This window comes from Cyprinus carpio, chromosome B3, assembly GCF_018340385.1.
Source record: "Cyprinus carpio isolate SPL01 chromosome B3, ASM1834038v1, whole genome shotgun sequence".
Taxonomy (NCBI): domain Eukaryota; kingdom Metazoa; phylum Chordata; class Actinopteri; order Cypriniformes; family Cyprinidae; genus Cyprinus; species Cyprinus carpio.
The window spans coordinates 23,006,105-23,294,462 of NC_056599.1; the positions used below are offsets into that span (position 1 = coordinate 23,006,105).

At 38.8% G+C, this 288,358-nt stretch overlaps 2 long non-coding RNA genes, 1 other non-coding gene and 7 pseudogenes across 3 annotated transcripts; 6 read left to right on the forward strand and 4 right to left on the reverse strand.

Annotated features, from left to right (window-relative positions):
* Positions 1 to 41,323: 41,323 nt before the first annotated feature.
* Positions 41,324 to 44,246, reverse strand: LOC122136880 (annotated as a pseudogene).
* A 2,011-nt stretch (positions 44,247 to 46,257) lies between these two features.
* LOC109060361 lies at positions 46,258 to 49,632 on the reverse strand (annotated as a pseudogene).
* A 3,803-nt stretch (positions 49,633 to 53,435) lies between these two features.
* Positions 53,436 to 58,646, forward strand: LOC122136798 (annotated as a pseudogene).
* Positions 58,647 to 65,840: 7,194 nt separating this feature from the next.
* Positions 65,841 to 72,265, forward strand: LOC122136550 (annotated as a pseudogene).
* A 41-nt stretch (positions 72,266 to 72,306) lies between these two features.
* On the reverse strand, positions 72,307 to 76,195 carry LOC122136799 (annotated as a pseudogene).
* Positions 76,196 to 78,175: 1,980 nt separating this feature from the next.
* On the forward strand, positions 78,176 to 95,200 carry LOC122136800 (annotated as a pseudogene).
* Positions 95,201 to 112,910: 17,710 nt separating this feature from the next.
* Positions 112,911 to 218,038, forward strand: LOC122136801 (annotated as a pseudogene).
* Positions 218,039 to 221,787: 3,749 nt separating this feature from the next.
* Positions 221,788 to 221,877, reverse strand: LOC122136942. Its single transcript, XR_006154428.1, has one exon. It is a non-coding gene; the product is annotated as a small nucleolar RNA SNORD88 (small nucleolar RNA).
* Positions 221,878 to 222,391: 514 nt separating this feature from the next.
* On the forward strand, positions 222,392 to 223,786 carry LOC122136553. The gene is made up of 3 exons (XR_006154223.1): positions 222,392 to 222,493; positions 223,236 to 223,317; positions 223,655 to 223,786. It is a non-coding gene; the product is annotated as an uncharacterized LOC122136553 (long non-coding RNA).
* Positions 223,787 to 223,843: 57 nt separating this feature from the next.
* LOC122136551 lies at positions 223,844 to 231,429 on the forward strand. Its single transcript, XR_006154220.1, has 3 exons — positions 223,844 to 223,948; positions 226,727 to 226,795; positions 231,296 to 231,429. It is a non-coding gene; the product is annotated as an uncharacterized LOC122136551 (long non-coding RNA).
* The last annotated feature ends 56,929 nt before the right edge of the window (positions 231,430 to 288,358 follow it).

Consider the following 288,358-nt stretch of genomic DNA (forward strand, 5'->3'; position numbering starts at 1 on the left):
CTGTCATCTGTCGTTGCTAAAAAGAACATTATATGTGTATTGCTGTGTATGGCAAACCCCCAACACACCGACCCACGAACACCACACCCCCCCACACTTGGCATTTGAACGCAGTGTCTTTTCCTTTGCGTACACTTTTGGGGTTTTCTTGGTACTTATGCAATTCTTCCCAGACAGTGCGTTTCTTAAACAAATCGCCTCATATGAACCCTTTAATATCCCGCTATTCATCAACCACTATAACAGTCATCTGGTGCCTTACGAATTGTAAAAGGTTGATAACCACCACTGCTGTCATCATCATGCTCGTCATCTTGGATGTTATTTCTTGCAGTAATGTGCCAATTTTTTCTGCAAAGTCTCCGACCACAGGCTAACAGCAGGACCCGATATTGTCCGGAGGAGCTCGACCTGTCCCTTTGTCTCACACTGCTTTCCTGCCTGTACCCCTCACTCCGCCTGTCCCCTAACGCCCTCATCTACCGCGCCCAAAAAATAGCCCGGCGTTGTCCCTCATAGTTTTGTCCATCTGGAGAAGGGGAATCACTTCACAGGATCTTCCTCTCTTTTCCATGCGAACAATTGATCCCACACAAAAGGATCGGCTTCATGCAGTTTCCTACAGGTACAAGTTAATTAAGTTGACCGTTGCACACAATTGGTTTCAATCTTATTTTATCTATGCTTAGTTTAAAATTAGTTAATAGGCATTAATTGATAAAGAAAATCCTGTTTCATGCCATTGATCTTTTGACCAGCATCCTCATCCTTTAACAGCCTGCATTTGAGTGCGCCTACCACTTATCATTATTGGTACGTAAGCCTAACTCGCATTCACGTACTCTTGACGCTCTTGGAGACGTCGCGAAGTTTCTTTCTGATTTGAGTCTGTCTCAGTTTGTTTCTGTTTTCTCTCATGGAATCTCAGACAGGACTGATGAAATCAGTATCAGATCTCTTGTTTGGGAGCACTGACTCCTTGTGCAAAAACAAAAATCTACACTATGTTATTACACTTAACAGCCACAATGAATGTGCTCACCCCCTCTAACTCAGACACATCTACAAGTAAAAGATAGAAATGAAATACCTAGTGTAACTGCGTCCCCCACTCAATGATACAACTAACTAATAAAAACTTAAATTTTAATAATATTAACTAACAAAAAAAAGTTAAACTTAAACTACATCACAATAGAGTATCAGTGTTCACACTGCATTAATTCATATATAATTCAAAATTAAAACATGAAAAACATTTTTCGTACTTTAAATCTCAAATAATATGAAAAACTGTACTTTTCCCACTCTAACAAATTTAGCATTTTCCGAGGTTCCAAAAAAATTAGATAAACATTTTTTTTAAAATTGACAAAAACAGAACATTAAACGTAAAATAACAATGAAAACAGAAATTACAAAACATGTAACTCTATTCAAATGTGAAACAAAAAAACCTATACTATAGTAGATCAGTGATACTTAAATCACACGTGTCTTGTAACTTACTACGCAAGTTTACGCATCCACGCTTTCCCTCCTTTCCCCCTGTAGACAGGATGCCCTACAACATCTTCGTCCTCTTCGCCAGCTTGCTGAGTACCGCCGCGAGGGGTCTTGTAAGAGAGGAGGATCCACCTCAGATTGCACATCGGCGTGGCTGGGCCAACACACGCACCCGCATTCTGCCGTCCTGCACCTGTTGGCAAACCATCGTGAGAGTGAAAGCGGACGCTCCGGAGAACGAACCGCACCCAGGATTTCAGCGCTGACCGTGGGAACTGTTCGGCAAATGACCCAGGCCCGCTGCATTTATCTGCCACATCAGCAAAGGAGCCGGAAAAATAACAGAGAAGCACCACTTTAGCTGAGAAGGATTCTGAATAAACCCTGAGAGTGGTGCCATCCGTGGACCTGCCTTCTAGCCGTAGGCGGACACCCGCTCACAAAGCACAAATACTTACTCCGGTCGCAGCAGGTCGAAACCGGCCCAGGCGAAACCCTCTTCAACCGATCGGTGGTGGGATGCCATTTTGGCCCGATTCAACAATGGCTGTATGCGGACTTCAAAAACGAAGCGATTCAGAAATTGATATATTTAGAAAATGGGAAACTAACGACAGGGCGAAAGCAGTGGTTCTGAGCTGCTTTGTATATTACAACATGTGTTTTCTGGACATGGGGACGTGACAAAGGGGACTGTGTAGAGAGCAGCACACCCGGAGACCGTGGACTAGTTAAACGTAGATGCTTGCATGGTGTGAAAATGAGAGAGACTGTGGTGAATCTGCTTTACGAGCACCATTGCGGCAATTCAGCACCAACACTAAGATTTCGAGACTGATTTTGCATATTTTACAAGATTTAGGTTTTCACCGCCAAACAAGAAAGCTTCAATCCTTGTTCCTCATCATTCTAACCAACCCATGTGACTTTTCATTCATTCTTATCGCAACACAAAAAGACGTAAATCTTTACTTAGCTTTTTACTCCATATTCCTGTCCATCAATTCCAAGTTCACAAACGCCAAAACTTTCCACATATCAAAAGATCAATCTGGTTAAAACCATCATAAACCATATTAATCGATTGGATGAAGTCTCTCTGAACGTTAAAACACAACACAACTTGCTTTATATAAGAAACAATTTAATTTAGGGTCGTGAATAAAATCTGGCACCTCGTAAGTACAAATACAAAATGGAAATTTCTTGTACAATCTGTTCTGTGAACTTTTTGTGAACCATCAAAGTTTTGGTGGAATGGAGCCAACGGTTCATTTAAAATATCAGAAATAAGTGTTTTCCACGGTGAACAGAATGTTATGGGTTTGGAACAACATGTTACTGCAAACCATAATTTTCCCATCTATGCGTGTGACCGATCACTCCAAAGCTCTGAGAGTCTGTACTGTGGTTAATGGATGACGAAGTTTACACTTTTTTTGTTTTTGGGCTAAATAAACATTTGAAACATGTCTTTGGTATGAATTTCTTTATTACTTAACATTACATCCAAGATACTCCATTTTACATGAGACCAACTATTTAAACTAGTTATGTACACTTATATATTATATTTATTACGTTATTTTTTTTTTACTTGGTTTTTAGGTTATTACTTAGTACCCTGAACTTTAACTAAACAACGCTGCAAAATTTATTGTTAGAGACAATAATTGTGCATAATAATAAAATGCGATCCCCCGTCATATGATATTCAGGTTAGTGTTACTGAACTGTTTTGGTATGGTTTCTAGGTTCTTTTGTTTTTAAGTTATGATAACAACACTGGTTTCCATTTAATGATACCAAAACAAACCAGTGTCACAACGACGGAATGATGATGTACAACTGATGAGACAGAAATTTGTGAATAGATCTTTTGGGTGCACCTATTTCTTTGCGAAGCTCCTTGAGATTCTGTGTGTAATTGATAAATATTTTGGTGGCTATGAAAATATGGCTTGTAGTCAGAAAACAACACGTGGTAACCTTAGGTTTGTCTGATTTTTTATTAAACACACACAAACAATACTATGTACACTTTGGGTCCTGTACTCTTTGTCACATGAATGTGACATCTTCGCATTTTCCACCGTTCCATGAAGGAAAATCCCAGCCGTATTTTCAAAACCTAAGTTCCTGTTCAATTCCAGTCGTTTTAATTCTCTTCAAAAGGGGTCAACCATATCAGGTCATCTCTCACAATATAAAAATGCCTTTCTTCATCTAAAAAAAAAAAAAAAAAAAAGCCTACTGCTTGGGTAACAGGGTGTCTGAACAGACAGTTCTTTGGGCGCATGTTGCGTGGTATTCGTTTCTGGACAAGGCAAGTTATGGCAACCGTTCTAAAACAGTTATTGAGGGGCCCTCGGAGCTTTCCTCTCTTCCAGCGCTTTTCTGCTGACCCACAGCATGCTTCCGTTTCCGTCATCCTGCATCTGCTCCGAGGTTCACAACGCTGCAGCAAAGCCTCCGAGGAGTGCCTTTGGCCGTCTGGGCATAGCCTGTGGAGGGCCGCAGCTGTTGGGTGGTAGGCCGGCTAGATCGGGGTAAAATCGTTTTCCCGGCTCATGGCTTTGCCCAGCTTGGTGCCACTAGCTTCCACACTTCGTGGCTCTGAGGCCTCAAATCCTCCTCGGAGCTCCTTCCCATCACGTCTCCATAGCATGCTCTCCTGGGAAGAACTCCCAGTTAAACACCGTGCGTTTCCCAGCGCCTCTCTAGTCTTGGCTCGCATCGCATTTTTGCGGATACGTATCGCTAACAATGATGTGTCGGCCTCCAACTCAGGTCACATTCGAGAGGGCTGACCTGACAAAAAAAAGAAAAAACAAAAAGAACCACGTGACAACATCCGTGCCGTCTCCTCCGGGCTCTTTAGCTTTTCATTCACTCCTCTCCGGCGGGGTGGCTCACGGTCCCCACAGCTTTGCTTCTTGCTCACGTCCGTGCTGTTCAACTCTGGTCCATCGTCCAGACGGACCGTAGGACGAGATGCCATGTGCGTTGCAGAGATCCACACACACTCTTAAACTGATAAAGATATAGGCGGACAACGGAGGCACCACAACATTCAGCCTTGTGGTGGAGGTTTTTTCTGAAGAAACATGGGTCATTAATTGATGAAACTGGGTTGAATTAGCTAATGAATTAAATGAACGAATTAAATGCAGGATTATGACTAGGATTAAATGACATTGTCCTTTTTTCTGAATGTCTTTATGAACTTACTACTTGAGCTTAAGTACTAACAATGAAGGACAGAAATCCTCAGGCTAGATGAACAAAAACTGTTAAAAAAAACAGTTTATTGCTTTTTTTTTTAGTACACCACATACTTACCTATTATTTTTTTCATGCTAAACTTAAGTATACCCGTGATAAATCTATTGTTTTTGTACTGGTCTGATAGCTCTTCTAAGTGGGAAGGCCCTTCTGCGCATCAGGCTCATCGTGTCCTCCTCGCTGGCGGTGCCTGGCGCACACACACTACCTCACATCTTAATCGTACCGTTTTTGTGACTTTTCTTTTTCGGTCTCCCAAGTTTCGTAACCGTAGTTGTCGATTCCTCCACCTCAATGGCGTCTGTGCCATTGACCTCGGTTACCTCCAGTGTTGCATTTTAGTTTTAGTAATCTCTCGAGCTTTTGTGCGACTACTACGTGTGCCTTTAACAACCTCCCAGCGGATTGGAGCTCTTTCCGAGCCTTTGACTACAGCGATGATAATAACAACGACCTCGTCCGCACCCGACCATGCGCTGAAGCGGGGTTGTGTTGTCTTTTTTTTTTCCGGAAATTGACATGGCGTGTGAGAGGGGTATTTCGTGGGAAATTGCTTGCCATTGTTTTTTTTACAAGTGTGTCGCGCGAAAGATAGGAACGTCCGAACCGTACAGGCTGTTTCCTTCGTTTATGGTACATAAAATATCTTCCTGCATTCATATCTGACGCATTTTTAATATTTCCGTTATCACTTAGTATTAAATAAGTCAATAATTGATCTATCCAGAAACTCCACCTCCCCAGAGGTGTTCGTTAAAGCGCCCGAGTCGCAGGCACCCCTCCCCTTTCTGAAGAACCCTCCTGTTTTGGTGCTCTACTAAAGCTGGCGGTCAGTGCAAATGTGGGCTTTGCGCTTTGTAGCGCGTTGGAAATTTTACGTGAGTAAGATGAAAAGTTAACGAAGCCTTCTCACGCTTGCATCGAAACATCAAGAATACACCAAAATAGATCACTGCTCAGTAGCACTGTCCGAGGATTTTAATTTTGATGCCACCTCCACTTTAGGCCGTGTGAATATAGCGCATTGTTAAAAGACTACATTTCCCAGAAGTCACTGCTCTGGGCTCGTTTTGATTGATGAACTTGGGAGTTGTAGTTTTCGAACGCTTTAAAAGCTCATGAAACAACAAAACGAAGTAAGAAAGATCCCTCCTAATGAAAGGGCGTTAAATTACTAGTAGCTTTAATTTTGGTTGATTAATTTTTTTTTTTTTAATTTTTTTCTTGGAAAAAAATTTCCTTTTGTTGTTGGTAAGTTCGGCTTAAAAATCTTTTTTTTTTTCCCCGTTAAATGTTTTTTTTCCCCCTTAAACAAAAATCTGCCCAAGGTTTTTAAATAAAAAAAAGTTAAAAAAAACAGGTTTGAAAATAAAATCAAAAACCCTAAAAAAAAAAAAAAACCCGAAAATATTAAAAAAGACCGGGGAAATTATTTTTTTCCCCAAAGAATTTTTTTCCCCGTGGGGGACGAAAACAACGGGGGTAGCAATCCCGCTTAGGGGCAACCAAAAAAAAAGGTTTTCATTTTAGTAAAAGGGGGGACAGGTAAGTTTGGTTGAGAGGGGAATCTAAAAGGGGGGATTTCGGGGAGGAAATAACAAAAGGTTGGGATTAAACCCCCCCCCCCCTGCAAGGGTTTAAAACAAAGTAAAAAAATTAAAAATTCGAATTTATGGTACCAAATGTGGGTTTAAAAAAATGGTGTGATTTTATTTTTTTTTTTTTCCCCCCATTAGAAGGAGCTGCGAAATTTTTGAAACCCTAACCTAAGGGGAAAACGGTTTCACCGCATTAAAAATTCAAAACAACTTGCAATGGGGCACAAAAGGACGTTTTCAACACAAAAAAAAAAATTTTCACCAACCCCCTAACGGGATAAAAACGCTCTCAAATTTATGCGGGGAAATTTTACCTTGAATCAAAAAAAACAAGGTTTTTACGGAGGGGGGAATTAACCCCAAAGGTCAGGGTCTACCAACGGGGGAGAAAATGGGGACGGGTTTATTTTTTCAGGAAAGAAAAGTTTTCCCCAATAAATTTTGATGTCTTTTTAAACAGGGGGCAAAACGAAAGGGATTTTAAAACGTTTTTTATGAATGTAAAAGGGTCCATTTTCTCTTTTTTGGAAGGGGAAGTTTTTGGGAAACAAAAATAGGAAGACAAAATAAAACCCCCCCAATTAGCCTGCGGGCACCCCCCTAACAAAAAGGGGCGGGAAAAAAGGGCCTTTCCTAAAAACCTCAAAAATAAAATAAAAAACTTTGGCACAGTAAATTTGGGTTTTACCTTTTTAAAAAAGATACTGTATAACCCCGATTAAAAAAACCTACCAAAATAAAAAACCAAATAAAAAACCCAGCTTTACCCATCTTAAAAGGGGTTTCACTCTTTGCTTTAAAACCCCCCTTCACCCCAAAGAAAAAATTTTTAAAAAGTTTAAAGAAACTATTCCCCCAAAGGAAAGAACTTTTTTTAAATTCAACCACGCCTGCGCAAAAAATTTCCAAGCCCCCCGTTAACGGGATGGCTGATTTGTCTTTTAGTTTCTCAGTAAAAAAATTTTTAAAGTGATTCCAAAATGTTTTTTTGCTTATTATAGTGGGGTTATTCCTGTTCTTTAATACAAAACGAAAAAAATACACGTTCTTTAAGTTATGCCTTTGGTGCCGGGCCTTTAATAAACCCGGGCAAAAAAGGATCCAATAATTTTCCCAATTTAAAGTAAGGGGAAAACTAAAAAAAAAAAACATTTTTCCAATATTTTGTAAGACGGTTTTTGAAAAGGGGCTGTAGTTGTGAGAATGAGATCAGATGGTCCGTTTTTCATTTTCCACTTTTATTTTAAATATTATACTCCGTAACAAAATTCTTTAATATTTGAAATCAAAATTTAAAATTTCTTATTTTTTTATTTTTTTTTTTTATTATTTTATCGTTTAATTATAAGACATGCACTATGTAAAAAATTCTTTGCCCTAGAAATTTTTATAAAAATAACTTATTTTATATTATTAACCCCTAAGTTTTTTTTCATTGACATTTGGGGTTTTTCTGAAGAACCTTTAAATCCATGGAATTTTCACGGGACAAAGGGTTTCTTTGAGTATTAAATTTTTACATTAAGCCAAAAGGGTTCTTTTGAAAATTTTTTCATAAAGTTTTTTTTTGGGGGGGGGAAAAACAGTTTTTTCTTGGCATGCATCCCAAAAAAAATGCTGTTATTACATAAATAGCATGACCCAAAATGTTATGTTTTTTTTTTGTAGTGGATGTCCTAGGGGGAAGCTCTGTGGAGAGGTGAAAAAATGAGCAGCCGAGCTTGGGAAATCTGGGGCCAGGGACCCAGGGGGGGTTTGGCTGAGGTCCCCTGCGGTTTTGTCCCGAGTTTCATATTTTTAAAGAATAATAAAATAATTTATTTTTTCCTCCTTTTAAAAACTCCGGTTTAAAGCACTCTGAAATTTAAAACTTAATTTTGCTCTCCGCCGGGTGGTGTTCCCTTCTCCTGTTTGTTTGTCTCTCTCTCCCCCTCCATTCTCCCTCTCACCACTCCCCCCCTGAACCGGGCCCCAAAGGGGAATGTGTCCAGTCTCTGCCGGGCGCTTGTCTCCCTTTCGAAAAGCCTGCCAACCGGTTTCTGCGCTTTCAAAAGGCGCTTTCCCCCGCTTTGTTCATTGCCCCCAAATACCCTTTAGGTCGCCGGGCATCTTTCGCCCCCTTCTAGCTCAAGGGTGCAGTACAGAGTGCGCCAGAGAGATGTCCGGTCCGGGGCTTGACTCCTGGGGGTTTGCCTAGGAGAAGGTTGTGGCCCTTTTGGGAAGTAGCGTTTAAACCGGGCTAATTTGTGCCCCAAAGGCTGCTAGGACTGGTGGGGATCGTGGGGTCATTCAGAACGCAGGGGAAATAAAAAAAAGGCCCTCTGAAGTGGGGGTTGTTTTAAAGGCCTTGCCTGCTCGAGGGGCTAAAAACAGGGTAAATAAAGGAGGGGGGGGGAGGGGAGGTGCGATCAGCTTTTATCTGCCCATCAAAACCACCCGCTCACACTTTTCGCCATTCACTTGTGTGGACTTTGTCTACGATGAATTGCTCTTGAAAAAGTGCAGGACCGGGCGGGTGCCGCGCTGATAAAGGGGTTTTGGTTGGCTTACTCAGGGAAGAACGATGCGGGAAAGACGACCCAGCCTGTCCCGGGTTTCTGCTGCTCTAAATGAGACCCCGTTTTGAATCGTTGATTTCCCAAACCCCCCCTTAAAGGGGAACAAGAGGGGGGATGTGAAAAAGATCAGATGTCAGGATTTTCCCAGTTTCCTCACCCTTAGGTTAGTTTTCATAATTACCAAAAGCGAAAAAAATTTAAAAAAAAAAAGAAAACAAATGAAAAAAAAATCTTCAAATTTTTCCCGGCAGACTAACAGCACGATCGGATTGCAGCTTTAAATTTTACACGTTTTTGTTTTTTGTTGTTTTTTGTTTTGCTTTAAATTTAAATAAATTTTTTCCATGTCATCTTTAATTTTTAGGAAAATTTTCTTCTTTTTTGGGCAACAAAATGTTAAATTTTTCATGATTAGGAAATTAAACCCAAAATTCCAAAAGTAAAAGTTTACATTTATCAGTAATTTTTTAAAACCATCCCTTTTTTAAAACCCCGATTTAAAATTTTGGTTAATTTTAGTTTTAGAATTCGTCTTAAAAAACTTGTTATGCATCAATATATTTCTTTTTTTGTTTCTTCCAACAAAACAAAAGCTTGTTTTACACAAATTTTGGCTAGTCATCTCTGATGTTTTTCGAATCAGAAACCCTCATTTTAAATTTCCTTTTTTCTCAGTAAATTCATGATAAGTTCCAAAATCAGAGAGAATTTTGGAAGTATGGACGCCCCCTCATAATTCTATTGTATCTTTGTAATTTGGTGTGAACCAAAAAGGACTAATGTTTAGGAAGTTTTCTTGTATTTGCTAATTTTGTTTTGCTGTTCCTCCAGGTCTTGGGGGGTTTTTGGGGTCTGATTCATTGAGGGTGAGCTACTGAAAACCCATTGGAAGTGAAGTCTTTTTTAGCACCCACAATCCCCATCCCTCGTCACTTGCTTGAACCTGCAAAGCCGACTTGGCCCCAAACCCCCTTTTCTCCCTCCCCCCCTCCAAAAAAATCCGGCTCCACTTTTCCTCCTCCCCTTTCCATTCCAAATCCCACGAAACGTACCCGGGCCCTTCCTCTTTCCCGCCTCCTGGCCTCCTCCCCCCCCAAACGAGAAACCCCCTTAGTGACGAACCTTTTTCCCTCTCCCCCAAATCTCCTCTCCTCCCCGAAAAAGGGCTCCGTGCCTCTTTTCCTCCCCCTCATCCTTCGCGTAGTGTGGCACCCCGGACGCCCCCCCGTGATTCAAAAAAACCCCCAATCTACATCATCCTACACCCCAGGCCGGGGCCCCAAAACCCCATTTCGCTCTTGTCGCGCTCTCCCACGCCTCAACCCCAGACAGGCTCATCAAAACCAAAAAGTTTTTTTGGCTGTTTTACTACCTCCCCCCGTACCGACCCCATGGGCATGCTTCGGATGCTTTTGGGGCCCAGCTGCAACCCAAATGCTTCCAGTTTGGTCAGAATGGAGCCGTGGCTTGATCAAAGGGGACTGGGTGGAGGAATGAGGGTCGGGGACCAAAGGGAACGGAAAGAAAACAGAGAAAATCAAAAGGGAAAATCCCACAATAGGTTTTTGACTTTTTTAAAAAACCAATGAAGCATATTAAAACTGGTTTGTTCAAAAACTAAAAGTTTTTTGGTCCCCAGGTTGAGTTTTTCAGAATTGAGGGGTTTAGAGCGTCGGATTTGGCACTGGGGGTTCTTAAAAACATCATCTGTCAGGCTGGAATCGACAAGCTTATGTTCCTCTCTCTGCCTCTGATTAACGGATGATTAATTACTTTCAGCGTTTATTTCTAATGTTTATAAAATGGCAAAGGTCAAAAATCTTGACCCCAAAACCCAAATTAACTTAAAGTTTTCTTTTTTAACAAAAAGTGTTTGAAAATAACAAAAAAAAATAGAGGGACTTTTTTTACCCAGCGCTTTAAAAAGCAAAAAAGTACTAAACCCTTTTAAAATCCGAACAAACGTCAAGATAAAAAATTTAGGCAAAAAAAAAAAATCTAGTTTTAAAAATATTTATTTTGTATTCAAAAAACAAATGTTTTTCGTTTGTTTTTAATTATCAACATAAATTTATGACAAATATTCTTTTGTACTTTATTTGTCATGGGAAGTGGGTGGGTGCTAAAGTGACCTTTGGGTGATTTGTTAGTTTTGTTTTTTGATTGGTGGGATTTCTTTACGGAACTAGTCCTTCACCGATTGCGTTACTTTTTAAAAAATTTAAAAAATGTGGGCTGATGACCAATGATTAACAACCTGAGCTCAGAGTTGCTGTCTTTTAGGTTTAATACGTTAAAACTTCCCCATTTAGAAAATAAGGGGGTTTTTTTTTTTTGACTGTTACCGCCATCAGCATAGATATCAAATTTTAGGGGCAAAACCCCTTTAAAAAAGCTTGACTTGTCTAAAAAAATCTAATAAACCTCCTCCAAAAATATAAAGGGAATTTTGATTAATCTTAAAAAAAGGGGGTTTTAAGTAAAGCATGTAAGAATCATGGTTTTTAAAGTTTTTTAAAAAAATGAATGGAAAAAAAAGCAAAATGTAGTTTTTTGATCCCTTTGTTTTTTTGTCGGACAAAAGAGTTTTTTGAAGAAGTGTTTGGATAGTGGAGGGCTGGCAGCAGCCTTGAACTGAGGCTGTCACAGAGAAGATAAAGTGAGATAAGATGACAAACTGACAAATGTTGGGTTCTTGCCGGCTGGTTGCCCTCTTTAACAACCATCCCCCTTTTAGTTTAAACCCCGTACGTTCTCTTTGATTGGGCTGCTCTCCAGTCTGCGTCAAGTTAAAAAGGACAGAAAAAATTGTAGCATAGATGCCAGCCCAAAAACAGACAACCCTTTCGGGGGTAAAAAACCCAACCACAACAAAACCCGTCTGTCCCTACTTGAAGGCAAGTCCGACCCAACTTCCCCTTGACGATGGAACCTTTTAACCAATACGAGGCTGTCAGGGAAGAGAGCCAAAAAATTGGGTTGAGTATTTTTGGCCCTTTGATGGGGGGTTTGGGGGGGCCCCGAAGTAAAGGGGAGGCCATCCGGATCAAGGAGTGAACACGGGATGCTCTACCTGTTTCCCCCACTTACCGGCTGCGTTTGGGCGACGGAAACAAAGACCGGATGTCAAAATGACACAAAAAGTTTGTTTTTTTCCCTTACCTCTAGGGTGCTTTGACCAAAGGATGAGGAGAATCTGTCGTTTTGAAGAAAGGAAATTTAAAAAACCCCACGGTAAGTGATGATTGGGGGGGTAGTTTTTTGTAATGGGGTTTTTCAACGCATGAGGAGCTAAGTGTGGACCTTCCCACCGGGATAAGGAGCCCGACCAACATTGCTGTTCGAAAAATGGAATGGGGTGGTTTTGGTCTGCAAGGGTCTGAAGGGTCACCCAAAACTGATAAAAATGAAGTGTCAAAAGGTTTTAAAAAAAAATTCTAAATCCCTCAAGTTCCAAACGGGTTTCATCATCTCTTATATTTGACACTGGGCGCTTGGTGAGGCTCTGCCCACAAGTGTTGGGTTTCACAGCGCTATTCCTGCGCTGGGCCCGCCTGTCTGTCCATATGTGCGGCCTAGGGGCTCCCTCCTGCTCCCCCTTTAGCCCTTTTCCCCTGCCCCGCTTCTGCGTTTTGGCGCAAAAGGCGGGCTGGCAGAAGGGCTGAGGGAGGACATCTAAACCCCATCAAAACACCCCCCAGTAAAGGGCAAACCAGTATGGATAGTGAAATGATGTAAAGTATTGTTGGTGTAAAGAATTTTGTAGCTGCTTTAAAGACACACAAACACAAAAAGGGAATGGGAAATAGGATTTTTGGGTGTTGGGACAAGATTTTCATTAAGCTCGTTTCAAAAATATTTTGAAAATTTGGAGCTTCTAATTCCTACTATTTTTATTGCGTTTTTTTTTTCCCAAAAACTGGAGTGACTGCTTGTTTTTTTTTGTTTTTTTTTTAGCTTCATTATTTTTTTATTGCAAAAAGGTTTTTTGCTGTTTCCCTGGAATACAGGAATCCCCCGGGTTTTCATGATTTTTTCAGTATGTTTTTGAAAAAAATTTCAAGGGGAAAAGCTGTTTTGTAGCTAATTTTTCTTTGGTATAGGCCCTTTTTTCATTTATAAAGTTGGATATCTGAAATAGTTGGGGGGCCTCTTTTTTTTTTTCTTTTTTTTTTTTTTTTTTTTATATTTATGAGAAAATTTTACATGTAAAAGGCAAAAAATTGGTGGAAGGGAGAGGATGGTTCCAAAAAATGACTCTGCATAAAGTGTCTACATTTTTTTCTTTTAGAATTTTTTGCCCTCTAGGTGGAGCATTTCTGTTAAAAATGTTAGAAGCTTGTCCATCAGTATTGACTGGCATCTGAGGGGACGGCCATTTGAGACAGCAGGGGGCGTCCTGCTCAGGGTGAGGTCCTCGTAACCAGTGGGCAGAGCGTTCGTATGAGCGTTGTGGAAGAGGGGAGTGATTCCCTCCCCCATGGCCATGGCTGTGAAAGGAAAGGACAAAATGCTAATTGAAGAATGATTTATGTCGTGTCCAATGTATTAACCATGTTTTACAAAGTGAAGCATCAACATGTTCTTCTATGTCTGTAGAGGGACTCAGAGAGATGTCCGATCATGCAAACTTTATTTGGACTGAAAAAACCCAAGAATCAGGCACCTGGGTTCGATGCGGAGGTGTGGGTATGCACAAACTCTGGTGGGATCATGAGAATGGGCCTGCATCTCATGTAAGCGTTTGCATGCAGACACACACCGTGGCAGGTAATCGAGGACAGGATCTTCCAGGTCCTGCGTGTGTAGATGTCAAATCATTAGTGTATCTATTATTAGGAATCTTGATCATTGTGTAAATGGTTTTATATGATCTGATTTGTGTCGGAGGATTTCTTTCATACTGTGTGAATTATGCAAAATAACCTAAAAAAAAATCAGTTAAGTCACTAAAAACTTATATTGCTTACCATATAAACCTGGCGTGGTAAAAGTAATATTTTATTATGGTTCATGATAACTGGCTGTTATATTTAACCCTGTTTTCATCCAGCCCAGCCATCAAGAGAAAAAAAAACATCTCAAACCTCACCTCCGTCATGGGTTCCTTGTGATACAGCAGCAAGAGCCAGTGAAGGGCCTGGAGAGCAGTGGGAGACATACGCAATCTCCTGAAGCACAGACAACGTACTTAACCTTCAAATTATTATTAGATTCCAAGATTATGAGTCTGTACTATTTTTTTGTCTTCACCAAGAAACTGCATTTATTGGATTAAGTAAAATTGTAATGTGTCAATATAATAATATTGTGTAAATATAATAACAAAATGGTAACCTATTCCTGTGATGCAAAGCTATATGTTCCAGCATCGCATTACTCCAGTCTTCAGTGTGCACATGATCCTTCCAGAAATCATCTAATAGGAAAGCGGTTTCTTGTCAATGTCGAAAACAGTTGTGCTGCTTAATATTTTTGTAGAAACCATGATGACATTTTTTTTTCCAGGAATCTTTGTTGACTGAGAAAAAGAACACCATTTATGTGAAAATAGAAATCATTCTTTAACATTATAAATGTCTTGACTGTCACTTTTTATAAATTTCATGTATCCTTCACGGAATAACAGTATTTATTTCTAAAAACTTTATGATTATAGTGTAAAACATTGAAAATATTACAACTGGAAAGTCATAAAGATTCTTTTAGGCAAGGAGAAATTGTCGAAAAGTCAAATGTAACAACATTCTACTTGTTCAGAAACCCGTGAAATGTCAGCTGTGTAAGTCTCAGTGCTATTTGTCAACACAAACATAAATAGTGCCTTCATCAAACCGTGAAACAACGGCAGGAGTCTGGAGAGAACTGAAGCATGGCATGCACCTGTCTGCACATTAACTGCGGGTTTGATCAGTAGTTAAAGTGAAGGTGATGAAAAGCTTGAAGACAGATAATGAGCAATCCCCTGACGTGCATCTCCATTATATCCATGTGTTAACCTTGTATGGCCTCCTTTTATACAGTCAGAGGAAAAGGATGTTGTTAATTGTTACATGTTACATAGTTGTTCTGCTATACGTCTGTTTAAAATAAAATAATGCATATTTTTAAACAGTTTCACATATTAGCCAGGATGTGGCCTGTTGCTTATCTCGTCCCTTTAAAAAAAAGTTGTCCTTCGATGCTGAATGCTTTTTGAAATCTTAAACCCCCTTGAAAATATGCACACATGGTAGTAATGTAAATGAAAACTGTCATCCTTCCTTGAATCTAGATGGGTGTACGATTTATTGAGATATAAAAAACTCATGTCCTTTACTGGAGACAGGCGATGCTCTCCAGGTCGTGGGTGATTAATGTTGCATTACTGCTGGTAAAGAATGAAATGCTCCTCCAGTGCTTCTTTAATATTTACCCATTCAAGTTCAAAAAATGCTAAAACTATACATCTAATGCAAAGGGACACTTAGTTACTCTGCTTCAAAGAGGGTGGACAGGTGTTTTAGTTCTTTGTTCTCGTTATTAGCCACTTACTCTTTCTACACTCTGTCTGTTTGTCCTTTGGTCTGTCTGGCCCTAAACCACGAGACTACTCCCCACTAAATCTGCAGCTGCAAGAATCATCAAGTTTCTATTTGGTCAAGTGCAGGGCAGATCTGTATGCGAGAGAGCATAGGGGGAGCAATGAGTTAGTCTATACTTACAATCAGATATAGGAGTATTGCAAAACGGGTGTGGTAAGAAATGCAGCAACGATGCAGGGTATGAATGTAGAAAACGACAAAGGGGTTAGTAATGAAGTAGTAATGTAAGCGTTCAGGTGAGAGTTGGACAGTGTAGGAGTTACACACCGGCTTGGGTTTCGCGTGTTGGTGTTGTACGGTGACCAAGTGTCGTGAGTGACCTTCTGTCACCTCAATTTTGCAGTTTTCTTTGTTTTTAGGTGTTCACTCTGCACTTTCTCTTTTGACAAAACCGCTCAGTTCCGCAGCATGGCGCCAGATGCGAATTCTTCTATATTAGCGGACGGCTGGGATCATAAATATGGAATTATGTTATGTAACTGTTGTTGTCAAGCGGTCGTTACACAGATTCGTTGATTAATATTAACGTTCCTAAGAATAGGATTGCTAATTTCGCAGTAAGAATCGAAGTTTGGTTTTAAACGGTCGTGTAAGAAACAAGCGTTGGAACACCTTTTTATTATTTCAGCCGGATTTTGTAAAAGTCACATGTTTCGAAATTTAAATGTTAATAATTACTAATAAAAAACCGACAGACTGTAAATGTTCGTTCTCATTTTATTTCAGATTATTATTTTGTTGACATTGTATATTCATATTAATGAGTGGTTTCCCTTTGTTTCCCTTTCTGATGTTTCATTGATTAGAAATAAGTGCTTATTGATTTAATGAAGTGTCAATGTCGAACTAAGAGTTTGTATGTATGTAGTTGTATATAGACTTACATGTCACAAGGTGGCGCTGTGAGTTTTGCATTGCCGGCAACTACTGGAGACGATGAGAAATGATTTAATATGTTGTAAGCCTAATTGTTTTAAAGGGTTACCGTTAAGGAGCTAATTAGTCTTATTGCCCAATTAAATGTTCATTACTCTTTTATCTAGTTGTATGTAGTATTACATATTATCAATTCGCCTATCTTTCTCTATTAACCATAAAATAATTGCGGAGATTAGTGCTGCTAGAGTGTTATCCTTGGACTGTTAGCCTGTGTTGTTTAGAATTTTCTTTGTAGCATGAGTCATTGTGGCTGACATTGGCTACCATTTCCCTTAGAAAAAAAATAGCTTAAGAGATGGTTTTATTGGGTCTGGCTTGTTTGAGTAGTAAGTTAGTGGTACTAGTTAGAAATTCTTCTGCCCGTTCTTAACAATATAAGTTATGAGCATGCCTGTCAAATTAACAAAAATCATATCAGCGAGGCATTGTTTAAATTATGATTGCTCCCACTGAATAAACTTTAGTAAAATGTAAAAAAAAAAAAAAATTGTCCTTAAGTGTGTGTGCACGTGACTGTGTCTTGTGTTATTTCAAGAGCTGGTCCATATATGTTCATGACGTTTTGCATTTATTTTGTCGCATTTGCCCACCATAAACCAAGAATAGCATCTGAAAAATTTCCTAAGGTGACTCTTCAACTTAAAGACGTGTTGGTTTGAACAAGAGACGAACCCTTTAGAAATGTTCCATGGCATAAAAAATGTTGCTTGGAAAGCAGGCACTGACTAAAAAGATACATTGGCCAGCCTAAATGACTAACTCAGCAATCAATATACTGTATGGGCTGCTTTGTGATGAATTCTGTGTGTGAACTTTTTAGAATGAGAGTAATTTAATATATTTGATCCTGGACTACAAAACCAGCTTTAAGTGTCAATTTTCTGAAATTGAGATTTATACATCACCTGAAAGCTGAATAAATGGGCTTTCCATTGTTGTGTAGTTTGTTAGGATTGGAGAATATTTTGTTGGAGATACAACTATTTGAAAAAAACTGGGATTCTGAGGGTGCAAAAAAAAAAAAAAAAAAAAAACGCTTGAGGCAAAGTTGTCGCCTTTAAAAAGTTGTAATCAAAACTGAGTCTTGATATATTTACTGCTAATGAAATTACAAAATATTTGTTCATGGAACATGATCTTTACTTAATATTTACTAATGATTTTTTAAATTTAAGAAAAGTCTATAATTTTGATCTCATATTAATATCCCTAAATGATTTTAGCATAAAAGAAAAAAGGGGGGGTTCTCTAGAAGTTTGACCCATACAATATATATATATTTTTTTTTTGGCTATTGCTCAAAATACAACAGTGCTCTTATGACTGGTTTTGTGGTGCAGGGTCACAATATAAGCACTAAAGGTTTTTTGTCTGTTTCAGTATTCCAAGAAATATAACTATAGCAATAGAAGTAACGTTTGAAATGTATTGTCGTTCTATGTGAATCGGGGTGTTCTGTTCACAACCACGTTATAGCGAAAAATAGCGTAGAAACAAGAGGAAAAAAATTGTGGGTAAAAAAAAAACAACAACCAGCATCAGGAATGTGCGACACTGGTTTAGCAAGGACCACCCCCCATACCCCAAGTCACGTGTGTTACTTGGTGTGAATAGGCCTTAAACTCCACACCATATCACACAATATAATTTTGCTTATTCTTATCGCATGATTTGTGCAGTTTTGTGTTGTCTGCGAAACTTAAATGTTCAGAATTTCTGGTTAAATGCAATTATGACTGGTGGTCACATTATTTTTATTGTGCTCATCAGCTACGTAAAAAATAATTCTAAAAGCAAGTTTCAATGATATCGTGCCGTTATCAGTATAGTTAGTGCGTGGTCTGGAATCGTGAATGTTCTTTTTTCTTTTTAGACCCTAAAATCCCCCTATCAACAACCCCAGACCCTGTTAGGTTTAGCAATATTTTTATCTTTATAGGTTTATGTCTTTGCTTTGGTCGAGACACCACCCGCCGGCCTTATTAAATGCGTGGTGATTACTCCAGTACTGTTTTTGTGGTATGTGCCAGAATTAAGTGTGAACAACATATGCATATTTTTTGAATTCACACTGCATTGGGACATGCATGTGACAGGCCTTAAGCTGTGTGAATCCTCATGTCGTACCAGGAGGTCGTTTTGAACTTAACTGAACATCGGCTGCCTCCCTAGCGCCACTACGACTTCTCAATTTCCATCGTTTGCATTACATAACATGACCATTAGTGCCAGGCAGAAGTCATTCCTAAAGCCCAGGCGGGAAAAGGACTAGCCGAGGCATCGAGGATTTGGTTCGTCTGGTTCAGTGGTTTTGTGGGCAGAATCGCTGTCTTGCTGCATTTACACAGGCACGAATCACCCAGAGCAGATAGACAAGGCAGAAAAGTACCAGCAACAAAGCTCTGGACACATCTAGCCTGATGAACTTGCCAGTGATTCAGTATGTGGAGAGGCATTTTGTAAGGTCATACTGGAGAATGACTTTTCTTTCTCTCCGTGTTCTTCGGGGTTAATCTAGCATACACCTGTTTCGTAAACTTGGCACGCTATTTTAGTCTCACGGAGACATGTAGACTCAACACGAGTTGATGAATATGTGTAATAAACAGAGTAGTAAAAGATTTACCTATTGGTTTTGGACTGGGTCCACAGTTAAAAACACAGAAAATCGTTAACCCATGAAACTGGTCAGCAACTTGACACTATATCATCACTGGCACAGCCAACTCCTCTGGACTGGAGGCCCCTGTGTCCAGTGTCGTTCAAGGGGATGAATCAATTATGGTAACACTAATAGTCCGGCGATTCTTCCTCTTTCTAAAAAATTTCACAGGCACTGTGTTTTTTCACCTACTGGTCAAGCATGGTGTGCCTTAATTCCAGTCTGTTTTGGCTGGCATGTCGGTTCTGGATAAAGGAAACTCAACATTTCCATTGTGGTCAGAGGGTTTAACGGTGGGGGATGGAGGATTCCTGGGTTGAATGGGCACTGTCGTAGATCCGTACGGCACGGCAGATTGGCAGAGGAAAAGCAAACACGGGCCGGGGGATCAAAATATTGGAGAGAATGTACAAAAAAAGGCGAGCGACATTGCAGAGATGATGGAGATGATGGATAGTTCCAACCACTCAGTGTCATGCTTTTTTTCAAAAGAATTACTTTTATTTTAGAAAGGATGGCATTAAATAATCAGAGACAGTAAAGAACATTTATAATGTTACAAAAACTGCCACCACAAAAAGATTTAAGCCAGCACAAGCGGTTGGTCAACATTGATAGTAGTTAGAAAGAAAATGTTTCTGAGGCACCAGAATCAGCTTATTAGAAGGGTTTCTGAAGGATCATGTCAAAACTTCCAGCGCCATCACAGGAATAGAATTACATTTAAAATATATTACAATGGAAAATAGTTTTAAATTGTGCATAATATTTCGTAATAGCTGAAACAGTCAAACAAAAAAAAAAAACAATCTCCCAAAGCATTAAAAAATGTAGAACTGTGTATTTTTGGTTAAATAAATTTAAAACTTGACTTCTTAAGAAACATAAAAAAATCTTTACCAACCAGACAGAATTTGAAAGATAGGTGTATAGTAGGGCTACACTAAGAACAGATTCTGAAACACTGTGTATTTAACAATAAATAAATATATTACTGTTGTATCCTTTCTCTAACTTAAAAAACATACAGTTATTTAGCTTTCTGTCTGTCTTTGACCTCCATGTCACCCGCTTTATTGCTGTCTCATTTCTCTGTGTGTCTTGGACCAGGACAGGACTGTGCTTGTCTGTTCTTTAGTAAAGACGAATCTTGCTGTAGACTCTTGAGCAAATCTTTGACATGGAGGAATACGCCACTATATATGTCCCTGTCTGACTGTGTCAGCGGGATACCGGACAGCAGGAATATACTGATGGAGAAATCCTACATTCTCTGTCTCTCCGTCAGTCTGTCTATCTATCTATCTGTCTTTCTGTACTGCCTGTTCATTCATCTATATGTCTGCTCTCCTCCATCTATGACATTTACTTTTCAGTTTTAGACATTTACAACTGTAGTGAAAACTGGTATCTGAAAAAGAATTATGAAAATTAACAGTATTTAGCTTTACTGGGGCCCTTAACTTCAGATACAATACAATGACTAACATCAACCATATATTTGGACAAACAAGCCAAAATTGCTTAGTAAAGTCAAAAAATGAGGCATGTTTCTGTGGAATTCAGTGTGTGTTTCCCACCGTTTATGCTACACACTGTGGAAAGGAAACGAACACAAATAACACAGCACAGGTGACAGGGTGACAGGCTAAAAAATGCCAGCGCCGTGCCACAGAAATACTAAGCAGTGTGTGTAGAGGTAACTCTGCGGAGGAAGTTTAGTATGCCGCATGAGCACAGAAGATTGTTTCAGGTGCAGTAAAAGTTTATAAACACTCGTAAGAGCTTTGTCATGTTACACAAAAACACAATCCTTACACATGCGGGCTTACAATGCGTGGGGGGGGGGGGTGGGTGGGGAGTCCAAAAACTTTCAAACAAGAGGTCATTTCCCTGTGATTATTTATATTCACCTCTTCTGTTGGTGGTGGCACACAGTCAAACTCGCTGACGGCCTCAAACTGAGTGTAGAGGTATATTTAGACGAAATGGTACATTTGCTTATTAATGGGTCTGACACCAGGTTATTGTGTTGTGTTCCTTTCTACTCCAAGCTTCTGGGTGGCTTGTGGTTAGTGTCTGGGTGTCCATTTAAAGCCGGAATACATAGAGAACCCAAAGATTCCAATAAGAATCAGGCCTGAGTCTCCTCTAATGACATCTATATTAGGGTTGTGTGCAATTAATCTCAAGTTGACAACCATTTGAATGTATTTCTTTGGTTCGTAACTTGTATACGCAACATAATAGTGGTGAGGTAATCCGATTATCTGGCCATTTTAATTTGTGCGCTGGTCTGCAATGACGTCTTTAGAATAAATTAACCAGGTAGCTGAGTTCACGGCGCACTGGTTGTGCACATTTTGTTTTGTTTTTTTTTTTTTTTCAACACATTAGCCTGTGCCAAAAACTTAGTTGTATATGTGTGTAAGTGAGGCGTGGAATGAAACAATACTTTAAAATAGTTCACCCAACTTTGAAAATTAATCTTTTACGTACTTCTCATATCATTCCAAACCTGAGACAGCTTTATGTGTTCTATCAAATGATATTTTGGAAAACTGTTGGTACTTAAAACAATTTCAGTTCCCATTGACTTCCATTTTAGTGACAAAAACAAAACTTCTACCAACATTCTTCAAAGTATATTTTTTTATGTGGTTTTTGATGCACAATGATGGGAAAAAAAATCGCATAGTTATTTTGCAGAAATGGAACAGTATTTTTATATATTTAAAAATACATTATTTTTGTATTAAGTCGTTTTTGAGGTAAACAATGACATAATTTTCACTTTTTGGTAAAAATTGATTTTTACATTTTTAATTTAAAATGGTTGATTTTCAGTTGTATACTTATGTCTTATTAATGCAATATCGTTCAGAATCAATTGAATATGTAATTGAAGATTCAATAATATGCACGTTTTTGTTGCTTCATCTGTCAACCTTAGATTGTGTAGATTTGTTATTTTTTTTTGCTAAATTCATCTGCAATACTGGCATTGCGTTGCATTTCTGACTTTAAAATTGGCCACAAGGCAGTATTTTAAGAGTGGGTTTGGGCACAAATTAAAGTTCATAGGTGTTTATTGTAAAAAGGGATCGTTGTGTTGGGACTGCTGGTCTACATCTATTGAAAAACAGAAGAAATATACCTATAATATTACTATCAATGAAAATTTAAAAGGTCAGGTTATTAAAGACAAGAATGTTACTGTAGAAAAAAGAAACTCTGCTAACGCATTTTCAAGCGGGGAGAACATCAAGTTAATAGTGTCCAGACAAGCATATTGCAGTGTTTAATGAGCATATTCATCATTCATCACACTTATAATATGAAAGTCAACCCAAACACATAGACAGGGACACTCATAGAAACAAGATTGGAGATGGCTGAGCTGGTTAAAAAGTAATTAGTCTAATTTTGCACAGTTTAGTGTGCATGTCTGTCTGATGGAGTTGTTCTGTGTTTTGCATTGCTAAAGATTATAAAAACAAAATAGCAGTTGTCCAGAGAAAATGGGCTTGAGTGAAAAGCATGAACCGTGGTCTACCCTGTGATTTACAGGTGCATGTTCTGGTGTTCAGTGCAAGGTGGTTCTTCATGCCTTTTGAAAACAAAAAATGCGCCGAAAGGAAAAGAAATGCTGACAGAAAAATGACGAAATAAACCCAAAAGTTGAAATAAACTGCTGATGACGTCATCGCGGAAGGCTTAAATGCTGTTTAAAATATGACTTCACTGGACTGTGTGTTCTGCCAGCGACTGTTCTTCTTGTTGACCACAAAACAAGCTTTTAGAAAAATTCTTAATGTGGAACGTTGCTTCTCCCACATCCTACACTGGTTTGCCCGTATTCTCTTTATATGTACAAACAATCCTCACTAGCAGGACATTTACAGGGTTTGTAAATAAAAACACAAAGTCACAAGCTACAGAAAAACTTAATAGGGCCCGACCTGTCTGGAGTACAGGTAACTAACTTAAACTTATTTACAACAGAGTGTCCACTGTCCTTTCTCCATTTTGGCTCTTTTCATCACAGGTCACAGACTTGTCTGCTCTGTCTGTCACAAGCCCTCAACACTAACAATAATTTAATCTTAACTCATTAGACAAATGCCTGCGTAGAATAACCAGGACAGAATGTAAACAGTACACGAAAGTCATCATAAATATAAAAATAGTTGCCTGTGCTTTTATTTCCTTTAAGTGCATTTTCTGTGCTATATTATATTCATTGATATATGCTCAGATAATGTCCTGATCAGGAAAATGGGATCTTGTTATAAACTCTTGGGTATTTTGAGGGCTTAAAGGGGGAAGCAATGGAACATCTGAGGACAAAGTTAATGAAAACAAAAAGAACACCCATAACCTATATATTTTTTTTCTCTGAATCATTGCAAACAGAAGCTACTGCAGAGGCTCACATGGTGTTTTATACTATAAATCATAGCACTGGATTCATCAGTGTGAGGGTAGTCTGTTGTGCAGGCCATATGTGTGTATGCAGGACTGACAGAATGGATCTTTGTGTCTATGCTTAGCCTGTAGTTACAGACAACAAAAAGTAATATTAGTAACTCTGTTTATGAGAGATTTGCAGTTTACTATGTTCATATATTACTATTATATAATAATTTATTTGATATGACCAACTGCTGTACATTATCACCATTTACAGAGAATCTATCTCCCCATGTATACTACCTGATAAAAAACCCTCATTTGTGAGTGTGTTTTGTGCATTGATTTAGTTGAACTTTATTTAATAATATTACCTGTATATTAATCTCATTTTAAGGAAATAAAAATGTCATTACACATTTTATAAATGAAGGCTTCTTATTTGGCATCTTATGGTTTCGTTTAAAAAAAAAAGAACCAATGTACTTTTCATAAAGAAAAATGTTCTTTACAGTTAGAAGAAGAGAGATGAGTTCTTTTCAGAAGGTTCTTTGGGGAACCTGAAAATAGTTTATTCTGTGGACCCCCATTGCTGTGAAACATTACCATACACTACTGCAGGTCCTTTGAGGAACATATATCGAACGCTAAAGGAGAGATGGCTTTCAGTTACCGGAGACGCCAGGAGCATACGTGAAAATACACTCTTAAATAAATGTTCCTAAAGTGTGTTTTTGCCCAGTTGATGCCATTAGAAGAATAATTTTTGTGCTTCCACACAAGAACCTTTCAGTGAACGGTTCCTCACATGGAAGAACCATTCTGAAAGGCAAATTTTAAAAATCTGTAAATAACCATTTTTGACTTAAGAACAGAGTCTTTTTCTGCATTGCAAGGTTCCATAGATAGGATCAAGGTGCTTTTTCATACACTGATAACCACTGATGTGGCAATGTAAAGAACCTTTTTTTACTTATATTATAGAGTGCATGTATATCTATAGGGGGACATTATTACAAATAATCTGCGATGACAGCCGTTGTCTTCTTCAGGCTTGGTTAGAGCAATGCAGAAAAGGCTACTGGTGGTAGCATGGGGTACGCGGAGTTGAGAGAGAAAGGGGCAGGATGCTTTTGTTAGGGATGGTGTGCCCAATTAGATACAGCCAGAGGGCAGGGCTGGTCAGAAGGAATGAGGGTGGGTGGGGGGGGGGGACATGGGTGTACAGAGAATACAATAAAGGCATCTAGGACGGGTAAGTTAAATATGGCCAGTGAGTGCTGCTTTCAGCTGAGGTCTGCTTGATCTCTCCACTTCACCTGTGTTAGCATTTTTGCTATTTGCTATTATTCTCAAGTCTATCTGTCTGTCTGTCTGTTTGTCTGCCCAATATGCTAGCAGTTTCGGGCGATCATGCACGAACTCACGGGTCCTGTGGCATGTATTCATGCAGCGCCATACAAGGGAGGGTAAGTGACGGGGTCTTCTGAAGGGCTGTTTGTAAAGATTTCGAGCGGTGAGAAAGAGAAATGGAGAAGGGAGGAAATTTGCTGATGCAGGGAGAGGGTTGGTATGTTTGAATGTCGTTCTTGTTATATTGTTGGTTATGGACTCTTTGTAGTAGGTGTCAATAATTGTAATTATGGACTAAAACGGAACTTAGTTTTTTGTGATCTAAAAGAGGTATTATTTGTGTTCTATTTTATTTGTGAGTGGTAGGTGAGAAGTTTGTGATTGTTTATTGTTGTTGTTGGCACGCATAGAGCACAACGCGTTGTGGAAGGTTAAATGCGGAGGTCGGGCTGAACCATGTAATCAAAGTCCTCCATGGGCCCTCAGGGGAGAGGCCTTTGCTGAGAACATTACCTTTTTATTAAAACTGGCCACTACTTAAAGCAGAGCAATAGGTTGAGTGAATCTAAAAACATTCCTTAGGTGGAGAGCCAAGTCATCCATACGTTGCCTATCTGACTACCACTTTGAATGTCTAATATATGTGGACAGATCGCAGCAGCAGTTTATTAATTAAATTGAAATGTGTATGCATGAAAACGAAAAAAAAATCACAGCAAAATAAAGATATGACCTAAATCTCTTTTGCAACGCTAACTTAAAAAAATAAAACGCTTATGCAGAATATTTGACTTGGTTTAATATATGCAGGGGGTTTATGAGGTTGGTTAACAAAAGCTACTAATTTAATTAAATTTGTAATTAAATATGAATAAATGTAACCGTAAAACAACGCTGTGATACAACCATTTATAAATAAAAGTAGTGTTGTACCTGCAAATGTCATAGAAGAAGGAGAAGCTCACGGCTGGTAATTTAAGTTACAATGTTTAGGTCCAAAGAGGTTTTCGGATGACTCAAAAAATCATTTGGGCACTCCAGTGGAAATATATATTGCATAAATAATTAGAATGCATTATGTGTCTCAAATATTTGTTCTTTGTCAGAATGAGGAGGATTTCACTAAAATAGGACTTCAGTAAGGGTGCAAGCTTTATATGCTGCTGTACACATTTTACAACTTTAGGCTACGCCAATACACAAGGGTATATTAGAAAACTTTTGTAGTTTATTTAATGTTTGTTATGTTTTGAAAAACCATGTGTGTCTGGTTAAATGTTTTGCCTTACACTGCCAAGGCATCTATTAGATTTAAACAGAATATCAAAATTTAGGTTTTATAACTGTTAACCCTATTTCCCTTTTAATATTTGTGGCAACGACATGAAAAAACAAACATTTAGGTGAAGTAATCACTGAAGAGGTGGTGCTTTTCTTTATCTGGCTGCCAGAGTGAGGAAGGAACCAATACAATTGAGAGAAAAGTAACAGTAAGAGATAATCGTAGAGATTGACTTTGTATATATCTGATTGCAAAGCTTTTTATTTTTCCCTTTTCTGCCTCCTTTGCAGAGAGAAAATCACTAAGGCCCACCTGTCAATACTTGACAGACGACAACTTCAGTAATTCATGCCCTACTGTCTTTTCAGTCATCTTGCAGGCATTATTGCAGTCATTGAAGGTTCAGCCACCAACTCATGGATGTTTGTTACGTCAAGACTAGAGGTCTGGTCTAGAAAAATTGCGCTAAATATAAATGCACATAACGCTTCGATGTTTAAATGTATGCAGGCTGTGATAAATGGAGGGGGGAGAGAAAAACCACATCAGGAAGTGAGTCATGGCTCGACGTGTTGGAGTTTGCCTGTTGGATATACTCTGCACCACACCTTAAACACTCAAGAATTTCATGTATCGAGATCCAACCCAGGGCCTGGAAGGTGACAGCGGTGGTCAAAATTTGTCGACCCTTCTGTCCGTCCTGACTTTATACGCCGATACACAGCCCATTTTGTCGCTACAGTTCTGGGGCATCAAGAGAGGCAACTGTTTCCAAATACGCAGAAACAGTGGTTTAGTTCCAATGAAAATATCACACCGCTAAGCTCGTTAATACGTCAAACTGACTAGTTTCTCAACCACTTGGAGACAGTTTTATAGGTTGATTTGTAATGGAGTCAAACAGGAGTAAATCTCACAATGAGAAGAGACCTAGTACCAAAATCTGATGTTGAGCAGCGCTGCTGCTGAAGTAATTTTATGACATGTCCATGAAGCCCTGACCGTTTTAACACATATGAGTGCTGTTAGTATAGTTAATATAATCAGATAAATATTATGTTGGCAATAATAAGTTTATTTGCGCATAGAATTCGATTTGTCGCAGCAAACATGGTATTACCATAGGTACATCTCCAAAAGTTATTTGGAATGTGGTATTCAAATATATGGTACTTCTTTCTTTTAGGCTAAAGCTTTTACAACAGTTTTATATTTCTTTGTTTAAACGGAGTTTAGGCCACAGACTGGAGCCCTGGGAAGATAGGCGAGGCGAGCGGTTATTGCACTTTTTCAGTTCTGTGTATATATAAGTGTATTTGTGAGATATTATAGCGGGGTTAGTTGAGAGGTCAGAACATTACATCACCTATCATGAGTTCTTTTGTCCTCAATCCGTGGTTCTATCTTTCTCTCTGTAGGTACTTGGTATTGGTGTAAAGTCTGGAGGGTAAGTCTTGGTCTGCTGGAACCTGATGGATGCTGATGAGTCCAATTAGCAATTTGCTTATGTGCGTACAAAGGTTATCTTACCTTTCTGTGATTTCTGTACTGTCCTAGGTCCCGTGGCTGGTCTCCTCTGAGTCGCGGGTGATGGGGCCGGCAATGCCATGAAGAGAGGAAAAACAGGTGTAAAAGTTAGGGACATTAACCTCATGATGAAGTGAAGGTAGAACATAAAGTATCACCAATAACTAAAGATTTACCAAATTACCCTTTGACTAAACCGCATGCCAACATACACAGGACCTGCACTGTTGCAAAAGAGACAATATATTGTGGTCACACTCTATTTGTAGGGTTCCGAATTATCACTATTAACAAATCATTAACTATGACTTTGCCCTCTATTAATGGTTAGTTAGGTTAGGTGGTTCAGTTCAGGTATTGTTTTTTTTTCGGTATGCTTAGGGATGTTAGAATCTGGTCATGCAGATGTGCTATATAAGTACTAATAAAACAGACAATATGTTTATAATAGGCATGCTAATAAGCACCTAGTTAAAATTAGTGGACAATCCCTATTGATGTAAAGTGGTACTGTATTTGTTTATTGTATCTACAAAATAGTGAATGTTACTCTTTTGGATTTCCTCTCATACCATCTTTTCTTTTTCTTTGTTTTTTTCTCACCAACAGTTCTTGGTCCGTTATCTCGGAGGTTATAAAATTATTCGGCTTTTTATTTTGTTGTCCAGGTGCCGTTCTAAAGTTTGGGATCTGTAAGATGTTTGTGAAGGAAGTCTCATAATGACATCAAATACGTATTTATTTGATCACACAAAACACCGCTTTATATTTTATGAATCTTATTACACTTTAAAATAACTTTTCTCTACTGCATATCCTTTAAAATGTAAATTATTCCCTTGATGCAACGCTGAATTTTCAGCATCATCATTACTCAGTCTTCAGTGTCACATATCCTTCAGAACTCATTCTAATATCTTGATTTGCTGATCAAGCAAACATTTCCTGATTATTGATCAATGTTGAAAAAACTTGTTGTCTTTTTAAGATTTTGTAGTAGAAGAAACAGTGATGACCTTTTTTGATTAACTAGCAGAAGTTTTAAAAAAATTTTTTTTGTCTTTTTGGGAATAGAAACCTTTGTGTGGAACAACTTGTATCAATGTCTTTCAGTCACTTTTGATAATTTTACTGTGTTACTTGATCTGGATTAAACGTATTATAGAAAAAAAATTCACTGACCCCAAAACTATTGAACAAAGTTGCGCGTAAAAGAGGCACTGCAAGCAGTTGGTTTGTTTCTATATGTGTGCAATAAGTCTGTGTTAATTCGTGTGGGTAGTATGGTAAAATGAGTTATGGTGTCTGTTAGGACATGGGCATTAACCAGACCCACTGCGAATCGAGAGGATGGCCTGACAACAAGGATATGGAAAAACACTTGGATGTTAGATGGAGGAGGTATGTAAGTTTCCAAACAACTATAATGGCCAGATATTCGTTTCTACATCTGCTGGATTTAAACTTTCTTTGCATCCTTGACCATGGTCTGCTTCTTTTGGTCTTTAGCTGCCACCTTGGAACTGGGCCTCGGAAACTGACCTCGGGGCCATTTTTTTTTTGCTTGGGCTGGGACTCTGGCCACAGGGTATGGCCTAGGCAACGGCCATGGGGAGCAGACTTAGGTTATCCCAGCAGGGGAAAAGTCGGAGGAAGAAGGTGAGAGATGCCTCATTTGCTTTTCAGGATTCAGAAGGACTAGTTGCAACACTATTATTTCACTGTTTGATTTTGACATTTCTTAGGTGTACACCAGTAATGGCTATGGCGCTACAGCTAAGGTGATGTGACCCAAATCAATATAACATTCAACTGGACACATGCAGGTTTAATTGCCATCTCTTTTCCGACCTGAAGGTTGTGTAGCAGAATGGATCTGATCTAACAAATCAACAATTTGACCCTTGTGCTGATGGTTAAAAATCGCTTCACACGTATGTGGATGTATGCTGTCCATTTGTCATGACATTAGGTGTCATATTGTTGCTTCAAGATATGTTGAGGAGAGTGCGAGGTTAGTGTCTAACATGCGAGGCTTCCGCTAAACAGGAATTTATTTCTTCTTTCTGTTAAGCTTACCATCTCTCTTGGTTGTTTGCCAGGTTATGGGCGCAGGAGGATACCCGGGGTGCCTGGACGTGGTATGTAACCTCTCCTTGTCAAAGCATTAGGAAAATGGGCTCTGTTCGGTTTAACCTCAGGGGTCTCTGAACACGGTGTTGTTGTGTTACTAGGGTTGCAATAGCAACCTCAAACGACCAATTTATCCACTTGATGTCCAGGAAACAGTTGGACCCATAATATTTTCTATTATTTCAGATTTCAGGCAGTATTGGGTGTGTTTTAGTGGATGAAGTGAAAGATTTGTAGCCGGTGAAAGATAGGCCTTCTGTTCCTTGTGCTGATACTAGACTGAGCGTATTATAGTTATACTTGTGCACAAAATGTGTTTTATTTTAAAAAAACCTTTCTTTTTTGTGGCATTTCATACGACTTTTTTTTTTGAAAGTATGTTATTATTCTGTTCTTTTATAGGGTCTTTTGATTGGGAGGGATTCTAAACCGATCTTTTGCATTTATTCAGCATTTGATTGGAACTTCACCAAATAAATATGTTACAGTACTGCAGTACTTCTAGTAGGCACCGATAGGCACTGCCGGAGGGCGTGCACCTTCACCTACAGTGTAATTGTTCAGAAGAATCAATTTCTATGACTTGTATCCTTGGTTTTATATGTACTTATGCTCGAGCTAGAGAGTTTTCAAAGCCACGTTAAAAACTTACAAAAAACACAACACTTTTCACATGTTTATTAGGCTATAGATTATCTAGAGAGTTTTAAGAGAATATGCAGATGTCTTGTGCCATACGTTTTCATGTAGCGGGATGTGCGATGGTCTGTCTGTTGGCACATCGTATGTGTCATGGAGTTGCGTGCGGTGTTGGGAACTGTTAGGTGTGATTCTCTAGTTCTCATGTTTACCATAAGCAGGACATTATTATGACAAGTATGTGTTGGATGATGTAAGCAAGCGGTTCATATCTTTGTTTGTCGTTGTAATATGGCAGGCTAAATCTTTTATGTGTGATTTGTATCTAATTGAGCCTTAATGGGGCGAGTAATAGCTTATCCGATTTTTATGATTTGGAACAGACTAGCAGTTGTGTCTGCTGGTGGAAAGGATGTTAGAGCCAGGGTTGTAAAACAGGTTGTAAATTGCATGCTATTACAAAACAAGGCTCATCTTAGCTTTGGTGTATCAAAGCTAGTGGAAAATGACATTTACACACTAATTTTTTGGTCTTCAGGATATGGTTGTACCAGTTGGCACACCCACAGAGGGCAAGGCTACAAAACCATCCCAAAAGGGTAAACCCTCCAATCTCTGAACCATTCTTTGCATTTCCCTTTAGGGACTAGGGCTAATTCCCTATTCACAGATCATCAAAATTCATAGATATTCATTCCATGCTTTTTTTCATTTTTTAACTGCAGAAATGCGACATACAGGATCTGAATAAGAAAAACCTTCACCACACAAGCAAATAGAAAATATCCTTAAACATTCTTAAATCACGAGACATAACCTGAGGAAAGCAATTGCCCATAAATATAAGGTAATGTTTTTCGGAAACAAAAATATGCAAATAAATTGAATATATTATGAAAAATCTAATGAAAAATATCTGCAACATAGGGTGAGGACACAATAAAATATTTTCCTTTAAAATTAAGTTTATCTTTATTATTGGCAGTTTCACAGTTTTTATGCGTTGGTTGTTTGAAGGCCATAGTAAAGTTGACTTGCGGCAACTATCGTTCCAAGACAAAGAGAGAAACCAGGTACAGTTGCTTCTCAAGTAAAATGGACATATTGATTTCAGGAATTGTTGTTATATGTTGTATTTAAAAAGGCAACAAGAACAATATTGATTATTCTTTTCATTGACTAAAAAAAAATGGTTCTTTCTATATGATTTTATTTATTTTACAGTGTTTATTATTTGCCCTGCGTGTCGGCTGTCTTAATCTGTGTATTAAAGGGATACGCCACCCCCAAAATAAAATTTGTTGCACTTAATCACTGCTTGCAACTTCATGTCGTTCACAAACTCGCGTTAGAAAGCTTACGTTTGTCTTCGGAACATGTCATTTAAGATTATTTTGGCTGATAAGCTGGAGGCTGAGGATACTGTCCAAATAATGCCATATAAAATACCAGTGTCAAGGTCCATAAAAGTGGTTATGAAAGTCGTCGTCAGAAATACTCCCTATCGCCATCAGGACATGCAATCAGTGGGTTAAATGAGTAAGAAACGATTCGAGGAAAGATTAAATAAAGTAGCCCTATACAATTCACGTTAAGTAAATGGGTGATTATGGAGCGACACCAGCAGGTAGAGTTAGTTGAACACAAGGGAATTTATAAATAAAGTCCGGGTATTTTTGTTTGTCTTCGACTTACATAAAACGTGTTTCCTGTGGCGTTTCATCATTGATAACCAGATGGCATGGCTTAGATGCAGCAGTAGATGGAGTATTTTCTGACAGTACGCCCTTTCTACATTTACCTGGCCTTGACACATGTGATTATTGGGAAGAGTTTATTGGGACAGTCTCAACGCCTCCAGGTTTTCATCCGCAAAAATATACTTCAATGTGTTCTAAGATTGAAATTCAAGGCTCAAAGCCTTTTACGGATTTTGGAACGGACAGGGGGGTAACGGTATTTAATGATCAACATATTAGCCGTCATGTTTTGTTTTTGCCTTTTTACATTGGGTGAGAATTAATATAGGTTGTTTGGGTGCGCTGTGGGTGTTTGGTGCGGTTTGAAGTCATGTTTGGTCCTCCTGCGAAGTTGAGCTGTGTTACGGGGACGTCTTCGCAGTGTATACTGTAGATGCATCAACAAGATCTCAAACTGATGCTGGGAGTAATCGTTATTTATCAGGTTGGTCAGGATCTCACGAGTGTCAATTAAAGTTGTACTGTCCAGAAAGTCCACGAGGGTGAGCAATAAATTTTCTTTTTGCTCATGCAAAAAAGTTTAGAGTGAAACTATTGAGATAAAACTGTGTTTAGATTAGGACCATGTGGTACGGACACTTGGTGAATGGGAATGGTGGAGTCCTGCCGCTCAAACGTCGAACAGCCCCATTCGTAGCGCGCCCACGTTGCATTGAGTGCATAGGTTAGGACGTGCATGATGAAGTTCCTATGTACGTTAGTGGGTCGTAAAGTTTAACACCCCTATTAAGTAATCAGGCTTTTAACATTGAGTGAGCTTTTTTGTCATTCTCGCCATTGAAAATCTGAGTTTGGCTCTCAGTCTGATATGTGGTCGTGTATTCACAGAGTGTTATCGCCCCAGTGCACCCAGAGGGGGTCTCAGCCCTCGCTATTCTTAGTCATGCAGAGATCCCATTGCCAGACCCGAACAACGTTTAAGCAGCTAAAATTATACACTTAGTACTATATGAATTGAGAGGCGAGCAATTTAGATGGTAAACTCAGTCCTCCTGTGATGTGCTTTCGGCTTTTTAAAGCGGTTTGTTCGCAGCTGATCTTTCTGGAATTCGTGTTGAGGACACGAGAGTATGTTTGTTAGCTATGTTATCAGATGCACTATGAGTGGCACTATTGCTTCATGATATCTCAGTCCTGATATACCGATTCATGCCGCATCTGTGAAATGTAAGTTGACACGTGTTTTGTACCTTTGCTTTTTCTTCCGCCAGAGTAGCTCTTCTCTTATGCTCTTCGTAAAACAGATAGCAGCATGCTGCTGTTTGTCGAATGTAGGCGTATCTTTGTTGAATGTCACATCTGGTTGTTATTGGTGTTTAGGTTACAGTTCCGGACGGGGGGGTCCCTACTGGAACCAGGCTGCTGATAGCCAATGACTCGTTAAACTCATCCCAGATGCTTTATGTGGAGACTTCATATTTGAGATATATAAGATTAATTGTTGTTACAATTTGATTGACATAGTCTGTTAGTATACAGTCGAGTGTATATCGGCTTGTTTAAGCTGTGGATCTATGAGGTTGAAATACCTGTTTCGTTAGCGTCGAAAGGGTCTACTGCTTCGATTTCTGGTTCCAGGTTGAGAATTACAACACGCAGCTCTGTTGTATAAGAAACACTGTTTATTCTATATGATACATTAAGTTAATCTTTTAAAAAAACTCTATTGGCATACACTACAGAGTATCACTGGATCACTACAATATTAAGGATTTATAAACCAGTGGCCCATCTGAAGATTCGTTTATTAACGATGTAAGGTGTAGGATCACTGATTTTTTTTGTGCATTACAGCACGAGACTCTCATGAGTGATTATTTACCACTATGTGATATGTTTGTTTCCAACTTAGTGCATCTGCTAGAGTGGATTTGGACATCAACGCAGTGAGTCATGAGCTGTGCAGACTTATCAAGCAGGTCCAGATAGTTGTATACAGTTGTGTACAGTGCATCTTAGGCGCACAGGCCACTTCTCCCTTCTTGGTGGGTTTTAAGGGGTCATGATATGCAATGTGGGGAACTTACTACATAATAGTAAATGTCGCTGACATTGGTCCCATAGCGTTTTCCCCTCAGGGACTCTCGGAGTGTTGACCAAGGGAATGCATGGTGCGCTACAAATTAAGTGGTTAAGACACACTCTCAACAGCTGAATTCTAAGCCTCGACCACAAAACACAATAGAGGACTGTAAAAAATCTTATACTTTTGTTGTCATATACACTTACCATTCAGACGTTTGGGGGTTGTTCAGCTTTTAATACGTTTTCTCCCTTATGTCAATACCAACAGACTGTATTCATTTGATCCAAAAATGGCAATTAATAACGAAGTTCAATGATACCTGGCATTAAAATCATTCGATATGCTGACTAGATGCCAAAATAATTTTTATTATTATTATTCAATGTTGATGGAAAACCGTCATATGTTATTTTAGCTTATACCACCTTTTATCATCCCCCCGCCTTTTGAACTGTCGTATCGATGTCTATGCCCATTGACTCTACTGGTAACATGATTCGTGCTACATTGTGTAGTTAACCATACTTGTTATGATATGTGGGTTCTCGGTCCACGCCGGCAGATATGCTTAAACTGGAAGAAGGAATTATCAAAACAATGGTTAAAGTTTTTATATAGCCTTTGTAGCATACAAATGCTCTATTACCTATCTGTAAGTTAATCAGTAAAAAAAGTTCTTTCAGTAAATTTATGTTTATATTCATTGGAAGTAACGGGATGATGTGGGGAAGACGGAACAAGAGGCTTGAGGGCATGCAAAACGATTGTCTTTAAAATATAAGGCATATACGGGTGATGGGAACTAAGGTCTGGAGCTCTGGTTGAGATGTAACCAAGACTTGTAATACAATACAGGAGCCCGAGTTTCTTGCACAGTGCGACAGGGCACCCAACCATTCAATAGGGGTAAAGTCTGCTATTAAAATGTCACTGGTCTTATAGCTGAATCGCATGTCACGAGGGTGCTGTTTTCTCCAGTCTAGAAATCAATGCACACTACTCCAACTGTCATCCAATGAAATGAATAATATGGCCTTTAGATGTTTAAGATTGTGGACTGGAAAAATTGCACCACCTCATCATGGACTCATTTGCAGTCGGCAGGTCTATGAATAAGTGTTGTTGTCGGTACCCCACAGATGTTCAGAAAGGTTGTGTGTGTTTTTTGTGTGTGTGTGTGTTGGTGTGTTGTGTGCTGGAGACTAATTGCCTGTCATCTATTGCTGTGGGGCGGTGCGCATGGAGCGGTGGTGTATGAGTCACTCGAGGGGCCCTTTAATCGTGATACTGTATCTGCCGGTGGATGCTGAAGGGGCCCAATGCAGGCTGGCGTGATTGTCTCGCCGACAAGGCCCCATGTAAGGACCACTGCCAGCAGTTAGTAACGGTGAATTCGTATTGAGCTTTATGATTACTCTGACCACAGCCCTCCGAACATCAATTATTCTGTGTGGCCAGGATTTTTATGACGAGTGCCAAAGTGCCAGAGTGTGCATATTTTGCTTCACAGGATACGCCTTGGTGCTGCTGGTTAATCTTGGAGCTGGTGATACTGGACAGTTATGGAGCAGGTATCTAGAAAGTTTGGAAATATTGTTTCTTCTCGCAAAGGTCCCCAGTATCATTAAAGCTCTGGAATATTCATATTTTGCTCAAGCTAACCAATTTTGTTTATTTTTTATTGCTGATACAGGTTTCTAGGGGCAGGTTGATATCCACAGGGAAGTTCGAGCAGGAAGGCAGATTGGTAAACAATGTCTATTTTATTCATTACATAGAGGGAGACGGGCGGAGTTGTCACAGAGGACTGCATGTCAGCAACTTGTGAGATTTGGAGTTTAAAGTCTATTGATTGGAGGTTGTGTTCTCTACAGCGGTTTGTACACTATTTTGTCAAAAGATGGGGGGGCAGTAGGATTGTTATTAGTGTTGGTCAAAAGAAAAATTGTTCAGTCAAGAGGTCAACATTAAAAATCATTAAAAGGTGACAGTTAAGAAATTTGTAGTAGTGTTAAAAAAATTCCAGTTCAAATTAATACTGTGTCTTTTTTAAGTTGCTATTCATCAAACAATCACATATTATTATAATGATTTCTGAAGGATCATGTGACAGATGACTGGAGTAATCATGGAAGTTCAAGAGAAGAATTCAAAATTCAAAGTCATAAAGACTTTCAAAAACACTAAAAAAATTTTAAAGACCCCAGACCTTTTAAAGGTACCAGATAACCTGGTATTGACAAATAATTAACACACATTGTAATTTTTTATGAATTTTTTTTTGGTATTTATTTATTTTTTTTAATTCTGTCCACGCTTTCTATAGCGTTGAGTAAACAACATGTCACGTGACAGATAAGGACCTGCCATGAAAAACGTTACTGGAAGTAAAAACTGTGACACCTACTTTAGCCTTTTTGTTCCCTTAATTGTTCTTAATGATTTTTCTATTCTTGTCTCTGTTTAGTAACCCCAGTGGAAACCTTTATAATATCAAACATGTTGTTATGCAGGAAGCACAAGTGTGGTCAGATCAGCAGACCTGCTGCTTCAGCACAAAGCCAGAGCTGCTCTAGAGGCAAAGTGCCGCCTCTAAGACCTCGGCAATGGGAGGGAGGCACAAACAGTGTGCGAGGCATTTTGTGCAAGAACCACCCAAAAATGGCACACGACTCGTTAGGCTAGGGGTATTGTGGTTCCGAGATCACCTCTTGGTGTACACGGGGGCAAACCACAGTGGCGCTCCCTGGGGGGGGGGGGGGATGTTACTGTGAACTACCTTGTGCAGGGGGAGATGGTACCAGTGGTCGGCAGCGCTACCGCAATGCGAAACGGCAGGTGAGTTATGGCACACCGCAGACGGGGTAGGACAGGTGAGTCCGGACTGGAGAGTACGACGGGAGCAGGTCCTAGGTCACACTAACAATAGCATAATGTAAGAAATTGAGCTGGACAATTATAATTATGGTACAGACCGCCTACCCAACATGTTTAGCTGATATGGGGGGCCGAACGGTATCGCTGGTAAGGGATGGGTCTAAACCACAGCAATTGCATTCACACAAAAGTGATTCAAAAAACCTGCAATAATTGTCAGCACTTCATTGCCCAGTGGTTTAATTGCACTCTGTCGCTGTGATTGATACACAATATGTTTTACGCAAGAGTGTAAAAATAACTTCCTCCAGCCTAATCCTGTGTGGATGTCTGAACTGGCAATAACGGAACACATGGAGCAAATCAGCTCGATTGTCGTGTGCAATTGCGTTAATACTAATACTAAGGTAATCTGAGATAACTGGTATAGGCTCCTAGGATATACTAATGGAAATGGTAACCGAGTGTTTTGCGCATACATTAACGAGAAGCAGCATCATCTGCATGAAATCACAGAGGTCAGTGTCCTGCTCTTGCAGGTCTCCGCGAGCTGGAGGCCTTGGAGGCCACGAGGACTGGTAGTGAACCCCGCCTGGGTGCTGGCCAAGTCTAGGAAAATAGGTAAGAAAAGTCCATCTGAAGATAAAACACACTAAATACACAACCGTTCAAACAGGGTTTGGGTTTGGCTATTCAATGTAATGAGATTAATTTCTTTTAAAAATCTTACTGGACAGATTACAGGACCATTTCCTACTTCACCTGCCATTGACAAATGTGCAAAACTCTTGTACAGTATCATTTGATCAATCGCTGATCCATGCTAATGTCTCTTCTTCTTTGTCTATAGAATGTCTGAAGTGGCTAAGTGGTTGCTTGATCCTATAATAGGCTCTGGTTTCAAATTTGTCTAAAGGGTCTGGTGGAGTTCTTGGAGCTGCTGGATCCTTGCCTTAACGGTGGCCAGCCTGTGGTCCTCAGCTGGACTTGGCCGCTCAAGGCAAGACTGGGTAGTTATGGTGTGGCTTACAATAGGGAGGAGACCAATCCTTGTGGGCATACACTGCTTCTTTGGGGAAATTTGCATTTTGCCATGTTTGTTTGTATGCAAATGCAACATCAAATCTCAGTTTGACCGCGCTATCCTGATGCTTTGCCTGAGGATTTTGTACTTGACACAAATGTCCCCCTGTTAGAAAAAGAATGAGATTTAAAACAAGAGAATAAAGATATAGTAATAAACCAAACATGCGCAGAAAGAGCCCAGAACTGTTTATAAGACGAAAGGAAAGATGGGGGGGTCCTCCTAGCAGGGGTACAGGTGAGGGCGGGAGCCAATTAGCAGGTAAATATGGTTGCGTTTTGGGGGAAATAGATTTGCAGGCGTGTTTGCGGATAACAAAAGGTTTGTACAGCCGCAGCGAGCTAGGAGGCGCAGATTCCTTACAGTGCACAAGTCATTGCAGGCTGGGCTTTGATGGAGTTGGTGGAAAAGAGACAAAACAGAACAGCAGGGACTGTCGGAGTGCGGGGACACGGGTGTACAGGTGTTTTCGCGCAGTTGATCCTGGTTAGCGTGTTGGTGCTGAGGCAAGTCAGTCTGGGTGCTGCGATGCTACAAAGACAGCCGCCAAATATGGTGAGAATATAAGCAGTTTTGTTTTATTCATATACATCTAAAACATATTCTAGTTAAATTACAATTCCATAAAAGTTGGGGTAAATTAGATGTTTTTTTTCCCCCCTTGAAAGAAATTAATACTTTGTGATTTCAACAAAGATACATTAAATTGATCAAAAGTGATAATAAAGACATTTATATGTTATGAAAAGATGTCTATTCTATTTCTCTTTTTTAATAAATGCTGGGTCCTTTAACCGTCCCATTTATCAAAGAGTCCTGGAAAAAAAAATGTTGCTCACAAGTTTACCACAATAATATTAAGAGCAAAAACTGTTGTTCGACATTGATAGTACTAAGAAATGCAACTTGAGGGGTCAAATCATCATAGAAGAAAGATTTCTGAAGGACCGATGTGACACGAAGACTGCTGCAAATTCAGCTTTGTGCCATCACAGGAATAAATTGCATTTTAAAACAGCTGTTTTAAAATTTCAATATTATTTCACAAGATTTATAGGTTTGCTGCTGTGTTTTATCAGTCACTGGGTGAGAGCATACGAGACTTCTCGCAAAACAGGGACCCAAACTTTTTTGAACCTTAGTGTGATGCATTTAATAATTAAATATTAAATATTACTTTAATATTGACTGATAACTGATGCATGCCGAATGACCACCGTCTGGGTTCTCATCTTCAGGGCTTTCGCCAATAACAAGTTAAACCCTAACAGACATGACGGACTAACAAACACAAAGTGCTGTTGACTAAGTAACCAGTGGGTGACGTGATTACAGGCACAGGCTATGCAGCTGCACTAAGCACTGGGTTGGTCAGGGGCCCTATGGTGGTGAGTAAATCAATGATATGAGGTAAGACAAATCGCACACATATCTAACCTAATGACATCTGTTAAGGTCTAATGTGTGGTTCAGTTCCCAAGGATGTTGGAGCTTGTACTTTTATTTTTCACAGGACAGAAGGCTGGGAAGCAGACGCTTAGTGGCATGGGTATGGGAATGGCGACAAAGGTAGATGATATATTAGAAGATCATTATTCTTAACTCAGCATGTGGTGGGTCTTTCTACCTTTCTCATCCATCTCCTCTCATATTCCTTTTCTGTCTAGGCTGATTTCCAAGGCCATGCTGTTAAACTCTTCAATGTTTTTTTAGCCCCTTTATGCCTAGTGTTCCTCACCGTGTTGTGCAGTTTTGGTGACAGGTTTTTTGTCTGCCATATTGCTTTTAGTGTTAGTTTTGTGCCCATTTGCATGGCATGTGGGTTTTGTGTGTACATGTGTTTTTGAAGTTCATTGTGATATGGCCTGATTCCCTTATGTTTCCCCAGTCTGTTTATTTGTCTTGTCCAGTGGAGTGTTTTTTCCCGTCCCTTGTGTGTCTCTGTATCGAACTAAAACATGCTAAGCACTTCATTGGCTGGTAGTTTAATTCTTACGAAACACTAAAATATTCCACCTCCTAAGGTCTGACTCCTTAGTGTTTGTTTGACAACTATAGATCAATGAGGGTTTCGGGAAAACAAAACTTCCCCGTGTTCTGCTGTAAGGGCACAATGATAGCAATTACGGGGTTTGATCCTGCACTATTAGCATCAGAACAAAGCTAAAGGTGGTTTAATTCATTCTGTGTTGAAGTCATGTTTGATCAAATTAGACATTACATGACTGTCTTAAAGTGAACGCTAACAAAGGATATAACAGTCATAATCTTGTGAGCTCTCATATGGGTAAACATACTTGTCTCAGTTCTCATCCATCTACAGGAAAACCACATAACAAGCATCCTGTGTCACAATCATGAGAGAACATTTCAGAGGAAACGAGTCAAAGCCATTGTTAAAGGGATCGTTAAGCCAAAAATAAAGATTCTGTCATCATTTACTTATTTACCTCGTGTCATTCCAAACCTGAAAAAGTCTTTCTTTCTCAAATGGGTCTCAAAAGTGTTTTTTTTTAAGGTCTATACAATAAAAGTCAGTGGTGTGCTAGTGTTGTTTTGGGACCCCATTTACTTCAAGTTTAACAGTTTATACATTCTTCAAAATAGCTTCTTTTGTGTTCCTCAGATGAAAGAAAGTCGTACCAACATGAAGGTGAGAAAATAGTGACAGAATGGTTATGTATGCCAGTTTTTAACTACCCAGATGGTCAGAAAAAAAAAAAAAAATACAACAGTCCAAGCAGACAATTCATAGTTTTTTTCATGACACGAGAACATTGTTTTTTTATAATACAAATACATCATATTATATTTTTTTATAATACAAAAAAAAATGTATACTGGAAAGAACATAATGCAGTATACGAATGCATATGATGTGTTTGTGAAAAGTTGCCAGTGCAAGCATAGAATCCTGTAATAAAACAGCAGATAATAAATACATATTGCGCATTGTCTCTAAAGGTTAAGAAATATTAAATATTAAGAATTATATTAAATATGTATTTTTTAATAGTGATTAATACAAGCAAGGTTCAAGTTATATTTGCATAGTCTCACAATCAGATCCAAAGCCAAAACTGACTACAGAATAGTTTTAAGCACTGTAATTTGTCTTTTGATATACATAAAGTCGTCCAGAAGTACTTCCCTTGCTCATCAGTATTTCTGCTGGCACAGGTCGTGCATTTCGGGATGCGGATACCTTCTCCATTGAAAGTTCATGGGGGAACCGACATACTTTGCACAGTAGGGCCAGACAAACTTGGAGCGCATGTCACTTCTGTTTGTAGAACAGCAGACCGTGATTTAAAGTGCAGAAATTGTCCTGATGACCTGCTTTTATGGGTACTTCACAGTTTCCCAGCCAATCGTCGTCCCATTTATTATCTTCATCCCACACCTCCAGTTTTATCTTTTCATTCTCTGCCAGGACAACATCACCCAAATCAAAGGTTCTCCCCCAGTAGGGTGAGTTGTTATCGTGATCATATCAGTGCGTCCAATCAGAATGTTTATTTTTTGTCGAACAATTTTTACGTACCCATCGGTCGCTGTGGTCGTGTCACCCCACAGATTTTGAGCCCTCACGACTGTGACCTTTACCCGAGAAAGGTCCACGCTTAGATGGGCAGCAGTCTGGTGTGATCCCAGGAAGTTGTTTGCGACAAGTGCCAGACACACGGGTTGTTTGGGTTGGTTTTGACGCCATCTTTGCAAGAATCAGTGCAGTTCCTCCAGAAGGACTTTTTCCAGGATGTAGTCATGGATGGCTTGGCGCAAGTGTTTGCGCACTGGATCTTTGGTGGAGATTAGCTCATGCAGGGACTCCAGAGAGTAAGAAATCACATCTGGGTTTTTGTGGTAGGACTCGAGCCATTCTTTGTAAGCTGATGGGTCTTTTCCTCCTGAGAAAAGGATCTCAGGCTCTGAAGTGTGACCTCCGGTCACCTCGGTCAGCCTTTGAAATAAAAACCAGTTGATTAGGGATACGCTGATATTAAAAGCCTTTATGAAGTGAACATGAAATTATTTTCATAAAATCAATTTCTTTCTCAGTGTTTTTGTTGTGTCCAGTACAAATATCTAACTTTAATATAACTTAAATGATACATTTACATTTTAGTTCAGTTCAGTTCAGTTTTATTTATTTATTTATAAAGCACCATTAAAACAACAGAGCATTGACCAAAGTGCTGGTCCAATAATGAAAATAATTCCTCAAAAAGAAAACAACATACATCAAAACACAGATAAAAAACACCAAAACATTACAAACATTTTTTATTTTATTTTATTTTTTAGAAAAACCATGTCTGCCAATGGGGTAAGGATAAATGTTTTCCTTTTGATAAAGTTTATTTTTCTTACCCATTAAGATTTTTTCTTGTTTTAAAGAAAACCTTTTTTTAAAATCTCAGAAAACAAGACTTGCGTCATTGTGCTTCTCGAATAAATGTCTGCTGATTTTAGAATGTTTAGATATTTATGCTGGAAAACAAAGCAAAACTACCAAATAAGAAATTCACTTTTTACAATGTGACCTGAAAACAGATAAGTGACTGAGATAAAAATTCTTTACGGTTTTGTCTAAATAATAAAATACAAATATTAAAAAATAATGGACAAATTCAAATGATTCTGTTAAATTAATTTAAGCACCACAACATTATAATTTACAGTATGTAAAAAGGGATATCAAATCGTAGATCTGCTAAAGATTACATTTAGTTATTTTTTGTTATTTTATTAATGTTTTTGAAGATGTACTTTAAGTGAGCATTAGATGATGGCAGAGCTAATCTAAATGTAAAAAATAGAGGATGTCCAGGACAGTAAATGTATGGACAAGCTAGAAATTACAATAGACATCATGATTTTAAACCCACCTGTCCTAAAGCGGCTGGAGAAGCTGCTTTTTGCTCTCTGTTTTGTCCTTGTCTTCATTACAGTGCTTACTTTCTGCTTTCATATCTACTTTTTTTTTCACGAATGCTGGCACTTGCCTCCACGTCCAAGCATGTCTCCTTCACCCCTCATCTGCACTAAGCCCCTGCAGGGCGGTCTCACACTGTCTGATACTGGTCACAGAGTGTACGCGTCCCTCCAAGAGTTACCTGGCAAAACAAAAAACCCCTGATTAATGGTTTGACTTGCAGTGTATTGTGTTGTTGTAGCATCTTTGGGCCTTTGTAATCCATACATGTGGAGTAAATTGTAAACCAGAATTACCTTAGTGATGTAATGGGTTCCATAGGTGTTAATGAACTTGTAAAAACGCTTTTTGAAATCAAGATTGTATGTCTTGGGAAGCTCCTTCACAGAGCGCTTGAACTCGGGATGGAGAACAGGCTTGTTGGAGACCCTGTAGCTGTAGGTAGACATGGAAAATGTTAGAAGAGATAGGAGCAGGCTATGACTCTTTTTGTTTCTTTTATCATGAATAAAAGTATTCAGTATTCAAGAAAGGCCATGAGGCAATGGAAGCTGGTATGTCGCACCTGTAAAAATGAACAAGAAATACTTTGACTAGCAAAATTGTACTTGTCTCTTTTTGGTCTTCTCCATTGAGTACCTCTGCAAGCTTTGAGTTAGTTCCAGCCAAAATTAATGAGCCTGTATTTTGCTTAACGTCTATACCCAAACTAGCCGCCCAGTTGTTCTCAATGGAGGACATGCTGGAGCTGACCAGTTCTTCACTGGACTGGTACAGGGAGCTTGATACTTGAATGTTGCACTTTTTGCTGGATCTCCAGTCTACTACAGATGTGGGAAGCTTTTGATTTGCTCCTTCCATGTAGGGGTTCCTGCAAAGGGTGCATGATTTATCCTTTCGCCTCCAGACCTCTGTGTTAATGACAAAGGCTCCCTTGCGCTGCATCTTGGTCACATCGTATCCTTCTCCGGCCAGGTTGGACCCGGGGGCGAAGGTTGCTTCTGCGCATTCATTGGGTTTACCTTTAGTGCATGACTGCACGATGGGCAGAAAGAGGTAAAAAACAAGCACCGCCCACATTCCTGTAAAAATGTGTATGGATGCTCTGCTTTCCTATGAAAAAAAACAACATGACAATTATGTGTGTGGGAGTGTTTATATTTTCTTTATATATTTATTTAATTTTATAGAAACTTGAAATAAACAGTACAAAATTGCACAATCAATGGTGAGTAAAAAAATGACAGAAAATTATTAAAATTACAGTCTCAACCTTCACACTCAAAATTCGAAATTATTATAAATAAACATTAAAATAATAAACAACTTTCTTCAAAATGAAAAAATAATAAAAATGCGTACCTTATATAATATTTTAAAGTCGGATCTCTAAAACATCACTAATTTTTAAATATTTTTTAGTAGGCCTGTCATAACAGGATGGATGTCTTGTCCTGCAAGTTTTTAATGACAGTCTGTTGCGCCATGAACATGATGGAAAAAGGTTATTGTATTGTATTGTTGTTAGGATTATGACAATTAGTTGATCTTGGCTACAGGGATCATAAGGAATATTTAAAAAGAACACATTTCAGATACTTTTTAATTAAATCCTATTACTATTATGTGAATGCGCCAAAACCTTCATACTGTAAAAAATAAATAAATAAATATTTAAAAATATTGATATTATACTAGAATTGTAATGTTTAACTGACTTCTGAAGTACGTCTGAAGTAAAACAATACATAACCTATATATTTAATCCCACTGGTCACAAAAAAGGTTTATATTTTCAGTTTTGTTGAATGTGGTCACTGAATGAGTAAACATCTTGATGGTCACGATAGTGACTGGAGGGATAACAGTGAACTTAGGTAGGCTATGCAATATAAATCCAATAGCAGTTGTTAGTGAAAATTGCTCTAAAATATTGCAATAACAAAATATTGCAATGAATTAAAAGTTCAAATGTTACAAATAAGTTACAATATTGATGTTGTAATACTGGTAGCACTAAAATAAAACTTTTGATATGCGTTACAAAAAAAAGTAAAACATTTTGTTGATGGTTGTTTTTTTATGTATTTGTCTTTTATCTCAGTATTCCTATCAATGTTGTTTAAGGGTTTTTTATGCATAATAGTAACCCTAGAATGTGATCAAACTGTTTAAAATAGCTGGGCAAAGATATAAAACTATTTTTTGACAGAAATATGTTAATTCAGTACACACATTATCCCACCAGTCCACAATTGCGACCCGACCGTAAAAACACAATTTTTCACACACTTTTTCAAAAATAATTATTGATTATTTTAAAGGGTTATCTGGGATCAAACAGGTTAATGCCTTACTTTTAAACTCTAGTCTCCAAAATGTAACTAATTCTGAAATATTAACAGGATATTACAGGATGTATGCCTTGCACTGGAGTTTTTAAATAACAGTATGTTGTGCATGAACGTGAACAAGGAAAAAGCTTTTTTGCCTACAGGGATCATGAGGAATATTATTAAAAAAGAACAAATTTTAGTTGCATTACATCACAGTCATAAAAAAAGCAGCAAGAAACAAATCACTATTTTCTTTAAAAGGTGATGTAAAATTCGCTTCTTACCTTGAACTACTCCGTTTTGTCTAGCAGGCATTCGTGAGTGATGTGTGAGAGGGGCTATATGTAGGAAATAAATGCTAGCTTGTGGGTGGGCTTTACCGGTATTTGCTACCAATAAAAAATACACTCATCCATTGTGGGCTGAGTGAGGGTACACTTTTCAGTTTAGAGGAATTGAATGTGGTCTCGAATAGCCACTTCAGCGCTGAGTATGCTCTGTGGTGAAATGGGGACTAGATGAAAAGTCAGTGGAACATGTGAGCTTTTCATTTACACGTTGACCTGTGCATTGTTAAAACATGCAGATGTAGAGTCAGACCGTTGGACTAAACTTGTCAAATCAGAACTAAATGTTTGCCTCACTGCTGCTGTTAGTCACATAGTTCCTCTTGTGGCGTTAAACCTCCTACACACTTTCAACAGTTCGCCAACCTAACAACCAAAAATGACATGACTTACTTAGAAAAATCAATTCAACTGCTGTTTTCATGATTGTTTTATTAACCACAAAAATTTGCATGCAAGTAAGTGCAAGGCATACTGAGAGAATAAAGCAAACACCCACAGATCGTATTAAAGATCTGAATAGCAAAAATAAAAGAAAAAGCTAATTAAGCATCGATAATAAAATGTTAAAGGGATAGTTATCCATCACTTTAATGCTGAGATGCAAAACACAATTTTTTATACATTTTATTTGAAGATTTTTTTTTTTTTTTTACTTATTTTATTGTGCTTTGATGATAAGCTTTCACAAAGTCTGCGTTTTGCTTTTAGGATCACTGGTTTGACTTAACAAAAAGCGGCGCTCATCTAAAAGCACCCCCATTTTCACCAGCTCATCTTTGGGGATGGGACGGGCGTGTCGTGACACATATACCTTCTCTAGATGGGAGGCCATCGGAGAGCCCACGTACTGGGTGCATGAGGGGCCAGCTAAACTAGGAGCACAAGTTACATTCGTTTTGTTAGTACAGCAAACCATGGTTACGTCGACAGAAGTCGCTTTTTTACACCCCAGGTTCTTTTAGTTGTATGTTGCACGCCCCCAGGAGGTCATCGTCCCACTTGTTGTCCCTATCCCACACTTCTAGTCTCAGCCCCCCAAACTGAGAGAGAACGAAACTGCCGAGATCAAAATTCCAGTTCCAGGTTGGTGAGTTTTGGTTCCAAATCACTGATGTTTCCCCTAGAAAGAACTTATGATTTCTCAGGACCTTGACATAGCCATCAGTCTGTGAGAAGTAATCTCCCCACAGACCTGTTGCCTTCATCACAGTTACACTAATCTGAGCAAGTCCGAGCTGTGCAGGGCAGCAGTTTGCTTTAACTCCAGGGTTGTTATGACAGGTGCACACACAGGGCTCTTTGGGGTTAGTTGCGATAACGGCCTTGCAAGGTGTAGAGCCAGAGCTTTTCTTCTTCCAAAGGGCCCTCTGCAGTATGTAGTCACGAATGGCTCGGCGTAACTGCTCATATTTTGGGTCCTTGACTGGCAGCAACATATGGAGGGGCTTCAGTGAAAAGGAAATAATTTCTGGTTTTTCTGGCACTGTGGACAGCCACTGATTGAAAGCACCAGGGTCATTACTGGCTGAGAAGAGGAGCGCTGTGTCTTTGAGCATGGCCACCCGTGATTTTCAGTTAACCTTGTAGAAAAGAAAGAAAGAAAATTAAGCTTGAACCCTATAGCTATCTATCTATCTATCTATCTATCTATCTATCTATCTATCTATCTATCTATCTATCTATCTATCTATCTATCTATCTATCTATCTATCTATCTATCTATCTATCTATCTATCGTATCGTAATGTACTACCTTTCAAGGAAAATATTAAATTTTAACATTTATTAAATTTAATTTATTAAAATTTAGATTCCCCCAATTAAATGTATTTATTAAATATTAAAATATTATTCTTATTATTATAAGTATAATTTTAATTACATAATATAATAAAAAAGTAATACAAAAAATAAACCATAAATAAAAATGTATTAATTATATTACAAATATTATAAATTAAAATATACATTTAAAAATATGAAATAAAAAATATTATAAACTATACACAACACACAAACAAAAACTATATTTATGTAACTAATATTTAATATCAGACTATATTGTTTAGCCATTTTTAACTAATAATTTAGCTGATAATTCAATTAAATCACATTCTGCCAATTCAAAGCACAAACCTGTCAGTAAAAACTGTTAGAAAAACTGTGTGCTTGCTCAGTTTTTTTTTGTCTTTGCTCTCTTTACAGGTGACGGTATGCCGTGTCTATGCTGATCCTCCCCATTACACTTGCAGATGCCTCGACGTCCAGACATGTTTTGACCTCATCCGTACTGAGGTCCTGTAGAGTAGCCATGCATTCTTTTACACTGGTCACAGATTGCACTGTTCCACCCAGTTTCACCTAACAGATTACAAGCAACAGTGACATATATGCAATAGACTGAGAGAAATAGCACACATTGATACTGATATATTTTGGCTTACATGGACAGTGTAATGTGTGCCAAACTTTTCAATAAGTGACAAGTAGCTTTCTTTTGTTGGTTGTCATATGTCTCCGGAAGTGTGGTTAATTCATAACTTAGCTCGTGATGAAGAGGAGAGCGGCTGCTAATTCTGTATCTGAAGACAGCAGTTTATAATGCTGCACATTAAAACCCATATACCATGATATTCATCACAGAAGTTAACTAATATATGTTAAGTCTTACCCATAGTATCCGCAGGATGTAGACTGCTTGATGAAGCTGAACTTGTCCTTTTTGGTCTTTGCCATTGAATACTCAGCGAGTCTGGAGTTCGTTCCAGCCAACAATCACCGACATCTTACTTACCATGTTGCCTATTCCCAGGCCGACTTTCCAGTTGTTCTCTACGGAGGAGGTGCTGGAACTGACCAGGGACTCGCTGGACTCATAAATGGAGCTGGATAATGACCTTTTGCACTTTTGGGTGGCCCTCCAGTAAAGCACAGACACCGGGAGCTCTGCTTTTTTGTTCTGCATGAATGGGTTTTTGCACAGGTTACATGTTTTATTCTTGAGCTCCCACTTACTCATGTCGATGACAAAAGTGCCCAGGCGTTGCATCTTAGTTATGTCGAAACCCTCTCCAGCCAAGTCAGATCCTGGCACAAAATTTGCATCTCGACACTCTGCTTCTTTACCCAGAAAGCATGCCGGGCTGGTTGGAGGAGGAAGGTACAGAAGAAGCCCAGACCACAGGATAACTAGAGGAATCATTGCGAGTTCTGCTGAGATACGTATACATAAATGAGAAATAAGACCAAAAAAAAAAAAAAATTCTGATTATAAGAGCACAATATTAATACTGTTAAACCTCAGTGCAAATGTTAATATATAAACTTTGTTGCTCATATATTGGTTCTAATCAAAACCTTTGTGCAGGATTTGATTGGTGTATCCTAGACCCTTCCTTATAAGTTTTAATGTTTTTAGAATGAATCATTCTATAGGCATGCTAGATTTTAGCAGTTTAAATTTATAATGTTCCCATGCAAAATCGCTAGAATAATTTTAACGCTGTTAGTGCTTCAGCATCATCATTATTTTATTTTATATTATTTGTTTTACAGGAGTTTAAAGTAGTTAAAAAAAATAGCTTGAAGATATTAATATAGGTATTATTATCAGTCAATAAACTCACAATTAAGTGAGTTTAAGCTCTTTTTCACTTACCTGCGAGGTCTTTTTAATTGTAATCTAAGATCGCCCAACACAGACTGAGAAGTACCTGTTCTGTGCTCATATTTATGTACACTCATGTGTCCCAACTGCAATGGACCGGTACAAGAACATTCACACTTGGTCACTGACTCATCTCATCATGTGAAAAAAAAAATGAGTAAAAGGCTAGAATGTAAGAAAAGGTGTTGCTTGACATCAAGGGATGTGGTTTAAATTCAGCAAAGAAGAAGATTCATTAGCTTCTTTAATAAGTGCCTATACCAGAATTTGAAAAAAAAGTTGATAAGCAATGAATCTCCAACACAGAAATGGAGACATTCACATAATTATATGCAAGACCTGAAAAGCAAGCTTATAGAAATCAAACTCTAAACATAGATGTTTGACACTTAAAACAGCCCTTGCAGGATAGAAGTTCTTTTACTCGTTTTTAAAGCTTTTTCATTTTTTTTTAGCATGAGTGTACTGCTTATTCAGATCTGTAAATAATGCAAACAGTATATTGATGCATGCATAATTCATGTGTTTATGCTAAAATGAATGTATAAGGCAAACTGTGTATCTTAGGTTTTTAACCATTTTGAACATTATCACCCCAGTTCACTAGTTTGTTTTAAATTAAGTGTTAAAAGTACAACGGCTTGTTTGCAGATTTAAACAAAAGGTCACAAGCCCAGATGCAGATAAACTTGTCATTGTATGACTGTGGTCAGCATGGGTTTGTTCTGCATGGGCTTCATGACTCATAAAACAACTATATACTCACATAGTGGTTGGAAATTTCAATTTATATACTTGTGGTGTATGTGTTATCTTGTGGGTGTTTTCACATGGATGTTAAGATACTAAAAAAATTGAGCGATTTTAACCTGCATACATTATAGTCATGCCTGGGAAGGTAACTGGAAAATGTAATATCCCAGACAGCAACATAGTGTTGGCCCAGATCCGGCCCACATGGATTTCACACGGGCCAGATGTGAGCCGGATAGGTTACAGATTACAAGTTACTCTGTTTAAAAATTTAATAAGTAATGTAAATATTTCAATGACTTTATTAAAGTAATGTAACTAATTACATTTTATTATTATTTTTGATTACTTTTGTAAATAATAAATGTCAACAGTAAATCATTTAAAAAACATTTAAAACAAGCTGAGTTAACCTTAATCTTCAAAAAATAAAGCATGTACATAATCCCAATTCGGAAATAAAACAGTTACCTAATAATCAATCATGTGTCCTATTCTGTGTCCTAAAACTCCTCAAACATGGGTGTCTCATATTTTAGAGCAGTCGATGTAATTTGGGAAAGGAATTGGTTAAATAAATTTCATTTGAAATGAAAATTTAATTACACATTTTTTCTCAGTAACTGTAACAGATTACACTTACACTTATTTTATAATTAAATTATGTAATTCCATTACATGTAGCATAACTATTAACTCCCCAACACTGATTATAGTCTGTACTGTTGCATGGTGCAAGGAAACAAAATACAGATTAATTAACTCTTTACAAAACAACTTAAGGTTTAAGCATGTGAACAGCTTTATTTTACTGAATCTTTTATCCAATAAAACAAAATATTTCCACTTACACAAAGATATTATAAAGAATAATACAGAAATATTTGCACCACAACTAAATAATCATCCAACCTTGTATCATTGAATGTCATTATGACACCTGCCAACCTCTATTTATAATTGACCTGCTTGAAGTTTGAGACAGGGGGTCTACACAGCCTCACACGTGTAATTAACACTTATAATTTGCATTTACAATGAACTATACTATACTAAAATTCATTTTAAAGTCTTGGCTGAATTTTAATAAAGGCCTACGGTAAACGTCCGAGGCCTACAAGTCCTAGCTAAACGTCCAGTAGCCTACGTCGTAACATTTGTTTATTTGTTTTATTCAATTAAAGTAATTTTTCGCAGGCTCATTGAGAATCGGACAAGAGCCGATTCTCCGTAAGATTCATTCGGACTGATTCAGTTCGATTCGTAAGCGAATCATTTAGCTCGATTTATAAACGAATCGTTCAAACTCGGGTTCGTTCAACAAATTCATTGGAAAGGTCCGACTCGTTCAGAGATCGGACCATCGCCCCTTTTTGAGCTATCATTATAAAAAATACCATTAGTATACGATACAATGACTGTCAAATAGACTATTATGTAATCTTGATATTAGGCTACATTCCCCAAAACATAATATATTGCAATAGAAAAAAAAATATCTAAAAGGCACAAATTGAATCGATCCTGTGCTCGCGCCACCCCCGGCTCGTCCCAGTTGGTCCAGACTGGATTTAGAGCGCTGCAGCATCAGCGGAGGATCAGGAGTGAAGTCCGGGCCGCTGCGCCCCTCCACCAGCCGCATGCTCCCGCACACCGGCATCAGTCCGCACGAGAGAGAAATGTGCGGGGAATGTAGGGGATATATAACCTTTCTTTGGCATAGCCGCTTATCAGAAACGGATCTCCTCAGCAAAGCGCTCGTTTAAAAACTCTGCTGGATGAAATCACTGCAGGCTAGCAGCAACATCACTTGGCAGCAAAGGCGAGACGTGCGCCCGTGAGCTGAGCACCGTGCATTCCTCCGTTCCCTGGATGACAAACGCCGAGCCTCCGGCATGGAGATATTTTAGACGGAGCATGGGGGATCGCGGGAATGCGTGTGCCGCTGTTTGGGAAAACTGGTTGTGATGTTTAACCGCTGCTGAAACGTTGACTGTGAAGCTCGTGTGTTTTTGCATTCGGCACAATCAAGGTGACGGCAGCTAGCCCGTTAGCTCGCGAGCTATCCGTTTAGTGTGAGACAGGGAACAGAAAACGCACCGAGTGCGTTTGACATCGAAATATTATTATTGATAAAAATTGAAAAAGGGCAGCACACGATAAAGCGTGTGCACTTTTTCTTTGCACGGTGCATGCACTTCCTTATTGGATAACAGTGCTCGTCGCTGACAAGGAGCACATGCCAGGAGAGGCTTGATATTTTTGGGGAAGAACCCTGCCATATCTATGAGAATTTGATAATAGAGCATATCAAACTCGTGTGCTTTTTTACATCAGCTGCATATTTTAATGTTAACCCCCTAAACCCCGTGGGATGTCATATCGATTCTGGCACTGTACTGTATAATTAGTACCTACTTATGGTCGGAGCCAAGCAATATTGTCGTATCTCACTATATTAAGCGCATACTTGTATTGGTTTATAGAAAAAAATACACCTGCTTCGTTCAGGTCCAGTAAATGAGTCTTTTTGTATCAGTTTCTTGCAACACACACGAGTTCTCACAGTCAGAGCGCTGGTAGCTTAGAAATCAGAGTGGATGCCAAAGCTCCGGACGGACAGATGATGATGGTGATGATTCACTCCGCGGGAATATGAGGAAGTTACTCTGAACCGAGCACACGGCTCCGCGTTCACGAAACCCCTGCCGTTACCGATGGTGAAATTAGCCGGTGGCTGTTTGATGAGCAGCAAACGAAAGCCACCTCTCCTCGGGTCGCCTCTGAGGTCGAGCTGACAGAAGCTGGTGGGGTTTGTTTGAAAGGCTGGAGCAGGGTGTGACAACACTTCGTTTAAATGTTACATGCAGCGCTATGTATCAGCGAAGCTCACTATGAAAGCAGCCTGGAATTTCTACGTCAACCCGTGTGGATGACGCCGCCGCCGTCAACGTTCCAAAACAAAACGTAGCCGAGGCAAAAGTTGCTTTTTAAAATAGTTTGTTTCGGCTAAAGAGCAGCGGGTCTGTTAGCCATGTAGCTGGCCGCACATGACCGGACTGCACTTCTCCAACTAATGTCTAGGGTGTCGGGTCTTTTTTTAGTCTGTGTTGTGCGTGTAAAGTGTGTAATGTAATAGCGTAGTTATTTTAGCGTCGTCGTGACTGTTTCTGGTTGCTATGGCATTTTTTAAACGGCCCCAGACTGCTGGACTGGGCAAAGCTCTCCTCCACATTTACAGTTCAACAGATATGTCCTGACTGGCTATAGACCCATCTCCTCCGTCCAGGAGTGTATCAAGAGTCTCTTCTATCTGCACAATGAGCTGGGGAACATCTACACACAAACGGTGAGTGAGACAAGCCTACTGCTTCAAAAGAGGAAGCGGAGACAGTGCCCTCCCTCTTTATGTGCTTATAACTTGCTTTACTTTTTGTGGCATTGATTTATTTATTTATTTTTTAACTAATAATTCTAATGAATTAGTATTAATAAATTGCATGACTTCATTCATGTCAGTAGGAGTTTTGCCCATCCTGGCTGCTTAGGTCTTACCAGTATTTGCATGTGTATTATTACCCATTCATAGTTCTAGTCTAAACTCCATTTAAATGATCAGTGTTTCTACACCACCAGACACAGGGTATGGTCTATATTTGTTGTAAACTGCACACTTGCTGGGTTTTTTCGGAAACTACGTTAATGGAACTACATTCACGCCAAAACTATTTATTTACAGTCATCTTGGTCTAAACAAATTTTGAAGTTGTCCTTATTCAGCCTTTTTCATGCAGTGACATCTTCCCCATTCATTGTCAAGCCTCAAAAAGCATCAAAAGTGTGTCAAGGTTGTGATAAGTGAACTCAATGAATCATTAAATCATTAAGCTAATTTTCTATTTCTCTCATGAACCTGAAAGACTTGAAATGTAGTGTATGAGATGACTGTTGTGATTAAAGTGATTTTGTGTCCTTTTCGAATGTTTGACATTTTCAATCACACCATTAAATGGAAAAAATACAGACCGATAGATTGTTCAAAATATCTCCTTTTGTTTTCCGCAAAAGAAAGAAAGTCATACAGGGTTGGAGTGACATGAGGATGATTAAATTAACAGAATTATCTTTTTCTTTTTTTTCTGAAAGCTGTCCATTTAATGATTATACAGCTACGCCTTGAAATGCATAGATCCCACTCTTGCTGTGTACATCACTATGTACTGCAGTTTGCCATACATAATTAATATATTTGTCAGTAACACAAAAGTATCTAGACAATTAAGTAATTTGTGCTATGTTTTTATATCACAGCTGCAGTGAGCAGTATCTAGACAAGTGCTCCGGTGCAACATTTGCTGAGAGGAAAATATAAAAAATGTAAAATCAGGTATAAAGGTCAACTCCAAAGGAATTTCTTCTGCTTGGAAATGCTTCTAAATTGCAGGACTGTGTGGATTCATCAAGCTGGGTCATGTGGTTGCCTGCAGGTGTGCTGTCATATACAACCCTTTCCTTTCAAAACTGAAACTGCCATTTGGACTGGTAAAAACTTTGTTAGTACTGTATGACTATATTGTTTTGCACTGTGCGAGCTCTCAGAGTGTGTTCTAAAAAGCCAGCGCTGTGGTTCAGAGTATATTTGAGAGTGTTCTGGCAAATGCTGTTGTCCCTAGTAAGCAGAAATGAGAGGTTTGAAATGAGTGACACAGCTTAACTTGACCCAAAAGATGACTTTGCTGTAGGGAGCTGCACCTTCACCTTTTCTAAGCTGAAATAAAGAGGCATTTATTCTGTGTCTGTATTGTTTGAATTGATAAAAATACCTCCTTTTGGAGTTTGTAAGACAAGGTGACAATAAAGACTGATGAATGAAAATTTGTTGCATATATCGTCACTCTTTTTTTATTTTTTATTTTACATAGGGCAATTTTCCATTCTTGCTTTGGAACGCAACCGAGGTGCATGATCCTTCACAGTGTTTGCTTTGTGTTCAAGTATTTGTGTTTTACTTTGCATGATATGTCTGCACAATTGCAATACCATTTGTTGGGTTGCACGCCATGTCTTCAGGGCAACGTTTGATGTTCTTCACGGGTTTTCTACCTGTAACATCTGCTGTTTAAAGATGATTCAGTCTATTTCTGACACTTGACTATGACTAATAATCATTACTAGTCTGTTTCTTCTTGGGTCTAACCAAGTTTTTCTGCTGATGTGTTTGTCCCACTTTTATGGGACATAAAAGAAATTATTTTAAGAAATGTCTCTCTTTTTTTATTTCTTTTTTTTTTAACTGTACACACAATAAATGTTAGCGGGGACCCAACATCAATCAAATCTTTTTGTGTTCAAAGAAAGAAAATCATACAGGTGTTAGAATGACATAAGGGTAAGAAATGGTGATATAGAATCTTCATTTTCTCTCATTTCATCTTTGTTAAATGATGAAAAATTGTAATTATGAAATAAGTTAAAATTATGACAAAATGTCATATTTAGATATGAAAGTCACAATTATGACAAGTCAGTCTTTTTTAAACATAATTATAACTTTTCAACTCTTGGAATATTACTTGATATATGATATATATAGTATATTATATATATATTATATCTATATAATATATGTATGTATGTATATGGTTGTATATATTTGTATATGTTATTTCATAATTATGATTTTTTTTATGTCATAACTATAATTTATCAAAGCATTATTTTGTATAATGCTGGTGGAAAATGATCTAAATTTTAAATATCATCATTGCCAATGAAACAGTTTTTTTTTTTTTTTTTTTTTTAAATATAACATTTACAGTACATACAAAGTGTAAGTGCAGCTCAAATGCATTAACTTTTCTAGGGCAGAGTGAATGTTCTCTATCAATAGTGTCTTTATCAGAGCGAGTGTAAAGCCAACAGATATAACTCACTCAAATAGATGTGCTAGAAGGCACTGGTGCTTTTAACCTGACTAGGATAAATCATTTGACACTGGGGGAATGACGGGGCTTAGAGAGAAAAAGAGATTCACAAACAAGACAGATAATGTCCAATGAGATTGTCCTTTTCATGTACTTTAAGCCACTAGTAAAAAGCCCACTGACTGTCATTTAGTGCTAAAGACTTTTAAAGACCTTTGTTTTAGTGTGTCGTTGGCATTTTGGCAGCTGCTGCTAAAATTAGCACAGCAAGCCACTGAGACCCTCCTTGTGCTGGGCTGTTCCCTGGTCCTCCATAAATCCATGTGTTGTTTAGGCTGCAGCATTCGAACTTGAGGGACAACGGTGAAACACTGGCAGGGTCTTGCCTGAGCATAATGCCAAATAACAACCTTCTTGTTCTCTTTACAGGCCTTGCGTGTTTCAACAGCACTTCAACTACTTCTTATGTGTACAATGACTCTCCTGAGCTTCTCTGTCTCGTTGTTTTTCTTTTTCTCCACTCAGGAATCCCTCTGCTCTGTTTCCTGGTGCTGCTCCCGCTCAACATCCCCTGGTCACAGATCACCGTGACGTGGCTTGGCGTGGTGCATTTCCTGGCCGGCCTGTCACCGCAGCTGGGCTCAGTGGTCTACCACCTGTTTATGAACCATGAGGGCGGCGAGCCCGTCTACAAAACCCTGCCTCACGCTAGATATGTGCGGAATCTGCATGATCAACCCCTATAGGTCAAGCATCTCAAACTGCTGTCAGATCAATCCGAGCGCTCCAGCACATTATCTCTCCGTATTCTTTTCATTTTCTGTTCTCATGTTTCCCCCTGCTGATTCAAGCTTTTTTTTTTTTTTTCCTCCGACACCCTACATTTTATATTTTTGCATAGGTTGTTCATACCTGATGAAGTGATCTGTCATCACATTATGTTTAGCGGTGATCACCAAAAGAGGCTGGTATGCATTAGAGACCTTGTCACAGCATCCCAGTGAATAAGTTAAATATGCATTTCACCTATATTTGTAGTCGTCTTTCAGGCTGTTGCAACATTTTACCAAAGGAGAAGTGTTGTACAAGAAAACAGTGTTGCAAGAAAGGAAATAAAGAAGCAAAGAGAAAACAAAAGAGATATAGACATTGAAGTGCCTTACAGGAAGACGGTGTTCTCTGTTGTCACATGTACAGCAGCAGTGACCAGACTGTTTCACAGCACTTCCGTTGTCTCTTGCTCGGTTTGTTTGATAAAGATCTCATTTGGAATGTTAAAGTGCTTTTTCCTAGTTTTCATAATTATCCACCATTTAGATGGAAAACAAAGGAACGTTTTGTAGAAAGTCAAAAAAGGACATTTTGACTAATTTAATTTGATTTATTGTAAAAGTGAATTAGGTTTTTATGAGACAGAAATGGTTTTGAGGATAGTGTTAATTACATTAGGAAAACTGAGGTAATATTTAGGTAATATTCTAAAATTTTACCTTAGTGCAAAAGATGGCATTTTTGTAAATATGTTAATAATTTTAATTGATAGTATATAAAAATTATATAGTAAAACTTATTTGGTTAACCCTTAGTTACCATATAAATCCATATAAATAAAAAATTTTAACAGCTCATTACATAAGTTTTTTTTAAAAGTACAGAATATCATTTAATTTATGGTGAAGAAAATGCCTAAAATGTCATATAATTTAATATAATATATATATATATAGGACATTCCCATTTGTTTTGTGCTTTTATTTTATTTATTTTTTATATTTATTTTTTATTTTATTTATTAATTTCGTATCTGCTCACCAAACATACTAAGTGAGTGGAATCCACTGTTGTAATTACATCACTGTTGTGATGTCATGATGCATTTTTTGCTGCCATAAAGCAATCCACCCTTTTTTGTGGAAATTTCGTATCTGCTCACCAAACATACGTGAATGAATGTGAGCTGTACAGTTACATGTTATCCTAGTAACACGTGTTTGGTTCACAGGAGCCCTGCCCATCGTGTACAGCACTCTTCTCTGCTACCCCTTTCACCCGCACAGTGGCTCTGCTGATATACATCCTGCTCTCCAGTTACGCCATCTACTGTGCCGTCACAGCGGGCAGCAGAGTGCGCCGTCTGCGTTCCTTCGCCTGGCAGGCGCTTTTCCGCTTCTCGTTTTTCCTATTGCGCTGGATAGGTGTGGGCGAGGAAGATCCCCCCTCACTGCGTCACTTTCTCACCATGGATGCACTAGCGGTGTTGGGCGGTGTCATCAATATCACGCGAATCCCCGAGCGGTTCTGCCCAGGCCTCTTTGACTACTGGTGCAACAGCCATCAGATCATGCATGTGCTGGTGGTGGTGTCTATACTGTACCTACACTGGGGGGGCCCCCCCTGCTGGACGACTTACTGTGGAGCAACAACACGCATCAAAACTGTCCGTCAGACTGGTGACAGTGGCCCCTGCTAGTCTGGAATCATGGGGTAATAAGGCGTGAGGACCTCTTTAGTAATGAGATGTTGGGGAACGCGACGTAATTGGGCAAAGAATGGTTTGGGTTGGGGGGAGACTGTGTGCTTTGTATATATATGTGTGCACGAAAGTCCATAAGAAGTGTTTTACATGTTTTTTAGGAGACACCAGTGCCAGCTTTGACACACATGCTTGTTTGTTGGCCGTCAGTAGCCAGAATGTACATATCTGCGTTTGCATAAACATTGTCCATGCATGGCACTGTTTAGATCTGCTAGCTCAAACAAAAGCTATTTATTTATTTATTTATTTATTTGGTGGTTGAGGACCTACACAATTCTATAGGCGCACACACACACACGCACATATGGGGTCTGGCATTATTTAATGTCATGTGTTCACCAGCGTTTTAAAGCATTTAATAAAAACCCTCTAAATTTAGTTGTAGCTGAACAGTGAGAGACATGATCGAGCCCTCAAATGATTGGCTCTCGAAAAGTAAGAATTAAACGTATCGCGTAAAACTAAAATTCTTTGCACAAAATAGCATGGCTTTTATGAAAACTAATTATAGTTTGTATCTATTCTCAATTTTGCTGGTGACAAACAAAGAATCACCGGTGCAGAAATTATGTATGCACCACCCAACTTTCAACTTAATACACTATTGCAGACTATGCAGCATATCAGATTACATCAGTGCTAACACACACAATACACACACACGCGTACTGTATGCCCAGTCTCACAGCAAAATTTACTGGAAATACTTGAGTTGATTTTACTTGTTTTATCACACTTTCTTTTTCCACTCTCCCTGTTCAGGTCCACATTTCCCGCATTCTCACCCTGATACCTGTAAGTGAAGGGAGAAGGGGTCATTCCTTGGTTTGTAGACTTGCAATTTATAACGTTTTACTGGCTGGTTAAAGGTGCTGAGTGCCCTTTTATTTTTTAGTGCCCTCTGTGACTTTGATCATGTTGTTAAAATCTAAGGGGCATTTATTCAATGCAGTTTTTGCAGGAGCATGACTTTTAATAATACCCTAGGAAACATTTTACATTACCTGCAGAAGATATCATTTCTCTGCTGTCTGCTGAACAGTCGATTCAGCCTTGTACACTTACGGTTTTAATATCCTAATCTGTAGTTTGGAAGATTGGATTTTGTACCACTCTAAATTAGATTTCATTTCTTTCTGACCTTTAACCTCAATTATCTATGTAACCTTGGATTCAAGACAACGCAAATTATTTTCTTAATGGCGTGCTGTTTGCACAAAGGCTTTAATTCTCTGCTGGCCATCATCGTCCACTGTGCACCTGATGTTCCCGCTCATCAGATGTGGCAGATGAATATTAGACTCCAGAATGGAGCAATATTACACATGCCAGTTCACTATGAATTCCCCAATGAAGACTAGGGGAATATTGGTACTGCTCACGTTTATTAATGCTATATATACGGATTATCTAAGTCCCTAGTAATGGGATCAACTTGATTGGATATAATTCATAATGACCCCTCTGATTTAAGAAAAGTTGCCAAAAGACTTCAGGTTTAACAGAGCTGTGTACAGTGTACTAAAGCTGAACAAATCAGTCTCCTTTATATCTTTCTTTAGAATGTGATTAATGTAAACTAAAACAGTTCTCAATGTAGATTGCACTATGGAGATGTTCTCATTGTTCCAAATGGGCTGTATTATGCAGTTTTTGCACATTTGGATTTGTTAGCTTAGCACGCTCAAACCAAGAATGACTCTTTTTAACCCTTCCAACCTCACTTGTTTTAAAGAACTGACAAACAAACAACACAATGTGATAGATTCACTGACACTATCACAATATAGCTTTTAGAATAAACTTCAGTGAGGCCTGCCGTTCATTTCAATTACCCTCCCTATCCATGTCATTGGCATTATATTTATTATATTAAGATGTTAAATATGTTTTTGACATTGGCAATGTTTGAAGATTGTTTTATTTAAATGCTACTACTACTGTTTTTTTATTATTATTATTATATATGTATATTATTTTAACAAGTTGGGGATCACATATCTTTACACAACCACAGTACTCTAATATCCTCTAGCAGAGATCACACCTATTAGTGTAGAATCAGTGCATGTTAAGTAGAATGTTGCTCAGATATATATGACAAACACTTACACATACTCTATGCCAAATTAGATTTTAGGGCCTCAGGTGTCGAGCACGACGGTCCTGATCTTAGCAGACCAGGGTGGTTTCAAAACTAACCACTAGTCCCTCAGAATTGGGGAAGTGTACCCCCAACCCCTTTAACGCTATTAAATGATAAACATTAGAGTCTGGCAATCAAGTGTTTTGCATGTAAGTACTAGTAAACCAATCCCCTTAAAACACAACATGCGATTTCTAATGCTTGTGCAATGCAACCACTGACATATGTGCTTAATGTATCAAATATATCTGTCTTTAGAAATGGAATGAAATCAAGAGAGCAGCCCAGAGGCAATACAACCATATCAAGTAATTAACTGCACTGTTTATTTTTTTACCAAAAGGGCTTTGGATCAAAGTGAAAACCAATTAACTTAAAAGTCCATATAGGTAACATAAATACCTTATTTAGACTGTATATGCATAAAAAATGCAAGCAGCATACATACTGGACATTTTTATATATTCATATTAATATATAAAGCCACAATGTGATAAGAAAACATATTGAATGTTAACGTATTTCATCTCAGAGAGCGACCACTCAACTATGGATTGTCAGATTTCATTTCAAAGGCAGCAGTGATTCTGTAACTGTAAAAAGCTGTAATTGTGACGTCACAATGACGGGCCTAGGTTAGACAGGTTAGATTATTTAGTAGGGTTAACCGTCACAATAATATGTCTGTACTACTATGATGTCATAATGGCATTAAACACGGTCTTTGGTTTTTAAGCTGTTAGAAGGGATTGTAATATAGTTCGGTTGGTAAAATCTCTTTTTTACATTATGAAAAGTACAGAGAGGCATACAGATGTTTTGGTTTGGGGTCCTGATATGTTATTACCTCTGAAATCCACCGGATAACTATGCATAATTGAAATATGTACATATATATATATACACACAAACATGTTTGTACATGTGAATTCCAAAAACAAGATGTTTTACCTGTCCTGAAAAGAAACAGATTCACACCAACATGTTTTGCTCAGACCATGCCATCCTGGGGTTTCCTCTTCTCAGGGTGCCCTGTCAGTGCTCACTTGTACTGAGTGACCTCAACAACTGATTTCGGGCCAGTTTTCTTTCCATCCTGTCATGTCTTCTTTGCTTGTTCTGGTTAAAATCGAAGACTGAAAAAAATATGTGACAGTTGTATGTTTTCAAGGGCAAAAGGTCGCGATGGCTTGTCACTCATCAGACATTTGGACTGTGCTGCGTCCTTCTTGATGCACATTGCCTTCGTGGGGCCGAATGTGTCTGTAAATGCTGATCAAGAATGTGTTTATTCATGTAGTTAGTTAGGTGATGTGAGAATGTGCAGAGCATGTTACATTGAGCCCTAAAGGAAATGGATTGCATCATAACCCATGTTTTAGAGGAACAAGGATGATATTTCTCATGGATGATGTTCTCCTGTCTGTATATTTTCTAATGTCCTGTGGTAAAAAAAATATGACATGATGGTATGAAACTAGTTACTTTTTTTTTCTTAGTATGCAGGTGCTGGATAGCCTGTTAATGATAATTTAAAAACTACTCATCATTAGTTACATTTTGCATTATTATGATAATGGATATATTGTTATTATTACTATTATTCAGAGATGGGTTACCACTATCAGTGATCATCTTAATTTAAGTACAAAGGACTGAGAATACTAATGCACATAGGAAGACGGGAGGTCTCTGAAAGATCTGTCGGTTTTCGTTTCCCGCTCCTGCTTGTGTGTTTTTGTTGAATTCGGATGTTGTTTGGCACCATCTGGGTGGCCACAGCGCTCTACTGACTCTAATGCGTCGGTAGCAGCATAAATGATGTTCAGTTAAACCGTGTTGACCTTCTGGATGAAGTCTGTCACAGGGCACGAACTGAGCTCTACTGGCCGTATATCTTTGTTTTTGTTGTTTTAATTAGGTGTACTCAACTCATTGCAAAATGGTACTATAACTATGGTTATACATAAACATTTCTTGTTGTAAATGAATTTTATTTATTTATTTATTTATTTATTTTTATCTACAAGTGTGTGTCTCTGTTGGTTTGTTTTATGGGCCTATATTTCTCTCTCAGTCTATTTGTGTGTCCACGGTTACATTTGTTCACACAAGACAGATCTTCCAAACCCCAGGGTCTCCTGCAGCAATTGTGCAATAAATCGAGGTTTATATTTTTAAATCGTCTTGTTTGACTTCCTGTTATTTTTTAAATGATTTAAAATAGGACTGTTGATGAGATGCTTTAATATGTTGACCCCCCACTTCTGTTTATTCTCACACGTGCAGTGATGTACTGTGGGTGTTTTAAAAAAATATTTTTATTATAGTCCTCTATTTATTAAATGTGTCACTTTTGAGAAATTAACCCTAACCCGTAAAACTTTTTTTTTCCTGGAGGATAATTATTCTAATTATTGTTCACATATCAATAGAAATGTATGTGAAAATTAGGGTTGCCTTAATTGAGGCATTCATCTGAATGTGAAAACGGTACTTCTTGTTGAAAAAAAAAATAGTAAGTAGTTTATGATTTATTTATATAGCCAATGAAAAAAATCATCAAACCCAAATATTGTCATTTTTAGGGTAATTGTCAGGTTATTAAAAAGGTTATAAATGTTGAACTAGTTTTCATCAAAAACATGACAAAACAAATAAATTAACCTCTTTCAAACAGTCTAAGAAGACTTCACAATATTTATTTAGGGATGCAAAAAAAAGTTAAAGGCTAATATTGTTACCAGAGTGTTTTAACAATATTACGACATTTTTGCGGAAAATAGGGTTGTCATGGTCATTTTTAAAGTTAGAGGCATTCACTTTAATGCTGCATTTCACCGCTTTAGTGTTTAGTTGCCTATTATTGCAAAAGAAAGCGTAGGAAATTTGATTGTGAAAACAGAAAAGTTCAACAGAGAGATAACATTCAGACAAACATGTCGGCGAGACCGCAAACTTCATGCGAGCGCGCGAGCACACGTCACGTTTGTGTTGCTATGACCACGATGGAGTTGTGAGATCAAGTGAGAAGCAGCTTCACGCAACGTAAATCACTTTAAAAGGAAACATAAAGCGAGGACACCTCCCATTCGCATCTACATCTCAAACTCTCACTTCCTCCTTGATTTAGAGCGAGCTCTGGCCACGGCTGCTGGCATTCACCCACTCCTCTCCATCTGTCAGCGTCCAGCGTCTCATCCTCTCTCCTCAGGAGCCGCAGTTCTCAGGTACCGTCCCATCACACTGCATGTTTGTGTGTTGTGCTTCTGTGATTGGAAACACTTCATAACTTTGCATCTCTATCTGCGACCTAGTGAGCTGACTGACTAGACAGCACACTGGGCGCGCCTAAGCGCTTCTATACTGCCTTTAAAAATGCTGTTTGAAATCCTATCTGCGGCTCGTTCATAATAAATTCAGTTTTGTGCTTAGTTTAGTACTGTATTTATGTTAATATTTTGTCATTGCTAAATGTGTCGAGCTGTGCCTTTCTGAACTGTGGCAAGGCACGGTTAAGTATTTGAGGAAGTTTAGTAAGAGAACTAAACAGTATTTCCAGATAAAGATGAAGCTGATATGACTCGAGTCCTGCATATTATTTTATAAAAATAGTGCAGGCTATGTAAGAGTTTGCTCTTGTGTCTTAAATGAGCTCGGAAGAAATGCAGACAAAGGATAAAGCACCGTAAACAGATATTTCGAGCCAACATAATAGTAGTAGGCTAATAATAATAAAAGCTCTGGCAAAAATGGAAATTCTGTCATTGTAAGTTACTTTCTTACCTTCATGTCGTTGGAAACCTGCATGACTTACTTTCTTCCGGTGAACACAACAGATGTTAGGCTGAATGAATCTCTGTCACACTCACTTTCATTGGATGAAAAAATAGCTTCATAAATGAAAAGGACTGACCGAGGTCGACAGTCGCTCACATTCTGCCCGACATCTCCATTTGTGTTCCAAACAAGAAAAATTCACAGGTTTAGAACAACCTGCGGTTAATTACTGTACTCCTTTTCCGTCCACTTTGAATATAACAACTATTGTGATACATTAACTGGATTAACTGTTATATCATGATGAATGCATTTAGCAGTATCTCCGAAGCAGGTAGAAATAACTCCGTGGTTTCCATGTTTGTGTGGAAGGATGTGGTGTAACTGAAGTTCTGCACATCTCCTGCGCTCCCACACTCGCTGTGGTGTTAGTCCAGTTACGACAGTTTCCTCTCTCAGAATATTTAATGCTCTAATGCATCGTTCATTTCTCAGGTTATTTTACTGAGTGCTGTGAGCATACAGGGTACGATGCATTGCAAATGACAGTGACATTTGTTAGTCAACTAATTGAGCATATGCACAAGAGTAATGTGATATAGGGATGAATAGGGGAAAAAATGGGGCAACAGAGTGCAAAATAGATGAGAAGAGGGCATGAACCAAAATGCTTTATTACTAAAACCTGCAGACAAAGTGGCATCAGACTTGAAGAAGTAGCCCGAGCATTTCCTTCTCTGTCATTTCATGCTAGTTTCCTCTTTCCTTCCTCTTTCTTTGAGCTCATTGCCTAATGCAGTTTTAAAGATAGAAAGTTGAAAAAGTCGTTGAACTGATGCATTCTCTTTTATTTTCACCCGTTTGGTCTCTTATCTGTAACTATTCATTTACTAAGAATTCATGCACATTTAAGAGAATTTAGGTATTAATTAAAAAATAAAAACCTGAGTGCAAGCATACAGACCACAGCAATGAGTTACGATCACCCTCGATTGCTGGAATGGAGTCGGCTAATTTCACCACAAATCACAAATAGCTAAACCTCTCAAAAAACTAAAATGGCTTAAATTCAACGAATCATGTAGCCTGCAACGTAATGATGTGAAAACTTTATTATTGTTTCTCATATGTGTGCTTTGGTTTCCTCTCCATCCCTGCGTCTCTTCCTTCTCTGTCTTTCCTCAGGTCATCATGTCTAGGAAGGTGGTCAGGACCAGTAAGTTCCGCCATGTCTTCGGGCAGCCGGTGAAGGGCAGACCAAATGCTATGATGACATCAGGATCTCCCCAGATGACCTGGGACAGCAACTTCTGCTCGGTCAACCCCAAGTTTGTGGCCATGATTGTGGATGCCAGCGGTGGAGGAGCTTTCATTGTCCTGCCCCTGAGCAAGGTGCATCCACATAGCATGTCAGACTCATTAAGCACAAATTAATTGAAGTCTTTTATAAAACAAGCCTTGGATGAAGGGCAGTGTTGTATGTTTATAAAGGCCAATATTAAGATTAAGTTGGATAGTTAGTTTTAGGTCTTGATAGTTGCAAGCCGTTACCTGTTTTAAATGTTCTTCCCGCGGCCTTTGCATTTTGAACTGTAGACATGTCATGCAGTGTTTGTCTAAATAAGGAAGTTCAAGGTTGAGTTTCAAATGTACGTGTCACCAGACCTAGCATCTCTTCTCTTTATGCTTTCTTGCATCTTGTTTTTGTGCCATATTTGGAGTTGGTTGCTGTCAACTCTGCACAGGATGTGGTGACAGCTTGCAGACTGAGTGAGTGACAAAAAACTGTGAGAAAAGGACAGCTGCCACTTAGACTTGATGTGCCTGCCTTTTTCGTGTGATCAGCTTGGTTTCAAATTTGAATATGTACTTTTCACTTCACAAACCTTTATGATTGAAAAATGCTACGTTTTCAAAACGCCTTTTTTAAAAATGAGCAGAGGATGTTTGCATCTCTTACAGAGAGATGGTGGAAACATTGTCTTGGCCTTCCTCTTCCTTTTTTGGTTGTACAGTTTATTTCATATGCATTTTTATTTTTTTATCTTCTCTGTCCATCATCTCTGGTCCTCTGTTTCTATATTTTGCTCTCTCTGCACTCCTGGGTCTTATACTAGAGATTGAATGGGAGTTCTGTCATATTCAATCTGCTGTGCATCTTACACTCTGTGCTTTGCTCAATGCCAGCCATTGTTTCCCAATGAACACGAGAATTCGAGTCAAGCCCTTTTATTTCGTTTGGGTGGCTTGAGGAAGTTTTGTTTTGAGACTGATAACATGATCATCTGGTTTTGCACAAACTTGTGGAGTTTAGACACGTCAATAAGGGGGTGCATGGTACTAATGCATGGTAGAAATACTGACATTAATTTTTTAAATACACTTTTAGCTCAAGTTGTCATGCTGATAATATCATTTGTAATTTGTATTCTTGTATTAAATTAGATCTCAAACATTTGGACCCCATTGTACCAGAAGTAAGACCCTTTTGTAAAAGATTCATTTGTTGTAAATATCTGTTTGAACTTAATTCAGTCACCAGTCACTTGATCTGACAATGATTAAATCATCTTTAGACTACTTTTATTTTTATATGAATTATATAATTTTTTATATGATTTATTCTTATTTTTGAATTAGCTTTCATTTTATATTTTCAGTTTTCAGTATTTAATTCAGGGTTTTTTTTTTTTATTAGTTTTTAATATTTGTATTTAGTTTTTAATTTTCTTAGTTACATTTATTTAAAATGTATCTAAAAAAAAAATTGTTATTTCACTGTTATGTTATTTTTTTTTCCCGTTATTTTTCAGTTAGCTGCGAAGGCAAGTTTTCATCTAAGCTTTGTTGAGCTGCACTTCAAATTAACAATAGTTTTGAATGGTTTTAGTTTAAGTTAAGAACAACAAGGCTTTAGTCCAGTCATTAAATCACTTTAGTATTTCTTAACTTATTGCAATAATAATTTATAGATTGCACACAACACTCACATTTAACAATATGATTTTGGCAGAGTAAAAGTGCTCTCCGTGTGCATGATGGGAGCTCCTGCACAGTGCTGTCCTCCTCTCTAAACGGGTTTAGTAGTTATTAGGCATAATTGAAGGCATAGCTGTAAAATTGAGATCAGCTGACACAGCCCCCCTCATCTGTCTGAGATCTCTCATGCTCTTTCTGCTCTGTTTTTTTCAGAGCAATAGAGCTTTTGAGTTGATATTCTATATTTAGTCATTTGAAGGTCTTGTTAATGGGTTTATTTGTGTATGTTTATGTTTTCCACTCCATACCAATGTTTTCCTTAATAGCTCATTCCTCCTTTTGATTTTTGTTTTTTAGACGGGTCGCATTGACATGTCCCTGCCCACTGTCTGTGGTCACACTGGACCCGTATTGGACATCGAATTCTGCCCTCATAATGACAACATCATTGCCAGTGGCTCTGAAGACTGTAGTGTCATGGTGAGTGCCTTGGCCTAATGGTTTGATCAAATTACATTTATGCACCAAAACAGTTGAACAGTAGTCATACTAAAGTGAAAATGCTAGTATATTTCACTGTTCTCTGCCCCATTGTCATCAACATTATCATAAACAAAAATAAATGTAATAAATAAATTACTTAAATGATCAAATTATGTGTAAAAAACAACTCATACCAGGCATGCTAGTGTGCGGCTGGTATGGAAGTTTAAGCCAGTTTAAAGGGGGGAAATTATTAATGAAATGTACTTATCCACAACAGTTTCATATATCCCATAATGAATAGAATAGCCTTAAATAACACTCATGTGGACACTCTAAAGATACTTTTCATACATGAGAAACATGTTTAATGTTTTAACTGTGTGAACTAATGATTTAAATTTCTTTATTTTTAAATTGCATAATTTTTTTTAGTTAAAATAAATAAATAATATATATTATTAAATATATTATTATTATTATTATTATTAAGCAAAAAGAAACAATATATATTATTAAATTGCAATATAATTTTTAATTGTAAGTTGTGTAGTAATCTTGAGTTTTAAAATTAAAATAACGTAAATAACACACTCAAAAATATGCTAGATACATCAGAGATGCGTGAGCATGCAAATTTGTTTTAAATTTATTGAAATTTAATTTATTTATTCTCAGGGGGTACTTCAAGTGAACATTTTACTTCTAAGGGCTTCTGCTAACAAAAAAGCTTGGGGACTCCTGTGAGCCCCTTGCACAGCAAAAATGACCCCTTAGCACCACCTAGCACAGCTACCGTACCGTACTGCTGTGAAAAAATATAATACTGAGGCAAGTCTAGCTCATACTACTTATTATAACATAAGGTCAATGTTGTTATGTAATAGATCTGGGAGATTCCAGATGGAGGTCTCACATCACCACTGAGCGACCCAGTTGTGAAGCTGGACGGTCACTCTAAACGTGTGGGGCATCCTAAGCTGGCCACCCCACTGCCCACAATGTGCTAATGAGTGCAGGTAAACCAACATTAGACACACACTCAGTAGCCAAAAGTGCAGGCTAGAACTGCACCTATATATGTATGCACTCAGTTGTGCAATATAGAGGCAGTTGAAATGTAATGATGGCGCCCATCTGCTGATTCTTCACACACACTTCTTAGGTTTATCATACATTTGACATGATTTTGTTTTCCTTTCTCCCCCATACCTGTCTACATATATATTTATTTACCTTTGTCCCTCTCTTTATCTCGTTTTCTTCTTGAAGGCTGTGATAACGTGATCATCCTGTGGAACGTGGCTCGTGGAGAGGCAGTGGTGCGCATTGACTCAGTGCACACTGATATGATCTACAGCGCCTGCTGGAACAGAAACGGCTCTCAGATCCTCACTTCCTGCAAGGACAAGAAATTACGCGTGTTAGACCCACGCAAGGGCTCCGTCATCTGTGTACGTGTTGCATTTACTGGAAAATAAAATGACAAAATAGTGTGAATAATGCTAAAAAAAGAATGCATGGGGTATAAATAATTCATATGGTTACATTGTTTACAGTTCGCCACATTGATTTTGTCGTTGCATCCAGAAAGTTTTTGTCTTGTGGTGTCAGGTTGCACTTGTTGCTGTACTTAAAAAACAGATCAGTTAGTTGATTGCTGGGTTTTATGTAGTCTTGAGGCAATTGTAAGGCATTTTAGTTTTTTTTTTTTTTTTTGAATGATCATGTGAGTATTCAGAAAACTCTAGATGGAGCACATAATACTGAATAATTTAAAGCCATTAAATTAAAAATTAAAAAAAGAAAATACTTTAAGTTAATTTTTCATTTTTTCTTCTGTTTTTCTTAAAATGCAAACACAATAACAAAATTTTGCAGGCAAAAAAAAAAAAAAAGACCAAATTGAACCTGTTGCAAAAATGCAAAATTCCCATTTATATTGATTTCTTTTTTAAACAGTTGGATTTTGCTGGTGAAAAGACATTCTTGTCTTAATTTTAACATTTTAAGTTCAGTGTAAAGCATTTAATTAAAACATTTCTCATACATGCCTTTTCTGCCAGCTCATTTACTGTCATGTGATTTGTCGCTGCTCATATGAACTTATTTCTGTTGTACATGTTTGTTCAGGAGAAGGACAAGCCTCATGAAGGCTCCAGGCCAGTCAGAGCTGTGTTTGTGTCTGATGGGAAGATCCTGACCACTGGTTTCAGCCGCATGAGTGAACGACAGGTGGCGCTGTGGGATCCTGTGAGTACATCTTGTGCTTCAGAAGCTCTCTTTTTTATAGTAGTCAACATTTGAAAGTGGATCAGAAAAGTCACAAAAGTGTGTTTGTGGTTGCAGAAAAACTTAAGCAAGTGACTCACAAAAGTGTGTTTGTGGTTGCAGAAAAACTTTGGTGAGCCCTTGACCCTGCAGGAGCTGGACACCAGCAGTGGGGTGCTCTTACCTTTCTTTGACCCTGACACTGGTATAGTCTACCTTTGTGGCAAGGTAAGGGACTAAGAAAAACATTCAAGTTTTGAGCCAAGTTGAGATTTTATGGTCATGAAGAGTTGTCTGTTCATGAAGTTGGATGTTTTAAGCAGTGAATATGTTTTGACAGGGTGACAGCAGCATCAGATACTTTGAGGTGACGGACGAAGCCCCATACGTTCACTATCTCTCCATGTACAGCAGTAAAGAGAGTCAGAAGGGCATGGGCTACATGCCCAAGAGAGGCCTGGAAGTCAACAAGTGTGAGATTGCCAGGTAAACACATATACAAAGCCTATAACAACACAGGCCTATAGTGTACTTGCTTTCTTCCACACAAATGCAAAATGGTCAGTATTTTAAATTTTGCATTATTTCATATTTATTTTAGGTTCTATAAACTCCACGAGAGAAAGTGTGAACCTGTTGTTATGACTGTGCCTCGTAAGGTAAGTTTGTCAACCATCAACTTAAATAATGTTTGTCAAAAGTTAGAGTTCAGTTATATTAAATAAACTAACAAATAAACAAACAGACCAATAAACCATTAAAAACAGACCAAAACAGACTATAATATATTTATAATGTAACAAAAGATTTCTATTTCAAATAAATGCTGTTCACTTCAACTTACCATCAAATAATCCTTAAAAGTATCACAGTTTCCGCAAAATATTAAGCTGCGAAATTGTTTTCAGGATCGATAATACTAAGACATTTTTCTTTTGAGCAGCAAATGAACATATTTGAATGATTTCTGAAGGATCATGTGACTAAAGACTGGAGTAACGATGCTGAAAATTCAGCTTTGCCATCACAGGAATAAATTACATTTTAAAATATATTAAAATTGGAAAATAGTTATTTTCAAACTGGAACGATATTTAACAATATTACTGTTTTACTGTACTCACTTCTTTCAAAAACATAAAAAAAAACTGTACCTCCCCCAAATTTTTTGAATGGTAGTTTATTAATGCCACATTGTTTATTAAGTGCTGCTTATTTGTTCCACTGTCTTAATCCAGCATTATAATTCCTTTGCTTTAGTCTGACTTGTTTCAAGAAGACCTTTACCCCGACACGATTGGTCCAGAGCCATCAGTGGAGGCAGATGATTGGTTTTCTGGTAAAAATGGGGGAACCAATCCTGATCTCCTTGAAAGATGGTTTTGTGGCTACCACCAAAAACAAAGAGTTTCAAAGTCATCAAGAGCTTGATGGCCACCACATCATCTTCCTCGAGCAACCGACAGTGTGACAGCGCGGTAAGAGAACACAGGAATCCTCTGCCTGTGTATTGTGTTTTAATGAGCCTTTCTGTCACAAATAAACTCATTATGCCTTACTTTCTGTTTCATATACAGGAAGTGCAGGCCTTGCAGAATGAGTTGAGGGAGCTGAGAGAGATGATTGAGCAGCTGACCCAGCGAGTGAGTGAACTGGAGAGCAAGTAGCCGAAGACAGACCCCAGTAGAATGAAAAGAAAAATCCAAATGGACATGTACAAGATACGCAAATAATGAAGTCATAAAAGGTGTTAATTGGAAAGAACATTTTGTAGAATTATGTGAAATTTTTAATTTGACCAGATTTGTTTGAAGCCCATTTTAATATATGTTTTGTAGGATTTAAAATAAAAGCCAGTGTTATTTTAACAAAGATTTACTTATGTGTCAAAAACTCATTGTTCATTCTACACACACAAATGTCTTAAATCAGTCAGTTTTATTGAAAATACAGAAAGGCAACAGAAATGATTATGACCTAACACACACACACACACACACACACACACACACACACACACACACACACACACAAAATTGTGTAGCAAATGTACAGATTACAGCAGATTCCCATATCCTAAAAAGTTCTCGAAAAAAATATCTGTTCTGTATTACTCAAAAATAATGAATTCCGTTATTCAGTAGCATTATTGAAATGAAAAGGACTGGCACAGATAAAATGACCTGAAAGTATTTTGGACACAAGCTCGGCCCATCCCTGAATTTTAATAAACAAGTACATTGTTTATTAGCTGCTCTGAGAAATTGCAGCAGTAAACTATATGAAACTAATTTAAAAGCTTAAAGACAACAGCTCTAAACAAGTAATATTTACATCTTTGCAGATCTGGACCTTCTCTAGTTTTTGTTATTCTCATTACCTACCAACTATAAAGACTAACATAGACATATTTAACATACTACAGCTTCAATTGCTGCGACCACTGCTTAGTTTAACCCAATTTATCTACACGTAATTCTTGCTTGGTGCAGAGGCGCTGTTGCTGTAGTATTTGGCGGTTTCCGCTGGATCCTCCGGAGCGGGGTCTGCTGAAGCAGCACAGCAGGCCTCCGGACAGCAGGAGCAGGACTTTTTGTAAAAATAGGCCTCCTCCCCAGCCGACTTCGCCCACAAAGATACCGACACAATGGTAAAAGGCTCCATTACCTTCTATTTTACAATGGCCCCGTAGAAAACTTTTTGTACGTCATAACCACTCGACGCTCTGTCGCACTAGTAAACCTGTACAGACAAGTAATTCACATCGGCTCCCAGCTCTCTCTTCTGAGCTTGGGCTACCATCAAGTGGATTGTTGAAGTCGCGCACGACATTATGAGCCAATGGCCCAGCTGACGGGGATGATCAGCAACAAGCCCGCGATGAGCAGCCCAATAGCGGACACCAGACTCACTTTGGGCTTGACTTCTTCATTGTCGATGCAGGTGGTGAAGTCGGCGCCGGCGCACAGAGTGAGCAGGGACAGGACAGTGAGCATGCAGCTGATGATGGTCATGGCACGGGCCGCCTGGAGGTCAGAGCTCAGGATGAGCAGTGAGTCGTAGGATTTACACTGCTGCTGTCCGGTACTCTGAACCACACACTCCATCCACAAGCCCTCTTCCTGAACCTGTGTGGCAGAGGAAAAATATGAAATATACCTTCTAATCCATAGAATTGAATCAGCATCCTTTAAAGAATTTTCTTTCTACCGTAGAACATGAAATTAAATATTTATAGCAAAATGTCTCTGTAATAATCGTGCTACAGTCTCCATCTTTCTGTAAAGTAGATTATTAAATGGCTATAAATATATATGGATATATGTGACCCTGGACCACAAAACCAGTCATAAGGGTACATTTTTTGAAACTGAGATTCATACACCATCTCAAATATGAATAAATAAGCTTTCCATTGACGTATGGTTTGTTATTATAGGGCAATATTTGGTGGAGATACAACTATTTGAAAATCTGGAATCTGAGGGTACAAAAAAATCTAAATATTGAGAAAATCACCTTTAAAGTTGTCCAAATGAATTCTTAGCAATGCATATTACTAATCAAAAATTAAGTTTTGATATATTTACGGTATGAAATTTACTAAATATCCTCATGGAACATGATCTTTACTTAATATCCTAATGATTTTTGGCATAAAAGAAAAATCAATAATTTTGACCCATGTAGTTTTTAAAGTTAAAGTTTTTCACCTAATATTTACATTTCAGCTTTATTTCAAAAAAAAAAAAAAAAATAAGATTAGCTATAAAATCACTTATGTTACATAATGATTTTTGATTAACAATAACAATACTGATGTTACGTAAGCATAATTAAAGTGAATAGTAAGCACAGCTGTCAAATCATGTTTGGTAAATAATGACTTAAATTTCAGTCTGTTTCTCATATGAAGCTGTTATATGGCTTTGTGAGATTTTAGAATATATAATGGTCCCATGGACCATGTTTATGGTGTTCTGTTTCATTTTTACAGCTTGACGGACCTTAGCCCTCAGATATTCTGTCAGATATTTACTTTGCAGTTTTGGAAATAATAGGAATAAATTATGATGAAGTTTTATATCTGTGCACTGCACAAACATACACATTTATTCTTCAAATTGAACTTTTTGAAATTGCAGTAATGGTTTACCTGTGCAGTGATAATGTTCTGACCAATAAAAGCAGCAGAAATCTTCCATCTTGGAACAGCAATGGTCACAACCGCTGCAATGAGGCCTAAAATCCCCAGTGCCATACACACGATCTGTACACCAGACGAGCCCATTCTGATGGAGGAATAAAGGAGATTAAATAATAATAATAATAATTTTACAAAAATATTATTGATGCTCTCAGTTTGGAAATAGTGTTAAAACTAAAAGTAAAGCAAACAAGAAAAAATGCACACTCTGCAAAAGCAGTAGTGAAGATAGTGGTTTTGGATCCTTCCCGTTTCTGTTCGCCATTATGTTTTGTAAGGTATACTCTATAAACTAGTTCTTATGCGTCTGCACATAAACACAATGGCTCCTCCCTTTAGACAGTCCTATACAAGGATTTATATCTCAGGGCTGCGGTGGGAACCAAACAACATCTGTAAGAAAACCCACATCATGAAGCAAGCCTCAAGTCTCAACAAGTCCTAAAATCTGCTTTTAGTTACATGTAGCTAACTGCCACACCCTGACAGGGGTCTCAGGTACCGCGTGTTCTGTTCTATTCTATTCTATTCTATTCTATTCTATTCTATTCTATTCTTTAACTTCAGTTGGAGGAAATAAATACTGAGTACTTTTCAGTGAACTGCTTGTTTTTTTGTACACTCGCACTCGAATGCCTGTGGCTTTTTATTCATGTCGATCTCACTGAACTTCTCTTGTGTCTCCTCAGGGTTTGCTCGTGGCTCATTCATAAAACTACTGTTAGAATGTGTGGACTGCACTTAAGACCCTGTAGTCCACTAGTGCACTGCATTGTCTTCCTACTCAGCACTAACAAAGTGCAATGGATCGGTGAAGAGCTAGAAGGTGACCAGGTGGTGCCTGGGCACCAGCAAAATGACTAACGGTAATTATAGATAGATAGATAGATAGATGGATAGATATACAGGTGTTTTTAATTGACGGTGAATCATTCAGCAGCTCTCTGAGTGATTAACATGCTGTCCGGCACCTCCAAAACTGTATTCTTTACGTCTATGCAATGATATTTCTGCTCATGACTGAGTGAGGAATTTTGGCGTGAGGTCAGTTATATACCAATTAACAAAACAGACAGAAGTCCATAGTGAATCCCAACACTTTACACATATGACATATATGTAATCCTAATGATTTATATGTTTTGTTACATTCAAAGGTAACATTATAAATATTAACAATGTCATACACCTAACAAATAATAGGGTTAATATCCTTCTAAACATATTAGTTGACGTCTGAAAACAAAAAGGCACCACCCTGTAACCTCATGTAATAGGCTGTCTGATTTAATTTTTTTCCTACTTTTCTACTTATTTATTCTTTAATTTCACATGAATATATTTTGATTTGAAATTAGATTTTTTAAAACTAATTATTTAACATTTTCATAGATTTATATAATATATAACCTTGCTGTTTGTTTTAATAGACAAGTTTTCGCAAAGAGTAAAGAGTTTGAACTTTACCTATTATTGTAGCTCTTTGAAGAAAATTCTCTGTAAGTTTCCTCTTGTTTTGAATGCAGTCTTTTAGCTTTTTCTTTAAGTTAGTCTCCCACCTTACCAGACTGTTACCTCTAATGAAGGTGGTGTGATGTGAGGATGCTTTTGTAGAGGAATGAAGTGGGTGGGGTAGAAATGAGACAGAGGCAGGTTGGTGAAAGGCCAGACTGGACTTGTTCTATTTCTCCATGCTGCTTTCTTTACCCCTTTTTATTTCCCTTTGTTAAAGTTTTTAGATAGAGAAGGTCTGTCTTTGATATTTTTTCTTTGTTTAAAAAACTAGTTTTGAAATATCTTTTTTTTTTTTTGTTAAAAATAAATGGTATTGATTTATGTACACTGATATTATCATCACATACGTCACGTTACCATGCTACTGAATGGAAATATCTCCTCTTGGAGGTCAGACATCATGATCCTATGAATCATAAAGCCTCTGAAACTTCTGTCATAATCATAATGACATCTCAAAAACAACCTCATGCTCTCCTCATAAGCTCTTCCCAGTCACCGTCGAAACCACACGTGACGAGTAGATACTGTCACAAGTTAAGAGTGGGTGGGATTTAAATTGTGAAACATCGGGACTGGGAGACACAATAACAACACAGCTCTGTGATGCAAGGATTGATTCATTTAAAAACTATGTATAAGAGATTGGACAAAATAGATAGGAGGCCCCTAGTGAAAAAATATACTAAATGTATTTGAGAAACATTTATTTCATGCTAAGCATACTACAAATACATTTACATACTTATGTACTTAATATCATATTGGTATAATAAACTGGTATAATTAAAGTCTGCTAAATTGGAACAACTGATTTTGTGCTTAATGTACTTTAATTGTGTGGAAGTAGTGCTGAAGTTTAACTAAAGATACACTGAAGAACATTTGATTGTGTTACAGTGGAACTATTGCAGGGATACTTCAGGCACATTTTAATTATCTTGCATTTAAATACCGATATTATACAGAGGTCTTATAATCCTTATTAAGAATGATATTAAAAACACATTAGGCATAATATTAAGAAATATGCATTGTGCAATAAAGAAATAATCCAAATAAGTTTTATTATAATTCTATAGCAGTAAGTCTTAAGTAATATGTCAATAAATGGATTTGAAGTATACTTAAATTAAATAAGCGTATTTTGAATAAATTATTGCATAGTATTTATTGTTATTGTTATTATTATTATTATTATCACAAAAATATAAACCATGGGTTTTGAGAAACTAAAATAGAGCCAGAAGAATCAAGGGTATCATTCAGAAAGATCACATGACTGGTCTCTCTCTTGGTAGGTTTTTTTAATGTGAACTTAAAAATATTGCTGATGAGGCACTGATAAAATAATACACTAGGCTATATATGCACTTCTGATGCTGGACAAGAAAAATATAATGAAGAAAAATCCAATGACAACAATTTCAGCTTTCCAGTTATTTGTATTTTATTTTTGTCAGTGTGTCTTTTTGTGAAAACAAACAAAAATAAAATGTATTCTTTTGCTGTATCTGACCAAAGAACAACTAAACATTTAAAAGATTAAAAAAAATCACCCAGATGAAACCTAGACTGAAACTGGCCAGTCGTACTAGTTTGTTTAAACTATTATCGCGCAGCATTTGTGTGTTTGTAATGGCAGTGTTGCAAGCGGGAAACTCTCGAGAAAAGGAGGAGCGGTGCTCCATAACGTCTATAGAGGGCGCTGGTGTGTTACAAAATGATCCTGTAGGTAGGGGAAATATGAACAGACATCAAACAGTTAATGTTAATGACAGCGTGAGCGCCTCGATATAATTATGTGACCTTGAGCTATTATTTATCATAATGCTATAGTCCTTAAACCTAAAGTACATTATAAGCGCCAGCAAATTCATAGTACGTGAACATGGCCCTCTCCTTTTTTCACCTCGACTGACGTCATTACTTTACAACTCGGGGGGCGGAGCTCTGGAAACGAGACGTGTGTGAACACTAGCCAATGAGCGACCACACCCTCAGTTCAAATGTGAGATGTAAGCCAATCAGCTCCCTGCATTCACAAGCGGAGGCGGGTCCCTATCAACCTCCGTTGATCTCGCTCTTCAACAACACGGTCTTTTTTAAAGTTCCGTAGACGATGAGAGAAAGGGGCTTGTGAGGAGACGGAAAATAGGGACAGTCTGAATGTCTTTGATGCTCGCAGGGCATAAAGAGAATCAAAATAAGAGACGAAGGGGTATATCTGGGAGTTTTTGTATCATATTAACCGTTTCCTGGTGTTTAAATACGGGTAGGCAATAGCTAGCGCCCATCAGGCTAACGGTGTGCTAGCAGCTAGCGATCAACCAAACGACAAAGGAAATATAGCCAGTAAATCCACATTTTCCATAACGTTATCTTTTATACGCTTTGCTTATTCGGACTGGGGCCTTATTTTTTTGACCAATCACCAAGATCGCAGAAAACGGCGGACTCGACCTGTTTGAATAAACCCGAGAAAAAATCCACTAAAATGGCGGAGCCGGACAAATTAAACATTGACTCCATAATACAGCGTCTCCTGGAAGGTGAGGACTTCTCTGCACATCTTTTAATTATTAACTGTTGTTCTGAAATCAAATCCGTGGAACCAACAAATACTTGTATGTATGTGTTTTGTATTGCATATGCGTCGTATTACAGAATAATTGTAAGCATATTTGTGTCCCGAGAAAAGCCGGGGGAAGTGTAGCGAATTAGCAGTTGCTAGCCAACCAGTCTACACTAATTTACTAAAACTCTGCCCGGGAGTTTTATAGCCAGAATCTCAAAGCTATCATTACAAAAACCGACATAGCTGACAACTGCAGGCTCTCTTTTTTCTTATTCTCGTTATTTTAAGGTTTATGAGCCCGTGTGAGCGGAAACTCGGCCAGTATTTCATTCACTGACTCCTTGTGTGCTTTAAGTGATTTACAGTTCTGTCTCTGTCCAGATCACATTTGCTGTTTAGTTACCTTCCATTTTAGCAGGGGAAGCCCTGTGTCTGATTGAAATCGGCAGCGATAGGATTACTGTTAACTAATGAGGATGTAGTTAGTGGAGGTGCAGTAGTGCCAAGTGATCTTCACAGGAGAGGCCCTCGAAACATGGCGCAAACGAGGAAGACGTGATCGTTTTTCAGTGTGGCTGAGGAGGAGGTGGATCCGAACATTTACATTTTCTGTGCATCAAATTAACATTTAGTGATTCGCAGTTACTCTGATTGTAAATGCTTTAGCCCTTAGATAGGATTTCCCGAGAGTCCTGCTTGTTGTATGGTGGATGATGATTACTGGGTTTGGTTTTATTTGCCTGTTTGGGGACTTAATTGCAAAGATTTAATTGCATAGTCCTGTAAACACAGTCGATCCAGGCTCATTTACAGAGTAATATCATATTAGATGTGCCACAGAGTTTCAGCGCTTTGGAAGCCCTTTTATCCCTCTTCATGTTCTTCAAGAAGAGACATTGTTCTGTAAATGATTTACAAATCGAAAGTTGATTTCTACTACTAAGTAGACTTTTGCAGATACTAAAGACATAAGGTTTTTTTGCATACCGACCCTAAACATTCACAAGAATTGAAAGTATGTAGCCTCATAAGACATAAGGTTTTTTTGCATATCGTCCCTTTAGCTGCACTAGAAATGTCTTTTTTACTTAATGCTTACTGATGCCTACTGAGGGTAAACATTGCGAAGCTTAGCACAGATGGGCTTAATGAACCCAAGCGAGCAGTTTATCAAATATCTGAATCCCATCAAGCATGTGTGCGGCATAACATAAGTTCTTTAAGCCTCGCAAACTATGTACCGTCTTTCCAGCCGTTTCCGTAGCAAAGGAAGTTGTGCGTAAGGTCATAAGCAGGTGCACGCGGCATTGTAGTTTTCTGCAAAATGTATCATTTTTCTTGTGTATTATTTTAATAATATTTTTTTGTCCAGTTTAACAGATTTAACAGATTTTATCATACTTTAATCCATTTCACCAAATTAAATGTATTTACAAATTCTGTGTGGGCCTGATGTGATGAGAGGTCTGATGCTGGTGGGGCATGTGAGCTTTTTCCCAGTATTTTGTCATATGTGAGAGAAAAGGGAAAGAAACACACACACACACACACAATTGAAACAGTCACAAAGACCTACAAAAAACAGATTTCCACATACACTGGACCTTTTAGCCTTTTGGCTTTAGGTCCTCTTGGCTACATGGCTGTGTAAACCTATTTTTCTTTCTGCAAATTGCAGTAAAAAAAATAAATAAACAAACCTGATAATAGTTGTATTTATATCTCCTTATGTAATCCTGCTGTCCTTTTTTCCCCTTAGAGCCTGATGTCTCCGTCCAAAGTCCTGATTCTCCTGAGGATCTTGTTTTTATTTGATGTCTGCTCTTTAAATTTCACAGATATCCATGTTACGAAGATATTTTAGCTTATTTTGTCTTCGATTTTAAGGGTGGGGAAAACGTGCATTGCTCTGACCTTGCAGGGATGGTCAGTCTTTGTATGCAGGCATACACACAAGTGCAGTACGGTGAATGAATCAGAATCTGAGTTTTTGTCAAATTTACTTAAGTTTTTCTTGTGTACATGGGTTTACTGTGCCTGTAGGTAGGAATATATTACAAGATGTTACATAACTTAATCCTCTCTTTTAATGAACACAGCGGTGCCTCTTCTGACAGGCAGTAGCCTTTTTTATTAATTTTTTTTAATCCGGATCCCAACACTTGTTCTGTGGAACGTTTAGAGATTTCCAGCTTTTAAGTCTAGATCCTTTCGGTTCATGCTGTTCTGTACTGACGTGCCGTTGTGCCTGAAGCCTCATGGCCAACCAACGGAAAATCAATTGTACAGATTACAGGTGGTGTGAAGGAAACTTTTGCACTTTTTTACACACAACACATATAACAACACATTACAGTTTGCCCAGCATCTGCTATCATTTGACATTCTGTTGAGGTGTCACATAAATAAGTTGTTTTCTTCTCCTCAGATTGTCCCTCTATCTCATTGCCTTCATTGGATTTAAGTGTGGAGGGTATCACCTCTGAGAACCTAAAACGTTTGAGGCACGTGACGAGCACGTGCGGGCCAAAACCGATTAAGCGCTGGACTGTTGGCATGACATTTCATGTATTTCCCCATAGCATGACACTGCTAGATGCACACTGGTAGTTAAAATCTGATTGATTGCCTTTGTTTGTTCTCTGCACTGCTTTCTCTTTTATAAGAAACTTAGCACACCTACTAGCTACAGTTTCGAGAGGTTTAGTTGATTGTTTATCACAACGAGTACACCCCCATTTTTGTGGGTGGTTGAACTGTTGCCTGCACTACCTTTTATTTATACTTATTTATGGAATTTAGCACACCTAACTTTTGCACACCTACTGGTTATTGTTTTGAGTGGTTTTATTTGCTTGTTTGTCATAGGTCCACCCCCCCCTTGTGTTGGGTCTAAGCTCTGCGATGCTTATTGGCCCCATGACTAACTTTAGAGCAAGTGCTGTTCGGGGGAAGGCTCGGGCATTAGGCAGCCTTAATCTGGGTTTAAAGTGACGAGTGGCAGGATCCTATTTATACCCACTTTTCACTGACTGAGCCGATGGGCTTCCGGTCACTCTCCCGGGCCCTCAGATCACTCATCTGCTGTCTGAGACCTTAAGGGCTTCTTTCAAGTGACCCCACCTAACTGTTAGACTGGTGCGTCATCTGATTTGTTTGTTAAAAAAAGTCCTCTATTAACTCAAAGCTGCGGTATTTAAACGTCACTTATCAGTTACCAAAAATGCGAAAGTGGTTGTTTCACTATATGGAAGTCAAATTCGGTTTATTGTCTTTGCTTTACAGGGCAAGGCAGAAAGTGAAATGTAGCTTCCCAGGTGACTTGGATGCAAACATAGACGGTTCCACAGCGTAGTAGCAACCAAACAATTATCCATTATCATCAGTGTGCACAAACAATAAACCTGAGGCAAGATAAATTATAGAGCTTATCTGCAAATAAGCAGCAGGGTATGGATGTCCAAACACACTAATTGATTCAGCATCACGTACAGATTAAAATAAAGGAAAAGTAACAATATTTTTCCATTGACATTTACAATACAAAATACAAGTCTTTCTGCAGGATTATACGTATCAAATAGATTCAGTGCTTGAGTGCCATTACTTGCATATTTGCTTGCATGCTGATGTTTTACAGTTACACTACTATTAAAAAAATTGTGAGTTTTTTTTTTTTTTTCAAATGTTTTTTGAAAAGAAAAAAAAAAAAACTCATGCTCTCCAATGCTGTATTTGATGAAACGCAGTCAAACATATATATTGCAATTTAAATAGATTTTCTAAAATTAATATATTTTACATTTAGTCTCATATAAGTAGACACTTTTATCCAAAGCGACTTACAAAAATAATATCTTAATGTAGTGATTGCAAAGCTGAATTTTTCAGCATTGTACTCCAGTCTTCAGGGTCACAAGGTCCTTCAGAAATCACTCTTATCTGCTGATTATTGCTCAGTGGTGAAAATGCTTTGAATGGTAGTGTAAATACACATGGCTAACTTGATGATTTCCTGCCCTTGGTAAATAGTGATTGCTATAAGTCTTGATATTTATTAATATTTCACATTTTTTATTGGATGAGTGTATCTACCCGCCTACCCCATTACTATTTGGGTATTGAAAATTTGATATTGAGAATTATGAAGTAACCGACAAACTGAATATGCATGTATTTTTTTCACTGTGAAGGAGTGTGCTGTAAATGTCTTTAAATGTGTATCCAGGGTGGATGAACATTGAGTCAGCCAGCTGCTTCTCTCTGTAGACCTTCACGTTACTTGCGACATCATCTGTGCTGCTGATTTAAAATTGATAGAGATGGCTGGATGCAAAGAAGCGTGTTGTTTTTCCAGCGTTTGGCCTGCACCGTGACAACTATTTTGGCAGTCGCATGTGTTCAGTTTGTTTGAAGTGGGCATTGTGATGTCATAACAGTATTTTTTATTTTTTTTTTCTTCAGTGTTGACTATTTGTGTCCTTGGTTAATCTGTGAGAAACCTCATGCTTTAAACATTTTTTAGAGACGGTGTAGGATGGTTGGATCGATTTTGTGAATGTGCACAAATAAGCCATCGTCTCAAATCCTTGCATAACTGCCTGATTATGTGAGTCACCAGGATATACTCAGTACTATAATTCTTGCCTGAAGCCAGCCATATGAAATATATATTTAAAACCCAGCAACTGCTTGAATACAACTACGGGGTTGCCTCTGGGTCTTTTATCTTTCTTTCCGAACATCCCATACACGTATATGCCACTTCTGATGTGTGGCCTGAACGGCCAGTGTGACCTCGGAGATGTCATTTACAACCCTGTCCAAAGAGACTGCAATATTTCTCCTCTCCAGATACATCCTGTGCTCTTTCTTTCATCCGCTGCTGCCAGCTAAGCCCCCTGAACAGCGTCTCATGCAGCCAGTCTAAAAGGGCACACTTGAATAATACCACAGGTCTGCGTTCTGTGAGTTGACAGTCTGTTTAGAGTCTGCAAGCCTTCTCTGTCACAGTGCAGCAGCAAACCCTCTTTGGAGTTCAACTTGTATGTTTTTTTTAAGTGACTGCAAGGATAGTACAGAATCTGTTTGACCTTTGTTTGGTTGTTTGTTGGTCATGAATATTTGATTCTATCTGAAGTTCAGTTTGCACATGATCTTTAAAACTGTTTCAGAGATTACTCAGACAGAGGAGAGCTCTTTAAACCGTAATTGTGGTTTGTTAAAAGCCATATGTGTGGTGGTTGTGTTAGTGTGCATTTGACGTACTAATGAATGCATAACCAAACCTGCTAAATTCAGTAAATGTCTTTGCAGAATCAAATGCGGTTGGTGTGCATGCTTGAGAGCCGAGACACATGATACAGAGTTTAAGTGCACTGATGTCCCTGTGCGTCACTAGTCTGTACCATCCCATCATTTCAGAGAGCCTCTTGATCGAGGTTTTCATCCTCTAGATCTTCCTCCTAGTTTTTCAAGCAGTTATTGGGTCTAATCTGGCACATTTGCTTTTTAGTTTGGCTTGTTTCCTGCTTTTCCCTCATTTGTCTCTTCTGTTTTTTTTGTGTTTTTGTCCAGTTAAAGGCTCCAGGCAGGCAAGAACGTACAGCTGACAGAAAGCGAAATCCGTGGCCTCTGTCTCAAATCTCGGGGAAATTTTCCTCAGCCAGCCAATTCTGCTGGAGCTGGAAGCACCGCTCAAGATCCTGCGGTGAGTATGTTTGTCCTACATGGCTCCCACCTCTCATAGAAACATGAAAGAAAAAGCAATACATGTCCTAATTTGTGCAGCTTCCTGTATTAAACCAAATTGTTCTGGTGTCTCTGCAGGCGATGTTCATGGTCAGGACTATGACCTCCTTCGTCTCTTGAGTCTGGCGGCTTTCCTCCTGAGAGCAACTATTTGTTCCTGGGGGACTATGTGGACAGGAGGGAAACAGTCTCTAGAGACCATCTGCTCCTGTTGGCCTACAAAGTCAAATATCCTGAAAAACTTCTTCCTGCTGCGTGGCAACCAGGAGTGCGCCTCTATCAACCGTATATATGGCTTCTATGATGAGTGTGAGTAGGAATTTACATTACCACTAATGACACCTTTTCATTCACCACATTTCATAGTTTTAAATGCTAATAAGTTGGTTTTTTCCAATCTCTCTTCAGGTAAGCGACGATACAACATTAAGCTGTGGATAAGAGACTTCACAGACGTTTTTCAACTGTTTACCTGTGGCTGCCATTGTAGACGAGAAGATCTTCTGTTGCCATGGAGGGTAAGTGCAGGCAGAGGTCTTTTGTCCCCATGGCAAGTTTAAATGTTCTTTTCGAACTACTCGATTGACTTCCCTGGAGCAGTTAAAATATAGCTGTTCATAGCCAGATCACTGGGAGACCAGAAAGTTTGGTTCATTTGATTGGCCCAAACTCAGGGAACTTACTACATGGGTTTAGCCTACACTTCATTTGAAAACAAACGCATGACGTGGGAGTTAATCTACTCTGGAAATGAACTGTAATTGCTTGCTTCGTTTTTTTTTTTGTTTTGGTGGGACACGGTCATCACATCCTTAAAATAACTTGCTCTGCTTAGCAAATGAAAAATGCAGATATATGGACCACTGTAAACATAAAGCCATATGGAGTGCTCCGCATAAAGGTGCTGAGTTATTTTTTGTTTTGTTACTTAAAGATGCTTAAATGTGAGGGTCTTCACTAGAAACCTGTTTGTCATGAATGCATATGTGGGGGAAACGGCCAGACAACCAGCATTTCCTGCGACGCTTATCTAACGACAGCCCGCAGCAAAGAAATCAATATTTCAGTATTTTGAATGTGGCAGTCTGATTTGAATCGAGTTTTGCCTTGACCCTCTGCACTCAAAAACAAATGCAGGGAAATGTACTGTGACTAGTCGGATTCACCCAAAAAAACCAAACGTATTTATTTTTAGGATTTCTGCAGACAACAACATAAGTCATCATTTATCTTTCTCACCAATTCATCGGCTGATGAAAGATAGTGTCATTTATTACAACATCTGGATGTTCTGTTTACCGATTTAATGCAAATTTCTTGTGGTGTTTTGGCACGCCCACAGCGTCTGGATGCGTCTTGCAAATTATTTTTAAGTGTACTCCCTATAGACAGTGACACTGTGAAACCCATAATGAATTGTCGTTTCTGCTCCAGGCCTCTCTCCAGAGCCTTCAGTCAAATGGAGTCAGGTGCGGCGCTGTCATGCGGCCCACGGATAGTACCTGACCAGGGTCTGCTGTGTGACCCCTGCTTTGGGCCCCGCACCCAGACAAAGACGTGCTGGGTTTGGGGAGTGGAGAATGACCGTGGCGTTGTCCTTCCCTTCGGTTGCAGACGGGCGGTGGACAAATTCCTTCACAATCACATGACCTGGGACTAATAATTCAGGGCACATCAGTTATTTTATGCCCCCCCCCCCTCTCCCTGGTGGTGTTGGAGAATGTTTTCCAAAAAGCATTGCAGCGTTTAAAAGACTCTACAAAATATGGACGTTATTTCATCTTGTGCAGGTGGTGGAGGACGGTTATGATTTTTTTCGATATGAGGACAGTTTAGTCACCCTGTTTATCGCTCCTAACTACTGTGGCGAGTTTGATAACGACGGGGCCATGTATGAGTGTGGATGAGACACTCCATGTGTTCCTTCCAGTAAGAGAAGAATAGCTGTCAATTTTTCCTCCCTCTCTTTGCCGTTACCTGAAATTACAAGGCTTTCCAGTTTCTCTGCAAATGCATCAAGTATACTTGCGGGTAATAGGTCTGGCAAAATCCTCTGTAGTTTGCATTAGATCATCTTTTTGAAGGTTCGTTCCTCTACAGTGCTCGTTCTGTTTCAAAAAGGTAGTGCCCTACTAACAGATGCTTTTTACTCATCGGTTCAACGCTAAAATAGCTTGTGGCTCCTTAATCATGCTGCCAATGTAAGATACTTCATTCTAAATGTGCAGTAACCCATTTCACAGGCAAAAAGCTCGGTCTATTGTCAATGTTTGAACAATGTTTTTAATCAATTTGTTTGTAATTTGAGGAAAATTCTTTACTTTCCATTTTTAAATTATAATTTCACAGACCAACTTGGACCTATATAAAAAAAAATTTAGTATTCTCTTTCTACCCCCACTACATATAGAAATAATTGGATTTTATCTGAAGTTAGCCAACAGCATGGTTAAAAAAAACCTTGCTGTGTAAGAAAACCCTAACAATATACTGCAGTAAAAATCCTTTTTTACCCTAGTGGGGGAAAAAAGGAACCAAGTTTGGGCAAATTTTTTGGGTACACTTAAAAGCTTTATATTTAATGCATTACTTATGCCTTGTACTTTATAATTGTAACCACAGTATCAATTCATTACTTTTAATGCTTTTCAAATTCGGGTTATAATTATTTACGACCAGATAATTGGTATACCCTTTAATATCCTTTATAATGTATTGCCACATAAAGCTTTGGTAAAGTGTTACCATTTTTTGTGACTTAAATTAGTTAAGTTTTAAGTATCAATCCAATAAAGTGTCTATGAATGTTTTAGAAAAATTTTTTAAAAAAACCCCCCCATTAGTTGTTTGTTTAAACTCTAGTTTGTATGTTAAGATTTTCAGCCGTTTAACATTAGCATATGTTGCTAGTCTAGTTGTGAGTCAAGTGCCTTCATGTTGAGTGTCCTTAGTAGGCAGCTTTCCTCATGTAGGCAGATCATTAGCGCTACTCGCAATGAAACTGTATTTGAATCAGTTTGTTAGTCAACCCTGTTGTAAGTAGATCAGTTTGGTTTTTTTGAAACGGAGCCTTCGTGCATTGCCTCAGAGTAAGCTCTTTCTCTCTCTCTCTCGTGGGAGGACATGGGTCTATATTGGAAAGTGTGTTTGCTGGTGTGCACCATTGGCTTCTGCTACGTCCTCGGGGTCTTTCTCTCAGATCCTTAAGGCCAGCCCGAAATAAGAACTGTACTACGGTGGAGGAGGTGTGAATGAGGCCTCAGGGCGTCCAGTCACCCCCGCCTTGCGAAATTCAGCCAAGGGTGGAAAAGGCCAAGAAATAACCACCCACTGGTGGCCCTCCAACACCCAAAGTCCTCTCTTCCGAAAAATCCCTGTTCTGACCCCAACCTCTTCTCTACCCTCCCTTCTTTCTTTCCTCTCCAAACGGCTGTAAAGCAAAAACAGTACCTCAGGGTTTGAAGTCCTTCTTTCTCTCTCTCTCTTTCTCTTTTATTTTTGTTTCCTCATGAACTTTACAAAATGTGTGTTTTAATTATGAGACGTGTGTGTTGTGAGCGTCGGTTTATGTTTGTTACGCCTTTGTGGTTGGTTTTTCCCAACACATCCTTCCCTCCCCCTCCACGCCTCATTGCCCCCACTCCCACCTGTGCTCTCTGTGCAGGGAGCCTCTGACGAAGCCTCCGTGTTAAACTCCCAGCCAGGCTCGGGGAAGCTCGAGACCGACCGAGGGGTCAAGGGGGGTTGGGTTCGAGTGTGGCGGGTCCATCCCCCTCACTTGTTAATGTTCCCTGCGTTTTTCAAACACAGAACTTGCACATCCTCCTTAGTTAGAGAGCCCGTCTGAGTGAACTGTGATACATGTGTATATATCACACACACACACAAACACACACACGCATGAATTGATGTGCAGAGAAAGCGTGATTTAAGATGACTGTCCAGTGCGAATTTCATTTAAGGTCCAATGATTTAAAAAAACCAATCATGTTGGAACTTTTTACTGTTTTTGCGTAGAATGGATTCACCACAAAAAGCTTTGGAAATTCTTTGCTAACTATGATGTGTTTTTTTTTAGTGTCTTTTTTTAAAGACAAAAATCATAAGAGAACTTTATTTAAACACCCCGTACATCTATCTTCCCGTGTCCATTTCCCCCCAAGTTACGATCCCTTCCTCCCGTGTTTACTGTTTTTTATCGGGCCCGGTTTTTGGGTTTTTTTTTTTTCTATTTTGGGGGACGGGGGGACTTTTGTATCTTTCAGGTTTTACCAAAGTTGACATTTGCTGGAAAGAAAGATTGTGACCTAAACTTTTCTGTTTTTGGGCTCCAACTGCTTGCTGTGTGCCTCCTCCTCCCAAATCAGTCCTTCCCCCTTTTTCCTCCATTTTTTGCTTTTCCCTTAACCTTTTTTAATTCTTAAAATTATTTCTTACTTTTCCCCATTGTCTGTCTGGTCCCTTTTTTTTTTTTTTTTTCTTCCTCCATCCCTTACTAGTTAGCATTATCTGGGTTTTTAGCATTGGGCGTTGCACTCAGCTCCAGATCTTGCTTTGCCAGCTCAACTTGTCCCTTTCCTCTAGAGATCTGTTGTCCTTTTCATTCCCCTCCCTCCATTTCAAACTGTGTGTTTTGATTTGCCAGGCAGGATTTAAAGTTTGATCCATTTAAATCTCAGAGGAGTTGCTACTGTAATTAGGATTTAAATTCTTCTGCTTTCCACACAGACTCCCATCTCTGGTGCCAGCAGATGGCGCATTTCACAAAACTCTGATTCACTATTACACTTTAATGTGTTTGTAAGGTATAAGAATACTGCAAAGCAATACACTAGTGTCCTCTGCTGGCTCAAAGACACTGAGTTCCTGTAGTGCCCTGCTTTATATGTTCTGAGAATATTTTTCAAGCGAAGGTAGTGTATCAAAATGGTTAAATCAAGCCGGTCTCCTTTATTTTTGTAGCTTACATGTATTTACACTTTTTGAAAAAGGATATATATTATTCTATAGGTGACCTGGTTTTTGGGGGGGGGGGGGGGAAAAAGGAGGGTACAAGTTAACTATGCTTTAGATGTTCAGAAGACATCCCATTATTGAGGTCTCAGGTCAAGGTGTGCCTGTCTCTTTGCTAACGTGAATACTTCTGGTCAGTATAGGAATTTAGCAATTCCTAAAAATCAGAGTAATAAGTGTAGCGGGGACTGCATTCCTACATGCTTCTATTGATTGCTTGCCTCAGACTACTGTCTATAAGAACATAACGGTGGCAACCAAAACAGAGATCTATGCATTGCTCATCTGGCATTGGATTGTCGGTTTTGCAAGGGCTATCATAACTGCCATAAATAATCATATCACTCTTTTATGGTAGTCTTGATATGTTTCGGGGGGGGGGATTTTTGAACTGGAGTATTTGTGCGATTTAAGAAAGAAGAAGCTAAAAAGTTGCTGTATTTTAATTTGGTTTATTGCCTTGTGCTATTAGCTCTGATCTCCCAGCGCTGCTGGCTATATTTGTTGCAGCATCATATTTTGTGCTTACTTACAGGCCCACACTGAGATTAAAGACTATTATTAGTAAGATAGAGTGTTTGTGTTTTGTTTATTAATAGTAATTGTACTTGTGTGTTACTGACATAGATGCAGGCTATTGTAGCTTATGTGATTGTTTCGTTCCTTCTTTCTCTGATAAAGGCAATACAGGTATGTTTTTTCTTTCCTTAATGCAACTGTAGGTATAGTTATTTCACACTGTATCATAATGGGAAACAACCCACATGTGGAAGAATTATAAAACCTGGTTCTTAAGAATTTTATCTTTTTCTCAGTTGCAAATTTGATTCCCACACGCATAGAAACCTGTTTCTCAGGCTACTGGCTGAAACAAATAATAAAACCGTGTATGGGAGGTTGTACTGGTTGTATTTCAATATTCTAACATTCCTATGCGATTAGTTTAACATTAACTTTGTGTAGTCACCCTTATTGAATTTAGTAAGAAAGGAAAGTTTGGTGCCACTATGATTGGCTGGACTAGGACTGTGACTTTTCAGTAAACAAATCTGTCGTCGAATGGATTGAAGAGAAATGCTACTAAATACCAGTTATAATGATTTATACAAATAACTAAAACAATCCACGGGCTGAAAATTATTAGTAGAAAATAGCTCACCGTACATTCGAAGCATCCTTTCCGAGGCCTGTTAAAACACCCCCAGCCGGAAATCGGTTTTCGGAAGAGTGTATTTTGACATTTTAAATTACGTTTTTTTTCTTTTCTCACTTTTAATAGTTTATACCATATACTACCTTGGCTAAAATAATTAGAAAAATCCCTTATTTATGAGGGTGAATTTATGATTTTCCATCATTACAAAACTATTTATTAAATTAATCGAAAACTTGAACTCAGAATCACACATTACGAAAGATTTATTCACACCTCCACCCACTGCTTCTGAACAATGTTCCAACTCAACAAACCAGAACTAACGATATCGTTCAAAATTTCACAAACAAAGTCCAGAAACACAGTGAGAGATAATGCAATATGATATCAAAAACTTTACCGTGCGCATAACCAGAAAAAATCTTAATCCCATCAAACAATACCATTTCATGCATACACAAACAGCTCTGGCTCATATATACTATTTGCATAACTCTAATGAACCTCCCGGAGGGTTTTCAACACGACAAACGGTTAAAGAGAATGATAGTGCAGTGGAAAGGGCGGGGGGCCCTTTCTCTCCGCGGCCGCTGATTAGTAGAAGGGCGAGGGTATTTCCTATTCCTGCTGGACATCTCACCCATTTACTGGCTCAAACGTTCGCTGACAACCGAACGTCCGTGTAACTCTCTCCATAGCCAATATTGGGTGTTCGGAGAAGTAACGATTGCCGGTAGCTTTCCACAACTCGTATCTCACTGATTGTGATTCATCCAATCGTGATTACCATAGGAGCCGCCGCAAGCGGGCGGATGTGCAAGGATTGGTTTGAATTCACCTCCAGGCCGAGACTTCGACAACGTTCGAACACCAACAAACGAACAAAACGCAGTACAGAAAATTAATGCGAGTATCCATACCCAAATAACCTCAAACCGCAACTGTCCAGTTTTTCCGTTTAAAATCATATATCGTCGAGTAAGAAACGCGGAACCGGAACTCGCCAAATATGGACTATGGGCATACCCAGGGACGATTGGCCAGCAGCACTCGTAGGCCAACAGGAACAGCTAACTTAGCATGCCCTAGCTTAAAAAGACGAATTTCACTACGGACGAATCGACCAGAAATCTTGAAAGGAAAGCCAGTCAAGTTAATGCGCTTCTGCTCCTGCTGTATTATAGGGGCAACAAATACATATGCTCGCCAAACGATTTATTTGCTAATATTTTTTTAGTCCACAGTTGAAATATACATGTTTTAAAGATTCAGTTTTGGCAGCGCGAATGTCAGCTTTGTGTTGGTCCCAGTGAGCTAACTTTAACTGGACCTCATGGTTTGGGCTGAAGTCCCGTTACACGCTCCTCTGACAGTGATGTAATGGGCCCTCGCGGCTCTGAAACCTAATAACCAGCTGTTATGAATTGGCAAAATCAATTTATCCCTTTGACCTGCAGTCAGGGAGTGTTGTTTAATAACGAATAATGGCGCGATCTAGTGCTTGACAAAACAGCTGAAGCTGGTCTCCGTGAGACCATTGCGGATGTACTATCGACTGTAATCTTATTTTATGACACCCTGTGAGTGGACCTGTATCTAGTAGTTATTTATTTTATTTTCGCCGCTGTGATTTCTGGACTGGCACGGAGGTGTCTCTGAGCTGGGCTTTCACGCTTTCTATTTTATCATTTTCTCGTCTTTTTTCACGCTCGATTACGTCACTCGAACCGATTAAGCTCAGTGTTGAAGTGTTGTCTGAATGAAATAGATGCCCTTGTAGAGCGACTCTTTACCTGCTCAGTGGAGAGCAGGATTATACGTTATTATCCCCGAGGGAGGATATTCTTGCCAGTACAGCAGAATAATCATGCAGGGATACGGTAACCATACCAAACAGGCATATGGCGAGGTACATGTACAACAAACATAGTTAAATGTCTCTAAAACAACTGCAATGAACACTAAGTTGTTTATTTATTTATTTTATTATTATTGCAAGAAACAAACAACATATGGCGTTGAAGTGACAATAAGGTGAAAGGGAAAGAGAAAGGGAAAAAAGACACACCCCCAGACACATCAAACAAAAAAAAAAAGAAACAACAATTTATGATTTTTTTTTTTCTTTTGTAGACATTTAAAACAGTGAGTTACAGGGTAACAAAAAATGCAAGAGAATACATCGGCATGGCCTGCACTGAGAAAAGTAAAACAAAAAAAAAAAAAACAAACAAAAAAGGGGGGAGAACTGGTCTTGAACAAAGCGAAAGGATTAAAAGGGGCAGTTTTAGTAAAAGCAGAATGTAATTTTTAGTCTCCTCCGCCCAAAGGAGGTTTAACGCTGTTTTGCCAGTAACACCAAAACAGAAGCGCAGTTGAGTGAACCTATAAAGCACATACGTACATGAAAATGAAAGTATTGGTTGGAAAGGGAGTTTGTGTTGGTCGAGGTTTTGGTATGTAAACTCCTGTAAACATGACCTCCTGTTTTCTGTTCTTGATACAAAATATCTTTGTGGCACAGCGTTTCTACACCAATCCATGGCTCCGAATCCCGTACCAGTGAAGTCCTGTAAAAAAACATTCTCTTCTATAAGAAAAACAACTAAGTCTATTCGCTGTGTAAAACTGAGTACATTGTAACGAATTGCTTTTTAGTGTTCACCTTTTAAATTTTTTAATTTCAACCCAAAAAGAAAAGACCTAATCCATGCGCACTAAATGTTGTGGACATAACACTAAATACTCTGTCCCCAATAAATAGGCTAGATTGATGCCACGTTCCTCCACATTGGCTTTGACCTCTGGTGTGTTCGACAGTGGTCTTCCTGAGGAAATAACTATGTTAACCGTTTTTTTGCTTGTGGTCAGACAATTTTCATTCTTTCTGCCTGTTTTAACACACCTGTAAAAAGTAGTTTGTTTGACAACATATTGCGTGCAGTCCAGAATTTTTTTAGCGTTCCTCGCATGCTAACCCTGGGTGATCCTCCTATGATAATGAACAAGTATTGTTCTGAGTGGACTATTTTTCAATATTTAAATGTGGACACGAATTCCACTTGAACAAACAGCCTTCAATAAGGTCTTTAATGACGACATAATAGATTCAGAATTCTTAACGTCAACAAAAACAAACAAACTAACGCACAGTAAAACTGGATATAAAACAAATAACCAACAGCACTACGTCTTTAAAAGAAGTCGGGGAAACAATCCTAAAGACAGTAAACGCCTGATCTTCAAACTGCAATGCAGCGAACAGGGTACTAGTGGGACCTTTTGGTTGGATTTTTTCCTGTTGCTCTAATTGGGTTTTTTTCTTATAATTATGTTCAAATTAACTGTACCACATTTTTGTGCTTTAAGCCAAACGAGGTTTCCGAAAGCTTGAAAAGGAAGTAAAGTGCTTTGTAAAAGTATTCAGTTATAAGTGTTTTCCAGAACATTAAGCATCTAAGGTTATCCACTTTAATAGTGTACTGCCTTGTGATGTTAGCTGGGTTTCGAGTTTTATTTTTAAGTGTGTTTATTTGACCTGGCACCACTAATGGATATTTGGTTTCAAGTCTTACCGTTTAATCTTCACAAGGAACATAAGATTCACTTCACATTTTGGGTATTCAAAATCTTAGAACGTGAATCATTTCAACAAGTTAAAAAAACCAATAAGTTACTGGATGGTAAACTAATGACTTCGTGGGGTCCATTTTTCAATAAGGTTTCTATAATTTAATTTTTCAGTGACACTGATTCATTGTTGTAATTCAGCTCTGGCTCGGTTTTGTTAATCGCGATTCACCGGTGTACAGGCGCCGCCAATATTATTGCAAAAGCAGCTTTTACCAGAAAAGTTACGATTTGCGTAGCTAAACACCTAATGTTTAACATAGTAATACCATATTGGTCCAGTGGCCTGACTGTGTCCATTGAAATGGACAAACTGCAGGAGAATTTAATGTGTCAAACTATCTCAGCTCCCCCCCCCCTAACTGAACGTAAATCAAAAGAAGATGAAACACTGTTAACAGAAGCAATGTATTATAAGGTTTGCAATCCAAAAAAGAAACCTTTTAGCAATAATTTTGTGTATATTTTCGGCTGTGTTTCACACGTTGGGTTGGCATCCTCCAGTGCTGAGGTTTCGCTCTGAGGGGGGGCGCTTCACTCCCGGTTGTCGTATCTCGTCGGTTGTGTAAGGGGCTGGATCCAGACCGCACAGCTTCATGGTAATCCTAGTTACTACTGATGTCAACCAAGACAACACATTAGAGACATAATTAGCCTCGCGTGCTCTTTTCCAATTCAAGCGTATAAATGATTTGTTCCAGCCCAAGCTAACGAACTAGAATAAGATTGCATCCTTGATCGGAGAATGGTGTCTCGACCGTCAGATCGGCCATTATGTCCATTGAAATGCGTCCCCGTTCCAAAGAGTTGTGTATTTGCCTGTTACTTATCAGCGACCTAGTATTCTTAAGTGGATGGCAGAATGGAGAGTGGCGGGGTCGGGGCGGGGCTCTGATCGAAACCCCGACCCATGAGCGCAGAAAGGCATCTTCTGGAGGTATGGGATCTCGTGGGAGCACCTAATGGCAAAAAACAAGCTCCTAGCTCCCTTAACAGTGAGGATAGGAAGTGTTTGTTGGACTTTTAGACTGATGGGCTGGGCGGACCTTACCAAGATCCCAGCGTTTTTGTGACGCATTAGAGGGAGCTTGATTGGGATCTTTTTGCTAAGTTATCGCGTGGTAGAAGAACTAGTTTAGTACACAGGAGCTAAACCATAAGCGGGGCCTTATAAGTAAGTAATAATATTTTTAAACTGATACGGAAACTTAATAGGTAGCCAGTGCAGAGAGACTGTAAACTTGGGGTAATATGATCATATTTTCTTGACCTGGTAAGTGACTCTAGCCGCTGCATTTTTGACTACCTGTAGCTTATTTTATTGAGGATGCAGGACAACCACCTAGCAGTGCATTACAATAGTCCAGTCTAGAGGTCATGAATGCATGAACTAGCTTTTCTGCATCAAGAAGGTAAACATGTTTCGTAGCAATGAGCAATGTTCTAAGATGGAAGAATGCTGTTTTTTGTAACATGGGGAAATATGATTTGGCAAAGACAAGAGATTTGCTGTCTAATATAACACCCGATTTTTTTACAGTAGAGAAGTAACAGTACATCCGTCTAATTGGCAAATTGTAATCTACGAGATTCTGATGTACTGTTTTTTGGTCCAATATCATAATTCTTTTCCGAAGTTACTAGGATAAATTATTGTCCATCCAATCTTCTTACAGTTTTAAACACACTCTGTTATCTTAGAATAATTTAAAAGTTGCTCCTGTCTTATTTGAGAGCGATAGTTGACGAGCATCAGCCATAAACAGTGGAAACTCATCCCCGTCTTTTCTACTGATATTACCAAGGGGTAATCGTTATCATGTGGCTTAGTATAGATGGTCATACTGTTTCTTGTGTCCATTGAAGCTGAAGCATTTCTCATCTCAAGTCATTCTGGATACCATTTGTGCTGCTTGAAATACTGCTGTCATTAGGGCAAAAATTTACTTTTCCACTCATAATGAATTTAAACAAAATACAAGGTATTGTTATAAGGGTCTCAGCCATTTTGGCCACCGCATTAGGTTTTCTTATGCTGTAAGATAAGATTATAGTTTTAGAAATCTACGAGAAAAAGAAATTAATTACTATTGTTCTTCTTGTGCTCGAAAGACTTGTAGCTGTTTTAAATGTGTACTCACCGTCTTATTTTGTTCCAGCATGTGATGGGGGCGACCATTGAGGGATCTTATCGAATGAGGGTGAGAGAGCTTTGGGAACAGATGATCTGGCCACCGAGTCGTTGCTGATCCCTTCACTGTGGTTCAGCACCCATAATACCATAAGGTACTGTGCTACTGCTTTATACCTGATCACAGTTTTAGCACAGTATTTTAAAAAAGATTTGGTGTGTTATTCTGATAGTGCAATGTAATATTGTTTTGTTTTTTTCATAGAGTATGTGAAACATAAACTGGTTTCAAAAATTAGAGTCGTTTTTCAGTTTCCATTTTTTTGAAGAATAAGCAGTATTTATAATGAAATATTACCATTTAAAATTTTTAAAAATGTGTATATATATCAAAAATAATAATACAAACAAATTATTATACTATAATTTTTTATTATTTTTGATATATAACACATTTAAAAAACTATTATATATATATATATAGATCTATATAGATATTATCTATATATATTATATATATATATATATAGATATATATATATATATATATATTTCAAAATTCATTTATTCCTGTGATGGCAAAGCTGAATTGTTCAGCAGCAATTAATCCAGTCTTCAGTGTCACATTATTCTTCAGTATACATTCATATGCTAATTTGGTCAATATTCTTCTTAGTATTACGTACCACTGTTTTACTATTTCCCTGTTTTTTTTTTTTTTTTTGTAGAAACCATGATGTTTTTTTCAGATTCTCAAGCCGAATAGAAAGTTTCAAAAGAACAGGATTTATTTTTTGAAACAGACATTGTTTGTAATAATAAACATGTCTTTACTGACGCCTATTTTTGATCTAATCATTTTAATTGTGGCATTGCTAAAAATAAAAGTTTTAATGTCCTTTTAAATACGTCTTATTGAATTCCAGACCCTAGAACTGTAGTGTAAACGATTCATTTGATTTCTTTCATTATGTTGAACAAAGTCCTCCCCCTGAGATCCGGAGATGGGTTTACCTCAGAGAGACACTTCTGCGCTTCAAACGCAACACATGACTTCCAGGCCACCTTTGATGCTCTGTTGTTGATGGGGAAACGGGTCAGGGCTATTTCACTGGGCTGGGTTCACACCGACAGGAGCTGCTGAAGCAGCATCGTGAGTATCATATCTTATCCCGAATTGCTGAATGTCCATTTTTTGGTTGCTTGTACACATGTATAATCATCACCAAAGAGGAATGTAAGAATGCTTGAATCGCTTTGAATGTGTAGCTGTTGTTGTGTCTAGTTTAGCGAGGATGGTTTTGCTTTTTTCTTCAGCATATTTTTGCTTTTTACATGATTGTCTTTGCTAGATCAGATGTTTGCCTTCTTGATGAGTTACAGTCTCTCTGGTACACAAAAAGGACTGTCCTGGACAAAACTTGTGTTGCTTAAGATAGAAAAGGGAAGGGAAAATCTAGATTTTTGTGATTAATTAAAATCTTTATGTGAACAATCCCGAGACTTTCTTTAACTGAAAACATTTAAATCATCAAAATGAATCTTTTACAACTATTTGCTTTGTTCAACACCTATTAGATCAGAGAGGAGAAGCTTTTATCTTTCTTTCTTTCTTTCTTTCTTTCTTTCTTTCTTTCTTTCTTTCTTTCTTTCTTTCTTTCTTTCTCCCCTTACTGTCTGTCCTCTCATTTCTCATTTGTGCATCCTTGTTTCTTTTCTTCACTTCCATTTCTCATGTCTTAGCTCCATCACCTTAGGATGCAAGAAAAGCAAATGAGGATGAAGGAATCAAAGCAAAGCTTATTGGGGTTACTCACTACTCAAATTGATGCTTCCTTGTTTCCTGATTACAAACTGATTAAAGTTAGCTTCTTTGATGGCATCTCACTTCTCTAATTGCTTTGCGAGGGGTGTTAGGAAGATTTCAGGGGAGCTATGAGTGAGGAGGAGACACAGGGGTATCCTATGCAGAAGTCTTTCTTGTCGAAAAACCCTTATGCTCATATAAATTCTTCTCCCCCTTCACATCCATCATAATTTTGCAGTTTAAATAAACCATACATCTTATATTTTTCAACAGGGCGCTTTGCTTTATTAATATTTATTATGCGTGTTTTAAATAACCAAACTTTAACAGCACAAGGGCAGATCCACTGAGCATAGCCGATGAAGCTTTTGAAGTGATGCTTGAGTGAGCAAAAATATTCCAGTGTACAAATAAGCTTTCCTTTGATTTCTCCATCCTCATTTTCTCTCCTTGCATCCTTCCCTCACATCCTGAGGGGTGGAGCTATGACTCAAGGAAAGGAAACTATAATGGGCAAATAAGAAATGAGAAGCACCCCCTTTCTCCCTTCCTTCCTCCTTCCTTTCTTCCCTCATTCTTCCTATATCCCTTCCATCTGTACAATTTTATTAAAGACAAGCACAGTGTATCACAATATTGAAATAACATAATTAATGTGGATGGCAGTGTCCTTTTAAAAAGCTATTTTAACTTGCTCTTCATTTCTGTAGATGATAAGCTATATGACAGCATTTTGTGGCCCGACAGGGAGTGAACATCGAGCCATCTAACCGCTGTCCCTCTGAGACTAATGGGAGCCACCAAAAAATCACATCCACCGACACTGGTTAGACATCACTGTTTTGCGTTTTTTTAGGTTTTTAATCATCATTTTTCAATGTTCAAAATTGACATTAAACTATATGTAATTATTTAAATTAATAAACTGGCTCTACTTTTTAAATTCTGTTGATGAACGTGTTTTTAAAGATATGAAAATGTTGAATTCTACAGGCTGGTGGCCGGAGAGGGGATGGAGGTCCTGCAGGGCCTGTATAGCTGAGCCTGAGACCTGAGGATCAGTGCCGTCCTCCGAGCAGGAGTGAAGACCTTCAGAAAACACCTACCAATACACCCAAAACCTGGGTTCACTCCACTGTTATGTACTCGACGCGCAAGAGAGGCTTGACTCAGCGCTGGTTCGGGGCCGGCTGCCTTTCATCAATCATGGTGAGCAAGGCACGCTATGCATAAATGGATCAGTAAAATTCATATATTTCAAAAATACGCGTTCTTTGAGTAACCTACCAGGATATGATTACTAATATTTCGCTTTGTTGTTTTAGTGCCCTGGGAGAAGCCTGCCAGGACACAAACCTGTACGCGCTAAAGATACTAAATGATGCATTTTGCCTTAAAACTAGCAAATCTTTTGAAATGCGTAGTTTTTCAAAGGGCCCTTACACTGACTGTATATGTAGTGTATCTTTGAAAGCCCTGAAAGTCCATTTATGACATGAGATTCAATAGACTTCTCTTGAAAGTTGGCATGTAGGTCTGCCATTAAAGAGAGATAACGTGTTAAGCGTACAAAGGAAGAGATTTCATTATAGTATAACAATACAATTAATACTTTTATTTAGACAAAGATGCCATTTTTCAATTGATCAAAGGTGACCAGCTAAGGTAATTTATAATGCCCTTACAAAAAGATTTCAGTCTTTATTCTTTGAAAGATTTTGAAATTCAAATGTTTCCAGGGTTTCATATTAAAATATTAAACCACCAAACTGTTTGTAACATTAACAATGAATTGAAGCCACCAAGTAAGGCAACAATAGAATTTTCTGCTAGGAGACTATAACTCTGAAGACTGGAGGATCAAGCTGCTGAAACTTAAAATATTAAAAAACACCCCCCCCCCCCCCCAGGAGCAATGAATTACATTTTAAATTATATTAAAATAGCATAGTTTATTTTAATATTGTACTGCACCATTCTTTAACCGTAGTAATGTTTTACTGAATTTGATCAAATACATTCTTGGTCGAGAATAAAACAGAATTCCAAAAGCCAATTTAAAAACCGTAACGACTTCAAAAATTTGCAAATGCTGGTTATTAAGTGAACGTTTATGTACATTTGAGTATTGATTTGATTTTATTGTATTTTATTTCACTTCAGTCCTAACAGGGCCTCACCACTTTTTTTAAATTAACATTTCATCAATTTGTTTTTCACTTGTTTCCCGGCATCTGACTAAATAGATTATAGTGCCAACAGTGAATACTGAAAAGTAATTTGGATCATAATGTTTCTGTTCCTCCTCTTAGTGTGACCCTGGAGCTGAAAAGAATGGAGCTTGTGTAAAAGTGGGTGTGGCCCAAACTACTCAACGGGGGAGGAGATAACATGATACTATGGGGAGAGTTTTTTGGGAAGAGAATAATGAAATGTCGTGGGGGGAATGTGCACATGCTGAGAGGTGAGGAGGATATACGTTAATACTGCCTTCAAGGCCAAGTCTGCTGTGGGTAGTATAGGATGTTTTTCTTGTTTTTTATTTTTTCTTTTCTAGGCATCTATAACGCACATTATCTCAAATGGATTGTTGTAATTGCGTCTGAAACTGTATTAGGGTTTACTGTCACTTAGCGTTTCTAATGACAGAAATGCATTTAAAAGCCTTTTAAATCTGCTTTTGTCACAACTCTAATAGAATGCCAAGCGTTGCCAGGAGAGGAGAGGGATCATTTAAGAAGAGAGGGACCACTCACCAGCATGTGGCTTGCTTCGGGGATCCTTCAGGACAGAATAAAATATGTTGTTCAGAGAGACTGATACCTAAGCATTCCTCTTGTCAGCCTTGCCAATGAGGAATCCATATTCCCAACGGACAAAGAGGAACGCCCCTTGTTTTTGATCAAGATTGAGAAAGACTGACTAGGTGGAGGAGGGAGGAGCATTGCAAACAGGTGGAAAAGAGGACACAAAACCTCTTATCATCTTTGCCTCACCTCAAGCTAAAGGAGCTGAGCATCTGTCTCTATCAGCACAGCACAAATTTTCCTATTAAGCTGTAAGGACCCCCTTGAGCAAAGAAAGGGCCCTGCTATACCTAATTGAGAAAGAGCGACCAAACCCACAGAGGATCACAAAGAACAGCAAATCTGTCTCTCCACCTCTCAGTAGTGCTAACAATAAATGGACCGGAGGAGACGAAAGATGAGGATGGAGAAATGTTAAATGGAGACCCCGTTATTAGATTTAAACCCTTTACTCTTGGATGTGTTTCTAGTGTACATGAAAGAGACAGCATGAAGGCCAAGGGAGGTAACATTGAAGCCTCATCTGTCAGGAATTGTCCACAGGGGCATTTCCTCAAGTACCAGGAATATTCTTCGTAGTCGTCTGAGCAGTCTCCAAGCAAGGAGGACGATCTAAACTCTCCAGGATTCAAGAAAAGGAGGACCAGACCTGATCAAATCCAATTCTAAAACTCTCTACAGGGCAAAATGAATGCTCTGACTCGCAAACACAAGATGGGAAGCAGCAAAAAGGAAGCGAGGTTGAGTCCAAGGACACTACTAACCCTGTTTTAATCTCTCCAGGTAAACCAGGTAATGATAAACATGTAACACGTTGATGGAGACGCTGGAACTAACAGTGACAAAATCATCACAAACAGAGAGCACGGTGATCAGAGAGACGCAGCAGAGTGTCTTAGGGATTGCCTCAGGGAAGTGGCTGGCGACAGGAGACACATCAGCGGTTCCATTGCTCCTAGGGCAGGTGATGTTAGTGCTTGTGTTAGCTTCAGAGACCTCAGGGGATCACAGGGGCAGTCTGTCTCTTTCTAGCGCTGTTAGCGATACACCCTCCTTGTCTTCACCATCTCCTAATAGTCCTGTCTCCTTTCCACTCAGGGTTAATCGTTACCTCAGAGTCAGTCTGGTCAGGGTGGCTATCCCAGGAAAGCCAGAGGTTGAAAGTACAGGTCAGAGGAGGCAGACAGTAGAAGAGACAAGGTTACAGCCCACCAGCAGCAGCGTCAGTACAGCAGAGCACAAAATTTAATGGGAGCAAAGACAGCAATAGACAAGGTAAGAAAGGGGTGAAGGAGTTGTATTTCACCACCAGTGAATATGGAGAGTGCAGATAAGTACTTAAAAGTAACATGTGATTTTAGAGACTGGCATCGACACAGTCACACAACCTGTTGTAAAAGAACTTTGTGGATGCATGTGTATGGTAAGGATGAGCATGAAATTGAAAGGCAAGCAAGATAATAAAGTTGTAACGGTCGCATCTGTTGACGTTACAACATCCCAAAAACTCAGAAGTTGCTGTAATGAAACGGAAAAGAGCAGATAAGGATGAGAAACAAACACAGGTTGAACGCATACCTGAGGTGCAGGATAAAGAAAGCACGATCAAGAAGCAGGAAGAAGTAATTGTTGAAGAAAATCACTTGAAAAAGAAAGTGGTAACAGCACGTTTTGGTAGCAGGACTGTTGTTGTTAAAGAGGCAAGGGTACTGCTGAAGGATATAAGAAAGAATTTTGAGTTGCAAGTTTAGTCAACAAGATAAGGACGCTAATGACCAGCGACCTCCGTGCAGTTACAGTGGTAAAGAAGAAGCTGATAATATAAAGACACTATCACTCACTGACAATAAAGAGACAAAGGACAAGCATGAAGCACTTAATAACGGGAATGAGAACCCTAATAATGGACTCACGGCAGCTGATCATCCAAATATACATGGAGATACTCCAGTGAAACAGCCAGAAAACACTTTGATTTCCTCAGAACCTCCATCCATGTGCAAGGTTTCTCTGGATCACAGTCCCCAGAGCAGCATTCCCCTAAAGAAACGAGCATTTCGAGAATCACTTGATACAGACCCAGAACAGGATGTTAATGTACCTGCAACACCGTGTACTGATGTCAGTAAAGGCAAAGAACCCATTTTGGACAATCTGTTGCCTAAGCCAAGCGAAAGCAGCAGTGTGGATACAACATTGTTGAAGCGTCCCGAATCAGAATCAAGTTTAACTCTCAAAGCCAATGTTGGCGTTGGGGGGTCCAAAAAGCGTGACTCATCCAAGTCGATAAAGACTTTGTCTAAAACAATATTGTAAAACTCTTCAGAATCCTCATCGTGGACCAGGGAGAAGAAATGTTAGAGTTCCTGAATACAGAGGTGGCACAAGTAATGTACTGTTTGTGAGAGAGGACAATCAATGACCCTAAGCATGAAACCATCTAAAATTACAGAAGCAGTCAATTGCAACATGGGAGAGGAGAACCAAGCGAAAAGTGACAAAGGAGTAGAAGGAAGAAATAAAGGGACCAGGGGACTGTGAGATTATAGATAAATTGAACGTGCCATCAGTGATGAGTTGTCTACCTCAAATGTTTCAGATAACACGGAAGAAGAGCAGAAGCATAATGTCAGAATCCGCCTTAAGAGGAAGAGGGGAAAGGAGTGGGCAATGGAGTGTACGGATGAGGCAAAAAGTGTTGCGGACAAGTCAGGCCAACAGCAATGCTTGGCTTTAGTTGACCCTTTTAGGGCCATTTTGGATTCTGTCTCAATTTTAAATGCAGAAATGGAGAGGATTCGGGGTCATGGGGAGGCCGAGAACAACGTAGGTTTGGAGAAAGCCACCAAAGCAGTTCAAGACGTGCTGGAGCATTGCAGAAAAGAATGTGCAGCTAAGCCAGTTAAAAGACAACAAAACCGATCAGCTGTTTGCATTAACAAGAAGAATGTTAGTACACCAAAAGAAATTGTTCAAGACAGCAGTGATGTTACCGACAAGCAACAACAACAGAAATCATCTGATCCAAAATTGAGGCAGACATTGATGACATTAAACCGTTACCTCTGATTAGATTGTGCAGGAGAGCTGAAGGCAAGTGGGAGGTTGAGTGGAAAGAAGCTCACAATGAAGATGGGAGCACTGATACTGTGCACGGGGAGCCAGAGAAATTAACATCTGTCTTCTCTACACCAGCAACAGTGGAACAGATGCCTCTCGGCAATGTTAAAGACGAAAACCCGTCTCAATGCCAGCAACTAATGGCAGGGCGTAGTTGTACCAAGGGGACAGAGACCTTTAGAGATCCACTAAACTTTGAAACTTCACCCTTACCATTATCCCTTTCACCTTTGTCACTTCACTCTCCCTATAATGATGGGCTGGCAGGAGTTAGTAATGTCAGTGGGTGTATTCAAGCAAAAGAGATTGTAAGAGAGCAGGTGTCAGACAATTTCGATAGTCTTAAGCCTGGAGTTAGTAGAAGTGACAGTAAAGGAAGGAATGACATTTGCTTGAGTAACAATTTGTTACAGATTAATAAAAGTCTGTCAAAACTCCAGGCTCTGAGCCAGTCCCAGGTATGCGAGAAAAGTGTGCCCAATAACACCAGTGTGCCCAATAACGCCTCTCAGATTCAGTCTCCTCCCATTTCTCCCTTTTCCACAGATTGTGGCTTTAGTAACTATTCTGAAGATGTGCTTGACTTTCCATGTTTAAATCTCGAAAGCTATGATCAGATGCCTGCACAAAACAACTTGGCAAGCTCTTTAATAGATTACTATCCTGGTGAACCACATAACACCGGGTCCTTCAGCAGCCCCTTTTCCCAAAGTCCCACTGATGCATGGAATCCGGAGACCCCTTACCTAGGATCGCCAAGCCCAGCGAGTAACTTCAGTAGTGATGAGGAGCTAAGTTTCCCGGAAATTGTGTTTTCTCAGTCTGACACATCCTCATCTATTGGTGCATCTCAACTCAGTCTCTTCAAAGATAAGCTTTGTAATACAGCCACGAGTTCTGCTCCTCTTCAAGACCCTGAGAAAGATCTGTACTTGTCTGATGGCGAGTTGTCCAAAACTCCAATAGAGCTCCAGGTCCAGGAAGATTCAGCAACGCGGTTTCTCCCCAAAGACTTGACAATGTTTAACAATGCATCTACAAGTGCTAAACAGTCTGGGCACTCAAATTCACGCCTGCATCCTCAGGAAAAAAAAAAGTTCAACTTTCTTGATTCCATTGTTAACTTGAAGTCCTCCGAGTCAGGCCTTGCTAAAATTGACGTTAAAGACAATGGACCTCTCAGCCTGCATTGCTCGAAAGCTAAATCCGAATCTGTCTTTCCAAACCAGTTGACACAAAGTCTACATGGTGCCGGACCTCAGAGTAACCTTGTTACACCCTTCCATGCTGATTATCCAGGTGCATTCAACTCTGGTAATGCACTTTTTCGTAGCAATGACAAGAAGCTTCCTTTTTTTTCAAACCCCAAGAATGTCTTTAAAAACGAGGAAGGCCAGAATGCTTGTCGAGTTTCTGTGGCTGCAGGCAGCTCAAAATCTCACAACAATCTGGAAAGCATCTATGCTTGTCCAGGTCCATCAAGTTCTCACAGCGGAAAAGAGTCTTTGCTAGATCTCCTAATGCTGGGTCTCAAGATTGGCTTCAAATCTGCAAAAAAAAAAACCAAAGAATGTCCCTTCCAAACAGTACCCTGCTAATCTTGGTCCACAAAAGTGAACGCATTCACCCCGTTTACTTCATCAGCTCTAGCAAAACCACAACAAACTTTTTCAAGAACAATTCAGGCCTAAAGTCCCAGATCTCAAGAAATGATAAAGATCCATCTCTGTCCTCCACGTTTTTATTTCCCTCATCTCAAGGCTCTCAATGTTACAGTACCACACAAAGCAAACTTTCAAAATTGGAAAAACCCATGCTGTTGTGGCTCCCACTCAAAACACTCAACTTTCTGGAGTGTCTTCTATCCAGCCCAGTAAGAATCAGATGTGTTCAAACATTTCTCACTGTGATTCTTCAGATTTCAACTTCAGCTCCTCTCTTTCACCTCCTGCATCGCAGCACAGCAGTCCTCATCTGGGATACAGAGAATCCTCGATCCATGAGGTCCCTTTGATTAAAACTCAGTCAACCACCTTTGAACACACGGTCCACCTCCTCACCAGTCTTACGTAGTGAACTTCACTGGAGATCATTCTCTGACTCTGGGCTACAGTGAGGATGGTGAAAGCTTGAATTATTCTGGTTCAGGACCTGCAAATTACACGTATCATTGTCCTCATGGAGCCTTCGGGAACTCAAGGAAGGCTGGTTGTAGAAGCGTGTGGTCCCTCAAACTATCTCACCTCCTCCCTCTGTGAGTAGGTTTGCAGGGTCTAAAGTTCACGGGGGCCAAAACAGTAAGGATCAGCAGCAACAGGGGACAGGAACTCACCCATGTAACTCTCTGCACTTCTCCACCTCCCACTCGCAAAGCAACCCCATAACGGAACGCAAGCCTAAGAGACTTAGGCTTGTGGTGACTGACGGTACAGTGGATCTGGACCTACAATATACTGATTAATAACGACCGTTTGTCGTTGATATGCTGAGACTTTATTTATTTCAAACAACTTCAATGTAATAAGATGTTCTTTTTTGTTTTCATTAAAACTTGTATCATGTAAAATGTCCTGTCCTTAGCATCGAAACAGATTTTCTTGAAATATTTAAAGACATATTTTTATTAGCACACTTCCTCAGTTATTTGTATGCTACATGATGAATTTTGTTTAGTACCTTATTCTAGAAGGTGATATTTTCATGCTAGTGTTTCTGTATTAAAACAGAGGAAAATAGATATTCTGTTTGTCCTGTAGTACATTAGACTTAACACATGATGGGGATGTTGTTCTCCACATTGTGAACATTCTCTGTTTCCTCCTAGCCTTTTCGGTTCGGAGTTAGCAGTCTAGATTGCGGAACATGTGACCGATCATATGTGAGAAAAAGAAGAGTGGCTGGCAAACTTGCGCAGCTCAGTGGTTTAGTACATGAAGGACCAGAGCAGGGAGCGTGTGCTTTTAATTTAGGGATGTTTGAAAGCCCATTTGTCAAGTTAAATGAGAGTGTGCACCACTGACTGCACAAATATTTGTGAGACATATGACAAACACATACTTTGAGCAGCTCTCATTAGAGGACTGCAGCAGCTGCTACATTAAATGCATACAAATCACGAAGATTTCAGCATCTTTTCCATCTGTGATGTCATTTATTTGAATAGACTCCCATCTTTTCCACTCAAATCACACACACTTTGCAAGCACAAATGTGTTTTTGGCATTGGATGCCATTTTTAACACCAAACATTTGTCTATATCAGCTTCATGGGGTTTTGTATCATATTGGGTATTGCTTTGGTACGTTGGGCCAATGCATAATTAATTAGTTACCACTTGTATTACTCTAGAGCGATGTTTAGAGCCCTTTGGAACTGATCCTTGATCAGACTCACTTAACACTTACAGAATATTGTTACGATTATGTACTGTAGTCCTACAGGTCACCGAGACCCAAAACCTGACATCATCTCCGACCGTATATATTGTGTTGGGGTTTTTTTTTTTTACCTCCCCAGTACATGTCAGGTATGGAATGCGTTTGTTGGTTTCTTCTCAGTTTTAATAGTTGCAGACATGAGAGAGCCCTGGGCTGTCCTACATGTTTATAACGTAGTTTGTGTTCAGCCTTGCCTTGGTCTATGAAAAGCCAGTGTATTAATTATATTTATTTAATATGTTCTTAACATGGTGCTTCAATATAACTTAATTTTTTGATTGTACTGAACTTAATGTATATTACCGTTTTTTAATATCTACAATTCAGATGTCTTTTTTCCGGTATGTCTTGTATGGCCATCCTGTTTGTTACTTAGGACATTTGAGATACATTTTCAATTGTAATGTTCAACTGTAAAATTGTAAAAAATGAAATTAATGCAATTAAAATGAAATGATTTTAAATTAAACTGTTCATGGTATTTTATTTGATTCATCCGTCCATCTCAAAATGAATGTTTCTTTTGAAAAAGGGCAATTCTCCCATTAAATTTTACTGATGTATTATTATTATTATATTGATTAAGCCTTGTATGGTTTTATTAGGCGATTAATCTAACTGAAGAGTCTGTACATTTCCTTATTCAACTCCGCTGGTAAAGCCATTTAAGTTTCATCAGTGTTCTCAAAGAGTGCTGCCAGTAGGTGTTTCTTCAAGGTTACAGGTCTTTGCAGGTATTTTCTGCAGTGTCTGAATTGGCCTAATTGCTGCAAAGACCATATAGATGACTAGCCATAGGAGAGAGAAGGGAACATTAAAATGATCTGTATATCATCTACTCGCAAACACATACATATGCATAAGCATTATGTGTAAGTGCACATTTGACGTGTTCCACCCACAATGCATCTTTTATCAATCACTGCAGCTCGTTCAGATTTAACCGGTCACTAAGCCTTTTCTTGTTTCCTCACTTCTTTTCCTCTTATTCTGTTTGTTTCCACTGTCCTTTGCATGCATATTTAAAATGTGCACTTTATTTTTCTGCTTTCCTAATAGCTTACAGCTAATCATTGTTTTTTCCTCCTCTTCTTTGTTTTAGCCATCTTCTTCCAAACTTTTTAGCTGTCTACATTCTATTTTTGCTTTTTACCTTTGCCTTTTTAAAAAAACAGGACCTTGTTTGGTTATTCATTTTTAAGCATGCCATATTTTCACCCAGCTGTATTTCTGGTTCTTCCTCATCCCTCAATCCTTCTTTCAACCCTTTGTCCACTTCCTTTTTGTTTTTTATCGCCTGTTCATCGCCTTTCCCCTTTCATGACCCATGTTCTCTTCTCTCAACAGTGAGCAGAGGGTTAAATCTGAAGCCAAGTGGAACAGCTTTTTTCATAACGAGGACACAGGCAGCAAGGCAGTGGATATTGAGGCGGTGAAAGGCTGAACCTTTGAGGCACTGCGGAAAACACTGTAGGACCCAAAAACCTTGCTGTGTCACCATGACTTCCTTTGTGCAGTTGTAACAATTCATAAACCCAGGCTTCAGTTTACTGTCAAAGCAGGTGACGAAAGACCTCAACTTGCAATTCTTGCTGTTGACTCAGATCTGGTGACCCAAGGTTTTGCTTCTTTTGAAGACACTGCTTTGCTCACTGACCAATGTTACAGGCGGATTTGTACCACCAAAGAGATGTACAGTAGCATCCTCCATTTTATACTGCTTCAGTGTGAGACAGGCTCTATAGCCCGGTGGATTCATCTGTGCTTTCTTCTCTCTTTGAATTATTCAGTAATCCTTTCTCCCTCCCTCCCACCTTCCTGTATGCGTAATGTTACTAAACATTTAAAGTTCAAAATGGCAACATTAACCTTTCTATCTGTTCCCTCGTGGTAACTCCAACCATATCTCTACATGCCTGTTTTATTCTCGTTCTGTCAGATGAAAATGAAATCTTTAAAACTGAGCCATTAAAAGCTGTTCCTTGATAATTGCTATGCGATTATATTTTGAAATGAATCAATTATTAAAATCCTATTCTTTTATTTAAGAGGTCCAATCATTTAAGTATTTTCTGCTGGAAGGCATTATTCAGTGTCCTTTTCCTTCCCCGGTTTTTTTTTTTTTTTTTTTTTCTCAGATTTTAAGTCTGTAGTGCTACAGTTCAACATTCAGTTTCAACAAGCTCTCCAGAATTTTATGTGATGTTTCTAACTCTGAAGTGTAAATGTACTAAAAGTTATAACATCATCTCTAAATGAAGAACCAGTGACCTCCCTTAGAGAGCCGTGCAAATGGCACTATTTACAGAGACCTGGAGCAGCCTGAAAGCTTGTTGTCATATCCACAGAGGGTGGAAAGGGATGGATAATAGATTAGGACAGTGGAAAGGAGGAGGCACTTTCACCCCTTTAGATTTGAAACAGGCAAAGCTGACAAACTGCCATACAGTATTAGTGTTTGTAGAGATTGAAATCGATCCAGAAGTGAATGATGAATTCTTTCCTTAACTGGACATTCAAGTTCCACAACGTCTCAGTGCTAATTTGGCAGAAAATTGTATATTGAATTACTTGCCCTATGACATTAAGCTTTTTGTAAGCTGTCTCAATCAGTGTCTTTTGCCAGTGGTTTTGAGAATGTCTGCTGGAGATAGAATTATCAAACACAGCGTTAATATAATGTGTAAACACAATTATATTAACCAAAGCCTTTTTAGATGTGGTTTGGAAGTGATTTTAGTTTTTGGATGTGACAGACTACATCAGAACCACTGGTGTAAAACTGCTATACTTCATTCTCAGAAACAGTTGTGTGATGAAGGAAAAGAGAGATAAGGAATAGCTGTGAATCTCAAAGAGGAAGATGGGTTGAAAGAATCTGCTAGTAGCCTCTTAATGGATGAGTAAGGAAAGATGTATGAGGGAGTTTCAGAGACACAGCACCTAGTGCTATAAAGCAAAGTAAATGGTAGAGGTGATGAAAGCTTGATAACGACAGTGGATGAAAATAGTAAGGGGGTGGAAGCGAGGAATTTGTAGATGGAAGTTAAAAGCCTGACTTATTTAATGTTGAAGGAAGAAAATATTTGCCCAAGTAGCAGGAGATATGAAAGGAAGTTATGGAGCCATAAAGGCAAGACTTTGCAGTGGAGAAATGTTTTTGTTGTGACAATAGCAGGTGCAGAATTGACTGTCATATGTTCACTATTGCACTACTGTACTACAAAAATCTTGAAGCAGCATTGTCACTGATTATTGTTAAGGTATTGGTCTGGTTTGATTTGTTGTGAATTGCCACCAGATATTTTTTTTTTTAAATTGCTGCACACAGTTATGTAAACTGATACACAGTCCATTTCAAACAACTTTATAGTCTGTCTTGTCTCACACATTGATACATCTGATGTAAGTGAACACAAGCTGAACATAATGCCAAACAGTCACACGGACATGTAAACCTGGTATTGACATCAGGATCACACAAAACTCATAACTAAAAAATTGGCGCCCTTTCAAATGATGAGTTGGAATTAGAGTTGAATTATCGGAACTGAATTGAAATTGACAACATACTGGAAAATTTAAATGTTCTTCCACCCTAATCTATCAGTAGAAATTTTAAAATCTTTGATTTCTTTTTCTTGTTTAATTTTTTTTTTTGAGGTTATATTAAATTAAGTAATAACATTTATGTAATTTATTTTAATTGATTTCTCTTTAATATAAAAAAACCACTCCATTAACAGTTTTAATATTTTTAATATTTTAAGATTTTTAATATTAAAAATCTGTATGTAAAATGAAATACAGAAAAAAAATATCATATATATATATATATAAAAAAATAAAACCAAAATTCGTTTACACACACACACACACACACTAGTCAACATTTGAAGTGGATCAAAACCTTTCATCAAGTTGTCCTAAAAATTAAAACCAAAATTCGTTTGTCTTAGGACAACTTTGATGAACTTTTTTGATCCACTTCAAATGTTGACTACTGTGTGCGAATACACGCATATGCATATAGTATATGTAGGTGGTGTGGGTGATATGTATTTTCACCCTTTCCTGAGCACCTGTGGCATTTTTGAGTACCTGATTGGTTGTATTTTCTCTTAATTTATTTCTACTTTTTAACAATAAATTAATATAAGCACCTAAATTCAAGTTCCTGTTTTCTCACCTCAGTTCTAGCAATTCTAGTTCAATTCACATTCAGGAACAGAGTTTGGAATTTAAAAAGCATTCTCAATTCAGTTCTGAATTCCAAAATAAGTTCACTGATATTCTTAGGTGATATCCTATTTTGGGTGAGGCCATCAGATTCAATCCAAACAAGGATTATTACAGAAAACGTTTCAGACAGAAACATGCTGCATTTTTAGTGTAAATTCGGCTCTTACAGATGTATTTTCTGTTCTCGATTCATGTTTTAACACAGTTGGCCTTTGCTGCTGAGCCAACATTTCTTCAGCGGACCTTATCTAAAGGTGTGCTCCCTCATGAAACTCCTATTAACGCGTCTTTCTCAGTAGTCTTCGCTCTATGCTGCGAATTGCTTTCTTTTGTTTCCTTCTAATGAATTTAGCCTGAGTTCACATTATTGCTTTGTGCAGAATGTGTAGCCTGATGTATTTTTCATTTCATCTCTCTCCTTCTTTCATGCCATCCTCAGAAACCGCCATAGTCTAAGACATCTCCTCCTCGTCCTCAGCCAAAAGAACTTCTCACAACATCAAAGAAAGCCGGAGAGAAGGAGAGCGGGAAGGAGGGGTCTGCCTTGTATCTGGGTTCTCATGGAGAAGACGGTGGAGGAGAGGGGGAGGGGGAAACCGATTGAGAGAGAGAGAGAGAGAGAGAGAGAGAGAGAGAGAGAGAGAGAAAGAAAGGCAGGTATGGAGGGAGGGAAACGAGGATGAGAGAGGAACGAAGCCAACCAACCAGCTGAAAGAGAACGAGCGATCGGGGCTGTTTGAACGTGGCTGGGAGAAAAGGAGGGAGGAGGGAGAGAGAGAGGGTGAGATCGATTGTCAGATCCGAGGAAATAGAAGTGTTACTATTGCACGGCCACTGGAACGGTGTCTGCCTGCTAAGGATATGCATTGGCTCCCAGCGCTCACCGGCTCGCAGGACACGCTCTAAGATGTAATTTCCAAAGGCCTAATTGTTGCCACGGTGATTTCTTTTCCTCCATTTCATTTTTCTTTCTTTTTTTGTTTTATCTGCCTTCTCTCTCTCCTCTCCTTCTCTTTTTGCCGTTGTTGTATTTTTCCTCCCATTTGTTTTGTTTTTTGTTTTTACCAGCTGCTGGATTTTCCCCTTCTTTTATAACTGCTGTCATTCTCTCCATTTACAAAGGAGGGATCTACAAATAGAGGCAACCACAGCAAGACAGTAAGTGGGGCTTCTTTCTCCTCACGCCTGTGCTGGGGGGTTGCATGGAATGGGAGGCTGTGAAAATGTGCGGAGGATGAGGGATGAATGGATCCCGAAAGGGGTTATGAGTGTAGATGCCAGCTGGTGGTTTGCCATTCAAAGTTGAGCCATTCAGATCTGGAAATATGAGCTATTGGGAAACAGGGGCGACCCGTGCATGCGCTGTGTCTGTTGTTCAGAGTGAATGATGTGAGGTGATCAGACTGGGCTGGTGTTGCTTATTATCTGTAGTTTGGCTGCAGCAGCGTGAGAATCTGATCTTCCTTTAAAGAGACAGAGGTTTGCTTAAAACAAGAGGTGCACGCAAAGAATAGGTGAATACTGCATCAGCAGGTAGTAAGTTTTTCTGGATATATATTTGGCATTGCTGTGAGTGATAGAACTTGGCATAGAAAGATCACCATAATGACAAGTAAATGATACAAACCAGCTCCTTGTGCAGAGTGTAATATGGTTTTTCTCCTCTGCATTTTAAAGGGAAGAGCCTGATATGCAGTATCCTGTCACTCCCTGAAACACACCCACCCACATACATTGGCATGTACTTTCTCACACCAAGCAGTGCTAACGGACTGATCTGCAAGCGTGGCAGCTCTCTCGTATGGTTGCATCTCTTAAAAGCCACACCAGATTTCTTTCCTGTTCACTGCCTTTTGTCTTTTTTTTTTTTTCTCGTAAGCATATGCAGTGAATGACAGAATTGGCTGTTAAAGGGATAGTTCACCCAAAATGGAAATTCTGTCATCAGTTAATCACTCATGTCATTTCAGATTTTTATCACTGTCTTTATTCTGTGGAGCACAAAGGGTGGAATACTGAATATTATACTGGTCACCCTTTCCATGCAATTATAGTGAACTGAAGATTCAAAAAGCACCATTGAATGTGGTCCATACGACTAGTGCACTATAATCCAAGTCTTATGAACCCATGCAAAAGCTTTGTTAGTACAGACCAAAATTTAGGTTATTATTTAATGACCATCTTTGTGCACAAATCAGTACCTCAGGGTTTTGTGAAGCGCATCAACCGATTCATTAAAAAAGATCTGACTTGATGTGATCAGGAATCTACAAACACGCCAAGGAGAGCTAGAGCAAATGTCTTTTTTTTTTTTTTAGTGAAAAACAGCTTAAGTTATTTTATCTTTTTGTCACACTGTTGTATAACTTCAGATGATGCAGAATATTGCACCTCTGACAGTGTATTTCTTTGTGGAACTGAACATAGAAACATAGTCTTAAATTTCTACTTTTGCTTTCCATAGAAGAAAGCAAGTCGTACCCATTTGGGTGAAAAGAAAAAAACAGATTATTATATTATGTTTATCTAGTACATGCCATTTATTCCAGATTAATATTTATTATAAAACATTGAGACTATAAGTAGGCTAGGTACTTTTCAGGTGATTCCCGTAATCACACAATTCACTACAGATTCTTCTCCGCCTACAGACACACTGCTGCTCAGACAACCCACTGAATGCCCCTTAACTAGACAGCCAGCTCCTCACCTCACAGGCTAGAAGTGGCACACAAGCGAACCGACAAGCAAACATTCTCTCCTCTGCACGGATGTGAAGAGATCTTGAGTCTGCATGTGCTGCTTCACAGGGAGTGTGTGTTGATTTGGTTTGGGACTGTCCCCTGCCATTATCTGCTGAATCTATTATTAGAAGCCTTTGTTTTTTGCATATATCCTCCTCTGATACATTGTCTGTGCTCAGAAGAGGGAAATTGCTTCACTTCTTTCACCCATAAACACATAATAAAATTATATATATACATCTATCCAGATATAGAGAGAGAGAGAGAGAAACAAAAAATACGAGGGAAAAATAAAAAAATAAACAATGAAGCCAAAGAGAAATGAATATCTGTGGATAATTACTTCTACCAGCTGTTAAAAATGACGAACATGAGAATAAAGACAATATTTGGAAAAATTGCTAAATTAATATTTCCCAGTAAAATAATACAATTTTCTTAAAACTAATAAGACTTGTTTTCAGAGGATGTGTTTACTTGTTTTTACTAAGCTTAAGCCATTGAAGGATAAATCACATCACTAAATTTAGTTATTATGCTTAAAACTCAAAATAACAATTTTCCAATAACAAGCATACTGATAAAGAAAATGTTTTTTTGCAGTAGAAAAAAATTGAGGGAAAAATATGTAGAGTTGTAAAGACTAGAAGGGAGTTTATTTCTTCACAAATAAAATGTTGTTACATTTATGCATGAAAATAAATTAATGAATTAATTAAAATAAGGAAAATATTTGCCAGTAATAGGATAAGAGAAGCAAAAACTTCCAGATATGTTTTCCTGGCACAGACATTAGGGCAGAATGGTGTGCCAAGATTGCATGTAATAAAACATTTCCTCCTCAGTCACACGCTGTCACAACTGTCACCAGCTCTCTTTTCTCAATCTCTCTCTCTTCCCTTTAAACACACACATACACACAGAGTCTTTCCGGTGTAGTGTGAGTTGTTCGCTTCGGGGGAAATGAGATAGGATGACAGAGTGGATAATCAGACAAAGGCACACAAAGAGAGTTAAAATTAGCCACATGGAACGGGCCATTGATAAATTGGGAAACTAGAACGCCACTGACACCCTTCCACTCAGTGCTCTGGAAAACCCGGCTTCTCCTCTTATTTGTATTGCCCCATGCACATTATACATACACATGGATGTGTCCAGAGTAGGGGTGTGCAAAACCACATATTTATTGTGATATTATGCTTAGTCATGTGATGAATCCTCAGCAGTCATTACACCAGCCTTCAGTGTCACATGGTCCTTCAGAAATATTTTGAATTTGCTGCTCAAGAAACATTTTGTATTGATATCAGTCTTGAAAACAGAAGTGCTGCTTAAAGGGATTGTTCACCCAAAAATGAAAATTCTGTCATTAATTACGCACTCTCATGTTGTTCCAAACCCATAAGCCTTAGTTTATCTTTGAAACATAAATTAAAAAAACACACCTTTTTGAAGAAATCCTGAGAACTTTCTGACCCTCCATTGACAGCAAGGGTCCTACCACATTCAAGGCCCAGAAAGATAACAAGAACAACAACAAAATAGTCTGTGACATCAGTGGTTCAACCAGAAATTTATGAAGCTATGAGAATACTTTTTGTGTGCAAAGAAAACAAACAATATGAGTTACCATCTACCGCCAGTATACCGTAGTCTATTAAGAGTACCACAACACATACATGTGCTGCTGACGTAGAACATGGATGTGCTGCGCCTTGTTTATGAACAGAGGAAAGCACGTGCATGTGTCATGGTACTCTCCATAATAGTGGTAGATGGTAACTTGGGGAAGAGGAATTGTTAAATAAAGTTATATTTGTTTTTCTGCGCAAAAAGTATTCTCATAGCTTCATAAAATTAAGGTTGAACCACTGATGTCACATGGACTATTTTAACAATGTCCTTACTACCTTTCTTGGCCTTGAACGTGGTAGGACCCTTGCAGTCTATGGAGGGTCAGGAAGCTCTCAGATTTCATCAAAAATATCTTAAAAGGGTCATATGATGCTTTTTAAAGATCATTATTTTGTGTATTTGGTTTAACAGAATATGTTGACATGCTTTTTTCAAATACTGTACATTATTGTAGTTCCTCTATGCCCCGCCTTTCTCAAATGCGTCCCTCCTTCTGACAAGCGCAGTATGCTCTGATTGGCCAACTGACCCAGTGCATTGTGATTGGCCGAACACCGCAAGCACTCGTCGGAAATGTAACGCCCCTTTCCATAATCGCGAGCTTCAACTTTCAAAATAAATGTAAAGACAGTTAATGATGTCCTTAGTTTTACTATCAGTTCAAGCTCGAAAGGACATGACAGACAGTCGATGAAGCTCCTATGTGTTTGCAGTACACAAACCACAGACGGTTAAGACAGCTGACTGCACTGTCTCTCTCAGTCTATCTCTCTCTCTCTCTCTCTCTCTCTCTCTCTCTCTCACACACACACACACACACACAACGCACAAAACTCTGCATTTGAACAGTCCATAGCAAACACTTTAATAACAAAACATACTTACAGTACCTGATTCAGAAGCGCCATATTGTCGTAGCAAAGTCTGAATCACCTCCTCTCCTAGGTTCACGAAACAGTCGTCCATAAAATGCATTGCTGTTCTGTTGTAAGTAATCTTAAAGATTCCTAAATGCATCTACTTTCTGAAGACCAAATACAGTTTTTTTGCTTTCGCCTAGAAACAAACAGCATCTCTCTGACATGGCTGCTTCAACACTCACAGCGGTTACTGAAACCACAGCTTCTTTCTTTGCGTGAACATTTGGACGACATTAAGCAAATATTTCCACATAGTGACGCAGAGGTGTGGGGGCGTGTTTGAATGAGCTGTTTTAGGAGGGCGTGGCAGAGTCTTAACTTTGATAAAGAATATCTCTTTGGATTTGAGACTTTAGTCTTTGCAACTTAACAGATCTTCTTCATGCACCAAGAGCTTGTAACACTCCAAAGAGAAAGGAAAAATTTAACTTGCATCATATGTGCCCTTTAATTTGTGCTCTGAAGATGAACAACGTCTTACAGGTTTGGCAGGACATGAGGGTGAGTAATGAATTTTCGTTTTTTTGGGTGAACTATCCCTTTAATATTTTTGTGGAAACCATTATGCTTTTTCAGGATTCTTTGATGAATAGAAGTTTAAAAAGCATTTATTTGATTAAAAAATTATTTGTAAAATTGTAAAAGTCTTTACCGTCACTTTTCATCAGTCTAATGCATCAGAGAGTAGCGTCAACCATCCTGACCCATCCCTAGTATTTCCTTCCAGTTATTTCATATTTGTGTTTATTGCCTCTTCCACGTCTTCGTTTAGAGACGTGCTGTATGTGCGAGTACGGCTGCTCTCTTTGTAGTTCAAACACTTCTCTCTCATTATGCACATTATTACCGCATCCTCACACTCGTAGCTGTAAATGAGGAGAAATGTTCTCATCTCAACATAGTAACAACTCGCACCATTTCAGCAGGCTTAGATAAATGATCACACACTCACAACTCAGATCTACTGCAGATGTGGACAACCTGACGACTGGGACACAGAACAATTGTAATCAATGTAATCTGAAGTTCTTCTCACACTGCCCATTGAAATGAGTAGATACAAATGTGGCATTCAACAAACATTTCCATCTTGAGCGTTTTCTAATAACACATTTGCCTGTCTCAGCTAATGAATCGAGGCAGTGGGCGCTACCTGGCCAGCATGGATCGATACCAATGGATCTGTGTGAATTAGGCCAGCGTGGAGGCCTGATATGGTGTTCATTGTTTCATTCCTGTTCATTTTACTCAACTCCTATCAGGTTGTGTTTGTTCTCAGTTCCATCCTGGATTTTTCGCTGTTCCCGACCATTTCCCCTCCTCCTCGTCCACACTTTAAGCACTTTACTTCTCTGTCCCCGTACAGTCTGTGAGTTTTTCTAGCCCTTTCGTCCTTTTATCCCTCTCTCTGTGTTTGCCCAACAGTTGAAGATGGTGAATCTCTCCCTCCTCTAATATTTACTGTGTAGGCTCTTGAGGGGTAGAGTTCAAGCTTTTGGGATTTAGCCCAGTCGTTTTACGCACTTCCGCTCACGTTTTTTTCTCCTTCTTTCATTCTGCTCGCGGTAAAGGACTGATCTGGGACAGACGGTCTCCCTAGTGCTCTGGCCTACTTCAGCTCTGTCCTTTCTCTCTCACCTCCCCAAACTCCTCTTTTCCACTTTCCATCTGTCTCTCCCTCTTTTGCCCTGAGTGTGTCTCTCTTTGGCATTTGGGCTGAATGACTAGTTTTGGGGGAAGTTACTTGTAAAACTAATGCATGACAAAGTTACGTTGCTTTTGTAAAAAGTTATGTTGTGTAACATTTTTCTCATCACTTTCTTCACCAAAGTAGAAGCACTTTGCTTGGCTTACATATGTTTTTTTTTTAAACAACAGAAAACCTTTTTTTTGTGCCGTGAACAAGTGGTTTTCCACTGACACATTTTGTGTCACTTAAAGGCTGTACTGCGAACAGTGCACACTGATTGTCATGACAACGGCAAGGTTTTTGGCGGCCAAACCTGCGGGTTCAAGGACAGAGGAGATCTACTGCTGCTCTGAGGCATCACCCAAAAACAGAGTACAACTGGATTTTTCTTTTGGAGCTCTATTTTCGTTTAGAAGCAGCGTTTGAAGTTTTTATAACACAAATCTCACTGTGGATTGAAAAAAAAAAGTGCCAAGATCAGTGCATTACATGCACATTAAAAGTTCACCTTCTGTCTGACTAAAACAGTGTCTTTTTAAAACACTGCATGAACACTTAAGTGCTTCTAAATTTTCTGCAGATGAATTTTTGCAAACATACTGCAACTCCAATAATTGTTATTGAAATTTACTCACCCTCATGTACTGCTTTATTTCTTCTGTGTGTGTGTGTGTGTGTGTGTTTTATCCTTAAAGAGAAATTCAATGGGGTCCAATGTTGTTTGGAACCCAGTGTTTTTCAAAATACCTTCTTTTGTGTTCTGCAGAAGAAGGAAAGGGTTTAAAACTGCACAAGAATGAACAAATGTAATTTGTTCAAATTTTGGGGGGTGAACTATCCCTTCAAATGTAATACGCAAAACATTTTCAGTTTCTATGTGTGAGTAAATAATTTAGAATTTATTTGGAATATAATCATTCTGGTTTTATGGTGTAAATTTAACAAAATGATCTGATCATGCAACTTGCATTACTTCTGTTTTGATTTCTGTTCCTCAGAATTGGATGTTGCGTTGCTGGTCTACCCACCAGGCTTTTTTTTTCATCTTAGCAAAACTTCCTGGGTCAACTATCTTCATCAAAAGGTCAAGGCTTGTTGACCAGCATTAATTGCAGGTAAATAGCATAACATTGCTGGTCCACCAGATCAGCACCAAATCAAGACAAGGAGGTTGATGTTGATCAATAGTTTTTGATTGCTGAAGTGTTATATTGGGACAGGTGTCATGCACTCTTGTCGTATCTGGCTTTGGCAGAACCAGAGTGTTGTGCCAAATCCTCCTTGCACTGACAGAGCTGTTCCCCCATGTGACTGATGAAAGACCCAAACACAAGTCCTGCTGCTGAGATTGGTCTAGCACTTTGGAAACTCGAGCAGAGTCAGCATGAGATGGTGTCGGCGTTGGTGTGAGCACAGGGCATTGGGGTGTTTCTCACAGCATTGGTTGAGCGTGTGTATGCACATAAGTAGAACAGAATCCCTTTGTTGAATCTCAGAGGACAGCATCACTCTCTCGTTTCTTTCAGTCACTCATTCTCTATTCCCCCCTGTTGCTTCACTGCAAAAATGCAAGAGAAAGATGGTTGCATGCTGCCGTTCTGCTTCCTTCCTGCTCGCTGCATGAGTATACGCTCATTCATGCCAATTGATCTGAGCGATTGGCCGCAGTCTCCTGCACTTCTGTGGACCGGATCCCAGTGTATTAGTGCTAATTGCACCATTGAGAGGGAAAGAGGGATGCAGCAAAAGAGGGGGAGTGGGGCATGAATTTTCCCAGCAGTCACCAGTGCATCATCAAAGTACGGCTATTTTTAGACTCAGAAGCAGTGGTAGTGAGCTGGTTGGCCCAGAACAGCAGTTTTAAACTGCCGTGGCAGTGCATTATGCCCCATATTGACTTTTATATGGACCGCTTCACTGCTTATGCGCATTTATTAAGTGTTGATCTTCAGGTGCAGTAAGATGACTCCAAGGAGTATATGTAATACTCTATATCAGGGGTTCTCAAACTGAGGTCCGCTAGGGTGTCCGTGGAAAATTACATTACATTTTATTGACAGCCATTGTTTTATAATTATAGTAAAAATAAAAATCGATCAGCATTTAGTTGTGCAAACGTATTTCTTATGTATTTTTGTGTCTAAGCATATCAGACTAGTTACAACAAGATTCACTTAAGTAAGAATGTCCTACTAGACATATATGACCCGAAAATATTCAAACTGTGAATTGGAATAAGTTGAATGATGGATGCATGAAATTTCCTGCTAAACCAAACCATAAAATTCTGAATCAGTGACTTAGGCTAAGGAAAGAACATGTTTGTACTGTGTTTTATTGATTAGTAGTACAGTAGTAGTAGTAGAAATAACAAGAATAATCAAACCAAATCAAATAAACTTGAAGTATTTTTAAATATTTTTAATTACTTAATAAAATTCTATCACATTATATTTTGGGCTTTTTGTCATCAAAAAGTTTTAAGGCCCCTGCTCTGTGTGGTGCCCACTACCTAAAAAAAGATGTTTTATTCACCCCTTTAACAACCTTTTTCTTTGAAAAACTGGGCTCCCATTGTCTGGGAAACCTACAGTAGATATATAAGTTAGCCTATTTTAAAAGTGTGATTTCTAGTCTAGAAATGAATCAAAACATCTTAAAACTAATTTTTTAATGAATATACATTTTCTAGTTATTCCGAGCTCTAAAATATTTTATTTGACAGAAATTCTGAGTAAAATATTTTTAAAAACCCTAATCCTTATCAAGTAAATCATGAAAATTAATTTAAAAAAGTGGGAGCTTTGAAGACATTCAGCTCTTAAAGCATTTGGAATCCTGAAATTTAATTTGCAGAAACTGTGAGAGTGGGACCTTCCAATATAGTTGTGAAAAATTGGTAACCTTGGAGTCAAAAAAAAGGTTGAGAACCAATGCTATATAAACACATAATCACTTACTGATTTTTTAAAATTGACGTTAGCGGCCTCTAAAGACTTTTAAGGGTACAAATATTTCACCACACACCCTTCTCAGTATGCGAAATATCATTCAGTCTCATCAGTGAACAATGTCAGGCAAATGGACAAACATGTTTAACTTGTCTTTTTGTGTTAGCTGATCAAAAAAACTTAAATGAAGAATGAGCTACAGTATGTTGGTGTGTGGCTAAGAGGCGCTCATCTTCATTCAGAGGGATTATGCTGCTGAGACCTGCTTAATGAAGACGGGAGACAATCCATTACTCATGAAAACTTCTGCATAAAATCACATTGTTTGCACAATCATATAGTTGCACACAAAACCTGTAGTAATCCAGCCACGCTTGCTTTTCTGCAGTTGTATAACACAGCCGACACAGCTTCTGATGAGAATATCAGTGTGCAAAAATGGCTATGGCTCACCCCTGCAGATCCGGGAAGACTGAATTCCATTAAGGCAAGTGACGCTATCCGCTTTGTTTATTAGGAACGTGTTTTAGAGTTGCGCCGAACAGATTAACTCTGTGTGTGATCCACTGCATTGGTTGATGAATAGCTCGTTGGAGGCCAGTGATGCATGCCTGCTATCCTTCAGTCTCTGCTCATCTAATGGCCACATATTTCAGATTACATTGCAGCAACTAAGCTAAATTTGCAGATGTACTTCCTCATATGCTGACGGGTTTGGCTCAGTTTATCAGTGTGTCAGACGCACACAGACCATCAATCAACCTTCAGCTTAGCTGCGGTGGCAGTGTCAGCTCAAGTCAACAACTAGATCAATAGGCTTTTAAAGCTGTCCTTCCAGTCAGTCATGTCCTTTTTTAGGTTAATGTTGCACTGTGAGTTGACATGGAAATTTTTAGAAGATCACCTATTATTTTGTGTAATAAGTTAAATTTGTGAATGTTTATTTAGAATTTTACCTCTGTTTTTTGTTTGTTTTTAGCATTTTTCTGGGTACTTAAAGGGATAGGTCACCCAAAAGTGTAAACTCTGTTATCATTTACTCATCTTTAAGTTATTCCAAACAAGTATGAACACAAAATAATATACTTTGAAGAATGTTGGTAACCAATCAGATACTATGGAAGTCAATGGCTACTGTCAACTGTTTGGTTACCAACATTCTTCGAAATAACTTCTTTTGTGTTCAGCCTAAAGAAAAAACTCATATAGGTTTGAAACAAGTGGAAGGAGAGTAAATGATGACAGGATTTAAATCTCTTGAAATGCACAACTAATATTTCTGCATAGGCTTAGAACTGTGTATATTTAGCATCACTATGAGTTTGGCTTCATTGACCAAGATTTGGATAAGTGTTTTGGAAGTCACTGGCGTTAATACAGGGCTGATCATTTTTAGGTTTTCCAGGACCGTGGGAACACTGCTGATATGTGTTTTAAACCAAGAATACAAGGATAGACCTCAAGCGTTGGCTTGTGTGGTTCTTTTTTTCTGCATTTAAGGAAAGAAAAACAAAACAAAAAAAAAGATTCAGAACAGTTCTTCTTTCACTGAAACAGGTGCGTGTTCAAGCCTATAGCTATAAGCCTGAAGAGATGAGCAATATGTGACAGCATAAATTATAAGAAAACAAGAGCCCATCTGTGCACTTGCATCATGTTTTAACAAGCACTAGTTTTGAATCATATTTTATACATCTTTGTATGAACACTTGGCAGTGACCTACCTGTTGTATCTGCAGATTTATTATGTAAAGCACACAGTTGTCAACAATCAGTTGCAATAAAGTGACTCAGCAGTGTCATGATATTATTATGTGGCTCTTTGGAATATTTGGTCAATCACAACATATATCTGTCAGGTATTTTGTATTATTTTCCATTATCTATTCACTGCTCATCTGAGTAAGTGAAACCGGCACTACTTTGATGTCTCTCGTATCTCATTGCTCTCTTGTTTAATACAAATGCAACTACCATGGCCTTGCGTCTTAGTTATCAGTTGTACTGAAAATGACCTCAGACAACTTCCGTATTTATATAACAGTAATATTGCTGCAGACTGCTCAGAGTCAGTGTCCTGTCCTAATCAATTTTAACACTTCAAACACTTCAAAAGATTCTGAAATTGCAAACCCTAGTGCCCTTAAAATGGTTTCAGGACTCAGGTAAAAGATTTTTAAGCAGTCATTTTGGCATTTATGCAGTTAGTCACATTTCTTTACACATCATCCTTTGTGTTGTTGGTATTGTTGTGATGTTTTTTGCTGCCATCAAACACATTGCGATTTTAATACGAAGAGCCTAACCAGATAAAATCGTAACATTTTGAGAAAATTATTAAAAAGAGGTCTAAATGATAGAAATGACTGTAATACTCTCTCACATCGCAGCAATGGGGTGGTGTGTCCTCAGGTGTGTCAGAGCAGTTATATTGCCCTCACTATGTGCTCGGTCATCCGTTCATCCCATTTACAAAAGATTATGGTGAATGAGCCAGACCCTCATCCACACCAGGATCTCGGTTTTGATCCTCTTCTACAGCCTGTGTGGAGCTGCAGGCCTTATTCAGAAAGCTGTGGGTGGGTCATCCAGGCAGGCAGGCATCTGGAGATTGTGCCGTTCAGCTTGTGATGATGGATTCAGGATAGATTGGCGTGATTGGCTGGAGTGGCTGTGTGCATTAATAATGGAGGCGCCGCTGGTTGTATTTATAGAAAGAGTGGAGGGTGGCGGCGCTGTGAATGGGGAATGATATATAACAGAACCTCCCTAACTAATCAGCCGCCCGCCTGCTTGCCTGCGACTAACAGCTGCAGAAATAGTGGGCGGTAGGGTCCATGTACACTGCATGTACACTGGCAGACTTTGACATACACAAACAAACATAAACTTGCAACTTTCAGTGCTCCATTTAGCTGAAAACATCTTTTCCTTTCTCGTGTCTGAAGTTCTATCTAAACAGTTAAAGAAATATTTGGGGGTTCAATACAAGTTCAATGGGGCATATGTCACTTGACCAAAATGGAAAACTGGTCTCATCGCATCTGCTTTTTGGAGAAAGTATTAATAGCAGCATGAACTGACGGTTTATATTCAAGGCAATCAGCTAAGCTGCATATTTCTTTTTGTTGTTGGCATTTTATTGGGTTTTAATGTCTGAATGATAGTAAGAAGAAGAAAAACTTTTAGATATCACTCTATGTGATGGACAGAGCTTACGCTCATCTTTGGTAGCTCCTTTGAAGGCATCTTGAGTATATCTGCTCCATATTTAATGAAGCACATACAAAAAACCTGAACCAGAAGCAGTAGACCTGTTCACACAATACAGAAGTTTGTTGTGCATAACCACAATTGACAGCACTTGGCATGACGTTAATTACCACAAAAAAAAAAAAAAAAAAAAACAAAAAAAAAACTACAATGGAAGTAAATGGAAGTTCCTTTTTTAAGCATTTAAAATCAGAAATGTGAAGGTTATACTTTTTTATAAAAGCACTTAAATTACATTTTCAATTTAAATCATTTTTTATGTTATGTTATAATGGCAACAAAGTTGTATAGTTCAACAGAAAAGGTTAGTAAGCAATATTTTGTACTAAAATCATGTTAGTGCCAATTTTTAAGTCTTGTGGCTACACTATTGAAACAGTTATATTTTAACAATTACAAACTGGCCCCATTCACATTTATTTTAAGTCACTCTCACTGATTTCACCTTTGATTGAGAACTTGTATTAAACCCAATATATTTCTTTAAGCTTTTCTCAGACACAATGGATAAAATATTTTTTTTCCATAATATCAAGGCTTAAGACTTCTGGCTTCCTTTCAACATAAGGTCAGTGATGTTGGCTCTTCAGACTCTGTCCAGGTGGCCGCTCTCATGTTATACAGGGCACAGATTCTCCAGAGTTTTGGTAATTACGAAAGAAGACTACATAATGATGGCCATAATCATCACATTAACATTTGAAAGCAGAAAGCCTTCACACTAGACAGGATTGATTTCATTCACATCCCTCAAATGCATTATTGCCAGATTATTGCTTTATTTTCAAATCAGCCATGGACCATTGACTGCAGCACCCTAATTGATCACAGTCTTAGAGATTAGAGCTAAGAACGAGCATCACTTGCATTGTGTCTCCATCAAAAGAGATGATTAGAAAGTGATTTTACAGAATCAATAATTTGATTTATTAAGTTACACTAAAAATGTTCACAGTACAGTCAGGAGATTCAGTAATATTGCGCTTTGTAGGTTACAGGTTGCAGGTGTTTCTTCATGCATCTCTCTAGGTGTAATAAAATAAGGCTGTCGTGAAATGGCACTTTATCATTTCGGTCAAAAACATCATTTAGCATTGTCCTGGGAGCACGCATCCCTATGTTTCCTCAAGCATAATGTGCAGTTTTGTGTGACAGCTGTGGATTTGGAGTCTTGTGAAAGCTGGAGGAATGCTAAGTGTCTTTTCTGTTCTTTTTATTGCTTTGAATAATTTAAAATTCAAACACAATTAGGAGGTGAAGCGTGCACACGTTGGAAGCTGAGGGCCCTGGAGGAGAGGACGGGGGAAGAGAAGTGCTGTTTGAATTGTTGCCGTATTGATTGGCCTATATAGAATAGATTAGAATGATATAAAGATGATTCCTTGTGTGTTGGTTTTCCCCTTTCATCCACAATTTGAACACATAAAGTCAAATTTAATCTTCAGCTTCTTGACGCTCTTGTCTCTGTTTCCCATCTGACACTCTTCACTAAAATGAATTGAGAATATCAAGGCTGCTGTCATTAACTATCAAAGGCAGAAGCTTTTAGAGGCAGTAGTTAGTGTATGCTAATGAATAACGATTAATGCACGTAAAAAACATGCAGTTGAGATAAAAGCCACTCTCATCTCTCTTTATGTTTAACTATTTATGCATAGATGCTAAGCTAATGATTTTGAATGCAGTGAGAATTTGTGGAATGAAGGGTTGGATGTGTTCAAGTACAAGTAAAGATTCTTTACTGGCATCTATGGTTCCATATAGAACCTTTAACATCCATAGAATTTTTCCATTCCACAAAAGGTTTTTATAGTGGGAAAAAGGTGCTTCAAATGATTAAATCTCGTTCTCTGAGGAACCCCAAATGGTTCTTCTGCACTCCAAAAAAACCTTTTGTGGCCTTTTTTAAAAGAATATAAAGTGAGTTTTCATTGTTCCATGGCATCCAGAATATATAATACAGTAGGAATCTGACCAAGATTATACCTTCAACGTGCCATTGATGTTTTATGGTGGTCATGTCATTTTGAGGGCCGGCAGGAATGTTTATTATTGATTCCGGTGAAGGTGGTTAGAAAGCTGCCCACAGAACTCCTTTAAATACCAAGCAGCTTCACATCAGTGACATCAGCAGCCCGTGTAATATTGACACTGCCTTCTAAATGTCAAGTCGCTATCATTTACCCAATATGACACTTCTGCACAGTATTTTATGCTCAGATGGTGCCTAAAACATATTAAAACTAAAAAATTTTTTTTTTTTAAATGCACAATATTAAAACATACAAAACAATAATTTTAAATTCTGGTAAATAAAGTGCATATGGTGGAATTAAATAGTTGAGAAATAAGCAATGGAGGGTACAAATAAAATACACTGAAGAATACACAGTATTCCTTTCGGTCATTCATATTGTCAGTTTAAAATATGTGGTGGTTTTAAATTGATGGTTAAAGTTTTGATACTGCAACTCAATCTGTCAAATCCCAGTGAGGAAGACGGTGTTTCACTGGCTGGTTTGGAGCCTCTAATATTAGAAAGTGACAGCAGTTTGTATAGATCTGTTTGATGGATGGGTCAGAGCATGTGTGTTTATGTGTGTCTTTGCTACAAAATACCGCATTTTAAACACGTTCAGTGAAGAAAGGTGCTTAAATATTTTATTCAATTATTTTCTATTCATTTCATATTTAAAATTAAATGTATATGTTTATATCGAAACATGATTTCTGCTATTTTTGTCATCTGAAATAAAAAAATTAACCTAATTAACACCAAAATTAGGTTGTCAATATTTATATGAAGTAATACATTTAATAATAATAATAATAATAAAAATTACAATTGTATACGTTATTTCATAACTCATAACATTCACACTTATTTCATAACTCATAACAGTCACAAGTTTAAGCAATGCAAAATTTTTTATAATGTGTGAAAATCATGCACTAACAGGAATGCTAAACACATCTTATAATAAGTAATTGGTAGGTAAAATGAGTTTCAATTTATTTTTCTACAAGGAATAGAGTATTTTTGGATTATTCGATTAATGTCAAAGTTATAAAAATGTTGTATTATTTTTTGTATGATGCAGTCAACAATATCAGTACTTCTAAGGTGAGACGTCACTCAGAAACTGCTAGTACATTACAATTACAAAGAAAGCAAGTAACATGTTAAATTAAATGTGATTTTTTTTTAAGTAAAAAGACTGAAATATTATTTTATTATAAAACATACTTCAATAATCTTTGTTTTATTTACAACTTAAAAAAAAAAGTGAGTGTGGGATTTGTGCCTCCACAGCTTTAGAAAAAAAGTTGTGATAAAGTGTCATAATCTTTTCCATTTTTTTTCATTACCATATCACTGCTCGGTTTGGCTTGTGTTTGTGGAATTGAATTTTGACATCTGGAGTGCACTTTCGCAGAGGAAGAGAGAGCATGTACTTGTTGGAGTGCAAGCTCCACTGATCCAGCTTCTTCCTGCCCTCCCTCTCAGCCATCTCTCTGAAACAGACACACAGGGACATTTTAATCCTGTGTTTGCCCATTCAAATCCCTCTGACGGCAGTATCATCACAAAATATGTCCGTCACAAAATGCCAAGTCAGCTTGGCTTGCACCTGAGGGAGCCGTGGCAAAACAGCAGTGCAGTCTGTCAGGAAACCACAGCCTGAACTGTTGCAATTCTGTCAAACACCATCAGTTGGAGGAAGCCCTCCGGCCACGGTGATCACACATAACCAGCTTTATTTGACGTGTTAATACAGCTGTGATTTACTCAAGTATGTCATCATATTTTTGTGGAGGTTTAGTCTGCTGAAAAATCAGTTTGGACTATATTTATTTTCAGTTGTACCAGTTGTGTTTTCCTTGCGAACCAATTGCTGGCTGAGAGGAATTTTCCGTCTCGTTTTTAATAGTCTAAAACACATTTATTTGTAAATCAAATGCTCCACCTCAAGATCAACAAGAGATTTATCTCCTCAGTTTAAAGAGCTATTGCACAGAAATTATTAAAATATGAGTATTAATGGAAAAAGATTAAGAGTCGACAAAATACACAGCCACCTCTTCAGGTAGAGTTTAAGGGATTTACGGGAAACACCTCAATAATGCAGCAGTTTGTGCGTGAGAAGGATTTTGAGGTTGATTTCACTTGTTTTTTGTCTTTTCTGAGATTTATTTTTCTCTTTGATTTACCTCAGACTGTCAAGACTAGTATCTTTTCAATTGTCTTTTTTTCCCTTTTGGATATAGCTGTCTGAGCTTTCATTTGTAATCCCCCCAAGAATAAGAAAACCATTTTTTTTTTAACTTTGTAGTGTTAATTTATTGTGGGCATATGATGTGTCTGATCCTTTTGTTAGCTTTTATGAGAGCTTACGTAGGATTTATTAAGTTCTTCCTAGTTGTATAATCTGTGTCCATTAGCTCTGTTTTTAACACAAGCCTCAGTGCATTAGCTTAGAAAACCTACACACTGACCACAACAGCTGAGTCAGTGAAGCCTTTGTGGACCGCACAGATCCAGAGTTCGCTTGAGGGTGTCTTTTCAGACATACAGGCAAGAAAAAGAGTTTATTGACAAATAAGAGGAGGTAGTTTGATTGTGTAACATCGTGTTATTTAACAAGTATAACTTTAATGCAACCATTTTGTCTGTTTTCTTTGCTAAAGCCAAATAGAAACCTAATTTATTAATGCATGGCACTTCCCACACTGTTGTCTAACTCAGGGGTTCCCAAACCTTTTAGCCCGCGACCCCCATGATAAATGCGCTGCTGCCCCGTGACCCTGCACCCCCGACCCCCCCCCCCCACACACACACCTCAACAACCCCTTTTTTTGGAGCCTCCAAGCACCTTTAACTTTAGCAAACAGCGGGATACATTGTGTTGCTGCGCGTGATGTACGTACGTAACTTGATTGTGATTGACGCTGACGTAATCTCGTAATGTCTGGGACAAAATTACAAATTGAATTAATATATATATATATATATATATATATATATATATATATATATATATATATATATATATATATATATATATATATATTATATTTTTTCATTTGTATCAGACTTTTCTGCAAACACCATTTAACAAGTACTGAATTAACCCTTTCACACGTAAATTTAAAATATTCTGGCTGACCCCCCCAGCGTGAGTTTTTCAAGGCGATCGTTATTTAGATGTGTCACTTTATGGTTTCCATGGTGACGCGTCATTGCTTGTCACGTGACATACCGCAGCAACAACAGAGCTGAATGAATGATGATCTGCTTTTTCATTTTTTCCTTTTTTATTCAAAATATTCACAAATTTGTTAGATATGGCATGAAATAGCTGATATTCCGATTTTCAAATATATGCAAGTGGAAGTGTTTTGTTGTTTAAACCACCTTTATAACGATCGCGTTAGTTGAGCTGTATGTGCGATGGGCGCCGCCATCTTAGTTTGTGCCACAGACGCAGTTCAGAGAATCGGATCTGTTGGATTTACAACACGTGAATTCATCCACTTCTCCCGAAATACATAAAAGTAAGTGGCTGGTGAACTGGGAGAATAATAGAGTAAACTTTAAAGTTACTTACACAATGTGTATCTGATATGCATAAAACGTGTCTAATTATAATGGAAAGGATTATTATTGCCTCGTCCTTTGACATCAGTGTGTATTTTACAAACTCTAAATGTATTGTTTTTTTTAGTACTTATATGTCTGAAACCTAAAATAAACATTATGTGGTTGAAAACACTGAAAAGTTGTGACGACAGCTCTGAGCGCGCCTGTCTCTGGCTCAGCGCCAGCCAACGCGCGAGAGCACATTTGAATTTCACATCATGCACTGACCGGTGTGATCGTACACTCCAGGGACCAGCCTAGACTGATCACACCGGTGTGATCGTACACTCCAGGGACCAGCCTAGACTGATCACACCGGTGTGATCGTACGTGCGAAAGGGTTAAATTAATTGCAACAAAAAAAATATATAGGGCCTATATATTTTTTCCACTTTTTTTTATAGAAATCATCTCGCGACCCCTGCGCTGGGGTCCCGCGACCCCCATTTGGGAACCACTGGTCTATACCACTCATTACATATTCATGAGACAAACTGGACTAGACTGGACAAAAACCATCTAGAGGTTATAAAAATCTAGAGATATTTTTATATTAATCAACCTGGAATCTAGAGGTTATAAAAGGGATAGTTCACCCAAAAATAAAAATCATGCATGATTTTTTTTCTATCGTGCAAAACAAAATGAAGATATTTTTATATTTTTCAACTGTGTTTTTCCATACAGTGAAAGTCAATGTGGTCCAAACAACATTGGAACCCACTGACTTTCATCGTATGCACAAAGAAATTTTCGTTTTAAATTTATTTTCTTTTAAAATGTTTTATTTTGTGATCCACAGAAGAAAGAAAGTCATACAGGTTTATTTTAGTATTATTTATAAACGAATATAGCATTTATTCATATTTTGAATTAACGTTAGTTTTCATTTCAGTTTGAGTTTACGTAATTTATGTGCTTTTGTGAATTTATTAGATTTTTTTCTATATAGAAGTTTTCTATATATTTCTATATACAGTAGCTTTCATTTGTTTCAGTTTTATATAATTTGAGGACTTCAAATTAAACTTATTTGCTAGTTGCCAACGTTTCTAATTTTCAAGTTTTAAGTTTACGTTTAAGCTACAATCAAATATTTATTTCCATCAAAAATGTAATTATTAGATGGAATATCTAATATTTATTATTTCAATTACCAAAAACAATTTTTAATATTTCTAGTTAAATTTTACCATAAAAAACACTAGAAAACAGGGTTTTGAATTGTCCCTTTAAGACCATAGTCTGGACTATCTTCTATATCTTCTGCATTATTATAAAAGAAACTGAAAGCAGCATGACATCAATCTGTCTCGTTCATATTGGGATGATCCGTCCTGCGTTTGTGCCATCGTGCGTGGTGTCTTCAATCATTTTTAAGCATGAAAAACCCAAGCATCAAACCCAGAGCCCACACACTCTCTCCCCCTGCAGCGTTCCGCTCTAATGTGTGTAACCTCTTTATGTGCTTCCATTCAGGAACGTTTCTGCGAGCTCTTCCCATTGAGATGTCTGTGCTCTTATCAGTCTAGCCAGAAGAGGCAGGCTAGCGAGGCATTGTTCAGCCTCTCGAAGGTGGCTGGGACTAGAGCTTGTTCTTGTTATGGCATTATCACTGTGTCCGTTGAGCCAGGTTTGTGTCCAGAGGCTGTCATGTGCCCAATGGCTGCTTGATGAACAGGACATGAGGTGACATCACTGTCACACGCGAGCAAAGAAAAGGTGGAAGTCGCTTGACATCATTTCTGTTGTTGACAAGACATGGTGACCTTTCCCCTCTCCCTCGCTTTCTCTCTTTCCATACATGCTCGCTTATTCTCTCTCTCCGTCTCTTTGAAGCACGCTCATAAATACTCTGTATGTGGGCTGCTGCTCTGCGTAAGAATGTCACGCTCTCCTTATACATCCGCAGGTCACTGCTGATTGATGTTGAACTCAGAAGTGTCATTGTGTGAACAGAATATGAAATCACTCCGCTTTAATGAAGGCATGATGCTGAGGTGTTTCATGAGACTAGTGGCCCTTGAAATCTTCTCTTTTCAAGCTCGCTTTTCAATCCGCTTGACATGCCACAATTTTACTTATCTCATACGTGAGTGTATTTTTAAGGGTGTGAGCTTATTCAAAATTGCCAGCCAGATTCTGACTCAGAACAGTGTATTTTGTCAGAGTACAGTACAGAATTAAAGAATTGGCTCCTTATCTGTTCATAAGGTAAACTGGAATTTGGATTTAAATGACAAAAGGAGTATTTTTCAGAATTGCACACAGTAAATTAACATGCTAATGTATTCAGGGAAAATAAGTGTTCTTCTGCTCTTGGTGCCTAAAGTTCATTTATTAAATATGATTAAATGTACACTTCCGTTCAAAAGTTTGGGGTCAGTAAGAAGTCTCTTGTAATTATTTGATCAAAAATAAATGAAACAGTAATATTGCAAAATATTATTACAATAATGGTTATAAATTTCAATAAACCAAAAAATTTAATATAAGCGTAACTTTTCCAGCATCATTACTCCAGTCTTCAGTGTCACATGATCCTTCAGAAATCATTCTAATATGCTGATAGAAGTCTGAACTGTCACTTTGCATTGACATGCAAACCATGGAAAGTTGTGCTGCTTAATATTTTTGTAGAAACCATAATACATTCTTTTTTGTAACAATGTTAAAAGTCTTTACTGTTACTTTTGATCAATTTAATTCTTCCTTGCTGAGTAAAAGTAAAAAAAAAAAAAAATTTAATCCAAATCCAAACATTTGAATGGTAGTGTATAAACAAAACTAAAATTTTTATATGCTGCATTTCGACTATCTATCTATCTATCTATCTATCTATCTATCTATCTATCTATCTATCTATCTATCTATCTATCAGTTGTAAATGGTACATAACCCTGGTCTACTGACATTCAAGTGAAAAAAATCTGTTAAGAATGTCAGAAAGAGAGAGGGTCGCTGTGGTTGAGCGAGTTATATTCTCCTCTCTGTCTGAGATATTTTACAGATCATGTAATATTTTCTGAATGTCTTTTGAAATTGCAGCCATTTTGGAGAAGACAGTCTGAGCGGGATCTAAGATCTTAATTAGCCCCATGGTGGAGAGTTGTCGACTCAGAGGGGGAGTTTGATTTGTAGCTTCCCCTAAGGTGCGTGTATGTGGAAGTACAGCTGTTTTCAGCTCTCTAATGTGATTTCTGTTATATAACCAGGCCAGAATCATACAGAGTACACAGTAGAGACTGGAGCTTTTGGCATCTATTTTCCCCATCTGTGGGAAAATGTTTCTCTACAAATGCTACCTTGTATGATGTCTTCTGACGTGCCCGTGTCATGATGAGTATTCGATTCAGTGACATAATTGGACATTCCCAACATTTCAAAATAAGAAAAAATGGCAGGAAAGAGATTTTCGGAAGTAGGTCATTGTTATTACCCACGCCATGAAATATAGTGCGTCGGTTATTGTTTTATGTGCTCCTGTGTAAAGATGGCTGATGGAGAGAGGGAATTAGAATGACTTGCTTCCATTATGTGGAGGCGACTGCAGAATAGCTCTCCGAGGACCGAAACTCTCTGAAGGGCCGAGCTTGTGTCTTAGTTGCTTGATTGACATTCACTATTGACACACAAGATTGTGAGGTCATAAGAGACAGTCTTAAGAGAATAATTGTGCACATCCGTTATTTCCTGTCCTACCTGTACGGTCTCGCACACAGAGCATTGGCCTGTGGATAGGCACGTATGTACCTATGCGTTTGTGTATGCGTTTGTGTGTATGTATCAGAGAGAAATTGGCCGTTCCAGTTTCATGGTGTAAAAGTGGGGCGGTCTGTTCCTTGGAAGTTTCCCAGTTTAATGTCCTAGGGGCCGAGATACTGAAAATATCTATCTATATAGATGCTTTGTCCTACATTAAAGTGAGGGTGAAAGAGAGAGAGTGAGAAAGCACGAGAGAGAGAGAGAGGCAGAACACCTGAGAGTGTGCAAACGACAGAGAGTGATAAAAGAGAAAAGCCATTTTAGGGATGGAAGAAGGACTACTCGGATTTTCCAGTTGAAAACTCACAGGAGGTCTTGACGGATAGAAATGACCAGTTGGTTTTATCTTTACATATGACTATTGGGGTTGGTGAATAAAGATAAACTACAATAGCTGATGACTGACTGGTTTGTCCAAGCACGTAACAATCATTGTAAGACCTGGTACACACTAGACGATTTTCAAATCTTAACCGATTTTAAATCTGGTGGAGACCACATAGGCTAGGCCTACTTAAGGACAGTTTCAACCGACATTACGACACGTTATGATCCTCTGAATACCACACCTGCCGATTGTAGTATCGTTTTAGCCAGATGAGATTTCACAGAGACTCACAAGATCAAATGTGACTTGCAAAGAAAAACAAATGGAGGATGAACTACATCGTCAGTTGGTTCTCCTTGTGTGAGTTTTGCCCCATTCACACAAAGAACGATAGCTTTAAAAACAACTATAAAGATAACGATATTAGCCTCCACACCAGCGAACAATATCGTCTGTAAGTGTACGCTCGTCTGCCGCTTTAAATTCTCGAGCTCGTTATAGCAGTAGTGTGATTCTGATTGGGTGTCAATGTTTTTTTTATCATTCATCAGCTGGAGAATTTATTTTTGAAAGTGATTCCAATGATATCGTTTCTTTGTGCCTTTATTGTTACAGCTGTGAGATGGACTCTGCCATTCTTTACTACTGATAACGATTTTTAGAACTATCTTTATCTTTATAGTTATTGTGCTTGGTGTGAATGGGCCTTTACATGGAGAAATCCAAAAGAGAAAAAAAGTTATCTTCTTTCTCAATACTCTACTTTTATGGCATGACTGTGATGGCCAAGTTTCAGGTATATAAGCACACAACATCCGGTTGGTGAAGCTTGCTCGCTCTCATAGGCTATCACGAGTATCAAGTCAGAAGCAGCACGATCAAGAGTCATAAATAGGCTATCAAACGTGTTTTAGGCTGGTCACCCAGCTTGACCAGCTAAAATGTTCTCAAAAGCGCTTTGAAACCCAGCCAACAGCTGGGAGACTAGAAAACAAGCTTAAGCTTTTTCAGCAGAGCTCACAGACAGAGACTTTTAGAAATACCTGTATTTTATTTGGAGATAATTGCTGTTTTAGAAAGCTTCAACACTGTAAAATAATAAAGTTCAGATTAAGAAAAAGAAAGAAGCATGTTGCATTGAAGTTTTAAAAAAAAAGGCATTAATAACAGCTCTCATTTTTGTGGTTAACCTGAATTTACTCATTAACTACTGTAAATGCAAAATATTTTGTTTTGTTTTGTCAATAAATTCTTGTCTATGCAACTATAGATGTCTTGCTCAGAAAATCAAAACGTTAATGTTTTTTAATTATTCTTACAAGGATTATTCATCCAAAAATGTAAATTTCAAACCTGTATGAATTTCTTTCTTCTGTGGAAAATATATTTTGTTTGTTGTCCATACAGTTTGGTTATCAATAAATGACCTTCTTTTGACGTCTGCTGAGGAAAGAAAGTCGTACAGGTTTAAAACGACATGAGGGTGAATAAATGATGACATTTTTGGGTGAACTATCCCTTTTACATGAAGTAAACTTTGCAATCGTCTCTGCAGTCATTAAAATCTTGGAAGGTGAAGGTCTCAAACTCAAAGCATTCTCAACAGACCTTAATCAGGTTAGATGCCATATTGATTTTAACACAGATGAAAACAAGGCTGTAAAGGATAGATTTACATTCTTTACAGTGGAATGCACTGCATAAAGGTCTTAGATCCTGAAATTTTCGCAAAGTTTTCTCTACTACTATTATTATTTTTTTTTTAAGAAAGATGTTTTGTCAGCTGAACAACCAGTATGTTGTTAAAAAAACAGTACTTTTTATTGTAGATGTAAAATATTTAACATTTTCATAGGATCTCTGTATTAAAAACCCCGCTGATAAAATGTAATAGCTTTTTTTCCACAGCATGTGGAAAAAATTCACAACCCTGACTGGATCACATTCAGCGATCAAAACTGAAAGGCAAACAAACTCAAAATAACAGGACAAGTCAAGACTGGTCTGTAAACATACTTAACACTACACAATGTGATGCAACCTGAGGTGCCACATCAAACTTCAGAAACCTTGATACTGAGTAATCGCTCAACAGGCACCGTAACCTTGAAGCTCATTAAAATTTTGTAGAAACACGAAAGTGCAAGTTTGCTTGGACAGAGGTAAATGAGGGAAGGGACCCATGGGAGGATAACGAAAGAGAAAGAGATGGGGAGAGATACTGTTATCTTGCACTCGTTATCTTTTCATGTTTCTTTCTTGCCCTACAGAGGGCATCAATCACTTCCTTTGTCCTGATTCATCTCTCCCCCTTTGCTGATGATTAATTGAGATATGCTCAGTTCATTGTTTGCTCTGACATCCTTCATGTCCTGTCTAACTATGACCTTAAGGGAAAAAAATCACAAAAAATCTACTTACACACCTCCACGTCACTCCAAACCCATGCAGCATATTTTACAAAGATGATTAATGTATAAATTAGTTTGTATTAAATGAAAATCCAACCTATTTTGTAAATTCATGTTATAAATGTTATTGTGAACAAATCATCCCTGCATATGTTTTTATTTTGACATTTAAATTTTTAGTCATAACTCGATCTTCTTGTGAAATGACACTTTACTCAAACTCAAGTCCACTCAAACCCCACCTCTTTCTTACAGTCCTCCACAAGCTCACATTCATTTAGGTGCAATGCCCACAACTCGAAATCCAATTAACCACTGATTCATAGAACCAAGTTCCTGCTTTACATTTTTGTCTATTTTTGATAATCCGTCTCATTCAGAGTCTGTATGTCACAATATGGAATAAAAGATCTGTGGCTACTTTTGTTTCATCGCAACTTTAAAAGAAAAATTCACTCAAAAATGAAAAAACTCTTTACCTATAAAACCATTGTTGTGTTCATAGTAACCAGGTGTTGTCAAGCAATGAAAAAGACCATAATATATATTATTGTATTTCTATTATAGTAATGTTTGTATTATGCCTCTTCTGGATATAACTGCAGGGTAGATGCAAGCTGCATGGAATGTCAAATTTATTCATGAATAAAGATTTAATTCTGGTCTGCTCTCCAAACAAACATATCAGGATACAGTATATAGCTTTAAAAGACTTGAAATAGCACAAGAGTTGTCTGAATTATATTTATAATTTTTAAACAACCATTTTTGTCAGTTTTGGAGCTTCTCTGCATTTTTTCAGTAAAAGACCAGCATGAACAGTTTTTAAATCATCTCATTTTGAAGAAAAGAAAGTCATAGATGTCTGAAGCAACATGAGTTTGAGTAAAAAATGATAACAGTATTCTGATTTAAAAAAAAATAATATTAACTTTAAGGTTTCTTTAGCTCTTTTTTTGCTCCTAATTCTCTCTATTTTAACTCTCTCACATTTTCCCTGCCATCACGCACCTCTTCCCACATGTGCATGGCCGTAGCCCGGCTTTGGAAATCAGTGAGGTCTGGGGGTGGGTGGGGGTTGGGGGATTGGTGTTAAAGAATTGTTTTATAATAACCCCTGCAAATACAACTTATTATATACACTATAATAAACACTTATAAAGACATGTAGATGTTTGTGAAAGATGTTTTCTCTGTTTTGGAGGGATGATTATTTTTAAATCATTCCCTACTTATTGCATTAAAATTTGTTAATACTATATTTAAGGGTGGATAATTTTATCAGTGTTTTATTATTCAGGCAACAATACATAACTACAATAACGTTGTCTAGTGCTCTTATGAAAGTCTATAGCATGATTAAAATTAAAATCAAAATTTAACTGAATGACATAGACTTCTTCATGGCTAGTTTTTAAGTATTTCATTTCATTCTGTAACCTACTTGTTCTACAGATCTGTGTGTACTAGTGTTAAATGATACTGTTTTTGACAGCACTGATAACGTTTATGACAGATAATATCATGCATTTCTCTTACTGAATGTCGTACCCTGTCAGCAAAAACCTGTCCATGGGCTTTTTTGATTGCTGTCAGTTTAAGTGCTGGCGCAATGTTGCCAGATATCACTACTAAAACAAACAAAAAAAACAAAAAATAAATAAACCAAAATTATTTCCAATCTTTTGCAAATAAGATAAGATATAGACATCGTTGACTCTAAACTGCAACTTCCTACTTTATTAACGTTCTAAAGTGTTAAATTAAGTGGAAAAGACAAGTAAAAAAAATGCTTATAATAGCTGGATCTGGCAACACGGAGGCTGCACCAGCGCCCTCACTCACAACTCTCTCAAGCCTTGTTCACTCCGCCAGCGTCTCTCAGTGATCATTTTCATTCCACGGACACTAAACATTCTTGCAAACTGTCTAAACTGAATTATACATGTCATGCAGACATTCATATGAAGAGTTTAACAGCAAATTAGTCATTCAGAGAACAAATTTTATTTTTGAACATGAGAAATTTACTGTTGTCCGGACCACAGGCTACGGGCCTGCACATGTGAGCTCAGCTCCTCAGTTTTCTGTTTTTTAATCTATCCGTTCAATTCACATTTCTCTTTACCCGCTGTGCCCGAGTTCCTCTTCCCTGGAACCAGAACCTGCTGAGACTAATCCCTCTCCATCACCGTCCTGGTCTTCCTCAATTTCTGTCTCTCACCCCAGCTCTCACCACCCTTCTCGTTTTGCCCTCTATCTCGGAGTCAGCTCCCTCCCGCTTCCCCCTCATCTCCAATCCCCCTCATCTGTGATTAGTCACCAGGAAAAAAAAATATACTTTGTTCTTCAGCCAGTGTTATTTTTTTGTACTCTTTCATTTTGTCCTTATCCATATGCTTTTCAGTTTCTGCCAGCTGCCTCTACCTCAGCTGAATGTTCCTGTTTGTTTCTCCTCTTTCTCTTTCCAGCCTCCTCTGTTAGTTACTGTCTGTACTGTCAATACTCCCTAAATCATGTTAATTTTGTCTGTTTCATTGCTCTATTGAACAGGGACTTATTATGGAATATGGTCAGTGTTTCCTGCCTAAATTGCACACCATCTGTGGCTGTGTTTCATGGTTTTAGGGTGCCTGTAATGATAAAGCAAATAAATGAGGTTTGTATGACAGCACAATTTCACAGAGCTTGCCAAAGGGGCGTAAGTTTGATCTTTGGTTGTAAATAAGAGGGCTTTGTGCTTCATTTATTGTATCTCTTCATATTACCCTCTCTTCCCACTCCACTTCTCTCAGCCATTGTCATTTATTTTCTCTGACAGCCATATTATTTCTTTTACAGCCCTTTAATGTTCCCATCACATATTTTCTTTTTTCATCCCTCTGGTGTTATCCATATTTTCCCCATTACTTATCACTGTTCCTCCTCTTTCTGTCCCTCACTCATTGTCAGATCTGGTCAGGCTGGTCATTGTGCATCAAACGCCCTGTTGCATAGCTCTTCTCTTGTATTCTGTGTTTGATGCAGTCACCATTCACTGTAAACACATCTTTACTTGCCCAGTCTGTGGTGGGGATGTGATTGCTCTAATTAAAAAGGAGATGTCAACCTTTGCATCTATATCAATTTTGAAAGTCAGTGCTGCATAAACCAATCGCATTGGCATAAACGAATCCCACACATCGCAAAATTGTCCATGAATTATCTTATTGACGGCTTTAACACGATTTCTTTAAAGCAGACTTAAGTTTATGCAAACATGTTTGAGATTAGCACCAAGATATTAGCACAATATATATAAATTGCTGTTATGAATGAATCAGCTACTCATAACGGACCCTTTTCACAAGTGATGAGTTTTAATGGTCATCAGCATTGTAAATCCTCCAAAGTTTTTCTATATTTTAATTTTTTTTTAAATGTATGTGAATTATTAACGCTAAAGTGAGGGTATTTCTATACAGCATCTATGGGCATGATGGTAAATTTGATATCATTCTCTGTTCTCTGGGTTTTTTTTTTTAAGTCATGAAAACATTATCATGAAGTTTTTCTTTTGCTATTTCAGCAAATGGCTATGCAAAAAATGTATTCCCATTCACTGCTCTCGAAAGTTTACCCAACTATGATGACTTCTGGTGAGAAACACGGTAATGTAAAAAAGGTCTATTGACTTGTCGCAACCAACTGGCGTAGCGCTGCATCATGCTTTTTGAATATACTTAACCGTCAAAAGTTTGGAAACATAAGATTTTTTAATATGTTTTTGAAAGATGTTTCTTGTCTCCACAAGCCTGGTTTTATTTCCACAAAGATATTAAGCAGTTTTTTTAAAACAACGTTATGTTGGAAATATTTTCGTTGGCGGAGCAAAAATTTAATTTCCAACACTATGTGTAAATGTAAGTCACACAACATTAATTTCTTATATTATATTAAAGGGGTCATCTGATGCAATTTCAAGTTTTCCTTTCTCTTTGGAGTGTTACAAGCTGTTTGTGAATAGATAAGATCCCTAAAGTTGCAGACTAAAGTCTCAAAACTAAAGAGATATTCTTTATAAAAGTTAAGACTTATCCACACCCTTCTAAAACGCCTCGTTTAAACACGCCCCCCGCATGTCTACACGCAAGTGTGGGAAGATTTGCATAACACCACCCAATTGTTCACGCAAAGAAAGAATGCATAACTTTTATTCTCACTGTAGTATTGTTGCTGCCACCGCCATGTCGTGGAGATGCTGTGTGTTTCATTGTGAAAGACAAACTACTTTGTTTGGTTTTCCAAGAGAGGACACTAGAAATCAGTGGTTAAGTTGTATTTCAACACTGTTCCAGAACAGTTCGACCCAAATATTCAGATGTGATAGCCACTGGCTAATAAATTCTCAGATTTTACAGTGAGTTGGACGCTAAGTATAAGATTAGCACAGATATATTTTACTCGTCGAAAACGCTGACTGAGCGCTTCAGAATTTCTCTCTCTGTTAAGCGATCTGTGCTGTTTCTCAGTTCATCTGAATGGATGCGCAGCGCACCTGTATTTGACTTTGTCACTTTGTCTCACACACACACACAAAGAGAAAGAGAGCGAGAGAGTCTTGCATACCATGCAGTATTGATGCGCTACATGTAAACGATATTCTTTGTTGTATTTTCCTGTCAAAATAATGGAGATCCTTTGGAATTCTTCAGCTTTTAAGAACTCCCTGGTTTTCTGGTAGTGGGCAAAACTAATGCGCAAACAACAATCTCATTGGCTGGCACTCATCTGTTCTCGTCCCTGTGTTGATTTCATCAAATCAATTCGAGCGAACAAACACAACCTGATTAATATTCGTGAATCCAGCAGCTTGTTAATCCTTAGTACATTTTTATATTGTTCTTATTAGTAGAATTCTAAGTATTATTATTTTTATTATTAATATCATTATATTATCAGTATTATTGGTAGTTTTTTCCCTCTTTTTTTATTTTAAACAGAAACACTGAATGACCAAAAAAGCAGCACCACCAGTCCGAAGTTCAGTTAAAATGACTAATATGCATTCATACATGGTTTTTATTCTAAAAACTAAAGTTCTATCATTAAATAATACTTATCATATAACACACACATTAATATATGTTATATCAGTCTGGCGAGTAATCTAAAAAATTTACTAGCCAATGGCGATTCAATTTCCAAGGTGTCCGTAGAGGGTTGTATTATCTTAGTTATGAACACACTGGTTTGTAGTGCAAACAGTTTTAAAACCGTTAACTGCACCCTGTTATTCTTCTCGTAACTTTACTTTTTAACTTACTTTCCACGTTAAAAAATAAGGTGGATACAGTGTAAAAAATATCACGCAAGCGTGCTGTTGGTCTTAACAACGACTAAAGGGTATACACTGCTTCAGATAATGCCACTTTGCATTGCAAGTGCCTTTTCAGACTACATAAATAGCATAAAACTCATTCACGCTCAGCAAATTGAATCATGCTCATGCATAAGCACACATGAACCTCTGAGAAAATAAAAGGCAATCTGTGTTGTAATTGTAGTGCACACAGACGAGTCGACTTCTCTGTTCATAAACACATTTAAGCTTTAAATGACTGATGATCAACAACCTGAGGGTCAGAGTATTGCACTGAACTTGAAGGGAAGTCCTTAAGCCAGTACTAAGATACTCTTTCAGGAAGCCTAGCTGTCTCCCTGACTCTCTGTGGTGCACTTCACAACAAATCCACAGGCTCACAGCTATTATGATTTGCGTGCTTTGCTGAAGATGCAAATTGGGTGTAATTGTATTTGGCACATTGTCAACTATGATAGCGCCGTTCTCTGTATACACAACACAGTGTTTTTTAATTGAATGACTGAAATTCTTCATGCAGCTAAGATGTTCTAGGGCTATTTTCCTATTGTTTTGAATAGTTTGCTTCTGTGCTGAGGATATGGACATCTGAAACAAATGAATTATGTTGCAGTACCCTCAGGAACTGCTTCTGAATTAAGTGTCTGCAGAGACATTAACACCAGCTGCCCTCCAGTACAGAGTCAATAACCCTGGTGGCGGTCAAGCAATGATGTCTTGTTCAGTGCTCCAATTGCTTCCTATCTCGCTGGGGTAAAACACACTAATGTCTATAATGAAAACTCAGTTAAGGTGATGGCAGACATGGGCAATTGGGAACCTGCTGTACAATATATGGCATAAATGAGAAATAAAAAAGAAACTTGTTGATAATTGCTGGTAATTATATTAAAGTAGAAAGATGCAAAACTAGTGATCTCAGGTATTAGAGTAGTATATCTATGGCAGAGGTTTTCAAGATGGTTCTGGGTAGCCCAGGGTGCCACGAGGGCATCCTGGGGGTCTGTGAAAATTTTAGAGAGAAAAAAATTGCAGAATGTATTTTTGTGGCTGTGAAAGTTAACGTGCAATTAAGATATTAATGAAATGTATTAAATGCAATGATTTTGAATTTTTAACTGACATATTTAGTAAATTTGATCACTAAAATAGCAATTCACTATTTTTATTCTGCTTTCCCTCAAGACATTACATAATGAGATAAAATTGTTTTTTTTTTTTTTAACAAGAAAACAAGAAAATATGTGTTTTCCTTTCACAAAACTGTATGCAAATTTGTTGAAATGCTCTCTGGATTTTTTACATTTATTTATTTATTTTTTATAAAATTGTAATAAAAATTGCTTCATATCACATCACATCAGGGATAATCATATGAGTGGTTTTGGCATCAAAAAGTTTGAAAACCCCTGCTCTAGGGTTTTGTGTATGGAGTGAGAGATTTGATTTTATGGGTAATAAGTGAATACTTTCGGATACGACATCTGATTGGCACCAGAACAAGACACACTGTCATAAGATATCCTCCACATCTAACGTGTGGGTGCAGCATCTGAGCCACACAGCAGCTGGGTGTGAGTGGCACTACAGAGCAGTATTTTGTTCCCTCTGCTAAACACAGTGATCCTATTTTGAAGAGGTCTATTTAAAGGAGAGACACTCAGTGCCTTAGAGTGCTGGGCTACAGTGGTTTTTGTTACTGATCTGGGACATATGAGAAGTTACAACACTGTGTTGAGTGCTGTTTGCGGCATGTGTACGAACAGGGACGGTGGCAAGAGTCCTGTCTGTGTTGTAATACAAGAGGTGCACGAGTTTGTGTGTGTAGAGACAGAGCCGGTAGAAGCCAAACATCTTCTTTCTACTGTAATACAAGCAGTGCATGAGTGTCTGTACATGACAGTTCTCTCTCGTCATAGTGTGTTTTGTTTTGCATAAGGGCAAGTGGGACATGAGGGGTAGGTGGTAATCTGTGAATGAGAATTGGCTTCTTGCCGCGGGGCCATTCCCACGGAGACTCTTCTTGCATTCATAACTAGCTAGACTTGTGCAGTGGAATTGGAACATAATGCTGATGTCTTGACAATTTGATCTGTTCTTAAAGGAATAGTTTGCCAAAAATGTAAATACTATATGACTTTTTTTTTATCTGAACACAAAATAAGATTATTTAATGAATATCCAGTTTGGTGAAATCAATATAATGATAGTGCGTCATGATTCACTTTCATGTTTAATATATATATATAATATTTAAGCCATATATGATTATATTTACAGTGCCTTTTTGAAAGTATTTAGTATGTGCTGCCTTATGTTAAACTGCTTTAAATTACTTTTTTATTCCACATCAATCTACACTCAATACACCTTAATGGCAAAGCTAAAAACAGAATGTAAATTTAATAAAAAAAAAATAAAAAAAAACTGAAATAAGTACATTGCATAAGTATTCAAACCCTTAACTCGGTACCTAGCTGAAGCACATTAACAGCCTTAAGTCTTTTTAGGTATGATGTGAAAAGCTTTGCTCATCAGCATTTGGCAATTATCTGTCATTCTTCTCCTCATCTCTTCACCTCTCAAGCTCTGTCAGGTTGGATGGGGGCAGATGCACATTTTCAGGTTTCTCCAAAAATATTTGATCGGGTTTAATCCCAGGCTGTGGCTGGGCCACACATGGACATTCAAATACTCTTCACTAACCCACCATTAATGCTTGAGGCTCTAAATGCTCTGGACTAGCTTTTCATTAAGGCTGTCTCAATATTTTGATGCAATGCGCTTTTCTTTTACTCTGAAGAGTCCCTCAGACCCCCCTGCTGAAAAACAGCCCCACAGCATGAGGCTGCTACCAGCACACTTTAACTTTTGGGATGCTACTCTGCAGGTGATGAGCAGAGCTAGTTTCCTTTAAACAAGATGCTTGAAACTGGCTTGAAACAAGCTCTCTGAGCTCTACAGGCAGTTTATTTATTTCTATTTTTTTTTGGACCTCAGGGCTTTGTTTTTGCTCTGGTATGCATTTTCAGTTGTTAGACTTTTTATTAAGATGTGGGTGCCTTCTCAAATCATACCCATTCAGTAGTGTAGTAAGTAGAAGTGTAGTAACATCTACAAGCAATATTAATGCTCCTGAACTAAATTATAAGTGTCCCAGATAAGGGCATGAATACTTAAATGGAATCATTTAAGTTTTTTATTTTTTAATAAATTGCAAAGAAACGAAAAAAGCAGTATCAAAACCTGCTTTTTGCTTTGCCTTTATGGTGTATGGAGTGTAGATTAATGCGGAAAAAAAGTAATTTAAAGCAGTATAACATAAGACAGCAACATAACAAAATGTGAAAAAAAATTAAGGGGTATGAATACTTTTGCAAGGCATACACACACACACACACACACACCACACATGAGTGCAAGATTTAAAACAAACCAGTTAGTGGACGTATTTAACCACTGCAACATGGCTCAATGAAGTCCGATGCCTGGATATAATTGTAAAAAAGTAATACAATATTTAAGTCATAAAATCAGAAATATAAAGTTTTTCTATATAATTCGAATTCTAAGTAATTTCTATATAATTAATGCCAGTGTTTTTTTTTTTTTTCTGGTTTTAAATGCGTTACTTAAAGTATATATTTTTTTTAGCTGGAGTGAACTGTAAAGGTGGCGCACAGGATGATGATGATGGTGATAAAATTTCTTTTGGGGAGAACAATGATGCTATAAGCGCCATGTTATCGAGACACTGTGTCAAGTTAAGAGAAGCTAATAGTGGACGTATTTAACCACTGCAACATGGCTCAATGAAGTCCGATGCTATAAGCGCCATGTTATCGAGACACTGTGTCAAGTTAAGAGAAGCTAATCTTGATTCATTTCCATTCCACTGAGTCTCAAACATAATGCTTGTGGTGTGAGACGCTTGAAAACCAGCGAGACACATTGTGACTATCAAAGATATTGCTCTAGTGTACATTTAAAAATGGCACAAATGCACGAACACGTCTTGCATGTACGGCCTGCTGCGACTTGGTGCGAGCTGCTGAGTGATGGAGCAATGTGGGATTGTTTGTTCTTTTATATTCTCTCGAACTCCTACTTCTGTTCTCTCAGTCTGCTCTCTCCTCCTCTCATCATCCACCTCTCGCTATTTCTCATGCTTACACTCCTCTTCTCTTTTCACAGTGTGTCTCTGGGGATGATGCCGTTGCCGCTGGTGCCACTCTCCCTGTCGCCATGACGATGCCGCTCAGCCCCCTCTCCAGCGACGAGGAGCAGCAAAGGATGCTGGGAAACAGTCAACACCTTTATCCAGGGGCAGAAGAGGAAGAAGAAGAGGAGGAGGAGGAGGAAGAGGAAATGGATGATGACTGCGTGGACGAGGAAGGCGAGGAGGAGAACGGAGAGCTGGAGTTGGATGATGAAGAGGACGTGGACGACGAAGATGACATCAGGCGAGGTCCAAGGCGTTTGAGAGGAGGCAGGGAAGAGGGGCACAGGCAAAAAGGCACAATGGCTGGACGACTTCCAGGAGACAGACCGCTACGAGCTGGCAACCCGGGCCACACAGCCAACCCGTATTCGTCCAACACTGGACCCACCCACCAAGCGCCGGCTAATCAGCAGCAGCCGCAACAGCAGCGGAAGCTACGAGAGCGAAGCTCAAGCAACGCACCTGACGACACACACATAGCTATGATGGTCTTTCGAATTGGCATTCCTGATATCAAACAGACGGTTAGTCTCACACACACACACACACACACACACCTGTCTTCCAATTACCCACTCATATGCTATGCAACATCCGTCTTTTGCTAACCATGCCTGGTTGAGCCCACAGCATACATATTAACCAGGCAGTCAGAGTGCCGCCGAACACCGTTCAAAGAATCAATTAAGCGAATACTGGGAGTGATACAAGTTTATGACAAGTATACAAATCTAAAAAAGGAGGCACGAATGAATTACACAGACTTGGAAAAGCTGTTCTCAAGCGCTCAATGCCATCTCAAACAGTCTGGTGCATATGCTCTGCTATGGCAGGTCAGAACTTGCTCTCCCAGATACCTTTTGGTCAATACACATGACCTCTGCTGAACAAAAGACCTGTTATACTTACACTTTCTTCCCTAGCAGTACCTTATACATATATGAAATGTGTATAGACTTTAAAATAGATCCCAGAGCGCGGCAAGTTGCCAGTAGGTGGGCCACACACTAAACAAACACACATTGAGTGCTGCGGCTGCCACCACAAAACAGAAGTGTTATTAGCACTTTCAATATGTTTGTTTACATGCACTTTAAAAGTTGGGTTTTAGTTGGTCTAAAGGCTGAAATACACTACATGACTTTTGCCTTGATTTTCCTCTGATTTACTGTCTGGACAAGTTGATGCTAGTTGTTGAAAGTCAGAGCAGATTTGAGTTGACAGATTCCATAGAAAATGGGAATGGGTAACACATTTCTATCTTGATACTTTAGATCAGTCATGGGCCCTGTGTCTCACCTGGTTGGTCGTTGACAGCAACATTGTTCAAAAAGTTGCCCAGTGTATCATCAGCCTGATTCCATCCAGTCGGAGGATATCAAACATGATATTTTCAGCCAATTTTAGAACACATATTGTTTTCATTTGTCATGCGTCTACTAGCAACAAAGCACACATTTTTGCATGAGTTTGTTGTGATCAGAACAACTTAAAGTCTGCTATGTACGATCCTCAGTTGTTTAGTGTATGATGGCCCAGCAAGCTGCCCAGTGTATTATCAGCCTAGGTGTATGATGCCTAGTGTTTTAAAAATCTGTTTAGAATTTAAAAGTTGTAGTAGCTGTAGTGTATTCCAGCCTTTAGCTTGATTATAACTACATATGAATACTTTCTTTCTAAAGTTTGGGATCAGAAGAAATTAATACTCTTTCTATTCATCAAATAGTCCTGAAAAAATGTATAATGGTTTCCACTAAAAAAAAAAAAAAAAAAAAAAATTTTTTTTTTTTTTTTTTACATTGATATTACTAAGAACTATTTCTTGAGCAGCATATCATCATATTAGGATGATTTCTGAAGGATCGTGTGACACTGAAGACTGGAGTAATAATGCTGAAGATTCAGCTTTTCCATCACAAGAATAAATTACATTTAAAACTATATTAAAGTACAGTTAAATACTGTTATCTCTTAGTTGTAATAATAGTTCACTAGGGGTGTCCCTGACTAAGGATTTTCATAGTTGAATCGGAATTTTCGAATCTTGCCGATATTCAACTGATAGTCAAATCACATGTTTTGAGGGCGGGGCAAAATACATTAACAAAAGTCAAGTAAGACATTTAACAGTCATAATTATGTTAACACACAGGGAAAATATGTAACGGACACCTCACAGATAAAAATGGGGTAAATAATGTTTTATGTTTTGATTAAAAGATTGTTAACATTAAACGTCAGCAAAACCCTAAGAATTCACAACATTTTTTACAATAGTGCTCTCATTACGGTGTTATGTACAGTAAATGACAGTAGTTAGTAATGTCCTGCATGTTTCTGTTTTGAGCTGCGCGTGCTGAAGGTGACCAGTAGAATGAGGCATGTTTTTAATCAGTGGGATTTAACTCATCATCTATCTAATATAGAATACGCAACGTTATTTATGCAACATAACGCCAATATTACGACTTATAGGCTATCTGCACAAAATGCCCCGAATGCACGTGAACGTGTGCGTGGGTCTGAATGAACTCCTTTTGTGGACGTTTTCTTCACGCAGCAACGTGCAGAAAACACGGCAAATAACCTCTAAAAATTTTACAGCGTTTTTATTATAATAGTGTTCTCATAGCACTTAGAAATGTCACGGTGTCTGTTCTGTGTCTCCCTGGGTGGCCACTAGAGGTCTCACTTCCCCTTATTGTCATAAATGTCACGGTGTCTGTTCTGTGTCTCCCTGGGTGGCCACTAGAGGTCTCACTTCCCCTTATTGTCACCTTCGTCAGAACTTCATTGCCCACTAGCCTTAGCTGCTCATCACTGTTCATTGTATTCAGCTGTCACCACTTACCTTGTTTGCACCTGTCTTTATATACCCTGGTTGTTTCTGTCATTGTTACGGAGTCCTTGTTTAATGTCACCCTGGTTTCGTGTTTCCTTGCTGTGTTCGTGTTTCTTGTTTTGGACTGATTACCTGGATTTTGACCATTGCCTGGCTAAGTTTATGATATTTGGATTGCCCCAATAAACATACTGCACTTGGATCTACCTTTTTGTGTGCGTGTCGTGACAGAAGGACTCCGTCACAACCTAGATCCAGCGATATGTTTTTCGAGGATTCTCCCCCAGCCACAGAGCGGGAGAGGAGCAGGTTTGAGGGAACTCGCCTGGTGGTCTTCCGGGGAACCAGGGGAGGTCGCCAAGGAGGGAATGGTCGAGAGGAGGTGCAACATCGCTCTCAACCGTGGCTTCCCTTCGACCCTGGGCTCGTGGGGGACGGATCAGTGCCACTGTCTCACCATGGCGGACGGAGAGGGGAGAGGAAGCGCAAGTCCGCCATGGTGGCACCACTGCCCACGATGGCCGCAGAGCCAGTGCCACGAGGCAGGAAGGAGGCCGTCAGGCCTAGATCCAGCGGTGTGGGATTTCGAATCCGTTCCCCAGCCACCGTGGAGGAACGGAGGGGGAGACTCCGGAACTTAACCACCCTTCGTCAAAGGGGGAGTGAGGTGGGTGGCCTGGCGCAATTGTTTTGGACCATGGCGGTCGGGTTGGGTTATAATGATGCAGCACTGAAGGACTTTTTTTAACAATTGTCTGGGTGACCCTTTACCTCAATGGGAGATGAAGGGGCTGGAGATCCTAGACTTTTGGGGGTTTACCCGTTACCTGTGCCATCGGGCTCAGTGGGATACATCAACCACACTTGAGTCTCCAGACAAGATGGCCGCCAGCCCAGCGCCACAGCACAAGATGGCCGCCAGCCCAGCGCCACAGCACAAGATGGCTGCCAGCCCAGCGCCACAGCACAAGATGGCCGCCAGCCCAGCGCCACAGCACAAGATGGCCGCCAGCCCTGCGCCACAGCCCAAGATGGCCGCGGAGACAGTATTAAGCTACTTTTCCAGGATGCGCCAGATCCCAGAGTGTCCCAGGAGTGTTTTACATCACGGCCGCTGAGCCAGCGCCAATGAGCGAGATGGCCACCAGTTCAGCACCACAGCACAAGAGGGCCGCCAGCCCAGCGCCACAGCACAAGATGGCCGCCAGCCCAGCACCACAGCACGAGATGACCGCCAGCCCAGCACCACTGCACAGGATGGTCGAATCTACACCTGTGTTGGCAGACAAGATGGTTTACTCAACGCCTGAGTCTTCCGTCAAGGAGCCACCGGCACGCCATCATAGAGGCCGCAGGAGGAGGAGACAGGCGTCAGCCGTTCCTCAAAGCCCGGAGGACATTCCCGAGCAGGCCGCTGCCGTCCAGGAGGACGTTCCCGAGCGGGCCGCTGTCGTCCAGGAGGAGGTTCCCGAGCGGGCCGCTGTCGTCCAGGAGGACGTTCCCGAGCGGGCCGCTGCCGTCCAGGAGGACGTTCCCGAGCGGGCCGCTGCCGTCCAGGAGGACGTTCCCGAGCGGGCTGCTGCCGTCCAGGAGGATGTTCCCGAGCGGGCCGCTGCCGTCCGGGAGAACGTTCCCGAGCAGGCCGCTGTCGTCCAGGGGGACGTGCCCGAGGTTCCCGAGGCGGGGCTCGAGGTGGTTCTGGAGGCCGAGGCGGTGCCCGAGGCTGTGTCCGATGCCGAGGCGGTGCCCGATGCCGAGGCGGTGCCCGAGGCGGTTCCCGATGCAATGTCCGATGCGAGGCGGTGCCCGTTGCCGAGGCGGTGCCCCGATGCCGAGGCGGTGCCCGAGGCGGTGCCCGATGCCGATGCGGTGCCTGATGCGGTGGCCGAGGTGGTTCCCGATGCAATGTCCGATGCCGAGGCGGTGCCCGAGGCGGTGCCTGATGCGGTGGCCGAGGCGGTTCCCGATGCAATGTCCGATGCCGAGGCGGTGCCCGATGCCGAGGCGGTGCCCGTTGCCGAGGCGGTGCCCGAGGCGGTGCCCGATGCCGAGGCGGTGCCTGATGCGGTGGCCGAGGTGGTTCCTGATGCAATGTCCGATGCCGAGGTGGTGCCCGATGCCGAGGCGGTGCCCGAGGCGGTGCCTGATGCGGTGGCCGAGGCGGTTCCCGATGCAATGTCCGATGCCGAGGCAGTGCCCGATGCCGAGGCGGTGCCCGATGCCGAGGCGGTGCCCGAGGCGGTGCCCGTTGCCGAGGTGGTGCCCGATGCCGAGGCGGTGCCCGAGGCCGAGGCGGTGCCCGATGCCGAGGCGGTGCCCGATGCGGTGCCAGAGACGGTGCCAGAGACGGTTCCCGATGTAATGCCCGAGACTGAGGCTGTTCTGGAGGTCAAGGCGGTGCCCGATGCCGTTCTGGAGGTCGAGGCGGTGTCCTTGTCCGATGCCGTTCCTGAGGCCATTCCCGAGGCGGTGCCCGATGCTGTTCCGGAGGCCGATGCGGGGCCCGAGATGGTTCCGGAGGCGAGACCCGTGTCCAAGGCCGTTCCCGAGGCGGTGCCCTTGTCTGAGGCCGTTCCCGATGCCGTTCCCAATGCCGTGACCTGGCCATCGCCACAGCCTGCTCCTTACTGGCTCCCCGATTGGCAGGTTCCATTCGGGCCACTCAAATGGCGAATTCCTCCCTGGCCGTCTGCACAATGAGAATGGACTGATCCACCGTGGCCACCTGAACTGCCTGGCCCCTCGTGGTCCCCTGAACTTTCGGGTCCACCGTGGCCACCTGAACTGCCTGGTCCCTCGTGGTCCCCTGAACTTTCGGGTCCACCATGGCCACCTGAACTGCCGGGTCCCTCGTGGTCCCCGGAACTTTCGGGTCCACCATGGCCACCTGAACTGCCTGGTCCCTCGTGGTCCCCTGAACTTTCGGGTCCACCATGGCCCCCTGATCTGACCAAGCCACCTGGGCTACCAGGGGAGCCATCGCTGCCGGTCCCAGTTCCCCTACACGGGCCTGGCCCGCCATCCCTCCCCCTGTTCTGCCTCCACCAGTCCACCTCCCTCCTGGTCTCTTTGTTTTGTGTTTATTTGGTTCTGAGGAGCATCTGGAAGCTGCTCCTTAGAGGGGGGGGTAGTGTCACGGTGTCTGTTCTGTGTCTCCCTGGGTGGCCACTAGAGGTCTCACTTCCCCTTATTGTCACCTTCGTCAGAACTTCATTGCCCACTAGCCTTAGCTGCTCATCACTGTTCATTGTATTCAGCTGTCACCACTTACCTTGTTTGCACCTGTCTTTATATACCCTGGTTGTTTCTGTCATTGTTACGGAGTCCTTGTTTAATGTCACCCTGGTTTCGTGTTTCCTTGCTGTGTTCGTGTTTCTTGTTTTGGACTGATTACCTGGATTTTGACCATTGCCTGGCTAAGTTTATGATATTTGGATTGCCCCAATAAACATACTGCACTTGGATCTATTTCATCTGTTAATTAAAATGGTTGCAAAGGGATAATCACCATATATATATATAAACAGGCTGAAATGTTTTCAGCGCAACTCAACCAAATGCATCTTATACAAGATAAATAATATATATACAGTATATATATATAAACAGGCTGAAATGTTTTGAAATCACTTGTACCCTACCTGATTGAAAAAATCCAGTCTTTCACACTTTTTTGTTTGTGTCAGTTTGAGTCTTGTTAATGTTATAAATCCCTGCCGCCAAGATGCTCCTCTGTAGGTCACGGACTATAGAAAGTGAAACTTAAATCTAAAATATTTATTTGAAGCTTCTTTCTTTTACGATTCTTATTTACAGCATTATTTTAATTGGCTGTATATTAACTGATTGGGAGAAAACCAGTAGTTCTATGTGAAATCAGACATTTGATCACCCCCATATAGCCAAAATGGCATGATCATAACAACTCTGCGGATATTCGACTGTGAGATTGGTAGTCGAATCAGACTCCTTCTATCGAATCTTAGACTATTCGGGGTCACCCCTATAGTTCACTTGATCAAATAAATGCAACCTGGATGAGCGTAAGAGACTTCTTTCAAAAATATCTTACCTATCAAACTTTAAAATGGTAGTGTAAATGTAGTTAGTGGCTCAGTGATCCAACTGAACTCAGTTCATTTACAAATCCGATTCCAAAAAAGTTGGGACACTGTACAAATTGTGAATAAAAAATGAATGGAATAATCTACAAATCTCATCAACTTATATTTTATTCACAATATAATATAGATAACATATCAAATGTTAAAAGTGAGACATTTTGAAATGTCATGCCAGATATTGGCTCATTTTGGATTTCATGAGAGCTACACATTCCAAAAAAGTTGGGACAGGTAGCAATAAGAGGCCGGAAAAGTTAAATGTACATATAAGGAACAGCTGGAGGACCAATTTGCAGCTTATTAGGTCAATTGGCAACATGATTGGGTATAAAAAGAGCCTCTCAGAGTGGCAGTGTCTCTCAGAAGTCAAGATGGGCAGAGCATCACCAATTCCCCCAATGCTGCGGCGAAAAATAGTGGAGCATTATCAGAAAGGAGTTTCTCAGAGAAAAATTGCAAAGAGATTGAAGTTCTCATCATCTACAGTGCATAATATCATCCAAAGAGTCAGAGAATCTGGAACAATCTCTGGGTCAAGGCCGGAAAACCATAATGGATGCCCGTGATCTTCTGGCCCTTTGACGGCCCTGCATCACATACAGGAATGCTACTGTAATGGAAATCACAACATGGGCTCAGGAATACTTCCAGAAAACATTGTCGGTGAACACAATACACCGTGCCATTCGCCGTTGCCGGCTATAACTCTATAGGTCAGAAAAGAAGCCATATCTAAACATGATCCAGAAGCGCAGGCGTTTTCTCTGGGCCAAGACTCATTTAAAATGGACTGTGGCAAAGTGGAAAACTGTTCTGTGGTCGGACGGATCAAAATTTGAAGTTCTTTTTGGAAAACTGGGATGCCATGTCATCCGGACTAAAGAGGACAAGGACAACCCAAGTTGTTATCAGCGCTCAGTTCAGAAGCCTGCATCTCTGATGGTACAGTATGGGGTTGCATGAGTGCGTGTGGCATGGGCAGCTTACACATCTGGAAAGGCACCATCAATGCTGAAAGGTATATCCAAGTTCTAGAACAACATATGCTCCCATCCAGACGTCGTCTCTTTCAGGGAAGACCTTGCATTTTCCAACATGACAATGCCAGACCACATACTCCATCAATTACAACATCATGGCTGCGCAGAAGAAGGAATCCGGGTACTGAAATGGCCAGCCTGCAGTCCAGATCTTTCACCCATAGAAACATTTGCCGCATCATAAAGAGGAAGATGCGACAAAGAAGACCTAAGACAGTTGAGCAACTAGAAGCCTGTATTAGACAAGAATGGGACAACATTCCTATTCCTAAACTTGAGCAACTTGTCCCCTCAGTCCCCAGACATTTGCAGACTGTTATAAAAAGAAGAGGGGATGCCACACAGTGGTAAACATGGCCTTGTCCCAACTTTTTAAAGATGTGTTGATGCCATGAAATTTAAAATCAACTTATTTTTCACTTAAAAATGATACATTTCCTCAGTTTAAACATTTGATATGTCATCTATGTTGTATTCTGAATAAAATATTGAAATTTGAAACTTCCACATTGCATTCTGTTTTTATTCACAATTTGTACAGTGTCCCAACTTTTTTGGAATCGGGTTTGTACATTCAGATTGGTTGGTTCCATCAGAACTAAATCCACTGATTCATCCCTGAAAATTTGATCAGAAGCATCACGTTTCTCAAAAGCATCGGGGGATGAGTTGATTGTAGAGACCATTGGTGGTAATAGTTCTATAACCTACTTGGACTTGTCTCATGTGTCACATCGCGCTGCTCGAGCCCGGTGTAGACACAGTGTTACAATACTTGTGGGAAACACAGCCCTGGTCACTTTACTTATTCAGGATGTAAAAAAGAGTTTCAAATAAATCACTGATATGTCCAATTACTTTGAACTTTTAAACTACAATATTTATTTCTCTTGATATGGCTTTACTGGATTCTGATGGCTCAGGAATCTATATTTAAATATGGGCTGACGCTGGCTGGATCTGCTGAAATTGCCCTCCAGCATATGCTCATACGGTCTGTGTGCACTTGCACGAGTGTGTGTATGTGCATATGTGTGTGTGTAAGTAGATTTTATCCAAACTTCTCCTCCATACAGATGTGCAAACGTTGGCAATTTTTTCTTCTTTTTTTTCCCCAGATAAAGCAAAAAGAAAGAGCAAGAGAAAGAGAGAGTGAGAAAGCAAGCAAAATGAAAAAAAAAATAAAAACAATTTTAAAAAAAAACAAGGGAAAGTAAGTACAGGGACTCTAGTTAAACATCCAAATGGCAAAAAATCCTTCCCAAACAAAATCCTGTAAACAACTGTTTGACTTTCAAATAGAAACAGACTCAAGGTGACCTCAACGGTTTTAGATGAAGAGAAAAGGTGGGATAAAAAGATGTGGGTTTGAAGTAGCCCAGTAATAAGCATGTGATGGTGTTCAAGTGAAGCTCTTTTTCACAAGACAGATTAAGAGGATCACTGGTTTGAGGAATAAAATCACCACTGCTGTAATCGGTTTATTGTACACCACAAATTAAAGCGGGCACTTTTAATTAAAGTCACTGTGGACATGTTTGCCTAAAGGGATGCAAACAACGGCGCTGCTTCCTCCCAGACCAGAAACACACGACAGCATCTAGCACTCTACAGTATGTTTATAGTTGTGCTCCATTCCTTTGAATGACAGTACTGAGGTTCACTTTCCCATCATGCTCCCTGCACTGTCCTATAGCTGTGGGCAGTTGCAGGAGATTAATGATTCATGAATAATATGATTATGCTTGATAATTGAATTAAAATGGGTAGACCTGGGCCCAGAGTGTTCTTTCAGTGGAAGTCAAATTGAAGGCAGTTTTGCTGCCTCGCTGCCCAGTCGACCAGTTACTCAGAGCATATTGATTGCCTTCTAAGGCACTGTAATATAATTTATACCAGTGTTATTTTAGTATATACACTGTTATAGTTTTTATTAATATTTTGAATTACCTTTTATGTTTATATTTTTAGTGTTTTGCAATTTTAATGTGCTTTTGTCATTTTTTATTTTTTTTTTCAGTTTTAGTTTTCAGTTAGTGATTTTAGTTTATTTCAGGCAACAGAATTTTTTGTCTAATATTTACATTTTATATTTCAGTTTTACTTTGATTACCAAAACTTTTTAATAGTTTAAGTTAATAAGATCAAGGCAAGGCAAGTTTATTTATGTCACATTTTATTTTGCCACATTTTATACACAATGGGAATTCAAAGTGCTTTACACAAAAGGAAGTAAAATAATCATAAAAAACATCATTCTCAAGCTTTGTTCAACCTCTAGCCCACTAAGTGGAAAATCCCCCCAAAATCCCTAACTATTCCACTACTTCACCCCCTACTTACTTTGACCATCATAAACCAAACAAATAGAACTCAGAGGTCCTACTTTCAACTGATTAACCAACAAACTTGTCTTTCTTTGCCCATACTCTCTTTAACTTCACAGTAGTTTAAACTTCTGTTCAAAATGAATTAAAACAGTTAAGAATAGAAAATTATTATACATAGAATACAGTGCAATCTGTTCAGACGTAGCACAGTGCTCATCTGGGGGCTTGCAGCAATAGAGTGGGAGAGTTTTGTCCCAGCATACTGTACACCAGTTCCTCAATTTTTTGTGAGAAGCATACAAGTGTAGATGCTGAAGAGAGAGATAATGTGTCTGGTGAGCAGGGCTCTGGCTTTGGTGATTCCAGTGGTTGTCCTGGCTTCCCTGGCTGTTTTCCAGAAAGTCGTCCTTGGGTGCTGAGTTTTGGAGCTGTTGTAGTACAATCACAGTCTGTCTGTGATGAGATGTGGACAGGGCTCAGCCGGCATGTTGTCCATGAGCAGTGGTTGTTTTGGATGCGTGGTGTTATCAGTGTCCTTGTGGGATGTGTCAACCACATCATGACTCGGAAGCTTATATGAACTCCTGTGGTCACTCATACTTTGTCCAGGTGCATGTGTGCCATTCAGGTTGAGTAGTTTGGTACACACTGAAGGATGATGGAAGGAGAAATAGATATTGTCCTTTAGCACTCTTGCACCATGTTTGTTTGGGTGGAGGCCATCCAGTTTAAACAGTTGTCTAAAAAACCAAAATTGTCGATGAAGTTGACTGCAGCCCAAGCTGCATGAAAACATGTTAGTTCTCCTTGCTGGGAGTGGTCCACTGATGAACGACTGAACTTCAAGTCTTCAAAGTTTTTCAAGGAGTTCAGTAAAATCCTTCTTAAGGAGTTCTGACTGCTCTTTCCGAATATCATTCTTCCCCACAGGGATGATGATCCTATTTGCAGTCTTGTACTTCATTAGAATGTTCAGAAGTTCCTTGTTCATATCAGAGACAGTTGCTTGAGGAAGGCAGCATGTAGTTGTAGTCCTGCTACTGATGTTTCTGATAAAGGAGTCACCCACTATCAGGGTCCTGGGCTCGGCTGCACTCTGAACTGAATGCCGCTGTCTGTAATGCCTGTTAGTAGCGATGTTAGCTGCTGGCTGATACGATCACTGATCAGTCACATTTGGGGTTTCTTCACCCACATTCAAATCTGTTCTCAATATGTATAGGGGGTGGTAGAATACCAGTGTTTGCAAGCCTTGTCATAGCCGTATCTGGGGTAGAGGATGCTACCGCAGCTATACAAGATAATCGGGACAATCTGATGTCTCGAGTGCATGTGGGTCTCGCTCCCTGTTTGTGCCATCGATAAGTCTTGTTCCTCTACACTTGGTATAAACCGTTGATTTTCCCAGACACATTACTCACCGGCTGTATGCTGAGGGGGGTCCGTGATGATGATCTGCTGTGTGTTCCGCCTGTTCTGGAAGTCCAGCAAGTAACTGTTTCCAAGAACCACAATAAAACGAAAAACGATAAACGAAACTGTCCTTTAATTAAATCCAACACACGAGGGTAACTCCACACTTGAAAGGGAAGACACACGTACACAACTGGTAGACCCGACAAAGGAGGAATGCACAGACTGGAACTAAATACATGACTTAACAAGTCAATTGGGAGAAACACAATTGAACAGAATGATTAAGAGACAAGGAGAACAGGAACAGCCAAATAAGGGCACATGAGGGAGAAACTGGCCCTGCTTCTCAATGTTCATACTATCCATCCTAAATAGTATGTGAGATTAGAATAAGTATGTCCCAAAGCATAGTATGTTGAAAAGAGTATGCCAAAAGTCGGATAGACTACTATTTCAGGTCGATTTTTGAAGTGCGGATCTGTGCACACTCTAATGGCTAAAATTGCCCACAATCCATTGCGCTTTGGTGAAGGATTCGGTCCAGAACTACAAACACGAATAAAACGCATTAGAAAAACAACAAATGTGGTGGATGCCCGCGATCAATGGTAAGGTAGAGGTTTACAAAAAGGGGTTTGAGTTACTAATAAACAACATTTAACCTGGTAAAAATATTTATTTATTGTTATATGTGTTATATTTCATCTGCAACAGCAATGTGAACTTTTATAAACATCCATTTGGTCGTTAACTTTTAAATGCATCATTATGCAGAAAATATTAGCAGAGTTCTCCACATGAAAGACCCGCGACTGGCAGATCAACGAGCTACTTCTTTTCTCTCCAGTACAGTAGAAAGTTAAATTAAATGAAATGTGGAGGATGTTAACTGAGACGAGATGATTGACAGGCAAGTTTACAGTGACAGGGTGCATGTAACAGGTGTGACAGACGCAATTGTATGATGTTATAGTATGTCCCAAAGCTTGCCTACTCTTCTACTACACACTCAAAAGTGTGTACTTTTTCTTCACCAAAAGAGTACATACTTTAAGAGCGTAGTATAAGTAGGCACATTGAGACGCAGGGTCGGTCACGGGGAGCACATGGGGAACAAAACACTACTAAGACAGTCCAATCCTGACACTTTCTATGTAATTTATAATTTAAGTAATGATTTTTCTAGGGGGGAAAAACACTCTTGTCATCTACGAATTTATTTGTTTCAATCACTCAGTCTGAAAGCATTTTTATTCCTGCAACCAACTGGCAAACCACACGCACAGGATTCTGGGATATCTGCATTCAAATATTGACCAGATGGAGGCATTTTGTTAGAATGGATGATACTCAAACAATGAATTTGGACATGCCCGACGATGGAGCATATTCGAGGTTTTGGCAATTTGTTTGTTATTTTTCTCTTTTTATTCTCTGTGTTAATAAAAACTAAACTGTATATGCTCTTGCTTTTTTACTCTTGCAATCTGGGATTGCATAATTAATGTAGGTGTACATATGTGCATTAGAGTGCATGTGTTTGTGAGGGGGATGTTTGTGTATGTTTGTGTGCAAGTAGAAGGGAGAGACAATGAGTGGTATTTTCTTTATTCCAGTTATTCGAAGCTGCCTATTTAGTCCAACAAGCCACTTGCAAATTGTAATTAGTGTAAGATTGGTTGATAGATGAAACAGGATGGCAGTGAAACACCTGGAGGTGATCTGAGCTGCATCAAAACACTCTGCCAAACATTTTTCTTGTGATTTTAGCCCATCTGCAAGACCTGCCTGTGCAAAAATGATATATGAGTCAAATGCTGCAAAACAGTGATGAATTCATGATGTATTGGGTTATAAAATTAGAACCAACTTTTAACAGTCATTTTGATTAACACAATTTAGATCGTATTAAAAGAAAATAAAAATGCACTTATCTATTTTCTGTTATTGATGTTATTATGAATGTTTAATCCATACATGTTTAATTTTTTGTATTTGTTTTGAACTTGTAATTCTTCATCAAAATGTCATAACCCAGTTTTCCAATAAAATGTCAGTCTTCTCTCTGATGATGTATGCCAGTCTTCTCCAAACATTTAGTCTGCTAAAATCTCATCCATTTCCTACAGTTGACCTCACATTCAGATCACCCTCCATCCAATCAAGAAACCAATGGATGGAACAAAGTCCTTTCCCAACTTTTTTCTTTTTCAATAATTCGTTTCACTTAGAATATGGAATAAAAGATCTGTTGTTACTTCCGTTACATTGTGACTAATTAGTCATTAATACATTAAAGAAGGCAGTCAGGTGTGGAAAGCTGTCAATGTTATTTTATTAAAAATACCCATAATAAGGTTCGTCTGACTTTGAGATTCCCTTTCATGTCTTTCTCTCCTATGTCTTCATGATTTCTCATTTGCCTCAAACCATGTTCTTTTATGAGTCTCTCACTGTTTTTTTCTGTGTGGAGTGATGCTTCCGCATAATCCCAGTACATTAGGCCTGCTCTACATATCAGCTAATTCACCCTCAATAAACTGCAATTGCTCGTTAATTGTGGTTTAATGAGTTCGGGGAGAGACAGGAGGTGCACAGACACAACCGAGCAAATGTAGGGCCGCGGGAATGCCCACTCACCCCTTAATGCACTAAATGCTTTTGGACACAGATTTGCCATCAGACATCAATCAGCGACCCAAAACAGAACTAGAATTGTTTATCGTACAAAATGTACTTGAAGTTGAAACATTGAAATGTATTAGTATTATCACAAACTGCATAGGAACTGTATTCAGTGATAGAAATAGTGAAACAGATGTGTTTGCAGTGTTGGGTGCTGAACTCCGAGGGACATCAGGGCATTATCAGAGTGACCCCACATCTCACACTCATTAACCACAAAGTCTGCCTGCAGCTCTATGAACCAGCGATCACTAAGAGAGCTGAGGGCAATAGTGAAGAAGTAAAGATGGAGGGAGAAAGAGAGTGAGAGGCATGGAAAGAGGATATGACAAGTCAGGGAGGGAAAGTATTGGTGTAAAGTATTCTCTGTAACAGTATTGTGCCTCTTTATCTTAAAGGGGTCATTAACTGAGAAATCAAAATTCCCTTGATCTTTTGAAATGTGTATATATAAGAGGTCACTGTACTATAAAAATGTTTTTACCTAATTCACAGCAGCGGCCATCTATGAGGAAAGCATGCTCTCAAACATACAAAACTAGCCTATCACAGCAGTGGGCATTTACTTCCGAGTCTACAATCTGCCACGCCTAGTCAAACAGAGCGTTCTGATGAGGGGCTCAAAACAGGACAGAAAATAGTCTATTACTTATAAATTACAAAGTTTTTTGTAAAAATCTTGATAGTATAAGAGAACAGTACAAAATAATGAAAAAAGGGCAGTTCATGACCCCTTTAATGTTTTTATCTTCTGCTCACCAAGGCTGCATTTATTTAATCAAAAATACAGTAAAAAACAGAAATAGTAAATAAAATTAATTTTATTTTTATACATTTTAACATGTAATTTATTCATGTGATTACATAGCTGAATTTTCAGCATCATTACTCCAGTCTTCGGTGTCACATGACTCTTGAAGAGGAAGAGGAAGATGGTTGAAAATGCTAAGTATGTGTAATTGTGAAGACTAGACGGGACGCGAGTGGTCATGAAGATGGCAGTGATATAAAGAGAGAGAGATAGAAGAGTAGGAGGAGGCAGTGAAGGTTATTTCCCTATAGATCTCATTAAAGTCTACTAATCCCCCTTGCTCTTGCCCTGCAGAAACAGGCTTGAGGGAGCTACTAGAATGAGAGAGAGACACATGGAGGGTTACATGAAACATTGTACCGGTCAAACACGAGTAAACACTTTAGTAAGACTACAACACCACATAATGCTTGCATACAAGACAGTTTAAAATTATTACAGCAATTATTTACTTTTTTATCATTGTTACTTAAAAATATAGAATAAAGTCACAAAAATTAAAGTCACAATTATACGTTTCTATGTCCTTATTGAACACACCATGTAAACATTCACTGATTTTAAGATGAGTTGTCGCTCAGAGCTGCCCAGCCTTTAAAAACAATATAAAAAGTTTACAGAGGCTGGGTGATGCAACAAGGCAATAAACCAAAACATAGGAGTATATTAGCAACAGAATGATTTCGACAGAAGAATACATGCCTTCTGGAGAGGCCCAGTCCTGACCTCAACCCAACTGAGATGCTTTGACATGACCTTAGGAGTGTGATTCACTCCAGACATCCCAAGCAGAATAATAGTGCAGAGTTCCTCCTGATCTCCTGCGGTCTGATTCGCAATTACAGGAAACATTTCATGGAGGTTATTACTGACAAAAGTGTTATTAAATCCAAATATTCCAATTCTTTTTCCACCCTGCACTGTGAATCTTTACATAATATGTTGCAGAAAGACATGAAAACACATACATTTTTGTGTGTTATTTTTTACGCAAGCTATGTCCATTGTTGATGAGATCAAATTGTATAAGCCATTTAACTCATGGTATCTACATTCGCATACTTTTTCCTAAAAACTGACATTGAATGTCTGGGAAACATATTGGTTAGTAAAAATATTGGTTTTTTGCATCGCCATGCACAGCAGTCCTTACAGTATGTCACAAGTTCACCAGCCTAGTCACCAGCCCAGTCACCATCCCAATTGTCAGCCAGTCACCAGCTCAGTCATCTTACCACATAAATTACCCCATTTCTCAGCATCCTGTCTGCTTCACACCTGCCATTGATGCCCAATCAGCACACCTGCCACCATTCATCTCATCACCTATGGTATAAAAGCAGTCGCCATTCATACCCTTATTGTTTAGTCTTCTTGTTGGTAAACCTTACATGTCATTGTTGCTACAAGCTGCTTAGCTGGCTCAATTACCTGCATTTCCCCATTCTTCATCTGTCTTTGGTCATCTTCATCAGTTTTTCCTGCAAGGAAAAGGGATAAGGTACTATTAGGATCAAGCTAAGTTGACTTATCTCACCAGCTAATGTGATTCTCACCTGCTGATTCTCTGTTCCTCTGCTTCCTTCAGTTTATTTCAATAAAATACCTCACCTTTAAATCACCATTTACTCACCTTGTGGTCTTGTCTTCTGTGACAGAAGACTAGACCCACAATATGGATTATAATAATGACTCTCTCTGCCAAGATGTCTGCATCTCTGGAGTGTTATGTGGATGAGTTTGGGGAACATGTCCATTGGGTGAGATGGAGTGATTCTGTTCTGAATCATTTGTTGAATGGGCTGGATGATGACCTGCTAATCATCCTTATGCTTCTGGATGTTTATGGATTATCTCTGGACTTTATTAATCGGGTCCTTGAAGTAATGGGTCCCAGTTTATTTGTTGAAGCAGACAACAATTGATGTGATGTCTCTCCAGTTCCATCCTGTGACATGAGGATCGCTCCAGTTCACCCCAAGCCCCCACCTGAATTCTCCACATTCTTGGTCTACCCTCTACAGAGTACTTCTGTCCTGATATCCGTTCCTTTGTCAAAGTCATCACCTATCATGGCCACTGATTCTAAATCCACTCCAGTCTAGGAGTCTGCCCAAAGGAGGAGGCACCAGAGGAAGAAATGTGGCTCTGCAAGTCCAGCTCCTAATTACCACCAGTGTCTCTTCTGACCCTGGAATCAACCCCGGAGTTTGCTCCAGTATTGGCTCCAGCCCGTGAATTCGCTCTAGTCCTAGAGTCCAGTAATAAGTCTACTCATTTCAGCAAGTTCAGTCCTGGATCCACTACAGTCCAATCTAATTCAGAGTCTGTTCCAAATCCAGAGTTCAGTTATGAGTGTGCTCCGACCCCAGGATTCAGATCATCTCTAGCCCCCTACCAGACTCGAAAGAAGGCTTGCTTTCCAGAGTTTTGGATTAGCAGACCCCTGACCGGCCAGAGTTGTCCACAAGTTTAGATGAGAATCCCATCCAGACATGCAACCATCTCTGCACAGTGCACAGATAGCCCCTGAACCGAGTCGAGGGATGGCTCTTGTCCTTGACCAGAGTCGAGAAGGCTTGCATTCTGGAGTCTAGCCCAAAGGGCTCCTGTTCCCAAGTTTTGTCCCAGAAAGGGTATAGGTGCCAGACCAGAGTCCAGTGCAGGCTCCAGCCTCTGACCAGAGTCCAGTGTGAGCTCCTGGCCCCAACCAGTTCCCAGTAAAGATTCAAGCCCCAAACCGGAGTACAGCACGTTCTCCGGCCCTCAACCAGAGTTCATTGTTGGCTTCAGCCTCAGAGCAAAGTCTGTCGGCTTCATCCCCTGACCGGAGTCAAGTGCCAGCTTCAGCCCTCGACAAGGGTCCAAAGCAGGCTCCAACCTTAAGTATCCAGTACAGGCCCCAGCCTTAGACCAGAGTCCGGTGCAAGCTCAAGGCCCTGACCAAGGCCTGGTTCAGGTACAAGTCCCTGACCACAGACCAGAGCAAATTTCAGCTCTTAATAAAGTCCGAAGCTGGCTTCAGCCCCAGACCAGAGTCCAGTAAAGGCTCCTACCTATGATCTGAGTCCTATTCACACACCGGTGACTAGTCAGGGTGAAGGACTAACTTTGGTTCCCCTCTCTTAAGAAATCCAAGTCTGTCATCATGGTCAGGAGTGCCGCTCCCCTGGTCACCTGCTCCAGAGCACCCTCCAGTGTCTGCTCCTCTAAAGTGCCCTCCAAAGCTCGCCCCAGAGCCTCTCACATGGCCAGCGCCTCCATGGCCCTCCCGAACTGTAGGCGCCACCATAGGCTTCCTGAATGGCCTTTGCTTCCCTGTTTCCTTGAGTTGCTGACGCTGCCCTGGAGGTGTCCTAACCTGCAAGCACCACCCTATTTACCTCGGTTTCCTGCCACTGCTTCAGGACACCCACCCTCCCTCCCCTGTTGGACTCCTTTTAGCGCAGGGAGGTGCCATCCGGGAGGAGGTACTGTCAAGTTCACCAGCCCGAGATCTCTAGCCAGTCATCTTACCACAATGGACCTCCACTTCCCAGTATCCCACCTGCTTCACCTGCACCTGATCCCCAATCAGCACACCTGCCACCATTTACCTCAACATCCATGGGTATAAAAGCAGTAGCCCTTCACTCCCTTATTGTATGGTCTTGTCATTGGTAACCCCTACGTGTCACTGTTACTACAGGCAACTTACCTGCCTCAATTACCTGCATTTCCACAGTCATCTGTCTTTGGGTTTCATCTTCAATATTCCTGCAAGGAAAAGGGACAATGAACTATTAGGATCAAGCTAAGTTGACTTGTCTCACCAGCTAATGTGATACTCACCTGCTGATTCTCTGTTCCTCTGCTTCCTTCAGTTTTTCAATAAATACCTCATTTACCCACCTTGTGGTCTCCTTCTGTTCTGTGACACCTTAAGTATTATATCAGCAAAATGTGGCATTTTTCTGTTCTGTATATTATACGCAATCTGCAGGGATCCCAGCCCTCTGAATCAATGTAGTTTGAATCAGGCTAATGTAAGACAGTTGGTAATGTGAGAGACAACTAAACTCAATTTGAATTTTTGTAATGGCCACGTAAGCACATCGGTTAAAAAGGGTTAGTTTCACCCAAAAATGAAAAAATTTGTCCATGTTTTACACCCACCCTCGACCCATCCTAGGTGTATGACTTTATTCTTTTTAGATTGAATCCATTTGGAGTTATATTAAAATCGTCCTGCTCTTCCAAACCTTTCAATGGGGTAAGCAGGTTTTTGTTGTCAACAGCTCAGAAGATTTGAAATATAGTGTGCATCTGTAATAAAACATCCCTCACAATGGCTACTGGGGGGTGAATAAAGGTCTCCTGTAGTGACATCCATGCATTTTTGTAATATCAAGATTTCAAACAAACTTTTTTTTCTTACATCTGCTGACTGTGGGATGCGGAAGACATGCGTTGCGTGTGCCTCTGGGAAATGTAGGAGCAAAGGAAACAAAGTTTCCTTACTTTAACAAAGGAAAACCAGTCTCCTCTTGGCTTATATCAAAATCCTAAGTTTTTCTTTACAAATCCTCATTTTGTGCTTCTAATTCGTGACCCAGCATTTTTTGTTCTCTGTTCTCGCGTCCGCGCTACTATCACAAACTATATTTTTAATATAACTCTGATTGGGGATTCGTCTGAAAGAAAGTCACATACACCTAGCATGCTTCGAGGGTGAGTACAAACATGAACAAATTTTTTGTATTTTTGGGTGAACTAACCCTTTAAACATGACCCTATTCAGGATTGGAATTTTATTTGATTAAGATGTGTTGGTCCTGATAGTCAAAAGCACAAAAAAAAAAAAAAAAAAAAAAAAATGTATTCACATATGTAGGCCTATATGAACAATTTTTTTCCACCTTGAGTGTTTTCCAACATACAGTAAAACAGATGCTAATGCGTGTTACAGCAATGTTAAATGATTGTTAACATGCTTGTCCATGAAATCTGAAAAACATGGGTGTCCACTTATTTACATTACATGTACATTAAATGGATACGAGGGATAGTCTCACAAAAATAGTCACCGGAGCAGAAGTTAAACCAAACTATTAAATCAAAGATATTTTAACTTTAACTGAATGTTGTACCTCTTGGCACCGAGCTTAATGAGAGAGTACAGAGAGAAAGAATAATAGTAATGGGCTCAAAACAGAATATTAGCTAAAGAACAGAGAAAAACAAGTATGAAAATGTCAAGAGTGAGATGTAGCTCTTAAAACAGAATCTTTATCAATAAAGCAATTAGACCAGGAGATACAAGCAAAGACATTTAGTACATTTGTTTAATTAGCTAATCTGTTTAGAACTTTTATCTGTAAATTGTTCCTCAACGCTTTGAAAACACCACATGATGTCACGCTTATTGTCAGAGGAAAATAAGAGAGGATGGCATTGTGAAGTCGTCTGTGGTTTGGACCTGAAAAATAATAGCTCTTAGATTAACTGCCAAATTACTATAATTAGATATCATTATAATAAATCATTTTCCAGGTTGATTATCATTCCAACAAAATTATTGTAATCACATAGGTGCAAATGAACTCACGTCTACATCTGTGTTGTGCAACCTTTTTTAATCATTTGCATTGTACATGTAGTGTGAAAGGATAGTTCACTCAAAAATGACAATTATGTCATTTTTTACTAACCTAAGTCATTTCAGTCTTGTATGAGTTTTATTCTTCAGTGGGAACAAACAAGGAAGGTGTTTGGATGAATGTTCATACGGTTCATTTCCAGACAGTGAAAGTAGATGTGAACAAGAGGCTGTCCAGTATGGTGGCCCAGTAGTGCACAACACAACGTATAGGACTAATTTCGATGTGTTGGGGTAATATCGCTGTGGCTTGTTTCTGTTGTTTTGTGCTAATTTTCTTCTTGTTGTGGCGGTGTTTTTGTTGTGTTGTGACTTGTTTTCCATTGTGTTGTGCTAATTTTGCTGTTTTTACGACTTGTTTTCCATTGTGTTGTGCTAATTTCGTTGTGTTGCGACGTTCACCATTGTGTTGTGCTAATTTCGTTGTGTTGCGACGTTTTCCATTGTGTTGTGCTAATTTCGTTGTGTTGCGACGTTTCCATTGTGTTGTGCTAATTTCCGTTGTGTTGCGACGTTTCCATTGTGTTGTGCTAATTTCGTTGTTTTGCGACGTTTTCCATTGTGTTGTGCTAATTTCGTTGTGTTGCGACGTTTCCATTGTGTGTGCTAATTTTGCTGTTTTACGACTTGGTTTCCATTGTGTTGTGCTAATTTCGTTGTGTTTGCGACGTTTCCATTAGTGTTGGTGCTAATTTCGTTGTGTTGCGACGTTTCCATTGTGTTGTGCTAATTTCGTTGTGTTTGCGACGTTTCCATTGTGTTGTGCTAATTTCGTTGTGTTGCGACGTTTCCATTGTGTTGTGCTAATTTTGCTGTTTTGGCGACTTGTTTCCATTGTGTTGTGCTAATTTCGTTGTGTTGCGACGTTTCCATTGTGTTGTGCTAATTTTGCTGTTTTGCGACTTGTTTCCATTGTGTTGTGCTAAATTCATTGTGTTGCAGCTTGTTTTCGTTGTGTTGTGCTAATTTCGTTGTGTTGTGACTTGTTTCCGTTGTGTTGCAGCTTGTTTTCTATTGTTTTGTGCTAATTTCAGATGAAAAAACACACATTACAATAGTCTAAACTAAAGGACTTTTTTTTAGCTTACAAATTCCATGTCTTCTTAAGCCATTTACTAAATGTCTTGCATGACAGCTGTGGTCACCATCCACTTTCACTATGTGGGAAAAAAAGCATCTTATATTCTCCTCTAAAAACATCTTGTCTTCCACAGAGGAAAACGAGACATGGTTTAGGAAGGCATGAGGCATGTATAAAAGATGATGAATTTTTCATTTTTGGGTGCACTATTCTGCATATCTTTGGCATATGCAAGATGTTTGACTTGTACGGAACTGAAATGTGAGTGATCTCCACACGTCTTGATATTCCAAAATTGTCTGTGAAGTTGTCCACACTTACACCCATGACCTCTCTAGAGCAGAACTCCCTCCATTGCACATGCTTTCCATGTGAAACACATACACCATACCATAGCACCGAGGGACTGCTGAGATGCGTTTCTATGGCAACCTGCAGCTTGCTCCACTAATGAACGGGTTTGCCATGGTGATGGGGATTGGCTGTGTGACAAAGTGAGAGACTGAATAACAGAGGGAGGAAGAAATTTCACACTTCTCTGTGCCAATGCATGTACGCACACACACACACACACACACACACACATACATACTTGAGGACAGTGCAGGAAACTGGCCGTTTCGGACTTAACCCCTCAACACAGCCACGGACCAATCACAGCAGCTCCTCAAGGTCAGATGATGGGGATTTCTTCCCAGCTCTCCGCTGTAGGGCGGTCCCATTTTCACAGTTCCTGGTAACAGCACTACGGGTCGCCAAAATCCAGCTTCGAAGCGACCATGCCCCTTGCCTGGAGTCTTGGGCTCAAGCTTGTAGGCTGCAAGGGTATTGAGGCGATGTTGTAGCAGGACCCGAGCTGTCCTTTCCGAGTGGGGTTGTGTCAGCAAGATCACTCTCAATTCCTGAGCATCTATTGCGGTACCTGGGCAGGCTGTGGATTGTGGCTATCACTGCAGGCTAATTAATCAATTAGCATTGCCATTTAGCACTACCAAGGTGACTAAAGACTACAAATTGGATGTTAATGAAGCTGATGGCCAGTTTCCGGGTCAGGGGTCTGCTACTCCAAAAGCGGTGATGCTTCACCTCCGTGAATCCACAACGTCTGCCCTCTAGTGCACATCGGTCAGAACTGCAGTTTTTTTTTTTTTTCCGTCTTTTTGTCTCTTTAGGGTCAATAGGCGATAAATAGGACATTTATAGTAATAATACTTGGTTTGTAGTTTTATTAACATATAATTTTTTATATTAAGCAATGTATATGAAAATATATGAAAAAATATTTTAATAAATATAATCAAAAATATAATACACACTATTGTTCAAACCATATGTTTGATGCTCCTTTTATTCAAAGAAACTATTATTTTTTTTATATGCATAGAAACTGTTATAATATGTTTGAAAATAATATAAAAATGTTTCTTGAGCGCAGATCATCATATTATATTGATTTCTGAAGGATCAATTGACACTGAAGACTGGAGTGATCATGCTGAAATCTTTAGCCTTGCCATCACAGGAATGAACTATATTTTATAATAGAGAAAAACAGAAAACCGTTATATTAACTTGTAATAATATTTCACAATATTGGTAGTTTTACTGTATTTATGATTAAATAAATGCAGCCTTGGTTAGCAGAGAAACACTTCTTTCAAACTTTTTTTCAAGAACATTAAAAAAAAAAATCTTACCCAACCCCAAAGCTTTGAATGTTAGTCTAAATAAAAAATAAAAGTGTAAATAATACAAATAATATATAAATAAAAAACACACACAAAAAACACCTAAATATTATAAATATAAATATCTGAAGTGTAATATTACAGTATAATATTTGGTCACACATTCATTTATGGTCCAATTCACACTATTAACAAACCATTAAACTGACTTTTGTCTCAATAAACTCACAATTTTGCTGCTTATTAGTTGGTAAGTCTGTGTATTATTGGGAAGGATTAGGGATGTAGAATATGGTCATGCAGAATATGTGCTTATTAGTACAATAAACAGCCAATATGTTTAATAAAAGGCTTGCTAATAAGCAACTAGTTAATAGTGAAAATTGTTCCCTATACTAAAGAGTTACTTAATATAATGTAATGTAATATAATATAACATAATGGTTTTGTTTATCTAACAGTCATTTCCTCTCTCTCTCTGTTTTGTAGAAGTGTCTGAGGTTCAACCCTGATGCAACCGTATGGAAGGCAAAGCAGCAGGTGCTGTGTAGTCTAACTGAATCTCTAAGGGATGTATTAAACTACGGCCTTTTCCAACCTGCTACCGAAGGGCACGATGCCAAGTTCCTGGAGGAAGAGAGGCCGCTCCGCGAATACCCACAATCCTTTGAGAAAGGAGTACCCTACCTGGAGGTACCCTTCCTTTTATTCTCCTCTTCATTTTAGGCTTTTTTGTTTACTGTCTGTTTCTTCTTTCTTTCTTTTTTTTCTTTCTTTCTTTTTTAGTCTTGTTCTATAACCCCCCCCCTTGAATGTGAATGTTTGTGTGCTAGGAAACTGCTTGTGTTTTTTTTTTTTCAAACTTTGTTTGTTGCTAGAAACTGCTGCGGTCCTAGGTGCATGCCTAGTAATAATTCTCTTAAACGGCTTCTCTGTTAACTATACAATCCTAATAACCCTGATATGGTTCATTGGAGATTTTTTGTCTTTACAATGTAAAAATTAAAACAAAAAATTTTTATTATTATTTGTAGCGCACAAGGCAATTAATTATTATACACACAATAGTCAACTCAAAGTCTAATTAATTCACAAAAAATACCCTTTATATCTGAAGTTGATAATAGGGGTTGGCGAATTCACTTATTTCATATTATTTTACGTTACTTTTAGTATTTATTATTATTTTATCTTCTATTTAATAAATTAATATTTATATTATTATATATATATTATATATTAATATATATGTTTCAGTTAGTTGCCATGTCAACATTTTCTAAAACAAATTAAACTACTTTCATCTAATATTAATAATTTATTTTATTTTGACTTAATTTTTTTTTAATTACTTGTTACTATATTTTAATAGTTACATTTTGTTAGGGTTATATAAAATAAATAATAAAACAAATGAAACTATTTAAATAGTTTTTTGTTTTAGTGAACACACTGATCAACACAACAATACTATGACTTGTGCCATAAACAGGAGTGAGTTCACCTAGAAAAGTAGTCCTGCCTCAGAGAACTTTTACTAATCACAAAAACGACATATTATGAAAAACATCCTGTAAGGGTTTTAAGAACAGGACCAAACATTTGTGCTTTTTAACTCTCTTATCTCATCTACTTGTCCTTAATCATCACTATAAATCAAAGTTTTTCCTCCACAAACTGATAAAAATGTCTTTGACAGCTACCAGATAACTGTCTTCCACTGATTTTGGATGTTTGACTCTTTTTTCTTTCACACACAGTTCCGCTACAAAAACCAGGGTGTACTAAACAGACAAAGATCTAGATGAAAACAGGCTGGCCAAACTACACACAAAGGTATGTGTCGCCACACAAATCATCTTTATTTTCTAAAAATAGAAGTATAAAATATAAAAAAAATAAAACAAACATTTAAGGTGTGTTACTTGCATCTTGGTCTGTGTGTTAAAGGGTCACGATAAAAACAAAGTAGGCCGGGTGCGCTCTGGAGCAGAGGGGAAGGAGGGAAACAAAAAAGTGGGTGTGGTGCGCTGTGGAGCGGAGGAAGGAAGGAGGGGAGACAGACAACCACAAACTGGTTTCAGACAGTTTTTCATTTCACGCTCCCTTCAAGTTATACACAAATAATTGCACAGCCATTTGCACTCTGCATCGAAAAACATAAATATGGAACGCATTGACGAAATTGCACCTCTGATAACTTTCAGGCTTATTCCGCGCCGTTTATATAAGCCTTTACGGGTTCACAGAGCTGTAAAAACAGTCGCACTCACCACATAATGAATCATCTTTGTGCCGAACTCTTATTACAAAGCAAAAACAAACACTTCCTCCTTTCGATCCATGAATGTGTTCTCTCGGTTAATGTACGCGATCTCACTGTCTGAAGCATCTGTCATAAGCAAATCAATGCATGCTGTGATGAATAATTAAGCGAATAGCGTCTTCTCATAGGATAAGAACACACAGTCTCATCAATAATTTTAAGGCTTGTTTGAGATGCACCTCGCCTCGCCTGAAATGTAGGCGAGAGTAGGCTGGCTACAGTGAGGGGAAGAGTGAAATAAGTGCAGTCAGACAGTGCAGCTCTGACCTCTCGAAGTGGAACAGATACCACCGAGATCAAAGGTGGATATCGCATTATTTCCACTCATGCGCTGTGCTATGATAAACATGATATAATAAATACTAGCTGATGAGACACAGACTACTCAAAGTGCTTGCTATTTAATCCCATAATTCGAATATTGGTCTTATTTATCATCCATTTTTACTTTATTCTCGATACCAACTGATTTTATGATTTTTTTCCACAGAAATCTTTATGACAACAACGTCACTTCCACACATAGATCGCACTGTCAATGTGTTAGTGATTAAGGAATATTCATGCATAATTTAAATAACTTTACATAATCACATGAAATCAGATAAAAATAAAAATTTTAGAAGAGAACGCAGCATCACAGTTGTCTGATACCAATGAGCATTAAGCTGTCATTAGTCAGTGTTTCGTTTCCCATCATGCTTTTGATCAGCGCAGTCGGTGGAGAGCAAAACTGTCAAAGACGCGCATTGACAGTACTGCGCAACATTCCGACACAAGCCCAGACACATCTCAGAACAAGCCTATTGTCCTTTACCATGTCACAAATTGTGATGTAAACACGATGCAGATTTTAAAAAACCTGGGAGATGAAAATAGGCACAAAAAAGCTTAAAATGAACCAGTTTTCCTTTTTCTTCAATTAAAATTAACAGATGCTAACATGGTCTTCCTATGATGTGCAACACACAAACACCTCTGCTAAATTCTCTGAAAAAGTAGTCTGGTGTTTCATGACCCTTTAAATGCAACAAGTAGCTTAACCTCAGGGTCACTGCCTAGCATAGCCTTGTATGTGTCCTCCCCTACAGGCCAGTCCTGAAGAAGTTTCATGGACTACATCCAGACCGGGGCTGTGGGAAAAGGTAGCCAACTTGTAGACAAAGGCCTTGACCCCAACTACCATGGACCCTGATACAGGAGGTGAGGTGTCAGGCACTGCACTGTTCTCTCTTCCTGTGAGACTTAATGAACTTTCCATTAGTGAGCTGGAAAATGATTACTGCCAGCGGAGCATAAACTGGGTCCACACCACATGCTATATGCATATGGAAATAGGGCTGAATGAATATTTCAATGAGCGTTTACAAGACATTTGGCATCTTCTCCAGACAATCCATGCAGTTGCCAACAAAAGTCATCTGGAGTTTAAATTATGCAACAAAACTGCGTAAAGTTAACCGTTGGCTCAGTGCCCGCTGCCTCCTAATGAACAACAAAACCCAATTACCACACTTGGGCTGTTTAATGAGATGAAACAATTATTACTGTAGCTCAGCGGTTCAGTTCAATGCGTGTCAACAGAGTAAAAACCACTGAATTAATTTGAAAGTATTTGTAAGCAGGGCATCTTTTATCATGCATATTAATTCAGTTTTTAAGCGCTTTGGCGAGCATTTGGTGAGGCGGAGACATGGCCAGACATGTTGTGAAAGCCGTTTTATGGCCCAGATGACAATGCAGAGTTAATATTAGCCCCGTTTGCAGCAGGAGTTTTTTGACTTGCAAGACGGCTAACCCCTTGATGTTCGTTCACAGTTTGGTGTCATCTGCGTTGTCACAGAGTTGATGTTGTGCTTGCCAGCTGACAGTCACTTCTCGAAGCGAGACCTTGCTAACAAGGAGTGATGAGCTGCTGCACCATTTGCAACCACTATGAGGCTGATCCTAGAGAAAATTTCTGTTTGCATTAAAGGGATTAGTTTAGAGCCATGGGTGCCCAACCCCCCTGCTCCGGCGATCGACTGATCCTGCGAAGTTCAAGCTCCCAACCCTAATCAAACACACCTGAATCCAGCAACATTAAGGTCTTCAGGCTCACTTTATTAAAGGCAGTTGGGTTTGATTAGGCTGAAGCTAAACACATGCAAGGACATTTCCGATCGCCAGGAGCAAGGGTTGGGCAACCCCTGTTTTAGGCTATAATTTAAATTTTTTTGTATACTCACCATGTCATTACCAAACATAAATAAATACATTTAACTAATAGATATCACCATACTTCTCCAATTGATTGGAAAAAAAAAAAATAGTTTTACATGTTTTTAAATATAGCAAATCTTGCATTATCTAATTAAATATAGACTAATTTGCATACATTTTGGATTAAGCCAGGTTAAAAATTATTGTTTTTGATATCTTTATATTAATCCATAAATCAGAAAATAATGTCCCAGCCAGAAAAACAAAATCAACACTTTTAGGAGACTAAAAATGTTAAGTGTATAGGTTATTAAATATACTGTATAAAATTGAGTAAATCATACGGAAATAAAAAGTCCTCTGTAAAATTCTTCTGAAAATAGAAAGGAATAAAAACTGTGAAGTTTTGTTTATGTAAATGGTACTGAGGGTGGAGAGATTATGGCTCACTCTGCCTGTACGAAAAACCTCTTGAGGAAAACTACCTTTACAATCTATGTATAGTAACTGAACTCTACAGACGAATATAGATAAAGTTACACATGAAATAAACACTTTAAAGTGTATTTTTGGATGATTTCGTTTCCACTAGTCTAACAACAATATGTTTATTAAAAGCTGAATAGCCCAAATCTCTTGAACTTGACCATTGCACGGTAAAACAATGTCTTGCCTTTTAAATAATTTACTGAAAAAATAGGTACTGTATGTGTATTATAAGCTGTTAACCATTGCAGCCGAATCACTGGGTTGAACTAGGGATCTGGATCAGAAGGCTGAACGTTGAATGAATCTTATGAATGAATCTAGTTTGAGCTGGATCAGTTGATTCATTAAAAATATACAGTGCTTTTGCGAATGTATTCATACCCCTTCATTTTTTTAAATGTTTTGTTTTGTTTGCTGGCCTTATGTTAAACTCTTTAAAATTATTAGTTCTTTTCCACACAACAGTCTACACTATACACCATAACTGTAAAGCAAAATTTTAACATCTTTGCAATTTATTTCAAATAAAAAACTAAAATTGAATTTCTTCCTAAAGTATTCGTACCCTGTATCTCAGGCCAGTTTGAAATTTAGCTCATCGCCTTCATTTTGCTTGTAGATGTTACTAACATTTCAAGTGAGGATTACTCTGTGGCAAATTCAATTGAATGGGTTTTTTTTGGGATGGCACACACATCTTAATACACAATGTCTAACAGCTGATAATGCATAGTAGGAGCAAAAACCGAAGTCCTGCGAAGTCAAAAGTAACTGACTGACTCGACACATCTGGGGAAGAGTCCTAGCAAAATTCTATTCTGCTTTCGTTGAAGGGTCACAAAAGCAATGAGGAGTCTCTGTTACGCTTAATGGAAAGTTCTATGAGTAAACAAGATTTCTCTGGGGTCGTGATGAACCTCAAGTTCTAATCATCCAAGGGATGTTAAAAGGTGTAACCAGCTCTGGCGCAGCGCCGAAAACCTGCAGAGTAGCATCATCCAAAGTGGCAGGGACTGAGGGACTCGTCAGAGTAGAAGAGCTGTTTTTCAGTGGCAGGGACTGAGGGACTCGTCAGAGTAGAAGAAAAGCTCAGTGCAGCAAAATATAGAGAGAGCCTTAATGAGCTCCGTAGTCCCGAGCATGTCAGAGAGCTTCAGACTCGGTAGAAGGTTTACCTTCCAACAGTACAATGACCCCTAAACAGCAGCAAGAGTGGCCATTACAGACAACTCTGTGAATGTCCTTGAGTGGCCCAGCCACAGCCTGGTGATTAAACCCAGATCAAATATTTCTGGAGAAACCTGAAAATGTGCATCGTTCCCCATCCAACCGACAGAGCTCTTGAGAGGTGAAGATATGAGGAGAAGAATGACAGATAATTGGTGCAAATGCTTAAGAGCAGACGCTGTTGCATTAAACAAAAAAAAATATTGAGACTGTATAAAGGTGCTTCAGCTAAAGATTTAGTTAAGTGTATAAAAATACTTATTGAATGGTCTTATTTCAGTTTTTTTATTTAATAAATTTTACGAAGTTGTGTGACATTTTCTGTTTTTTGCTTTGTTTAGTATGGTTGTATAGAGTGAGATTGATGTGGAAAAAAGGATGTAAAAGTTAAAGAAGTTTAGAAGTGGGGGGGGGCAAGGCAGACAACTAATAAATGTGAAACAAGTTATGGGTATGAATACTTTTTTTTGATCATCGAGGGAATCTGGTTGTAGGCCAATACTGTTTAGACAAACTGGTTAAGACAATCGTTTAAACGTCATTCGCATGCCGATAATACTGTATCCGGGTTTTATATTTTCCACAGAATTTTAATGTTATATATATATAGATAAAACACGTTTATTGTCATTAATGTTTTTCAACTCTTTCGGCTTCTTACATAATGTCCTTACCCGCAACCGTTACAATAATTGTGGTAGTGTTAAACATTTGTTCTTTTTAAGTTTCTATGACAATTTTATATGTCACTAGCTGTTTCAAAATTTTGTGCGTTTTGTAAACTACTAATGATAAAAAAAAATAGGACAAAATAGGGGCTGATTGCATGGATTTTGTCTCTATACCCATGTAAAATTTAGACGGTAACCTTAGATGTCAATTGTTTCCATACTGACAAACTAAAGATCACATATTTAGCTTTTTATGACAGATTTTGTAATTTTCCATATGTAAATCATCTCAACTTAAGTGTTAAAATATGTTTTTGCTAATAAAAAACAAAACAAAATAAAATGAAAAATAAAAAAGCAGAGCTGCAGTTATGACATCTTGGCGTCGGTGAGGACTAGTGTTAACGTGCCATGAAATCAAAAAAACAGGCTACTGGGGGGTAGAGAACAAACCATTATAAAATAAACAGAAAAACCCATAGACCTGAATATTGGTAATTTAATATACATGTAAACCTTGAACTTGTCTCTACCGCAACACAAGGTCTTTACCGCCAACACCTAAATTTTACTGCGTAAGGGGTGTAGACATGTTGCTGAAAATATTAAGATGCTAAGATGCTAATATTGCAGCTAACTGGCAGCTAGCAAGGGTCCTACAACATTAGTTTTGACTCAGCTCTTAAATATACATGAATTAAACAGGTAATCGATACATATATATATATTTTTTACATGTAGTTCAAAGTACAGAATTCCACTAAGCTGTATGGTAAGGGACACACATAATAAACTGACACAGAAAAGATGATATTTTACCCTTATATTTTTTGGATCTTGTGAGTGGGGATAGTGAAGCGGACCAACCAATCGTCAGCATTGTGTGCTCACCATACTAATTTCTGTTTCCATAAGAAACTAGACTTGTTTATGTATTTGATAAAATGTAGTAATAAAAGCCTTTTTTTCATTGTTGCGGGTGTAAGGACTCAAAAAGTGGTGGTGCGCGGCACATTTAGGTTGAAAAAAAACTCATAAAAATTATCAGTAAATAATGCAAAAAAAAACAAATTATAAGATTTTTAAGATGCTATGTAAATTAATATGTATATTAACAATTCCATTTGAAATAATGTCAAATTGTAATTCAATTAGCTTATTTTTACGTATCTCAACATGGTGACAGTTGTGGGTCCATGAACAAAAATGTGTTTTGGACCTATAAATGATTCATAATTTTATATTAAATCACACACACACACCACACAGCCTACACACACACACAACACACACACCACACACCACACACACACACACACACACACATATACTCACATATCCTACCACACTGATTGTAATTATCCATTTGGCTGTTGTAACTGACCGATTGTGCGTGTGACAGAGACCCCACTCACTCTGGCCGTACAGACGGAGCCGGGCGGAGGGGAGATCATCAGGGTGCTGTTGATGGGGGGAGCTCACATTGACTTCAGGGCAAAGGATGGCTTGACCCACTCTCCACAAGGCTGTCAAGCGCATGCCGCACACTGCCCTACCCTCCGGTGAACACATAGCACCTCAGAACCCCTATTTAGGATGACTTTTATGCTTGTAATAAGAAACTCATATTTAAATTCTAATGTGTTGTTTGCCTCTGGGGGTTTTAGACGCTGTTGTCTTTGGGGGCAATCTTTCTGATTACAGGACCGCGCGTGGTGCTGACACCCACTTTACCACACTGTGCTGACAGGGGTGACACCTCCTGCTGTGGAGACCCTCTCTATCACAAACGGCCAAGTCGGGGTCTCCGTGTGATGCGAATGGCTGGGACGAAACCCACCAGCCGTACGCAAAAGTGCTAAGGAAGAACAGTGTGTAACATAGACAGTAAAAACACGCTAAATATTGGAAGTGTAAGCTGGATCCACTGTTGTTGTCACCACCCCGACCCCCATATACTTGGGATGTACCCGGGACACACTTGTCTAGTGTTCTTAAACCGACATAAACATATGTTCACCACTATTCTAAAGCTTGACGAAGCGATATATATATATAATATATATATATGCGATATACCTTATATATATAACATAACAATAATTGTTAATTAGCTCTAGCATACTATTTTTTTTTGCAGTCACAGTTATAGGCCAGTTCGACCATTGAAAAAAACAAAATTTTTTCAGGGTTTTGATTTTTGTAACCTGCTGTATCTGTGCATCATTCATTCATATGTCATGGGAATCACGCATCTACCCTGAACATCCCTGCATATTATTTACACGTTATGGTTTTATGTCTTTGTTTGTTTGGATACTTCGGTAACGGACTTACAGTAAGTTTAACAGTATGTTGTTTTATTCTGCACGCATGCTTCAATGCTCAACACGTGAAAGGAACAACTTCACATGGTTATAAAATACCGTTATCATGGTTTGCCCACACGCACAACTCTCTAATCAGCACAACTGTAAAAAATTTAAGACTGTGGAAAATTACATGATACATACTACAAACATACCTGCGGACCAATTAGCATATACACATAATAAATTTTAACTCGTTAAAATCGGGTGTAGGTCCCGAAATGGAATACTGTTCCTTAGAACAAAAATGACACCCATATTTAAAAGATCCTATTGGTAAGCATACTAAACTCAGTGTCCGCCCCGAAGAGTGCCCAGCCTGGAGAGCGCGTGGCAAAAAAAAGGAAGCGTTGTTACAGGGTTTGCCCTCTATGAGCTGAACGATTGCATGATGCCGTGGTCGTGAGCCGACTGGGCAATGTGTTTTTAAGTGCTGCCACAGTACCAAAACCAAAAAAACTCGCATCATCAGGCTTCAGTGGAGAACAACAAGAAACTGGGTTCCGTGTTCCTTTTTGACTCATATTTACACGAGATATCATGTAGCATCCATGAGTAATATTAGACCACGATGGGAAGGAGAACAAGAAAACAATCACACGGGGGGTTTAAACTAAAAACAGTCAACTTGTGCATGTGAAAAACTACACTTGCCCATTTCTCCTCCCTTTTAATAAATTCACTTACTAATAAGCTTTTAGCCTTGAAAACCTACTCAATCCAGGCCATGGAATGTTTTACAAGAATAAAGTCATTTCCAGTCTTTATGGCAGAATTAATAATTTACTAATTAACGACGCTAAACAAGTTTTTGTTGCAGACAGACATTGCAAAACATAAAGGCAATGTAGAGACTTACAAGATCAGAATCCGTATCTTAAGTTTCTTCCAAGTACCACCAGTTGGGAATCATACTGCTCAGTCCTTCTTCTCTCTCCTGTGCATTGTGTGCATTTCCATATCTATTTTGATTCTTTCGTTCTCTTCTCTCACTCCACGACATCCACATTGCAGGGTGTTAATTAGCAAAGTTGTCTGTTCTGACAATTGTTTAAAATCTATTCCTCTCTCCCCTCTTTGTCCCTTCCGTATGTCAAATGACTGTTCTGCTCTTCCATATCCACTTCTCATTCTCTTTCCACCTCTTTCCTCTCATTTTTTTGTCTATCCTTTTCCTCTGTCTCTCTCTTTTCTTTCTCCAGGCTTGTCAAAATGGGAACTCTCAACAAAAAAAACATTTAGAGCACCTGCTTTTTTTATGGTGCAGACTCCTCAATCCCAGAATGCCTCAGGAAACACTGCCCTGCACATATGGTGCTTTATATAGACAAGGTGATAAATGCGCTGGCCAGACACAAAAATCAAATAATAAAACATCATGTTGTAAATGCCAGTCTTATACCAGTCATGATTTTTCAGGTCTGGTTGTTGTGCTAACTAGTGCAGGTTTGGTGGCTGGTCAAGCATTTACTCCATGCTCTTCAGCCGCTGTGTCACCAGAATGCTCTTTCCAGGGATGCTTTAAAGATCTGTTGGCAAATGTAATTATTTTGTGTACAAGTGGATGAATACTACTAGGGGACATAAAAGTGTATTGATGTATAATGCTTTGTTTACCTTTTATGGTCTCGTCATGGGATGGCTTCAAAGTCTTCAGGCCGTTTGATTGTCTAATTTATCCATTTTAGGAAAAGCTGTAGCCTCGGCATTTTGCTGTATCGAGGAGCCAATAAGGACACAAAGGAATAACAGTGGGCAACACCCCCTTCCAGGTAATTATGAGACACTTGCAGGTGTTATCTGGTGTTTCTTGTTTTTTCAATGCTACCTGCAATTATCATTAACAGGGTTAAATCAAGTAATTAAGGAAGCCTAAATTCTACAACCCCCCTTCCAACCTTATGTATGTTTGTTAAAGTTAACTTCTAGGTAAAGAATGTTTTTTGGATGTTAAGATGCTTCCTCCTATCCCAGTATTATATAATATCCAAAGATAAACCATAAGTTAGTATAATAATAAATGTCTAAAATTATGTCTTGATCTCTTTGGCTGACTTATTTAGTGCAGTGTGTCTGTTTAATGTCAAAATGTGACTTTTTTTTATTTTTTAATAACAGTTCGTTCCCAAAACGACGTGATTTTTTGATAGTTATCAGTGTTTTTGTTGTGCTTGTAAAACATTTTTTTGTTTTATTTTTGCACGCTTACAAATCTGTTTGATGCTAGTGGCACCAGAAATGGCACTGTTTGATGCACTTGCTGTTTCGTAGGGCTTGTATCGTTTTTTGCATGCATTGACGAGTCCCAGGTGTGAGTGAAGCTGCAGCGACCGAAAGAGTGTTTAACTTAACTTCAGCCATCTCCACAGCAGCCAGCTGTGACCTGTGAACGTGCGCTTTGTGTTTAATATCAAGGGCAGTTAATGCATGGTGTGTTTAATATTGTGTTATTCCCAAGCCTTACGTCACTGTGCGTCAATCACGAGATGCAAGTAATTTTAATCGTGATGTGAACTTCTTTCTAGGTGGCTGTGATCGTCTGGCCATTTTGAGCTGGGAGAAATCATTAAAAAACCACCGTGAATCAGATTGTAGGTAAGGAGCAGAGATTTCTTTTTGGTTGTGCCGGGTATGTTTTATTCTGTTTGAGATAAATTGTATTTGCTCTTCAAACTGTGTGACATTTGGAGCTTGATACTTTCGTCTCTCTTTAGCTGCTTTGGCGATTCAAATCAGTCCCCAAGCAGTGTTCACTGCTCCCTACACACTCAGAGCAGGGGATCTGTTGAAGTTCACTTCATTTGTAATGCTTTGCAAACATCATCGCAATACAGACCACCCATGCAGTGTACGTTGTACACCGAATATCCTGTGAAGTGCATTTTGCAGGACATTATTGGGCAATTGGAGATTACTTCTGTTTGTCCTGGCATCTGTTCTCTCTCTATATGACTGTTTCTCTCCCTGATTTGATGTCAGTTCCCTTTTTGGAGTCTCCAAAGTATGCCCCCCAGAGGAAGAAGGAGAGTTCACGTACTCTTGGATTGCCCCAATCCTCATCCCTTCTTGCGGGCCAAACAGTGACAACAGTATGAAAGTGCCAGACTGGATCGCTTTTCCCCAACGCTGCGGATCGGATCAAACTAGTCCTCTGTGCAGGGTGTAATCCCTTTATTGTTTTTTTTAAAAAAAAGTATTTTTTATGTATAAATAAAAAAAAAAAAACGAAAATGTCTGTGGGGGGTACTGTAAGGTTTTTTTTGTTGTTTTTGTTTTTTGTCCCCCAAACAAATTTAGGTACTTTTTTGTTTTGTTTTGTTTTTCCTTAAAATGTATTAAGAATAATAACTAATCACATATTTTTTTTCTGAAATTAATCGCAATTAATCACGATTAACCCCACCTACATTAAAGTTTTTTAAATATACTTTTATATTGCAATAATTTTACAACATCTTTTTTTCATCTTTACTGAAAGCGAGCATCACTGATACCAATGCTACTAACATCTCTACTAAAAGCTATCACCACCTAAAACAAAACCACTAATACCAATACTAATAATTTCTCTATTAATTGTTTTCCCCCCCTAATATTTAATATTTGACTATAGCCATTCAACATCACAGTATAACTGAGAGGTGTCAATTTTAACATTTATTAGACTAAGGCCCGGTTTCACAGACAGGGATTAGACTAAACCTGGATTAGGCCACAGTTAAATTGAGACATTTAAGTTAGTCTTTATTAACAAGCCTTAGAAAATACACATTACTGGTGGTGCATCTTGAGACAAAACAAAAGGCACTGATATATTTTAAGATCAGTCCCAATGCAAGTTTCTTCTCGGTTAAAAAACAGCTCAGATTTACACTTTAGTCTGGTACTAGGCTTAAAACCTAATCTTTGTAAACCAGGGGTAAAAAAATAACAACGTCTAATTTAAGTGAACTTAAAGCAATCTTCACATAAAACCACTATATTAAATGTCATATTTACCTCTGCCCTTCAGCAAGTAGGAAATATACAGAAATTAAATAAAGTTATCAAACACTAAATCCTAAATTAAATATAGATGAATCCTTAAAGCTACAAAAGTTATTGATTTCATCTTTTTTTTTTTCTTTTGTTCTTTGATTAACAGAAGGCATCACAGCAGCTGGGTTATTAGGGATTATTTGCGCTGCTTATTACTTTTACAGAGCTGTCGGTGCTGAAGGTGAAACGGATCTGACATAAAAGTTCGTAGTTGGGCTACAGCACGCCGCCATATTTGTGCATGGAATTGAAGAGCATGCTCCATTAAAGCACACAAATTAAAATCACTCACAACGAACACAGCATAATGGCTGACGGGATATGACAATTTGTTTTTACTGACATATGACCTGACAAAATCTCACCTGACCGCAGTTCACACTGCTGTTCTACTGAAGCTCCTTGTCATACCTGCACTGTTTCCGCTCATTTGACTAGCGCCTGGTGCTGAGGCAAGTGGAGTGTGCAATCTGAAAGGTCTCCCATTTGAACTGCTCGTAAAAATCGCTCTGATTCTAAATAAATGCCATTCTTATCAAGAAAACGAGAGACAGAAGCAGCAGTTGTGAGTGGGTTGGCCAAGTCTAGCCCTGCTGCGTTATGTTTGTGAGTAAATGCTACCATTCAAAAGTTTTCAAAACTAAATGTATACTTTTATGCTTGAGTAGCAAGGATACGTAAATTGCTCAAAGTAAAAAAATACTATGTACAAAAACATTAAGCAGCACAACTGTTTTCAACATTAATAATAAGAAATATATCTTACACACCAAAATCAGTTTGTGAAGGATCACGTGACACTGAAGACCAGCCAAACCTTGACCCTTTGGTTTGACACTGTGTGTACAATACAGTTTTATTATGTTGGTTAGGACAAAGTACATACACACGATGTTATCAGAAACTTTAATTGGTTACTCTTCGTATTTATGTTCAGTGCTTTAATTGCTACTCATCGTGTTAATGTCTATCTGTCAGGGTCTAAAGCATGGCGGCACCTTGCGTAGCTCCAGCAGTCCCCGTGGAGCACGAACCCGTTCCCCCGTCCCGTGGCCGAACAGGCGACCGAGACGATCGGAGTCCGGCAAAACACGGGGAAGACCAAGGGATGAGAAAAAGAGAGTACCAAAGGACACGGTTAAAGCTGTTCATTCAGAAACTCTATGCCTAAATCATCATCAATATTCACGTCCTGTGAAGATTGACACCTGAATTAGTCGGAGCCGGTAAGTAAATGTGCATAATGCATAATGAATGTTATAACCCCTGTTGTCTGATACGTGTGCCTTTGTACAGGCGCTGGCTCTATCAGATAGTCCCAGGGCACAGCAGCGGGCAGCGGCGGCGTCTCTACAGTGCCGTGCCTGGCCGTGTGTTTGTGGCCCACCCCGCTCGCACTTCGGCCCAGGGAGACCGCGAGATCAGCTTCAACAAGGGGGAGACAAAGTCAAAAGGTGAATGGGTGGTGCGTGTGTCCCTGTGTCGATGGTGCGTTGTGTGAGAAGTGTGTGTTCCAGCAACAGTGCCATTAAATGTTTGTTTGTTTCTGGTATGTTTTTCACAGGTGTGGATAAACGTTGTCTGTGTTATGTATTTCTGGTGATATGTGTTGGTATGGTCAGGATACTGTCTGTTTGCGAGCGTGTCAACGTGCATTCTATTGTTTTGTATGTGTTTGTTTAATTCTAGAGCTCCATCCACTCTGTTTACATGCGGTCACCATACTAGCTTGCATACTATGCATGTTTTCTTTAAGCGAAATTAGTCAACTCAAAGTGATAGTTGATTTGCATGTGATTTGTGATTAAATGTTTTTTTTGTTTTGTACTTGAAAATTGTGCTATGGAGTGTGTATCAGGGGCGTCATGCACCTATAAGGTTTTCTAAGGTGTAACCAGGTGCCAGTCCTAGCTGTGTTTGGGGTGCCATAAAAGGAGTACGATCATACCAAGGAAACAGAAGGAAAAACAGTTTTGATGGTTCATTATATACGTGGGTGCATGGGGACCGCACATGCAAAAAAACTGAACTGTCATGCCCGCCTGAGAAATGTATTTCTAACTTTCTCTTCATTAAAGCACCCTGAAAAAAAGTTGGGAACCTAAAATATAAAAGACGTGTAATTCTACATCCACTTTGGTGGCTAAAAAAACCATGGGTGCTGGTCATGGCGCAGCTCTGCGTCTCTATATCTGTGGTTTTTGTGACTATGCACGATTTCATGTTGTACTGCTCGCACACCCCCTGTGGTCTCTCTCTTCTTATTCTCTTCAGTGTTGAGTGTTGGGTGAAGGCGGCTACTGTGAGGGGACAGTTCGCGGCTGCGACGGGATGGTTTCCCCTCTGACTGCGTTGGAGGACGGTGTTCTCTACCGCAGCCTGTGGAGTCCCGTTCAGGTGAGACTCCTCAGTAACGCACACGACATTCCACACACGTTTTGTTGCATCAAAGACATCCAGGCTACACTCAGGATCGGTCATTCTTTGTGATAGTCCCCAGATGTACCGGGTGTAGGACAGTCAAGACTGCCCACAGCGTCTCTGTGATGTTGTGATGTCAGACTTGGAGAGGGAGAGCAGCTATGATGAACTAATTAATAGTTTACAGTACTAACTGGAGTGTGAGAGAGGACCCGATTGATGCCATTTCACCGCTGGCTAAACTCACCGTGGTTTGGGCCACCGCGCTCTGTCAGAGCGGGAAACTTCAAGTTTGGACATGTATTTTTGTCATGCTGTTAATTGCACCCTCACACCAACCTCATGTGGCTGCGGTTGTGTATGCGTCTTTCAAGAGAGGCCGCAGTGAGAGAGCCAAGCGACTATTCCGACATTACCAACGAGTTGGATCCTATGATAGCTTTGACGCACCCAGGTAAGAACACTTCAAATTTTTGGATGTGCATTGCTGATATGTAGATGTCGATATGTTGTAATGAAGGACTTCCCTGCTGAGAAGGCCAGTTTAAGAGTTTATGCGGGTTTGTTGCTGATTTAGGTTTAGTGGACCAGTGTAAAAGACTCACTAACAGTGTGTAAAATACAAAAATACATGCATACAATGCTAAAATTTAATTCAAAGGGAAATCTAGTTAAGTAAAGCATCTAAAATGCTGGTCTTTTTCAAGTTGCATTCTTCCCGTATAGATTTGTTTCTCACAAATGTTTGCGTTATTTATCATCTACTTGCGTCGTCTTGTGGGTTTAGACTGAGTTTTGTTCAGCAACGTGCGAGTTTTCGGGTCTGTTCTTCTGAAGTGCTGCCGTTGGCAGTGACTCACCTGAGGAGGCCCTTGGCGTCCTTTTCTAGCACTGCTGTGAATGTGAGTGTATAGGACCTGATGGGTATGTAGACAGAGATGGCAGCGTGTGATTCATGCATCTCAGTACGTTTTGGCAGCCTGTGAAGCTGGTTTTGGAAGTCAGAATCATGCGAGTCTGTTATGTTAAATTAATTTTTCCTATTAAACAGCTGAGACTGACGCTGAAGAAACGGGACACTGAAATTGTGAACTACAGTACTTTACATTTAGTTCATCTGTCATTATAAGTGGATAAAGTGTGGCATTGCGATTCAAGCTTTATATTTCATTCTAAGAGTTAGTGTTCTAAGTGTTAACACTTCATGGAGACTTTTCCACTGCGTGGTAATGACTCGGCAACGGCTCAGTACAGTTGTTTGCATTTCCATTTGCCGTTTAGTATCGCTTTAGAGTGGACGGGGATTATTCACATGATCGTTATAGTTGCACCGCCTCTACTGCCCTGACTCCCTACAAAAAAAATCATTCTGCGTCGCCAACCATCAAGCTCTAGTTGGATCTGCTCCTCTGCCATCAAGGGATGAGGAAGGTCTGTACTTCCTCAACAAATAACGAAACAGCCACTTTTTTGGTTGTATTCAAAACAAATTTGCGTTCAATCCTTTGCTGGCTGTGCCTGATTTAAATCTTAGCCATTCTGTGGTGTGTTCGTGTCACAAGAGTTCAGTGATGCAGGTAAGTGACGATTCTCTCCGGCCAATCCGTGGGATCAGCAGAGTTTACACGTCACGTTTTTGGGTTAAACAGTACGATTCACTTGGAACCACTCAACCGATGGTGGTACTAAAAAAAAGTACCAGGTACCAGGTACTGTTACCCAGTGGAAAAACCCCCCAAAAAGTGAAACCGTACTGTGCCGTACCATGCAGTGGAAAATCGCCATAAGTGCAGTGTAGTGTTCAAAGGGATAGTTCACCCAAACGTATCCCTTTAAACACTGTGCATTTCCCTCTGCGTTGTAAACCAAGTCACAGCACATCCTGTGTTCGACATCAGAATGCCGCTCCTGCGTCAGCAGGATCACACGCGATACGTTGTGGTACTCTCATTGAATGCCGTTGGAGACTGATCCAGAAGAGGGGAAGAAAACGCTGAATATAATAACTTGTTATTTTTGTTTTCTTTTGCACACAAACAACGTAAACTCATAGCCCATCAAACACACCGGCAGTTGAACCACTGATGTCACATTGGACTATTTTAACGGATGTCCTTACTACATTTCTGAGAGCTATAAAACATTTTCAGTTGCTGTGAAGATTCAGAAAACAACTTAGAAATTTCATCTAAAATAAACTTAATTTGTGTTCTGAGATGAACCGTAAGAAAGGTCCTTACAGCGTCTGGAACAACCATAAGGCCAAGTAATAGATGACAGAATTTTTTATTTTTGGCTGGTGAACGATAGGTTTTAAAAGCTCAGTGTGGTAACCAGAAGGTTGTAGAAATGATTTTCCACTAAAAAAAAAAAAAAAAAAAAAAAAAAAAAGGTTCCTTAAAAGAAAGTTTATTTGAGTTATTTTTATTTCATTAAGATTGCTTCATATGGAGTTTATACTTTTTAATTTTTAAGTCTTGTAAGTATTTTTTAAAGTTGTTTCAGCAATAAAAACTCTTTAATATTTCTATAATAATATGTTACGATTCATTCTAAGACCTGGACAGTTTGTTAACAAATGATTGTAAAGAACGAGGATTTATATTTAATTTGCCTGTAATTTTTTTTTTTTTTTAATAGTAATATATTTTTATAAAGGGCAAGTGCCGATTCAGTTATGTTTTGGCAAAATATGTTTGCATTCCAATATGATGGCTTTGCAATGTTGGAATGTTTGGTCTCAGGAAACATGTACTTATGAACGTTTAGTGGACCATGGAGCTTATGGTAAAGTTAAAGAAGTTCAGCTTTCAAAAACCATGTCTTTTCCGCTGTATTTTTTATTCCCCTGCTCGGCGTCTACATTTCTAACATGGCAAAACCACGGTTTCTTGTGTGGATGGTCCCTAAGTCAATCAGTAATCTACTTCGTAGGATGGTTCACATAAAATGGTCAGTGTCAGCCCAGGGCCGTTTGTAAGGGGCTGGGGGAATGACGGGGAGAGTATGAAGCTACTCTCATGGTGAGCCTACGTCACCTGGCCTTGCGGGGAACCGGGGGGACTAAAAAATATTCGTCCCAGCCCCTTGGAAGTTAACTGACACACACATGAAATGAAATACTTTGTGCAAGACTGGAATATCTGTAGTTGGTGGCCATGGGTAATTCAACTCTCTCTCTCAGTCTGTCTAAAAGTCTTGGAGGTGTGTTGGAAATTAACCACTGCTGTGCTCTATTCATTAGCCCCACAGTAAACATAAGCTGAACATGTGATGTCATTCTGTCCCAGTCACAGAGAGAGCTCAGCTCACCTCATCCCAGCAGCTGCAAGGGACAACACAAATACAAGCCTAGCAAAATTATTTACATACAAATATACACATACTAAATCCATAGTTTTTTCAGATCTCATGTCACACTAGATTACTCCCCACATGTAGAAATACACTAAACAGGACACACAGACGCAACTTCTTACGTGTTTTAAGTTTGTAATTGTTTTTTTCCCCCTCTATTTTGGCTGTCACCCCCTAGTTCCTGCTCCGTACTCCCTTGCACTCCGCCTCGCATTCTTTTAATTCCTCCCATTTGACTAACCCCCTGCACTCTTTCATTTCTTCCATCCGCCTCCCACTCCTGGTGGTGACTCCATATGGAAGTCATAATATGAAAGGGCACTAAAGAGGAAGGGAAAGAGAGAGAGAGAAAGAGAGGGAGGAATCACATGGATCATACATAGACAGATGGATGCTTAAGCATTTTTCAAAGCTACTGACATACCCAGAGGGGGAAAAAAACCAAAAACTTTTTGGCACCGTACCCTAAGGTCTTTACTATAGTGTGTGAAACATGTTAGTGTACGAAAATATAAATTAGTAGTAGTCACCAGAGATAATTTTTGCTATATTTTTTTTTTACGAGTGGGTGCAGAACACTGGATTCATTTATCTTAAGTGAGAGTTGCAAAACTAAAGTAAACTGTAACCGTGTCGCACCCAAAAATTCTTCATGCAGTGGACTGCCAGTAAAACTGATCAAAATTTAGGACCAAAAATTATTCAGACACTTTGGAGCTGCCCACATGTTTAGGAGTGCTTTTTCTTTGGTTGCTTTGTACGACTGCTTTTAAACTAAAGACCAAGACAAAATTAAGCATTGCTTGGTAATTGTTTGACCCTAAATTGGTATTATCTAACTGGGTACTTAGATTTCACAGCTGACAAGCTAGTTCAGCTTAATTTATTACATACCTTTCTAGCAAAGTTATCAGGCATTCTCAAGATAAATTTGTTCTGTCAGGATTCTTGTCATATTGTTCTCGTCATACGAGTTTCTAAACTTATAACTGAAATTAAAACTGTAAATAATGTTAGAAAATGTTCCAAGGTGTCTGAATAATTTTCGGTTTGACTGTATGTTCTGTGTATGTGTATATATATATTTATGTGTGTGTGATTTCAAAATTTCGACCCATACTAATACATTTAATACATTTTTGAGCTCTATATGATTGTAAGTTTTAATGTATTATGAAAGAACATCAAAAAAACAATTGTTATTTTTTATTTGTATGTATATTAACCTAGATCAAAATGCGATTAAAAACATTCTCATCAAACTGTCTCTGTTCTTCCTCCATCCTCTCTCAGCAATTCCGTTCTAACCCAGCCCCCACTTTTCCAGGAACCCCACACATCACTCACGTCATTTCTGGCATAAACCTCACCACACCTCCCTCATTGTCATTCACCTCGCCGGAGTCATTTTTAATAGCAGCTTCCTCTCTCCACATCGTCCTTCTATGGCTCCGTGTCTTCATTCGGTCTGTCGCGAGCTCAGCTGTGCTCATAATTCCAGCGTCCCTGTCCCTGAAGCGCCCTGCGGCACTCGCTTTTCCCTTCCCACGCACGGCTTGATCTTTTTATGGACAGTGATCTGAGTTACATGCGAGTCAAGGGCCGGTACAGTATAGTTTCAGGGAAAAGTTCACTGAAACGAGTATGCTCGAAAACGGCTGCGCAGTCACTTACGTACAGAAAAACGTTTCCAGAAAAGTTGTCTGGCATCTATACCAGAATCTGGGAAATATTGCCAACCAATACATTACGTATAATGTACAGGGCACACATACGCCTTCTGCCAATATTCCACACTTCCCTTAAACCACTCTCTTCCTACTGATTCTCCCTCTCTTGCTGCTCCGACTCTTCACTCTTTCTCTCCTCCTCTCTGCGAAACTGCTCTCTTCATCACACACATGCTCCTGAATGAACAGCGGTGTGGTGTAGTTTCTACCATGCTGGAGGACAGAAAGAGTGGGAGAGATGCTGAAAGAGGAGAGAATAAGAGCAGCTAGATTATCAGATCCAGCAATGCAGTATGAGAGCGAAGGAGGCAGAGAGGGGAGGCATGGAGGGAAGGAGCGAGGAACCAAACATCGACATCCAACGAAAGAGGGCTTTGACAGAGATGATGTGATGTTCTTACTTTCTCTCCCCTTTTGCTCTCTCTTCCTCTTCTTGTACTTCATGTCTTTCGCTTCCCAGTTCTCTCATCCCTGAACTTCTTCACCAGTGATAGATTGGCGATCTCAGCTACTCGCAGTTTCCCATATCTTTTCCGATTCCCTTTCGCTCGCTATCCTCCTTCAGTTCATAGGGTTCTGCTTTGTTTACAGACAGTTGTTAAAGGAGAGTGAGGTGACAGAAGGTTACGGGGGGAGGTCTGTCTCTATCTTCTTGTGCATGCGTTGTCTGGGTGGGTAAATTTAAGTGTACTTGTTTTTAAAAGGGAATAGATCATCCCTGAAGTGATAAAACTGATCATCATTTTGTTCCAAGAACACTGCTATGAAGTTTAGGCTGATGAGCCAAGCTGCTTGCTTCTTTATACATTTAAAGGATTGGAGACTCTATACACGTAAATTGCTATTTCTACCCGATAAAAATTACTTTTGTTGCTTAAACAAAATGTATGTATTTTGGTTGATTCAGTGATACTTTAATATCGTACTGTTGACCTAAAAACAAGTTCATTTAAATCAGTTAATGTTTTGTTCCCAGTGTAGAGGCGGTGGTTCTCAAATAGCAGCGGCAAAATCTCTCAAGGCGGGCCTGAAAGTACTTGTATGACCTTAAAATCATCATTTAATTTAGGACAAAACAAGCATTAAAATAAACCAAAAACAACTAATATCAAGAAACACGCCATTTTCATTTGTCCCCATAACTTTGTTTGTTTCTTTGACGAAGAAAAATGGTTTAAACAGTCCTTGAAAAAAACTGCATAAATAGGAGTAGTTTAATATGGGGAAAAAAGTGTAAATGAATACATCTCATTTAAATTAATAAAATCTTAAAAGTCTGTGGACATTTTATATAATGAATATACAATGTTTGTTAGCTTGTGGCAAGCTCTCTAAAATTTGTATTGGGTCGAAAATTCACGAGTAAAAAAAAAAATTGTTGTGTGTGTATATCTTATATATATCTATTCTTACTGTATCTATCTATCTATCTATCTATTCTATCTATATATATATATATATATATATATATATATATATTTAGATAGATAGATAGATAGACTCGAATATATCTCTCTATATATATATATATAAATAAATATATATATATATATATATATATATACATACATACAGGTGCATCTCAATAAAATTGTAAATGTCATGGAAAGAAGTTAATTTATTTTCAGTAAAATTTCCAACTCAAAATTGTAAAACAGGTGTATTAAATTAACTCAGTGAACACAGGCTGAAGTAGTTTAAGTCTTTGGTTCTTTGATATTGTGATGATTTTGGCTCTACATTTAGCAGGGGCTGTCAAGCTCCAGAAATGGGACACCAAATACACCAAATCAAATTAGTCTTCACAACTAGTGCAAAACTAGTGACTATTTCATTTGACATATGAAAAGATTTGTGTGACAAAGCATTCACATGATTCAAATTCAAAGTCGTGATTTACTGAAAATCTAGTAGTTCTAATCGTGGTCACTTTTATGGTTATGGAAAAATACAGCTTGGACATTTTGTGTTCCACAGAAGACAAAAACTCATATTAAAGTAAGTAAATGATGAAAGGGATTGTCATTTTGGGTAGAACACTATCCTTTAAGGGTAAGGCAGCATGATTTTTAGGGGGTTTTTAGCCTCTACTCAAGGTCATTGCAGAACCTAAGGGACAGTGTCGGCCATAAGAACTATGATAATAAGAGAAGACAGGAAAAAAAAACCAAGGGCAGAGAGGGACCAGAGTGTGATAGTGATGGGAGGACAAGCAGAGGACGAGGGAAAGAACAAACGGTCAGGTTGTGGACAGAAGGCAGAAGAGGAAGCAGATGGGGTGTGGAAGTGTATACATCTGCCACGGCCCACAGACAGTGAACAACAGACAAACAGGTTCAGAGGAGGATGAAAAATACACCATTTTCACAGACAAGTGCAATACCCATCGTACACTTTAAAGGCAGTAAGAAGTGGTAGTGAGATTGTTCATGTATCTTTTCTGTCCTGATAGCTTACACAAACGACAGTCAGGTGTGTAAGTAAACAGATCCACTTGGCTCTGTCCAGTGGCTAGTGAGATTTATATTAATCACTCTCGCTCTTAGTGCTTGTGTGTGACCGTGATTACGTCAACCAAGCGCACCAATGGTACACATACTTGTAGATGTGCATGGCTAATGTCCACTGACCCATGGTCTGCTTATTAGTCTGATTAATATGCAGAGACTCTGGACCATTACAGACATTGAGCTAATTAACTTCACCAATTACTTTTTGACAGTTAATTTATTTTATGTAATTATGTAAATTATTTTATTCAATTATTAATTATAAATCAGTCATACTTAACTCTGCAGAAAATACTTATTGTGTTATTTTATGCATTTTAAAATTAACGTCTTAATTAGACAATATTACTTTAAATTCTTGAAGGTTTTACAGTAGCTGTTGTTATTAATGTTTTTAAATAAATTTTGGAACATAACTATTACTATGAAGTTTATTACAGTAGTTTTTAAAGACCCCACAAGGTGTGTGGCCATTAGTTTCTTAAAAAAAAAAACATGTCTAAACCATCCAAGGTGTATTTTTATCCAAGAATAATATGGTCTTTGTCTTTTTTCAAACTGAATAGGAAAATGTTTTTATCTAGAAAAAGTATAATCCAATTAATAATTACAGTACAAATGTGTTTGAAAGGTATTATTTAAGAACTGGTTTCAAAGCAAGAGACAAGGGTAATGACTAGGACAAAGAAAAGCTTACAGGTGATATTTTGACAAGTATATTTTGCTTTTCCATAAAAATACTATAGTAACACTAAAACGACACATACGAAATATATGAAGTTTATACTGTAGCGAAATGTAACGCTACCATTCCAAAGTATGTAGTCCAGTAAGATTTTTTTTTATTAGATATTATTATTTTAAGAAATTAAATTCAGCAAAGATGCATTAAATTGATCAAACGTCCGCAGTAAAGACATTTATAATTTTACAAATAAATTGCGTTTCAAATAAAGCCATGGTTTCTAGCCAGAAATAATTGAGTAAAAGTTTAGCATGTGAGGTCTATTCAATCTTCAGAGGTTTTGCTGCAAATTCATTTTTAATATGGCTAATACTTAAACAATATTTATGGTAGTGTTTGTTACATGAGTCGGTAAACTCACACTTCTGCTGTCTTGGCTATTGTTTTGTATTTACAAAATTACAAAAATCAGACATCACAGTCCCTCAGACTGCTGTATCTTGTGTCAGTCGGGTTAATGCGATGAATCTGGAGATTGTGAATCAGGTGTGACCACGAGCAACAGCATTGAAAATAGAAATTAAAAAAAACCACATGTTCATTCAGTAGCTGTGATATTGATGATGTAATAGGCGGATGGTGGTTCAGAGCATTAGTGCTCTACGGCTACCCGACCAGGAGCAACACTAGAGGTGCTCTATCTCTCTCGTTCTTTCCCTGTCTCTCTACCTCTCAAGGCTGCTGCCAGTTTTTATGAATGGGGAAAACAGTGACTGAGTGGAGGCGGTGTGATAGAAACATCCGCTCTGTTTAACTCACATGGCTGCTTGAAGAAGAGAGGGAAGAGGCAGATGTGTACATGAGAGGGGAGGAGTAAAGAGAGACAGATGAGTGTGTGACCGTTATCTTGCCTAGTGAAACTGGTGCTTGGTATTTTAATTGCACATTGCCCAATGGTTTTTGATCTCTCCTATACCGCAGCAGGTGTCTCGTGTCATTACTTGCCATTAACCATAATGCTATCTAAATATGCACGAGATATGGAATGCTTATGCGACCCTTACGGTCGCGCTGTGAGGCTTTTTAAGCAATCTCCATGCCATGGAGTGCTGTTGCATTTGGAGCTGCTGTGACGTGTTAAACAGTTCAAATACTGTACCAACATGTCTCAAGACACCCCTGCGATTTGTTCCTAGCTTTATTAAAATGCTGAAATGCTTCCTGTTCGCGTGAACAGCACTCTATCCAGCATACGGTTACATTCAATTCATGCATTAACTAATCAACAAGTAAACTAAAACTAAGTCCTGCCTCAAAGCCCCCCATTCGCTCTCTCTCTCTCCCTCTCTCCCTTCCCATCCACAGTGCATTCATTTCTCCCTTCTTTTCATGCTACAAACCATGTCGTCAAACCACATTCTCTCTCTCTTCCTTACCTACTATCTCGCCCTCCCTCCCTCTCTTTCTCCTTGCACATCATTTCGCTCTCCCTCATCCTCTGTCCCCAGATCACAGTGAACCATCAAGCTCTCTCTCTATCTCTCTCTCTGCAACTATCTCTCCTATCGTCTTAAGTATGAAAAGGGTTGGAGAGAGCTGGGCTATCGTTCTCACTCACTCTCTCGTCTCTCCTCTCCTCCTCTCACCTCCCCTCACACTGGCTCTCGTTTGCTGTTCTCTGGCTGGAAGAGGAGCAGCAATAGGAGGAGGAGGTGGAGGAGGAGGAGGAGGGGGGGGAAATGGGCGGATGGAGGATGCGGAGAGGAGGATCTCTCCTCTCCCTCTCCCTATCGTCGTCCTGGCCATCGCTAGGCCCTATGAATCGCAGCGTCTGGGTTCATTTACAGGTACTGGGCTGTTTTCATGTTTTTCCTCACTTGGGATGGTAGGGAGGGAGTGGAGGTGGGCTAGAGAGGAGCGGCCGCATGTGTGCAAGGAACGAGCCGGGATGTGATGGAGTGGATCGACAGGCAGGGATGTGTTGCAATGCACGTGGGTGTCATAGTGTGTTGGGACGTGTGCGTGGTCTATGTGCGTGGGAAGAGTGAGCACTCGATTCGTGGGCATTAGCCTAGGGTATAGAAGACATCTGCACCAGCTGCATGCATGCAGTGTGTGTGTGCGCTCGTGTCTGTGTGTGAATCGCAGCTTCTGTCTCTCTGTTAACGGCCGGAGAATACAATGTCTGCCTCCAGCCAGATTACACCGCTGCTCTGATGGACAGGAATGCTAAACCAGTGTGTGTTTCTGGGGCGTGCGGGCAGCAAAGTAGCGTGTGTGTGGGACGGACGAAGAGAATGTGCTGGGCTCTATTAGTGCTGATTTAGAGGAGTTCCTTAACTGGAAAGGGTTGATGCTGTTGGGTTCTTCTGTTCAGGGTAGTGTGTGTGATCATAAACACCTATGTGTGATTTGCATGTGTATACATTAAGAAATTAAGAAATGATCACTCAGGAGGGGACCGTGTGCGCTGGGTTCTTGTAAAACCCCTGACTGCTTGTATTGTGGAGTCGTGTTAGGTTTGATGTGCGTGATGACCTAGTTACAGTGTCACCGATTGGCATTTTTTTTTTTTTTTGTGCACCTTATGGTATCAATGTGTTGGTCTTATTAGCACCGGGAACCTCTCTGTTATTAAGTTGGACAAATACAACCTTGGTGTGTTACGGTCCTGCAATGTGGCTGGGGTTGGTTTGTCACTCTTAAGATTGTGTAACGTCTTAATAGTTTGTACGTTGAGATTGCGTGAGTCTTCACCGTATGTACAGTAGTTGACGGATGTGGGCTACTGTCACTAAAACTGTCTGTGTCAACTTCTAGGACGAACCTAATGCCCAACAAATGTCAGAGAGAAGAGAGACGGGGGGACGGACGAGAAGTGTGTGGCAGAGAGGTTTTTCGGCGGGGTGTGTGAGATATCTGTAACTTTAAAAAGGGCCAGTGCCAACTTAAAAGCGAGCACCATCAGCTTTCTGCAACATCAATTCATTCCTGGCTTGTTTTCGATCTGGGCCAGGGATGAGTGGGTGATATGGAGACGCCTGGCCACCGTTGGCATCCCTCTGTGCAGGTCGCGATGGAAGATATGTGAGGAGGAGTGCTGAAGGACGTATGGAGAGAAGAGAGGAAACTGAGATAGAAAGCAGGGTAGGAGTGACCCACACAGAGGAGTTACTGAAAGAGTTGACGGGGAGATATATGAGCGGACCCCTTGGCCTTGGGTTCGTGGTCACTCTAAGAGGTTCACTGAAAGCTTTTTGTACCTTTGGCTTTTAGATGGCGGATGGAGTTTGGAAGCATTCAAGTAAAAGAGAGAGAGAAATGAACAGATGGAAGGGGTTGAGGGCTGAGCCTGTGTACAGTGGGACTATCAGCATGGGGTACAGTATGGTACAGTTGAAAAAATATCTCCCCCAGCACCGGACCTGGCACTGGACACCACACACACACACACACACACACCACACACACACACATACACACACACACACACACCACACACCACACAGGAAGCTCTCACTCAGACTTGCCAACACAGGCAAATCATGCTTAACAAAGTGGACTGTTACTTGACTTTTTTTAACATAGCTCATATAGATAGAGAGACTGAATAGACTGAGAGAGAAAGAGAGCGAGAGAGAGAAATACAGTGATGGATTAGGACAGACAGACAGACAGATTAGCTAGACCAGATAGATCGACCGACAGCTAGATAGATGGACGGACAGATCGATCAGCAGATAGACAGATAGATAGATAGATAGATAGATAGATAGATAGATACTGTAGATAGATACTGTAGATATAATTGTAGATAGAGAGACACCAAGACAGACAGACAGATAGTAGTCATTCCACCACACACACATGTGTGCGTGTTTTTGTGACATATCAGACACAAACTTTGTATAATGACATGGGTATGACACAGGTATTACAATGAGAGGGGACTTATGAGGACATTAACCCATGTCCCCATTTTTTCAAAACGCCTTATAAAACCATACAGAATGAGTTTTTTTTGAGAAGTAAAAAATGCACAAAGTTTCCTGTAAGGGTAGGGTTTAGGTGTAGGGTTGGTGTAGGGCTATCGCACATCAGTCTGTAAAGTATAAAAAGCCATTACGCCTATTGGATGTCCCCACAATCCACAAAACACAACGGTGTGTGTGGTGTCTGTGGTGGAATGGCACCTGCCCAACTCAATCCGAGCAGCTGGGTCCTTAGACATCTTCAAGAATCCGCTAAAAACACATCTCTTCCATCTTTATTGTGACACCTCTACTCTAGCACTCTCCATTCTAATTCTATTCTTAACAAAAAACATGCATCTTTTAAGACTTGCACTCTATTCAGTTAACTGAGACTTGTTATAGCACTAAAAAAAAACTAACACTAGCTGCTCTATTCTTTTTTTCTATTCTGTTTTCTTTTTATTTATTATAGAATAAAAAACATTGCTATGTGTACTGCGTTAAGTTAACTGAGACTTGTTATAGCACTTGCATTCCATTGTGTTGCCCCCCCACCACCCATTTACATGTGTTTAGTTTGTATTTATCCCCCGCCCCCTTTTTATCATTATTGTTTTCCCATGTTTTATCTTATTGCTCTTTTGTTTTGTTATTCCTTGTCCTTATTTGTAAGACGCTTTGGCTAAAAGGTCTGATGAATGATAAATGTAAATATTATATATATATTCTAGTATATATATAATATATAAATATTATACAGAGTTACCGATATATATAATATCATATATATAGAAGATATATACAGATATATATTCTATATATATATATATCTATATATAGAGAAACAGATATATAGGGGATATATACACACACTACAACAAACCACACACAAAATAAGCAACATTAATTATTTACAATGAACTTGTATTTTACTTCCAATATACCTGTATATACAGTGCCCTCCATTAAAGTAGTGAACAGTTAAAGACAAAAATTGCTCTCTGTTTGCTGTGGAGTCAAAGAATCTGTAAATAAGATTTAAAAGATGAATACTGCGACAAAACTACCTCAAATGTTGGTTATCAGCTAAGAAGATCAGCACTTTTAGAGTTCATCCCACATATCTTGATGTAGCCTAAGTATTGGAAGAGTTGCCTCACAGGTGCTTTCTAAGTGATCAAGCTTGTGTCCTGATGCATTATTCTTAGATATTAAAAGCAGGGAAGGGAATGTGTCGTGTGCAGTTTATATCCATTGCTTCTGCATTCTGAGTCTTGATTCAATGACGAACAACATAAACCAGGATGAAGGACGAGGGGGCTGACTCTGAAAGAAAAGCACGCCAATGGTGGCTGCTAAAAGAAAAGAGGAAGGAAGTCAATTAGACTATAGCAAAAACAAAGGGCATGGAGGAAATCAAGAATTGGAAAACCCCGGCGACATGCAGAACCAATCCAGCTAGGTTGATGACAGTCAGAGAAAACTTAAAAGCTGTGAAAATAAACCGTAAAATAAATATCTGTAAATCACCAATAGCCTCCAGAAAGCTGGGGTTGAGCTATGACAAAAACTACTGTCCGCAAGGACTATTGACCACAGATATTATAGTATGCAAGCACAGCAAAGATTGCAAACTCTGATCAGCACTTATAAAAACGAAAGGCAAGATTAGAATTTGGCCAAAGAGCAGTCAGTAGTCTATGACAGATACGACAAAGACAGAACCCTTTATCTAAGTGATGGGGAAAGCATTTAGGGTGGAGAAAAAAAAAACGGAACGGCAAACTGATCCTGAAGCACACCCTAGCCTCTCTTCTGTTAAAGCTTGGTGGTGATACGGCTGGTGTCATGGCATGGGCTATGGCATGGCTGTCCATTTCCTGGCACAGGCCATAAACTGTAATGATGACTAAGGTATGATGACAGTAGCATGATGACTTTGGAAGGGTAAACTAACCCTACTTCGGTACCAATATTCAAGAAAAATGCCATCAGGACTCAATCAGAAAAGCGCTAAATATTGTCAGCAGCAACATGACCCAAACACCCTGCTCTATCACGTCAAGGACTTTCATGGCACCAAAAATATGTTAAAAAACTTAGAGATGTCCAAATCAATCTCCAGATTGAAATTGATTGAACATTTTTGAAATTTCACCAGCTGAAGAGGAGAACTAAAGGCAGCAACTCCCCAAAACAAGCAACAGTTGGAATTGTGCTGCATAAAGGCCGATGTCTATGGGTTGCAGACTCACTGCTCTGAGTGCAGCAAGGGATCTGCAAGCAAAAATCATAGCTTTTATTACTCGTTTTTCACTCTCGCCTTTAAGTTCAACTGTCTCCAATCTTACGCCTTCTTCAATCACATAGTGGGGGAGGAACCTCTAAAAGGTGTTGTCCTTTTTATTTGCGTTTACAACAGTTATGTGTTGAATCACAGCTATAATAAAAGTGCCATTCTGGGGCACGTTTTGTCCATATTGGCATCTTTTACTCATATGTTGCAAAATGTCTTGACTCCACAGGCAAAACAGAGCATTTTGTGCTTTATCTGTTCAATACTTGTGCGAGGGCACTGTATGTATATATTAACAAGCTAAATTGCTAAACACATGGTATTAACCTGGTTGCCCTCTTAGTCCTGTACAGGCTGGTCCTATGTCCTTTCTTTATTACAAAATATTTTAACTGACATGTTGTGCAAAGGTGAACCGTTTTAACAGACGTCTAAACACAAAAACGGGCACTTCCTTTGACTGTGTAAAGTAATACCAACATTGCCGCTCCTCACTAAACTCCTGTCAAATGATTTGAATAAATTTAATTTAACTAAAATAATTCATTAGCTATTTGTTCATTTTCTGTGGATTAATTCATTGCTCTCTCATACCGTAGCACCAAACATACCGATATGCTATGGCAGGATTTTCTTACGTTCATGGTGAATGTAGAAAATTGCAATATTAGTCTTTTAAAAAGTGCATACCTAGAAATCGGGTGCAGGGCCATGTACAGTTGTCCCAGGGTTGTTCCAACCCGGGTGGCAAGCCAAGGGTATTCTAGGAGCTTGATATACTGTAGTTCATTACACTCACAAGTTCAGTGCACTTACTAATATATGTCCATGGGCGGACTCAATTGGTGAGTCCTGTGTTGTGCTTTGCTTGTTTCGTGATTCACCAATTGCACCACTGCGTACCTGAACACGCCCCACAAACTATGGTAGCTGCATTAACAACCGACGAGCGCCCAACTACACTGGCCGCTGAATCTCCTCCTTACACTGCTTCTATAGTCCGAGTATGCTGACTTTTAATGCCACTATAAAATTAGATTCCCCAATACATTTCATCTTGGAGTGAAAGGAGAAACATGGCTCTGGGCTGTAATGCACACCGCAGATCTGGGGTTTGGAGCTGCGATAGCATGAAGGCAAGCGTTTCATGATGGTGCTTTATCAGAGCTGACGCACCAGGAGTCTCTCTGATAATCAACGGGCCCAATATGCACTTCATGGACTTGCGCAGCGACACTGTTGGACAACACAACCACACTCGACTCACCTAACACAGTTGGGGGACTCATTCTAACTCAGCTGAACCCTAAAACATCCTAGTATCATTCATAAAGAACGGACTACTGACTTTCACACATTCACAAACATAGTATCAGTGCGAGAGATGAATGACAGTGAGTGATAATAATGACTGAAGGAACTTGTGAAATCATTAGCTCAACACTGCTAATAAATCAATTCTGGAGTCCTGTAATAACACTCATTAAGAAGCATAACATATGAGCTGGGTGTCCCAAATGAGAAAAATACTATACACCGTGCGATTATGCTATGTGATTCAACTGTCTAATCTTAGAGTGAAGGAATTTTACATGTATGCTTTATTCATGTATTTATTTTACGTATTTATTGTTACATGTAGTTATGCAAATTTCAAGTAATGGAAGTGTCCGAAAGTACACACGTGGTTTTTTGAAAGTTTTCAGTGTGAAAACGCTATGGTTTTTAATACTACAAAAATACGCATAGAATGCTGCATATAAGAAAAATTGGTTTTCTTAGGATTTGTTTCTATTTAAATAAAGATTTTACATGCTTTATAATCAGCTTTCACCATGGCCCTACCAATAAAATTTATTATTACTTTTAACTTTCATATTGTCAATTATGAATGACTTATTTTTGTGGTAGACTGTTCATCATGTGAAACAGACTCATAGACTGTAAAAATATGGGGTGTGGTGTAGTATACCCGTGTGCTATATATATATTTAAAAATATTAAAATAGAGTTGTGTTTTATGACAGGGTTTAAGTCATGAGTATATCTATATATGAGGTTATATATGTCTATAGAGAGAGAGAGAGAGAGAGCAGATTCATAGCCTTCTGTTGTCACATGTTCACTAACTCTGCAAAACGCAAACCTTGAAATGATTGCATTGGATAATCGCTCATGCCTCACTTTTACTATTCTGAGCAAACAGTCGCTTTTCCCTAAATTAGACTTGATCTCAGACATAACATCCAGGCTTTTGCCATTTTTTTATATTCTTGCTGTGGCCATTATGTACTTGGCCAGGTTTACACTGGTTTGATTTGGAAAACATTATGCTTGGGTGTTTTGTTGAGAAATCCCTTCGAGGTGAACATTGGAATGCTGAATGACTAATTCTGTTTCAATATGGCTGCCAAGTGTGTGTACTGTATCACTCACGTGCATGTCTACATATTAGTCTTTTTTTGGCTAGTTCCTATATCCAGTTCTGGCCGTGCCCAGGAAACCGCCAACATCTCACTTACAGTGCCCATTGCACATACAACAAAACAAATAGAAGATCTGTAGTCTCTATCCTAACTACAGGACAGCAACATGATTGTGTATTGCAGCGGATGAACTTGTAAGCTCTGTCTTCTGCTGTGTACATTTGAGCTCCATTCAAGATTGGCACAATGTCACGAAGGTTTGTTCGATGGATAAACTTCAGACAGCCTTCAAATCAAGCCTCTGTAACTGGTTTCCCGCCAAATTGTGCTTGTAATACTGTTTACAGCAGGAGAATGGCTGTGTGTGTTGTCTGACCTGCTGTTGTGTGTTGCATCCCCCAGTCCCTCTCCTCTGGTCCTGGGGCAGTGCAAGGATACAGTTGGTTAAACGTCCCTTGAACACAGAGCTGAAGGATGGGGATGTTGGTGTTGTGAACTGCAGTGCACTTGTTGACACAAGAGCATGGATGCCAGAGTATTAATAAACAAGCTGCTGTGAAATGGAAACCACTAGTGGGAGAAGCTTTCAATTTTCAGCTGGAAGTATACTCTACAACCAATGGCTTTCTTGTATGATAGTGTATTAACTTTACCTTATCATTCAGTTTGGGTCAGTTAGATATTTAAAATACAGTGATACATATTGTTAAATAGAAAATTCAAAAGAACAGCAGTTATTTGAAATAGAAGAAACCTTTGTAAAACAAAAAATCTTAAAAAATCTTACTGATGAGACATATACTGTATTTAAATATTTAAATATTTTAGAAAATTAAAGCAAAAGTTATTATATGGCACTGTTTAATTTTAAAACAAAGCTGTATGTTTTCATCTTGCATATTGCTATTAGGAAATATTGTAAAACTTTAGTGCTGAGCTTGGTTTTTAGGTATTTTTAGGTATAATTTTCTCAGCATGTGTAGTTTGAAATAACCATAAAAAAAACTGCTTTTAGAAGCAACATTGCAGACAAAAAAAAAGTAGTAAGTATATATATTTTTTTTCATTCATATGTGACATCAGTGCCTCCCCACTAATAAAAAGCACATTAAACTGGCATAAAAGAATTTTAGCAATGAAAAAAATGGCACACTTCACTTTAAAGAGCCAGTACAGGCTGTCCTGTAATGTATGCGTTCATACCAAAGTCTATGGGTCATACACTGAACTCTGCTTTCTCTGGCCTCTGACCCTCCCCCTGCCACCTTCTTCACTCAATATCTTGTTAAGTGTTTTCCTGTCGCCAGTGGAGAAATTTAACCATGTCTTTCTGTCTCCTTTTATCTGCCTCTTCTACCCCAAAATCTCTCTTCTTCTCTACTCTGTCTTCTTTCTTCTTTCTTCGGTGCTTTCATTCAGTCTTTTTCTTTCCTTTCCTTTATCCTTCTTTCTTTCTTCTTTTCTTTCTTTCTTTCGTTCTTCTTTCATTTTTCTACTTTCATGAATCATAATCAAGGAGAAGACAGTCCTTCCTGCAGAAAAAAGACAATGAAGGTTTGGGCTTTGTGCTGAGAGGAGCCAAGGGTAAAGTTGCAGGGTGCATAATATATTTTTTTTTTATATATTAATGTTTATGCTTCAAGCATTTCATAAGCCACAAAGTTAGTATCAACCTGAAGATTTGTCTTTATGGCGGTAAATAGACCACACATTACAGGATCATATATATCACCTAAAATTGTCATCCTAATTTTTTTTTTTTTTGTTTTTTTGCAAATAAGTTTTATTGAAAGACAAAGATTTTGAAGATTGATTTGCAATCTTGCATATTTCGTCAAAATCAAAATTAGAAAAAAGAGAAAACCCCATCACAAATCATCCCTTACCAGACCTGTTTGCGTTATATTGTTAGTATGATGAAAAAAATATTTTATTAATATTAACAAATGATGCATTAGTCCGTAGAGTTTTCCATCAAGATAACAGAGAAATGGGTTTGCTAGATTTTGTCAAAACTGCTCAAATTTGCCCTTCAGGGGCAGTACCTAATTTGTTCTAAATGTAAAGTAGAAATCATCTCTCCTAGCCATAGCTTACATGAGACACTCCTTTTTTCTTCCAGAACAAAAAAAACACAAAAAACCCCCGTCGATGAACTTCTTGACTGCAATTAAACTAAACACAAACAGTTTTTCTCCTGATAATGAAAACAAATGCACATAAACACCCAAAATCCCAAAATTAAAATATCCGCACCCTAAAAATAAAAATCTCTGTTATTAAAATCAAAGTCTATGGGTGACAAAAAAGATTGTAGATTTGTGACATTACCCCAAAAAAAAAGACTGTGCCCCCAAAAAACTACTGGAAAAACGACTCTCTTTTAATAAATCGACCCCCCCTGAAAGTCATTGAATAATTCACACACTGCATAAGAGGGCACATCACTCTTGCTCTTTATCTCTTAACGAACACATTTAATACTGAGCGTTTCAGAACTGGAATGAGAACATTGTGACACGATCTTTATCACTGCTCATCTTTATTCATTTTCTTGTGTTTTCTCATAATTGTCAACCTCAGTAGAACATTCTGGACAGGCACGCTACACTGATTATATAAATGTCCTCTCTTTGTAGCTCAGACCCCTATAGAAGAGTTTCACTCCCACCCCAGCCTTTCCAGCACTGCAGTACCTCGAGTCTGTCGACGAGGGAGGCGTGGCTTGGAGAGCTGGTCTGCGAATGGGAGACTTCCTTATCGATGTGTCTGCAGAACTGCATCACGAACTTATATTCTGTTCTTTCCCCTCTTTATCATTACTACTCAGGTCTCTCTGGAATGTCCTATCATTACTCAAGGTCTCTCTGTATCTTTCTGTATATTGTTTCTTCTCTTTTTTCCAGGTGAATGGTCAAAATTGGTTAAGGTGGGACACAGGCAGGTGGTCAATATGATCAGACAAGGCGGCAACAGCCTCATGGTCAAGTTGTCATGGTTACCCGGAACCCTGATATGGAGGAAGGGGGTCCGAAAAGAAAAAGTAAGATACAAATTCACACAGCAGATACAACAGTGAAGTGTTACATGATGATTATCATTGGACGCCGGTGACACTCTTTCTTTCTCTCTTTCTCCACACAGTCCACACAGCAGAGTAAAAGGCTGAGCACAACGGCTATCGCTCTGCGCTCCAAATCCATGACATCAGAACTGGAAGAGATGGGTAAGATGTGGGAAATGAGAGGACAGAAGAATGGGGGCAGGGGGGGAGAGTGCAGTGCTTCCCAACCTTTTTTGACCCCTACAGCCCCTCACTACGGCTCAATTTGCCCCTTAATCAGCACAAACCAGAAATGTTTCCAATTTGATTCATATTATGCTGGATATGATTTACAGTGATCATTCTATCAAGTGACAGAGAAATCTGCCTCGGTCAGGTGTTTTCTATGTAATACATACTCTAACTGTTGAAAAGCCTTGGGCTCATCAGGCAGAGTTCTCTTAAAGACATGCCATAATGCCTTGTCCCAGGCTGCATTTATTTTTGATCAAATAATACAGTAAACAACATGAATATTCGTAAAGCATTATAACATTTTAAAATAGCTGTTTCTGTTTTTTTTTAATATTTTTAAAAAAAAAAAACTAATTACACGAAGGTGGATTTTCAGCATCATTACTCTTCCAGTGTCAACATGATTCCTTCAGAAATCATTGGTTCTCTAATATGCTGATTTACACTGCTCAAGAAACATTTCTTATTATTATTCAGTGTTTGAAAACATTTCGACTGTCCCCCATACATCGAGTCATAAATAAAGTTTAGGAATCAAGCATAGTGATTGTGTCTGCGTAATATTGTGGGGGAAAAATTTGTGTCATTTTTTCCATGGCTCTTCTTTAATGGAATAGGAAGTACAAAAAGAACAGCATTTATTTGAAATGGAAACCTTTTGTTAAAAGGATTTGTCTAACTGTCATTTTTGATCAATGTAATGTATCCTTTCTGAATGAAAGTATAAAAAAAAGAACAGTATTGTATTTAGCATACAAAACGTACAAACCAAATCAATGATGAATAATATTGCAAAGCAATTATTTGAAATCTATTGGCAGCCCAACATTTAAGGCGTCAATCTCTATCATATGGTTTAGCAAAAAGCGTAAAATCGTTTGTAAGTACTTCCTGCTTATGTAACCCCTGTGGTTTTGCAATATCCCTCGGCTGGGAATCACTGCCCTAGAGGACCGAACCAGAAGTTTAGACGAGAGAGAGGACGGGAGGGAGGGCGAAGGGAAGGGTTGAGGGGAGGAGAGAGGGGAGGGGGAGATAGAGGAGAGGGAGATTAGAGAGGAGAGCGAGAGGACAGTGAGGCGAGAAATTCAAGAGAGGAGAAAGAGGCCAAATAGACTAGTTGAACGGTCAGAAGGGCAGAGGGATGGAAGAAGAGAGAGTGAATGGGAGAATAAACTATCACCGCCATATACTGAAAAGAAGTTAGAAAGGATGGAGGGAAGGTGTTTGGAACTGGAAGTGGCATAGAAGAATAGAGAGGAAGAGAAAGAGAGAGGACAGCACTTAAGAATGTTCCTTTTTCAACTGTTGTCTTTCAGAAGTTCCAACCACTGTCACTAACCAGCAACCCCACTGACAGGTACACCCCCCAAAAAAAAACTGTCCCCCCCCAACCCTTATATGCCCCTGCCCTTCCACCTTATCCCTCAATCCTACACCTGCAAAACCCCCTGTTAGCTTTAACCCTAAACCTCAATCTAAGCCCCATCCCTTGTATTCACCACACCTCTGGCTCTTAGAAAAACAGGTTTCTGAGCGCTGTGTGTGTGTGCTGTAGAATTGTAGCATTGCTATAGAGGCACAGTATGGTACTGGCTCAAGGTGTCACCATCACTGACAATCATTTAGTTTACCAGTCAGGCTTATTCATCACAGAAATCAAGAGAATCAGAAACTACACAATCAAATTTTTCACAGCCCACCACCAAGACAAATAATACTGCTTATTGTTATCTGGTACCCAAAATCCCAATCTATGGTCCATTGAGGCATGTTTTTCCCCCGTCTTCTTCCTTCAGCCTCAAGCAACTATTCTCAGAGCTTCCCAGTCCCTAGTGGCACTGATGTTCTACTGTAAAAGTGCTCAAAGCTCTCATCAAGCTCCCCAGTTCCCATAATTCAGTGAGTCAGGGTTAGTGTTGAGGGTAATGGCAATTCAGTAACTATGTGGGGGGGGGGGGGGGGTGAGTACTGATTACAGCAATCTAATCAGATTGGCTGGCTTCTAACGCTGGTTCTGAGAAATCAGGGTGACAGGTTTTAATCATAACAAGTCATGTTTACAGTGGACACTTCTAAGCAAGAGCTAGGACGTAACATGTTTGCTAAGTTCATGGCATATTGAATTTTTTAAAAAAGTTAATAAAAAAAACTAAAATATCGTTACAAATCTATTCGCATAATTAGCAATGCATGCATCCCCCTTGTGCATTGTGGGGTATGTTCACCTACTGATGGACAATATATCAGCTGTCATACTGATACCTTTATGATAATTAAAAAATAGGCCAATATAGAGACACTACTGTTTCAGACGTTTGGGGTCAGTAATATCAAATTGGGTCAAAATGTGATCAAAATTCTAATGGACGATGGGAATGTAATGATCTTTACATTTTTACAAAGGAACTATTTCAAATGAAAATGCTGGTTCTTTTGAGTTAAAAATTTATTAAAAGAATCCTGAAAAAAAATGATGTCCCAACTTTCCACAAAAATATGAAGCAGCACCCACTGGTTTTCAGCATTGGTAATAATAAGAAATGTTTACTGAGCAACCAAATCAGCTAATTAGAATGTGATCCTTAATGATCATGTGAGGTTGGAGTAACTGCTGCAAAAATACAGCATTGCTAAATTACATTGATATATTAAAATAAATTATAAATAAATAGTAAATAAAATAGTTTTGTTTTTTTTTGTTTGTATTTAACTGTTTTTTCTCTGATCAAATAAATGCTGCATATGGTAGGCAAAAGTAAATTATTTCAAAAACATTTCAAAAAATCTTACATGACTCCAAAATTTTTTGAAAGGTAATGTCATTCAATATTGATAATGCATCACAAAACACATTATTACTTACTACCTATCTTTTGTATTTCTATCAGTGAGTTATATTTTCCCATTTAGCTTTTTTTTAATGAAAGTTGACCAATAGGTATGTTTAATTTCTTTATCAATAGTTAATAAGTAAACTAACATTCTGAAATGGTTGTTCAATAAGAAAATTTTTGTAGAAAGAGGTTGTAGGAGCGTTTCTTTTCTGCAACTGTGTTGTCGATTCATGTGTATATTGTCCAATTATATATATATTCTCGATATATTATTATAGATATTATATAGAAATTAGATTATATATATATATATATATATATATAATATATATATATAATTATATTATTATTATCCATTAATCGTTATCAACACCGTTTTTCTTTAATCTATGCATCACTGTAGTATTCATCTTTTTTTCAGACAATATTTTAACACAGTTTTTCATTGGTTGATGACTTTTAGAACCATTTACAGGAATTATTATGCAAATCTATTGAATGAAACGACCACTTTGTTTCATACACAGTTTTATTTATTGTTGCATGATACGGATTCATCAGGATTACCAATCCTTCACAACATATAAACATATAAAAGGCAAATTATGGCTATTTTTTTTTTTTCATGTAGTAAAAATGGTCCCTTCCCGTCTTAAGTGGGTGTTTTTTTTATTCCAGAATAAGCTACTGTGTAGAACAGACTTGATGCCAAAGGTCCAAGACTAATGTAGTTCACAGAGTAATGCATTCTGCTGTACATTTTAATGCTGTTTAAGTTAATACTCCATTATTATACTGTATCAGAGTGCTTTAAATGTGTTACTGTTGATCTTCTCAGTTTACTGAGGTGTCTCAGGTGTTTAATGTGTGTCAGGTATTATGTTTTGTTTTCATACCCTATGATCTATTTCAAATGCAGCAATTTAATGTGAGTGAGGACCTCTCACCTTTTTTCAGACGTAATTCACTCTCCACCTGGTGCAGTGTCCCACCTCACTTACTCCCCATGCTCTGAAGATGGCCAGGAGAGGGTATGGCAGCGTGGATGATATTTTGCTGCTTTTGAACATGCCTTATGGTACGCGGGCGGCACCCATAAATGTAAAGAAGAGGGCTGAAACAGTGCTGGGGATGCAAAGGTATTGGCGGTTGGTTTTGGCAGACGAAGCAGATCGGCCGCTCCTTGTGGTTACACAAGAATCTGGCCCCATTTTGCTTGTGCATACGAGAGCGCATGCTGAATCCCTACCCCACACTTTCCGCCTTGAGCGCATGAGACCTTTCCTGCACTGCACACACATTGCGGGTTTGTTTTTGGTTGACGGTAAAGGCCACTAACTTGCTGCTAATCTTCTCTTCTCCCCTAGTCTTGTGCTGTCCTGGCATTCCATACGGTGGACCAGGATGCGTGCTTCGGTTCTTTAAGTGTTTTGCGCTGAAGGTTCGTCTGTTTAAAGGTTGGTAGATTTGTTTTTGTGCGTCTCGCGGAAAAGGTGCTGTTTGTTTGTTTGGTGCTGACTGATAAAGTTGGTTCAGTCTTGCTGCTTGTTGGTTGGTGAGGAATGGCGATTTGCGGCATTGGCTTTTCAATGCAGTATTATGCCTCTGAGCTAAGTGTTCCTGCTTACATTGGCTTCTCTATTTTCTTATTCTATCTACTTCTGCCCAGGCTGGGTAATCAGAGAATAAAAAAGATATTTATCATATCTATCTATCTTATATAAGAACAAAGCCCGGGCCTGAAATCTGGATCTTCTATGAAATATTCTTATGAGATGAAACCTGTCTCTCTATTTGAGAGTTGAGGAAATCTTCTAAAGCTACAGAAGAAAAGAAAAGAACAGTTTATCAAAGATAGCTTTGAGTAAGAAATTCCGTAGTTTTTATATCGAGGGACCGTCATGCATCTGGTCAGGGGTAAGTTAAGGGAAGTCGGTGGGGATAGTTACTGGCCACTTCAATTGGCCTCGAAATGATCTGTAGTCCAGAGATTGCAACATACTAATAGTCGCCAGTCCAAGTAGATAAAACCATATTTCAAGTGCATTAAAGCCATATGATAGTTTTTTGTGTGAGGTGTAGTATAGGCTGAAATTCTGGACTATGGTTTGGTTGGAGATCTTCTGACAAGCACAGTCTAATTTTACTGGATGGAAAAGAGCAGCTTCGCTGTTCTTAGCAAAAATAAATTCCTTTTCGTTTATGAAGTAAATGTCCTTCGTCATTCAGAGGCTGAAAGTAAGAAATGGTGCGTAAAAAGTAGTGTATTCATACTCTTTGTCTATGTCAGATAGATGGTGCAACAGCAACCTGGCAGACCATCAACCAATAGAGCCCAGGGCCGGAGTTAAAGGTAAAAATGGTAGAGGCTTTGCATAATGAGGAGTATGTTTATATTATTGAACCAGTTCGGAAACTAATTCTATTAAAGATGTAAGATCATATGATTATGGGGTACATTTGGTAGATGATATCAGGTTTTCTGAGCTGCTGTTACCGGAAAATATTTTACTGCGCAATATCATGCATTTTTTAGTGGTTCATAATGTTGGCCTTTCATGTATTTGGCAGCCAATTTTCACCAATCGGGAATGGGGATGACAACATCTGGGCAGGGCTAGGCTATGACCGTGGTCAATTTGTGTCTGCCACGCCCCCCGCACGGTATGCTGCGACAGAAGTCCATCGGTGAGGCTGTCTGTTAGTCCATCTGTCTGTCTGCCCACCTGTCTGTCTAACCATACTGCTGTACGTCATGGTACGTGCGTTTAGAGCATTTAAAAGAGTGCAGCTGGGGTTTGCTTTATGCTTATCGTCTGTAATGCTTATTGTTTTTAAATAGAGACCATACATGTCGTTTTTGGAAAAATCCATAAGAATCTTGTCAGGGGTTTGACCCGGGTTACTGGAAAGGCCAATTGCCATAACAAAGGTGAATGGATTTATTTAAACTGGTGCTCAGCTCAGTGTTCATTCTTGGTTGAACTATACAGTTTATAGCCTATTTATAAACCCCAAAGATTATAAGCACACTATCTGTATGATAAAATGCTTTCTGTCCCATGCCTTGACAGTAATGCTGGGCAATGTGTGAATTAAATGTTCCATATGAACATGTTCCTTTCTTGGGGTTTCACAGTTGAAAAACTTTATTTACGTACATTAAAAACATACGAGGCATTTGTTTAATTTGCATGCCATAAGATAAAACTATTGTGTATGTCACTTGGGGTAGACTTTATGTGTGTATTGCATTTGTCCTTGTATAACACACTGTAACTAAAACTGGGCTGCACTGACACAAAAGAGCATTGCAAAGTAGAGAGTGAATGGCTTTTACATGTTCTGCTTGGGAGATTGTCCAGTTATGACAAGACAACAGACAACTGACAGACAGACAGACATACTACAAGATGGTCCCCCATTCTGTATCCCATTTTTTGCCCCTGCTTTTTTTCTTAGAAAAAATATATTTTCCTTTTTTATCTTTTCCACCCAGCTGTTGACATCTCTTTCTCTCCAAACAATTTTTTTTTTGTTTTTGTTTTGTAACCCCTTTCTTTTAACCCCTTTATTTTTTCCCGAAAATGTTTTCATCTTTTCTTTTGGTTTTTTTTTCTGTGGGGGTTCCAAGGGAGGGAACATTTCCCTTTCATCCTCCAGCCATGAGTTTGCCCCAGTCTTTCAGTCCCGGGCCCGATAAATCCCCCTCCCCCACACGCTCCCCTGAGCCCCCTTTTTCCCTCAGCTCCCCTTTGGCTTTGGGGGCAAACATCCCAGCAGCCCCCCTTTTTTCTATGTCCCAATCCACTTCCTCTTCTGCACATTTCACTCTACTCACAGTCATACATGTCCACAGGGCCCCAAACGGGCCCCCCTGGACCACCTTTGGGTCCAACCGAGCCCCTCTTTTACTCACATGCTCGCCCACCCCTCTGTGCCAAGCAGGACTGCCTCCAAAAAGGTGTTTGGGGCCGGGACCTTGCGGGGGCTGGAGACACCGGGGCCCAAAGGCAGCAGCATTAAGAAGGGCTACGCAATGCAGTCCCCCCCCACATGTCGCTACTGAAACCACAACAGCAGCAGATCCCAAAGGAACCTTCCAGGAGGGACCGGGCGACGGGGGCAGGACAGGGGCATTTGGGAAACCGAAAGGGGGGGCCCGGGAGAGGAAGGGGGCCCTTTGGGTGAAACGGGTCGGTGGAGATCTGCGCAGGGCCGGGGACACTGGGGGGAAGGGGGTCAGTGGAAAAGGGCTCTTTTCCTTTCCCCAAACCCATCATCGAAAAGCCCCTTTCCCCACCAGCAAGGGCCCAGTACCCAAAGGGCAGCAGCATGGAGGCTAACCCCTCCTCCGGGAGAGAGTGCAGTTCAAAACCCCCAAACCTTTTTTTTTCCCCCCACCTGCACCCCCCGTTTCCCCCCCCCCCAGCCCCCCATCTATACCTGCCCCCCCACCCCCACCCCTCACTCAAGAGAGTTTGGATTTCACCACCTTTGGTGCTGCCATAGTGGGGGCACTCGCGGGATCGAAACGTTTCCCCATGAACACACGGAAAGGGCCTCCTTTTTTTTTTTCTGCTGGGGAAGATTTGGGGTTGAGCGGGAGAATGGGAGGCGACCCAGATTTCCCCAAAGCACTGATTCCCACCCTTTACCCTCGCGCAGGGCCAAAAATCTATAATGAAGGCATGTTCTCAGTAAACTTTTATCCACCACACACTGTTGCCTCCCCCTTTTGGCCTGCCTGAGTACTCCTCACCTGCTCCCCCGGGGGGATTCCACCTAGTCTTACCTGCTGACTTCTAGGGGGCGGGACCACAAACCAGCAGAGCAAACCTCCCCACAACTTTTCATTCACCCATTAACGGGAAAGTTCTGGATCCTTTACCCCCCTAGGGTTGGCGTTTGCAAGGGAACGGCCTTGAAAGATGTGGCGATACGCAGGGGGAGGGGGCCCGAACATCATTTTTACCCCAGTTGTCCCATTGGGGCCTTTCCTCGCCACGCCAAACCCCATCACTATTCACCAATGGCCTCGCTTTCCCCGAACCTCCTCTGCTCGTCCCAAACCCTCCCCGACCCTTTTTACCCCCCTCTCACTCGCGCCACCCCTACTCACTGCCCCCCATTCCCCAGGATCCTGCGTACAGGAACCAGCTGGGGTGAGGAAGCGGGTTGGAGACGTGCAGACAGGGGGAAGGGGGACCTCTGCTCCCAGAGAAGGCCTAAGGGCGTTTTTTGAGGTAAAACGTCCACACCACCACCCCCAGCCCACCTACAAAGGGGCCGGGAAAAGGGGCGCAAGAGGAAGTCAAGAAGAGAGGGGGAAGGGAGAGAAGAGGGGAAAGAGAGATAGATAAAACTCAAAACCCCTTACAGCAGCATACACCCAACCCCCACGCCTCGACCCCTGTCTTGAGGATGGAGAGGAGGGTGAGCTCATCCTTTTCCTTTTCCCCCCCTTTAAAAACACCCCCACACCCTTTAGCGGGGGCAGGTGAAGGTGCAGTGGCACGGGCTGTGGTTTTCCTCCCCCACACCCTCAGTAATCAGATGATGATTTTTGGTTTTTTGATCCTCTCCCTCCCCTCTGGAGTTTCCAATGTTTTTTACGTGGTTTGAGTTACCTTGCTGATGTCCCACAAGTCAGCCCGCCGCAGCTTCCTCATCCACCTCAACCCCACCTCCTTTCCCCCACTCCTCCCCCCCCCAAAAACCCTTTATGTCTGGGCCCACCTCACACACCCCCGCCCACCCCAGGGAGGAGATTCAAAAACTTCCCCTTTCTTTCCCATGACGGAGGTCGCCAACCTCACCCAGCAGCCCCGCTCCCCCTCCCATCTTCCCCCCCCCCTACCGCCTCCCTCTCCCCCCACCTTGCAGCCCTCTGGGCCACCTCCACCTCCTTCTGTATCACCCCCGCCACCACCCACCTCCTACCATAGACCGTTTTGGCCTATCTCAGTCACAACACTTATACAACAGTACAAATTCAGCCGGACGCTCCTCTTCTCCCACACCACCACCTCTCTCTATTCCAGCTCCACCTGCCTACCGGGGCCCTCCAACAGCAACATCCACCCCAGCAACTTCTGTATCTCTCAGAGGTGCCTCAACTGTGACCGCAAGCTGTTCCACAACTGCTTCTACAACTGTAGTCTCTTCTGCTACTACTGCTGCTGCTGCTGTCACACCACACACACGCATTGCAACTGTCTCCACAGTAGCTACAGGGGGTAGCAGACGGCCCAGCGCAGAGCGCCATCCGCCACCCAGTGCAGCTAAGAGCGGCGAGTCCCAGGAGACAGTGGTGGATTCTGGGATTGAGGAGCTGGACAGCCGAGCAGCAGAGCGACCATCACTTAGACAACATCCTTGCACTCAGTGGTAGTGGGGTCAGAGAAAGGTTGGAGAGAGCAGGGATGGGGTTTAGGTGGAGTTGAGAGAGAGGTGGGGCAACAGAGGCCGACAGAATAAGTGGGGCAGACTTTTTAGAGTCTTACATGAGCTATCTTGATGGACAGACTTTTGAAATGCACAATGCCAAAGCCGCCAGCACTGCATCCACCTACCCAAAAACACAGAGGTACAGAGAAGGGAGTCGGGCTGGAGATCTTCGACGCCAAACCAGCACGGCACCCCCTGCATACCACCGTCGAGGGATGAGGAAGAGGAGGAGGAGGAAGAGGCAGAAGAAGGAGAGGAGGAGATGTGAATGTCCTGTGATGGCATGGAGTTGAGGGAAGTGCCGAGGATGGGCTGGCTCCTCTGTAATGTGCTGGCCATTGCTACTCAGGAATGTCTAAGAGCCTCTGGTGAGGAGTGATGGGTCCATTTGAGGGGCTGCTTGCCAGTCCATGGGGGAGGAGGGGTCCGACAGGAGAGGACATATCATGGAAGGCCGTGAGGCTGCATCACTCAGCCAATAGGCGGTATGAGGCAAAGCATCGTCGACAGACTGTACTAAGAGTAGCAGAGGAAGCAAAGAGCGGAGGGCTGGGGAACTCAAGAGATCACTGAGCGAACATAACAGGTGTTGTTGTGTTGTCAGTATCGTGCTCTTGTTATGTGCATGGCTGTGTTAATAATATCTCTTCTCAGTGGCAGCCAGAGGGCATGTGGCATGGGAAATCTCTAAGCTGCATGAGCATTGTGTGATTTGGTATGCCATGAGTCATAAGCAAAATATGAGTCCATTCAGTTTAAGAACACCTGGGATGTTCAGAGTAACATAGCAAGTGTAAAAAATAGTTTTGGAACTCATGTTTTTTTATCAGTGTCTCAAAACCAATGAACTCCGTGTGTGTACTGTCTAACTATGTCCGGCTAACTGCTCCTCTCTTTGTGATTTCTGCTTTTATCACACTTAACCATGTATCGCCTGTTTGTCCCACATCAGACACAGGTAATCATGTCTATTCCGCTTTTCTTTCTTTTCTGTCAAACTTTTTTTTCTCTTTTTTCTCTTTTTTGTCCCATTCTTATTCGCTTGCCTTACTTGTGTTGTATTTTTCTTCTCATTTCAGGTTCTCAGAGGACTCCACAGGTGCACTGGAGTCCTCCTCTGTCCGCCGCTTAGTTTCCCATCCTCCTGTTCAGCTCTCTCAGCCTGCCTCCTGTCTCCTCCCCCACTCCCTTTCTTCCCAGCCGCTTCTACCCAAATTGCCTCATCTCCTTCTACCTCAGCCCCCTGCTGCCTCAAGTCCCAGCGCCTCCCTCCCCCATCCCACTCAATCTGTTTCACCCTCCTTCATATTCATCACCGTATTCCCACCTCACCCAAACACCGCCCTGCTTCACCGCGACCAAAGCCCTGGAGTTTCAGCTTTATCCCCAGTCGAGATCTCCACTGCAGGCAGAGCCTCACATCATCACCAGCGCAGACTCCAGCACTCCAGCCCATTAATTTTCCCCTCTGACCGCCCCAAAGCTTGGCCCTCCCCTGCCTCTCTTCCCTTCCCATTCTCCCCCACCACGCCTCTATAGCAGCTTGTAAGGACCCTCCTGTGGTTCTATTACTCTACCCTCACCTGCCAATCCTCTTCCAGGGACCCTTTACTCCCCCTCTCCTCCTCTCTTGTTCCCCTCGGGGCTCCAGACCTCCTCAAATTCCTCTGAGTGGTCTCTCACGCCTTGTCCCCACCCACTTCTGTCAGGGACTTCATCCCCACCACTCCACCCCCATTCCTCCACCCACTTGCCACGGAGTTACCCCTCACCTCCCACACCCCTTCTCTACCCTGGGCAAACCCCTTGCCTCCAAAACCACTCCCCATATGTGGACCAAGTATGATGTGGTGGATTGGCTGGGCTACCTGAACCTGCGGAGCACAGGGAGCCATTCCTAGACAACAACGATTACGAGACAGACTCTACTCCTCTCTTACCAAGGATGACTACCTGGACCTGGGTGTGACCAGGGGTTGGCCATCGCATGAACATAGAGAGGGCGCCAGGAGAGTGATGGACAGGTGAGAGGAGGGATAGAAGGGGAAGTAGAGACGCAGGGAGGGACAGAAGGAGGAAAGGGATAAGGTGAGAAAGGTAGCGCATGAACAAAGGTAGTACAGTTAAGGTAAAAACATTGATATGCTATTGATTGCTAACTTCTGAACATTGAGTGGACCGCTGCATGAGGTCCAGGGATGGCATGGGGAAAGAGTAGAAGGAGAACAGAAAGGGGGATGCGGGCAAACAAGAGAAAAAAATTATTTCCCTTACACTTTCCACCTTCCCTATCATCAGGCTGTCTTTCAGCACTTTCCCCATTTCTGCCCCTCTCCTCTCGAGATGAACGGACAGAGAGAAGGAGAATGAGGCCAACCGGAGTTGAGAGGACAGGAAAGATGTGGTGACAACTGCTGCATCAGAGATTATTCCCTGAATTAAGAAAATGCAGGAAGAGGTGACTTCGACATCAAACTGCCGACTCGAGATGAGGAGATACAGGAGAAACGGAGAGCATTGAAGGCCTGTCGAACTGTGAACATGCCTGCGCTTATGTGTGTTTCAGTCAACAAAAACATAAACACCCACATACACATCCCTACATATCAACATTTAAACAGAACACACTTAGTTTGAGCTTGCAGGCACTCGCCAAGGTGATCAAAATGAAATAGATGAATCAAATCGGGGAAAACTATCTCACTTAGACATCGGTTCAACATGAGAAGGTAACACTACATAACTGGTTTCGGGCCAATTTGAGGAATCAATCAAAATTGCTCTCTTTAGCTTTCCTGTTTTTTCTGTAGTTCTATAGGAAGAGGATAGGGGAGAAAATACAGACATTGAACCCTCCTTCTGCTATCTTCTTTTTCTCTCTTTTCTCAGATTTTTATACTGAAAAATTTATTCACATTTTTACCCACAGACCTCTTCAAAAATATAGAGTTGACTATGACTTCAAAGAAATCTATCAACGATATCAAGGCTCCATTTTAAAAGAGGAGACAACCATGTAGATGGGGGAGAGGGAAAACCAAAACTGCCCTGTATTTCTTTTACAAGGTCACTCTCCCTCTCTCCTTCCAAAAAACAAACTCTTTCTATGGAGGCGAGGCAAGACGAACATGCACTCTGACCTGGATGAGGGATATGTGCTAATATCTGTTTAAAAATACCTGATGATTGTTCCTATAACAATTTTAAACTCTAAGTGGGGTCTGGAGTTCTGTTGTTGATTTAAGAGATGTTAAGTAATTGCAGTCACTTTTCTCATCGTCCTTGCTGTTATTGCTATAAGCCGCAGTGTGTCTTGTTTGTTTCTGAGCGCAAAAATGCTGGACAGGTGTTTTATGCTGTGACTTTTTTTCTTGTTCTTTTTTTTTTTTGTGGCCACATGCAACGTGTTCAGATCTTTGGTACCTCTAGGACTTAAATTAGAGACAAGACACTCATATCTTATGTGTCCACTCACCTCCTGCTTTTCCCATTCCAACACAAAATTATTGTGTCATCACTTGGTATGCAATGGACTATCAAGAAGTTTATTGTGTGTGGCAGTAGATATACCCTTACCATTCATATCCCATCACTCGCGAACTTAAGTAAAATCTAGTGACCTCCAGCCCTCATCTCCCAACATCACAAATTGTTGCTCAGTCAAATTAAAAGGGCTCCTCATCAGCACATTGCATCTTTCATAAGTTATTCATCCTTTTCCTCTCCTTTCATTGCAGTCACCTTGAGTCCAAACCACCAACACCATTCACCTTTATGTTACCTTCCTGTTCTATGTCTCTTCAGGGGACCATCGGTAAAGATTTCGCCCCCCTTCATCTCCCTCTACCCATCTTGCATCTGTGTCGTCTTCTCATGAATGAGTGTGGGATTCATACATCATTGATCACAGCGCTGGCTTTACCTTAATCACCCATATTGGACAAAACGATTGAAGAACTCATTGTATTTTTGATGTTTACGACTGGTAAGTATAGTGATGTGGATAACAGTAAGGACAATGAAAGAAATCATCATTCTGAGAGGGAAAAAAAAAAGTTTAAAGAATCTCTGTCTTCCTAATGTTTAACATGAATTTAACGTGTAATCAAATCATGCTTTCTACTACACATCCTGTGTTTCCTGTTGTCTCATCTTTCCACAGTCAAATTTATCAACTCAATTATGAACTCAACTTCAATATCAGCTGGTTGTTGAACACTGATGAATGGTAAATATTACTCGCTATCAAATATTGTCCACTAGGTGGGAGTAAAAAGTCACACAGTTCTCACCTCTCTGACAATTTCAGCCGAGTGTTGAATAAAGGATTGGACCAGAGAAAGCAAAAAAAAGGTTTTTTCTGGTTGGGGAAAAGGACATTTTTTAATTGTTTGTTCAGTCCTCAAGCTCTGCAGCTCAGATTGTCAATATTACAACTTCTAATAATAGAACAGTATTCAGACACGCATGCTGAGGATACATGCATATTGAAGATCACATAGCCATTAAAGGGTCTGGGCAGTGTGGCCTAGGAAGAGGTCACGGATCACGGATCACACAGGAGCAACTGATGCAGTAGCCGTCCAGGGTGTGCAGAAAGCATCTTTTTTTCTTTTAAATTGAAGAAAAATTAACTATGAACAGATAAGGGGTTATTTACAGAATATATATGTGTATGCGATTATACATTCATATACACATATGAAGTACAAATGTTTTTAAGAAATGACTAAAGGTTATTAGAATTATAATAAAGATGCAGGAATTACTTTGAGAGCCTTGTGGTTGTTTACTAGCGTATTTATGTTATATGGACGTTTTTAAACCTTATACAGTTATTGTACATTTACACCCAGCCAAAGTGTTATTGGAAAAGAGGAATAATAAAAAGTTTATTTAGTACATCTTTAGGCAATTTTAAATAAGCGTTTGCATAATACACACAAGCGAAAGTAACAGGTAATTTTACACAAATTCGCTGCTTCTTTGTGATGTGTAGCTTTCGCAGTGATTGTTGCATGTTTTGTGGTAGCTATGCTAGCTTTGTCCCGAGTAATGAAGCTAAAAATCGTAGAGGTCTTACACAATAGCTGGCTTTCGAGCATCTTGTGCGCATTCCCAGCAGGAACGTAAAACGATTTTAAGAGCCAGCTCTAAAACATTAATATACGCTCAAGGAAAGCAATGCACTATATTAAGAATCAAAATTAATATTTTTTTTTCCTTTTAGTGTGTCTTTTACGCGGATTCTGAACGGCGGAAAGAGGTTTACATATTTCTCCTTCAATCTTTACCGTCTTATGCGACCCCCCGGAGACTGGGCCTCGTCCTGCTGCTCATTTTTGTTTCTCCTACTGTCATCTCTAACCATACTGAGCTTTTTCAAAGAAAATTCTGCCAATTACGTGCTCACTTGTGGTTTCCCGCAAAAAATTTTCTACATCCAATGAACCAATGTGTGCATTACGAAAGGGGACTACACAAAGACTGATTTAATGATTTGCAACGGGTTAAACTCTTACACTGGCTACCTGCAATTCAGAAAAATTCAGGACCGCTTTTTAATGTTAAAGACCGCCAAATCACGATCACGTGAGGGGAAGAGACAGCTACGCATCTTAGATTTGTTGAAAAATTAAAACACCTAAATCAAGTGTAAACTAAGTCAAACGGGGTTGTCACTTTTCCTCAGTCTTATATTTCTAGATCATTTCTCGCCACTTTTAGCCAGCTAACAAGTTACAGATTAGATTAAGCATTTATTGTAATGCAGCATAATACACTGACAATTTTCGTACACTAGTTTAACAGCACTTTCCAAATCAATCTGAAAACTGCAACGATGGTTTCAGGGTCTCATTTAATGGTAAATCAAAAAAAGGAGCAAACTTACACTAAGTACATAAAACAGAGCTATAGATTTACACAAAGATAACAGCATTTGTATTGTGGAGGGGGAGAATTTCACACATCAAGCAGTACTTGTAGAAACCAGGAAGCTCGTCCACAGGCCAGTCACACAGATCCACTCTGTAAGGAAAGAGTCAGTGTGATTACTCGTGTCGCACTTTATTCCTTTAAAGTTTCGTTTCAACAGCACTTCTCAGATTCTGCCATGTCAGGAGCAGAACTGCACTGTGTCTTCACATGAGTTCAGAGCCCAGTGCTAAAACATCACAGAAGCACTTCACAAACCGTGATATGTTTTAAAGCGAGTCAACTGCATCTCACCTCAGAGCAGCAGTGCAGCGTCCACTCGGTCTTCCTGCCAGAGAGAGAAAAACAGACAGATGTCCACAGGTAAGGCTAACATGAACAAAAGCTTTGTTTGAACTACTCACCGCGAACGCACCTTAAAAATAATTTGAGAGGCAATAATCTTATTCATGCAAATAACTACCATAAGCACACCACACGCGGTTCATCATCTGCGCGCCACGTGGTGACGGGTAGCGCTTGACTAAACTACTTAAAATACGCATTAACCTATAGTAGTCTTATCATTATTAAGACACAAATCCCGTATTGTAAAACAACAAATACGCTACATGATTAAGAATTAAACCAAAAAAACATACACTTACCCGCACATATCACACAAGCTTCTTCTACGACAGAATGAGGGTGAGGGGCTTTTCCGCCCGCAATGTGGCGGTTTATATATTCTGAGTAGGACCTCCCTTTAGGCGTCCGTTAATAGCGCCTTTACAAAATTCAAGCAGACATATGGTGCAGTAATGAACTTAACGTTAAAAGTGATGTTTTTCCGTAACTCGCCAAGAAAACTTTCTTAAAAAACAAGGTTTTTATTCTTGCTAGATATTTTGGCTTTGTTATTAATTTAATTCAATGCTATTTTTTTATTATTATTTTTTTAAAATTGTACATTTCCAAATGAAATTGTAAATTTGGAGTAGTAGTTTGGGATTTAAACAGTTTTGCTTGGTTCATCAAGAGCTGTATACTTTTAAAGCTATTTGTATACACAGACAGGTTTTGGACCTTTAAAAGCAAGAAACAAATCACTGGATCAATAGACACTATACAGTCTTTTACGATATTTCTAAACTTTATTTGAACTTATATGTATTTTTGTTTATTTATTTAAAATATAATAATACTGTATGTTTTTCATATAATTTATATATATAGATATATATATATAATATATATATATAATATATATATATCTATATATATATATATATAGTATTGTTTTATAGCAGCTAAATGTAATACAGTAAATATGTAAAATGTGATGTGATTCTGTGCAAAATGGTGAGGGTAGGTATATTTGACACCGATTATGACCACGTTGTCATAAAAATAGAACAGAGATGGTTTATTATTAATTCTCAAAATGCTATTAGGCTACTATTCCAGAGACTATAAAAATATAACTGAACCATGCATGCAGAGATATTTGGGATGGGCTCTTGTCAGTGTGTACAACAGCTGCCATATTTGTAATACTGAGTCACAGAGCTTTGTTCAACACAATCTGAGGGTCTTCTCTCGTCTCCCCCTCCCTTTCCCTCCTTAAGAACCACTGGATGTGCCAGTGCCAGGCAGCTGTTGTGTGGACCCCGGAGACCATGGGAATTAGGAGATTAAGCCATTTTTGAGGTAAATTGTGTTAGAAATAAATGTATTGGTTATACAAAAGTCAACAATTCACAGAATATGATCACTTTACAATAACGTTACCATTAGTAAACCTAACATTAGTTAACACAAATAATAAAAGAACAACAGTTCCGCAGCATTTATTAATACATTCTTAAACTCGAAAGTTGTATCTGTTAACATTAGTTAACACACTGAATTGACATGAACATGACTAAGCTGTCTGGACTGAACCCACTTCATTACCACTTTACTGTGAGGAGCAACTCTGTGTTTAAATGAGAGCGAAAGAGAGAGAGGGAGAGGGAGGAGTGTTGTCATGTAGTATGATCCACAGAGCGAAAAGTCTGGTCGCCCACAACTGCTTCGGAAAGAGGGGGATCTGGAAAGAGGGAGGAGAGGAGAGAAAAGAAAGAGGAAGGAGAAAAGAAAGTGACAGGAAGCCACCTCATTAAACACTGACAGCGGGGTCAAAAGACAGAGAGGGAGAAGAAAAGAGTGTGTCCAGAACACACCACAACCATATGGTGGTCCCTTAGAAGTGGAAAAGCCAGAAGAAAAGGGGTGGTCTGTTACTTCAGAAAAGAAAAAGTGTGAACTAAAAGGAAACTTTCCCTGAAAAAGTTAAGAGGTGAGTCTATTGTGTTCTTTTTTCATCTATCCTACTTTATTTGCTCATATGCTTGTGTCAGGTTAGATCACATTGCATTGATGAGTTCTGCAGAATTCATATACTATTTCTGTCTGATGCATTCATAAGTTGCTATATATTTCTTCAGTGTGTGTTGAGTTATGTGTGACACTCAAAACGGGGACAGGGGGAGGAGAGAAAAAGAGAGCCAGGGTGGGTGAGGGTGTATGGGGGTTTGAGGGGCTTTGAAAAGGGGGAGAAAAGAGAAAATAAGAGGAGAGAAGAGGGAGAATCACAGCAACGTCATGAAGATATTTTTCAGAGAAATGGGTAATTTCCTCCTCTCCAGTTACAGGATCTTTCAAAACTTTCAAACAGTTTTTGATCTCCATTTTGAATGTACTATTTTGTCCTTTTCCAAAAATGCTATTCTTTATAACATGCAATTTCTATGTGTTGTTTTTCTTAGATGTTTAAGAGTACCTCTACTGTTCAGTCTCCAAGTAGGGATCATTTTATTCAGTCAAGCAGATTTGTTCGTCCTTCTATTTAATTGTACATAAAATTGCAATTTTATTCTGGGTTTATGAGAATAAACAGAGATGGGTTTATGAAGATTTAAAACTCCCTGGAGACTGTTAGGCTAACTTCACACAAAAGATAGAATTCAAACAGACAACAGTGGAAAAAATGAAAATACTGTTATTACATAATCACCCTCATGTTGCTTCAAACCCGCATAACTTTCTGTCTTCTTTGGAACAAAACAGGGAAAATTTTGATGAATGTCGTTGATTTTTTCATGCAGTTGTGAATGCAGGTGAAACCATTTAATCTTCTAAACTTGTGTAAAAGTGCATTATTTATTTATATTTATTATCATTTTTAATCAAAATGTCAAATCTAAATCTTTTAGTGCATGACAGAATTTCTCCAATCACTGAGTCTGCATAAACCCAGCCTCTTCCTTACAGTTCAACAGAAATCTGCATCAATCTTTTCAATCTGTTTCACTCTGATGCATGGCACAAAATTAGAAAAGATCTGCCATTACTTCCGTTACATCGCAACTTTTAGAACTGGATCAGTCTGGTTTATGAATGATTCATTCAGATGTTTTCCCCCCTAACTAAATTAACAATTTATTCCCAAAAAACTTAAAATAACATACATGTCAGTCTGTTCCTCACACAAAGCTACAGAATACTTGAAACATACTGTAAGAACCAAATAAACCAATTTTATGGTGCTTTTGGCTTTTATAAGCTTCATTGGCTGTTCGACAAACCACATTTTTTGCCTTAAACAAAAAAAAAAAAATCAAATAGAATTAAAAGAACAAGAGCGTTAGAAATTAAAGAGAATTTTCATTTTTGGGTGAACTGTCCCTTTAAGCTCATCCCTGCTCATATTCTCTGAGAGCACAAGACTGTCTGGAGGGAGAGGAACAGAGGGGGAACAGGAAGTGAGGTTAAAGTTCAAATATAGAGTGATTTTACTATACCCATGACCCCTGCAGTGGGAAAGGCGATAGGAAGAGAAAATGTGGACGATGAACTCTCTGAGAGGGAAAGAGAAAGTAGAAAAGACAGACAAATAACAGCTTGTTCATGCACTTCCCTTCTGTCATCTTGTTCTCTCTCCATGTCTTGTGACAAAATGTGGTTTATTGCATTTACAGAAACAAATGGCTACAGGCATGTTGTGCTGTCTGTAGCATGTGTGTTCAGGGCAGCTCAGACATGCGCCTGTGTTTGCAAGCATGTGTGTCAAAGAGCTCATCAACATGTGTGGTTTCAGAAGAGAACTAGTTTATTTGTGTGTGTTTGAGTATGTGTTAGTGTTGGTGAACTTTCACCCCATGTTTATTTTGGGATGGCTCAAATGTCAAAGCCCAGCGCTCTGGATCACGGCAGATAGCAGTGGAGAGTATTAAGCACTATCTGTCTGTCTATAACCCACTTCAACACTCGCATCTGCTTTGAGTCATTTCATTTTTTTTTAATCCAGAAAGCTCTTTGATCCTCTGTTAACAACCTTGTATATAACTATCCTCCTTTCTTCAAGAACTAGACTTAAAGGGCATTAAACTTGTTTGTTGGAGCCACGCACTTTCCGATGCAGTTCGTAAACTGTAGTTTAAATAGAAGAAAGCTTGTAAAGCACAACACCCTCCAAGCCATGCTATTAGACACAGTACGCGATTCAGCTCTGTCACACATATCTGACTGTTGTCTGCCTGTTAAAGACAAAGCTAGAAATAAATTCCAGCCATTTGTCCCTCTGACATGTCAAATAGAGAGTACTAGCCCAAACTACTGACCTCTAATTCTCACAGCTAAACAAAGAAAAATAATTCTAACTTTGTTTTGTTTGTTGCACTATTTGATGCACCAGGCATTTTTGACTTGGACCGACACCTAGTGGTGTGGATGCAGCATCATGCAAAAACAGATGTTTTTAGTTATCAGTGCCGCTGTAGAAATGTAATATACGTTAGTCAGCAAGAATAAATTTATTCCACAAATGAAAGTATGCAGTAAAGGGGGTTACTGAGGTAAAGTGACTAGTATTTTGCTTGTCATGTGATCTCAACATGGCAGCTTCCATGAGGCGACCGCCCATGTAGATTAAAAACTCTGCGTGGTCATCTCATGTTAACTATTAACTACTTTTACTTTTTCAAAGGAACTATTAACTACTTTTACTACTATTAACTGTTTTTAATGAGGAAAATGAGTGCACCTTTAAATGCTGCTTGTCATATCTCTGTTCCAGACTCCATCATGTCAACGCTCTCGGCAGAGACGGGCCCCTGAGGATGCCAACAATCAGAGCTTCTGGATGGTAAGTGAGAGGGGGAGGAAAAGACAGCAATGACTCAGACTCATACCCATCCGCTTCTGCTTTATGTATGCATTAGCAGAAAGAAATGCATGTGAATGATGTAGCTTGACTTGGTTTTAATCAGCTAAACAGCTGGAGCAACAATAGATGACAAGATTTGTTTGGACATTAAGTGGAACGCTTCATAAAAGCTTCTGAAACACCCTACATTAGCCAAATGAAGATTAATATTTGAGTGAAGTCTATTTTACTTCTTTGAGACTACTGCAGCATGTTTTATGGTTCTTTAACCTTTAATCTCAGTCTATAAATTTCATCCATTGTGCCTCCACCCATTTTAATTAGCTCAGCTTTTGTCTCTCAGCTCCCTAATTGGTTTGCTTCTCTGCTCTCCAGTGCTGCTGGGAATCATGCAGAACACAGGGACTTTTAAATAAATGTTGTATTTTTCAGACTGTAGCAATTCTGTAGTATTTTCACATTTGGCAGGTTCAGATGTCTTTCTGTGTTAAACTTTAATCACCCTATGAGCAAAAATGAGGTGCATTTGCTCATGCGTCGAAATGTTAACATTTAGTTTTCTGTTTTATATTAGTGCAGTAGTTAACATATTTCTAACAGGTTCTTGTGATACTAATAATGGTAATTATGCAGTGATGCTGTATATATAATTACATATAGGCACTATTAACTGTCATGCTCATGTTCAAACATACAATATATTTAGTAAGAAAGTAAATAGCAAGCTGCTATTTAGCAGTTGCTTTTATCCAAAGTGATTTACAGTATCCTTATTACAGAGATGCCCCCCTTGGGGCAAATTGATGTTACAGTAGTTCCTCACACATAGGCCTACACTTGTTACTGCATCACACTGAAGAAGACTTTCTCTTCACCACTGTTGTCTTTATTTTGAGTAATGCTATTTTCTTTCCCCTAAGCCTATTGGAAAACCCAAAAGAAAAGACAGATTTTCATTACAATATTATTGAATCTGTTTATTAAATGTGACCCTGGAGCACATAGCCAGTCTTAAGTCGCTGGGGTATACAGGTGCTGGTCATATAATTAGAATATCATCTAAAAGTTGATTTATTTGACTAATTCCATTCAGAAAGTGAAACTTGTATATTATATTTATTCATTACACACAGACTGATATATTTCAAATGTTTATTTCTTTTTATTTTGATGTTTATAACTGACAAACTAAGGAAAATTCCAAATTCTGTATCCTCAGAAAATTAGAATATTGTGAAAAGGTTCAATATGTAGACACCTGGTGCCACACTCTAATCAGCTAATTAACTCAAAACACCTGCAAAGCCTTTAAAATTGTCTCTCAGTCTAGTTCTGTAGGCTACACAAATCATTGGGAAGTCTGCTGACTTGACAGTTGTCCAAAAGACGACCAGTGACACCTTGCACAAGAAGGGCAAGACACAAAAGGTCATTGCAAAAGAGGCTGGCTGTTCACAGAGTGTCCAAGCACATTAATAGAGAGGCGAAGGGAAGGAAAAGATGTGATAGAAAAAAGTGTACAAGCAATAGGGATAACCGCACCCTGGAGAGGATTGTGAAACAAAACCCATTCAAAAATGTGGGGGAGATTCACAAAGAGTGGACTGCAGCTGGAATCAGTGCTTCAAGAACCACTACACAAAGACGTATGCAAGACATGGGTTTCAGCTGTCGCATTCCTTGTGTCAAACCACTCTTGAACAACAGACAGTGTCAGAAGCGTCTCGCTTCAAAAAGGACTGGACTGCTGCATGAGTAGTCCAAAGTTATGTGCTCTGATGAAAGTAAATTTTGCATTTCCTTTATATATCAGGGTCCCAAAGTCTGGAGGAAGAGAGGAGAGGCACACAGTCCACATTTCTTGAGGTCCAGTGTAAAGTTTCCACAGTCAGTGATGGTTTGCGGTGCCATGTCATCCGCTGGTGTTGGTCCACTGTGTTTTCTGAGGTCCAAGGTCAACGCAGCCATATACCAGGAAATTTTAGAGCACTTCATGCTTCCTGCTGCTGACCAACTTTATGGAGATGCAGATATAATTTTCCAACAGGACTTGGCACCTGCACACAGTGCAAAAGCTACCAGTACCTGGTTTAAAGACCATGGTATCTCTGTTCTTAATTGGCCAGCAAACTTGCCTGACCTTAACACCTGAGCAGTGCCACAGACTTATCGAAGAGGAAGATGCGATATGCCAGACCCAACAATGCAGAAGAGCTGAAGGCCACTATCAGAGCAACCTGGGCTCTCATAACACCTGAGCAGTGCCACAGACTGATCGACTCCATGCCACACGCATTGCTGCATTAATTCAGGCAAAAGGAGCCCCAAGCTAAGTATTAAGTGCTGTACATGCTCATACTTTTCATGTTTATACTTTTTAGTTGGCCAAGATTTCTAAAAATCCTTTCTTTGTATTGGTCGTAAGTTATATTCTAATTTTCTGAGATACTAAGGGATTTTCCTTAGTTGTCAGTTATAATCATCAAAATTAAAGAAATAACCCATTTGAAATATATCAGTCTGTGTGTAATAAAGAATATAATATACAAGTTTCACTTTTTGAATGGAATTAATGAAATAAATCAACTTTTTGATGATATTGTAATTATATGACCAGCACCTGTATTTGTAGCAATAGCCAAAAATACATTGTATGGGTCAAAATTATCGATTTTACTTTTATGCCAAAAATCATCAGGATATTAAGTAAAGATAATGTTCCATGAAGATATTTTGTAATTTTTCTACCGTAAATAAATCCAAACTTAATTTTTGATTAGTAATATGCATTGCTAAGGACTTTATTTGGACAACGTTAAAGGCAATTTTCTCAGTATTTAGATTTTTTTGCACCCTCAGATTCCAGATTTTCAAATAGTTGTATCTCCACCAGATATTGTCCTATCCTAATAAACCATACATCAATGGATAGCTTATCTATTCAGCTTTCGGATGATGTATAAATCTCAATTTTGAAAAATTGACCCTTATGACTGGTTTTGTGGTCCAGGCTCACAAATAGATTTATATTCTTTCTCCTGGGGGCAGTTGGCTGGTCCCAGTAAAGTAAGTACTTTTGGGTTTTACTATCATTTTTTGGAACCTAATTATAATTAAAATGTATTTTCATTGCAAAAAAGTAATTTTGCATCTACAGTAACTGAATATGCATGTAATAGTATCCCACATATACATTGTTGGTGAGTTTTATCTGATGAATATTTATGGAGTTTCCTGTGGTGATTTGTTGTTATTATCAATGACATCTAGAGCTCTTTGAGAGCCGTATGAAGCTGTTTAAGATTCTCCTCAGCTCTATTTAGCCTCAGCTCTTTTTGCTGAGTTGCCATCCCATCTGGAGCTTGGCCAGTGCTACGGTTTCGGGTGAAACGCTCCGACCAATGATGTTCAGTCAGTTTACAACAACCACACTGCTATTCCCTGCAAGGGTTTTGTTGCATGTCCTACCTTGTAATTGGCTGGCCGCTGACCAGAACTGAGCGCTGTAGGGTTTTTGTGTTCATCCTAGATGCTGTGATTGGTCAGCCACAGCACTGGCTGTAGATTGCTGTGATGAAATGCAGAAAGTTTCGGCCGGAGTTGAACGGGGTTGATTTTTAAATAGACTTGTCTTTTCAGTAAAACAGTTCTGTTGAAATATTGTGCAGCTTTGAGTCCAGCTGAATGTTATATTCCGTTTGACAGGGATCGTGTTATTTGTTTGATTTCTGTGATTCTCTGATTGGTTGGCAGGTGCTGCTCTGCAATCGCTCTTGGCCGGAGCTGAGATTCCTCAGCTGTTTTTACTTTTTTTCTCAGACTGGGGAAAATACGTGGTGCAAACCACAGCTAAGAGAGAGAGAGAGAGAACGAGGAAGAGCCAACAAAGAATAACACAGAAGGAAGATATAGAGGAGAGAGATGAACTGATAAAATTGTGGGGGAGCTGCTAATAAAATTGAAGAACACGCTCCACATCAGCAAACAAGACGCCCATTCTGGAAATGTCATTGTGTTTGCCCTCCTCCCTCATTCTCTCTCGTTTATTGTGTTATTAACAGTTAATCAACCCTTTCACTGCGCTGTCCATGTGATGCCCCACTTACCGTGGCCTGAATTCTCTCGACTCGCTGGTACTCGTCAAGTCACAGATGTTTTGTTTTTTCAGGGAATAATGTTTGAATTGTGCTCTGGTTTTCCACACCACATGTTGTCTTCAGGCGTTTATATTAGAAACAATCCTTACGCTATACTGATAAACTTGTCCAGTCCATAGCAAACAAACCCAGTGACCCTTCTGGAAAAGAAATGAGGCCAGTCCCTTAGAGAAGAGAGGGACATCTTCCCTGTGTCTGACAGTAAATGCCTCACACTTGACCTCTTAAACAGCCTATAAACCTTTATCGCCAAGTCTTTCATTTTCCTTTCACCCAATATTTTACAATTAACCTTACAGTTTATCCATGTTTTGTGTCTCAGCCAGGGAACTACCACCAGACAGTGAAGAGGACCGAAGATGCGTTCCAGGCGTGCAATGATATAGTGGCGTGTTTCCAGGAGAGGGCCAGGGTCGAGAGACAGTACGCACAGCAACTTAGTGAGTGGAGTACCAAAATGAAACCCCTACTAGAGTTCAAAATAGTAAATAATTGTAAATGATTTGCCACGTTTATTAAAGCATTGCTTCTTGCATACTGTGCAGTATGTACTGTATATTGCATGTTATATCACATTTAGTATTCAAAATAGTAAATAATTGTAAATGATTGCCACGTTTATTTATGTTGTCTTTTTATAACATTACAACAGTTCTAAGTAAAAGGGAATAAGCGAGAGAGAGAGAGAGAGAGAGAGAGAGAGACAATAGTTCCAAGAAAATGCTAAATGATGTTAAAATGACCTTATTGTTATTTAAATAAGTTGAGGAACAATCAACGATTAGTTGACTGATTCTATTATTGTGATTAAAACATAATAATAATAATAATAATAATAATAATAATAATAATAATACAGTTATTTTGAATTTTCAATCAAATGTCAAATTATTTTAACATAATTTAGAATTAATTAAAAAAATAATACTAGTGCATTTCTTACTGTATATTGCATGTTATTTAAAAAACAGTATGCATAATATTAAATGATAAATATTATATGTTTAACATTACAATAATGCTAATAGTTTGCTAAATGATTGTGACATGGTTGATTGTCTTCATTTTAATTAAACTTCAGTGTTAATATGATTTTGTATTTTCCAATTTTTTAAGCATATTGCTTACTGTATACTGCATCCTATATTTAAAAATAGTATGCAGTAAATAACTATAAATGTTTTACTGAGATTGTTTCCCTTTTATTAATGAACTATCCTGAGCGTATGCTATAATGTTGTCATGTGACTTTACTATGTTGTTCGTCTGAGGAATAAAAATTATCATTTAGAATTTTATTGGATCAAATTTAGTCTAAGAATGAGTTCAGTTTTGACAGAATGGTCAAATAATATGTAAATAATATGAAGGAGAAAGTGATATTTTATACACCACTGGAAATGAATAATCAAATTTGCAATGGATTGTGGGTTACAATATTTATTCAAATGTGGGTCTTTAATGCATACCGTTGTGTGTATACATACTACACACTGTAAAAAGATTAGTATGAGTAGTAGGCTATTTTGAGCATAATATAAGAGACTAATTCATATGTCATATATAGTTAAGGAGCTGTGACCTGTGTTTTATATGAGATGTTCACATCTTTAGTTTAGTGTCTGATGAAGAAGTGAAGTTCTCATTCATTTCTCAAGCTCTCATTTCTTTCATAAATATGTTTGTCTTCATCTTTGTCCAGGTCCTCTCTATGGCTCTCTGTTACGAGCCTGGCAGTGCTTCCTCTCTTCTGCTGACCGCCTCTCCTCACTGCACTCCTCCATCTGTCGTTCTCTGGTGTCAGAGGATGGAGATCGCATCCGGACATGGCAGAAGGAGACTTTCCATAAGAAGATATTTGGAGGTTTCAAGGGAGTCCCAGGATTTTGAAACTGGTTTCTCACGTGCTCAGAAGCCCGTGGGCCAAGAGACTGAAGAAGGTAATGCAAGCAATGCAGTTCTGGGGTTAAAATTTCACTCATTTTATTTGTACACAGTATTGTAGGGACAAAAAAAAAGAGAAAATTCTGTATAAATGCTTACATATGTTAATAGTTGAATAAGGAATTTTTGAAAATGAAGGAGTGTGCAATACTGACCCCTGGCCTACATGAATCTAAATTTGTGTTTTTTTTGTTTTTGTTTTTTTGTGGCAGCTAGAGAAGGCTAAGTCAGCATTTCACAAAGCTTGCCGTAAGGAACACATGGCTCGTGAGCGGGAGGCCCATGCCCAAGGCAACCCTGACATTGCCATCGAGAAACAGAGGAAGATCCAGGAAGAGACTGAACTGGCTCACCAGGAGACAGAGAAAGTGAGTGCTGTGTGGGGGAGACTGTCAGAAAGAAAAGAACAGATTTTCAAATAGTCTTTTATCATCCGAGTCAGGAAAAGGAAGCAGAAAAATCTTTGTTTACATTTACAAGCTTCATAACAATGCAGTGAAATCATTCAATGTACTGCACAGATTAATGATCAAGGATTTAATCTACAGCATGCAACAGAAAAGAGAAAAGGAAAAACAGATGACTGTACTTGTGTTGACTAACTATTTAGTAATCCCTAATACTGTACGTGTAAATCTAGTCTTATTTGTCGTGGGACATTTTTGATTGTCATTCAAGACCTGGTTTGAAATCTGACCTGTTCTAAGGATCCATGTGTTTCTTATTTATTTGAGTAAAAATACAGTAGAAACATTTCTAATGTGAAAACATTATTACAGCTTAAAATAAATGTTTCCGATTTTAATGCTGATTTGGTGCTCAAGAAAAAATTTCTTCTTATCAACATTTAAAAAGTGTTGCTTAATTTATTCTTCAGACTTTGTAATGAACAATACATTCAAAACAACAGCATTTGTACTAATATATTATATAAAGCTATCTTTTTTATAGTTCTGTATAAAAAGTTAACCATTGTTTTTATTGTTTGAAAAATAACTGCTTAATTTAAAAATTGTTTTGAGGTTGCATTTGAAATCCAGTTCAATCTGAAGTGGCACATACACATAACACATCTGACTATTGACTAACTGGCTGCAAATTCCTGTTTACAGGTGCGAGCCCGCTATGAGAAGATTCTTGAGGAAGTGACACGTTATGCTCCACGCTACATGGAGGAAATGGAGTCGATCTTTGACCAGTCGCAGGAGGAGGAGGGGAAGAAAGAGGATAAGCTTCCTCAAACAGGCTTTCCTGTCCATTCACAGACACTTGGGATGTCACCAACAATGAGAGGTGTGTGAGAACGGCAGTCATGTACTGGTCAAATCTCAGTTTCTGTCCATTTCAGTATTACTCACAATGAGTAAATCATAAAAGTGCTCTCTCTCTCTCTCTCTCTCTCTCTCTCTCTCTCTCTCTCTCTCTCTCTCTCTCTCTCTCTCTCTCTCTCTCTCTCTCTCTCTCTCTCTCTCTCTCTCTCTCTCTCTCTCTCTCTCTCTCTCTCTGGTGCATGCTGGGAGTGTGTGAAGGAGCTCGAGTGTTTGTTGGGAGCGAGTGCGTTTCTGTTTCATGCTTTACTTTTTTCTTTATTTATTGTTTTTTTTTTTTTTTCCTTCGGTATTTGTTTCCAATCTCTCAGGTAGAGGGGAAGGGTAGGGATAGGAAAGTTGCGGCTCTGAAGCCGCGTGCGTTTAGACGCCGGTATGGCGTCTGTTCCCGGGTCAGCACTGACACTCCGGCATGGTTGCAGGTGCGTGCCAGAGCCGGGAGTGATGGTAGAAGATCTGCTTCTGGTTATCGGGGAGCAGATTGGGTTTGATAACATTGCGTCGGCATCACGTATGAATAAAGCGATTGTGGTGTTTTTGAAAACTGAAGCGCTGGTTAATCAGTTGACGGTGAGCGGGCTGTGGGTTAAAGAAGCGTTTGTTGCTGTTAGCCCTTTATCCGCTCCGGCAACAAAAATTATGATCTCGAACGCACCCCCGTTTGTATCAAATGAAGCGATTACAAAAGAGTTGTTAAGGTTTGGGAAGATTGCGAGCCCGGTAAAAATGATTCCCCTCGGGTGCAAAAATGCAGCGCTCAAACACTCTCTTTTAGACGTCACGTCTATATGTTTCTTACTTCACCTACGCGTACTTTAGAGGTTTCTTTCCGTGTGACTCACGGAGAAAACTCGTACATGGTTTATGCGAGTACAGAGAGTTTGAGGTGCTACGAGTGCGGTAATTTAGGCCACAAAAGTTTCGCGTGCCCTAATAGAGACGATCAACGGCCATCCACATCTACAGCTAGTGATGTTGGACTTCAGAGAAATCATGAATCAGAGCAGAGGAGTGTGGAACAAGGTGAAGGAGTCACAGGAGAGGTGAAAAGACAAGAGGAGGTGAGTGAAAATAGTGTCAATGCTGGAGGTGGGAATGTTATTGATGTTACTGATAGGAACATCTTGCAGTCTGGTGCTGCTGAGGCTGATGATGATGACGATGATGACGATGAGGATGATGATGATGATGATGATGACGATGATGAGGACGATGATATAATGGAGATGTATGATGGAAAAAAGGGAGTTATACAGGAGGTGAATGATGGAGCTCAGGCTGGGAGGCTCAGAGGAGAACAATGTTGATGAGTTAGAAGGTTTTGTCACAGTTTACTGAAGATGCTATGAGAGAAGGTGAGCAGGATTCAGATAGACTAGAAGAGACTGGTGAAGATCTGTACACTGTTGAAGAGATCAATGCTTTCCTAGATAAGACCAAAGGAAAAGCAGGGGTTGATGTTGGTAATTATTTCCCTGACATTGAAAAGTTTGTCAAATCCGTGATAAAGGCAAGAAAAGTGAGTAGTTATGAAGAACTCTCACAACAAAAAAGATTTCGTCTGAAAAAACAAATAACTGCTATTAGACAAAATAGGAGAAGTGGAAGAATAACGAGGGGAAATACTAAACATTTATGATGTCTTTAAGTATTGTCTTTTTTCTTTTCTGTTTTCCCCCCCTCTTTCTTCTCATGGAAATCTTGCGGGTGGGATCTCTCAATATTAATGGGATGAGAGATGGGAGGAAAAATGGGATTTTATCAGAAATTATACATTTGAAGGAGTTGAGTGTTACTTTCCTACAAGAGACCCATAGTACTTATGATAATGAAGTTGATTGGGGTTTATGGTGGAAAGGAGAGTATGTTTTGAGTCATGGGACTAATTTAAGTGCTGGTGTAGCGGTTCTTTTTTCCCCTACTATTAAAGCTAAAGTTTTATCTAAAACTGAAATGGAGCCCGGAAGGTGCTCAATAGTAGAGGCTGAAATTGGTAGTTTTAAGTTTTTGTTCGTGAATATCTATGCTAATAATGTTGGAGCGGAACGAATACAATTTTTTACTAAGTTAGAAAATCTAATAAAAGAACAAAACGATGATGTTTTTATTGTTGTTGGAGGAGACTGGAACTGTACTATTGATTTCACACTAGATAGAAATGGAGAAGAGCCCCATGCAATGTCAGCTGCCTATTTAGCTGGTGTTATAAAAAAAGTTAAAGTTCTCAGATGTATGGAGAGAACATAACCCTTTTTTAAAGCAATACACATGGGTGAAAGTTTGTAATGGAAACATTTCTGCTGCCCGTCTGGATCGTTTTTATATATTCTCAAAATATGAGGAATAGAGTGGTTAATACAAATATTATTCCTAATGCTATTTCTGATCATAAATTTATGACAAATTGCTTTCACATTGGAAAAAAATACACATAAGAGTTGTTATTGGCATTTTAATACTAAACTTTTAGAAGATAAGCATTTTTGTGAAGCTTTTAAATTGTTTTGGGAGACCTGGAAAACAGAAATTTGTTTTTTTGAAAGTATTACACAATGGTGGGAAGTTGGGAAAGTGCATATAAGAGATCTTTGTCAAAAATACACATCTCATTCTTATTTTCATTTAAAAAAGACTTTGGAGTGGCTGGTAACAGAGATTTTGGACATGACTGATAATGATGATGATAATCTAAAGGGATTATGGACTGAAAAAAAAAAAATCAACTGAGCTCAATCCTGAATGAAAGAGTAAAAGGAGCTCTCATAAGAAGCCGGTTTCTGACTGTAAAAGACATGGATGCTCCTACTACTTATTTTTTTAACTTGGAGCACAAAAAGGGTCAACAGAAACAGATGCATTTGCTGAAGGATGATAACGGACATGTCACCTCGGATCCGATAGAGATGCGTAGACTGGCGGTGGCTTTTTATTCAAAGTTGTATGCTGCTGAAATCTCAGATGAACATTCTAGGAATGAGCTACTTAAGGATCTTCCTGTTTTATCTGAAGAACACAAGGGTCTTTTAGAGGCTGAGCTAACTTTTGAGGAAGTCACTTCGGCCGTTATGAGTCTCTCTTCAGGTCGTACTCCAGGATTGGATGGACTGCCTGGTGAATTCTATAAAGTTTTTTGGGCCACTATTGGTGAAGATTATTTTAAAATGGTTAAAAAATGCTTTCTTGATGGAATTTTTACTACAAGTTGTCAAGACTCTTGCTGTTTTAAAACTTTACTCCCAAAAAATGGGCGGAATGATTTGACACTTTTAAAGAACTGGAGGCCAGTAGCGATTTTATGTACTGAATATAAAATAATTTCTAAATGTTTGGCTAATAGATTGAATAAGGTGTTACAAGAAATTGTGCATAAGGATCAATCTTACTGTATAAAGAATAGATCCATTACTGATAATCTTCACCTAATAAGGGATGTTTTTGATTTTACGCATTGTGATAATAATAATGTGAACTTGGGTTTGTTATCGTTGGATCAAGAAAAGGCTTTCGACAGGGTTGACCATGTTTTTTTCTGTTTGATACTTTGAAAGCTTTTGGTTTTGGGGATAATTTTATTTCAAAAATTAAACTTTTATATAATGAGGCCTCATGTATGATTAAAATGGCTGGAGGATTAAGCATCCCTATAAAAGTAAAAAGAGGTATCAGACAGGGTTGTCCTCTCTCAGGACAATTGTACAGTATTGTAATTGAACCTTTGCTGTGTAAATTGAGGAGAGGGCTAATGGGTCTACAGGTTAACACCCTACACCCCAATATCAAACTTTCTGCATACGCTGATGATGTCACAGTCATAATTCGGGAACAAAATGATATTCAGATGCTAAAGGAGGCTTTACATTGTTATGGTAAAGCCTCTTCAGCTGTTGTTAACTGGGGTAAATGTGATGCTCTGTGGTGTGGAAGAGATTTTAAAGGTCCAGTACTTCCTGGTGGTTTAAAGTGGGGAAGAGCAGGTTTTAAATATTTAGGGGTATTTATAGGGACAGAAGAGTACCAAAGAAAAAACTGGGAGGGCCTTGTGGAGAAAGTGTGTGCTCGGTTGTCTAAATGGAAATGGTTGCTACCCCAGCTATCATACAGGGGGAGGGTGCTAGTTTGTAATAATTTGGTTGCTTCTTCTTTATGGCACAAAATGTCAATTATTGAGCCTCCTGTTGACTTGGTGAGAGATATCCAGCAGCGACTAGTGGATTTTTTCTGGTCAGGCCATCATTGGTTAAAGGCGGCGGTGTTGTATTTGCCTGTACTGGAAGGAGGCCAGGGGCTGATTGATGTCGCATCAAGAATAAAGGCCTTCAGAATCCAAACAACACGAAGATTGCTTTATGAGGAGGAGGTGAGTTGGGCTGGAATTGCTTGTGCTCTACTGAGGAGAGCGGGAAACATGGGCCTAGATCTTCATCTCTTCCTTATGGATGTTAACAAGCTGAACCTTTCTGGACTGAGCTCTTTTTATAGATCAATTTTAAGATCATGGACACTTTTTAAGTTTTCACGGAGTGGAAATGGATCACAGAGTCTATGGCTGAAAGAAGAACCACTACTTTTTAATCTTGAATTGGATTTGGACATTTCTAAATCAGAGACTCTTAGAAAAGCCATGTGGAAAGCAAACATTATAAAAATTGGTCATTTAATGGAAACTACAAGATGGATTACTGCGGAAGTTTTTGCTTCAAAAATGGGACTAAGATCAATCAGAGTGGCACAGACAATGTTGAATCAGATTTTAGAGTCACTACCACAGGACTATAGACTGGCAATGGAGTCTTTTAATAATGAGGTGGATAAATGTGTGTTTCCAGAGCTAAGTGTCTCTGCAGAGACTGGAACTTGGCAAGAAAAGAAAGGTAGCTTGCTATCCTTTAAAGCATCTCAGCTGTTCCGTGATGCTGGAAAGAAAGACATTTACACTCTCTGTGTTAAAACATGGCATTTTAAAACACTAGAGAGTGTCAAAGAATCCAAATGGCAGGAGATGTTCGGGCTAGACGCTTCCCCTAAAGGTAGCTGGAGGTCCTTGTACAAACCACCCCTGGAGAAAAGGTCTGGAGACCTTCAGTGGATAATTGTACACGGTATTATAGCTACAAACAGATACAGAGCACACCTTGACCCACAGGTAGGGAGGGGTTGTCCTTTATGTGGTGAACAGGAAACGGTTTTTCATTTGTTTCTAAAGTGTGAAAGGCTTCAGCCTCTTTTTTACAAATTGGAAGAGGTGTGTAATACTTTGGGGGAGGTTTTTACGCCAGTTTATTTCATTTATGGACCAAAATTTAGTAGAAATAGAAGGGAAGTTCATGTTTTAATTAATTTCTTATTTGGGCAGGCAAAACTAGCAATATGGTTGTCACGGAAAAAGCTTTTGAATGGTGATGGATCAACTGATGTGGTGTCCATTTTAAATGGATTATTAAAATCTCGAATTAAGATAGAATTTACTTTCTATAATTTGATCAATTTTGTGATGTTGTTTATGTTATTTTGTAAATTTATATTTGAAAATAAATATTTAAGACAAACTTTTTTATTATCTTTTTTTTTTTTCCTCTCCCCCCTCCTCTATGGGTTTTTTGTTTTTTTTTTTTTTGTTTGTTTTTTTTTTTTTTTTTATTTATTTTTTTATCCTCTTCCTCCTGTAAATATCATTGTTTATGTTAAGAGTTAATTGTTGTTAATTATTCTTTGTAAATAAATAGACCTTTAAAAATCAAAATCCCCCCCACCAAACAACCCACTAAACAACATCAACATACAAACAAATACATCTTCCTTCAGGTAGACTGAATGTTTTTCTGTCTTGCTAAAGTGTTGGGCTCATGATCAGTAAGTTGTATTTGCTCAAATTGATTTAGTTAAATCAAAACTTGCGGACTTTGAAGCTGGGTCAGTTAGCGCGAGTCTCGCGCGCTGTGTAGCGGGAGCAGCTGATGGAGGACTCCGCTTGGTCTTAAAGCCTTCCGCAAACGCTACGTTCACAAATAACAATGATTTTCGTAAAATAATGATTAATTATCAATTGATAATTTGTTATTATTATGGTCTTGTGAAAACAATAATATGGGCTGCGGGAAAATAATGAATAAAAAGAGTAGGGCTGCTGTGAGTGCAGTTTCAGCCCAGTAACATGACAACACACCGTTCCTCAGCCCAAAAACAGACCGAATTCAGTTCAGCTGGAGGGGGTTGGGGTAGTTATGTATAGCTTGTGGTCGAGATAAAGGTGTGAATCTCTTGTTCTTTCATATGGACAGTGTCTTATGAGGGTATCAAACTTGCAGAACAGGTTTAGATAGGACTCATCATTTTGGTTTTAGGGCAACTTTGAAGAAAGGTTTTGATCCACTTCAAATGTTGACTACTGTATAGCGCAATATAGTTTATTAGTTATTATAACTTCAGAGGAAGTTGCCTTAACTCAAAAAAAAAAAAAAAAATTCGCAAACTGTTGCGTTAATTTTATTTTGTTTCGTCTAAACAATATTTTTTTTAGACTATGAAATATAAATTCTCACAGAATGTAGCCTTTTCATAACCATATATAGATATATTGAACCATCTCTTTGTGTTTTTCTAAGTCCAGACATCATCCGTCTATGATGTTTTATAGGCTTTTTTAGATTTGGGAATATATGCGTTACAGACGTGACAAAAAAAAAAAAAAAAACATTTTGGAGTTTTTGGAGACATTATTATTATTATTATTAATATTTTTTTTTTTTGTAGCCTATTTACAATCCACAAACCAGAAACAACAATATCTGCAGAGAAGGGTTGGCCATTCTCAAAAAAAATATCAATTTTATTTCAATTTTCGTTTTTGTGTTTCAGAGGAAAAATCAGTGTTAAGGTTCTCTCCATTACAGACCGTTCTGAAAGAAGAATTTATGCAAACGCATATAAAATGCTTTAAAAGCTTTAACAGAGATGTCTAGAGGGTATTAGGTCTGCCTCCCATGTAAGATTTTTCTAGTTACTAGTCGTTCATTTGTCATTATTCAACTAATCGCAGGTTTATATTACATTTACATCTATAATCCATAATGAGCCTTAATATATTCCGCGCTCAAGCACATGCATTAAGTTTGCCACAAAGCACAGGCAGAAGTAGCCCAGTAATTGTAAAAAAGGAGACATTTTAATAATTTATTAATAAATGTTTTCTTGTCGGCTGCAAGATGAAATTCACAGTGCTGACTCTCTCCACATGGACGCACCTTTAAAGAGAAATAAAACCCTCACAGATTACATAATGCTTTCGTTCTGAATCGATTTGTCTAAAAGACATTTCAAGCTTTCTGTAGATATATTTCTCATGTATGTGAGGCACCCCAATTTTAAGTTAATTCATCATCAGGAAAAAATTCAAGTGATCTAGAGGGCGCCTCCCTGTCCATGCGCATTAATAATTTTCACACAAACACTTAAATATGAATAATTATTCACATTTTGCATATGCATTACAACGTAAATTATTTTTTACATGCAATTATCCAAAATAAAACAAACAAGATTTGTAATGAAGATAAAACAAATGAGAATAAATGCTGCGCGTGCACTCAGCATCACTGCGCCGCGCAAATCTTGCACGCAGACATTTTACACACCAGCATTTAAATGCGGCTGCAATTTTATTTTTTTTACTTAAATTCTATGTAAGCAAGTAACGGCGGCTCCCTTTAAAATCACTTAAGTTGTCTATTAATGAAGCTCTTTTTTACATCATTTGAACTTTGGTGATTATAATGAGAGAACTTGAGTTTAATCGTGAGGACGTTTTATTAATCAGTCCATTCTTTAGAATTTCAATGATTTAGCTTAATCGTGCAGGTTTAATTTATTCGTTTCTTGTTTTAATTAGGCCTAAATAATGGGAACGAAATTATACAGTGCCTCACGTTTTACTAAAATAAAGAAAATAATTTATAAAACCACGCAACAATTTCTTAATCAGTCTACAGACAAATATATTTTCCCAAGAAGTTGTCTGTCAAAATAAAGGACAGGTAACGAATAACAAAAATGCATGTTGTTTTATTAAAGGAATTTTAAAATATAAATTAAAATATAGGCCTAATATATGAGAATATTGACATTTTGCATATAAATCCATGTAGCCTAGCTCACTAAAATAGGCTACCACTTTTAATGCTACGATGCAAAGTAAACCACAATTTATTTTGAATAAATATAACACATAATTCGTATTATATAAATAATACTGCACACCTATTAAATGTGTCAAATCTAAAATATGGTGTAATACTGTGTAGCTTAGAGAAAATATAAGCACAGGCTCAGGCACAGGCTTGACATCCTGCTTGAATTCGTTCTAAGAAATGCACATAACTTCATAAGTACCAAACTTTCATCTGTGAATATTAAATATTTTAACTATAGTGTTTTTCTTTCATTTTCCCTGACTGCAGCCGTCAAATGTAACACATCAGCGAGGCAAAACTGACGTCTATTTGCGAAAATGTGCTTTGATGTGCTTGTTTGAAAACTTGTGATTTAAAAGCGCCACTCAGCGGTCACAAAAGCTGCAAATGCACTTTGTAGACGCCGCGGCGGCGGTACGAGCGGCGGTAGAAGTAAACGGTTTTGGATGTCCACCTACTGTACATTCAATTTTATTATGTCCTCAGTGCAAAGAAATCAACTTCCACAAGAAATATAAACCTTGAAATTAGGAAAGCACCGATGCATCGGCTGAACATCGGTAACGTCCGATATTTGCCTCGTTAACTGTTATCACCCATCGGGAAATAAAAATGACATTCGCCGATGTCTGATGATTATGTGTGTCATGAACGCTGTGCTCAGGAGAAACTTTTTTTCCCTCTTTTTATTTGGGCGGGGGGAGATACCAAGTCCGAGACGGGAGAGGGCACCCACGCACTCTCCGTCCTCAGTAACTTAGATTAAACAAAGAAGATGGCGGTCGTGTGGCAATATTTTACCGTTTCAGAGAAAGATCAGCGTTTTGCAGTTTGCAATACGTGTTCCATTGAAATTTCAAGAGGGGGGGCTGTTAGAAAGTCATTTAACACAACAAATCTCATTGGACATTTTAAAAGCAGGCACGAGGCGGTGTACGGCGATTACCTGCAAGCTGACCAAAAACGGAAAAATGAAGCCGCCAAGAAAGTGCAAACCCCCGGTAAGACTCAGACTTCAATTGACACGGCATTTGAGAAAGAAAACAGCTGCCTCCAGACAGCGCCAAAGCGAAACAAATAACAAACAAGGTGATGGAGTTCATCGCTTTAGATGAACAGCCTTTCTCTGTAGTGGAGGACGTGGGTTTTCGGAGTCTGATTAAGTTTATGGGGCCATGCTATACGCTGCCGAGCCGGCGTCACTTTGCCGAGGTCTGTCTCCCCGAAATCCACAACATTGTGGCCACGCACATTCATGAGCTACTGGCTTGCGACATCCCTGCAATCAGTTTCACCACAGATATATGCTCAGAGTTCAGATGTAAGGCCTGTGAGCATGCTTAGCCTCACGGCACAGTGGATTGATAAGGACTTCAATCTGGTGAAGGCAGTGTTGCACTCCCAGGAGTTCGCAGGTACCCACTCAGCATCTGCTATCTCGGAGGCATTTGAGAAAATGTTCCAGACGTGGAAAATCGACAAAACCAGAGTGCATGCTGTCGTGAGAGATAATGCTAGGAATATGACGAAAGCTATGATGGACAGTGGTCTGGCTGGTTTTGGCTATGGCGCACACACTGCAACTGGCAATTCATGACGGTGTTTTTAGCCAGCGCAGCCTCACGGATGTTGTGGCTATTTGCCGAAAAATCGTCGGCCACTTTAAACACTCACCCCTCGCATATTCACGTCTCCAGGCTGTGCAGATCCAGTTGGGAATGAAACCAAAAAGGCTACAGCAAGATGTTTCCACTCGCTGGAATAGTAAATTTTATATGATGGAGAGCTTGCTGGAACAAAAGCGCGCACTTGCTACATATGCCGCAGACTACGACCTCCCGGCCACTCTCAGTGCGCACCAGTGGCAATTAATTGAAAACTTTATAACACTCCTCTCCCCGTTTGAACAATTGACGAGAGAAGTTAGCTCATCAGAAGCATCAGCTGCAGATGTCATCCCCTCTGTGACAGCCCCTGAGACGTCTTCTGAGTAAGCAGGCCACGGCATTAAAACAACAAAGACCTCATTATTAGAGGCTGTAAATAGACGCTTCGATCAAATCCAGTACGATCCCATGTTCTGCATTGCCACCTATTTGGACCCCAGATACAAGGATCATTACTTTGATGAGGATGTTAAACAACGCGATTGAGAAATACTTGAGCCACACCTGTTGCCTGCTGCTGGTGCAGAGGATTGGACGCGCGATGGAGAGCGCGCACATCACACAGAGCGCAAGAGGCAATGATCCGACAGAGCAGGGCCCTCCCTGCATGATGTGTTTGAGGAGATTCTGGAAGAAAATGGACCAGAGAGGACAAGTACCTCTGTATCCCAACAACTGGGTATTTTCCTGGCAGAGACCACTATTCCCAGAGGTGAGAGCGCACTCTGTTATTGGAGAAATAACCACCTGCGTTTTCCCGAACTCGCACAAATGGCACACAAATACCTTAGTGCACCAGCACCGAGAGTGAGCGGTTATTCAGCTATGTGTCTCATGTCTTGGATGAAAAGAGAAATAGGCTTTGCTGTGACAAGGCAGAGATACTTATCTTTGTAAAGAAAAACATGCATCTTATTAAGAATTAGGCCAGAGATACAGCAGGTGACTTATGTGTCATTAATGATCAGAAGTGGAGGTACTGTTTTTTTTGTTTTATAAGATGCCCCATGTTCCAGCCTGTGAGTTCTGAAACACTGTAATGTTTTATTCTGTATAAGAAAAACACAAGTTGAAAGATAGCCCTATTTATGTTTGTATTTATGAATAACAATTTATTTTAATAGCATAATTTATTTATTTCACTTGTTTTTGCATTTACACTTGATGTATTTTTTTTATTTATCAGAAAAAAATGTTTTATTGGGCCATGAAAATAATCTCATTGAGTAAGTTTTTGTTTATCAGGCTAAAACCACTCAAATAATTTTGTTGGGCAATGTACTGAAACAATCTTTTCATTGATTAGACAGCAGTCAAATGTTTTTGAATGTTATTTTTCAGAAAAGTAAAGAACTTGTCATAAATAAGGTTATAACTAATGTCAACCAGAAAGTGACATTAAAGGTTGTTTTTGTTTCATAAATTGGTCTGATTGAATTTGTGCTCATTCTAGGATAGTGTGATCAAGAGCCGAAAGACTTGTATGTTTCCGTGGCACAAAAGAAAAAATAAATAACAAAAAGAAAAAACATCGGCATCGGCATCGGCCATCAGGCAAGATGTTATGTTAAACATCGGTATCGGTATCGGCCCAGAATTTCCCAATCGGTGCATCCCTACTTGAAATGATAAAAAACTCAAAATATGTATTAATTATGTTATAGACTAGGCTAAACTGCCTCTAATCATACATATATATCATGTGAAAATAGTTATTTATTTTACAGTTTTCTTCAATTACCGTGTCCCTGAAGTCATCTTCCACCCTGTTAGCACATACTTTGTCGCCTTCCAAAATTGACTGCAATTTGATTGAAACCATTTTCAAGAAGTGACATCATTTATTTTTCCCACTGAAATTCAACTGTCCAAACTGAGGTAAGCTTCAACTCTCACTCCAAACCTATCTTTTTAGTTTTAGAAAAGTTACACCCTTTTACCCTACATTAAAGATAAACCTAAATTAAAATACATTAAGAAATAATCATGTCCTATCAAAAAAAAAAAATGTAAAAACAAATCTGACATAGTTATAAAAGTTCTGTTAATCTGTAGAAGGTTAGCTAGCTAAATGTTGATCACTCAAAGAGCTATGGCTAACTTAGCTCAAAATTTTCCACCCTGTTAAGATACTGTGCAGAACCCTTAAGCTCCCAGGTCACAGGTAGAGAACTCGAGCTTGGAGGTAAAAAAAAATAAAAAAAATAATGACCACCCACTAGGCTGAGCGGGGAAATATTAAAATATTTAATACAATTAATGCAGCATCCATTTTTTTCCATCATAATTGTAATCATAATAAAAAGCATAAAAAATGGTATCACTGTCCATTACTGTTCCTTCAAGTGATGGTTTTTGAGTTTATTTGTTAATATAGTTGATGTAGCCAAAACATGAAAAAGGGGATTACTGTCCCTTACTGTTCCTTCTGGTGATGTCTTTTTTGTTTGTTTGTTAATCTAGTTAATCCAAATGAATTACAACAACTTTATTTTAAATCAAATATAATTAAGAAATCATTTATTATGTCTGTCCTTTCTAATTCGTAATTATATCTCTAGCCTTCTGGACAGAGAATTGTTTTGCCACCATGATTGATTATGATAAGGAACCACATAGCTATTTTTTGTGTCCCTCCCCCAAAGGAAATCTGGATTTTTTATTTATTTATTTGTATTGTTTTGAAACAATATTATATAGTTGCAGTTCCACACATTACATATGGGAAACCATGCAGGACAATGACGGAATGCTTGTCCTTTCTTAGAACCTGTTAACACTGGTGTTCCACCCTGTTATGCTCATTTCCACCCTGTTAGACAAGTCATTTTAAATAATAATTTGACAGCAACGTTAAATGTTTGGCATACTTTTGTCTTATTTTGTGAGCTGAAGACCACTAACAGCATATATATGTTTTTGAGCAAAATTTTTGTATTATTTACCACCCTATTGGCAAAAATGGGCACAAAAAAGTACCTGTTCTTAATAATTAAGACATATTCTATTCATCAATAATTGTTTTGTCATTGTTTTGAAAATAAAATTAAAAAAATAATAATAATAAGATGGGACATATTCTATCCAAGAAAAGCCCATTATTGTTTAACATTTACATTATTAACATGTTGTGATAACTATCTATATGTCCCTAACAGGGTGGAATATTTTCATGGCCAGTGTCTGAACAATCTACCCATAATTATTATTTTTTGAGTCCCCGAGCTTGACCAATATGTATTCCTAATAATTAAACATGTCACTATTTTGGTAGAATGCAAAAACATAAAAATCATGTACCTTTTTTTCCAACATTTATGAAGCCAAAATGTTACCGCATACCAAGAATGACTCGGTAATATTTAGGGGTTCAAGCACGAAGTGCTGAAACCCTCTTGAAATTTATTAGAGTTTTATTAGGGGTTCAAGCACGAAGTGCTGAAACCCTCTTGTAATTGTTAGGATTTTTATTATTATTATTATTATTATTATTATTATTATTATTATTCTTCTGCCCAAAAACTGATCGTGCAGACCAAACCGTAAGGCCTAGAGACTTGAAATTTGGCCAGATTGTAGAGCTCAATTTGGGGAGAACCTATCAAAGTCTCGCCCCAATCGGGCCTAACGGGGGCGCTACAGCACAAAATACTAAAATTTCAGACATTTTTGGCCCTCAGTCATAAACCGTTTGACGTAGACTCAAAAACTTTACATCGTTGTAATCCTTGGGTCAGTCTGAACAAAAGTGGAGACTGAAATTTTTGCTCTACGACGCACGGTTTTTCCGCAAAATTGTGTTATATCCGAAACATACTTTTGCGAACTAGTCCTAGGATTTTCAACCGATCGGAACCAAACAACTGCAGAAATATTCTCTGGACTCTGAAAATCAATAATTATCGAAAAAAAGTTGAAATTTCGATTTTAGCGCGAAACAGTATGCCAAGAAGCGTCTATGCTAACGTTAGCCAAATGTTATTTTAGCTATAACTCTTGAACGCAATGAAATATCTTCACCAAACTTGGTACAAATATGTATAAGCTCAATCTGTGGTCAAATAAAAAAAAATTGCGCACTTCTACCTCTTGGGGGCGCAATAAGACTCAAAAAACACATAAATTACTATAACTAGTCAACCGTTGGTCCGATTGACTTGAAAATTGGTATGCAGTGTCTTTGTCGGAAGGGGCACAAGTATCTTTGAGGACATTCACATATCTCAAAAAAACATGGCCACCATTGGCCAAACAAATTTAAGCACCTATTTGAAGGGGTTAACGGAGGTCAATCGGAACGAAACTCGGTGGGCATGTTCGACTCATGGACCTTAAGGTCTGTAAGAAATTTGAAAGAAATCGGCCACTAGTTGGCGCTAACGAGTTTTATGGCTCTGTAATCACGTGGTGTTTCACATATCAACAAAATATGCATATCATTTGATAGACCTCCTCATAATGCACAACTTTGCCTCAAGAACCATTGCTGTCAATCAAATCATTTAATAATTATTCACAAATATGTTAAAAACCTACTTTTGCGAACTAGTCCTAGGTTTTTTACCCGATCGGAACCAAACCACTGCAGTAATATTCTCTGGACTCTCTAGATCAATAATTATCCAAAACATGTTGAAATTTGTCCTTTGGTTACTTGTAACAGTGTCATTTATTAAAGGGGTGTGGCCAAATGTACTAAAAAGCCTATAAAACCTAAACGAAAACTCAAAACTTTACGAAACTTGGTGAAAACATATCTCAAATGACTCTTAAGAAGCATGCAAAGTTTTATGGTGATCGGACAATAGCTGGCGCTATAACATTAAAAAAAATTCCACAAAAACACAAGATTTCAATGGAAAATGACCTGAAATTGTAGAACATGATCATAGTTTTACAAAAACACTAGATCTTCATATCATATGACAGATCTCCTCATTCTGAACAACCTTTGCCTCCGGGACTAATGTTGTCAATCAAATCGTTCTTTAAATATTCACAAATATGTTAAAAACATACTTTCGCGAACTAGTCCTAGGTTTTCCACTTAATCTCGATTAAACTAATACAGAACAATTCTCTGGACTTTTTAGATCAATAATTATTAAAAAAATGTTGAATTGTGTCCTTTGGTTAGCTATAACAGGTTAATTTAGAAAAGGGGTGTGGTCAAAATACCCAAAAGCCTATAAAACCTAAACGAAAACTCAAAACTTTACGAAACTTGATGACAACATGTGTCAGATGACTCTTAACAATTATCCAAAGTTTCATAGAGATCGGATAATAGGTGTTGCTAAAAACAGTTACAAAGTCTTCAAAAACTCAAGATTTATATGGTAAATAGCCTCAAATTAGTTGAAAATGCTCATATATTCACAAACACTACATCTTCATATCATATGATAGAGCACCTCATTCTGAAAAACTTTTGGACCAATGTTGTCAATAAAACGAAAAACTTTTTGGACCAGTTGTCAATAAAACTGTTAATTAAATATTCAAGATTATTTAAAAAAGCTACTTTTGCAAACTAGTCCAACGGCTTAACCCTCTGGAGTCGATTAACGCGTATACGCGTTTTGGGGTATTTTCTCCTGATAACCCCGAAAAGAACTTAAATTACACTTTCAGTTTTGATCGTACAGATAAGAGCAATACATCAATCGAATCTGTAAAGGGTCTATTTTTTTTTTGTATACAGACATAATAACAACAAAACTTTGTGCACTTATAAAATAAAGATAACAAACAAGGAGTGCTGTCTGCAGCCTTTGTCTGCGCTGATCTTCAGATACAAATGCGTCATTAAAATGAACTGTAACTCAGTGAATACTCAACGAAGAGACATGAGAGAGATATCTATAGAAAGCCTGACATGTCTACTTTTAAACTAAACAAGTGCTGCTGAAAACAAATATTCTGTGATAAAGTAATCCATATGAAAACAACGCGATGTCCGTTTTTCACGTCTCCCTTCATTATCTTATAATGCGACCACGCCCCCGCGCCGAGCGCGCTTTTGAGATTCAAATGTTTCACTGAAGCGCGCGGCTTTTGAATACGCCCACACAACAGAAGACAACGCAGCGAGACTGTTCTTCAAGTTTTTATTATTTTACTGTTTGCTTCGCGATGAGAGGAATAAGACAGAATTCACCCCAAAAAAGATGTCATGTGGTTGAGGATTTGAGATTTGGATTTCCTCAGAAAAAAGAATGAAGCACTTTATTCAGCAGAGATCAGAAACATGAGTAAGTCTCTTTTTATTTATTTATATACTTGTACTAGTTTTCACATAACGTGTAAACATTTTACTAGTTAGACTTTTTCCAAAGACTTTTTCCAAACTATAATTCCTGACTAAATGTATAATCAAGTGAAATATTATGAAGTTTCAATAACAATATACACTACTATACCATTCAAAAGCTTGTTGTAAATAATATAAATGTAACAATAAATGTAACTGTAACAAATGTCAATCATTGCTGTCATCATTGCAACAATCATTGCTGTTCTTTCAATTTATCCCCCCTAAAAAACCTAAAAAAAAAAATATTCTCAGCTCTTTTCAACATTAATAATAATAATAATAATAATAATAATAATAATAATAAAAATGATAATAATAACAATAAATGTTTTTTTTGTAGAAAATAAGATTGTTAAAATGATTTCTGAAGGATTGTGTGACTGGAGTAATGATGCAAAAAATTCAGTTTGAAAGTCAGCTTTGATTTTTCCTAATAAACTGTTTAACTGCACTCACAAGTGAATATTAAATTATGTTGTGGGATAATTAAATATATTCTAAATAAACTACAAACATAAAATTATATACATTTATTTTGTCCTCACATTCTTTCTTGTAACTCATCCCTCTCAGTGACACAGCTGACTGAATGGCTCATTATGCAGCTCATTATGCAGGCCTTTGTCTTCTCAGGTGTGAATTCATGATAGTTGACGCCTACTCGCATATGACTTTTACCAACAAAAAGTGTCTTAGAAAATTTAAATCAATATATTGTTTTCTGTAAGTGAGTAAACAAGATGATTTTCACATCATTTAGAAAAAAAAAATTCTAGGCTACAAGCTCCAGTTCTCAAAATTCCTGGGAACCAATTTTCTGTATGTGTTTTATTGCCTTATTCAAGTGATTTAACATTTTTAGTTTTTCACTAACCACGCATAACATTTTCTTTCTCAAAAACACAATCATGTACATACATGCTGCTCACATATTATTATAGCCTAGTTTGTGCTGATTACAGTGAGATTAGACTTTAGCCATTTAGATATTTATAAGAAACTGAAAAAAGCACAAATGTCAGGGCATGACAAAACTTCTCCAGGCCCCAAAAATACCCTTAGACTCCAGAGGGTTAAGCTGAAAATCAATAAAACCGCTGAAGTACAATTCTCTAGACTCTGTAGGTCAATAATTATCAAAAAAAAAATGTTAAACAATTGCATTTGGACAACTATAAACCGGTCAATTTTATAATATGTTCTTTACATAGTGTACACAAAGGCCTATTAATACAAACAGACAGTCCACAAATTATCAAAACTGTGTAAAATAATGCATATTTTCATTCTAGAGAAGCATGCAAAATTTAAGAGAGATTGGGCAAAAAATAACACTCTAATAGTTATAAATTTTAAAAACACAGTGTTGTATGAGAAATTGCCATTTTTAACCACTAGATGGCAGCGGAAGATCACTAATGGACTCATTCAACTCATTTAAACAGAATTGTTCAAAGGTTTCATGGATTAATGTGAAAACATTATAAAACCACTGTTATAACATTCAAAATCTCATTGAGTCAAAGTTTGTCAGCCATACATCCAGGTTGGCCGAGACCACCCCAAAGGTCTTAAAGTGCTTGAACCCCGGTAATCGCTGCTTGCAGCTATATTTATTATTATTATTCTTCTCCCCTAAAACTGATCGTGCAGACCAAACCGTAAGGCCTAGAGACTTGAAACTTGGCCAGATCGTAGAGCTCAATTTGGGGAGAACCTATCAAAGTCTCACCCCAATCGGCCTAACGGGGGCGCTACAGCGCAAAAAACAAAAATTTCAGACATTTTTGGCCCTAACTCGTAAACCGCTTGACGTAGTCTCAAAAAACTTTACATCGTTGTAATCCTTGGGTCAGTCCGAACAAAAGTGGAGAACGAAATTTTTGCTCTACGACGCACGGTTTTTCCGCAAAATTGTGTTATATCCGAAACCTACTTTTGCAAACTAGTCCTAGGTTTTTCACCTGATCCAAACCAAACCACGGCAGAAATATTCTCTGTACACTGAATATCAATAATTATCAACAAAAAAGTTGAAATTTCAATTTTCGCGCGAAACAGTACGCCAAAAAGCGTCGTATGCTAACGTTAGCCAAATGTTATTTTAGCTATAACTCTTGAACAGAATGAGATATCTTCACCAAACTTGCTACATATATGTATAAGCTCAATCTTTGGTCAAATAAAAAAAATTGCGCACCTCTGCCACTTGGGGGCGCTATAAGACACAAAAAACACATAAATGGGTATAACTAGGCAACCGTTGGTCCGATCGACTTGAAAATTGGTATGCAATGTCTTTGTCTGAAGGGGCACAAGTACATATGAGGACATTTGCACATCTCAAAAAACATGGCCGCCATTGGCCAAACAATTTTAAGCACCTATTTGAAAGGGTTAACGGATGTTGATCGGAACGAAACTCGCTGGGTACGTTCGACTCATGAACCTTAAGGTCTGTAAGAATTTTGAAAGAAATCGGCCACTAGTTGGCGCTAACGAAATTTTTGGCTCTGTAATCACGTGGTGTTTCACATTTCAACACAATATGCATATCATTTGATAGATCTCCACATAATGCACAACTTTGCCTCAAGAACCATTGCTGTCAATCAAATCGTTCAATAATTATTCCTGGATATGTTAAAAACCTACTTGGCGAACTAGTCCTATGGTTTTTACCCGATCGGAACCAAACCACTGCAGTAATATTCTCTGGACTCTCTAGATCAATAATTATCCAAAATATGTTAAATTTGTCCTTTGGTTACTTGTAACAGTGTCATTTATTAAAGGGGTGTGGCCAAATATAATAAAAAGCCTATAAAACCTAAACGAAAACTCAAAACTTTACGAAACTTGGTGAAAACATATAAAAAATAACTCTTAAGAAGCATACAAAGTTTCATGGTGATCGGACTATAGCTGGCGCTATAACATTAAAAAAAGTGCTCAAAAACACAAGATTTCAATGGAAAATGACCTGAAATTGTAGAATATGATCATAGTTTTACACAAACACTAGATCTTCATATCATATGACAGATCTCCTCATTCTGAACAACTTTGCCTCTGGGACTAATGTTGTCAATCAGATTGTTCATTAAATATTCACAAATATGTTAAAAACATACTTTCGCGAACTAGTCCTAGGTTTTCCACTTAATCTCGATCAAACCACTACTGAACAATTCTCTGGACTCTCTAGATCAATAATTATCAAAACAAAATTGAATTTTGTCTTTTGGTTAGCTATAACAGGTTAATTTAGAAAAGGGGTGTGGCCAAAATACCTAAAAGCCTATAAAACCTAAACGAAACCTTAAAACTTTACGAAACTTGGTGAAAACATGTGTCAGATTACTCTGAACAAGCATGCAAAGTTTCATGGAGATCAGACCATAGGTGGCGCTATAACAGTAGAAAATGTCTCAAATACACAAGATTTATATGGTAAATGGCCTCAAATTGGTTGAAAATGCACATATATTCACACAAACACTAGATCTTCATATCATATGATAGAGCACCTCATTCTGAAAAAACTCTGGACCAATGTTGTCAATAAAACTGTTGATTAAATATTCAAGATTATTTAAAAAAGCTACTTTTGCAAACTAGTACAATGGTTTAAGCTGAAAAATCAATAAAACCACTGAAGTACAATTCTCTAGACTGTGTAGGTCAATAATTATCAAAAAAAAAAAAAACAGTTGAGCAATTACATTTGGACAATTATAAACCGGTCGTTTTATAATATGTCCTTTACATAGTGTACCCAAAGGCCTATTAATACAAACAGACAGTCCACAAATTATCAAAACTGTGTAAAATAATGCATATTTTCATTCTAGAGAAGCATGCAAAATTTAAGATGGATTGGGCAAAAAATAACACTCTAATAGTTATAAATTTTAAAAACAGTGTTGTATGAGAAATTGCCATTTTTAACCACTAGATGGCAGCGGAAGATCACTAATGGGCAAATTCAACTAACTTAAACAGTACTGTTCAAAGGTTTTATGGATTCATGTCAAAACATTTTAAAATCACTGTTATAACGTTTAAAATCTCATTGAGTCAAAGTTTGTCAGCCATACATCCAGGTTGGCCAGAGACCACTCTAAAGGTCTTAAAGTGCTTGAACCCCGGTAATCGCTGCTTGCAGCTATATTTTATTATTATTATTATTATTATTGAGCTCATTGTACAGCACTGTGGTCAACTTAGTTGTTTTACTACACTATAAAATCCTGAGTGTTAAATTAACACTGCTCGGAGCATATATTGTCCTACTCTAAAAGAGTGTTAAAGTAACACTGAAGCAGTGGCTACGTTTACATGCACACTTTTTGGTTCAATCGGACTGAATTCATTACGATTGATCAATCTGATTGTAGTGTTTAAATGAACGCTAAATAAAGTGATTGGGTTGATGTGCGTGTTTATATGTCACAAGCTTCAAATCAGAATAGATTTTTTTGACATGCGTACACTGCACAAATAGTGAAAGTGAAAGTGAAAAGTGAAAGTGACATATAGATAATATTGAGTTTCTCACTGTATGCACATAATAACCACTCTCCTACACGGTTTCTTTATTTGTTTTTAACATCAGAATTAATATTTAACCGTTTATGGATAAATATACATAAAAAAAACGCTGTGCTGCTCATATTTATCACGCAAAAAACAAAACAAACAAACAAAAAAAAGAAAGCCCCTCCTCACGCCAAAACAGGTTGCCTGTGGATGAGTATTCAAAACAAGGTTGCCCTGCTCCACTTCACAGTTGCTGAGTGAAAGGAGAGTTTTATAATGATAGGACACGCATTTATAGATCACTTTATTCAAAAGGAAGATCCGCTCATTCCATGCGTCATACATCATTACGTTATTTCTGCGTCACTGCACATGCACAGTTCTTTCAGTTTCATGGTTCAATCCGATCGAGTGTTTACATGCACGCTCAATCGTATTAGAAGAGGAATAAACCACCCCCTTCAATCGGATCGAAATTTAATTCGGATCGAGCTCAATCAGCTTGATTAAGGTGTTTATATGAACGTTTTTCAATCCGACTGAGCCGTCAATCCGATTACAAACGGATTATGTGGGTGTATGTAAATGTAGCCAGTGTTACATTTACATTTACTGGGAAGTCGTGACCAAATGGTTAGAGAGTTTGACTCCTAATCCTAAGGTTGTGGGTTCGAGTCTCAGGCCCGGCAATACCACGACTGAGGTGCCCTTGAGCAAGGCACCGAACCCCCAACTGCTCCCTGGCCACCACAGCATAAATGGCTGCCCACTGCTCCGGGTATGTGTTCACAGTGTGTGTGTTCACAGCTGTGTGTGTGCACGCGCACTTTGGATGGGTTAAATGCAGAGCACAAATTCTGAGTATGGGTCACCATACTTGGCTGTATGTCACTTCACTTTCACTTTTTTAAATTTCATGAGATAATTAAGTGCTGATTGAGAATTAGTGATGAACAACTGCTGTCAACAAGCAGCGTCACTGAAGAAAAGAGAAACACAAGAACTACAACTGACTTCAGCCACAGCCTTAGATTAAAATCAACTGAAATAAAATAAAACATTAAATCTCTCAATTTCTTAGCAGATGATTAATCATCTCCACAAACAGCATCAAGCAGCTTCACTCATTACTACCTAGTTAGACTTTATTTTTGTCATGCGTCTAAAGATTTCTCATTAAGAATTCACAGAGGTTTAGATGTTTTATGTTTATTTAACAGAAATACAATTTGAAGTCACCGTTGTGTAGATAAGTGTTTGCTTTAGCTAGGCTCTTGACCTTCAACTTGGTAACATCAGTTTTTCTCTAGTTGTTGTAACTGTGTTTATGAAACACATTTAGTATGGCAAGAAAAAGGTGGTCAGATTATATGGGCCAATTTTTAATGATATAGTTTTCATGTACAGAGTGATTCACTGATGTAATCAGTAGTGCTGTGTAGTTTAGTTGTTACAGATCACAACTGCATTTTAAAGAAACAACATCAAGATCTTTAAAAAACACTTTGCACACCAGTTAAATACAGCTGTGCTGTTTAGACACACAGACATCAAAAATCGGCATGTGAATCTCAACAATCATCAGACAGATTCATGTTGCTTTGCATTCAGAGTGCACCCAATCATAACTCTTTCATGGCTCCCAGCATGCATTGTGACATGAATAAATTATGCAGCTGCATTGTCTTAGTATTTTCTTTTATTCTTACTATTTGTTTTTACTTTTGTTATTTTTGTTGTGACTTTTTGCTGCCCTGTTTTGTGATGTTCAAAAATCATATAAAAATTATCAGAATATTTTGTCACCATTGCTGAGATTCACATACTGATTCTTCAAGTCTATGCATGGCAGAATTGAAATCTTTCTTTAACCCATAATTTTAAGTGTTTTTAAAATTTTCTCACATTGTCATGTAGTATAATAGCTGCAATACTATAAAACTCACAAAAAAAAACTACAGACATTAATAAAATGCAATCATATGCATATCATCAAATAACATATTTTTACCATGACCTCCCCCAGATTCATAGTGACCTGATCTGTCTCCCTCCCTGTCTCAATGAAAGGCTCTATTGGTAAACAGAGGATTAATCAGGGTTTCCGCTATGTACATTAGCCTAAGTAGTGGCGAGTCTGGCGACCCTGCCCGACGTTCCTTAAACGTATACAAACCGATTTTTGAAACATGCTTTTGACCGCAGTGTCTGACAAAGTCCCAAAACACACTTGTAGCCAATCAGCAGTAAGAGGGTGTGTCTTGTCCTGATAGTGAGAAGAGAGCGCTCCATTTGAGTGCACAGGACACATATTACATTACATTTAGTCATTTAGCAGACAATTTTATTCAAAATTAGCATATTAGCAGGTCGACTGTAGATTGAGAGAGATGGCAGATTAAAAAAAGAGGAAAATATCAGAGAAACAAAACATTAAAAAGAAGGGTTACAAACAGGCAAGAGGTAGGACCTACGTAAATATTGGAGCAGCTTTCCAACGGTGGAGAGAAACTCAAGGAGAAGGAAGGGCTCGAATCAGATGCTGAGGTTGCTTTGTTTCTTTTTGATAGGTGAGTAACATTGATTTTTTTTTTTCACAAAACTTACGCGCTGAAAATTTACAAAAAACAACGCGCTGAAACTTTACAAAACACATTCAAATAGAAAAAACAACAGCAAATTAAGAAAACATCTTCATCAGTTTGACAGCACACGTGCTGCAAATACTCGCCACACAACGAAATACAAAAAACAAGCTTCAAATGCTCACAACACAAACAAATATAGAAACGAGCTGCAAATATTCAACACAAACAAAATTACCCCAACAAAACGAAACTTTTTTTTTCTTTTTTTTTTGGCGTATTGATTACCATTTGTATAACCACAGTTGTACAAATACAAACCCGATTCCAAAAAAGTTGGGACACTGTATAAATTGTGAATAAAAACAGAATGCAATGATGTGGAACTTTCAAATTTCAATATTTTATTCAGAATATTACATAGATGACATATTAAATGTTTAAACTGAGAAAATTTATCGTTTTAAGGGAAAAATAAGTTGATTTTAAATTTAATGGCATCAACACATCTCAAAAAAGTTGGGACAAGGCCATGTTTACCAATGTGTGGCATCCCCTCTTCTTTTTATAACAGTCTGTAAACGGCTGGGGACTGAGGAGACAAGTTGCTCAAGTTTAGGAATAGGAATGTTGTCCCATTCTTGTCTAATACAGGCTTCTAGTTGCTCAAAAACTGTCTTAGGTCTTCTTTGTCGCATCTTCCTCTTTATGAAGCGCCAAATGTTTTCTGTGGGTGAAAGATCTGGACTGCAGGCTGGCCATTTCAGTACCCGGATCCTTCTTCTACGCAGCCATGATGTTGTAATTGATGCACTATGTGGTCTGGCATTGTCATGTTGGAAAATGCAAGATCTTCCCTGAAAGAGACGATGTCTGGATGGGAGCATATGTTTTTTTAGAACTTGGATATACCTTTCAGCATTGATGGTGCCTTTCCAGATGTGTAAGCTGCCCATGCCACACGCACTCATGCAACCCCATACCATCAGAGATTCAGGCTTCTGAACTGAGCGCTGATAACAACTTGTGTTGTCCTTGTCCTCTTTAGTCCGGATGACATGGCGTCCCAGTTTTCCAAAAAGAACTTCAAATTTTGATTCGTCTGACCACAGAACAGTTTTCACCTTTGCCACAGTCCATTTTAAATGAGCCTTAGCCCAGAGAAAACGCCTGCGCTTCTGGATCATGTTTAGATATGGCTTCTTTCTTGACCTATAGAGTTTTAGCCGGCAACGGCGAATGGCACAGTGGATTGTGTTCACCAACAATGTTTTCTGGAAGTATTCCTGAGCCCATGTTGTGATTTCCATTACAGTAGCATTCCTGTATGTGATGCAGTGCCGTCTAAGGGCCCGAAGATTGTTTCTGATTTTCTGAATCTTTGGATGATATTATGCACTGTAGATGATGATAACTTCAAACTCTTTGCAATTTTTCTCTGAGAAACTCCTTTCTGGTATTGCTCCACAAATTTTTAGCCACAGCATTGGGGAAATTGGTGATCCTCTGCTCATCTTGACTTCTGAGAGACACTGCCACTCTGGGAGGCTCTTTTTATACCCAATCAAGTTGCCAGTTGACCTAAATAGTTGCATATTGTCCTCCAGCTGTTCCTTATATGTACATTTAATTATGATGAACCTTATATGTACATTTAACTCTTATTGCTACCTGTCCCAACTTTTTTGGAATGTGTAGCTTTCATGAAATCCAAAATTAGCCAATATTTGACATGACATTTCAAAATGTCTCACTTTCAACATTTGATATGTTATCTATATTCTATTGTGAATAAAATATAAGTTTATGAGATTTGTAAATTATTCCATTCCTATTTTTACTCACAATTTGTACAGTGACCCAACTTTTTTGGAATCGGTTTTGTACCATGGTTAAACTATGGTTAGAGTAGTAAATCCATGGTTAATTTGTGCATGATTACAGTAACCATTTTTTTTGTTTGACGTTTCGACGTTTACATTCTCTTGTGTAGTGTACATTCTCAAAATTTGAATATCATGGAAAAGTTCTTTATTTTTTGTAATTTAATTCTTATATTCTAGATTCATTGCACACAAACTGAAATATTTCAAGAGTTTTTTGTTTTAATTCTGATGGTTACAATTTGCAGTTTAGAAAAATAAAAATTTCAGTATCTCAAAAAATTTGAATATTTTCTCAAAGATCAATCAAAAAAGTGGCTGGGGCTCCTTTTGCATGAATTACTGCTTCACTGCGGCGTGGCTTGAAGGTGATCAGCCTGTGGCACTGCTGAGGCGTTATTGAAGCCCAGGTTGCTTTGATAGCAGCCTTCAGCTCCTCTGTATTGTTTGTCAGATGTTACTTATATTCCTCTTCACAATACCCCATAGATTCTCTGTGAGGTTCAGTTCAGGTGAGTTGGCTGGCCAATCAAGCACAGTAATATCATGGTCATCAAACCACTTGGAAGTGGCTTTGGCACTGTGGGCAGGTGCCAAAGTCCTGCTGCAAAATGAAATCAGCATCTCCATAATGCTTGTCAGCAGATGGAAGCATAAAGTGCTTCAAAATCTCCTGCTAGATGGCTGCATTGCCTTTGGACTTGATAAAACACAATGGACCAACACCAGCAGATGTCACGGCACCCCCAATCATCACTGACTTCAGAAACGTTACACTGGACTTTGGAATATGTGCCTCTCCAGTGCGCCAGACCTTGATTTCCATGGAAAAAATTTACTTTCATCTGAAAAGAAGAATGTGGACCACTGGGCAACAGTCCAGTTCTTTTTCTCCTTACCCCAGGTGAAATGCTTCTGACGTTTTTTTCTGGTTCAGGAGTGGCTTGGTTCTAGGAATGTGACAGCTGTAGCCCTTTTTCCTGAAGACGTCTGATCGTTTGACTCTTGATGCGCTGACTCTGGCTTCAGTCCACTCCTTGTGAAGCTCTCCTAAGTTCTTGAATCGGCTTGCCCCCCCCCCAGTTAAAAAATCTGCGCCCTTGTGTTTGTATACTTCCTTCTATGGAATAAAATGGTGACACTGAAGACAATTCAAGACATTCTTTTCTGTACATTAAAAGTGAATGAGAACTGAGAGCGTCAAACTTCAACATGACAAAGAAGCAACATTAAATTAAGTCCATATGACTACATAACAGTCCGAAAACAGAAAATCTTTCACCATGCAGTTCTAAAAATAAAATATGTCCTCATTACAGAATGACGGCATCATTATAGTAGGTCCGACATGATTATATTTGGACATGAGATCAGTGCTGTTGATTGAGTTCATACAAATTTTATAATTTATTTCAAAGGCAGAGGGCAAAGATTATGTTGAATATCACCTTATATTATATGGAAAAGAACTGCCAAAAAAATCTTTAAAAATTCTCCACAGGACAAAAAATCATTATACAGATTTGGAACAATTTGAGATTTTGGTTGATCTGTTCCTTTAAAATTGCACAGCACAATCCCACACATTTAACACTTCTGTTGTTTACACCACAACTGTGATGCCTATTGGTTCTGGAGAGACAGGATGTGTTTAGATATAACATTTGTTTAGTACAGAAACCCTTTCCATTGGGTTTTACTCTGCACACTTATGTTCCCCTTTCACATACATGTTTGTCTAGTTTCTCACACATATATTCACCTTTCAATTACATTCATGTCAAGTCTCTTGCTTTCTCACACACGTCTGGTCAGCTATCTTTGTAGGGACTCTCCATAGGCGTAATGGTTTTTATACTGTACAAACTGTATTTTCTATTGCCCTACAACAACCATACACCTAAACCTACTCCTCACAGCAAACTTTCTGCATTTTTACTTCCTAAAAACACTCATTCTGTGTGATTTATAAGCTTTTGTACCCATGGGGACCTCAATTTAGGTCCCCAATGAGTCCCCATGAGTCTGTGTGTATTCAGGTTTAATTCTCCACCAGGATATTTAAACCTGTACACACACACACATTCTCCTATATATATATAATACAAGTAGAAACAAATGTATGTGAAAGGAGAATGTGTGTGTGTGTACGGGTTTAAATATCCTGGTGTATATAGAATATTCAAATTCTTCATTCACACTGTATGTTTATATTTATTTAAACAAATGACAACTAAAATTAAATCCCTTGAAGCTTGTGAACAGTTTTGTAGCATTTTAAAATGCTGGTTTAATGTAGCAAGACAGTGATGCTAAGACATGCATCAAAGCAGAGAATATACACGCAAAGCACTTTCTTCCTTTTAGAAAAAAAAAAGAACACGCTTATGCATATGCTGACAGTATTTAAAGTTCAGATTTTGGGTTCATCAGTTTTTCTGCACAAAATGCTTTATTATTAAGGTGTGGACAGAATGTGGTCTATCACCATCTCAATGGCGGAGCATAAGCATTCAACGTGTTTATGTGCGAATCTTCACATAGTATGCTTTAAAATTTTGTCTTTATCACTTTCTTGGTACATTAGGCAACATTAAGCTTTACTTGTGTTTTAATGTCCCTGTTCAAGTTCTGCTAATTCAAGCTGAGTGAGAGTCATACTCGCAAAGGTGATGTTATTAAACCAAACATAATCAAACCTTTCAAAAACACGCAATAATATGATTCATTTACTGAGTGAAAGGCAGTGGGTGAGTGTCAGTGACACAATTAATAGATTTACTATCCGGCGTCTTCTCGTCATCACCACGACCTGCTTCCCTTGGGGTTTTTTACACAGAGAAAAGGCAAAAAAACACTGCATTGTCCAGTTTAATCTCAGAACAATGATCAGTTACTTTTACAATTATCGATGCAGCATGAGTGACATACAATGGTGACATTTTACACAATCATGACAGAAAATCAAAATACTGCTCTAAACTTAATAGCAGAATGGCAGCGCGATCCTCACGCTGGTTTCACACTGCAAATGTGAGCGTAACTACACCATTATGAGGTGTGATTTATGCATTTACTTTGCTAACTAAGCAATCAGTTGTGTCGATCGTCGCGTACCTTCCCATCTAGAGATTTTTCATGTTCTGGGAATGTTTTTAGCGGCAAGTTTTATTTTAGTTCCCAGAATGTTCTGCTAAAAGTTAGGATAACATTCTCTAAAAACATTCTAAAAATGTTTATTGATAATATTGTTAGAACATTATCCTCTAACATTCTAATAAAGCTTCTCATCACACAAGATGTGGACATTGCTCAGAAGTCAAATTTTGATTGAAAGTGAAAACCCAACCTTTGTTGTCATGCTCCAGAGTAAATAACTCCAAAAAACAGCATTACCAGTTTCACTTAAAAATCAGATTGATTTTATTTCTACATTTACATTTATGCATTTAGCAGATGCTTTTATCCAAAGCAACTTACAGTGCATTCGGGCTATACCTTTTTTTTTTTTTACCTAACATGTGTTCCATGGGAATCGAACCCACAACCTTTTGCGCTGCTAACACAATGTTTTACCACTGAGGCATAGGAACACTAATAATTTCTGACATTTACAAAAAAATCTTATTGAGATTAACTGAGATTTAGATGTTGATGGTTTTTTGAAAATAATAGTTTGGTTTGACATCACCAGTACAGTGATCAGTACACAGACATCAAGAATCAGTGTATTAATCTCAACAATGGTGACATGCTTTGTGCTGCAATGCATTCTGGGAGCCATGGATGAATTTTGTATGATGCACCCAGAATACATTGCAGCATGGAGCATGTCCCCATTGTTGAGATTCATACCCTGATTCTTAATGTCTGTGTGACAATGCGTTTATTTTTTTATTTATTTTTTTAATTCTTGAAATATTCTGATTAAAACTTAGCTAAAATTCAAACTAAGTCTCAGTCTGTAGAACCATTGAGTTGCCATAAAAATAATGTGCAACTAATATGGTAGATTAGACTGTTGGAAATCAGACAGTCAGACCACTAAGGGATGATATTTTAATCATCAGCAAGCAACCAGCATCCTCTAATCATGTGTTCTTGTGGCTGTTTCTGCCAAAACAAACACAGCTACAGCAGAAGGAGAAAAGCATTAAATAAAAAAAGCTTAAAATCATCCCAACTAAATCAAACACTAACCATAAAAATTACAACATCAAACCTAACTATTACTTTTAAATAGACATCAGCATCTAAACCTCTGTTAACCCTCTGGAGTCGATTAACGCGTATACGCGTTTTGGGGTATTTTCTCCTGATAACCCCGAAAAGAACTTAAATTACACTTTCAGTTTTGATCGTACAGATAAGTGCAATACATCAATCGAATCTGTAAAGGGTCTACTTTTTTTGTATACAGACATAATAACAACAAATCTTTGTGCACTTATAAAATAAAGATAACATACAAGGAGTGCTGTCTGCAGCCTTTGTCTGCGCTGATCTTCAGATACAAATGCGTCATTAAAATGAACTGTAACTCAGTGAATACTCAACGAAGAGACATGAGAGAGATATCTATAGAAAGCCTGACATGTCTACTTTTAAACTAAACAAGTGCTGCTGAAAACAAATATTCTGTGATAAAGTAATCCATATGAAAACAACGCGATGTCCGTTTTTCACGTCTCCCTTCATTATCTTCTAATGCGACCACGCCCCCGCGCCGAGCGCGCTTTTGAGATTCAAATGTTTCACTGAAGCGCGCGGCTTTTGAATACGCCCACACAACAGAAGACAACGCAGCGAGACTGTTCTTCAAGTTTTTATTATTTTACTGTTTGCTTCGCGATGAGAGGAATAAGACATAATTCACCCCCAAAAGATGTGATGTGGTTGAGGATTTGAGATTTGGATTTCCTCAGAAAAAAGAATGAAGCACTTTATTCAGCAGAGTTCATAAACATGAGTAAGTCTCTTTTTATTTATTTATATACTTGTACTAGTTTTCACATAACGTGTAAACATTTTACTAGTTAGACTTTTTCCAAAGACTTTTTCCAAACTATAATTCCTGACTAAATGTATAATCAAGTGAAATATTATGAAGTTTCAATAACAATATACACTACTATACCATTCAAAAGCTTGATGTAAATAATATAAATGTAACAATAAATGTAACTGTAACAAATGTAACAATCATTGCTGTTCTTTCAATTTATCCCCCCTAAAAAACCTAAAAAAAAAATATTCTCAGCTATTTTCAACTTTAATAATAATAATAATAATAATAATGATAATGATAATAATAACAATAAATGTTTTTTGTAGAAAATAAGATTGTTAAAAGGATTTCTGAAGGATTGTGTGACTGGAGTAATGATGCAAAAAATTCAGTTTGAAAGTCAGCTTTGATTGTTCCTAATAAACTGTTTAACTGCACTCACAAGTGAATATTAAATTATGTTGTGGGATAATTAAATATATTCTAAATAAACTACAAACATAAAATTATATAGATTTATTTTGTCCTAACATTCTTTCTTGTAACTCATCCCTCTCAGTGACACAGCTGACTGAATGGCTCATTATGCAGCTCATTATGTGGGTCTTTGTCTTCTCAGGTGTGAATTCATGATAGTTGACGCCTACTCGCATATGACTTTTACCAACAAAAAGTGTCTTAGAAAATTTAAATCAATATATTGTTTTCTGTAAGTGAGTAAACAAGATGATTTTCACATCATTTAGAAAAAAAAAATTCTAGGCTACAAGCTCCAGTTCTCAAATTCCTGGGAACCAATTTTCTGTATGTGTTTTATTGCCTTATTCAAGTGATTTAACATTTTTAGTTTTTCACTAACCACGCATAACATTTTTTTTCTCAAAAACACAATCATGTACATACATGCTGCTCACATATTATTATAGCCTAGTTTGTGGTGATTACAGTGAGATTAAACTTTAGCCATTTAGATATTTATAAGAAACTGAAAAAAGCACAAATTGTCAGGGCATGACAAAACTTCTCCAGGCCCCAAAAATACCCTTAAACTAAATAAAATCAACCTAAATAAGACCTTTTGTAAATGTATGACAGAAATAAAGTCAGTCTGGTTTATAATAAGTGAAGTTGGAAATACTGTTTTTGGAGTTATTGAAGATGACAAAGGTTGGGTTTTTACATTCAACCAAAATTTGACATTGAGCAACATTTGAGTCCACATCCAATGGGAAGCTTCCTGTTAATGTCTTAATTCAAATGTAAGGCCATAATGTTTCTAATAATGTTATCAATAAACATTTTTAGAATGTTTTTTTAGAATTTTATCCTACCTTTTAGCAGAACATTCTGGGAACTAAAATAAAACTTGCCGCTGAAAATGTTCCCAGAACATGTAATGTTCTCGGAACATTCTTAGAACAATCACATTCCTAGCTGGGTTGCTGTGAGCAGAAGCCGTGACCAATGACGTGTGATAAGAAGTGTGACACTTCTGTCGCCCCCCTTCTCATCTGTGAAGCTACATGACATCTGCGCCATGTCCTCTGCAATACCTTTTGCCACTTCTGTGTATGATTTTGTCAAATGTCTTAAGTGCTATAGATTATTGTGTTTTTTTTTTTTTGTTCTGAGCGAAAAGACAGAACAACCTGTATGTTATATTTTAGCACCTCCAAATCCCCTAATATTTAATAAAATTATGGAATGCATAAATATTCCAATTTTTTTTTAATGATTTTTCCATAGTTGGCCTCATTTTTATTTGATATTTTATGTTCTCATCATTCATAAAACACATCAAATAATTAAAGGGGTCATGTGATGCTGCTAAAAAGAACATTATTTTACATTTAGATTTAGTCATTTTGCAGATGCTTTTATCCAAAGCGACTTACAATTGGGGGATACATAAAGCCATTCTTCGTAAAGAGGCAAACAGACACAGGAAGTGCTTGTAATACCAAGTTTTTAAACATTTTTCAAATAAGTACAAGCTACAAAGAGAAGGAATAAATAAAGAGAAAGACAATTGTTTTGTTTTTTTGTTGTTGTTTTTTTTTGATGATGATGATTATGAAATCAAGTAGCTTTGGAAGAGATGAGTTTTCAGCTGTCATTTGAAAATTTTCAGGGATTCCTCATTCCGGATAGGGGTGGGTAGATCAGTCCTCCAGCCAGGAATGGTGAACGAGAATGTTTTGGAAAGTGATTTTGAGCCTCTCTGTTATGGTACCACGAGGCGTACCACAAGGCTGGTGCTAAGCCTGTGCCAGTTCTATGTGCAAGCATCAATGTCTTGAACTTGACTGAGCCACAATTGGTAGTAAGTGCAAGGAGATAAAGAGAGGTGTAACATGGGCTCTTTTGGGCTCGTTGAAGACCAGTCATGCTGCTGCATTCTGAATCATTTGTAGAGGTTTGATTGTGCTTGATGGAAGTCCAGCCAGAAGAACATTGCAGTAGTCCAGCCTAGAAATGATTAGGGCCTGGAAAAGAAGTTGTGCCACATGCTCCGTTAGAAAGGGCCTGATCTTTCTGATGTTGTGCAATGCAAACCTGCAAGATCAAGCAGTCTTTGCAATGTGGTCTTGGAAGGTCAGCTGGTCAACAAATGTTACACCAAGATTTCTGACTGAAGTTGATTGGGTAATTGTAGAAGAACCTAGCTGAATGGAGAAATCATACTGTAGAGTTGGAATGGCAGGGAAGACAAGAAGCTCAGTCTTTGCCAGGTTGAGCTGTAGGTGATATTATTTCATCCATGCCAAGATCTCCGCCAGGCAGCCTGAGACTGACAGTAGCGCAGTCTTAAGGCCAATTTATACTTCTGTGTCGAGTGTACGCTGTAGTGTACGTCGTAGGCTACGCCGTCGTGAGCATTTATACTTCTGCGTATGTCTGTTTTGCTCTGCAGTTACACCGCCGAAACGCTAGTTGACACGAGTGGGTTCCACTGTGTTTACATTCCTCGATCCTCGCGGGCTTCTATGAACAATGGCGACTGAAAGAGAGTGGATCATGTTGGAGCTGGAGCTTATCGAGGTCCAAAAACTGTTAATTTCACTTGGTCCATTTCCATGTTGGCTCTTCACTGAATTTCGGAATTTAAAAATGGCGGGCGGTCCAGAGTGCAGAAGATCATTCCAGAAATGCGTAGGAGGAAACGTGATACTACCAAGCCGACCAATCACAGATCTTGCAGTCCGCGACGCGTAGTTACATTTTTGAGGAGGTGCGCGTCAGGGTACGGCGAAGGGTACGACGTATGGTACACGTCAATGCGTATGCTACGCCATACCTACTACGCGCACCCGACGCAGAAGTATAAATTGACCTTTAGTTGAATGGCCACTCCTGAAACCAGACTGGTTAGCCTCCAGTTGGTTGTTCTGTGAGAGAAACAATGATATCTAGTTGAAAACAACTCTTTCAAGGGTTTTTGCTATGAATGGAAGGAGAAAGGCAGGTCTGTAGCTATCTGTAAAGAGCCTGATTACATGCAGTGGGGAATGTGCCTGTGAGGAGAGATGTGTTGATAATGTGTGTGAGTGCTGGTAAAAGTGTAGGAGAGATTGTTTGGAGGAGGTGTGAGGGGATTGGGTCTAGAGGGCATGTTGTAGGGTGGCTGGATAGGAGAAGTTTAGATACTTCTGCCTCAGTGAGGGGACAGAAGGAGAAGCTGGGAGTTTTAACGGTGGGTGTGGTTAGATTGAGGCCCTGTGTGTGTTGGTTCTAATAACATACAACTAACATACATAGTTTTTCTGTGAAGAATGTGGCAAAATCATCAGCTATTATAGAAGTGGTCGAAGGTGGTGAAGGGGGAACGAGGAGAGAATTAAATGTTTGGAAGAGATAACGTGTGTCTCGGGCACTGTTGATCTTGTTGTGGAAGTATGAAGATTTGGCAGTTTGGACTTCAGCAGAGAAAGATGAAAGCAAAGACTGATACATCCTCAGATCTGACAGATCTTTTGATTTGCACCATTTTCTCTCTGCTGCCCTGAGTTTGGTCCGAAGCTCACAAAGAACATTGGATAACCAGGGGTTAGAATGGGCAGCCCGTGCTGGCCTGGAAAAGAGAGGACAAATGTCATCTAGACGAGGTTAAAGTAGAGCACAAGTGTCAGTTGCTGCATTCACATACAGAGATGAGAAATGGGTAGGTGAGGGAAGAGAGGAGGATACTACGGAGGAAAAGATGGGAGAGGGAAAGGGAGCGTAGGTTTCATCTAAAAATAAATAGTATAGGGGTTGTTGGCACACAGGTAGCAAAATGTAGTTTAAATGTAATGAAGAAATGATCAGAGATATGTAGGGGTTTTACCAGAATGCTGTTTGCAATACAAATGCATGTGTAAACTAAGTCAAGTTGGTTGCCTGATTTGTGCATGCTTGTAGTGGTAAGATCAAATGAAGCAAGGAGTGAATGGAAGTCTGTAGCATAAGGCTTGCCCAGATGAATGTTGAAGTTGCCAAAGACTAAAAGTGGACTGCCATCCTCCGAGAATGAGGACAGCAGCCCATCCAGCTTCTCTAGGAAGGTTGATATAATTTGCCCAGTAGGGCGGTAAATTACTACAACCTGGAGTTTTATAGGAGCTGTTACAGTGATGACATGAGATTCAAATGCGTTTTAATTGCAATGGGGAGAGTGGGTTGAGTATTTCCAATTGTTAGAAATGAGCAGACCAGTGCCCCCACCCACAAGTAGATATAACTGCAGGCCGGAGATCTCCAAAATGGGGCGTGAACTCCAAAATTGGGCAGAACCTCCAAAATGGGTTGGGGTCTCCTCGCGCAAAGACTTTCACCATTGGCTCTGGCTCCAGCCAATTGTTATTGACTTACGTTTCAAAATAAAATGTTATAAATTAAACATTGTTTCTAGTTCATTTTATTTTCATAAAATAAAATATGCTATATAAATAAATATTCTCTGTGAGAGCAACCCCAAAGCTTGTGGCCAGTGATGTCGGAGTTTGAACCTCTGCTTAATAATATAAACGGGAATCACCCACGAGGTCTCCCGCGAGCCATCCCAGCGCAGCTCTAACGCTTTTTTCTCAGCAACAGGGGCATCCTGGGGCTCGAAATTTGCAGGGTAGAAAGGGGTAGTGACGCTGGGTGTAACTAAAAAGGTGCCATTGTCCGGTGAGGTCCAGTTGGGGAGTTATGGAATGATCTCATATCGCATAATCTTATTAAGTGTTTATCTCCTGAATTGCAACTTTCTCAATTCAACTTTACGCTATTCAGCGCCAATCCTCCCGTGCAGTCAATTTCACTGGTTAAGGTTGGGGTAAGGTGTGGGGTAGGTATAGGGGATAGCATTTTATTGAAGCATAGTGTAAGAAACAACACTTTAATTGACACAACCAATAAAATCTTTAGAATCAGTTATTGGGCGGCGTTTGCACTTAAGTTGATTGGGGGGAAAATTGCGCTTGCGTGTCATGTGCCTGTCTGTCAATGGGAGGAAGCCACGCCCTATTTTGGAGCTCCCACCCCGTTTTGGAGTTCCCGCCCCCATTTGGAGATCTCCAGGCTGCAGTTATACCCTTCTCCCCACCCAGGCCAATATGAAGGGGGGTGTGAGAGAAAGAGAAATTTTTAGAGAGAGCAGCTGGGGTTGCTGAGTGTTCTGGGTGAATCCAGGTCTCAGTCAAGCCCAAGATTATTTTGTGTATTTGGTGTAATGAAATGTGTTTATGCAGTTTAAGGTTCAAAAAACACATTATTTTCCACATACTGTACATTATTGTTTCTCCTCTATGCCCCACCTTCTGAAACTCATTAATTTTTACAAAGCTCATTGGTCTGAAAAGCGAGGTGTGCTGTGATTGGCCAGCTATCCAGTGTGTTGTGATTGGCCGAATACCTCAAGCATGTGACGGAAATGTTACACCCCTTAACATATTGTGATGCCCTGTCCGGCTGGAGTGATGAGACAGACATAAACATTAAAACTCATTATAAACATGATATAAACATGATTTCTAGTCATGTCCTCTTTTGGAAGGCCAAACAAAGTAGTTTCGCTTTCTCAACAAAACAGCGTCACACTCTGCGGCCTTGAGTGAGTGGAGGCCAAAGGCCTAGAGTGAGCGGAGGCTGGCTTGAGTAAGCAGAGGTGGGCGGACACAAGAGCATATGTCTGCAGACTGCAAGAGAGGGGCGTAACTTGAGGTGTTAATTATAGGGCCTAAAAGCTCTGCATGTAATGACCTAGAACGCTGTCTAAGCCTTGATGGCTGCTCTGTCAATTCTTCGTCATCAGTTAGGAACCTAGGTGTGCTATTTGATAGCAACCTTTCCTTAGAAAGCCACGTTTCTAGCATTTGTAAAACTGCATTTTTCCATCTCAAAAATATATCTAAATTACGGCCTATGCTCTCAATGTCAAATGCAGAAATGTTAACCCATGCGTTTATGACCTCAAGGTTAGACTATTGTAATGCTCTATTGGGTGGTTGTTCTGCACGCTTAGTAAACAAACTCCAGTTAGTCCAAAATGCAGCAGCTAGAGTTCTTACTAGAACCAGGAAGTATGATCATATTAGCCCGGTCCTGTCAACACTGCACTGGCTCCCTATCTATCATCGTTTTCGTATAAATTTTAAAATCTTGCTTATTACTTATAAAGCCCTGAATGGTTTAGCACCTCAGTATTTGAACGAGCTCTTGTTACATTATAGTCCTCCACGTCCGCTCCGTTCTCAAAACTCTGGCAATTTGATAATACCTAGAATATCAAAGTCAACTGCGGGCGGCAGATCCTTCTCCTATTTAGCGCCCAAACTCTGGAATAACCTACCTAACATTGTTCGGGAGGCAGACACACTCTTGCAGTTTAAATCTAGATTAAAGACCCATCTCTTTAACCTGGCTTACACATAACATACTAATACACTTCTAATATCCAAATCCGTTAAAGGATTTTTAGGCTGCATTAATTAGGTAAACCGGAACCGGGAACACTTCCCATAACACCCGATGTACTTGCTACATCGTTAGAAGAATGGCATCTACGCTCATATTAGTCTGTTTCTCTCTTATTCCGAGGACACCGTAGCCACCAGATCCAGTCTGTATCCAAGTCAGAGGGTCACTGCAGTCCCCCGCATCCAGTATGTATCCAGCCCAGATGGTGGATCAGCACCTAGAAAGGACCTCTACAGCCCTGAAAGACAGCGGAGACCAGGACTAGAGCCCCAGATACAGATCCCCTGTAAAGACCTTGTCTCAGACGACCACCGGGACAAGACCACAGGAAACAGATGATCCTTCTGCACAATCTGAGCAGCCTGGAATTGAACTGCTGGTTTTGTCTGGTCAGAGGAGAACTGGCCCCCCAACTGAGCCTGGTTTCTCCCAAGGTATTTTTCTCCATTCTGTCACTGATGGAGTTTTGGTTCCTTGCCGCTGTCGCCTCTGGCTTGCTTAGTTGGGGACACTTCATTTACAGCGATTTCGTTGACTTGATTGCAAATTATTGCACAGATACCATTTAAACTGAACTGAGCTGCATGATGACATCACTGAATTCAATGATGAACTGCCTTTAACTGTCATTTTGCATTATTGACACTGTTTTCCTAATTAATGTTGTTCAGTTGCTTTGACGCAATCTTTTTTGTTTAAAGCGCTATATAAATAAAGATGACTTGACTTGACTTGACTTGACTTGAAGGGGGCGTAACATGAACAAGGGGGCGTAACTTGAAGTTGTCCAAATCACACAGAACCATGCGAGATGTCAAAACGTGATGTTGTTGGCAAGATGGCCGCTTGTATGGAGAGACAACGGTAAGAATATTTTTTTTCCCAAAATAACCATTTAAATTGGAGTGTGTAAGTCATTTTCATACAGTGGTATTATTTATAGAGTTAATAATCTATTAAAACTAAGGTGTAAAGTAAGCAATATATAAGCAAAAGGTGTAAAGACGCTATCCCCCGGTTCACAAACAAGGCTAGTCAAGACTAGTCCCAAACTAAAATGCATGTCTGGGCTGTTTTAACTGAAAGGAGCTTGAACGGACTCATCTTTAAAAAAAAATTGTCTCAAGATGCACATCAGCATTGTTTTAATCCAAGGCACATTTATAAAAGTTACTTAAATGTCCTAAATGAACTATGGCCTAACCTAGCTTTATCTAAACCCTGTCTGTGACCTACATAATATAGCATATTTGGGATTTTGCTGTAAAATCCCATTTTATAATGCATAACTAACAGGGGAGCTCCATTAAGACATCTCAAAAGTTGATTTACATAAACCATATATACATCTTAAAGATGATTACTAAATGTCTATTTAACATCTGACAGTATAGTCTTTGATAAGTATTGCAGATGAGCATATCCAAAAGACATGAAACAGGCATCTGAATGATGTATGTGTGCTATTGTGTAGGATTCACTGTCAACACTGCTTTAGATGAATTAAGTCATGTAAACAAACAAATCTACATAAAGTAACTAAACATATGTTATCCATTTTATTTGTCCATTTGTAATATTGATAATTTAAGGAACATTTGTGTTGGATAAAAAGCGAGTTACATCAGCAACTAACTCAACATGTAAATGCAGTATTGAGCAGATAAATCACAGAGGAGACTTGACTCTTGTCTGAATGTTACAGGGACAGATGAGACACACGTGTTTATCTGCTGCAGAGAGACTGATGAAGCAATGCTGCCATTACAGTCTTTGAGTGAGTACACTACAGAAATGAATAAAACATTTTAAATCTTAAATTTATTTTTACTGTTGTTTTACTGTTTTAAACAACTATTACAGCACTTTTCTTATTCTTGATTCCTGTGCATTTGATTGTGCATCTTTTGTGGTGGAGCAAGACCTGCAAGGAAAGGTGACATTTGTTTCAGGTTTTCCCTTTTTTCCACAAAAGAATAAAGTTAGATTATTTTGTTACTTCTAATACAGAGATCAAATGACATTATGCTGCGGGTGTCGCTGTTGGACAGTGTTATTCCTGCTTCCTGCTTGCCTTGCTGCTGTTTTGTGATCATAGCTCCATGTAGCCTTGTTTTTCTGTAGAATCTTTATCTTACTATCACTCTCTGTTGTTTAAAGTGATAAAATATAACTTAATTCCCACCATATTTCTGATATTATCTATCAATCTAATCTGATTTGATCTTTCACTTTTATTTTGAATCTGCGAGTGCAGTGCACCTGCATTGCGTTAGCACTCGTTAGCTTGTCATTAACGTTTCCATTCATGCCTATCGCTGTTTTCTTTTCCCCTCTCCTCTCTCGTGCTACTCTCTCTCTCTCTCCAGTTTTTCATCAAAAGTTCATCAAACAACTGTGGTAAGAATCTTTCATCAAGCACGGTGAGAAATGGCTTCTCCTGCTATTGCAGGGCAACTGGGTGACTGTGACGCGGCATAGTCTAGTAATATGCTCTGGTCCCCTCCCTGCTTACCGTGGTGATGAGATACATAGCAGATTGTCATCACTCAATGGCTGGATGTCTAAGTGGTGCCCACAGAATAACATAGGTTTCATAGACAATTGGACAAGCTTTTGGGGCAGACCTGACCTGTTGAAAAGAGATGGTCTTCACCCTCCTGGGGTGGTGCCGCTCTTCTTTCTAGAAATATGGCACATAGTCTTAGAGTTTGTACTTGACTAACTGGGGCCCAGGTCAGGAAGCAGACAGACTGGCTAAACCGACCGTCTGCTAGCCGCCTCCAGTCACAGAAGTCAGTTAATTCTCAGCACATAGACACTCTTTCACCTAGATATCACACTATAGAGACTGTGTCTGTTCCCCGGGCTAGAAAATACAAAAAACGTCCAAACCAATTTAAGAGCAACAATTTAACTGAGGTTCAACAAATAAAAAAACAGATGCAATACGGATAAACAAATGATAAAGCTTGGCTTATTGAATATCAGGTCCCTTTCTACGAAAGCACTTTTTGTAAATAATATGATCACTGATCATAATCTAGATGCACTCTGTTTGACAGAAACCTTGCTAAAACCTGATGATTACATTATTTTAAATGAGTCTACACCCCAAGATTACTGTTATAAACATGAGCCACGTCCAAAAGGTAAAGGGGGAGGTGTTGCTTCAATTTATAAGAATGTTTTCAGGATTTCTCAGAGGGCAGGCTTCAAGTATAACTCGTTTAAAGTAATGCTTCATATAACATTATCCAGAGAAACAAATGTTAATGATAAATCCCCTGTGATGTTTGTACTGGCTACTGTATAAAGGCCACCAGGGCACCATACAGGCTTTATTAAAGAGTTTGCTGATTTTACATCCGAGTTAGTGCCGGCTGCAGATAAAGTTTTAATTGTTGGTGATTTTAATATCCATGTTGATAATGAAAAAGATGCATTGGGATCAGCATTTATAGACATTCTGAACTCTATTGGGGTTAGACAACACGTCTCAGGACCTACCCATTGTCGAAATCATACTCTAGATTTAATACTGTCACATGGAATTGATGTTGATGGTGTTGAAATAATGCAGCCAAGCGATGACATCTCAGATCATTATTTAGTTTTGTGCAAACTTCATATAGCTAAAACTGTAAATTCCAATTTCTTGTTACAAGTATGGTAGAACCATCACTTCTACCACAAAAGACTGCTTTGTAAGTAATCTTCCTGATGTATCCCAATTCCTTAGCATATCCAAAACCTCAGAACAACTTGATGATGTAACAGAAACTATGGACTCTCTCTTTTCTAGCATTTTAAATACAGTTGCTCCTTTACGCTTAAGGAAGGTTAAGGAAAAAAGTCTGAAAACGTGGTGTAATGAGCACACTCGCACCCTAAAGAGAGCAGCCCGGAAAATGGAGCGCAGCTGGAGGGAAAACAAAACTAGAAGTATTTCATATTGCTTGGAGGGAAAGTAACCTATCTTACGGAAAAGCATTAAAAACTGCTAAATCTGATTACTTTCCGTCTCTTTTAGAAGAAAAACAAACATAACCCCAGGTATTTATTCAATACAGTGGCTAAATTAACGAAAAATAAAGCATCAACAAGTGTTCGACATTTCTCAACATCACAGCAGTAATGACTTTATGAACTACTTTACTTCTAAAATCGATACTATTAGAGATAAAATTGTAACCATGCAGCCATCAGCTACAGTATATTACATCAGACAGTGCACTATAGATCCCCTGAGGAACAGTTCCACTCATTCTCTACTATAGGAGAGGAAGAATTGTATAAACTTGTTAAATCATCTAAACCAACAACATGTATGTTAGACCCTATTCCATCTAAGCTCCTAAAAGAGGTGCTTCCAGAAGTCATAGATTCTCTTCTGACTATTATTAATTCCTCATTGTTATTAGGGTATGTCCCAAAATCCTTCAAACTGGCTGTTATTAAGCCTCTCATCAAAAAACCACAACTTGACCCCAAAGAACTAGTTAATTATAGACCGATCTCGAATCTCCCTTTTCTTTCAAAGATACTAGAAAAGGTAGTATCCTCACAATTATATTCCTTCTTAGAGAAAAATGGTATCAGTGAGGATTTCCAGTCAGGATTTAGACTGTATCATAGTACTGAGACTGCTCTCCTTAGAGTTACAAATGACCTGCTCTTATCATCTGATCGTGGTTGTATCTCTCTATTAGTGCTATTGGATCTTAGTGCTGCATTCAACACTATTGACCACACCATTCTTTTGCATAGACTAGAACACTTTGTTTGCATTAATGGAAGTGCATTAGCATGGTTTAAATCATACTTAGATGACCGCCATCAATTCGTAGCAGTGAATAAAGAGGTATCATATTGATCACAAGTGCAGTATGGAGTACCTCAAGGCTCAGTACTAGGGCCGTTACTCTTCATGCTTTACATGTTACCCATGGGAAATGTCATCAGGAAACACAGTGTTAGCTTTCACTGTTATGCTGAAGATTCTCAGTTCTATATTTCTTTGCGGCGTGGTGAAACATACAAATTTGAAAAATTAACGGAATGCATAGTCGATATAAAAAACTGGATGACGAGTAATTTCTTACTGCTAAATTCTGAAAAAACAGAGGTGTTAATTATAGGACCTAAAAGCTCTGCATGTAATAACATAGAATGCTGTCTAAGACTTGATGGCTGCTCTTTCAATTCTTCGTCATCAGTTAGGAACCTAGGTGTGCTATTTAATAGCAATCTTTCCTTAGAAAGCCACGTTTCTAGCATTTGTAAAACTGCATTTTTTCCATCTCAAAAATATATCTAAATTACAGCCTATGCTCTCAATGTCAAATGCAGAAAGGTTAATCCATGCGTTTATGACCTCAAGGTTAGATTATTGTAATGCTTTATTGGGTGGTTGTTCTGTACGCTTAGTAAACAAACTCCAGCTGGTTCAAAATCCAGCAGCTAGAGTTCTTACTAGAACCAGGAAGTATGACCATATTAGCCCGGTCCTGTCAACACTGCACTGGCTCCCTATCAAACATTGTATAGATCTTGCTTATTACTTATAAAGCCCTGAGTGGTTTAGCACCTCAGTATTTGAACGAGCTCTTGTTACATTATAGTCCTCCACGTCCGCTGCATTCTAAAAACTCTTGCAATTTTATAATACCTAGAATATCAAAGTCAACAGCGGGCAGCAGATCCTTTTCCTATTTAGCGCCTAAACTCTGGAATAACCTACCTAACATCGTTCAGGAGGCAGACACACTCTTGCAGTTTAAATCTAGATCTAGATAAAGACCTATCTATTTTACCTGGTTTACACATAACACACTAATATGTTTCTAATATCCAAATCCGTTAAAGGATTTTAGGCTGCATTAATTAGGTAAACCGGAACCGGGAACACTTCTCATAACACCTGATGTACTTGCTACATCATTAGAAGAATGGCATCTACGCTAATATTAGTCTGTTTCTCTCTTATTCCGAGATCACCGTAGCCACCAGATCCAGTCTGTATCCAAGTCAGATGTCACTGCAGTCACCCGCATCCAGTACGTATCCAGCCCAGATGGTGGATCAGCATCTAGAAAGGACCTCTACAGCCCTGAAAGACAGCGGAGACCAGGACAACTGGATGAGCCGCAGAGACAGATCCCCTGTAAAGACCATGTCTCAGACGACCACTGGGACAAGACCACAGTTAACGGATGATTCTTCTGAGAGAACTGGCCCTCCGACTGAGCCTGGTTTCTCCCAAGGTTTTTTCTCCATTCTGTCACCGATGGAGTTTTGGTTCCTTGTCGCTGTCACCTCTGGCTTGCTTAGTTGGGGACACTTCATTTACAGTGATATCGTTGATTTCATTGCAAATGATTGCACAGATACTATTTAAACTGAACTGAGATGAATGACATCACTGAATTCAATGATGAACTGCCTTTAACTGTCATTTTGCATTATTCACACACTGTTTTCCTAATTAATGTTGTTCAGTTGCTTTGACACAATCTTTTTTGTATAAAGCGCTATGTAAATAAAGGTGACTTGACTTGACTTAAAAACTCCCATCATGCACTGCAGTATGAAACAATATTGTCACCACTGTTGAGGATCATATGATAAGTGTTCATGTTTAAAAGCCTGAGCAGATAAAGTTCCTTTTTTTTCTTCTCCAACATCAAAGCATTATAGAGGCATTTGTTCAGTGGGACTTTTTTACTTCAGCTCAATAATCCAAAGAGAGAAACCACTTCATGATGTTCATTTATCATGAGTTATTATCTGAAAGAGTAAGCTCACCTGCTACTTCAAGGTTTGATTCAGCAATGTACAAATGTTTGCTGTGAAACAATATTGCAGTAACTTAGAATTAAATTACTTTGAATTAGAAAAAGGGAAAATAGACCAACTAAAGCAAGCCTTGACCACAATTATGGTGGCATTGTGTATTTTTATTTTTTTATTCTAATTTTTTCTAGTTGATTTCATTTTAGTCTGTGGCTGAAGTCAGTTGTAGTTCTTGTGTTTCTCTTTTCTTCAATGATGTTGATTGTTAACGGCAGGTGTTCATCACTAATGCACAATCATCGTTTAATTAGCCACTTAATTATCTCATTAACTTTAACTCTTTGAGGACTTGGGATATGACTTGACGACTTGCTTGTGACTTGAAAGTGCCACCTCTGGTTTCTTGCATGATTAACATGTTACTAGCATGTTGTTAGCATGATTAGCAAGTTACTAGCTTGTTTCTAGCATGATTAGCATGTTACTAACATGTTTGCTAGCTTGTTTCTAGTATAATTAGCAAGTTACTAGCATTGCATGTTTCTATGCTAATACAGTTAAAACCAGTTGATACAGTAAAAAAAAAAAAAAAAAAAAAAAAACTGCTAAAAAACAGTTTAAAACAGTCTAAAAACATATAGTAACCCGAGAGATTACGTGACCTTTCTGCAGCAATGCACGCATAGTCCTTCGCTCTGCTCACTTTGTCAGAAATTGTATATATCCTGTCAGTAAATTTTGAACCACCTTTTACCTAGCCCACTATGAGTATCCCAGCAGTCAAGGACGTTCGGGAAAGAGAGATTGAAAAATCTTCAATAAAGGAAAAATTTAAAGATTCTGCCATCTCCAGAGAGGATCTGGACGCTGCTATAGCTAACGGTATCAAGCTAGCGCTCAAAGAGCAACAAAGTGCTCTTGACTTGCTTGTGGCTTCGACTTTAAGAGAAGCAATAGACTCTGTACTGACTCCAGCATTCTGCGATCTACATTTGGATATACAAATGACCAAAAATTCTGTAAAAGAGCTAAAAGCAGAAGTTGAAAAGCTAGCCAACGCAGCAAAACAGACACAGGACCAGGTCGATTCCATTCAAGCAGCTGCACGTTAAAAAAGAAAGACATTCAAAAAATTAACAAAACAAATAAAACAACTCACCGAAAAAATTATGGACATTGAAGATAGGAGCAGGAGAAATGACGTTCGACTGGTAGGGTTGTAAGAAGGGTGGAGGGCTCAGATGAAGCGGGCTAATCTTTCCAAGTGGATCCCCTCACTGAAAGGCCGTGACATTGAGATTGACCAGGCCCATCGCGTGTATGACAGAAGGAAAAACTCTGATCGGCCGCGTACTCTCATCTTCCGTGTACTAAGATGGAATGAAATAATAAATAATAATTATTTATTTTTATTTACTATTACTATTTTTTTGCTAATGGAGACCAGGTTCGAGCTCTAAGCTTTTGGCTCAGTGGGCCTTTTTTGGGGGCATGTCTTGCGTTGAAGTGGACTGGTTACGCATCAACATGTGTTTCTTTTGTTTATACAGACCTACAATCTCTGTAATGTGCGGTCTGCTTTGGCTTTTGTACATAGTTGTTCGTCATTCCTTTTTCTTTTTTTTTTCTATGCCCTTCAACAGACATCAATACTTATTTATTTTGCTTTTCTTTTAAAAGGATTATGCATCAAGGTGGATTGGTATCTAGGATACATACTAACGTTTACATGTCACTGGCAGTATGGCATTGCTTGTTTTTCTCTTCAGGTAGACATAATCTTGACATTACGAGCTAGCACACAATGCAGGTTCTGAATATCTTATCATTGAATGTGAATGGCCTAAATTCTCCTATTAAGCGTACCTGTATATTAGAATATTTGCACCATAAATCGATTTCCTGTGCCCTGATACAAGAAACCCATTAAAACAATGCGATGTGGCACGTTTTCAAAACAAGTATTACAAACTGGCAGCCTTCTCTTGTGCTCGTAATAAAACTAAGGGGGTGCTTATCTTAGCTGATAGGAGGTTACATTTAACTATTGAACATACCGGGAATGATGATGAGGGTAGATTTGTTTTTATACACTGTAAAATAGATAATGAAAGGCTAGCATTGGTCTCCATTTACTGCCCAAATGAGACAGATTTTAACAAATATTTCAAATATATTACTTGAGCAGATTGATGGTCCTTTAGTGATGGGTGGTGATTTTAATGCTGTCTTAAATCCTGCACTGGATAAATCTAACCCTGATACTACAGCTAACCCATACTCCAAGTTATTGAATAAATGTATCGCAGAACTTAATGTAATCGATCTTTGGAGAATCCAGAATACTACATCCAAGGACTACACTTTTTTTTCTAATCGACATAAGACTTTCTCGAGGATTAAAATTATGTCATATTTCTCAGCTCAATAATTTCATCTAACTCTTCCATCTCTATATTACCAATTTTATTGTCTGATCATTTGAGACACCCCTCGCTGCAGACTGTAGTGCGGTGACGTCACATACCTACGCATTAACGTGGTGACAGCGCATGCATGTGTAATCATCTACTCATTCTGAAATTCACCTCCACCACTGATAAAAAAAATCAACCGAGCAGTAGCCCTCAAATTCTTTGAATGAATAAAACCCATGCAGGACTCCCCTCCTGCCATTCCCTACATACCCAGGTGGGCAGTCTTTAAATATCTCACTGCATCGTGGGTCAGAGAACATTGCACCCGGAAACCCTGGTTGTATTATGCAGAAAATGCACTCCAGTTCACGACACCTAATTTACATAAAAGAACAAACAATATTAAAGCATTATTAAATCATTTTGAAGAAAGGCAAAAGAGCCATAGAAGGAAAAGATTTTAAATGTATTTTTAAATATATTATAGGATGGTGTTAGAAAAAGTGTTATTTGCTTTGTCTGTAAAGTATCTTTATTTTTTAACCAGTATTAACATCAACTAAATTTATAAAGTTTGTCAAGTCAAAATTTAGGTTGGCTTAATTTGAGAAAGCATAGCCTGAAACTTTATGAAGTGGCCCTCTTCTCTGAATTTCTTCTCACTGACAATGTCCCTAAAAAGTATGAAGTCACATGAAGGTAAAATTAAGAGGTAACACTTTACAATAAGTTGTCATTTGTAAACACTAGTTAATGTAGGCTATTAATTAACATGAACTAACAATGAACAATACATTTGTTACAGTATGTATTAATCTTTGATAATGTTAATGAAAACAATTACAAATATGAGATTGATTTTTTATATATATTTTTTGCAATGCATGCAACTATCAATCGCATTACTTATATTAATAAAGACTTTATGCTTAAGACATCTTAAAAGGCTCATTTTAGGCGAAATAAGACTTTTAAAGACCAGCAGAATCCCTGTCACTTCGAATACTATATACTAAAACATGTCATAAATGCAACCCAGTCTCATTGGAAATACGTTACTCTGCCTACATTTTTGCAAAACCTGAAATACGTACCTGAAAGTACGTTTCCCTGCACTTTTCGGGTGAAACGTCCACTAGAGGCGCTATATGTGGTATCAATTTTCCCCGTTCCAGAAGCGTGTTTATTAAACTTTATAAAAGCGACAATATTAATAAATGATGTTCAGACTTCTCAGCATACACTCATTTTAATATCATTAAGGAATTATTTCCATGCTTTTGAGGTGCCAAGGACGTGTGACTGAGGATAGACGTCCGACATATATCTTCTGGATCGCACTTCCCCGAGGTAACTTACCAAAAGAGTATGGTATTGCCTCGCAAACAGAACAATTCATTATAAAAATGCATTTGTCTGTTTTAGTTTTCTGTGTTTAGTTGAAATTAAATGGCAGGGAATCAATAATGGCCATGTTGATTAGCTATGTACCAAACCACACAAAACTAGTTGGCAAACTATTCTTGAACAGCCAGCCAAAAATTTTTATAGCTATGTGTCTCTGGTGTCTCACTACCGAGACTCGAGTATGAGTTTACTGTAAGCCGAATAGATAATAAGATATCGAACGCATTAAGAACAAGTTTTGCCAGAACGTTACGATATGTACGTTTCATTCAGGTGTTTGTTTTATGTACTCGGTGAAACGTACAACAAGTTTACTAGCGGGCAGTGGACACCCAGCTTAAATTTACCCTGGTGCAATATTGACCCCACAATCTCAATTGTTCTGTTCTTTTGTTTTCAGTAAGCTTGCTTCTCTGCCATTAGTGCACATTTTGGACATTTCTCGTGTTACGATGCCTACCATCTATAGCTATGCATTATAAATGAAATGCTTATTTTTTAAAATATAAATTATGTTTAAATAATTAATTATTGTTGTTGTTTTTCAGAGCACATGGCAAATTATATGACACTGCATTGCCAGAAACCATACCATAAAAATAAGAGATAAGTTGTATATGTGTATGAGTGTAATTTTTGTTGTCAATAACCACAGACTATGGATACAGTTTTTGAATGTTAAAGTTTTTAAATAAGTGTTTTTTATTTTTTTATTCATTAAAATAGTAGCTAGTTTCTTGTGGAAATGTGTGTTTCATTTTGTTCTTGCATTTGATTGATTCTTACATTTCAGGTTATTGGAGCGATTAAATCTATAAAACATTGAGTCCAGTCATTTTAACCCATTAAAAGCAGTGGCTTATTCATAATTAAAATAAAGTTTATTTGAGTCTCATTCTGTGTCATTTCTCAAAATTAGATTTTGCTGAAAAATAGCAAAAATAAAAATAACAAAAATAAATTCCACTGTCAGATTTGTTTGAGATTTGTTTGATATATATATATATATATATATATATATATATATATATATATATATATATATATATATATATATATATATATATATATATATATCTCAAACAAATCTGACAGTGGAATTTATTTTTATTTTTGCTATTTTTCAGCAAAATATAATTTTGCATCTTGCGTCGAGGCGGGGCTGCACCTGGGGTGGGGCTGCACGTGTCGCCCCGCCCTATACCTACTCTGATTGGTTCGATCTTCTTTCACAGACATACATGATAGGAAATGTGTGCGACGGAGTATGTTGTTTAAAAATCTACAAATGCTGTGCAGTTTTACAAAGCCTTCATTATAATGCACAGTTGACTCACTATGTCTGATTTATTGAATCACGAGATGTTAGCTGCTGCAAGTTTAATCTTCTGGACCAGTCGAATTCACAAATGAATCATTGGGACATTCTAAAATGCTTAATGTGAAAGTACATGGCTTTATGCATTAAAATGGTGTTTTAAAAAGACCAAAGTCAGTAAACAAATTATTAATAAATCATTCTATTCACAGACAAGCAAATATGAGCCCAGAATACCAACAAAACACTTTTAATTAAACATTAAGCACTTTAAAAAAAATATTGGTCTTTAAAAAAAAAAAATGCTTTTTAATAAAAATGTTTACTGAGTTTGGTCTTTTTAAAACACGTTTGAATGCATAAAGCCACGTTAAGAGTTTTCCTTTTAGGCTAATGGTTTTCTATGAGAGGAAAACGCTTAACACGTAATTAAACGCATTGCGTTCTTATTCTGGACTCATCTGCTTGTCTGTGAATACGATGCTTTATTAATAATGTGTTTACTGAGTTTGATCTTAAAAAAAAAACAAAAAACATTTTAATGCATTAAGCCACGTTAAGCATTCCAGCTGATTGAAAAGAATCGGCTCAATAATGGTCACAAAATGGGTATCTGAGAAGATACCAATTTAATATATTAATTTAATATAAATAGATGATACTTTATAAAGTTTATCTCAATATTTGACCACAGTGGCTGTGAGACAACTGCACTAAAATAAGAGCATGATACGTGAAATTGTCTTCGTTACTATAGCAACAGATTACAGATATGTCCTTTCAGAATCATCACTGGCCGGTAGAAATAAAAGTTTCTCGATTTCTTCACTTTAAAATAATGAGGAGCAGCATATTTTCCTGAAAAAAAAAGGGAGGAAAAGTCTATGCTTTGCAATGTATTAAAGAAAATTAAATTTCTTAAAAATTGAAATGGCACACAGCAGACACATAAGCCTGTTGCAGATAATTATACGTAACAATAATTGTCTTGTCATGCTATATAAATTAAAGCAATACTTTCTCATACTCTGATGATATGAAACAATCAAATTTACAAAAATTATTTAATTCATAATTCATTCTTCTGTCTGAAGACCTGTTCCTCCCTCTGTGGATTATAAACCCAATTCATTTATTAAAAGTAGTTGGTTGTTCATCTGTTAGCCTAAAGATCAGTTTAATTTAGCAAAACAATCATTTCAGGGACATGGCAAGTTACAGGTTAATGTTTTATTTTTTCTTCTGTGCATTATAATGAAGGCTTTGTAAAACTGCACATCCTTTTTAACTCCATCCTACACCAACTACACACACATTTCCTATCATGTATGTCTATGAAAGACGATTGAACCAATCAGAGTAGGTATGGGGCAGGGCGACACGTGCAGCCCCGCCCCAGATGCAGCCCCGCCTCGATCTGCAGGCTGCAGCCGGGTGCTTCTCGGACATTCAGAGAGTCGCTTTGCAGAAGATATCATCTGTAAACCACAACAGGCGGCCTTCAATAGGCACTGGGATCAGTATCAGCAATCTGTAAAGACTGAGCAAAATAGTAAAACGGAAATTAGCCATTTGCAAAATTGAAAAGATATTTAGATTTGAAACCACATACCTAGCTGTGGTTTTCTTGAATGCGAAAACGCAAGAAGGTCACAACAAAGTGGTATTTTCCAAAAAAACCCACCAAGTCATGTCAGCCACAGCTTTTAAAACTGTTTACCGAAGAAAAGTCAACCCTTAACTGGAGAGTTGTCTATAAATAGAAATTCTGACATAATTTTATTATCCTCATCTCGTCTTAAATCTTTTACTCTAACAAATATGGCTGCTGTTTTTGCAGCAATGCCATTGAAGAATCATTTTTGCTTCCCTGATGAACATTTTAATGAACAGTTCTAAAAAGAAGCAATTTTTCTTATTGTGAAGAACATTTCAAAAAACCTTTCCAATATAAAGAATCTTTTGTGTAATATACATATTCCGAGGATGTTAAAGGTTCATCATAGAACCATAGATATTTCTGTAGGCGCGCAGATGGCACTAGGGACGGGGGGGCCTGACACCCCCAGATTCATAGTGACCCGATCCGTCCCCCTCACCGTCTCAATGAAAGGCTCTATTGGTAAACAGAGGATTAATCAGGGTTTCCGCTATGTACATTAGCCTAAGTAGTGGCGAGTCTGTCGACCCTGCCCCCCGTTCCTTAAACGTGTACAAACTGATTTTTGAAACACGCTTTTGACCGCAGTGTCTGACAAAGTCCCAAAACATACTTGTAGCCAATCAGCAGTACTGAATATAGAGTTTTAGCCGGCAACGGCGAATTGCACAGTGGATTGTGTTCACCGACAATGTTTTCTGGAAGTATTCCTGAGCCCATGTTGTGATTTCCATTACGGTAGCATTCCTGTATGTGATGTAGTGCCGTCTAAGGGCCCGAAGATCACGGAGATCCAGTATGGTTTTCCAGCCTTGACCCTTACGCACAGGGCTGGGAAGGTTACTTTTAAAATGTATTTCACTACAGATTACAAAATACAAGCTTTAAAAAGTAATCAGTAACGTATTTCGTTAGATTACTCAGGTTTAGTAACTTAATCTAAATACTTTAGAATACTTTGAAATACTTAAGGTTTGTAACACAAAGGAACATATTAACTTGATGTCTTGCTTTTATGCTTTCCGACATCTACCAGCCGTAAGATTTGTGTTTTATTTGCATTTTATTTTTAAGAACATCAATTTTCCACAGAATTTCTATGAACAATAACAAAGAAAAAGTTATGTCATTTAAATCTTCCAGTCAATATAAATTCAATTTGAATACAGTGAATGGGATTCCATGCCGTTTCATGCTGCATTCCAAGCTTTAAAACAAATCCAGACACATTAAACACATAATAAAAGTAGCCAAAACAACTGGCACAGTTGTCCAAGTTATACAATAGATTTATTTAATGAATGGACCAAACTTTAAGTGAAAAAGAGTCGCAAAAGAATCGCTGAGTCAGAATTGACAGGGCTCGTTTCCCATGGTCGCAAGCAATGTCGCTATTAACGATGCTTTTGGGAAACACACCTCAGGGCTCGCAAAATTTTAAAATCCCTGGTAGCCCTTTGGACAGGCATTCTTCAGATTTTGGTAGCCCAAAATTAATTTAACTAGACCAAAAAAAAAAAAAAAAAAAAAAAAACATCAGCTGAACTTTACTGTGGAAAAATCAGCATGATCAGCAAAAAGTAGTAGCATATCTGGATGTAACGATTCAATAAACTTACGATGCGATAAAATTCACGATACAGATTACACCATACAATTTTCTTACAATTTATTTTGTATATTTATTTTTTACAAAATTAGATTTAAGACAAATTATAAATGAAAATGTGTCATTTTATTATTAGACAAAATACAACATGCTACATATTTCTTTGTGAAATTGAAATGTTAAATAATAAAACTAACTTGAAATTTTAAAACAAATCCTAAATCAAATAAAAATTATACAACTAAAAGAAATATCTCAATTTAAACAAAAAAATTGTCTGTGGTCTATTTTAAATCAGAGGAAACCATTTGAATTACTATCCAAAAAAAAAGGGTGCTAAATACATGTTATTTGGATTGTATAATTAAAAAATGTGAAGTAAAAACAGAATGGTCCGATTTTACGTTTGTGAATGAGACGCAAATATCACTCTCTGATAGCAGGTGCCACTAATGGAACAGCAGGTATTTAAAGACTGCTGCCCCTTTAAGACCGAATGCACGGATCCAATATAATAATGCACAGGAGATTTCTTTCTCCACTGTATATGTTTACTTAAGACATAACCGACTGTTTACGAGAATACTTGCAGAGACAATTATTTTGAGATAATTTTGTGTGTATGTGTTCATTCAGAAGCTAGGATATGTGAAAGATAAATCAATTATGTGTACACGCATTGTCTGAAATGCTGCTCTCAGTGTGTGCTTTGAATGAGTGCGCGCAAGCTCCTAATGCGCGCGAAAGGTTTAAAACGCTTGAAATGGCAAGATTTAGAAACAAGTTCAAACGATCAACTACGATTCGTTTCACCCCTTCAAGTGAGTGAACAACGCAAATCAAGTTAGGAATTTTACATCACTATTCACGATAGCCGTTGGTCAGGGGCGTCCCGGGACGTCGGGCTAGCGTTTTTGCGAGCCCTGCTCCTCAGATCTATCCAGTTTGTGAACCATTGGTTCCCACACTGGTTTTGTTAATCAAAAGAAATTATTATTTTAAAAGATTGACTCAAAAGAATCATCTGTTCACGAATCGGATCATGAACTTGCATTACCGAGCCAAAGATGATCTATTATTGGCCATTTCGAATGGATAAAGTCTTCAAGTTCATCTGTAAAGCACATAAAGCTATCGTTTGACTTTATAAAGTTTTTCATGCATGATTCATATGGATCTGTTAACTGAATGGAAAGTGTGAATTAGGAGAATTCCTGTGTCATGATGAGCATGTGTGTTTTTTTGTTTCAACAGAAAATCAGTCACAGTATTTGTTGTAATCCCCAAACTGTTTACTTAAATATTAAATTAATAAATGACATCAAAATAAAAGTAATCACTGGGTAATTTAAAATACTTTTTAGATGTAACTGTAATCTGATTACCCCCTATTTAAGATTTAATTATAACAAAATACGGTTACTCATATTTTGTACAGGTCCTTCTCAAAAAATTAGCATATTGTGAAAAAGTTCATTATTTTCCATAATGTAATGATAAAAATTAAACTTTCATATATTTTAGATTCATTGCACACCAACTGAAATATTTCAGGTCTTTTATTGTTTTAATACTGATGATTTTGGCATACAGCTCATGAAAACCCAAAATTCCTATCTCAAAAAATTAGCATATCATGAAAAGTTTCTCTAAACGAGCTATTAACCTAATCATCTGAATCAACTAATTAACTCTAAACACCTGCAAAAGATCCCTGAGGCTTTTAAAAACTCCCAGCCTGGTTCATTACTCAAAACCGTAATCATGGGTAAGAC